This window comes from Odontesthes bonariensis, chromosome 10 (genome assembly GCF_027942865.1).
Source record: "Odontesthes bonariensis isolate fOdoBon6 chromosome 10, fOdoBon6.hap1, whole genome shotgun sequence".
Taxonomy (NCBI): Eukaryota; Metazoa; Chordata; class Actinopteri; order Atheriniformes; family Atherinopsidae; genus Odontesthes; species Odontesthes bonariensis.
Window position 1 is genome coordinate 24157979 of NC_134515.1, and position 222422 is coordinate 24380400.

The 222422-nt window shown below is 40.7% G+C and overlaps 16 protein-coding genes across 27 annotated transcripts; 7 read left to right on the forward strand and 9 right to left on the reverse strand.

Annotated features, from left to right (window-relative positions):
• Positions 1–23460: 23460 nt before the first annotated feature.
• LOC142389742 (prickle-like protein 2) lies at positions 23461–66094 on the forward strand. The gene is made up of 9 exons (XM_075474763.1): positions 23461–23875; positions 56623–56807; positions 59829–59942; positions 60053–60190; positions 60490–60693; positions 62086–62272; positions 62844–62998; positions 63148–63949; positions 64027–66094. Exons 1-9 carry the CDS (start codon positions 23788–23790, stop codon positions 64974–64976), a joined length of 2823 nt encoding a protein of 940 aa, XP_075330878.1. The 5' UTR covers positions 23461–23787; the 3' UTR covers positions 64977–66094.
• A 487-nt stretch (positions 66095–66581) lies between these two features.
• Positions 66582–75605, reverse strand: LOC142389743 (uncharacterized). The gene is made up of 7 exons (XM_075474765.1): positions 75123–75605; positions 74448–74525; positions 74248–74351; positions 73866–74140; positions 72403–72461; positions 68993–69151; positions 66582–68165 (listed from the first exon to the last, which is right to left on the reverse strand). Exons 1-7 carry the CDS (start codon positions 75156–75158, stop codon positions 67983–67985), a joined length of 894 nt encoding a protein of 297 aa, XP_075330880.1. The 5' UTR covers positions 75159–75605; the 3' UTR covers positions 66582–67982.
• A 1642-nt stretch (positions 75606–77247) lies between these two features.
• On the forward strand, positions 77248–81547 carry LOC142389745 (receptor-type tyrosine-protein phosphatase V-like). Of its 4 annotated transcripts, none has more exons than XM_075474768.1 (11): positions 77248–77385; positions 77741–77806; positions 78225–78324; positions 78419–78509; positions 78606–78682; positions 78776–78910; positions 79609–79731; positions 79819–79976; positions 80098–80233; positions 80726–80787; positions 80876–81547. In XM_075474768.1, the coding sequence occupies exons 2-11, from the start codon at positions 77751–77753 to the stop codon at positions 81102–81104; spliced, it is 1167 nt and encodes a 388-aa protein (XP_075330883.1). In that variant the 5' UTR covers positions 77248–77385; positions 77741–77750; the 3' UTR covers positions 81105–81547. The 4 variants fall into 4 exon arrangements, with proteins under 4 accessions (XP_075330883.1, XP_075330884.1, XP_075330885.1 ...); XM_075474769.1 differs by having other exon boundaries at positions 80879–81547; XM_075474770.1 differs by having other exon boundaries at positions 80103–80233; positions 80876–80997.
• A 103-nt stretch (positions 81548–81650) lies between these two features.
• On the reverse strand, positions 81651–96633 carry LOC142389744 (transcriptional regulator QRICH1-like). Of its 2 annotated transcripts, none has more exons than XM_075474767.1 (12): positions 96408–96633; positions 95429–95708; positions 94165–94266; positions 93924–94064; positions 93041–93817; positions 92781–92958; positions 92476–92630; positions 90160–90274; positions 89349–89457; positions 87683–87831; positions 87491–87581; positions 81651–82879 (listed from the first exon to the last, which is right to left on the reverse strand). In XM_075474767.1, exons 2-12 carry the CDS (start codon positions 95681–95683, stop codon positions 82693–82695), a joined length of 2259 nt encoding a protein of 752 aa, XP_075330882.1. In that variant the 5' UTR covers positions 95684–95708; positions 96408–96633; the 3' UTR covers positions 81651–82692. The 2 variants fall into 2 exon arrangements, with proteins under 2 accessions (XP_075330882.1, XP_075330881.1); XM_075474766.1 differs by lacking the exon at positions 96408–96633 and adding an exon at positions 96272–96337.
• Positions 96634–97536: 903 nt separating this feature from the next.
• On the reverse strand, positions 97537–104770 carry qars1 (glutaminyl-tRNA synthetase 1). Its single transcript, XM_075474772.1, has 23 exons — positions 104579–104770; positions 104127–104277; positions 103809–103918; positions 103646–103721; positions 103500–103564; positions 103316–103369; positions 103021–103084; positions 102859–102933; positions 102663–102748; positions 102482–102568; positions 102179–102278; positions 102012–102090; positions 101697–101936; positions 101499–101591; positions 101248–101385; positions 100979–101066; positions 100742–100888; positions 100511–100612; positions 100307–100399; positions 99065–99192; positions 98914–98980; positions 98686–98811; positions 97537–98541 (listed from the first exon to the last, which is right to left on the reverse strand). The coding sequence occupies exons 1-23, from the start codon at positions 104687–104689 to the stop codon at positions 98491–98493; spliced, it is 2331 nt and encodes a 776-aa protein (XP_075330887.1). The 5' UTR covers positions 104690–104770; the 3' UTR covers positions 97537–98490.
• Positions 104771–104995: 225 nt separating this feature from the next.
• ogg1 (8-oxoguanine DNA glycosylase) lies at positions 104996–108358 on the forward strand. 2 transcript variants are annotated; one of them, XM_075475718.1, is made up of 8 exons: positions 104996–105245; positions 105334–105475; positions 105573–105940; positions 106038–106217; positions 107043–107221; positions 107339–107486; positions 107567–107616; positions 107696–108358. In XM_075475718.1, the coding sequence occupies exons 2-8, from the start codon at positions 105366–105368 to the stop codon at positions 107894–107896; spliced, it is 1236 nt and encodes a 411-aa protein (XP_075331833.1). In that variant the 5' UTR covers positions 104996–105245; positions 105334–105365; the 3' UTR covers positions 107897–108358. The 2 variants fall into 2 exon arrangements, with proteins under 2 accessions (XP_075331833.1, XP_075331832.1); XM_075475717.1 differs by having other exon boundaries at positions 104996–105475.
• A 5417-nt stretch (positions 108359–113775) lies between these two features.
• Positions 113776–129967, forward strand: LOC142389747 (uncharacterized). 2 transcript variants are annotated; one of them, XM_075474774.1, is made up of 5 exons: positions 113776–114186; positions 120595–120677; positions 121722–122615; positions 122709–123029; positions 125860–129967. In XM_075474774.1, the coding sequence occupies exons 3-5, from the start codon at positions 121790–121792 to the stop codon at positions 127860–127862; spliced, it is 3150 nt and encodes a 1049-aa protein (XP_075330889.1). In that variant the 5' UTR covers positions 113776–114186; positions 120595–120677; positions 121722–121789; the 3' UTR covers positions 127863–129967. The 2 variants fall into 2 exon arrangements, with proteins under 2 accessions (XP_075330889.1, XP_075330890.1); XM_075474775.1 differs by lacking the exon at positions 120595–120677.
• On the reverse strand, positions 129551–137508 carry LOC142389748 (cytosolic sulfotransferase 2-like). The gene is made up of 8 exons (XM_075474776.1): positions 137141–137508; positions 131307–131445; positions 131069–131197; positions 130887–130987; positions 130656–130782; positions 130473–130570; positions 130247–130406; positions 129551–130161 (listed from the first exon to the last, which is right to left on the reverse strand). The coding sequence occupies exons 2-8, from the start codon at positions 131443–131445 to the stop codon at positions 130049–130051; spliced, it is 867 nt and encodes a 288-aa protein (XP_075330891.1). The 5' UTR covers positions 137141–137508; the 3' UTR covers positions 129551–130048.
• Positions 137509–139520: 2012 nt separating this feature from the next.
• Positions 139521–143804, reverse strand: LOC142390321 (cytosolic sulfotransferase 2-like). The gene is made up of 7 exons (XM_075475719.1): positions 143560–143804; positions 143308–143436; positions 142505–142605; positions 142301–142427; positions 142118–142215; positions 139966–140140; positions 139521–139874 (listed from the first exon to the last, which is right to left on the reverse strand). Exons 1-7 carry the CDS (start codon positions 143696–143698, stop codon positions 139762–139764), a joined length of 882 nt encoding a protein of 293 aa, XP_075331834.1. The 5' UTR covers positions 143699–143804; the 3' UTR covers positions 139521–139761.
• Positions 143805–144675: 871 nt separating this feature from the next.
• Positions 144676–148907, reverse strand: LOC142389749 (cytosolic sulfotransferase 3-like). Of its 2 annotated transcripts, none has more exons than XM_075474778.1 (8): positions 148810–148907; positions 148299–148437; positions 148065–148193; positions 145870–145970; positions 145607–145733; positions 145417–145514; positions 145129–145303; positions 144676–145047 (listed from the first exon to the last, which is right to left on the reverse strand). In XM_075474778.1, exons 2-8 carry the CDS (start codon positions 148435–148437, stop codon positions 144935–144937), a joined length of 882 nt encoding a protein of 293 aa, XP_075330893.1. In that variant the 5' UTR covers positions 148810–148907; the 3' UTR covers positions 144676–144934. The 2 variants fall into 2 exon arrangements, with proteins under 2 accessions (XP_075330893.1, XP_075330892.1); XM_075474777.1 differs by lacking the exon at positions 148810–148907 and adding an exon at positions 148598–148802.
• A 2434-nt stretch (positions 148908–151341) lies between these two features.
• wdr46 (WD repeat domain 46) lies at positions 151342–163405 on the forward strand. Its single transcript, XM_075474779.1, has 14 exons — positions 151342–151423; positions 151696–151869; positions 152138–152218; positions 152311–152423; positions 152535–152622; positions 152822–152883; positions 153245–153349; positions 153445–153595; positions 154149–154384; positions 154640–154793; positions 155460–155607; positions 159949–160139; positions 160258–160371; positions 162938–163405. The coding sequence occupies exons 1-14, from the start codon at positions 151367–151369 to the stop codon at positions 163055–163057; spliced, it is 1794 nt and encodes a 597-aa protein (XP_075330894.1). The 5' UTR covers positions 151342–151366; the 3' UTR covers positions 163058–163405.
• Positions 163406–168074: 4669 nt separating this feature from the next.
• b3galt4 (UDP-Gal:betaGlcNAc beta 1,3-galactosyltransferase, polypeptide 4) lies at positions 168075–170991 on the reverse strand. The gene has a single exon (XM_075474785.1). The coding sequence runs from the start codon at positions 170104–170106 to the stop codon at positions 168985–168987; it is 1122 nt and encodes a 373-aa protein (XP_075330900.1). The 5' UTR covers positions 170107–170991; the 3' UTR covers positions 168075–168984.
• A 3260-nt stretch (positions 170992–174251) lies between these two features.
• nr2c2 (nuclear receptor subfamily 2, group C, member 2) lies at positions 174252–183967 on the forward strand. Of its 4 annotated transcripts, none has more exons than XM_075474780.1 (15): positions 174252–174402; positions 176774–176863; positions 177120–177215; positions 177393–177593; positions 177765–177870; positions 177974–178153; positions 178593–178785; positions 178872–178962; positions 179119–179264; positions 179546–179717; positions 180038–180159; positions 180270–180409; positions 180673–180810; positions 180936–181041; positions 181752–183967. In XM_075474780.1, the coding sequence occupies exons 2-15, from the start codon at positions 176804–176806 to the stop codon at positions 181924–181926; spliced, it is 1926 nt and encodes a 641-aa protein (XP_075330895.1). In that variant the 5' UTR covers positions 174252–174402; positions 176774–176803; the 3' UTR covers positions 181927–183967. The 4 variants fall into 4 exon arrangements, with proteins under 4 accessions (XP_075330895.1, XP_075330897.1, XP_075330898.1 ...); XM_075474782.1 differs by having other exon boundaries at positions 178593–178749; XM_075474783.1 differs by having other exon boundaries at positions 178734–178785.
• A 763-nt stretch (positions 183968–184730) lies between these two features.
• On the forward strand, positions 184731–186491 carry mrps25 (mitochondrial ribosomal protein S25). Its single transcript, XM_075475720.1, has 4 exons — positions 184731–184974; positions 185177–185283; positions 185379–185466; positions 185902–186491. The coding sequence occupies exons 1-4, from the start codon at positions 184841–184843 to the stop codon at positions 186089–186091; spliced, it is 519 nt and encodes a 172-aa protein (XP_075331835.1). The 5' UTR covers positions 184731–184840; the 3' UTR covers positions 186092–186491.
• A 1091-nt stretch (positions 186492–187582) lies between these two features.
• Positions 187583–195190, reverse strand: rbsn (rabenosyn, RAB effector). 2 transcript variants are annotated; one of them, XM_075474786.1, is made up of 12 exons: positions 195069–195190; positions 194103–194386; positions 193093–193227; positions 192862–192962; positions 192699–192744; positions 192440–192601; positions 192078–192340; positions 191847–191917; positions 191656–191742; positions 191474–191576; positions 190699–190803; positions 187583–190591 (listed from the first exon to the last, which is right to left on the reverse strand). In XM_075474786.1, the coding sequence occupies exons 2-12, from the start codon at positions 194263–194265 to the stop codon at positions 189491–189493; spliced, it is 2337 nt and encodes a 778-aa protein (XP_075330901.1). In that variant the 5' UTR covers positions 194266–194386; positions 195069–195190; the 3' UTR covers positions 187583–189490. The 2 variants fall into 2 exon arrangements, with proteins under 2 accessions (XP_075330901.1, XP_075330902.1); XM_075474787.1 differs by having other exon boundaries at positions 195065–195190.
• Positions 195191–200225: 5035 nt separating this feature from the next.
• On the reverse strand, positions 200226–202523 carry trh (thyrotropin-releasing hormone). The gene is made up of 3 exons (XM_075475721.1): positions 202425–202523; positions 201845–202059; positions 200226–201349 (listed from the first exon to the last, which is right to left on the reverse strand). The coding sequence occupies exons 2-3, from the start codon at positions 202035–202037 to the stop codon at positions 200733–200735; spliced, it is 810 nt and encodes a 269-aa protein (XP_075331836.1). The 5' UTR covers positions 202038–202059; positions 202425–202523; the 3' UTR covers positions 200226–200732.
• Positions 202524–222422: the final 19899 nt, after the last annotated feature.

Below are 222422 nucleotides of genomic sequence, written 5' to 3' on the forward strand. Positions count from 1 at the left end.
TTAAGCCTGTTGAGGCCTAAAGGTCATCACAATCCAACTCCACAGAATCTAGGCAAACTAAAAAAATCAACATGCCCAATCAAACTTTAAATGAACCTAGGCTTCTGTTAAAAAATTAAGAAGCACATCTCATTTAGCAGTATACGTTGGAGACTATACCGTTTTTTTGGGGGGTTGGGCTAAATTAACAAAGCACTGTAATACTTAGTATATAACATAGTCAAGTCAAGTCAACCTTAATTGTCAATGCTGCCATATGTGCAGGATATACACAGAATTGAAATAGTGGTTCCCTTTTATCCCTGGTGCAATACAGCAATAAGCATGAAGTAAAATATAAAGTTGAAGATAAAAAAATATATTAAAAATATATATACTCCTAAAAGATATTAAAAAAAACGGCAGTGGCAACTCTGTATATATATGGCAGTATAAACAGAATAAACAGAATTTACAGTATGAACAGTGAGCTATGTACAGTTAGTGTACAGTAATTGACTGTACACAGTGCTATTTGGTTTGCAAGATTCTTTAGAGTTTGTGAAGGGACTGGTGCCATTTGGTTTGAGCATGGGGGGGTCAGTGTCCAGAGTTTGTGGGGGCAGAGAGGAATGGGGGACAGTGCTGGGAGGGAGTTCAGCATCCTGACAGCCTGGTGGATGAAGCTGTCTCTCAGTCTGCTGGTTCTCACCCAGAGGCTCCTCAGTCTCCTCCCGGAGGGCAGGAGGCTGAAGAAGCAGTGGGTGGGATGGGTGAAGTCCCCCGCATTGGCGTGTGTTGAAGATGTCTTGGAGGGAGGGGAGAGGGGTGCCGATGATCCTCTCAGCTGCTCTCACTATGCGCTGCAGGTTCTTCCTGCAGGATGCAGTGCAGCTGCCATACCACACAGTGATGCAGCTGGTCAGGATGCTCTCGTGGTTAGAAGGTGTGCATGATGGGGAATGGTGTTCTGGCTCTTCTCAGTCTGCGGAGGAAGCAGAGATATATTATTTGACACTTCTTGAATTTATATCACCATTATATGCATGCAGAATTGGGACAAACTCCATTTGCCTAATGTGTTTTTCACAGGTGGAACAGACAAGATGTGCGACAAGATGACCTTATTAAAGGGTCACTGACTCTTTTTAATCAGTCAGATTCATCAAATACTGGAATCAATGGTGAAATATGACATTTCTCTTCAGTCTGTTTTAATAAAGAAAAATGAAGACATGATCACAATTATTAAGACTAATTTTGACTGTACAGTTAACTGTTAATTGTCACAGGCCAAGCCATGAATCTTTTTATGTCATCAACTGCAGTTTTTTCTTTTAAAAAACAAAACTGAAATCTAATGTAAATGTTTTAGATGTTTGTCAACTGTGTGGTGGTAAGCCTCACAGCAAGAGGGTTCCTGGTTCAAATCCCGACTGGAGCCTTTCTGTGTGGAGTTCTGCATGTTTTCCCCGTGTGTGTGTGAGTTCTCTCCGGGTACTCCGGCTTCCTCCCACCATCCAAAAACAGGCATGTTAAGTTAATTGGTGTCTCTAAAATTGTCCCAGGGAGTCCCTCTATGTGACCCTGTGATGGACTGGCAACCCATCCGGTGTACCCCAATTCTCGCCCAATGACAGCTGGAATAAGCTCCAAACAAGAAGACATTTATAAGATTTGGATATGAAAACTTTTCAACCTTGGGAGAGCAAGCTTTCAGTGTTTCCACCACACAGAGAGTAATGATTCTCATTTGAGAGTAGTATTTATGTTACATGTGTATTACAAAAAAAAAAAACTTTGACTAATGGTCGCACAGCCTCACTGCCTAATGAATGACTGTGGTTTTTAGAGGACAAACGTGTGGGCAGAGTGTGATGCTCTCTCACTCTGCCCACAGGAAGTCTCTTGCTGAGTGACCGGTAAAGAGGAGGGAACACTGTGACCAGGACATGGCACATTCCACAGCTCCAGCTCCCACATACATTTCACACTGCAGGGTTATACATCATCAGGCCCGTAAAAGCAAAAATAACATCAGCGGGTGTCCAACATGTCAAGATTCGTTTGAAGTTTCAATGTGTGCAAACACACACAAATCTGTGTCACGGACTGTGCTTAAAACATTCTTTGTTGTTATGTGGGCCATTTTTGAGCAAAAATAGCAAATGTGTAGCTGTTTAAGTAAGTTAAGTTTGGGACCATATGGAGCATGAATTATTATTATTATTAATTATTTTCAGACCTTCAAGACAAAATATTTTCAAATTAATCCAGAAAAAAAACAAAACTTTGATATATTTTATTTACGGTGCTTATCTCTGGATACATTTTTACTAGAGATAATAATTTCGGCTTTTCTGCCACTTTTGAATTGAATAAGCAAAAGAAAATGGATGGATGGACATTTTACTATCAGTGAACAATTGGTTAAATCTTTTTTTTACTTTGTTCAACAAAGAGTCTAGAAGCCTAAAGTTGCAAAATTACAAAAATAAAAATGGAGAAAAGTAACTGGTTAACTGAAAAAAGAACTTCAGGTCAAGAGAAATCATAAGTGCATTTCCTTACAAAACCAAACATCTAAGAGCATAACTAGTGCTAGAGTAAGTGCAATAAGTTAGGTACCTAGACAAATGGGAAAAAAGACAATTTAGGAAACAGAATTATTTCCAGCCAGTTATATCTGAAGACTGGTGAGAAATGTGATTTATGAAATTTTTGCACAACCAAATAATCAAAATGTTTGTGGACAAGTAGTTTTGGCACCGATTTGTTTTTAACTAATTTAAATTTATCTAAAGGTGCACTGATAACACAATGGGCTGTGTTAAGTAAAATCCCAGACACACAATTAATAAACTGTATTCTCTGACAACCCCTCTAGAAAACGTCCCCTAATTCAAATCTAAAAACAGGCTGGAAAATCAGTCAGAGCTTCTTTCATTATGTTTACCAGCAGTGGGAGCTGTTCGCCTTCAGTATACTACACGGCATAATCGCTCACATTCTGCTTTATTATTGATTCCACTGGAATCAACTAAGGCAATATTTGCATCTTGTTGCTGAATTAGAAGCATCATCTAAGGCCATCTGAGGCTTTCCAGCTGCATCTTTCCAATGCATTATTCACAATGTCTAAGATGCTGTGGCAGTGTCTCTCCCGCAGCTGATGCACGTCCATGTTTCTCAATCAGTGTCTTTTATGCAACCTCTGCTACTACAGTGTATGAAATGGATCTCTCAGACCTTCCCTCGTGTCAACAAAGGCTACAATTTATGCAAACCCTTTCAGTCATCTTAAGTATAGAGAGCACGAGGTCAGAGGTGTTGTTACAGCTTCCTTCACTGGAGCCCTTCAGGAAATGAAATCATGCTGCATCAACAACAACTGCGCTCACCTATTTTCAGTGCCCAGCTATTTATACCTTGTGTGCAATCATATGTACACCAATCAACCTCTTAACTGTTTTGGAAAGTAAAATTTTTCACTGTGAGACATAAAAACAAAGCCTCTCCAGCAAGCATATGTGCTCATTTCCATAAACTAGCATTAAGTCAATCCTTCTTCTTCCTGTTGCCATCTTCTCTGATTTCCTGCTTTTCTTGCTTCCTCTCTGCCTCTTTATGGTAGTCCTTCAAGTTGAATCACACACACAAACACACAGGCACACACTTATTCAAAGGTGACGTTACTGTAGCTACTTCATACCACCCATTGTTCATGTTTGACAACTGCAAAGAAATTAGCGGTCTTTGGCATGATTCATCATCTTTCAATCGACTGGTTGCTAAGGTGATGAATCCACAGTGCATGTGCAGAGCACTGAAATCCTGTGGTGTGTACAGAGTATTGGCCTGTGCTGATATACACTGACTATGTGGTGGAAACGGGACTACACTGCCAGGCTGATCCTCGTTCTTAGCTCTCCTGGCTTGATGTTTCAGGGCTTTGAGAAAGAAGTCGCAGATCCCAGATTCTGGTGGTTAAACCTCTCACAGTGTGCACAAATGTCACTCTCATCAGCAAACACTTTCAGACACACACACACACACACACACATCCACGCACAAAACACCTCCCACACTCTCATCTGCACATGATCACAGAACTACCGCTTCAAAGCCACACATATTCATCAGTCCTCTCTAAACTCCTTTTATGATATCTCATCATTGATATGTAAAAGAGTGGCACATATTCTGGTGAAGTAAATAGGAGCTAAACACCTGGATCAGGCTCTCAACCTTGTGTTGGTTTCGGTTGTTGTTTTAAGTTTGTATGGCAATTGTATTTTTTTTTTCCTTCTTTTCTTTTAGAGCTCTGTTGAAAGATCTCTCTAATATGGTGTCAAATGTAGCCAGGTAGCCAAACTGGGAACCAAGTAAAACACCCCGGATTGCTGGAAACAAGTCAGACAAAAACATGTCACACACACACACACACACACACACACACACACACACACAAATATACACAGAATGATGTTCTAAAAGCGCTGTCTTAACCCTTACCGACAGTATTGGGGAAACTAGAACACTGGGACAAGTTTAAATAAAAAAGAGTAAAAATGGATAAGATATTAAGATATGAAATAAAATGGTATAAAAGACATGGGTTAAAAATTAAAACAAGTTTTTTAATTGTACAAAGAATATAAATGTGTAAGTCATTTATAAATAAATTGATAAAACACATAGAAAATTATAAAACTAAATTTAACATAAGGAAGGAAATAAATGGAAGTAGAATATTGATTATGAATGCTAACTTCAATTAAAAGCCCTACTAAAAAGGTCAGTCTTAAGTTTTCTTTTGAAAATATCTAACTATTTTGGCTTATAGCAAACGACCCATTGGTTTATATATGAAGTCAGAACAGGATCAAAAAAATTCAGATAATGATTGGATGTCAATCTTTGGCCAATCTTTGGCTCAATTGGCTAGCTTTAACTAATCTAATCAAATCAGTGGATACTAGCCAGGAAGTTGGATCAAAGGCTTTCTTAAGCCAGATGAGAGAACAAAAACACATTTTCCTCCAAGAAAATATGTCATCCTTAGCAACTCAATCACTGAAGAAATACATTATCATGTAGTTTTGAAATTGAAACCCATTGGAGTAGTAATTGCTGACAGTCATCGTGTCTAAGTGTGTCACCTCCATGATTGTTTTCAGTTTAAAAGCAAAATTCTTGTTCACTCACCACTGTCAAACAACTTGCCACCCTTATTCCAATTTTCCGCCACAGATTAGTTTTAGTGAGCCGACATGCTTGTAAATTGTGAGGGCATTAATCACCGGCCTCATAATCTAGAATGATTTGTGAAGTGTGTGTTAACTAGGCTATGCATCGGTGGAGCTGACTCTCTAAATTTGTCTTATGTGTCTCCAATTTAGAGGAAGTAAAAAGGAGATAGAGTTTCAAAGATGTCCCTCTTTATGAGAGGGAGGGACTAATGCAGACTCATAGTCAGAGCAGAAGATGATAGATTGGTCTCCCGAGGGTGTGACTGGGAATAGACTAGAAAGGCTGCTTGGCAACCTGAGCTGTCTCTTCAAGAGAAGATGTGTCATGACAGTACCTTCAGTTATGGATCAAATGTCTTGAGGATGCATTTTCTGTAGGCGTGTGTAAAAATTAAGTGTTAAGTGCTTCACTACTCTATATAACATAGCTTACACAAGAAATGATCAAACGCAGCTTCAATCAGATTTTTCTTTTGTTTTGCAAACTCACAGTTATGAGATATTCCAAACTATGTCTCAAGGCTACAAAGTCTGACAGCTATATCTGTGTTGCTACAGTTTGAGAGTTGATTGAAGTGAGCTAGTTAAACATCCCTGCAGAAGCAGCAGGACCAGACGGCCTCATTATTGTATTACAAGGGGGTGTGATGATTGGTATAGCATCTGGCCAGCAGCGAAAACGGCAGCATTAGAGCCAGCTCACGGATGTGAATGTGACCAGATATCCCAAATCATTTTCCACAGAACCATAAAGTTCGGAGGATATTAAGAAGGAGTAGCTGTCACAAATTACTCTTAGTCTAGACCTGAAACCAAAAAAAAATGGATTCTGAAATAACCGATCAGAAAATAGTTTCTTAAAAGAAGTCAGACAAAACAGAGAATGAAAAGATGCCACCTCTGGGATATTGAGATGAGTGATGATGAAAAAAATGATCTCTTATTACTTGCTGTCTAATCTGATCAAGTCATATTTTATGTACATAATCTGGCAGGCTCACACTCTGATGGCCATTATTACTGCTGTCCCTGGTTATGTAGTTTTCCACACACAGCTGCTGCTGTTGTTTATGCTCCTCCTGCGTAACCCCCTGCCCTGTGATTCAGTTTCTAATAAATCATACATTCTCTGGTATTTCTCACCTTGTGCATTATGTATTTGCCATATCTCAGCAATACATGTTGTCCCCTTTTGTTACCTTCTGCTGCCTGAATACTGAGAGGAGCATCTTTTCCCTCTAACATCAAGTACAAATATAAAGCCATTTGTGGCTATAAATGGACCAGCCTTCTTTGACGCAAGACTTTCTAAATTATTAATTCCTACAGAATGTTGATAGAGGACACAGCCAAATGCACAAATCACATATCATGACAGACAAAGAGGGAGAAGATAGATATTTACATTTAGATAACCAGTTAGTGTGTCATTTGGATGAAAGTCCTTGAGCAGAAAAGGAAGTGTTGATTCCGCATTATTCACAAGACTTATTTTCAACCATTTGTACGAGACAAAAAAGGGGAATAGGTACATGGACCTCCCTGCCTTTAGAGATGCAGATTTTTCTAACAAGAGTGCGTGTAGCATTCAATTTTTAACTTCTCCTTGCCTGCGTTGCCTGAGCTCCTCATACATGTGAGTGACAGCTGATTAAAGCTGAAACAGATGAATATTTATTGTCTCTCTGCATGTTTTTTCTTTCTGTGTGTACATGTGTGTGAAATAAGAAATGTGTCTCCCTAGTCAGACATGAAAGCTGCACAGTATCTTGTGCTGTTCATTATAATTATTTATAACCAGTGTTAAAATGTTTAAGCCTGTTATTTTCCACACAATACATCAAATTAACACTGCACGTGTACGGTTCTCATATATAAATAGTTGTTTTTTTATGTCTCATCCTTGTCATTCTCTTAATGACATGGCCCATATTAGATAATTTCTATTGAATAATGTTGCCAAAAATATGATGGACTAATCCCTGCAAGCCTTGAAGTTAATCTGAGTAGCCAAAATACTAACATGATCATCCAGTCCTTAATTGCGTAAATGTTGGTACTCATGCACACGGCATGGTACAGTATTGCTGCCCATCACCCTTGCTCACAGTTCTTGTGACTGCATGTCACACAGTTTAATGTCTGTATTTTCAGAACAGTTTGTTGCTTGTCTACAAAGATGCTGGCACAACACTCCCCCAAATATCTGTGCTCATTCAGGAGACAGAGCTTCTCACTGTCTGCTACGATGTGTCACAGATCATGGCCAACCAGTGTGCTCATGTCTGCTAAGCTCATGGTCTTACAGAGTACCATTCTGCCCAGTTCAGTAGTCCAGACACCCGCCATATGAGCTCTTGCCAATAACACAGGCTTGAGCCATGCCTTGTTCTGATCTCATTCTGGCTTTTAACAGGCCTGCAACAAACAGCGAGTTTATCTGCCATGTTTAATGAGTAACAGTCTTTAAGTTTGTTTTCTGCATCAAAATATGAAAAAAAGAAAGAGCTGTTGATATTGATAGGAACACAACAAAGACTGCATTGGTTATAAGAATTTATTGGGTTTCTCTCAAACAACTTTTTTCTTCTTTACATCACCAGTAGACATACCTCAGCATATTTCTCTTATATTTGTTCTTTTTTGTGGGGTGAAGAACTAAAACCCCATACTGATGTTTCATATTAATCATCGCTTTACTTGGACTTTTAAGGTCCCATGATGATCCTTTTTTAGTTTTTTACTGTATTTTACAGCTTTTATTTCCATGAAAATCTTTTCTTAATGTTTTGGGTGTATTCTGTTTATGCATCTACTGACAAACATCAGCAGAGTTGGAATGGAATGCAGTGTCTTGTCGGGGCAGTGGAGCTGACCAGTTGGAACGTACTAAACTTTTAAGGGGTGGGTTTATACCCAAACAGCTTTTTTTATAGGAAACAAATACATATGCATGGAACATCTAATAGTACAAACTGTGGTGGTTGCTCGGAAAAAAGAAAATCCTCAAAAACTCAAATAGTCCTTTGTAGAACCAGTGTTTGGTTCATCCATTTTGGGCTGCTTTAGAAACATGTCAGTCCAACATAGTGGACTCCACAAAAGAGGACATGTGCCGCCTTTGGATATAAATGACAGGTTTAAAGATTTTTAATACTCAGGGATTCTTATTTTCACCCAGTTCCACATTGATGAAAGCATAGTTATTAATACTGTAATCCATGCAGGTAATGCAGCTAAGAGGTTTAAATAATACTGCACAAACCAAGCTAATGCTTACATATCTACTTAATAATCATAATTTCATATGTACTTAATGTGAGTGTAATAGTCTTTTCTTAGAATTTGGAGAAATTATATGAAATGTTCTTTTTGCAGACTGACCTCACTCAGTTTTCATTTACTGAAGGGGGATCACATCTCTCTTACCAGTCTCTCAACAACTGCTTTGAATCAAATGTGTGACCCCGTTGACACCTTGTTGATGATTTTGATGCCGTCCCCAGGTGAGAGCAGGAGCATAGTCTGCAGTAATATCAGTGGATCTTTTACGAGATGTGAGGATGTTGCTTTTTCTGCTTACATCAACTGCAACCTTCTCAATTCTTCAAAAAATATCGAGTTGTAACAAGAGGGGTATGATGAGACAGCCTGTTTGACAGGGAATGGGACTGAGCTTTTCCTCATCATATGACCCCTCTATGGTGGATATGATCATGTAATGTAATGGTAACCTGCCCCTTCTGCGCTTAGATAACATCTCACTGAAGCAGTTAATATGTGACAGTAATGGAGACGTGGCAGAAAGCGTACAGAAATAGGAATGCAAATGGTGACAGTTTCATAACTCCTCATATAGAAATCTTTATCCAGATCTCTTTTACCCTTATATGCTGTTTCCTTTCATGCGGTGCAGCATAGGAATTGGGTTTTTATCAATGCTGACTTACTGATGTTCTGTTGGAAAGTCACATAATTTATTTAATGCTCAATTGTTTAGACTTTTTGCTGCCCTTTGTAATCTGAATCATACCTTGGGTGAGGGGTTTGGGTTGCAGTCTCTAAGCTCATTCTGTGTATGAGACCCAATCAGAGGTGATTTACTGCCCTCACTTACGGGCAAATGATTGTATGATGAAATAAGCAATCTGATCCGCAGATCCGGTACTCTACATTACTGCACATTGCTGCACAGAGGATATATTCAGCATCAGACAGAGGTTTACAGTTAAGATAGCTGTGTGGCTTTGCAGTTTGTTGGACTAATTTGTGTATTTTAACTTAAAAACTGAGCGTCTGTATCCTTGTTTTTATTAGATATAATTCTGTGCTTGTGGCCGGAGACGACAGAGGGAAGCTTACAAATATTCAAAAGCTCTTGCATGTCCTTTGTTGTGGTGGGATCTTGTAAATTTGATGAAAGATAAGAGGAATAACTGACAACAGACCGAGTCTATGTTATTCCTATCTCATCTACTCAACATGCTGTAATTGAATGTTTAAAATAATCATTACCACCCATAGAGAAGGATACAATTGGCACATGGTTTGTCCTCAGACTTCCACAGCTCATGTCATTGCTGTGGTGCTAAATGGAAATGGACCTATGGAGAACAGACCATATAACATATGCTTGTAAAAATGAAAAAGATCTTTGCTGATTTTTCCTAATCGATAGGAAACTCAGTGATATATATATATATATATATATATATATATATATATATATATATATATATATATATATATATATATATATATAATGGAGCACATTAGTTCATTCTTCTTTTTTTCCCCTTCTTTTTTTCATTTCAGTTCCGGTCATGGAAAATATGAAGTAGCTGCAGCTGGACAGAATCATTTTAATACATATAGAGAGAGTAGTCTGAGATTAAACAATACTGCCTCAATACAGTGTTTTTTTAAGGTTGGGATAAAAGTGTGAAATACATTCTCAGCGCCTTGTGTATTTTTTTTTCTGTTTATCTCGTCATGTTGTGTAACACTTTCATCCAAAGAGGCTCCTGCATAACAGGGTGCCCATTTATATGTGGAAGAACATGCATGCACACCTTCCAGGTTAGTGTATTTTCCAGGAAAAAAAAGGAAAAAACAAGACAGCTCAGTACCTAGGGAGATAAAGAATATTATTGCACACAGATTTATCCCTGTTGACAGCATCTCCTCTTTGACATTTTAACACGTAGTGCCTCTGGAGGAGGGCTGTTTATCAGCTGAACATGAGGATACATGAAGAAGATGGATGCGCATGGACTGAAAATGCTTGAAAGAGAGTAGAATTAGGCAGGCATGCAGGGAGACTGACGTTTATAGAGCTAAAAGAGTAAAGCATATTTCAGCAGGGCTTTTTTGCAGCTAATAAGAAGCGATCTAATTCTACCTAAATCTTCTTTTTGAAATGTATGTTTTGTTCCGAATGCTTTTTCTGGCCCATGAAAGTGGATTATTTTTGCTGTACGTCTCTCCTCCGGTCGTATTGTGGCTCTGCAGTTGTGCATTTAGCCATCAGGGAATCAATGGCTCATCTCCTGAAAGCTCTTAGTGGTCTTAAGCATGAGTAGTTATCACAGAGCGTTAACCCCTTAGGCACGTCAAATGAGGCACGATCTTTAATAGCTACAAAATGAACACCAAACACTGTGAAATGAAAAGTTTTTTCTCATGCATAAAGTGTGACTCAAGCATAAAGAGTTCTCAGACATGATTCATAATATCCTTCATATTACTCCTTTAAAAGCTCCTCTTCCAGATACTTTACAAACGTATCTCTGTGAATGAACACATCCTGACAGTCAGAGTGTAATAAGATCAAGTTTGGATTAATTGCAATATATTCCATGTACTGGCACAGACCTTTTCTAATGAATGCTGTCCTTTGAAATTATATTCACTAAATTTATAAAAATTATACGCTTAAACTAGAACTCTTGGATGTATTAAAACTGCTTTGTTTTAACTTTTATAGACTTGAAGTTGAGCATGGAAAAAAATATATTGTTCGAAGCGAAAAGCAGGTTTTATAATTGGAAATGGGACCCTGGGACTCCATCACTTCATCACAGTCCTAGTTCGGCTTGTATTATTCACACTTTGGTAGTACAAAATGGCACCAAATGGAAAAGATGTTGTTTTGTTTAGATGGTGAGGGTCATCTATAAAAAGCAGAGCCTAACAGAAATGAGCACAGCATGTGTCTCAGGCAGCACCTCAAGGGTAAAATGTGTTTTTCACACACAGGAAATGTGCATTTTTCATTGGTCTTTGTGTGTGTTGTGGTTTTTTTTTGCCTTTTCTGGAGAGGAGATGGCAGGTCTTTCACCCTTTGAACATAGTGTGAATTGTATCTTGTCTCAGCTGAATAGGTCCTGTTTTTTGCAAATGATTTATTTTTCTTGTGTTTGTAGACCCAGAGCACAGCCACAACAAGCTGTGTTAGTCTTATCTTTTTCTTTTTTTCACTTTTGATGGATTTCTTTTTATTTGTCAAGAAAAGTCATTGTTGTCATAGCTGTTGCATGATTTAACTCACAGAATAGCTCTGTATGTCTGGAAGTATTTAACATTTGTGTGGGTCAAAATACAAACATAGGGAAAACAAATATATTGTTTTAAAAATATTATGAATATTAGAAAGAACCAATCCTGACTACTTAGCGGGGTCTTACAACCAACTTGCATGTGCTGTCCCTGTCAGATGGAAAGTAGGCATATTCTGAAGAGTCCATGACAGGGACAGGGATGGCGGTGTCAGCCTGCCTGTCAGTCAATGGACCCACTGATTAGTTGCGAATTCCCCTCCTAATAAAAATCCAGTCATTAACCTTGTCGACATGTGATGGTTTTTAAAGCATTGAAAGATATATCATAAACAAAATCAGCCATCAATGTTATGGCTGTGGATTTCTGCTTTGAATCTTTGCTGATAACTTTGCTGGGTGGGGCTGTACGGCTAAATTCCATGTGCTGTCAATGACAGAATGGTAGCGAGGTACAAGATGGGCCTGTGTTCCAACTGGAACGAAACATTTTTTTAAAAATAGTTTGTGTCCACATAGTGTTTCTTTTCTTTTTTTCTTTTTTAGGTCATTATCTTTTTAACTTTGTCCCCCATGAGTAGTTTCTATGATCATTTAAAGAAAATAAAAGCACCCATCTTATTTTCAAAGTGTTTAAAAATGTAAAAAGACAGTTTGTGATGTCATCACTGTCACTATTTTAAATAACAACCAATCATATGTCCAAGAAGTACTTCTAACCAAGAAGAGCTCTCCCTGCAGAGTGAAAGTGGGAGTTTTCCAGTCTAAGGATTTTCTTTAATCACGCTACGTGATTGACTCGAGTCATTCTTTGTGATATCTTCATTGGATGAGAAGCTGTTCTTCCTGGAAAAATATAATGTGAAGGAGAAGCCTTTGTTTTTACGATGGATATAATGGTGTCTTTGCTAAACTAAATACAGAATAAACTTGTATTCTTATTTACTTATTTATTTGGTGGTTGAGGCAGACGTGCAAATGATTAACATTTGTACAGTGACACATTTGATTGATTGATTTGTGATTTGATACCAAGTTGAAATACAAATTTCTGCCACAAACATCACAAATGTTTTGCTGTGTAGAGTTAGAGCTTGTTCGCATCTCCAGTAAACTAGCTGTAGCCCAATACACGAGCGGTAATCAAAGGAATAGTGTCTAAACCAGACTTAGAAAGACTAATCCATGCATTTGTCTCCAGCAGGTTAGACTACTGTAACGGCCTGCTCACTGGGCTCTAAACGGGCTGTAAGACAGCTGCAGTACACCCAGAACGCTGCTGCTCGAGTCCTGACCAGAACCAGGAAATACGACCATATTAGTTCAGTGCTCAGGTCTCTGAGCTGGCTTCCTGTCGCTCAGAGAATAGACTTTAAAACAGCTCTGCTCGTGTACAAGTCTCTTCACGGTCAAGCGCCAAAGTACATCTCTGACATGTTAGAGCCATATTAACCAACTCGGGCTCTGAGAACCTCAGGGAGGGGTCTCCTGCTGGTGCCCAGAGTCAGGACTAAACAAGGTGCGGCTGCGTTTCAGTTTTATGCCCCTAAAATCTGGAACAGTCTTCCAGAAGATGTGAGACAGGCCTCAACTCTGACAATGTTTAAATCCAGGCTGAAAACAGTTCTATTTAGCTGTGCATATGACAACTGAGAGTATTTTATCTGCACTCTTCGCTTTGAATTTAATTAATTAATTATTTTCTATGTTTTTTGGAATGATTTTATTTGCCTTCTTGTGATTTTATGTAGCTGTAAAACACTTTGAATTGCCTTGTGTACGAATTGTGCTCTACAAATAAACTTGCCTTGCATTCACAAGTTCTTTTAATGCGTCCTCTGATGTAGAGATAAAAAGCATTTTAAAAAGCAGAAAATGGGCGGTATGAAGATGTGGGGATGAGGTGAAGAGCTCAGTCGCAAAAAACTTAAGGTACTCGGGGGGTGATGTTGCTGAAAATGTGAAACTTTTTTTTTTTTCAAGAGAACAAACCATCACAGAGGAGTGGATGATGAGTCAGCTAATTAGTACGGACTTCCACATGGTCAGCATACTGCACTGCCAAGGTCAAATAAAAAAATCACATATATCATAATAATGTGAGGAGTGAAGATTAAACAAGACCCTAAAGCAGTTAAAGAACAACCTTGATGTCTTTAACCTTTCCAAGCCTCTGAGCAGCAACTGATAGCACAAAATACGACTCTGAAATCTGACATTTCTTCCCCTAAGACAAATAAAGTACTACAGAAGTTGGTTTGAAGGCATCGCAGTGTCCAATCAAAAACACAAGGAGTCTTGCAGAAATAGGTCTGCAGTCTTATTTTTCAGACAGTCTTTGACATTCAACCCAAAAACAGCTTTGACACATTTTTTCTCTATCTTGCTCAAATTAGAAATTCCAACACTCAAGCAAGTCTCTTGGTGCAAGGCGGTGCAGACAGTGAATACTATATCTCTAATATTGTGGCAAACAATAGAAAATGAATACATTTTGAATATATTTCCATTCTGATACTTCCACGTTCATGGTACCTTTAATAATTTAACCTCCTCTACTTGAGAATCGCTGGTTCAAACATTTATGACTGAATTACCCCAGTAATAACTGAATTGAACTAATAGATACTTAAAATTCCCAGTGATAAATGATATTGTGGCATTCCCACATATTGAGAATAAATAAAAAAAATCAATCGAAAGTTGAAAGTGTGGCAGAGAGGCATGGTTGAAATCTCTATGGGTTGCATATGTGTTCAATATCCATAGTACAGATACATGTCTTCCTAAAATGTACAAGATTGAACCATATTTTGGTAACAAGCTATATGATCCCCGATCTTCGATTTATTTTTGCTCCATCTGCAGCCTCATTAGTCAGAAATTTGTGTAGAGATGCAATGCAGTTATGTTCCTGGGGTCATGTCATAGGATAGTGGAGAAAGGAGTTGGTGGGGTCATACCCTGATGGACCCTTTAACTGCATAACACTGGCATATCTGTATTGAATGTTTTGGCATTTAATATTAATAGTTGTTTGAAATATACAGGAACAGTCAAAAGTTTTGACACGCCTAATGAATGAGTAGGTGTGCCTAAACCTTTTTCCCCTAAATTTGTTTACTCTCATTTTGTTTGCAAGAGAAAAGAGTCCACATATATAGGTGAAAAACACTAAATATGAGAAGCTAATAAAGGTGAAAAGCTTTACCCAACTGAGCTTCCTTTGTTTTCAATGTTACATTTGCAGTACATATTTGTTGATTTTGTTGAAATTTGTCATGGCTTGTTCTGTTATGTGCTTTGGCTTCTGTGTTGGTGTCAGCCCTCTTTGTGGCAGTGACAGTGAGGCACGACAGTCCTGCTATCAGGCTGCGGTAGTTGTTGTGTCATCAAATTGAAAGGGCAGGCAGGATGACACCGACTCTAAGAGAGGCAAGGCATCACTGTCATTCTCGTTATCTTCCTTCTCCACTGACCTCATCACCTCTGTCGCACTGCTCACACAGCACAATGGGTCATTAAAGTGTCAATAATTCTGGAGCTAAATCATACCTGCAGATGTAGCGAACTGTAGTGAATACATTCAGTATGTGTAAGATGCATGTCTGCTGAAATAGACACTGACACTTGGTTACACTTCTTTAAGAGGAAAGCCTTTCAGGTTGGGGCCTGACAGCTTTGTCAATCCTGACACCACATACTGACGAGGGAGATAAACCCCCCAAGTGACCTGCTCACAGTTCCTCAGAGCAACTCATTCCAGTAACTGAAATGGAGTAGGGCAGAACTGAGTTCCTCCCTTGCTTAGAGTATTTGTGATTGTATCAGATTTGGTGGTCTGTCATGGGATATGAGAAAGTCTGCTGTCACACAGATAGATGCCCCATGTGGCGTGGGAGCACATTGACAAACAGATACTGATCTGAATATTCTCTTATGGATCAGATTTAATCCTTCTATTGTTTCTTCGTCTCTCTGTTTATTTGGTCTTGCACTATGACTCTGCTTCTCCTGTAATGATCACCCTTGGCATGCAGTAATCAGTGAGGTTCTTTTAGAACCATCTTACACTGTAGAAAGCATGACAAATAATACCATGAGAATGTCACGTAATGATGTAATAAATCAGGCTGAGGCCAGATCAAGGTGAGAGAAATAGCCAAGCCAGCTGATAGGATTATGCGATTGTAGGTATATAATTGCCAGTAATTAATATATGATTGTGAATAATGATTTTAGAAGAAAAAGGCCAAGGCTACCTGCTTCAGTGTATAGAGTGGCACTGTGACCTGCTTAGAAATACATTTCTGTCTTGTGTAATTGTTTTTCTGCTCATGAACAAAAAATGTGCAATAATTTAAGTTGTCTGACATTTTTCTAAGACATTTACTTGACAAAAGTTGTTGTATGTCAAAGGTCTTAGAAACATTACTCCATTAATATTAAGCAATCCAGACGGATGAGTAATGTCTTCACATTTCGGCTGATATTTCAAAGTCCCCAAAGTAAATGTCAAGCACAGTTTTATGTGGTTGTCATGCCATCGATCACTCTCAGTTGGATACAGCTGCTTTAACAAGATCCAGTTTTATGTAAGGGTAGGCACAGCCCTCATCATCCCTATTCAACTATTTGTATTCTTTAAAATAAGAAAGAATATTTTTTCTCATATTTTTACAGATATTTCCTGAAAAAATTGACCCAAAATGTGTATAGCCAATACTGATTATTAATGATTGGCCAAAATTTGTGAACTGAAACGATAAACCTCTCATCCTATCTTTGCTATGCGTTTCTGAGTGTTATCAGAAGCAAAGAATATTCACAAAGGTGCTATCCTTTGCTAAAAGCAGGTTTTGGATCAGCATCTTGTTTGCATATAGCCAGTCATGCCACACTAATACCAGGACATCATTAGCTGTCATTTAAACACATCAACTTCATACTTTTGCTTTCAATGTTTCATCAAATAGCTCATAAAAAAAAAAGATTTTGATACATTACTAGCGGGGCGCAATAATGGGTACTGCTTCATGGAGAGAAAGTTCTGGCATACTAGTCATCTGGTCTGCCTCTTTTTTATTTTTATTTCTTAATGTTCTGGTGCTCTTTTTCTTGCCTCAATATGAAGTCATGCGTGTCAAGTTAATGGACGATCATAAAATGTTTGTCAATAAGTGTGCACGTCCTCCTGGTTATCTTTCCTCTTTGTGTTATCCTGACGACCTGTCCTGCATCTAATCTGCCTTTCAAACAGTGGCACCAAGAATAGAGTCTGGCAACCCACAACCCTGAACAGGATAAGTGTTGGATACCTTACACTTAAGGGAACTCACACTTAAGGAAACCTTCGCACTCCCCTTCCAAGCATGTCACAGAAACTATGGTGACTTCTAAAAACATGAAATTGTCATGGTCTGTGGTTTTTGTTTAGTTTTGGTTCTAATTGGATCTTTTAATTAGTTGTATCAAGTTATTCATGGTTTGCAAGTGTTCTTTGTCTCTATTCAGGTCCTGTTGTACATTTAGTTGGGATCTCCAGAAGAAATTGTTTTTTTCAGTGGACCCTTGATTGTTCTGTTGGGTTTAGTTTTGGATTTTCCTGACTTGGCAGCATCTTTAGTTGGTTAGAATGAAGTTTGGCTCATCAGTTGCTTGATTCCTACCTGTTGAGTCCAGCGTTTTAGTCTTCATCCACGATGGAACAAGGCAGAAATAGACAGGCTCGATTAGGCCCGATTTAGCTAGATTTTGGTTTGTCCCTTCTAGGCTATTGTAAATGGTCCACACTTTTATGGCGCCTATTAAACTTATCTAGGTTTTACAAAGACTCTTTGTGTGGCGACTCTCGTTTGCACCCTATATAAGCAGCCCCTTTCTCTCTACAATCAAACTCAAGATCATAGGCAAAGCAGAGGTTCAGTTTCTTGCCTTCGAACTTCGAACACATCTTCTAACTGGGAATTGGTAATACTCTCTTACCTGAGTTACGTTCCCAAATCACTGTAATAACCTAGCATTTCACTGTGGGTGACTTTATAGAACAAAAGCCTATAGATCTATAGAAATAAATACAAAATTTTTTTTTCCACCCAATTTTCCATTAACGAAATCATAGCTATAAAAAAAATATGTTGAATTTTTGCAACCAGAATCTACAAAATGTCATACAAAGAAACCTTAAGTGAAAACCTTTTTGAAAACAATTGGATGCACATAGGAATGAAACGGGCTTCTCCAACCATTCATCTTGAAATTGTACATATCAGTATAATTTTGTCTGGTGTCAATTACATATTTTAACATTGAAGTAGTGGTTGTCAACCCTTTTTGAGCCATGACCTTTTATTTGAGGCACTAAATGTTTCAGATGGGGCTGTAAACAGTTTTGTCAAAGATAGATTTGCCCTGTAAATATCTCTTAGAGTTTTGGTATATTTAATAACTTATTTAATTTCTTTTTATTTAAAAAAACTAACTTTTGCCAAAAAGCGAAGATTCAAGTCCAAACTGAAGACTTGTGTAGGAAGCCATTTCGTTTGATTTGCATCATCATTAATTTTAGTTTACAACCTCAGACAAAGTTATATTTTATTATTATATTCCCTAGAATGCTGGGATTATGTATGGCTCTTCACAACAATATTCAGGTTATTCTACTATTTCCATCATAGAGCAGAGTCAAAATTTAGCCTGCAACCAAAACATTGTGACGAGGAAGTCACTTTGACAACTACAGTACTGCTTTCTTGTGAGACTTAAATACACTCTGTTCTGCTCATGTGATAGTCCTTTTCCTGTTGCTCTGCTCTCAGTTATAGATCTCTAATCTCTGCCACCATCTTACCTCGACTGTATTTCCTCACCTCCACAGCCTTTTGCTCATATATTTTCTCCAGCAGAACACCATAGTTTTGGGTCTACAGTCGTTAAAGCAATTTAAGTTATTGAGTTTCCTTTACTGTATTATGTCACACAACTCTACGGATGTATCAGATTTTTCTTAAATTAAATCTGGTCTCAAGTGTAAGTGCTGTTCATAATTGATTTACTGTTTAAAACTTGAAAAAGCAATATACATATATATATATACATATATATATATATACACATATATATATATATATATATATAAATATATATTAGGGCTGGGCAACGATTACAATTTTTAATCTAATTAATCACACAATTTCCCTGATTAATCGCGATTAATTGCATTTGTACGCCAAATCCAAAAATGAATTCAAAAGTAGTGTTTAGCTTTTGGCATTTAGTTTTATTTTAAATGTGCTGCCATATAAATGAAAGTGCCATAACATTTGTTGTGCAAACACACTTTTAACATCAGCATTTTTATGTAGAAGCCTCGCTCCACTGTCTGTTTGCCTTTAAGTGATATTTTAGACTGGAACTACTACGATAACAAGACAATTCAACTTGGCAGTGTTTACAGATGACTTTGGTTCTGTTGACTCCGCCGTCTGGAAGAACTTTAAAATGAAAATGGCCGAGTAAAAGTTCTGCACCCTTCTCCATGTTTGGTGGATCCGCCAATTACTTTCTTTTCCAGTTCCGCAGCAGACAGCAACAGACTTTTACAAAATAAAAGCCTGTGAGCAATAGACTTTTACAAAAATAAAATAAAATAAAAAATTTAAAAATGCTTTAATGCGCGATAAAATATTTATCGGCGTTAAATAATTAACGCGATAATAACAAGTTAACTCGCCCAGCCCTAATATATATATATATATATAAAATATACATATATATATAACAGGAGGGGTAAAAGATTAATAAAAACATTTCAGATCAGATTTCAATACTGCATTTACTGTTAATGTTTTCGTTTTGAAAGACTAGTCTGTGGCACTATCTAGGCGCTAACTTGGACTTCACCTTTGACAGAAGTTCAGTTTACTGTACAATGATGTGGATATGTTCAGCTGTTACAGTTTGAGTCTGCAGTGCTTCAACAGCAGATGTGTAAACAGCATTTCAACTCCACACTTAGCCACCATAACCATCTGTGCACACACATGCATAGCGTATAGAGTTTTATTTGTTAAAAACTGTTGTTATAACCAAAGAACATCCATGGAGACAGCCACAGTGAGCTTTGTTTTTTTCACCAAATCTGCACTCACATTCAGGGTTTCAATCTATCTCAGTACTCAACAGTGAGAAAGGTCCTGAACCAGCTTCTCTTCTGTCCTTTCTTTCCAACTGCGATGGTGCCTTCCTCACACCTGAAAGACAAAGCTGAGGGTGTCAGAATTTCCCACAGCAAACATCCATACCATAATATATTATACTGTGTCTGGTCTGCCTCTTTAAGAGAAATGCAAGGTCATTGCAAGATATTATGAAAGTGCTCTTCAAAAAAATGATCTCTTTGACCTTTCTTGGGGTCTATATCATGCAGCTTAATGCATTATAGTCAGTTACACTGACCAATAATATCCACATCTGGTCTCAAAATATGAAATTAATATCTCTATCTATCTCTCAATTTGTTTTCTTTTGGAAGAGCGTGGATCAGGTGGATCTTTTTTCTTTATTCAAAACAAGAAATAAAAATCAAACTTTTTCTTTTTTGTTTGTTTGTTTTTCTTTAGAGGACGGTCCTCACTTTTTATGCTTCATGACTCCTTTATTCGAACAAAAATCCTTTAGAAGGTGGTGGACATTTATTCTTAGACGGATGATTCAACCAGAATGTCCATCCAAGCGTTGCTCTTACTCCCAGTTCAGTCCAGACATCACGTCACATTTACCCTGACACACATTTGCGTTTTGAGGCCAACTTTGATGATGTTCTGAAAAAAGTATGGATATGTCACGGACTGACAAACTCCGTCAGCAGATCCTTAGATATTTTTTTTCTTTGCCTCAATTTCAACATGGATATACATTAAGGTAACGGCCTCATTGACAATATAGGCGAGCAATTTACTGCATTTGAATGAACCAGCCACCATGTCCTACACTAAGAAGGCAGCGCCTGGAGGCTTACTGCACCCTCAGTGTAAAAAAGACACACTTATTAGCAGATGTTACCAAGATAGATAAAAAGCCTCCCAGAAGTAGGGCAAAGGGGGTGGACAATATTCGCATTGAGATGGAGAAGGCTCTGGATGTTGTGGGGCTGTCTTATCTGAGTCGCTATTTCAGTGATGTTTGGGGGTTCAGAAAAATTCCTGTGGAGTGGTAGAACAGAGAGTTGTTCCCCATTTTACGATTACTGTAATGCTCTTTTAACTGGACTTCCCAAAAAGAGCATTAAACATCTGCAGCTCATCCAGAACGCTGCTGCTAGAGTTTTAACCCGGACTAAGAGATCTGAACACATCACACCAGTTTTAAAATCTTTACACTGGCTTCCAGTCAGTCATAGAATAGATTGTAAAAGCCTGCTGATGGTTTACAAATCCCAGAATGGTTTAGGCCCAAAATACATCTGTGATATGTTCAGAGAATATAAACCCAGCAGAGCTCTTAGATCCAAGGACTCAGGTCAGCTGGTCCAGTCCAGAGTCCAGACTAAACATGGAGAAGCAGCATTTAGCTGTTATGCTGCAAATAAGTGGAACAAACTGCCAGTGGAGATTAAACTTTCACCAAATGGAGACATTTTTAAATCCAGGTTAAAAACATTTCTTTTCTCATGTGTCTATGCATGAAATATCTTTTAACTTATCTAGACTGTTGCCTGATTTTAAATTCATTTAAATGATTTTATTTGTTTCTCTTTATATTATTTTATGTATTTTTAATGCTTCTTGCACTCCCTGCTGCAATGCTTTTATTTTATGTAAAGCACTTTGAACTGTTTGTACATGAAATGTGCTATACAAATAAATTTGATTTGATTTGATTTTGATTTTTAAAAAGGGGGACTGGAGAGTGTGTTCTAACTATGGGGGGGTCTCACTATACAGTTGCCCCTGGAGAGGAAGCTCTGTCAGATTGTGAAACCACAGATTCAGGAGGAGCTGTGGGGTTTTTGTCCAGATCATGGAATAGTTAACCAGATCTTTACCCTCACTGAGCTAAAAAGGGAGTCAAAGGAATTTAACCATTCAGTCTTTATTCCAAAATAAGAAATATGTCCGCATATTTGGCACAAAGTCGAGCTCATTGTTAGTTCCTCACCACCTATCCTGTTTGTGGTGTTCATGGACATCATCTCAAGAAACACTTGAGGCATAGGAGGGAAGGATGTGTGGTTTGGGATCCTTAAGGTCGCATCGCTGCTCTTTGATGGGGTTCTGTTGGCCTCTAGAAGCCATGACCTTCAGTGTGTTCTAGCGCAATTTGCACCTGAGTCTGAAGTGGCCTGATGAGTGTCAGCCCCTAATAATCTGAGGCCATGGTTCTCAACCGGAAAAGAGTTGAGTGCTCCTTCTTGGTTGGGGGTGGGTCTTTGTCTCAGGTGTAGGAGTACACAGGATTTTGGGATTTTGTTCACAATGTTGGTAGGATGGTGAAGAGATGGACAGATGGCTGAAATGTGTTTTTTCTCAGAGGGTGTTGGGGCTCAGGCTTAGGGAGAGGGTGAGGATCTCATACAACAGTGGGAGCTCGAGGTAGAGTCACTGCTCCTCTGATTTAAAAGGAGTTAGCTTAATTATATTCCACCTGGCCTGGAAACACTTGTGATATTTCCCAGGAGGGGCTGGGAAGTGTTGCGAGGGAGAGATGTCTTGGTTTCCATTCTATAGCTTTTGTCTCCTTAACTCGATGGATGGATGCATGGATGGACCCAATATGACCAAAGAAAAAAACATAGGTAAAAATTGAGTGCCAAGCTTTAACAACTTGTAAGTAAATGATGATATGAGCATAAAGCAGGAAGAATAAATGACTACTGCCTTATGTAGGACTGACTGAAATTGTGGACAACTGGACCAAAAGGATTTAACTATTGAGGCTCCATTCATGGGACCTTGCTCAATACAGAGGCAATAATTTTTACTTGTGGAACCTTTGATGCCTAAAATAACTCCTCCCACTTCACTACACTCTTGGATCTCTGTTGATCATTGCGTAGGTACAGTTTACACAACCCAGTCATGGATTATGTGCTATTGTTTTAGCCATTTCCATTTATTTTTTTTAGTACTTTAGTACTTTTTTAGTACTTACTCAAATGTGGCTTCAGCCTTGATTGAATGAATCATATTCTAGTGAGTCACACCTCACAAGTGGTGCAGGAGATGCATTTCCAACCATATATATATTATATGTTGTTGGACCAAACACAATACTCTTGCTTGCCAGATTAAATGAAATAATATGAAACTATCTTTAATGAGAAAATGCCGATACACTTTAGTTGAAATGATAAATCATGTTGCGATATGCCACTGTCACTTCACCCGGAGCAAAGTATGTCAAGTATTACCAGACAATTCTCCATTTCGTTTTCATCTCCTTATGGGGGTGCATAAATACTCTTGTTATTCTAATCTGTGTGCCACTGTATGATTGGTTGATGGCTGATGACTCATTTCAACAGGCTGGTGTGGGGCTGGCAAGAAGAGGGGTGGGTAGGTGGTTGTGAAAAGGGGGAGCAGGAGGTGGGAGTAAAGCTTGGCCCCCACCGCCTGTATGCTTGTGTGCAGCGTTGTTTTTGAGGCATGCGTTTATCACACGTAAACACACAGCAGAAATACCTGTAAAGGGTGTTAACTTAATCTGTATACTCTTTCTCACAGTTTTCTTCTTGATCTCCTTAGCCATGGTTGCCTGTAGCCATACATGAGCAGAGACACAGAGCCTGTGGCAGAGGGAGAAAGAGAGACTTGCGCTGATCACAGAATCTGCAGCCCCCAACCTTTCTTCTGTACTGCTACAGTGCATGTGAGAGGCAGGGAGGGAGAGGCAGAGGAGGAAGAGCTGCTGTTTGTCTCTGAGAGTCGGAGGGAAGAGGAGTGAGCTGTGCAGTGCAGAGCAGAGCAGAGGCAGTCAGTCGTCTGATACGTGTCCAGTGTATGCAACTCAGCCCAGTCTCTGCGCACTTCTGCCTCTCGCTGAGTAGCTCCATCAACCAGGACTCCGACACCAGCCACAAAAAAACAGGTGAGTCTCAGCAGCCTCATGAGGAAATGCTCAGCAGTGCATCGCCAGTTTGAGTAATGTTTGTTTCTATATTCACATTTTATTATTGAATCCAAGAAATGGTTTACTGATCAAACAGACAATGATTGTTTAAACTTGTTACAATACAAGGTTTATCAACCTTTTGATTGTTTGTAGATGTGACAGGTGTGGGTGTTTTTTACATGTACGATTATATGATTGCGTGTTTCTTGACTCCTTGACTGACAAGTAAGAATAACTACTGGCCCGTTGGGTGAAGTGCTCCCCCAAATAGAAGTGAATTAATCTTATTGTATCCCCATTTCCCTATGTGTAAATCCATGTGTTCCTCATAGAGAGAGTGGGTGGAGTGGGAACAAAATCAGCTCTGCCACTGTTCTTTCAGTCCATGTGTACAATTACATATATGTATGAACAGTGCCATCTCAGATGCTTTCCTTAAGGGATACTATAGTATTTAATGGAATGCAGATTGTAGATACATTTCATCCTGCAGTGTGGGTGTGTGTTTGTGTGTGTGTGTGTGTTTGTGTGTGTGGGTGCGTGTGTGTGTGTGTGTGTGTGTGTGTGTGTGTGTGTGTGTGTGTGTGTGGAATTTAGCGGCAACTGTCAGGAGTGTCTTCTGCAGGTGTTTACATTTCAGCTTTTTTTCTTGAGCTCAGTGTGAGCTTTTGGTCTCAACTGCGCAAGAGACGGCTGCATTGATCCGTAGTTGTGGCACTGACACAATGTGACGAGTGTAGCATAAGATTGTAACGATATTCTGAGCTCACTCTCTAATCTATTACATAATAAGGTTCTCAGCCTGTTAAAAATTAGAGCTGATTTCAAATCAGAGCTTTGATGAGCAAAATTCTGCATGTTTCATTTATGTCTGATACAAATCTGAGCTCTGATTTAGCACCTTCTCCATCATGTTAGCACGTAACACTTGTCGCTTGTTTGTGTGTAATGGTAGCTCACAAGTGTTTACCACAGGGAATCAGCAGAATCTCTCCTCAAGTATACCACTTGTTGAGTCAATTTCGGATCTTTTCCAGTTTGTCTGGGAAGTAAATCTCAATCTGTCACGACTTACTTAAAGCCTGTGTGATTTATGTAAACAGAGGACAAGACTTTGCATAGAAGAATATGCCTGAATAAGATTTTACAGAGAGACATTGTCAGTGTCAAGATGGTTTAACCCCCTGAGTCATGACCGTGGCCTGAACTGCCATTGACAGTGAAAAATCCCCTCAGTGTTTGTTTCTTTTACTGTGGTTGTTTGCCTCCGACTGTCAATCTGTCACTGACTGTGACATGGAAGAATCAACCCCAGCTCCCCATTGACCCTACCACATCCCTTTATCACCCACCCTTCAATATAAAAGTCCAACTATCACTCCATCCATCCCTCTGCATTTCTCCCACCGGGTTTGAAATATTTGTCTCTTCACTTTCACTGAGCACCTCCCTCCACCTCTCTCCACTCTGGTCGCCACAGAAACGGCTGATTCAGGAAGGGTGGGCGGGTGTCTCAGAGCTCTTGCTGCTCTGCCCCATGCGGTGCTTTCACAGTACATTCCTGCTTCTGCTCTGCTTTTATGGCCCGTGTACACTGACAGTTCAGGTGGCTCCGTCAGATGTTATACAATTCTATCAACCACACAAAACCTGTCTCATTCAGTTCCATCAAAGAACATGTTTGGTATGTGGAGTTGAACTGCAATTCATATTTAGTTTTTCCACCAGTGATGGATCACAGGGAGACTCTTCACTGCCACCAATGATGGGGATATTTTTTCATTTGTTTACTTTGCTAAATTTGTGGAGGCATTAATTATGATTTTGACGTAAATGGCTGTCTCCTGAACGGTTTTCTAATGGAGTAACCTGGAGTGATTTCAGGCTTATTTTTACTTAAACATGACGACTAGGGTCAGTCGCACTGTGTGTTTAGAGGCTACATTGAGTTAATCAATAATGTAATATACCGCAACCGAGTCATTTAATAATAGATATGATGTGACCTTTCTCTTATATAAGGTTGATAAAACAGAAGAAGAATGATGGAGTGAAGGATTGCAGTGTGTAGATTGAATTAGAAAGTTTTTAGTATATATAAATCCCCCACGCACACACACACACACACACACACACACACACACACACACTCCAATAATAACAAGGACCAGAAAAAACATTTGCTTCTGTAATTACATACAAATTTATCAGATTTGGCTCATTGTTTAAGATAGTGGTTTTATTGGTTTTGTTGCATTTTTACGAATTGCTCTGGTTGCTATGGTGACAGTTTGTACAGTAGCTTTAAGCGCTGCTTTTTAGAAAGGTTTCTCAATAGGAAATTAAACCTGTGTTGCATTGCACTCAATTCCAAGCAGGACACCATCAGTTTGTCCTGCTGTGCCTGATTAAATTAAAATGGGAGCAGTTTTAGGTAAAAGAAATAAAGAGAAGAGCACCTCTGTTTGCATTGTTTTGCTCCATGGAAAATCAGTCTTTTCATTTTATGCATTTACTGTACAAGCATATTAACGCTCACACTGTCACAGTCTTTCCAATTAACATTAGATATATTCATGACAAATTAAATATCACTTGCAGATCTTTCTTTCTCAACATTTCATGTTCAAACAGAAACAAGAACAGGGTTTATTGACTAAAATAATCCTATGCAACACGCTGAGAACACAACTTGATCTGATCCAATTTCAGTAAAAGTCTTTCATTAATCTTTCATTTTTCTTTTAGAATAAAAGGTATAAATATATGCAGGTTGCAGTGGTTTTTCTACCCTGCAGTATTCAGCCATTACAGTCAGTGGTGACGCAGCTCAAGACTCATACAGCACACTGCAGACCCGTCACAAGACACAGCCAGAACAAAGAGCACACACTGTCATCTAAGTGAAGAACTCCACATAGAGGCAGCCTTCACACAACACATCACATCTACAGCAGAGCAGGAATGTCTGACACAGTGTGATGCCAGGTGCTGAGATCTGATTGGCTCATTGACGTCTGCGGTGTTGGACATCTCAGGTGAGGAAATATTTCAATTGCTTTGTTACCAGTTAATATATCTATCAACTCCTGTGCATAAGCATTAAGAATAACTTGTATGCGATGGCGTGTGCACATTCAGGGTCTGAAAAACAACAGACCAAACAAAACTGTCAAACAAAACTGTCAAAGGTCAACTATGAGAGAGAAAACGGGGTGAAGGCATCCTATTACGACACAAACTGTTGGCTTGCATCAGTTTCAATTTCAAGTGTGATTCTGGATGATGCAGTGAGATCACCTGTTGGTTTGTGGATTACTGTTTTCAAGACTCATGTTTGGCATTTGTCAGTTGCCAAATTGGTGTTTTGAAGTTAGATTATGCTCTATTTTCTGTTTAGTTTAAAAGGCAGTGGGGAATTTGGTGCCTGTGCTCATTAACAGGGTCTTTCCATGTTTGCACATAAATGCACGGCTACTCACCCACTGCATAGAAGAATGGAGATATCAGTATTTATTATATGGAGATCAATGCCACACACTGTGGTCCAACACAGAACCGCCCCAATGTCACCGGCTTTGGATGATACGGAATTAAAGTTGGTGGGACACTTTTGAAAACGCTGCAGTCATTGCTGCAGAAATGTAAGATAATTTTTCACTAACTTTGAGTGATCTGCTTCACCCACACGTTCAGGAAAAGACAAGTGTATTGAAACCACATGTCAGTGTTGTCAAAAAGCTGTATGCGCACTGTATTTTTTGTCAGGCAAGGCCAGATCACTCCTGACAACAGATGTCTTTGGACTGTCAAGACAAGTGGTCTGGAAAACAATAAGGCAAGTATGTAACACTTGTGCCCTGTATATTGAGATACTCATCACTTTGGGTACCGGCTTTCATACTCAGCTATCCCTCAAAGCAGCCCCACCCTTAACTATCTATAATTTTAAGCCTTTGTCAGATTTAAAGGGGTATGAGGAACTATTCTAAGAAGAATAGCAATAACAACGTTAATGTTACCACTATCAGCGTCAGGTAGTCACAAAGTTCTGCAAGACAAAATATACATATTGGTGGCTTAAGTGTCTTTTAATTAGCCTAGAAATCTAGACGCCCCTAGCGACCGCAAATTTGCTCCCGGGCTAGTCTAGTCAGTTGTGGTCGTTTTGCGAGGCTGAAAATCGAAAATTAATCAGGCCAATCAAATCGTGAGGAGCGGGGTCGGAGGCCGGGCTACCTAGTGACGACAGAGGTGCGACGTTTCAGTGTGTAGTTCCAGAGAGAACTGCACTTAAGTTTTTCTTGAAAAAAAAGGACGTTTTCGGAGTTTTGCCCACCGGGTACGGTAAAAGTTTAATTTACCAGCTTGCTCCGTTGGTGGGACGACGCATGGGTCTCCACATGGGTCGCGCTGACTACGTAATCCTTCTTCATCGCTCTGATTGGTTGTTGCGCCATCCTATTGCGTGGCGTTGAGTGCAGAGGCAACTTAACAGACAACCGTTTATCCTGCCCACACTGCTATCCAGCTTCACTAGACCCCTGTACAGCTTTTTGCTGTAGGGGTCTGGCTTGCTAGGCTATCGTTTAATAGGATTTGTAGACAACTACAAAAATGCGTAATATCTCATTAAAAAAAACCATTTAAAAAAAAAAGCTGAAAATCAAAGACTTAAAGTATGTAGGGGATCTTTTTCTGGAACATTTTTTTACATATTGCTTGAAATACTCTTCACACCCCCATTGCAACCAATTAATTAAAAGTTTTGACACAAATATGAAAAGTTTTAGTGGCCTCTAGAACGTACAATCTAGGAAAAACAGTATCCAATCATTGTGAACGGACCATTCACAATGATTGGATTCTGATGCCGTCTATCAAACTGTAATCTGCTCCTCCCTCCCCCTCCTCCCCCTCCCCCCCCCCCCCCCCCTGTGCTCGTACCCTGCTCCGTGAACGAATTACGCGTCCAGAAGTTTGGCAGGAAGCTAAACTAGAGCCAGCTTGGCTAGCACCTAGCATTATTAAACGTATAGTTAGCATAAACTAAATACTAAATACTAAATACGGCAACGATCGATGCTTGCTGTCAGAACAGCGCTCGTGCACCTTCGTGCTCGTGCGCGTTCATGTACTCTAGAGGCGTGCCTTCGGGGGGAAAGTGAAGAAAAGGGTTGGGACTTTTTACCGGTGTATTTTCAAAATGCAGCTTCGCTGGACTCAAAATCCAGGATCTCCTACCCTACCTTTAACATACCTGCATGTGATTGCGGTCCTTTGAAGTTTTGAAAATATCAGCATTGGAATTAAAAATGCTGATCGCCAAGATATTTTAGATAATATTCTATTAAGCCAACATTCTATTGCTGCAAGACGATGGGAAATTATTATGTTGTAGACCATTCCATGAATGTGATAGTGAATAGTTATCCTTACAAGAAAAACTTTTTTGTAACAAAATACTAAAAGTAAAACACACTGGACTCAGGATCAGGTGAATCATGTTCTGTTTAATGCGCGAAGTGCAGATGGCTTGATTTGATTTCCATGTGGAGTGAAAGGTGAATATTTATCCTCCAACTGCTCGTTACCACAATCAAGCTCCCCTTGAAGTGGATCCAGGATGATTCCCTGTTGTCTGATGACTAATGTTCTCCCAAGTGCTATATTAAAGCCCCATAATTGGTTAGAATAAACCAATCATTAGCGTGCTCATTAAAGCTTATTGTAGTGCTGAGATTTGACTTTATCGTAACAAACTTCTGTAATTGTTCCCAAAGATGCGTTGTGGTCCTGTTGGCAACATTAGTCATCAGCACCAATATTCTGGCTCACATTAGCTCTTTAAAGATTCTTCAGCACTAAGTGTCAGGGTGTCTCAGTACTAACTTCCCTGCTCTGGCCAAAAATTCCCATCTGGACCCACTCTTCCTACCATCTGCTCCTCTGCTCTCTCATTGGCCAGTTGTGAGGCTTCTTGTTTGAACACCCCTCATGCACTTTTGTTGAGTAAAAAAGGAGAAAGGAGGAGGACTGGAAGAATAGATGAAGAGCATACAGAGGCAGTGTGATTTGCTAAAATTTGGGTTTAAACTCAATCTACCAGTGTGAGTCTCTTTATTGCCAGGGCACTGTGTTTCCAGCCAATCTCTGTGAATCTCCGTGTGAAAGTGCTGACTGGCTTTCAATGGGGATCACCAGGAGAACAATTCACACTTTACTCTTGGTCAGAAAAAGACTATTTCCCTGACATTAGAAGCTACAAAGAGAATTAGGTACAAATAGAGCCTGCAGTCTAAGTGCAGGTGTATGGATTATTTTCTTTGGAGAGGGACAGCATGTGTAAATGCTGCTGTCGTGCTGTTGTTGTTGATTGTGGTGCTAGTTTGGCTTCACTGACTGATGGATATCAGGAAAGTGAACTCCAGGGGAATTATCTGCAGTGCTGCTGAGCCCCAGTGCTTTATAATCACTTTATCCTCACACCAGTGGCATCATTACTTTCTGAAAAAGAATTATCCAAACTCATGAAAGCTAATGAAAAGTCATGCAAGATAGCTCGTTTTTACTTGCAAAAACTCAGAGGCTGACACCAAAAAATCAATAACAGCATATAAGATCAGTCATAAGTACATAGCCAATATCTAATAATTGATTTCAAAAGCCTAACCATACATAAAGGTTTTCCTAACTTTTCTAAGCAATGGTGTTCAGTATGAGATTAAGAAGTTCAAGAAAGTGCATGTTGGCTGCTCATTGTGTTGGTGCACTGTTATACAGGCAGTCATGGCAAGGCTACATGTGGATGCAATATAAATGCCTGAAAAATGGAAATAACGCAAACAAAGAAGAAGAATATTTTCAGTTGTTTCTTATGCAGCCATTTGTAGCAATGCAGAATTTCAGTTCTTTCCAGCTCCAGCTTTCAGCTAAGACGACTTCCCCACTGCGTGAATATTGTTTGAGTTTCAAGCTGACTTTTTTAAATAGATGAATTAAGTGCCTTTTACTCGTGACTCTAAAGTCTTAAAACGCAAGAAATAGCAAAGCATCATTATAATTCATCCAAAGGTTAAAATGAAATAAAATTAACTCAATTTTTTCCATCCTTCATGGGTAATAATAGCCTAATGGAACTGACCCTGTATTGTCCGTAAACGACAGATCCTATTTCCTTTAGACACGCATCATGAAGATGTGCCCATAATTTAGTCATCTCATTGTCATGCTTTATTAACATGTGGCCATGACTTAATTATCTCACTCTTGATCTTGTAGCCACACACCGCCAGTAATACATTATTTTTGTGACAAATGTGGGTCTCCATACTAAACAACTTACATAAGCATGATAAAAACCCAATATCCCCTTCTTAACAAAGACCCACATGAAAGAATGTTAGAGATCCTGTCAACTTTTGAAATCTGCCCTGTAAATGCTGTAAAATAGAGCAAGCCCTGTGATGATATGCATAAAATTTTTTTTATAAAGCTAAGAACGTGATGTATGGGATAAACTTTCTTTTTCTGGGATGGTCTGTGCTCCTTGTCTGCTCCAAAAAAGCTTTTTAAACACCAGAACATTTTGAAAGATGGCAGGCCTGTTGATGATTTCCAGGTCACAGAAGAAGGACAAACATGCATGAGCAGATACTGAAAGCACACCATGTCACTCCAATGTCCTGGATTCACATCCAGCAGGGATCTTTGCCATTTTGTGCCATCTCCCCCATCATATATTTTTCTCTGACTTTTAATCCTGGTATGGACAACACATTGATCCATTGGTTCCCACTTTGTATCTCTGTTGCGACATACTTTGTGGAGTTTGCATATTCCCCAGGTGGTCTGGTTTACTTCCGTTATCCAAGGATAAGCATATGATGATAATGAATTGAGTGTGATGTTTGTTTATCTCTGTGTCAGACCTGTGATGGACTGATGGCCTGTCCAGGGGAAGGGATGGATGATGTTAGCTATGATGTTGGAAGTAACTTATCAGGATTCTGAGGTTGCATGTCAGTACAAAATGTCATCATAATTCATTAAATTGAGCTATATCTATCAAAAGTGATCAAAGTTAATGAGACTCTTTTGTTGAATGGCCATCCAGAAATTCTTCATATATTTCAGTTTGGATCACAGTGGTCGAACAATCCTTTCAAATTTGGAAATAGTTGGAGCCACAAAATTTAGGTTGGTTCAATTTGTACAACAATGCCTTTGTGATGTGCAAAATCTTCCATTTCCATGAAGCTGCAGGGAAATTACTTCATGAAACAAAATCTTTGGTTTCCCTTTTATGAGCTTTGCGTCACTCTAAGCAGCTCTGACGAGATGATAATGTGATGCGGGCAAAGCTGTCAACTATTGCACCTCCTTTGTGAAAACCACACACACACACACACACACACACACACACACACCGGTACTCCTAACCAACATATACTCTCCATTTCTGCGCCACCTGCCTCTCATCAGCCCCCTCATCCAGCAGAATAAGATCACTGTTAATCCACTTGCCTCATGCCGTGGCATACCAACAGCGCTCCCACTGCAGGGCTCAGCTGTTCTCTTAGGGCTCCCTGGAAGCCAAGAGTATAGAAAGGTGCTCCCTGCCTACACACTGACTTTAGGCCTCTCTCGCTCTGGCTATCTGTTACTCTTGTGTTTTTTATACACACTTCCACTGTATTCTCTCTTTTTTTTCTGTAAAAAATGAAGTCATTGGACTAGCGGACAAGACAGGCACTTACAGAAGATGGCTGTAAGTGTGATGTTAACATTTACATGAAGATAACTAAAGTAGTAGTCTTTTCCAAGTTGCTCCTAATATTTCTTGAACAAATACTTAATTTTTCTAATTAAAATTTGACATTACAAAAATTCTTTATATTCTTAATGATATTACATCGTTGAAGTTATGTGTCTTTTATGATGTGTTGGCTGAGCTTTTTTAGTGGGTCTATGAGTTATTGGGAGTTTGATAATTGAGATTTCATTGTTAAGAGACGTTGTTTACTTGGCCAGCAATTCATCAAAATTTAGACTGGTACTTTGTGTTTTTAATGTGCAGGTTACCTGAGCTGTATGCATGTCTTCAACCAGGCAACTTAGAGTTGACGAATCATGTTACAAATACTTTACAAGTAAACTTTAAGGTAAACTCTAAAAAACAGAAATGCCTCCCCTTTAATCGATTTCTGGGGGGGAGGGGGGCATTCTTTTTTTCACCCTTGACCACGTGACCAATGTATCCACCACAATTTTAAGATAAATTCAACACAGAGTCATAACCATTCCAAGATCTTTTTAACAGTTTTAGACGTTGAGCCTATAGGCTTGAGCTGAGCATGTTGTTTCAGTTGCCAATCCTGGTGAGTGATGCTGAAAAAAAGCAAGTGCTGCCCATTTATAAATATTTCTTACAAGACGCACAGCTCCTCATTACTCAACAACACCTTTGTAGTGGCATTAGTCCCATCCGTAAAGCTGATTGGCTCATCAGTAATATTTTCATGTTTGTTGTTTCTCAAACAGAGACTATTGCTTGAATTAATCAACTTGGTGGAGTGAACGGATTAGCAGTTAGCCTACATTTGCCATTAGGCTTTCTGTGAGTCCCTTATTTGTAAATCCATGTTTCACAAAAACATATTATACTCCCACCTGGGAAGTACCCTTTTAAACTGTCTTACTGGTTTTCTATTTCATTCTCCATCCTTAGGTCATATATGGCACAGAGAAAAAAAAAAAATATATATATATATATATATATATATACATATATATATATATATATATATATTTTCTCTGTCACTCTTTTTTTTCACCACAGGATGTCTAGTTTGATTTGAAGTTGAGTGAAAACCCATGTTTCAGTATGCCCTGTATCCCACTCGTTACTCCTATGGCACAACAAATTACACCTCCTTCACATTGATTTGTATTTGTTTATTTTCACCTGCATTTACACCTGATGCTGGCCCTGTCGTCTAGGTCATAATGGCATTGGAGTTTTGGGAGCTATTTAGGCTTTCAGAGGGAGCATCGGGGTAAGAAAGAAATTGAATTTGAGGTTACAGCTAATGATTTTTCCAACTGCGGGATTCTCTCTCTTTCTCTGGGCATTCAGCGTCGTGCCTGGCCTCTGCAGAGCGTCGTTCAGGCAAGCCTGACATCATCCACTAATAGCTTTAGAGAATTTAAGTACCTCTTACTCTTTCAACAGGCATGATTTAGTAGCACTTTTTAATCTAACAACATATATAGAGCTTTCCATTTTGTGTCAACTCACAAGCTTCCCTGAGCAGATGTTACACTTAACTTATTGCCTTGGAAGTCTAAGAAAGTTAGTTAAACAATGCAGCTGCAGCTACATCAGTACTTGCTGAATAGAATTTATGGAGCCTGAAGTTTGAAGTTGTCTGGTCATTTATGGCCAGAACAATGAACTGTGTATTTTTTTTTAACTTTAGAAGTCAGAGAATACCGTATTGACATCACAGCTGTAGGTTAGTATGTACAGCCAGCTTTTACATCTGTATATTCCTCAAGTATCAAGTATTTAAGTAAATTTTCAAGTATAAACTCTGGTAGACCTAATAACATGTTTTCCCAAGACAGACTGACAGATTTGAGGCTGCTTTTACATTTGAAACCTGGCAACTTCAAGGCTGATTCATTTAAATTTGTAGTTCAGTCAGAAATATAGGCTTCTCTCCTCAGACCCCTTGTCTCCTCAGCTCTATTGTTATCCTTTTATCCTTTTTATGTTGCTCCACATTATCTCCATCTCATTTTCTGTCTCGTCTTTCACCAAATCCCATTCAGTTATCTACCCTCTATTAAGCTGCCTAATACATTTATTTTTCCTTCCAGCTTGGAAGCAGCTCTTATCTCAAAATGACTGGGTATCATAATTGTTCCTGTTATTCCACCCTATGTCAGCCCCACGCTCAAACACACACTTGCACACACTGTCAGCCCTGCTGTTCTCCAACCCATTTAGGTGTGACATCTTGCCGTTGCCTTTCAGCTGCAGAGACTCAGCTCTAATGGCCACCAAGTTTTTCTCATTAGCAAATTATGTTTTCTGATAATGTCTTCAGCTTTGAGCTGTTAGCTGAATTAGCTTTTAGGCATGTAGTAGCTGATAACCTTTGTGCAGAGGATGGAAGTGGATATGTTTTGCATGTTTTTTTTTTGTTTTTCTTCATTGCGATGGCTATTGTGTCAAACGAGTATTCAATTCTTCATTCAGTCTTCTAGACTAGCTGGTGTTTGGGGACCCATTTACATTATCATGGGATTTTGGAGAATGAAGTGAGGTGCCACAGATGGTCTCACTGACAAACAGAGAGCACTCAGTTGTCACTGGTAAAGGCCAAAGCCCACATCTGTCAATCAAAGCTGCTGCCCTGTTCACAGTTCTGCATAACTTTAAGCCTTGATATGATTTAAATGTACCCCATAGAGTTGCCACAAAATTTTCTACAGAAAATGTTTATTTATCTGTCCTTAGCCAGGCTGTAAACATGTTTACTTCTATTCAAAAGTTGTGCATGTAGTTTACAGAGTATGGTTTAAACTTTTCTAGGATAACTTTCCCACACCATGCACGGTGAAGGCTGCATTAACCTGGAGTGATAGTGGAATAACTGGGTGAACTTTTGCATGAACAATGCATTCGTATTCCCTACCAACTCACACTCCTTCATAGTCAAGAGTCCCTTGGGCTCCAGTTTTTAGTTTTTATAGATTTTAGTTTTCTATGCACTGGGTACCCCATTTATCATCACTTTCTGATACATGTGGAACTGCTGCACACCGGCCTATTGACAGTAATCTTTCTGTAACCCGGCCGAGCCAATAGTAAGTGGTGATAGGAAAGCATTGTGTCACATAACGTCACATAAGGAGCTCAGATGGGGAGAGGGAAGAAAGACACACAACTCCCAAACAAATGACATGTGCTCAACCTAGAAAATATTTTCTTTTTCACTTCTTTTATTTTCCAGGCTTTACTTTGACTTTACCTCTTTCTTTTAACTTCCTTTGCTCTTCTACTTTTTTTAAAGTCAGGAAAACATCATGGTTAGGCATTAAAATAGGATATACAATAACACACACATTCTATTGTATTAAGCTCTGATGGCATTTTCCATGTTGCTATGACAACGTGACCCATGACTGTTTCATTACTAGCTTGGGAAACCCTGCATGTCCTAAAATCATGCTTATGAGTATGCCGTGCATTGAAAACATGAGTAAGGACTGCATTAGAAATCTGAGTTCAGGTCCAGTGTGACAACAGAATGTTTTCCCAGTGTTTTGTCTTTGTCCCCTGCTTCCAATCTGTTTTGAGAGTGCCATTTAATTCCCCAACAAACATTTCATCACTGAATGACCATTTTTTGCACAGTGTGGTGGAAAAGGTTGTGGAGAACCCAATTTGGGACACAGCGGTCCAGAAGCGAAAGGATGACGAGTAAAGTCTTCATTATAAAACAAACCAAAAATGCAGCTGAGCCAGACAACTATGAACTAAACTAGGACAGCAAAATACTAAATAAAAAACAGAATGGGAGACAAGCAAGGAACCAGACAACAGGGATTATAGTTGATGGGAGTAACAGCAAAGATCTGACAAGGACAGAGATTCACAAAGGAGTATATATACAGAGAGGAACTAATGAGAAAGTGACTGCAGCTGTGATTGATTGAGTGGAGAACTAAAACAGGGGAACTGAGGACAACTAGGAGTAATGACTAGAAACAAGAATCTGTACTAAGGATAAAATGCAAGGGATACCGTACAAACAAAAATGGCAACCAATAGCAAAATACAGAGCACTAAGGAAAAATAAAACCATAGAAAAGACTAGGAAAAATCAAAATACAGTCAAATTGGCCAATGTAAATGAGCTCGCCTCCATGCAACACACAATGAATGAAATAGAAACACTAATCACAGAAACGTGTTTTAGTACTTTTAAAAAAATTGTACATGCATTCGACCTGAAGTTGTGGGGCTGTATGTACTGTCATTTTTTAAAAAACTAAGAAATCGTCCATAAATATTTTGGAAACTAAAACACATGCATTGCTTTTCTTCAAAGTAACAGGTAAAAAAGTCAGCAGCATCACCATCTTACCCATTGGCCTCAAAACATGTGGCAGCTTTTGCACTAGGAACAATTAAACAGGGATACAAAGTTTCTGTCTCAGTGTGTTTGATGGGTCCAGTTTTCCAGTCATGGTGTAAGTGAAATATAGCTTGGAGGGAACACCTGCAGCAGCATACAAAGTTTAGTTTTTTTTCAGAATCTTTGTCTGGCTTTGACATGTCGACTGAGATCTGATCGATTTGTCCCATCTCATTGTCTGCTCATTTTGCACTGTCACAGTCAATTTATATGTCTTTGTTTGCTTTTGAACAACTCTGTCATGAGTCATTACAGGTCCATTGTTGACTGCGTCGCTTCACAAAAGCACTGTTTTTTTCGATGACAGAGGGTGTCAAATGAATCATGCCTTCAGTGGCTACTCTCTCCACTCTTTTGAATTTGCATCAGTACCCCCCGCTACAGAGTGAGTTAATTCCTTGAATCCTATTCTTTAAATCCTGGGGTTCAGCGGCAGACAGATTTTGGTTGAAGATTTTTTTTTTCAGTGTGAAAGAGTTGCTTCTTTTTCTGTCTTTGTTTTCACCACACCAATGCATGAACCTCTTGTACAAAAGCGACGTTTAACGCTTCGAAATACAATTTGTTGAAGGAACATACAAAACATGGAACAAATGTGTCCACTTGGATTGGGTTAACATAATCTTCACAGAAACAAAATTTTATCTAAAAGTGTTTTTCTATGTTATACTCATGTAAGTCTTACTGAATAAACGAAAACAGATCTAACTGAAAAAAACAAGACTGATATGAGGAAGCACAATAAAACCATATTGGATTCAACAACTGATGTAAAATTATGAAGAAAAAATAGATAATGTAAAACAGCCAATTCAATTGAGACCCGAACCAAGTAAATTCATTGAATTAACTCTGATAGATTATGTTAACCCACCCCAAACAAATTAATTTGACACAACAGCTTAAAGCTGAAAGTAATCCATATAATTGTATGAAGATGTGTTTCAGGTTATATTATGTTCATTCAACAAGTCATCAAGTGCCTGATTTACTTACTACTAATGAAAATGTACCGAGTCATTGCATTTATGTTATGCAAGCTAATTTTGATTTAGTAAATAAAACATGCATTTCCTGATTTTAAACAAAAAAAAACATTTCTAGTGAAAGCATCATCAATCCCACTTCGTACCATCAAAAAAGAGTCTAAATATGTTCCATTCTACAGTTGACAGCTCACGATCATACCACTTTTACCTGGACACACAGATAAAGAATTCAAGAGCATCATGAAATATCCAAATAACTCGCTTCTGTGCTGACGTAAAGAAATATCTAATATACATAGACAGAATTTTACTGTATAATGGACAGAATTTTGCCACCAGTTAAAAAGTGATTATACCAATATATTGAGATGTATGACAATATTTCTGTGGTGTGGACCGAGTGTGTATTTCACACTGTGCTGCCAAGTTGTCATCAGTCAAAGATGCCAGAACAGAATAAGGCGTCCTCTATTTGGTGCTAAAATAAAATCATATTAGCCCTAAACTGATACTGCTGTGTTGCATGTGAAACATTGTCAGATATGGTAAGTATACTTTCTAACAAAGGAAGTAACTTAATAAAACTATTCCTTCAGTGAACCTGTAGCTACAATAATTTGTTTCCATGTCAAGAACCCCTAGATCATGCTCTATTTCATCCTGGTCATATGAAAATCATGAATTCACTAACTAAAGGGAACCAACCAGGAGGCAAAATAGAAAATGGGGCTTTTTATTGTGTCTCTAAATTTTTACGTTTGCTATGGAAAAAATTCATCAGAGGAGACTGTCCTTGCAAGAAGAATGACAGGGTCAGTCGCATGAGCCGAAGAAACTGACTGATCATGATGAGCAATGACAAAGCATTGTAGAAACTGAAGGAGTAATGACAGGACCCAAGAGAGGAAGTCAGGCTTCTAAGTCTTTAAAGGAAAGAGTTTGGGTTGGGTGGATGTGCCCACAAAATCTAGGGCATGGCCCCTGCAAAACATCCCCAGTCAACCAGTAAAGATTTTTCAAGAGCTCTACGATGAGGTATATGGGGGAAATTTCACACACAACAAGCTTCCATATCCTTTTTAACCAACCAGAGTGAGATTTGTTTTCATTTTCCTTTTACCTTTGAGAATCATTATCTTGATCACACAATTCTCACTGTTACTGTAACAGCAAAGGGTGACCAGTCTTACTGCAGTGGTCATTTCAGGCCATCTTTTGATGTTTCCTTTAAGTTTGTGAGTCATTCATATCTCCTATCATAAAAAGGATTCAACAAACTTGTAATGGCCTTGAAGGCACGGGGCTTGGACATGGACAAATGGCGCAGGTTGTTTTTCAGTTTGTATAACTTGCATCAAACTCATCGGAGCATAAGAATGTGAGATGTGACACTATTTATAGATTTCTATATGGGCGATCGCAATTTGCTTTATTTGCTGTTGATTGGATAAAGTAGGAAATCGTTTAACTCAAATCCTTACATAACCTGACAGTTACTAACCCTATAACAAGACTCTTCACTACAGGTGAACCTGCAGAATAACATAGTGCCGTGATTCAACAATAAACCAAGCTGATGACTTCCCCACTGCTATAACCCTGGAGTCCATCAATGTAATGGAGTGATTTAGTAAAACAAGAAGCAATAAAGGGGGTTTGAGCCCGTTTCCCGTACAGCATTAGGACAACTCAGAGATGCTCCAGACCTCGAAATGCATTCAAGGCTTTTATTTTTAAAATGTTGGTGCATCGTCGGAAAATGCTGTGCTGTTTGTGTTCAACTCCTCTCTGGCGTGATGTTTCATGTTAAGAGACCAGTGGGAGGACGTGTAAAAATGCATAGCAACAGACTCTTTTTCTCCTGTTCCTTCTCTACCTCTCACATTCGCACGCAGGCACATTAACACGCACAGACAAATAAATACACGCCTGCACAAATACAGCACACATGTATCCTGCACCCCACCAGCAACACGAGGCTCTGAAGAATAATAATGGCCCTATATTGAAAAGTAAACCCTCACGAAAATGATGCAAATGGCATCACACAACAAGAATTATAATCACCAGCAGCAGTGGGAAAGGGGGAATGTGCGCCGCTGCCTTCCCAGCTACACTCCTCACACAGGTCACAAGCTCGGTCGGTAGACTGATCTGCTTCGTGAGTGTTTGTGCAAATGTGGGTTTTTCCATTTTGAGATAGTCGCTCCCCTGTGACAGCCCGCTGCTCTTCGGCCTTGCCTGTCATCATACCTGATCGCGCCTGTCTGTCAGATCATTTGGTGAAATTCCTAGTCTATGCAAACAGACCGTATCCATTTCACTTCCTTAGTTGCAGGATGGTGCCCGCATGTGCAGCGGTGTGGAGTGCAGTTTGACTGTTGAAACCCTGCAATTCTATTTCAGGCCATCCCACACACAGTGGGAGAGGAGCAGAGATGTGTCACCCTTTAATTACAGCTTTTCAGGTCCTTGTGAAAATTTGTGCATCTGTAGGTAAGAGAGTCCTACTTTGGATTTCAGGAACACACCTCCAGCAATTAGCACATCAGTGACTTGAATAGTAGTGTGTGTCTGTGTGTGGTGTGTGAGAGAGATTGTGTGTGATTTAACTGGTTTGATTCAAGCATCTCGGTTTAGTTGTCTTTACTTTTGGGGTCCACAGCTTCAATAAATGGAAATTCTGCCCTCGCAGCTATTGATGCCAACACCGTGTCAGTAATGCAGACTACCACTTCAAGTGTGTGTTATGTTCCAAATCATATCACCAGTATTGTCACTTACTCTGAGCTTTTTCCCAGTCTGCTCTGCCAGCTGAACTGTAGAGCATTATTCCTACAGGATCAGCCCCCTTTCAATTAATTTCTTGTTAGTCCTGATCCAAATAAGCTGCAGTAAGAATTTAATCCTCATAAATGGATTATGAGCTGATTGTCGCTACAAGAGAGCTGTTTGTTTTTGAAATGATGGGTTATATAATTCTGGATGAATGGTGTACTGACAGCCAATCAGAGTTGATCAGTTAATGAGCAGTTGTGTCGTTAAAATCACTCATTTGCCTTTAGTGTACCGGCTGCTTTCAGGAGTGTCCTTGATAATAATTTGCCTTTGAACACACAAGCACACACAGAGTCACTCGCTCACAACCTCCCTTCTGTGCATGTTAGGATTAAGAGACAAGATGGAGGAATGAAATACACCGAACTTGCATTAAATACTTCATTCCAAAAGATTCTTCTAGGTAAGAGGCAATGTGAGGAATATCTACAGGCATCTTTTACTGTCTGTTCTTTACAAAAAATACAGAACGCACAAACCTTCTTTTACCTCCTGCATATGTGTCTTTACATTTAGGTAAACAAATAATACATTCCTTGTCTAGTCTCTTGCTTCGTTTTTTTTTTCCCTTTCCGTGTATGAATGCATATCTGAGAGAGATGGGTATGGGATACTGTATTTGCTGAACCAGACTAACTCCATGACGACCGGCTCCCGTGCCATTATCCTCTATGGTTACCGTGCTCTAGCACACTTGCTCCTTGCTGTGTAAGATATTTCCCTCCATCACTCAGGGAGACGGGCTAAAAAGTCTGCAAGTTCGAAAATTGTGGTTGTGGAAAGGTAACTTTTCTATAAGTGTGTATGTGTCTATAGCCCTTTATTATTAATCAGGATAACTGTGAGGTCAGCAGGGGAGGGGAAAGAGGCCAAGGGTTGACATTTCAGGCTGCTGTTAGTCCGGGAGGGAGGCTCACACACCAGCGTCAGAGAAGCAGTGGGTTACTTTTTCAGTCCTGTCAACAGCGCTTTGTTGTGGCAATGTGAATCTGTGTGAAACCTCTTTTTCAAATGTCTATCAAAGGACATCACCTTGTGGCTTCTTTCAACAAGAATATTATCCATTTTACACTTTGTCACTGTACTTTTCTGTTTGTTTTTTGGAAATGTTATAGACCAGCTGAGGGGAAGAGGACGATATCATATTTCATTCATCCGTGGTCCCATAAAATTGATTATGTCAGTCCATTATGTAAGTGGGGAATAAGATGATCTGTCAAATTAGTTTCAGTGTTGCGAGGGGTGCGAGCATGAAGGGTGCCAATGTCAGCTGATGAAAGCAATATTGATAAATGGAAAGCAATGGAATATTATTCATTTTAATTTATTCAAAGATAAACTATCAACCAAAATCCAAAGCTGTAATTTTCTGTAGCTTTCTCGATGTGATGATGCACTTGGTGTTTGATACTATTAGAATTTCTCTTTGAATAAGGGAGATATGGAGAATATTGATCAGATGCAACATCTTTTAATGTTTTCAGCATGTCTAAACAAGAGAAAGAGAATAATTGAAATGTTTCACTTGTGTTCTACAGGCACATTTGTTCAGCCCCTGAACAAATATTTCCAAATGTAAGCCGCTTATGTTGTTTTTATCTTATAGTCTAATTTTTTTTTTATTTTGACGTCACTATATGATTGTTCTGCTGAGGCTCTGCTGTAGTTGTTTTCATTGTTCCAATTTGTTGTCCACTTGGAGGACACATTCCACACATGGACAGAAGGCAGGCTTCTACAAGTGGATGTGCTCTGCCCCCTTTCCCACCCTTCCCTAAGTCTGACCACATTTAGTTGTCTTTATACACCCTCTAATGATGAAAGGGTTTCGGAAAGACAGGGATTGAAGTGATATCTCCTCAGTAAATTAATAAATGAATGAGGCCTGGATGATGACACTAGGTCACACATTTCTTTGTGTCTTCTGAGCTACATTGAAGCATACTTACCCTTCACAAAAAGCAAATTTGAAGTTTTCAAAAATTGTATTCCATGGGCTTTGTCACATCGAGTATTTGAGTGTCACAATCACCCCCCACCCCATAGAAGAAGTGTTTTTTACTTTGTGTAGAAAGGCTAAACTGAACTACCACCAGCTCTTTAACATGTGTTTAGCCACTACACACACATACACACACACACAAAACAACAAAAATGTATGAGCTGAAAGCTGCAAACCTCCCACTGTACTCTGCCTTGAATATTTCAGCGATGGTGCAGCCTTTAAGAGAGTGATGCTACTGAAAGTTGTAAAGAGATGCCATTATCAAGAGAGGGGAGTGAATGAGATGCAAATTTTGCATCTGATTTCAGGAGTTTCATGCAGAATGATAAATGTTTAACAGCGTTCATAAAGCCTGAACAGTTTTGTTTGCCTAAATCCTGCTTCAGAGCCCATAACAGAAAAAAATGGTGATTAATCATCACATGTTGGACTAATAATTCCACTCAGTGTTTGTTTGCAGTGACATAATTGCCTACATAGAGCACTGACAGTAGCTGACAACCAAGAAACCTGCTGAGACAATTAGCTGCTGCTTTTTTGTCTGTTAAGAGAGTCAATGTGAGATTGCCAGGTTTTTGTTTGTTTTGTTTTGCTTTTTTCTTGATTGCGGCTGTTAAAGTTCATTCTCAGCGCATGAATGAATTGAAATCCTAAAAAACACGGGTGCCCCTTTTACCTTATTTCCAACTGTATGGAGTAAAATAGCTGTCAAAATGTTCGTGTGCATAAACTAGAAATGCATGCATATGTTTTGATGTTCGTGTGCATAAATTAGAAATGTGTGCATAAACTAGAAATGCATGCATAAATGAGTCCAAAAGTTGACATCAAGAATTACGAATTACGAATTACGAATTACGATTTACGAATTACGAGTTACGAGTTACGAATTACAAGTTACGCATGCAAGTTTTTTTTTTTGTTGTTTGTTTGTTTTTTTTTTTAAACTTTATTAGTAATTCAACAAAATAACAGTTTACAAATGTGAGCATAACGCCAAAAAGAAGATAGCCAGGGGGAGCATAGGAATAATAATAAAAAGAAGAAGATGACCTTCATGATGCACTTACAACAAGAAAGCTAATGAACACAAAGACATGTGTGCCAAGGAATCTCTTGTAACAAAAAAAATTTAAAAATTTTAAAAATTTTAAAAAAAATTAGGAATTATGACAACAGTTCGTCCAAAATCCCAAGTTGGGAACAGGCCCATATAGTTGTTTTTGCTTTTTTATTAAAAACAACTATATGGGCCTTCTTTTTATTATTATTCCTATGCTCCCCCTGGCTATCTTCTTTTTGGCGTTATGCTCACATTTGTAAACTGTTATTTTGTTGAATTACTAATAAAGTTTAAAAAAAAAAAAAACTTGCATGCGTAACTCGTAATTCGTAACTCGTAATTCGTAATTCGTAATTCGTAACTCGTAATTCGTAATTTGTAATTCGTAACTCGTAATTCGTAATTCGTAACTCGTAACTCGTAATTCGTAATTCGTAACTTGTAATTCTTGATGTAAAAACTTTTGGACTCCTTTATGCATGCATTTCTAGTTTATGCACACGAACATCAAAACATATGCATGCATTTCTAGTTTATGCACACATTTCTAGTTTATGCACACGAACATTTTTGACAGCTATTTTACTCCATACAACTGGGGGTTGTTTTAGACGGGGAGTTGTAAATATAAAAGAGCAATGAAATTGTAATTACTGTTGACACATTGTATTGAAGTAATGACTAAAGAGATTAAAAGTCAGCATTTGCATTTTTTTTTTTAAACTTTTTTTCTTTTGCTGACACAGAGAGCATAACATTTCCTCTTTTTTTTTGCCATTTTTATGCCCACATTGACTTTAAGAGTTAATAAAGCCTTTTGGTCAGGCTCTGTACTTCAGCCGAGCACTTTCTCTCATGTCAGCTTTTTACATAAATAAGAGCTTTTTCTCTCCATCACACCCTCTCTTTCTCTCATGCACACCCACACAGAGCCTGTCGGAGGCACATGAGGATAGGTGGAGGAAGGAGGGAGGTGGGTGAAGCATGACATGTGAAAAAGGAAGAGCACTGCTCTTAACGCTTCATCTACACCCTTTATCTATTGTTTCTCAGTATTCTTTCTTCTCTTTGTTTTTCCACATACCAGATGTTTTCAAGAATATATCCTCTCAATGAAATCTGAGCTGCTGTGAATGTATACGCAATGCATCTTCTCTTTGAAATTATCCAATTTTCTTGTGACTATATCTTCTTTCCTCTAGCAAAGAGATGCTGCTTAATCTCAATTAATTCATGTGTAAATGAAGACTCTGCTAATTGGATTCAGCTAAAGGAGAGGAAAATTATAGAAACAAAAACTGAAGTCAGGTTCAGTGATGATTAATGATCTGTGAGGCCAGGTCTGCCTCGAGCAAGTGCAATATTCATTACTTAACTCTGACATTGTATGTTAGAAAATGAAAGCAGTGAGCAGAAGATTAATCCTTCCAACAAAGATGGTGGTCAGAGAGAAAAACATAGTCTTTCTCTGCTTGGACTTTCTTTTTAAATCAATAAAGTCTAACATTTCTACAGACACTAGTGGATGGGTGTTGTTCAAGACTTTGCACACCAATCGGTTGCCATGGCAACTTGCAGAGTTTTTTTCCAACTGACCTACAGTTGGCTGATTGCCGCCTCACTAAGTACACTTCAGATGAGTTATCTCCTCTTCTATATCCAAGTCACTGCAGTTGGGGGAAATAGCTTTCATCAGTTTCTGACGTATCTGAAGAAAAAATACATTTCAAAACCGAATCCCTTTCTTAAGGCGATGTACTATAAAAGCAGCTCAATTCTGTATCTTCTTTTTTTTTCTCCTTAATTTCAAACAGAGAAGAAAAGCAGATTCAGGATTTCTTTTCTTTCAGTTTCTACAGATAGAGGCTTTATAATCTCACAGTTAAAAAGATCTCTACAAAGTGTTCATCCTCATATCATGATTTATCTAAAGACACAGTTGCGCAAGAGCCCAACATAATTAGTTGTTTGGAGTCAAGATGTTCCAATCTATTGTATTGTTAGCACAAGAGGTCCAGGAAGGGTCTAATAAAAAAGGGTGTTTAAAAAGCATAAGCCAAGATATGGATACAAAAAACATGTACAAGTCAGTGAGCACCCCTCAGAGTCCAGTCAAATAAATTATTCAGAAATGGAAATAGTAACCAGGACAAGCTGTCCTCCAAAAATCAGTGACCTTCCAAAAAGGAGACCAGTTATACAGGCCACAAAGTGCTGAGACGAGTTGCGCTGTTCCATTTTTTTCACCAATCATGACAAAATAAGAGAGTGACTGAGAGAAATATGCTCTTAGAGTTCCAGTGTGTTTGATTTCCCCTGTCATATTTAAGTGGTATGGCTATTGACATGGTAACAGTCACCGTAGTTTCTTGCATTCTGCAACTTTGCCACTAGATGCCGCTAAATCCTACACATTACTGCTTTGGAAGAAAATACTTGTACTGTGACACTGAGTTCGTCTCCACCCTCTTCTTTTCATTTGCAGGTGACCCATAATCAAAATCCACATGATATCATAGAAGATGTCTCAGTTCGTTAGGTAGCAAGGAGGGAGGAGGCTTGCCGGAGGAGTCATAAGCAAGGATGCACACGTGTCCTTGGCAGGAGTCTTTTTGGCAGCCGTGACAGATTATTCCACACTGTGAATGGAATTAAAAGTAAATAAATAAGTTGTCACCATCAGTGTTATTACTCATTTGACAGATCATGAAGTACAGCAGTAAGCTATGACAAAACAACAGACAGATGATGCAGCTGTGCCACACGTCAGATTCATTTATGGATGTTTTGAAGACAGCTTCGAAGCAAGCTGTCTGATTTTGTTGCTTGGCTGTTGCCTAGACTTGCCTCTCCTTCTGTCTCTTCCTACTTCTCCACAAGCATTTCTGCTCAAGGTGACTAACTAGTGAGTAGAGGTGGCGAGGAGAGGAATCAAACATGTACTCAGTGTTAAATGATGTAAGGGACTTGATGCTAAGGGCCCATTTTGTATTCAGCAAAATAGTCCAAGTAACCTCCTTTGATTCTGTGTTTTAAGACCATAAACATGAAAACATTTTGCAGATCCTCCATACACTGTTTCACAATGCTTATCATTTTAAATCAACTGTGAATAGTGCAAATGTGAGACCGTAAAAGCATTCCCCATATCACGCTGTAATGATTGTGTCAAATGCATTATCCTATCATTTTTCTGGTAAAAACGTTAAATTTCAAGAATATCTGGCAATTTATGTATCTTGAGATTTTATTCCCTGATACTGTCTCAGTTATTTTCAACTATCATGGTGCAAAGGTCAGATGTTATAATGTGTATAAAATCTGGAGAGATATCAAGACAAATCGTAGCTTTTTATTCCAGCCAATCTCATTTCACTGATTAGTTTTCTCGAGCTAGGTGGAAGTGCATTGATTTGTTATGCAATCACTTAATGCTGTGTGCCACATAAATGTCTATTTCTGCCTTTTCACCCAGTTAATTATAGGAGCTGGATCCTTTCACAGCTCATAAAATCCCAAATCCGTGGCTGAATATACCTTTGGTGAGCTTCACAATTAATATTTTAGATTTCTCAACATGAAACATTCTGACAAAGAAATATGCTTCATACCATTAAACTAAATGACTTAATAAATGTCATTAGAGTGCTGTGGTCAGTCTCTCCTGCACATTGCCAACACATGAGATGATTCAGAGATGTGCAAATGCTGAATAGTTAACATTTCTTGACTGTTACGCACATGTAAACACATAAGATGGTTTAAATTAATGGTTTCCTCAAGAAAATTTGAACATAAACAAAAGTAGAATAACCTGAAGTCTCACGAAACGGAGAACTCAGGAAAAACTTCATCTTTCTTCTTCAGTCTGTTACCTCTTTTGTCTGAGAAATGAATGAAAATGAATAACCAAAAGTAGCCTTATCCGGAAACAGAACTTCACAACTTGTCTCTCCTCTCTTCTTGTGTTGCTGGGGAAGAACAGAGGAATGTGTTATGACTAACCCGTCAGCCTGGGGACTGTGTATTACGTCAAAAAGTCACACACTCATCAGCAGCCTTCTGTACAAACTGCAAGTGCATTCAGGCAAAAGTTTGGGTGTAAAGACGGCACGTTGCTTTGAAACTGTTGGACATGAAAGTTGTCTCTGTTTAACAACGCACAGCTGAGGCTCACAGTACATCTTAATAAGCAGGGTGTGAGGGGGCCATTAATCGAGGCACTGGTGCAAACAGTGACACTGTCGTCCTCTCAGTCTTACAGGGTGTGTTTGTTTGTGTTTGCAAAGTGGATTTCACAGTTTTCTCCTGGATTTTTAGTAATGCTGGACTATAAAAAAAAAAAAAAAGAGGAGGAAAACTACATTTAATAAAACCAGATTGGTACTCTAGTGTTGGTCTATGTCAGCAGCTTTGTTATCACGAATTTCACTCAAAAGACGATGCAGGGCTCTCATGCTTTAATTCAACCGTCTTCTTAAGAGTAGACATTTTTTAACTCGTGTCAGATAAAACACACGGCTGTGTAAGTCACAGTCAGCAGGCACAAGTACAAGGCAACAGCAGTCACTGACGTTAATAGTTACATCTGCCTTTTTTCTGGCATAATACATCAAACTGTCTTCCACAAATGACTTATTAAAAATTTAATGTTTCATTCTGAAAACTTGATTTATTTAAAGGAGTGCTTTGACGTTATGGAGAGCCTTTCTTACTTGAAGTCAGAGAGGATGAGATCATGTCTGCAGTGACAAGCCTGTGACCTGTTCAACATGCCCAACAACACAGCCAAGCTCTACATAAAGAGCTGCCATGTGTTCCCCTTGTGTATTGTGTATCTAAGTCTTGCAAACTGGAAGACTGCTTCGTTTGCACAACTGTTTGTTTACAAAAGACAGCTGGACCAGGATAGCAACCTCAGCTTTGCACACTTTTCTATAATATATCTGAAAAAGATTTTCCTTTTTTTGTGTAATTTTGGCTGGCTTGAATGCATGTTTTTCGATCTATTAAAAGACAGGCATTATGAGGTGCTTTTCTATTGCTTTCTATTGTTATGCTCAGCTCCACAAAATGCAGCCACTATATTGTTCATAACTCAAAGATCCATCGGTTAGAGGCTTTCGATACTATTCAAACACCAAACACTTGAGCAGATCTGGCCATTGATCTGGCCATAGTTAGTGGTCCTAGAGACTCAGAGAGATCCTGTGTGTAATCATTTCCACACAATTTACGTTTTTTTACTTGACACCATGTCATTTTATCTCCCTTATGAAGTTATTACATACCATCTCTCACATTGTCATTGATTGGCTTTAGCACAGTTGGTAGAGCACTGCCTCTGCAAGTTATCTTTATAGTTATTTGAGATTGTTCCTTTGTAGTGTCATATAATTTTTGCTTGCCCACGAAATGCAGCCACACATATGCACACAGTAATCTCATTTTACAGTACAGATCCTGTGTTTGTGTTTACACGTCTCAACTCATGGGATGTGTTTTCAGACAATTTTGCCCATGTAATAGAGAACCTAACAGTTCATCGAATGAAGAGTGCCACTAATCCACACCACAGAAAAATGCAGCACACCACAATTAGCCGAAGCTTCATTTGTAACAACTGCAACGTAATACATAACATATCGATCTTTGAATTACGATTGTCGTGTGACTCCCAAAACGTTGGAATGTTCCTTTGATACCCTTAATAAAATCATCAAGGGGATTTTTGGCAGCACAAATGCACCATAATGCAAAACAAATGCCAGCTTCCCAGTGACTTAGCTGTTGCCAGAGTGTAGATATTCATTTTTGTTAGGCTCTTCAGCATTGAATCACTGATCTGATTTGTTTGAATTGATGTCTAAGAAGCTGCAGGTTACCCAGCAGGTGCAGTCACTCAACCACATTGCACTAATGACGAGAAGCCTCAGGCCATACTGGATGCTCAAGGTTACACACCTGCTCTCTCTTCACAAAGAAATCAGCAGCAACCATCTTAGAGAGATAAACCGTACTCAGCTCTGCTTGGATGGAGGCTGACTCACTGGCTCAGTCTGTGCAAATGTCTGCTGTTCCTAGACCACGGTTTAAGCAGTGTTTTTCTGTGATATCTAATCTGTGGGAAATAGTGTTGCTGCCACATAGTTTTGAGAGTAAATCCTGTGGAATCACAGATGTCGGGGCCTGTTCACACTTTTTCACCAACCATCATTCAGTTCAATTCGTGAACTACTAAGACCTGGATACATTGCCTGTGGATACTGAATTCATGTCTCTCTTCTCTTCTCATCTGCTATCACATTTTCTGCGCTGATAGGTCAGACTGTGCTCTCTTCTGACATAACAACAACCTCATGTCAAGCATTCAATCTAGATTTTCCATTTTTATGAGATGTCTAGACATTTCAAGAAACCACACTTTTTTCTATCAATTTACATTAAAGGACAAGACCGTTTTTTTGACATTGGGCCCTTGATTTCACATTATAACATGATGTTCTACTCACCCCTGCTTGTTGTTGGTCATTTGGAGCTGTTCCGAAGATATTCGAGAGGCGTCTGGCTGCTCTCTTGAGATATTCGGCCATGAAACGGTTTCCTATGGGCAACGTTATACAGGCACAAACTACGCTGTTTATAATTTATTAATTACTGTACACTAGCACTGATAACGTGGAGGTGCGTCGCTTACTTAAAAAAATCCGGGTTACTGTAATTTTGAATTTTAGCCGAATGAATAAATAGGCAGCAGGTCTGTGGGCTGTCTGTGGTAGTAGCACGACGATGACGTCAGTAACACCCACTTTACGACAAAAAATCAAAATTACAGTAACCCAGATTTTTTTAAGTAAGCGACGCACCTCCACGTTATCAGTGCTAGTGTACAGTAATTAATAAATTATAAAAAGCATAGTTTGTGCCTGTATAACGTTGCCCATAGCAAACCGTTTCATGGCCGAATATCTCAAGAGAGCAGCCAGACGCCTCTCGAATATCTTCGGAACAGCTCCAAATTACCAACAATAAGCAGGGGTGAGTAGAACATCATGTTATAATATGAAATCAAGGGCCCAATGTCAAAAAAACGGTCTTGTCCTTTAACTAATTTTAGAATCTCTCAACTTAGCAGCTTTGATAATAACGACCCATTCGATGAAAACAGCACTCCTGTGCTGATTGTTGGCTTGATAGATATTCTAGCTATCTGCAATAATGAGTTATTTTCATACTTTGATACCTGCTTCTGTTAATTATTCATGTGCCAGTAAATGTTGCTGTCCTCTCAGATAGAACGAAGGAGGAGGAGAAGATAAAACTGATCTCTTGTCCATATGTTGAAGCAAAGCTGTAACTGCAGACAAAATGGTGCATGCTGATGCTGATGCTGATGCTGATGCTGATGCTGATGCTGATGCTGATGAGGATGATGATGTCTTAGGCTGCATAGCTGATACGATATTGTGTCTCTTTTTGATACAAAGCAGTGTGAAGGCACTCAGTATATCTAGCCACAGATGAAAACTCTTTTGTTCAGTCCATCCTTTGATTAAAACTTACAAATCTGTTAGAAAGCTTGCCGTGAAATGTTCTACTAACAGTATCAATCCCCAGGGGATGAATCGTACTTACTTTACCTCTGACACCACCAATGAGTTTACATTTATGTTTTTTATTAGAAATGTCTCTGGATTCTCATTGAATTTTAGCATTTATTTTAACATGTATTTTCGTCTCATAATCAAGTCTGAGGACCTCCTTTGTCTTTAGCACTGATGACCAAATGTTCGCATGCAACCATTTCAAGACCATGATCAGACCAATCAGATTTTTTTCTCAAACCTTTTTCAAGTGTTGTATAGATTTGTACGTGCAGACATCAAATATCTATCCATTTGAAACCACAGTCTGTAACCACAACAGTATATTACTCCATAGTATCAGCGATAGCCTTCTGCTAATAGTGTCACTGTTTTCAGTCTGTTTTTTTGGTGTCTGATCTGATCTGAGGGTCCAGAGAGGCATCTGTACAAATCAAGTTGGGTTTGCTTGTCCTTCTATTCCAACTGTGCCTTAGATCCAATGTGCAGAAAAGAGATTTCATATTGTTCTGACCTCAGATCAAGCTCAACACAATCTGGAAATGAAAAAGACAGATTTAAGCTGATAGTGTGAACATAGCCTTACTCTTGTTCTATATTTTGAATGCCTATAACAGGAGTGAAGGGTGTACTATGAAGTGATATTCATGGTTCAGCAACCATGCTAATTTATGATCTGCTTCATTGGAAGTCACTTTCAGGGTTTTAGCTTAAAACAGCTGTATTTTTACAAAAAAAAAAGAAAAATAAGCTGGCCTTAAATGATTATATTCATGACAATGCAGTCTCTCTGTGATAGATTACTTTTCTTGGAATATATTATGTATACAAACCTATTTAACCCAGGGTTAGTAATGCTTGTGAACGAAGCCCGCAGTTACGGAAAAGCAAACTGTTTGTCTCAATGTGGCCACAGGAACATAAACCATACACATTCAGTGAGTAATGCAAAAAAAAAAGGCACAGGCTAATTCTGTTTTTATGATTAGTCCTGATTCACAGCCAAGTCTGTTCTGCACATTTGTAGCCTGGAAAACCAGCGCCAACTGCTGGACGGCAAAATGTTTTGCCTGCGGTTGGGTCTGGCCTCGATCCACTTGTCATTTTGAAAATACTGCCCTGAATCTGGCAGATGGCAACTAAACCAATCACAACGCAGAGATGTGTTTTGAATCAACGCGGGCGGGCCAGAGGGTTCTGAGGGAGTGACGACAGAGCAGTGCGACGTTGGGCAGTGGAAGCGAACATAGGCCGTTTCTCAATATACGTTCTTGTCCGTACTTGTGTTCTTGTGAAACGTCATCAGTCGCAGCCCAAGTACTGTCCCAATACACAAGTTCGCATTTCGCCGAGAACGGTGAAAGTTCCCGGATGTGTTCTCGACACGCCCATTTTACCGAGGATGCATCGGTAGCTAACTTGTGCTAACTTGTCAGCGCAAATATCCCACAATGCACTGCGCTCCTACCCGAGCCGAAATCAACAGGCTGAAGCTGATTTCATTTTACAGGCATGCAAACTTGCCACCTTTCGGCGAAATTCGCCGTTTTGAAATCAAAATGGGTCATTCTTCTGAATCGCGTAGATCCGAGGAGAAAAAAAAAATGGGGGGGGGGGGGTGAGCATGTCAACTAGCGAGTGCAACTGTGAACCTCAAAACTACACTAGACCTATCACCGCTCTCTTCTCTTGACAACAAATGACTGACAAGAGTGGCGTGTGAGAGAAGCACTATCACCAATCAGAAGTGAGGAGGGCGAACATTTTGCCCATTTGAGGAGGTCGTTTCATTCGTCGTGAGTTTATCAATGCAGAGTCCGGAGAGCTCTGCCACAGGTCGTATTTGAGAGTGCGACCCCCATCCCCTCGCTGTTCGCCCACACCCCCGTTGATGATGACAGCCTACAGGTGCACTCGTGTTCATCCAGTATGATGCACCATCAATCGAAGTTAAAAGGGGCACAATGTAGGATTACGTAGTGCTCGTGGCATGCATGTCTCAAAACTTACACTGTCATGAAAAAATGCCGTTTAACTAAGCTTGCCGCGAGAATGTTTTTCATGTTAGAGTGCCAGCTGTCGATACAAATTTGTCTCTGGCGGTACGTCAAGTGAATTGCTGATATAAGTTTTTCCCGTGGAGCTCGTTTGGCTCAGCATGCCAAAAGTTCACTTTCGTGGTTTAATGACAGCGGACCGTGAAAGTGGTCGGGAGAGTCATCGTTCAGGCTAAGCATAGGCTGTCTTGGGGCAGTAATTAAAGCTGCAGTCTGCAACTCTTTTTCAAGCATAATGCCTGGAACTGTCCGGGGATTCTGAAAGTAGTACATTAAATACCCCAATACAAAAAAAAAAGAGTTCTCTAGGTCCCCTATATGTCCCGCTAGGTCCCTCCAAAGCCAGCAGGTTTGTTTACAAAATTGCAGACCGGACCGGTAAAAGGTAACCAATCAGGTTACGAGCTGGGCTCTGCTGCCTGTCAATCACCGATTGTGCACGCGCGATACAAGGTAGGCTCGTCCCCACGCTTATTTATCTAGACTATTGAACTTCATTTCGGGCTAGTCTACTTACTGTGTCTTCCATGATCGCAAATGACAGGTGAGTTGATGAATGAGGAGTCGTGTAGGCGCATCTGGCGTGCACGTAGACGTGCACGAGTTCTCATGTGTTTTGAAGGGGCGGGACAGGAAGTTGAATAACTTTTTATTTTTCGGTTAAAAAATAAGCATTTCTTGCATTTTGCGACTACGGAGGTCACCGTTTTCAACTTCAAGCGTTCTGATAGATCATGTAAACTCTTAAAATGCCAAAAAGTAGGACTTTACGTATGACAACAACAAATCTTGCAGACTGCAGCTTTAATTAAACGTTTAATCCTACATACTTGTAGTATCCCTTTAAGGACCATGGGACTAACTTTTTCGTTAAATTTAATGTAATTAAATGTATGATACTACAGTTAAATGCTTTTGAAGACCTGTGATGTTATATATCAAACACATAATAGTACAGTAAATGCAATTGATAGGCCTACTGTACCTATAAATTCATCTTTTATGCTGCACAGCTGTTCTCTACTTAATGCAAATGGGACATACTGTATATTTTATAATATATATTTTGTATAATTTACAACTTAATGCGTCTCTTGTTTCCGCTTTTCCGCGCGTGCCGTGTGTCCGTGTACCCTTGTCACCTTTTTCACCCCTGACCAGTTTGCATGCCTGATTTTAGCTCTAAACTCTTTAAATATATCACTTTATCCACGTTTAAAACATTTTGAGGCGAGAAAGTAGCCCTTTAGATCCCGATTTTATCGTTATTTTGTCTTAATACCAGCTATTTACAATTTTGTTCGGAAGAATTCTGCGCCTCAAACTTGTCAGCGCAAATATTCCTTTCGGCAGTCATGTTTGTACACACACACACACACGCACACACACGCACACATACACACACACACGCATACATACACACACACACACGCATACATACACACACACACACACACACACACGCGCACACACACACACACACACACACATTAGAGCGAGAGAGAGCACTTGGATGAAAAAGCCCAGCTGTTTAATCAGAGCAGGCTGCCTCGGGCACGAAGAACGCATCGTCTCAAAACTGAAAACGGAGCATGTGTACTTGTGATCTCCCGAGTTCATTCTTCCGAGGTTGACTAGCAAGAACATTCTCCTCAAGAACACAAGTCTGTTCTTTGCATTCTTGGTATTGAGAAACGGCCATAGACAAGCGAAAGCACAACAAGAAAGATGGCGGCGGCAATGGAACAGTGCTCGTTTGATTCAGCCTTGGCACACAGCCATTATAACGAACAGCCTTGCCACTCTCTATTAAGCCCCATTGTACCGGCTTTTTGGCTGCAGTTCCACCAGAATTCCACTGGGAGCGTCGGTGGAGACCAGAATGAATGGGGCCCAATGGAGCTAGATGCTACAAATGGTCAGTTTCACCTAAGTCTCCTCAAGAGCGCTCAGATTTGAATGTAGTTTCTGAGAGCTCAACATGGGTTTCAAGTAAAAAATCAACTGAACGAGTACATATATCCCTTTGATTTCTTACTGGTTGGCTTCTTGTTGTCCACAACGCGCTAGCATTGTGCTAATGACAGCTGGTCGACCAGCTATGTATGACGTCAAATACACTTCAAATCCTTTTTTTAAGCAAATGAGTGGCTCTAAAAATCTAAAACTCAGCCATGGGTATTTTCTAAACACCCTCTTTCGAAAACAACATTCGAATTACTAGAGAAAAAATTATATCTTGAGATAAGGGCACGAAAGGGCGTATAGCTCCATAGGACTCCATTCATTCTGGTCTCCAAAATTGGGCGCCCCACGTGGAAAGAGGGTGGAACTGCAACCAAAATCGCCTCGTTGGAAACCGGAAATGCACCGTGAGTGGCGTATCTGTCCTATTATAGAATCTGTGCTTGGCATCAGTTTTGGAAGAGTCCCCTCCCACCAAAGCTTTCTGTCGCGCTTACTACGTCACAGTCAGTTGCGCTGATTGGTCAGAGCGTTGGCCTATAGGCACAGACGCGGTTTGAAAGACAACGGGTTGTGCTCATCAACAATGTTCCGTTGTATCCATTGATCGGTGCCAGACTAAATTAGACATCCAATCCATTTAGGCTGGTTTATCAGGCTAGCACATTTGCATATATTGCATCTTGACTACATATTGTGGTTTTTTATTTAGTTTTATTTCTGTTAAAATGACACACACACAAAAAAAAATAGAAATTGCAGTTAAGTCCAGGGAAAAACACTTTGGGAAATGGAGAAAAACTGGAGGTTTTTCAAAAAAAAAAAATAGAAGAGAGAACCAACTGCATTACAAAGTACGACCAGCGGTGGCAGTGAGAGAACACTCCCCAACCTTTTAAACCTTTCGCAATTTTCGTCCCTTTCCTGATTCTCCTAGTCTTCTTATTCTCTTTTTGCCATCCACTCACTCTTGTATTTGTTCCCCCAACAGGAATACCTGTGTCCACTGAAGCAGCTTGTTTAGAGGAGCATGTTGTGACCGTCATGTCACTGGAGATGGAGAAGACCATCACCAAGCTGATGTACGATTTCCAGAGGAACTCCACCTCTGACGACGACTCTGGATGTGCACTGGAGGAGTATGTCTGGGTCCCTCCCGGCCTCAGTCCTGAGCAGGTAGATAATCTCGCACACATTCAATTTTCAATTAAGACTTAGTGCCTCAGTATTTATAGCTTCTTTTTGTCCATCCCAATCACACCATATCTAAATGAGCTGAAGCACTCAGAGAAATGTAATAATCTGGACGATACGTGTCCCTTTCCCAATAATCTAGATATAAAATTCATCATCCTGAAAAAAGGACAACATATCACAACATGTTTAAATCCCCCTCTTTGTATTTAAGTCTCTTAGGGTTGGAGAGGGGATGTCTTACAGGTCAAATCATTCAGACTGTCATGAAAGAATCATTTTAAGGACATTTTTCAGCTGCCAGTGTTAAAACAGATGTTACATAGGTCAGACAGAATGACATCCGTACTGACATCATAAGGAGAAATCACATCTTATCAAATCTTAAGAACTGCTGTGAAGCAATGAACATATTGATGCAATATCTGAAAATCCCAGCACTAAGTGTGAGACTGAGTATTTATCTTTTACATGTTCAAATGTAAAGGAGGAATTCATACATAGAAGAAGCAGTTTCTCCGATCACCATCGAATACGTGATCATTTCCAGTGATTCAATTTATACTTTCATAAATTCTAAACTGTGTGTACATTGTTGTTTTCCATTTACAGTAATGATGCTTTTGGCACAAAATGCCTTACTTTGTTCTGTATCTTAGCACATTCCTGCAAATGTAAACCCAGTGGAAATGAAGTAATTAGAATCTGTGAATGTTTTGCTGAATCTAATTGAACATTTTTTGCTTTTTGTTTGAGCTTGGAGGTTTCACAATCCCCTGTCTGGACTCATTTGCTGTTTGAATGCCTTTTAATTCCATGCATGACCAAGCAAAATTAAGAAGATATCTTCTAATTTCTTTATTTTTTTGTCTCTTGTTTTCTGCCACTCCTGACATAAGAAACACATTTTGTTCAACTGTACCAACTTAAAAGCCCCTCTGTCTTTATTTAGTAAGTGAAACACTCTAATGCAACAGGCCTCCTAGGGTTCTGTTAACAGATGACAGGATGGGCTGATAACAGTCATTTTCTCCAGTCAGCCATCTTGACAGGATGCTGAAAGAGGCTGCAGCCTCTGTCATCCAGCAGGAGGTGCAGGCAATTGTAGCTGCCTGTTTCCTTTTTAATGCACTTGAATGTAATGATTTTTAAGCCTGTCACGTCTAGTTTCTCTCTGTACAGTGTAATTAAAAAGGAAATCATCATTTCATTTGCAATGGCTCATCGAGCTGTCAGAAGTCAAAATCTCCAAAATTGAACACACTTACTGCGTCATTAAGACTGAGCTGTGTCAGGATTGTCTTATTGGAATGTTTTGTTTCCCAAGTTTTTGACAAAGTACTCCAAACTGTGGCAATTTAAATTTCAATCCTAGACCATCTGTGGCCCAGTTTCTAGTAATTGCATTCATAAAAGATTATTAAACTGGGAGCACAAGCCACCACCAAGACCCGAGCCCTATATTACAATTTTAAGAGGTGTGATTAATCCACCAGAATTTACTAGGTTCTTCCTGTCAATACTCCACTTCCTTCCAAGTTTCCAAGTTTTGAATATAATTCTAAATGTGTTGAAAATGGTCGTTTTTGCATTGAAAATAGATGGACAACTACCACAGAAAAGATATGCCACAGACATAATTGCTGCCGCTCAACATATAAAGACACATTTATTCTTTATCCTTTCTTATTTTCATGCAAATAGTTGTCTAGTTTTTTAGGTTTAAATAAGTGAGATTAATCCTGATATCAATCCTCAAGGATAGTAGTTTTACTATATTTGACCAAATTAGGGCAATGCAATGTACATTTTTCACAATAACAGAATTAATTAGCACATAAAATGATTGTCAGATTTATCATCTATAAAAAATAATCTCTAAAACCACCATGCAAGATAACTGCATTCAGAGTTTTGTAAAACCAATATTCATTGAAAGTTTTTTCTCTCTTGTTCCGAGTTCCTTTAAAGGGACAGAGTTGAGAGAACCGTCACTCAACTGACACCCTGCACTGTACAGAAGTAGATGTAGGGGTCTGAGATTTTGTTGCTTTCCCCCTCCCTTTCTACCTAACAGATTTGAAACAAAATTGACTGGACACAGGCAACATTGAGTAAAAGGCTGGTTTGCTGAAAATCGGACAAACCAGCAAGATTTTTTACCTATCTTCGAGTGTTTATCTCTCAAAATGCAGATCAGGGTTTTCTGTATTTAAACAACAAAAATGCAACTACCAGATGTTCAGGCTGTGGATACCAGGCACTACTGCACCATGAATTCTAATAAAGGGTAACTCAGATTTCCTTAAAGCAATGTGAATATTACCTCTTAAAAAATTAAAGAACCTGATTCTGTTCAAGGTTGCGTGTGCAGCAGCAGCACAGAGCTCATTGTGCAGCTCACTTTCAATTCCAGACACTGACTTCCAAGGTCAGCGATGATTGAGGACAAAACATAAACAAGTTCCATTGGCATGAAGAGCATGATGAATTCATTCAAAATTAATTTCAGGTTCATTTGTACGGGTTTGTCACTTGAATTTGTAAAAGAAGACAGATTTTGTATACCAGCCCACATATATAAATGTACCCATACTGATCCAAAAACATCTGTGTAAGTCGGGTTTACATTACAATGAATTACATAATGAATTGTATGCGAACAGTGTTGCTTGCAACGCTAACCCCTTAGAGAATGATCAATCTGCATTTCCATCCAGCTCTCTTTTTTTTTTCTTTCATCGTGCTTCTTCACTGTTTTGCTTCACTCTTACAGATTAGGTTATCCAAGTTTATGGAGCATTCTGAAGCTAAAGAGCCAGCTGTGTATCTTCAGCTTAGAGGATACAAAGCATAAGACTCAAACAAAAGTCAATTTCAAACCTGGCCCTGATAGGAGTTCTATGACACACCTGAAACTGATAAGAAACAATGACTGGGTTCATTTTAATCTGAACTCTTAAAGGCAGGATCAGAGCTATATCTTGGATTTGTTTGTTTCAGGTCCATCAATATTATAACTCCTTACCAGAGGAGAAGGTCCCCTATATTAACAGCCCTGGAGAGAAATATCGCATCAAGCAACTGCTTCACCAGCTGCCACCGCATGACAATGAGGTAAAGCCCATTTTTTTGCTGTTTGTTATTCACAGACGAACACCATTGATCTTTGGTAGTTACAATTGTTTAGTTCTTATACCACCTGTTGATGAGCCATGATGCTTCAGGTACGTTATTGTAATGCGATGGACGAGGAGGAGAAACGGGAGCTTAAGCTTTTCAGCAACCAGAGGAAGAAGGATAACTTAGGAAGAGGCAACGTCCGTCCTTTCCCCCTCACCATCAATGGAGCGGTCTGTGACAAGGTAAACATAGCAATTTACATTTTGTTATTTTGGCATTCTTGGCCTACTTTTTGTATTTGCTGAATATATAAGAAGCCAACTAAACAAATGTATGGACTCTATGAAAATCTTTTTTATCTTTCATTTCCATCTTAAAGTGTGTACTCATCATTTCCTCAAATATTTCTTCCACTACAACTTGGACTCCTTTCCTTTCCTTTCCTTTCCTTTCCTTTCCTTTCCTTTCCTTTCCTTTCCTTTCCTTTCCTTTCCTTTCCTTTCCTTTCCTTTCCTTTCCTTTCCTTTCCTACCTCCTACAGTGTGGCAGTCAGATAAATGGAGGGGACATTGTAGTTTTTGCTGCCAGAGCAGGGCATGGAAAATGCTGGCACCCTCATTGCTTTGTCTGCTGCACATGTGAGGAACTGTTGGTGGATCTCATATACTTCCACCAGGATGGCAAGATCTACTGTGGCCGGCACCATGCCGAGAGGCTGAAACCCCGCTGCTGTGCCTGTGATGAGGTACGCCTGTCTGGGCCTGGAGCCCTTCGTGGTTGAAAAAGACTGAATAGTTCATAGCTCATAGACTTGGATGGGGTCTAAGCCAGTATGGACAATGTTTCAGAAAGTCATCTTGTTTTATAAATCTTCATTTGTGGGAAAGCAGGTTTGAGATAGCTTTAACTACATAAAAATACTGTGGTCCATGTGTACAATTTTTTTGGGTATGGGGCAAGTCAGCTTTCTTGTTTTTGTAAAACAGTTTAAGGTCCTCAACTAAGAGGCATAAATGTGATGTTACATGTTCATCTTATACGATGAAGTTGAAAGTTAGACAGAGTTTTTTAAAGGACATACTGTATCATCACATCCATCACCAGAATGTCTTTTTCATCAGTTCTATTTGAGAGCGGGTACATTTTTTTTATTTCTGAATATATTGTTAATAGATCAGTTTGAGGCAGCACAGAATGATCAACAGCATGATTAACCAGGGAAGATAATTGCAAGACACACAACCAATATACTAGTTTAAACTGTGACTTTTATTGGTCACAGCTGTAATATGAATTTGAATTTGCATGTTGCTAGCATAGCAGACACATTTATGCTCTCAGCCATCATCAACAATTCAGAGATTTTTATGAGGTACTTCTGTATTGTTTATGATACGTTGATGACACACAAATAACAGATACTTTTTTTGTTGTTGTTGTTTTTAAGGCAGTTAACCATCTAGTACTTAAGTATTTGTGACAAGAGCAAAAATCACAATGAAGGCATTCTCTCTTTTTTAGCTTTTTAAACCTTTCGCTTATTTTAGTTTTCACAGTTGAATTATATGAATTATCTGGTTGTTAATCACCAGCAGGGACCCAGTTCCACCCACTATTGTCATGTCATGTGTCATGAAGGCTGAGAAAAGCCTCAAGCTGAAACGTGTTCGCTCCCTTCAGCTGCTGTTAAACATGAAAAGTGTTCATTTTGTGAGCTGACTGCTTCATGTCCAACACAGTTTTAGCTCTTCAAGCCTCTGAATACTACAAAAAAAATTACTACATAAAACTTAAAACAAACGGAGAGGGCAAAAATAACTCTCCGACATATGCATTATAGGATAAATGGTTGTGAGTACACATTTTTTTCATTTCAAAAGGTGACAGGATAACATATTGAGAGCCATTATAGAAAATGTGATGAACAAAAAACAATTACCGAAGGCCAGAGCCCTGAGATACTCAAAACATGATCCATACTTCATATACAGTGTGTTCAGCAATAAAAAATAAAAAAAAGTCATTGTTGAAAACATTTACACATAGAAATAGTTTTAAACATTCTTTAATTATTTTTTTATAGATCAATCTTTGTCATTCATCTCATTCATAAGTGTTGTGTCTCTTGGTCACGCAGATAATCTTTGCCGACGAATGCACTGAGGCAGAGGGCAGGCATTGGCACATGAAGCACTTCTGTTGCTACGAATGTGAGACCACCCTCGGAGGCCAGCGCTACATCATGAAAGATGGACGGCCACATTGCTGCAATTGCTTTGAGTCTCTCTATGCAGAGTACTGTGATGCATGTGGAGAGCACATAGGTACAGCACATGTTTTCTGCAGGTTCTTACAGTTGGTTAATGCGGTCCAATATACTGTATTTAAGAACTGTTATCCAAACACAGGGTCATGTTTTTCTTTCACTACCATCATATAAAACCTCAAACAGTAATTTCATGTAAGTGTGGCTGTTATCAGCTCTGAGGGTTGTGTGCCACAGCTGCAGAAAGGCGGATCCAGTGCAGTGAGATGCTGATGGCTATTATCATTCCAAGTAACAGTGAAAGAGTGTGTTTCACGGGGAGCTCCCATGCTGTACGCAGATGGGAGCTGTGAAAGATGATTACTTCCTGGAGCTGGAGAGCAGGGCTGGTGAAACGTATTTATGTCATCCTAAAAATCAAGTGATGATGTACAGCCATGGAATCACAAATGTTTTACTTGGGTAGAAAAAGATATCTGACAAAAACAAAGTTAATATGCTCGATGATTTCTGAAATAAAGCCATGGTTTGTGTTCATTAGCAGCAAAGATTTAGATTTTCTGGAGATACATTCCTACTTCCTACAGTGTTTTAGGCACTGAAGAGATTTCTTTCCTGATTTTTCAAAGGCATTGACCAAGGCCAGATGACATATGATGGGCAGCACTGGCATGCAACTGAGGAATGTTTTTGCTGTGCCCGTTGCAAGCGATCACTGCTGGGTCGCCCCTTCCTCCCCAAGCAGGGACAGATCTTCTGCTCACGGTCCTGCAGTGCTGGACAGGTGAGGAAACTCACACTTAAAGTTTGATCAAACTATTGTGTTTAAAAGTAGCTAATATATGTTTAGGTTTCTACTTAGAGATTATGTAGAAATTTGACCATTTAACAGTTAAAAAAATTGCATGAACATGTTTTATTTCAATCACTCAGGACCCAGAGGAGTCTGACTCCTCGGACTCTGCCTTCCAAAGTGCCCGTTCCCGTGAGTCCCGGCACAGCACCAAGATTGGGAAAAAGGAGCGTAAGAATGCTGAGCAGGATCGACGGAGTGCCGAAGCCCGCCAGTCAGCTCCTCCACCTTTGCCTGACCGTCTGTCTTCTGAAATTGATCCCCTTTCTGTTCAGATGGACAGATTAAGCGTCTCATCTAGCCAGACTCCAAGCAGGACGCCTAACCGCACACCTAGCCGCACTCCGAGCCGAGCCCCAAGCCTTAATCAAGTGTGGATGAGCAGGGATGAGCCCTATATCCCTGCATCCTATGAGGGGCCCCAGCGGGATCCGTCTCCCTCTCCTACACCTATACATCTGCTGGGTCAGTGTAATGCCAGGCAGGGATACAATCCCAACACAAATGCTCATCCAAATGCCCAGAGTCCTGCCAACCCAGGGAAGAGGCCTGATTCCTGGGGGAAGGAGCAAGGCAATCCCAAGAGGACTCCTATGGCTGCACTGAGAGGCCACTCCTTCAATGAAAACTGGATGCACCATAGCCAAGATGAGTTCAGACCTAACAAGCTGCGTACCCAGATGAGCTTCAATGAGATGTCTAGCCAGAACCAGGGCTTCTCTGACAAGAGGAGCATCAGTCTGCATGGATTCAAGAGAGACGGCAGACCCCCGCTGACCAGGAGGAACCACATCACTGCCATGAGCTTCAATGAGCCCCTTACTCCTCTAGAACAGACCCCTCGTGGATCCATGGACTCCCTCACTATGTCTAATGCTACAGGTAATAAATAATACAATATGGTATACATTTGTTTTACATTAAGGGAAAATATGACATTTCATTAACTGTTTTGACAGGTAACTCTCTGGATGGGGTCAGTAAGCGTCAGGAGCATCTGTCCAGATTCTCCATGCCTGACCTGAGCAAGGACTCAGGTGTGAATGTGTCTGAAAAAAGCAACATGGGCACCCTCAGCTCCTCAGTCCAGTTCCACAGTACAGAGTCACTGTCTTCTTCTCGTCCCTACAACAACAACATGTACACTCCACTGAGAGTTGGGTACCCACTGCAGTACTGGGATGGCCCGCAGCAGCTGGGCTTTGATGACAAAGGTCGTGCTGGGGTGATGGGCAGCAGCGGAAACCTGCGGATGGCTCCTATGAGCGACAGAATGCCTCGTCGACGCATTACCGGGCAGGAACCTGTGTCCCAACAACAGCAGCCACAGCCAAGACGCCGCAAACACCATCGTGGAAACAGTGGTAATGGGCAGCACCGCAGTGGTCGTCACCACAAACGCTCACGTCGTTCTCGTTCTGACAATGCCTTGCACCTGGCGGCAGACCGTCCTGCTCAAATGGTGGAGCTTCCCTACCGTCGCGTTCAAGAGGATAATGATCGTTTCCCATCTGGTCAAGCTGCTCGAGAGTTGTACGGTATGGACCCTGGAGGGTACAGACAGCAGCCCCAGCGGCCCTGCCCCCGCACCACCTCTGATCTGACCTTGCAGAATGCTGGCTGGCAGCCTGTGGGACTGGGTGGGCCGTGCTGGGGCGATGGGTACATGGAAGCTCATGACCCCTGGTGCTCCAGCTGCTCCTCATCCTCAGAGTCTGAGCCAGATGAGTATTTCTTGGGTGAACCAATTCCACGGCCTGTGCAGCTGTGCTACATCAACAATGAGGAATTGCGCCATCGCTACAGTCCATCTGGGATAGGTGGCCATCATGGACCTCTCCATGGACCAATTCACGGTCAGCTGCACACCCGCCAAAGGAGGAAGAGCAAAAACTGCATAATTTCTTAGATATAGGGTAAGAAGTTAGAGAGTTAGAGGGATGAAAGAAAGGTAAGAAGTGGCAGAGAGGAGAACGAGAGAGAGTGGGAACGTGAGAGTGAGAGATGAGAGTGAGAGTGAACAATTTGTGTGCATTTGTGCGTGTGGTGGGGTTGAAGATGAAAAAATGGCCCATTTTGTGCTTGTGAGCTTACACAACTCTACACTGGGTAGTGTTTATGCACACCTACACAGAATGATCTAATCATAAGAGGAAACTCAGCTGGCTTACACAACAGGAATGTTTGCAATGATGGATATCAACTCTGATGCTGGTACCAGAAAGCACTGATGAATTTGACAGCTGAATATGCTGTGGTCAAGGTAAAAAAAAAACATTCTGTATGTGCGTGTCTGTCTGTGAGTATATCCATGTCACAGAGAGACTGAACAGCTTTTTTACAGTCTGAAAAGAAAGTAAAACTGTTTGAACTGCAGTGATCTGGCAGTTCACGCAGCAGCTCAGCGATCCATGTCCTGAGCAGCCAACTTATTCTATGTGGACAAACGAGATTGTGTTGGGATAGTGAAAGCTATGTGCTAGATTCCAGGCTATGTCATTGTTTACCTCAGTGGAACCCAAATGCTGCTGGAATATAGTGTTGGCTTGCTAGCCCTGTTATCACCTTGTACAAAAAGTCTGTTGAAACTTGTGCTCTACATAGCCAGCCCTCCATGCTTTACCAAGGACAGAGCGCTGGACAGCCTCTGCTTCTTGATCATTCAGGCACAGTAACGTCAGGTATGGTCCCGTTCTCTCTTCTGCAACATGCTTTTGTTTTTTGATAGCTACCTATAGATGATTAAGAATAATAAGAATTAAGAGTAATGCTAACAATAATAATGCAAATAATGATTATAACTATATTAAATAAAAATACCTGTTAAATGTATATATAGTAATACACTTTAATAATGGATGTAGTACTGTAAATGTTCTGTACATATGGTCTTAAATATTTATATATTTTGTAACTAAAGAATCATTATTTGTATAACATGATAGAGTTAGGGAGACTAGGGAAGCTTGCATGTTGGTTTGTTGTTGTTGTCTCATACTGAAAATAAAGTGTACTTCAAACAACCATGAAACAGTAAAAGTTGTGTTGAGTTGTGTGGTTAGCTGAGACTGAGCCATAGTCAAAGTATTATTCTGCATGCTTAAAGATCCCACCAGACGTTTTGATGACGTTCTTTATATAACAACTCTTCTCTGGTAGAACTCTGTTGTCACACAATTAATTGTCCAATGACAAAGCTGACTGTTATTGGAACTTGAGGAATAATATTCGGTTACATATAAAGATACATCTGCAGAGATGTTTTGTATTATCTCCTAATGAATACCAAAGTATGTCGGTTTGTGTTTCCAATTAAACAAATAGCGTTTCTCTCTGGGGAGTCCGTGCATAGAATGGATTTGGGAAACAGCGCTTATAGAACTTGGGAGCGCTTGATACAAGACACATTAAGAAAACTAAATCAATTCCTGGAAAGAAAAAAAGAGAGAAAAAATGACCCTGTATTAATTGAATATGAAAATATTAAGTCTGTACTACAAAAGAGAAACATAAGTTGACGCAAGGTTTGCTTTTATTTTATTTTTTTGGACAGCTCGACTTCATGTGAGGGAGCTTTCAGGGTTAAGTGTTCAAAGTCCAGTTCAACTGATACAGATATTTATGTTTTGGAGGTGGCAGGAAGGTGATGTTCCCAGAGAGAACCCACACATACACGGGGAGAACATTCAAACTCCACACAGAAAGGCCCCAAACCAGAAACCCTCTTGCTGTGAGGTGACAGGATTATCAATCAACCACCGCTGCCCCCCACTCCTTTGTATGTAAAAAATAATGTAAAAAAATTTCAATGACTATAGTGCATGTCATACAACGACAGAAGTGGATAGCCACCCATTAATCTGGTTTGGACCTCCCCCACACACACACATATGGATACACGCATACTTTGTCCACTTCACTGGGGGGGTAGGTAGCCAAAAACTGCCAAATTTGTATGAGTGGGAGGAGCACAAAGTTAACAGCTAACTTCAGCAGTTAGCAAAAAGCATCTGAGATTCACCTTTTACTAATTAGGATTCCAACTGTGTGTGTACAATTATCTGGAAAATTATTTATTCTAATATCAATCTTGAGCCTATCCCAGCTGCCATTGGGCACCAGTCCATAGCAGGGCCACACAGAGACAAACAAGACAAACAACCATACACACTCACGATCACTCCTACAGTCATTTTAGAATCACCGGTTAACCTAACACGCATGTTTGTGGACGATGGGAGAGAACTGTATATTTTACAGTTGAAACTATTTTGTTTATCTGTAATCATGATGAACAAAAGTCAAACATCTCTTTCACATTTCTGTGCCACAATTACATGTCACTGGCTCAATTTAAACTGATTTCAGCATCTCAATTATAAGCCACTCTGATGCACGAGTTAGGCTCTTGATCAAACACGACAAGAAATCAGCTCTCTCCCACTCAGCGAGTGCTTAAACCATGAACAAAAACCATGCCCTGCTCATTTACTAACCCATTAACTTGTTTCCTGCTATGACCTGATTTTATCCATAAACCCATGAACACACATTTGAAAATATTTTGGACAATGTGCTGTTTCTTAAGATTGTTTAAAAAAGTTTAATTATCAAAAAGCAAGTAGGAATAAATTAAGTCAGATGGACTATACATTTCTGAAGTTCTCATCATGACATTTAAAGGAATACGATTTATTATCACTATCACATTCTCAAAAAGGTTTTTTATCCTTTTTAATTTGCAGTGTTGCTCAATGGTCATCATTAGACTGACAGTGCAAGCGTTTGTCCAGGCAACTGACAAGAACAATTAAGAATATCACAAGTAAGAAAACACAAAAGCAGCTCTGAATCAAATTCTTAACACTTCACTAAGAAGGAAAACTGCAAAAGACGGGCAGGGCTGTGTGTGTGATTAGTGCAACAGCTCCCTGGAGTCATATTCCTCAATAAATTTCTCCATGGCCTCCACACAGCGCTTGCCAATGTCCCGGAGGTTCTCCTGCAGCGAGGACTGGATGGGACGCTCCAGGGACGGATCCTTCGCTATCAGCATCTTTGCCACAAGGCCAAACATTTCACATTCCTGATAGTACACCTGAAAGACAAACATAATCGTGGCTTTAGTGCACAGAACAAAGTGTGAGAGGAGGCAGGACAGATGAAAGAAACAAGGGGGGGAAATGAGTAGAACAAATGAGTTGGGCAAGAAGTCTTGTCATGCATTATCCCTGAATGGTCCACAGAAAGGCTCACAAGCAGACTGTTCACAAGCGTCATCAGTTCAGTGAGTTTTGTGGCCATTTTTGCATTAGATACCACTGCCAGACTGCGTTTTCTTGCAGTATTTCTATATTTCTGCAACCATGGAGATATGAAAAAAGCAAGAGACCATCTTCTCCATCAAGTGGGGGGAAACACACATACAGACTCTCAAATAAACAAAGCTGATGAGCACAGCCTCATGTGATATCTGTCACATTGACAGCAGTACTAAGGCACGTGTTGTCGCCTCTTGTGATACAGGTGAGTCAGTCTCGCATTTTTGATCGGTTAGAGAAATAGAAATAGAAGAATAACCCCATCAATCCTGTCAAACAGAGAACAAGACCTTCTTTGTCAGGTCTGACAAAGTGCAGCAAATAATGACACTTATGTTGCCTCAGGCTCAGCACTTTAAAATGAATGTTTAGACTACAGCAAACAAATCTTTTGCTCTTTGTTTCATGTCTCCGAGCCCTATCTAAGATCTTCCCACTGCTACTTTTCCCCATATTACAGCTTCTCTTATTTCTTTGCCTCCTCTTTCTGTTGATAACTGTCCTTTATGCCTAGATATGTTTGTGTGTGTGTGTGTGTGTGTGTGTGTGTGTGTGTGTGTGTGTGTGTGTATGTGTGTGTGTCTTTGTAATCACATTCCCTCACCTCATCTATCTCTCTCCTCTTCTGCTGTATGGCTCTGTCTCGTGCCGCCGTCTGGCTCGCAGTTAAGGGGAGCTCCCCATCTCTGCTTCTCTCTCTGTCTTTGCTGCTGGTCGCTCTGTGATCTCCCTCCCTGCTTTGGTTCCTGACGCTCTGAGAAACCTGCAAAAAAAATCATTAGAAAATATAAAATCGGGAGCGTATTAAACACAGCTAACCAGAAACTTGTGCAAACACTGACAATGACCAGAGTTGACTCAACCCAGAATCCTAAATTCTTCCACCGCTTTGAGTGCAAATGCTAGATGCAGCAAAAATATATACAAAAAAGGGAAGTAGTTTATAGCAGTATTGGCAGGATAGGCTGAACACAGCAAAGTGAACAAAGCAATCAGCTAATCCAGAGTATTATTTTTTTTTAATAAACTTCAGGTCTGCATTTATGAATATTAAGAGTTAAAATTCCTAAAAGACCGCCTGTTTTTTTTTTTTTTTACATAAGATGCCATCAATAAGAATAAAGGCTAGTTGAAAAGCAAAACAGGGTTGTGCTAAAGAAGGAAATCTAACCGATAAGGCGGTGTCTCACAAATAACAGCCCACCTATTAATTCAATGGATATTTCTTTAATTAGGGTACAAGTACGGTCAAGAGTATGGGTACTTGGATAAGGAAACGATTTGCACAATTTTGCCTCAGTAAACAATATTACAATCAAGTTTGGACCAAAAAGTGAATTTTTGGCTTCAATAAAAGATGTTTAACAAAAATATGAAAGAAATTTTTTACATAGTCCAAAAGCAACTGGACAAACTAGCCTAATTATAAATACAAGGTATATGTTTGAACACGTGGATGCAAATTTTAAATGGCTGCTTCAAGTCAAGGAACCAGTGAATATAATCAAATGTCGGGTCGAGTCGCTTCGTCTGGGCCTTACTGCACCAGCTTTTAGTACACCAGATGTCTGTAAAAGAGGAGCATAATGTGAAGGTGTCCAAATCCCAAAGAACCACACAAGATGTCCAGATGCGCTGTTGACATCTCGCAGCCTGTGCAATGGCTCTCTTGGGGTTTCCTGCCTTAAGCTTTACCATCAGCAAGTGAAAAGTGTTCTCACTTTGAGTTGAGTTGAGGTCAGCTGACTGCCAATGAGAAACCTTTTACTAATTTTCCTTAGGAACCTCTTGGATTGCTGGTATGTTTTTGGGGTCATGATATGTCATTTAAATAAAGCTTTCAAAAACCTGAGTTTTCAGGAAAGCTTTAAATTGTCCTTTTGTTCCTTATCTAAAAAACACTCAATTAAAATCCTTTGATAGATATCACCCTCCATTTGTAATGTAAGTTATTCACTTTCCTCTTATGTCGAAGTTTGTTCATCTTAAAAATGAAGCAACACTTACGCTACTTAAGGCTCAGAGGGTTAAAGAGCAGATTTATTGCATTAGGTCTGATGGATAATAAAATGAATTGTTCAGCTGGAAGCTCTTAATGTTTCCTCTTTCTTGTAACAGCTCTGTTTACTTTCTTTCAGCCAAATTTTGGCCCTTCTTCAGTTGCACCAACACCTCTTTGGATCAAATATGAACAGCCACCGAATGCAAATTCAGCACTTAGAACCAATTGCAGACCTTTTATCTTCTAGATGCACATGAATAAAAAAGAGAACAGGCTTCTCGTGGTCATTAACTGCTGACCAATCAATCAGCTGATTAATCCTGAGCCTGTGAAAATGGTGGGAATAAGAAAAAGATGGCAGCAATTCCAAAATGCGTGAAGCTCTCAAGATGTGACTGATGAGTAGATTTAGTACTTGTTGTATTAAAAGTGAAAATCTACTCATCAGTCACATCTTGAGTGCTTCATTTTAAATGAACTGTACTGGGATGCGCAGTGAAATGATTCATATTGCAGAGTAAAGCTATGATATTAGTTTCCATGCCAAAAAATTGCAAGGACATCAATGAATGTAGCATACATCGATTCCACACAATTGCCCTTCGACAGCTGACCTTTAAATAGACATAAAACTCAGCAGCAAACGTGTAAAGGATCGTACAAAACACAATATTCATACATTTAAAGTTCCACAAAGAAAACTGAACGGAAATAATAAAATACAAACAGAACAATAAAAGACACTGTGTAAAGACAAGAAGCGGTAGATCATGCAGTGGCCACGTGACTGATCACTCTTTGAAAACTGAGTTTGAGTTTGAGTCTGAAACGTGGAGATATTTCACATCTTAAACCCCAGGGCAGCGTTAGACTAAGCTTCTTTAAGAAAAAGCACCTTACCATCACCACACCGCTGAGCCCCTTGATTATGTATTTAAGATCTGGGACATTTTGACTTTATCAAATCATCTTCATGGGATTAAACTTGAAAAATTAAAATACATAAAGTTTATTATCAGGTATCAGAATGGAAAGGCACTCTTTGATTTGCTTTCCTCTCCTTCGTTGCAGCAACACCCAGCTGCAGTTCATCATGTGCTGCTCTGTTCGTGCCGTGCTCAGATCGGAGGTAAATGGACGCAGTCACGTGGTCGCAGCCTTTTTTTGCAGCTGTTTGTATCAAAGCGAAAACTATCTTTGATGCAGACTGCTGAAAAAAAACGGTACTTCTAAACGTTAACAGATTACTATCACAGTTGGTGGAGTTGAATTGACTGATGAAAATAAAAACAGTCAGAAACTACAACATGTAAACGTCTTACTTTGGGATTTGGAAAACGGGCGTTTTTCAGCGCTTTCTGATATTATGCAGATGATAATGCTGTGATAATAAACAATTATTGCGAGCTGGGGGCCTTTTCTTCTTCTATGCCCATGAAGAGAAATCAATCACAACGCGTATTAAAGTTAATGATCATTTTCAGCACTGACTGGTCCTGTCAGTGCTGAAAATGCACAATGTCCTCCAGCAGAACTTAACATTTCTAAGGGTCTTGTTTTGGCTCGTCAACAAAAAAAATTAAATTTATCGCAAGAAAAGACCAAGAAAAACACAACATTCTCACATTTTAGAGCCTGGAACCATCAAATGCACAACAGCATTACTTAAACAATGAACGGTCGCTAAAGAAAACATCGGTTACATTTTTTTCCCTCTTCTAAAATACAGATGAACTGATTAATTGTTGCACCTCTGATTCACAGAAAAAAACCTAGTATAATATAAATGTCAGACATATATTTCTATATATATATATATATATAGAAATATTTTTTTCTTTGTTGTTGTTTATTTGCTTTTAGTAACAACGTAGCTCAGAAACACAATAAAACTGGACAACACAGCATAATTTGATTATTACGCCAGTTATTACACCAGTTCTTTTAATCATTCTTTTAACATTTCACAACAAACTAGGAGGCGAAGCAGATTTTTTTCATTGAAAACTTACGGTGAACTGCATGTCCTTGTCTCTGCTGGAAGTGGACCTGGGTAAGACAGGTCTAGAATCTGGAAGAGAGACAAACCGCAAGGTCAACACAACAACACAGGCACAGAATCCATGTGCTCAACCTAAGACGAATGACTGACACATGTAAATATAGTCTTTTTTTTTATTTTTCTCTCTGTTCACAATACCTAGAGGCACCTCAAATGTATGTTTATGTCACATCTGAGGTCTTAAATCAATACATATTTTTGCCTGCCGTGCAGCGTTGGACTACAGTATTCTCGTGTAAAAACCATATCTTCGTTTGTGCTCTTCATTATGTGCTGCGGGTGAGTCTCTGTCTCTCTTCTTCTCTCACACTCTCATATACACACAAATCAGGGATGAGTCACCATCATCGCACCATCACTCAGGCACACAAAAAACCTGTTCCACATTCACACATGCACAAACACACACCTCCACAGTGCTGCAGTGTGCGCACAAATAAAGCAAGAGAGATAAAGGCATTCAGTATCAGCAGCACACAACACACTACTTTATGAGGGCAAAAAAAATCTGATACGAGATTTTCACAGTTAGTGTTACAACCATGGAAACATAACAGATTTGTCTTGTTTACTTGTAAACTCTTCCTACTTACAAATAAATTATGCAAGTATCTAATAAATCTACCCTCAACAAACTAAAGCGCACCGTTCTATTGAGGCTGTGTAATGGCTTGACTGCTAGCAGCTTGTTCATGACATAATCCATGTATTGAGTCTGGGAAAAGCTTCTTAGTAATTAGCATTATGTAACACCGGTTGGTTGCTACCGGAGTCTAACTACCTACCAACCAGAAGATACCACCATGAGCAACTGCCCTACAAAAATTTGTTTAATGCAAAATCAGAGCAAGTGCCTCTGCTTGGTTATACTGCCACCTGATGGTGATTGAATATAATGCAAGGTAATACACAAAGATAGAAAAATATATCTATCTATCTATCTATGTATCTATCTATCTATCTATCTATCTATCTATCTATCTATCTATCTATCTATCTCTCTATATATATATATCAAGAAAACTGTCTTCAGTTTAATGATAGAAAGTCTGAGGTGTTTTTTTTCTGCCCCCCCAACTCCTCAGTAGGTTTTAGCAGGCCTCTTGGAGCCACTGTCATTAAGCCTTCCGACTCAAGCCAATAATTTGGGAGTCATATTGGATTCTATTCTATTCGATTCGATTCTATTCTATATACAGCCTTAATCACCATACGGCACGGTTCAATTTAATTCAATGTCCTTGCATATGAGTATTTTGTATTGAAAAAGCCTGTACATAGCTATTCAAAACCCTTTTCATTGATTGCCCCGTAGTGAACATTTTGCCCAAGTCTTAACCTGATCAGTGTTTAATGGTTTAAAAGTGTGTGCTTGGTGTTATCATTTTCTCCTGTTGCAGACACAAAACTCACCGTTTTGCATTGGAGTTGAACTTCCATCGATGCTCTCTCTCTGCTCGTACCGCTCCTTTTCCCTCTCCTTCTCCCTCTGCCTCTCCTTCTCCCTCTGCCTCTCCTTCTCCTTCTGCCTTTCCATCTCCTTCCCCCTTTGCTGCTCCCTCAGTGCGATGTGGTGAGGTTTCAGTGGGAGGTAATCTCTGCGATGGAAGTAAGCCCGGGGCTTCAGGTGATGATACCTCTGGCTGCTGAAACCTGGCTTGTAAAACGAACGATCATCTTTTGGAAAGCTGCATCACAAGCGGGGAAGAAGTTAGAGCCCCGTCATTTGAAGGTAAACGCGGTGAAAAAGCAGATGACAATAAAGAGCCTCCTGTACTCGACCCGTCAGTCTTACTGAAGCTTGGAGAATGGACCTCCAAACTTTGGTTTGTAAGAATTCGACAACCATGCCCTTGGTCTGGATGGACTTCGCACTCTTCTGATGGGCCTCTTCTCATCCTTAATTGACAGGGGTAAAAGAATTGCTCACACTTGCAAAGAGGCAGAACAAGTGTATTGTCTGAGAAGGCCCTTTTGTGATAAGACAGGATTTACCTGAGGCGCAGTGCTATCAGTCAGCCTCGTGTCAGCAGACCCATCACTATATTCCCTGTACCGCGGTGCCGCTGAGCCCTGAAAAGAGACAGCATCTTGTTAATCACAGCTATTGAGGTGTTAAAGATGCATCTAAGCCTTTCAATATGCTCCCGGAGCTTAAAACGTAGTGTTACACCGAGAGTCAGCAACCGAGGACATCAAATTTGGATTTGGTTGTTGTAAACTCTGAGGATCAGAAGAGAGCTCAAATGCTACACCAGGCAGCCAACAAACCTCACAGCCACACACTTTGTGTCTCTTGTGAGTCAAATCGTACAAAAAAAAAAAAAAAAAAAAGATTACATGAAATGATCTATGATCTAAAACTCATGTTCCAGTACATAAACATGTGGTTAAGTGTTACCACCATGTCACTACACATGGCCCTGTGTGTATGATACTCATTAGTGCCCTCTTTTGCATCAAAGTTGTTTTACCTCAGTCTCCTTTAGCTTTCAACTGTACCCACTACAGTTCTTTTAGTGTTCTGGCCCGGTCTGTCGTATAGTTTGCTGACATATGCTTCGAATGACAAATGAAAAACAATGCCGGTTCGTAAAGTTTGCCACTCAACAGCTGTGTGAGAGCGAGCAGCACAGCTGAGCTTTTTTTTTTTTTTTTTTTTTTTTTTACCTTGCATTCCAGTAAGTCTCTTCCAGTAAGATCCATTTTTTATTTTTTTTGGGGGGGAGGGGGGTCGTTCGTCGCGCCGGTTGAGCTATATCAATAATACGAAGAGTTTATTTTGTTGCTCGAGTCCAACAGACCAGGAAGAGCGTCTGACCTCTCACTTTAAATCCGTCTGTCTGTCTGTCTGAAAAGTGAAGCTGTACCATTTCTGTCACCCACGCGCGCTACAGTACGTCTCACACAACACGGTGCGCCCAAAGTTGTCAACAGAATTCGGCTCAAAGTTAGGTGTGTGACCTTCCCGACGAAAACGGTGGTTTAAAGCACACGAATATAACGCGACATGTTTTTACTTCCTTCTTCAACCACCCAATCAGAGTCAGGCTGTGGTGATAAGGGCTCATCGAAAACGAAACAAGAGTCTCGGGTAGTTTTCCCCGAAGACACGCCAATCACGGCCCGAACGCTGTCACACCTGCTTACTGAGACTGGGACAGGAAAACTGAGAAACGGGGTTTTGAATGCTGATGGTGCACTTCACTTCCTAGAGCCTGCTAAACCTGCTTTTATAGCTAAACAACATGAATGAACCGTGAGACTTGAGCTGTGTTTTTCTTTTTTTGTCGTATGACACTGTAAGAACAGCATTGACCATGTATGTAATCAAATTCTACAACAGCAGTTCTGAAAATGCTGGGATGCTGTGTAAATAGAAACAAAATGAGATGATTTGCAAATCAAAAGAAGAAACATTTCAAAGAAGAACAAATTCAAATGTTGAGACCAATAAAAAATATATATATGATTCACAATGATAACACAGAAAAGACTCAATTAAATCTAGACATTTTACTATTTTAGGAAAAATATTCCCTCATCTTGACTCTAATGGCAGCAGCCAATCTAAAAAAAAGAGAGTCGGGACAGCTGAGGCCTTGAAATGCTGGCAAAGTAAGGGAGTACTAAAAAGAAATAGCTGGACTTGCTGGATTGCAGCAAATCAGGTTAAACAGCAACATGTCAATAACATGAATTGGCATTAAAAAGAGCACCTTAAAGAGGCAGAGTAATAAAGACAGAGATTCAGAAATGTATGGAGAAATTGCAGGACAATGTTTCTGAATGTAAAATTGCAAAGATTTTTCATATTTTATCATCTAAAGTAGACAATATTATCAAAAGATCCCAAAAATCTAGAGGCAAGGGACAGGGCCAAAAACCATGATTAGATGGCTGTGATCCACAAGCATTCAAGGGACACTGCATTAAAAAAAAACACTGTTTAGCTCAAAACACCTCCAAAAATCATAGTCTGCGAACATAGTTCACTGTGTCATCCACAGACGTAGGTTAAAGGTCTGTCATGTGAAGAACAAGCCATACATGAACATGATCCCGAAATGCTGCTGTCTTCACTGGGCCAAAGCTTATTTAAAATGGTGATTTTTTTAAACCATCAACTTTACATCCTCCGGATTAAAGAGGGCAGGGACCATCTGAACCGTTATCAGCGCTCAGTTCAAAAGAATTGCATCTCTGATGGTATGGCAGTGCTTCAGAGCTTATGGAACTAACAACTTGCACATCCCTAATGTTTATTGACTATCATCAAAAGAAGAAGGATCAAATTGAAGAAAAGAAATATGAAACGGCGATATGTCTTACTTTCAACAATGGATTTTTTTTGTCCGTTCTGTCGTGAATAAAAGTTTGGTTTTGAGATTTTCAAACGATTTCATCCTGTTTTTATTAATATTTGACTTATGAACACATCATTACAATAAATCAAATCACTGAAAAGCGATTATTCAACTTGAGCATCTATTATTTACTTATAATATGGACAATTGTTTTAAGCTCATCTTTTATCATTTAATCTATCTATCTATCTATCTATCTATCTATCTATCTATCTATCTATCTATCTATCTATCTATCGATCTACCTTTCGAAAGAAAAGTCAATACAGAGAAATTTCACATCTAGAGATTTCCTGGAGGGACATTTAGTGTCAGTGCAAGGTATGACAAGGTGAAGACAAAGAATAGCTGAGGCCATCATTTACTGACATCCCTCCCCTGAAGTTCAGTGTTACTCTCTCCACCCACTGTCTCCACCCATCACATTTCTTCCTGCCTACAGACAAACACAGAGAGTAGTGCCATTCCCTGACACGTTTAACATGTCATGGAGCAGTGCAGCCCTCGACCCTTTCCCTTCAGCCTGTGGTAGACTTAAATCATTCATCCGAGGCCCAGATACAAAGGTAAAGCTGCATTTCAGGTACAGCACTAAAGCTGGGTTGTCGGGCTGCTGGTGTTTGGGGTTGAGAACTTGTAAGAACAGGTTTTCTTTCTTGTCGGGTGAGTAGGCCATTAATTGTTCTGTGTGAATGCTGGGCTTTGCCTCTCATGCGAGCCTTTCAATTGTGAGAAGGCCACAAGAGGAGTGGTATAGTTTGCCGGAGAATTACTATATTTGATACATACTTTTCTGGTGTAACATACCTCTGGTGAAAGGATAACATTACATTTTCATTACAAGAGCGAGAGCAGAAATCAAGAGGGAAACACAATGTTCTCAGCTTGTCAGTCGATCACACTGGCTTTCATTTTTCACAGGATTTTCCACATGCTCAACACTGAACTCACCTCAGCGTCAGTCGACAGAACAAGAAAAGACATGAGGTGAGGGTGACAAAGTTCTCTGTAGCATCCTGAGAAGATTCACTCAAAGTGTTAAGTTGGTATCATCAATTATTTTTTCAATTGATAGGGATTGTAGAAACCGTAACTCAAACAGAACATGTTCTGAGGTGCATTTTTTTATCTACAAATTTGGAGCTCTCAAAAGGCCCTTGAACAGAGCTGTTCAGGTTATATGACCCAAAAATTCATGGTGGCGTGGAAACGTGTCATCAGGAAATGTTTTGTTTTTATAAGGAGTTTGAGGGGAATAAAGCTTGTGTCATGTAGGAATTAGATATGACAGCAGAATAAATTTAATCTCTGGTCCTTCTATTTATTAACTACGGGGAAAATATTCAATTGCAACAGGCCTTTTAGCGATCTGCAACAACAAATTTAATACAATCATGCTTTACAGGATGGAAACTTTCTCAAGATCACAAATTCTCCAGGAGTTGAGCTTGAGATGCCACACACTGGCTGCCAATGACAACAGAGGCTTTAAACAAGAGTTTGGGGTAACTACTTGGAGCAGAAATGAAACTTGGATCAGATTTATTTAGTTCATTTGTTCAGTGTTTGTCACGTGTTCATGTCTACGGCTCTCTGCAGGAGCTGAATGAAGTTGGCAAAGTCCTCCCCACCAAAGCAGGGGAATCAGAGGCCAACAGAGAAAAGAACAGATACCAGTTCATTTTGCCATGTGAGTGGAAAGCTTCTCTTATTATAACAGGTTACGGCAGGTATAAGAAGCAATGTTTGAGGCATCTATTTGTGTGCTGTCCACATCTGATTGCAGATGATCACTGTCGGGTGAGGCTGTCAGTCCGGAACCAAAATCCACACTCTGATTACATCAATGCAAATTTCGTGCCAGTAAGATCTTTTATGCCTTTTTTTTTTTTTTAACCATTCTTTTATCTTGCCTGAGGTCACCATCACTCTGTCTGACGCTGTGTGTGGATTCAGGGTGGGGGATCAGAGAGAGACTTCATCTGCACCCAAGGTCCTTTGCCCAACACCACAGCTGACTTCTGGAGGATGGTGTGGGAGCAAAACGTCAGGATAATCGTCATGGTGACAGCTCTGAGACACAGGAACACAGTAAGACCCCGGATGGCTTGTTCTTAGTCCAGTTTTGCTGAGCCACCATACCCATCTCGGATTTTTGTATTTTGCTTAGCCTTGCAAAAATTCTGGAATCAAAGGGATTCCTGATTCAGATGTTTAGCGGTATCACTTTATAAAACATTGGTTTGTGTTCTCCTGTTGCCAGGCTCTAAAAACCAAATCAGCCCACAAGCACCACGACAGCTCACCTTTAATACACCTGTTAGTACAAGTGGCGCTATTATGAGGAATTATGGGCGAGATGCTGCTGCACCCAGGAGGTTGCCTAACAGCCAGTGCAGTCAGACAAGAAACGCCTCCTATAAAACCACTTTTTATGTTTCCAGCTTTGGCATGAATTAAAAGTTTACATATAAGTACGAACTAAATGAATGTACATAGCATGTCAGTAACAGATGAGCATTTTGTAACCTCTGGACAAATGCAGAGGCTGTATGTGCTCAGCGAAACAAACCAGTTATTGGTTGTAAATAATTGTACATCTCATATAGGCAATGAAAGGTTTGTTGCCATTTGCCAAAATGTCAAACTATTAATTTAATATATAGTATCACAAAATAATTAAGTGTCCCCAATTAAATAATGTGCATTTATGAACATTTTAATGTTACATTTATGTAAGCCAATAGTCTTTCAATTTTCCTCTTTGTTTCTTCATTCTGTGTGCGCAGGTCCTATGTGATAAGTACTGGCCTCTGGAACAGGGGACAGTTTATCATGGACTCAACCAAGTGACAACAGTGACCCGCACACAAGGTCCAGATTATTTTCTCACAACCATTAACCTGCGACAGGTGAGTGAAAGGCACATTCATCACAGTCTGGTGCCTACCAAGTGCTGCTGCTGCTGACTTGTGTGTGCACTTCTCCTCGTGGCTTAGCGGGACAGCCCAACTGACAGGATAATTACTCACTACCACTACCCCTCCTGGCCGGACAAGGGCGTTCCAAACGCATCGTCTCTCTGTGCCTTTACTGAGCATGTGCGGCAACATTTGGAAGCCATTCCCCGTCTGGGGCCAGCTGTGGTGCACTGCAGGTGTCCTCTCTAACTTTTTAGCCCTCTTAGGAAAATCATTAGGTTGACAACATGTCTCTGACAACAGTGCAGGGGTATCACTCGAACTGTTTAAAGTCATCACTTTGGTTTTGTAATGCAGTGCAGGTGTTGGCCGGTCAGGGACATTTGTGACTTTGCTGTGGCTCATGCAGCTGTGTGTGAGAGGGATCCAACCAGACATCAGAACTGCTGTGGAGGACCTGCGGCTGCATCGAATGTTCATGGTCCAGACTCTGGTGAGCCCTCACTGAAGCATAAAAGTATAGAACGTATTGCAAGAATTACATCTGAAATGTCTACATAGAATAAGACCGATTTCAGTGTGATATCTGTCATGATGTGGGTGAATATATAGGACTAATGCATATTTTAAATAGGTACATTTAAAAACTTAATGTGAAAAGTAACTCATAACTGTGCCTGTTTGATAAATGGAAGGCGTTAACAAACACACTGGCTGTCTTTGGAAGATAAATGGAAGGCGTTAACAAACACACTGGCTGTCTTTGGAATGGAGTAGAAACGTTAACATATCATTGACACCATGAAGCTATACTTTAATCTTCCTGAACTCAAACTGTTTGCTTGTACTGGCTGGCTTCATTTCACTCGTGTTTTCTTTTGCATCCAACAAATCTGTCACCTTGTACTCAAACACAGCGAGTTCACTGGTTCATACCAAAAACAACTCAGCCATCCCATTTCCTTATTCTTTTGTGTGTACTCAGGAGCAGTACGTGTTTGTTTATCAGTGTCTGCTACACTGGCTCAGTGGAGGGGCCTCAGCGAGGTGAGAAGACATGTGCAGCGCCGGATAGAGAATTACATGTGATTCCAAGATGCGATGACATCTTAACATGACGTCTTCTCTTTCCCAGCAGGCCACAGATCCAGAAAACGAGTTTGAGCACTAATCTACACATTAAGGATCAACCTCAAAGCTCCGCAGAACAGGGACACAGAGCAGGAAGGAGACAACGCCGCCATCGTCAGAAAACCCCACCAGACCAACCACAGACCCTAATTCAGATTTTACACCCTAGAAACCTAATGAGTAGGGTGCTGCCCTCCTTATCACAGACGAACCGGGCCTCACACAGCCCCTGAACTATGAAATGTATACACATTCTGGATTTAAAGAAAAAAAATATTGAATTGCCCTCATACGGACTCTCTTTTGGGAGAAAGACTGCAGAGAAAATGCTTCGTATACACCATGAGAAGCCCTGCAAGTGACCTAACAAACATGTGGATAATTGCTTCCAACAGACACAGCAGTTTGCTTTGTAACCCGAGGGGGGAATAATGAGGAAATACCTGGCCTTACCAAGTCAGACCTGTTATTCCACTTGTTACTCAACTTGAAATCCATGAGAAACACGAGTCTGTTGCCTTTGCGTGCAGTGAAAAGATGCAGGTGGAGAACTCTTCCGGTCATGGACCAATTTAATCAAACCCAAGATTTTTACTTAGCTGCCAGACAATTCATTGTTTTTATTCAGTTTGTTGGCCTCCACTACTGATAAAGTGCTGTTGTGAGATGACTTTTACCAAGCTTTTTTTGTGCATTGTTTTATATAATCACACAATGCAGGCCATCGGTACTTCAGGATGCATGAGCGGTACTGACACCAGAAAGGCAGACGCATGGTATCGTGACTGTACAAAAAAGGTCATGTTTCAAAAAACACACAGGCACTGCCATTCTCCGTAGATGACTGAAGCCCATTACAGTTCATGGAGGAGCTATGAGTATTATACATTATAGAACATTAGTGGCTAACCCACTTTTTAATAGTCTTTAATCTGTTTTGTAGTACACTAGACATGTATGATACAATATATCCCTCTTCAGGTAAGTCTTGGAGTTGTTGATGTCCTGAGGAGAGAAACGAGTCCAATAGAGGCCAGCATCCTCCAACCTCCCTCTGACACATCCCAAGCATGTGGCAAGTGATAGTACCTGCAGGTCGAGTCACGACAGCCTATTGCAGTAAAGTCCATGGAGTCCTGATGCGAGAAGATAATGCCGAGATCCAACAGGAGGAGTTACAGCTGGAGCAGCATTCACATACAAGCCAGTCTTCTCTGAAATTCAGTGTCCAAATCAAGTCAGCTCACCACAGACATGGGTGAAATACCTAGAGAGAGAATTCACGCAACTGGAAAACAGGTTTTTAGCCTATGTTTGGCTACTTAATGAAGTTTTAATACCGCTGAGGTATTCACTGAAACTCGACAGTGACCAAGGCAGATGAGGAAACGAACGAAGCAAGAGAAGCAGCATAGCACAGGCCAACCCCGATGAAAATATGTGATATTTACAGATTTAAACAAGTAAATTAACAAGTACTCTAGACTATTGGTGAAGAGAGCCAACAGCTAAAATAAAATTTAAATTAGAGTTCAGGTCCAATAAAAAGTAGACACTAGAGTACATCCTATGGCCAAAACAAAGAAAGAAAAACAACCGTCTGAGTGATCGTCTCGGTGAGACAAATCATCATATGCACTGGTTGTAAGTGTATGTACAGTCCGTGTGTGCGGAAAATAGGCTGACACACAATGAATATAATCATATACATGCCCCCCCACCCCTACAGACAACAACGTAGGGTGAGAATAGAAAACTACTCATTCAAAGGCTGGGTGAAGAAAAAGTGAAAGGGTCTTGTCCATTTTTTTCTTCTTCCAACTAGTGCACGCTCTCCGACAGGTTAATGACTTCCTGGATTTCACGGACGACGAGGATGCGGGTGAGCATCTGTTCCACCTGCTCTTTTGGGATAGGCTGGGTTGAGTACCAAATGGGGCTGTTTGGAGCCACCACAGGCTCGGGAGTAAGGTAGAAGGTGTCATTGCGGCCTTTAGCACTCTGTGGACTGACAAAACACAGAACAGCGTGTGAGGATCCCATCAGGAGGCACTTATTAATGAAATGTCAAATACGTAAGCCCGTCAACACAAACTTTTATGAAAGACTCTTCTGTGGGAGCAGAGAGGTAAAGAGGAAGGATACATTTTATTATTTTTCTGCCCCTCTAAACACAGTGGATGTGATCTCTATTGTCTTATTAGTAACAAATAGCGCACTACTGCCATCATTTATGCACACATCCTGTCACCAAAGGACTAAAACTGATTCTGTCTAAATAAAGCAAGCACGTTCAAGACGTTAGAAAAGCTCTTCAAAAAACTCTCTGGTCTACCTGCAGGTTTTCCATTGCCAATTGAACTTGTGTTTTTCGTCATATTGTTGCGATTGATGCCAACATGATTTAGAAATAGTAGGAAAGTTTGGTGATGTTCAAGGGGCAAAGAAAAAAACCAACTAAATAACAAAATAACATTATTCGCCTTTTGGAAATGAGCACAAGAGAAAAATTCTACAGCCTCCATGTTTTTGCCAGTTGCTAAGCAACAGTGTTCTCTCACATTTAAGCGCTTCAGCACAGAGTGCAACATTTACTCCACCCCTCCCATGTTGATTACACAAACGCGGAGCTGAGTTTAAAGGCAGCAGCTCCTTTTAAGAGAAACTCTTGACTCTTTATGAATCGATGACTAACCTTGGCCATCACAAGGTTGCGACAGCTGACAGGTTTCTGTTTTTACACATAAATGCTGGATTTATGTGACACTCATTTGGCTTCTTGCTCGTTCACTCGTACACTCAGGGTTTCTGCAGGGTTTCTGCAGGGTTTAGTCAGTCAAATTTAAGACAATTTAAGACCTTTTTATGACCATGATAATTTAAATGTATGACCTACACGAATTATGAGAAATAACTTTAGTCGATTCCTTTAAAAATCTTTTTTTTTTCACTTAACAACTGTAAACAACTGTACCATGTACAGCTGTAATAACTGTAACAACTGTACCAATGTAAATGAACAACTACTGTCTACATGCGTCTCAGTTGGTCCCCTTTAACGGTGATCTCCTCCTCAACGTTTTTCAGCTCAGCCAATTTTTCCTTGCTTGCCCGCCTGAGGGCATTTGATTTTGAAAGGAGCTGGGCCATCTTTGACCCCGATTTGCCCTCAGCTTCCTCTGCCAGCATGTCGGCCTCTCTGGCGAGACGGGTGGAAACCTCTTGAACAGTGGTTTTCTTTCTCTTAAGGTCGGTCAAATACTACTCTGCCAGCTTTCTTTTCTGTGTCCGTGCTTCACCCTCCTTCATAACATTTTATATTGTTGATTGGTTTAATAGGCTACTGTTGTGTTGCCACATTCAGTAGCCTAGTGAAACATAGCCTATGATTTCCCTACTCTCCAAATGGGAATGAATAGATCAAATACACGTTTTAGGCTATTCATAGTTGTAGGCTTGCAGATGATATCATTTCAAATATAATAGAAATCATATTTGTATAAAGATTAAACTTTAATTAGGCTACTTACTTTAAAGTGCTGTAGCAAATCCTGGGCTGTGGCATGGCCAATGAAGTGGGAACCCAGGTAGCGAGAATGCACCTTGTCCTCATCCCAAAACCGAATGTGCACGCCCAGCTGTTTTTTCTTGCTTGTCTGATTCAAGCTCTCATCAAACATGAGGACGTAAGGCCCCGTGATTTTGGAGACGAGGTCTTTTTTAATGTACTCTGCCAAGCCAAAGCGTGTGATGTACGAGGTCTTATCTTTCCCACACGTAAAGGTCTTGGCTATTTCTGAGTCCGGGAACATTGTTCGGAAAAGTTCGGCAATGTCTTCGTCCCAGCTGTATGACTGGTGTTTCGTAACGTGTTCAACACCCACAGGACCTCCGCTTTCGACATGGATGTTGATCCGAAAGCACTGTGTGTGGCGGCTGGAGCGAGACTAACGGAATGCTGTGCTGAGCTTGGACCAGGTAGTGACAGAGAACAAAACTGAGTGATGGCCTGCACCCGCTGCAAACCTTGTACACAGACTATATGCCTCTCTGATTTTACATGTCAATTCAAGGCTTTAATGCCTAAACTGGAGCGCTCCAATGTCTTTTTGCACAGAGTGCAATAGGCTTGGTATCTATTGTTCGCGACGGGCTTAAGCCAATTCTTAAACGCACCGTCTTCTAGCCATAACACGTTAAATGTGCACTTTCCCATTGTGATACGCCAATAGGTTCACTAATCCACTAAGACAGTAAAAGCTAAGACACAATACGAGCTAGGCTAAGTAGACCTTGCGACTAGTGCTGGGTGGTATACCGGTTCACACTAGGGATGTCGAAATTTAAAAAAAGTCTTGACCGACCACTGAGCCTCATTAGTCGATTAAAGTCGGTCACCGAAAATTCTATAAGTGCCATTTATGATATCTGTGTCCTGTCGCGCGTCTTTCTCTGCCGCGTAGAACAAGTTATGCCCCCATTTTAGACTGGTTAGGCTCCCACCACACAATCAATGTTAGTTCGTGCCCTTGGTATTATAAATTTTCCCCAATCATTGACCACTAGTTCTAGGCGTACTTGTGGAGGAATAAGGGTTTTGGGTAGAAAAATAATTGCTGTGCCTGCACAGACACGCACAGCCACACATTACGCGCAACGGCGCCCTTCCAGTCACTGTACTTTTTAAACACGAATCAAACGCGGCACCGAACTCGGGCTGTTAAAAGCCCCCGTTACAAAGTCACAAACAGAGAACGGTGCATTTGGCGGTGTTACAGGAAAGTATGTTAACCAATGACTTTGTAAAAAAAAAAAAAAAACTTACCGAATGCCAACAGCCTCTGTGGCGTAGCCTATGCTGCACAAAATCCTTTGCAATAAGTTCCTGTCGTCATGCTATTTAAGTACAGATGAATATATCACAACAAGTAGGCTAAGTTAGTCTTGTGTCTTTTGCCATTACAGTGTTACAATTATCATTATGTTGTAGTCCACACGCAGCCACATTGGCTTTATTTAGTGGCGATTTTTTTTTAACTGCGCAGACAGGACCCGTCATGTACGGCGTACAAGTTGCAACTGGTGTAAGAGAGGACCTCTGAGGAGGGCGCTATGTGAGCTCTGCTGCGGTTGTTCTTCCATCGTGGGATGATATAGTGAGTTTTTTTTTTTAAACCGACGGCAGAAAAATTCTAACCGGACGACGTTGATTCGGTCAACCATCGGTCATACGGTCATCGGTTAACATCCCTAGTTCACACCGAATACCGGTTTATAATTTAGTTATGATATGAATTTTTAATATACCGCCATACCGGTGTATTTGATTACACAACGGGGGGAGCGCTGCGTCGCGCGACATTGTTTGAGACGGGACCCTTTTCAGTGTTGCGCTTCTAAACACGCATGTTTATTGTCTATGGGTGCGAGGTGATAATAAGCACTTGCGTTACGCGAAGGTGAAAGTGGATAGGATAGACATGGAAAGTTCTGAAATCGAAGCTGCAGAACTAGTAGAACATGCTGACACAGAAGAACTTGTGCCAAAAAAGGAGCCGTGTCTGTAGTTTGGAAGTTTTTTTCGTTTCAAAAAATCCGACATCGACCAAACAACCATTTTATGCAAGTGTTGTCGGGCAACAGTTGTCGCTGGAGGTGGCAACACGAGCAATTTGCTCCATCACCTTAGCCGTAAGCATGTCTTAGAATATCAAGAATGCATGAAGTTAAGCCCGCCACATCAGCAGGTAACACGGGGAAAGCAAAAGAAAAGTCGAGCCAAATGTCACTTCAAGACGCGTTTGCTCACCTATTTATTTGAATGTGAATACCTCATATTGATGCAAAAATATAATTATTGCAAGTTGCACTACTTTTTTGTATTGATTTTCATAAAAGATGTTTGAAATTTGGACAGTAAAAGTTCTGTATTTTGACTACAATTGTGTTTGCATTCCGATTCCTCACTTCATTAGAATCACGAGTAGCACTTCTTTGTAAACACCATCATTTTGTGGGGCGTTATTCTATGACGGTAAAATAGACCATCCTAAGTTAATCTACTGCAGTAATTCTGTTCTCAATCTGTAGAAAATGCTGTGAACACCTAATTATGCATGAAAAAAAAAAAAAAACCGTGATATACCGTGAAACCATGAAAAAATACCGTGATATGTATTTTTGGTCATACCGCCCAGCACTACTTGCGACCATAGACCTAGGCTACATGATCAGAACACCGGCAGTGAAGCTCTGAAGTTCGTGCGGGTTTCTATGGAAGTGCTACACTGGCGCATGGACCTTGAAGTTCTGGAACGCGATACCACCCAGATTCCTCAGGCAGAACTGCAACAGGCGAAACGAATGAATTCCGCCACCAGCGTATGGGCTCGAGGTGGAGAGGCGATGGTAAAACTAATGAATGAACGAGCAAATAAATTTAAGACGTGGCGAAATGTAATTTATGACCTTGTATGGAAAATCTGGATGTTTTTATGACTTTTTATGGCCTAACATTCTTATTATTAAATTTATGACGTTTTACGACTTTTTATGACTCCCTTTTATGAAACCCTGTACACTGATATTCTTCATCATCCTTCACACCGTTTTATATTACCATTTGAAGAGGTAGAAGTCATAGAGTTTGATGGGGCATCGCAATGGGTTCTCTGGGTCTTCCAGTTGTTCTGAGTACATGTCATCTGTCACTGTATCAAAAGAACAGTGTACATACAGTCTTAATTCATCATTAACATGGGGTTTCCTCTCAGACAACTCAGCACAAACAAGATGCCATTCATGCTCTTACCTTTCTGCCCTATGAACCTCTCTGTGGGCTTCAGGTAACGGATGCTGGTGCTCTTGTCTTTGGGGTTATTGGGACTCTTCCTGGTGTGTCTCAAAACTTTTGAAAAGGCCACTTTTAGATGCTGATCCACTGTTTTTAGGTGGAAATACCTATTAAAAAAGGTATACATATTGGTCACTGTAGCCAACATGCGTCAGTTTGTAGGTATAAGGGCAGCGCAATGATTAAAAAAAAAAACAATATTTTATCTGTATCACATAAGTTGTTGATGAGAAATTCTGATAAACATTTTTTGCTCTAGAGGAAGACTGGTTAATATTTACAAGAGTAAATCATGGCAGTCACTGATTAGCAGGTCAGTTCAAACTACCCCCAACAGATCTGATAGAACAGGGCATCTATGCTGTCTGAACCACAAAAATATATACTTGGTCTAAGTGCATTTTCAATTAAATGATCATAGGAATGTACAGGCATGATGCTACAAGTATGTACAATCCTTTTTTTTGGCTTCCACAACTGTGTGTTGCTACACGTGTCACTTTTTCCATGAAGGTGGCGTTACCCTGTCCCGTCATACTGGCTGGAAACCTTTGCATGAATATGCATGAAATGCAGATTAACTGAAAGGGAGACGTTTTCAATCCCATATACTGCAGAACAGAGCACAGTGCTTATCCAATAGTGAAAATTGATTCCTGACATCCATACACTGAATTTTTCAACATCACTTTTTCGGCCGACCTGTTCAAAGTCGGCCACATTTAGCATTTATGTGACCCAAAGCCATTCAACACAAGTTTATGGGTCTTCCCTGCACATCACTAATAGGCAGCGTATCCCCAATTGTGCTGTTTTCCCATTAAATGGTCCGATTGTTTATGGTTCCACTGAATGTGAGTGGAATTAGCTGCTTGTTATTATTGAGCTAAAACTGCAGTGACACCGGGAAAGGATACAAACTGTCCAGAGTGGTCATTACGCTGTAAGAGTTTGTGACCATCTGCAATTACAGAGGTGTTTGACATCTTTCCAGAATAAGCACTATTAAGTGTGAGCTACAGATAAATTGGTACCCTTGGTTTACAAACGCCTGTCATCTGTCTGCCACAGATAGTGTACAGTGACAATTTCTGCGTCAACCGTGACTTCTGCAGAAGTCTCTCCTTGCTCTGGTGCCGATTCTGGTTCTAGGGCAAAAGTGTACGATTGAACAACTTCAAGGCCTATGCTTTACATGTGAAAAGTCTGGCCTGGGGTCAGACTGTGGTCCTCTGTCAAGTTATATATGATTCACAGCTGCTGTTAACATGTATTATTCATAGCCTGCCGTATGTAGCACAATTGGATTTAACCATTTCAGGAGGAGTTTAAGGCTGCTGGGCCATTTTCACATTAAAAACAAACAAACAAAAAAAACCTGTGTCTCCCCCTTGCCTAAACTAAAGACCTCTAGTCTATTCTTCTAAGCTAGAAACAGAAGGATTTATGACAGAGGCTGTACAACAAAAAACAATACTTTTCTTTTAATAAAAGATGATAACCTTCTCTGGCAAACCCACAAAACAAAGCTTTGGACTTAAAAGATAAAATGAGCTGTGATTTCACAAAGGGCTGCAACATCAAATGACTGCGGTGAGCACTACAAGAGCACTGTGAAACTCACTTGGTGTTGAAGAACATGAGGGTAGTGAGCAGTGTTGAGGGCGAATGAGCTCCCAGCTGTTTACATTCCCAAAGCATCTCCTCTGTCACATGACTGGGGATAACATAACCTGGGATAGTGGTAAAGAGCAGAGTTGGAGAATAATAAAAATAAGCTTCATACAAATTTTGAAACAGGTTTAAGCAGGCAGTTTATAAAACTAAGCAACAAATGGCAAAGTAACAAATATAAGAAAACGTTATTCAATCTATTACGTTTACATTACGTGCGTAGAAAGCCCCCAATAACAACAACACGGCAGCTCTGAACTAACAGTGCAATAGTACAAGTTCATTCATTCATTCATTCGTCTTAAAGTATTGGTGAAATAAAGACAGATAAAGCCTTATTTAGAGGCTTGTTGTCAATGCCCTTCTCTCCTGTTATATAGATATACCCGGATCTCGAGTGATCTAAATAGCGTCCGAAGTTTTCACCAAACTGTTATTGTGAGTAGATGAACGTATTTTATGACAGAAATAAGGTCCAGGTTTAAAAAAAAATAAAAATTAGTAAAATTTAAAAAAAATTAAATAATCAAACTTCCCCTTTAAATACATCTGCAGTGGCACTGCAGATGTATTACTGAATCATTCTGGGGGGGGGGGGGGGGGGTCTGGGACATTCTTAGCAGAGGGAGATTTTCATTCACTATCTGATTTGCACTATTTGACATATGGAGTTGCTGAAATATTATGTTTAATTTACAAATAAAAAAAATATAAGGGAACAACTACACTGGTTTTGATAATTAAAGACTTTTTTGTCCCACCGAGCGGATGAACAGATGGTCTCCAAGGCTCCAAGATCTGGTGCAGACTGTGAGCAAAGCGAGTGTAGTACTGATCTGAGAAAATATCATCCACGCGCCCGTTATCAAAAAGATACTGCAGGGGAAAAAAGAAGAAGAAGAAGAGAGATTCAGACCATCAGTGTTACCACATTATAAAAAAAGTGTCCCGAAATATCTTAAAGATACATTGTGTAAGATGTAGTGACATCTAGTGGCGCAAACACTATCAACTTTATATTCCCCACCAACCCACAAAATATAGATGCATAAAAACACACTTTGTCCTCTTTGGGCTTCTGTAGGCAACATAATGCTGCAACATGTTGGAAAGGTCAGGAAGGTCATCTGCATACAGTCATACAGTTCTACAGTAATGAAAATATAACAGGGCCTGACATTAATGCTTGCCTGGGGGTAACTAATTCCCCTGCTTGGGCAAGTGCAAAGTCTATTGTAGCTGCTTGATTGAACAAGTGAAAACAACTATGATCAGAGGTTCTTGTCCACTTGCTGTGGCATTTACAATCTCAAACACATAACAAAAGGAAATAATGAGAATAAGACTGGATTTGGGTTTCAAATATTCCCCCAATAGCTGCTGAAAATCAGCAAAACATGACAACGAAGCAAAAAAACAAAGACCATTCCTGCAGTTAGTCAGAAACACTTCCCTGGATCTGATACAGTCTATTATCAGGATTCCTGAATAAAGCAGACGTAAGTTAAAATTAAACGAAGGAAGGCGTGTTCACATAGCGCTCATGGATTGTTTTTAGACATGATGTCATCTTATTATTTATATCATCACCGGCCACATTTAGTGTCTGACTTAATCTGCTTTCACAAATAACAATTATTACCTAATAAACTAAATTATTCTTATAGATACATCATTATTACAAAGCATAAAATAAAATCTGTTAACTTTTGATATGTTTGTCCACTGATTTTAACCTATTTTATTTAGTTATCTATCTGTAACAGTAATAAACTTAAAACAATTTATTCTGCAACAATCCAATTTCCCTTCAGGGATTAATAAAGGAATATTTAATTGAAACAGGCTTGTCCTTTTAGGCTCTTACTCTCTGTGACATGTCGTACAGGTCAAGGTGCATAAACAAGGAAAGAATCAAAGGACGGAGCTTTTTCCAAGTGGAGGTACGTGGAGCACAGGCAAAAAAATAATGACGGGAGCAGCACTTTTCTTTTATGAAAACTTTCTTCTTCTAAGAAACAACTACAAAAAGGCAGACCGACTCTAAGAAAAACATCATGTGGACACAATCACACTGTTGTCAACTATCTTGAGGCTTAAGGCTGATTTATGCTTCAGACGCAAAGCCTCTGACGCTCGGACGCAGAGCCTCTGCGAGCGTCAAAATCTTGACCACTCCCCCACGCAGAGGCTCTGCGCGCGTTGTCGTGCACCTCAGAAAAATCCTGACTACGCGACAGACGCACGCAGACCACCAACGGAAGTGCGCAGACAAAAGCGGCTGTGATTGGTCCTCGGTGTGCCTTTCCGGTTGTCTGTGTGGCTTCCTCCTTTGCATTTTCGCCAACTCCAATAAAAGAAGCTGTTCTTCTTCGATGTCGAGCAACTCCAGATCCATATCTTGCATACATTTTTTTTTTTTTGAAAGATAAACACTTCCGCCGCCGCCGCCGAAGTTCTCGTCACCGCCCACCGAAATTCTCGCGAGGGGAAACTGCTGTGCGTCCCTAGAAATTCCAGACCGAGGTTGCAGAACCATAACATGAAAAGTGGTTCGCGACCAGAGCAAAGCAACACGTCAAGACGATAGACGCAGAACTATAATCCGCCCTTTAAATCGGTGAGGCTCAAGAATCCAACTCCAACATAATGACCGAGCTGGCAGAATTCACAAATGTGTTCATCAATGACATTAACATTGCGCATGCGCCTGTTCCCTCTTGTTGCCAGTAAACATAGACGATGTCATAAAACTTGAGTTTAGACAGTTTCAGTTATTACTGTGATTGCACTGACATGGACACAACAAATGTTTTCAATAACTCTGACACACCATTAGAGTGGCAATCTTTAAAGAGAAATTACTTCCCATCCTGATTTGACTTTCCCCTGAAGTTTGTTAGCTTCCATTTTCTATACTGACCAAGTAGCAAGTTATGCTGCTTGGTCAGTATAGACAAGTGCTACCTTATCAAAAAGGCCTACAGAGCTATACAATTTAAACAATAATTGAATATTATACTGTGATTCTACCAATACCCTCTGAAATGTTATTGTACTGTATGTTAAGAACTCACTTTTTGTATGCACAGAAATACGTAGTAAAGAACATCAGCCTCATAGGATTCCCCTTCTAATCCCCGGGCCTCTGTTGTCATCATAGACAGACCCATGCAGAGCTCAGCGACCGCACATGACACCAAGTCCTCCTGGAAACGCAGTGCCTGTCGCCCTGAAAGGCACAGCGGAAAAAAAACAGGAATTAGAATAGTATGTGTATATGTATATATATAATTTAAAGGTGGAAAAATGGAAACACACGAGTACAATAATAATAAATTATTGTTTTTTCAATGCCATAGAAATGTTTATGCCCACTTACGGCCTATTGGGGCCAGTTTATTCTGATCCGATTTGTCCAACTCTGCGTTTTTCCGCTGAGCCCAGAGCCGCCACACGTCCAGCCCCTCCTCTGGCTTCAGAGTGGCAGGCAGCAGGAGCTCCTGCACTTGCACTTGCTGTTGGCCTTGACCATCCACCTCAGCTACCACTGTCTGACCCTGCACAGACACAAACACTGTTCAGTCAGCTAGCCTGAAGACACACATCTACAAGATAAACTTCCACAGCATGTGTTATTACCTGGAGCTGCTGTGCGTCCTGCCCTGACAGCCCCTGTGTGTGCAGCACTTGTTGCTGGGGATCCCAAATAAGGGATTGTGTAGCATTGGAGTAGCCCTGTACAGCCACAGGGATGTGGATGTTTCCATTCATCAACTGAGCAGGGAACAGTGTGTTTGCAGCCAGTGTGTGCACCACTTCCTCCTGGCTGCCCATTCCTCCAGAGCTTGTTATGCTGGAAACAGCCTGCACTGTCTGGCTTTGACTGACAGCGTTTTTCAGCTTGTCATTTTCAATAGTAACTTGTGTTGGCATTGTGGTCATCGTTGTAGTGTTTGTCCCCGCAACCTGCACAGTTCCATATGCCTCCTGGGGAATGGCAATGTGTGTCACCTGCTCACGGCCTCCAGACCCAGCGGGAGCAGAATATACAGGGATGGTCCATGTCTCCCCTGTGGGACTTGTGATGGTACCGGTGGCACTGTAAAGGTGGGAACTGTCCACAGTTAGGAGGTCTGGCCGCAGGGACACATAACTTTGCTGCTGGCCCTGGCCCTGAGGGATTGCCAAGACTGTGGCTACCTGTTGGCCAGGCAGGGCGTAGGACACGGTGATGGGCATGTCCACTTTGCGCTTCTTGGCTGGCTGGAGGACGCCTGCTCCCTGGGATGTGGCAACTGTGGCTCCCATTGATCTTCTCTCTGCGCTGTCCTGCTGCTGGGTGGGCGACAGGGCCCCCACTGTCTGGATTTGGATCTGTTGTCCTCCTGCGACAGCAGCAACAAGCTGGGCTTGCAGCTAAAATCAAATAGGTTAAAGGCGAAAACAGGTCAACAAAATTGAATTAACTAATAACTAAATTTGCAGTTCAACCAAAAAGCAGCTGTGTTGTTTTTGCATCTACCTGCTGGTGCTGCTCCTCTGTCAGTTCCCCAGGCTGAATCAGCTGTGCAGTAGTCACATTTTGGAGCTGCTGATGGGAGCCAGAGGGCACTTGGAGAACCTGGCCGAGCATCTGACCTTGCTGCTGACCCTGAATTTGCACCTAAATATAAAGATTGCAGTCCAGTTTTAAGCTGACAGATAATTTTAAGGATCAAGACCAAGTCATACACTCAACTCTATAGCATAACAGACATACAGACCTGAACTATATGCTGCTCTGTATTCTGTTGCACGGACTGCTGCTGAGATGTAGACTCCTGTATCTGTATCTGCTGCTGCTGTGGCTGGACTTGCACCTGAACCTGCATCAGAGAACAGTGCCGATCAGAAGCCACTCTAAGGACAGAGCTCTTTAAAATACTTCCTTATGATCAATTAGGTTGGATTGCGTCGGATTGCGTCAGACTTTAGGATTAGTTCTAATTTACAAAACAGCCTTTATATCAAGAAAAGCACTCTTATTGAATTTAAAAGTAAGGACATTTCTCATTTCTAAAGAAATCAAAGCATTTTATCAGCATGGATAGAACTTAAATTACAATCAAATGTGTGAGCTGTCAGGACCTAGCAAGAATAAATTAAGTTCTAGACAAGTTACTTTTGGTTTCCCTCAACACTCAACAATTCAGCAGGGAGCTGTGTCGGCTAAACCAGACCTGATCAGTTCTGTTACATACCGAGATAGAAAATAAAAAAATCTCATTGCCAGACATCAGAGGTAAGGCTACATTTAGATCATTTATTACACAGCTGTGAAATTGTTTTCCTATTCAGCTCCATTTATGAACTCAAAAACACAATTTAAGTAAAAAAAATTTTTGCCTTTAAAAAAAAAATCTATAATATCAGCAAACAACACGATGCAATAACCGCAAAAACATTTACAAGAAAAGGTCAGACACCTCTGGCGCTACTGCAATACTCTCTCCAAACATAAAGCTTTTCCCTTAATGGCAAACAGGGTGTTGCCAGTGAGGATACACACATTCCTCAGCATGTTTTTTTTATTTCTTATGCAGCTACAGGTTCATTATCAGACTACTTGTGAGTTTCATTACACTCAGCAACTTCCCATGGTGGTCTGCTCCACGCTGGACCTTGAAAAACAAAACCATTTCCATATGTCTGACGCAACACGACCTCATTTCTTCAGAATTCTTATATTCCTTTTACTGGCCGCGGCTGGCATTACTCGGCTGTGCTGCTGATGGTACAACTCTTTTGTGCGAGCGAAAAGAGGACAAGGCTCCACTTTGCTATTAAGACATTTTACACAAGAATCAGAAACAGGGATCAGAATTAATCAAATATCACCTTGCCATAGCTAAATATATCTTGAAAAGGGAGTGATCTAAAATTCAAACCCAGTCATGTGCATGTTTAGAGTTGATACTGATATATATTCTTTAATGCTGTTGAATATAATTAAATATAATCTAGATTTAGAGTAAAATGCTTGTTTACCGGACATGCCAGTTCCAACAGTGACCCTGCCACCTCGGTGCTGTCTGTGTAGATGCAGTTGGCCTCTTGTTGGTAAACCATGGTGGTGGTAGTGGTTGTAGTGTCTCCGCTTTGTTGACTGAACTCCTGCAGAGCATCTGGACCTTTGCTGGCCAAGGACTCCAGGAACTCCTTCATCCGATGTTGAGGGATGCTCCGAGCTTTCTGCCTCACGAGCTCCTCATAGGAGCCTGTGCCATCCATGGAGTTGTTCATTGCAGCAAACAGCACAGAACAGAACCTGTGGGTAGTTAAAAAAATAAAAAATTTTTTTATTTAAATTTCGTACAAATCTCAAGTGTATTTAACAAAAGTTACATATCACCATGAACCAAATTACAGAACTCCAGCCAAAACTCTTGCGGACGTGACACCAAGATCAAGTGGATTTTAGAGATGGAATACAGAAGAAAAACACATAAACACTGCGCCGACATCGATCTGACCTACTGCACATTGACCGGCGTTAAAACAGAGATCGTAATAGGAAAGGGTTAATTTTCTCTGCGTGTAAACGAGCTGGGACAAAAGCGCGGTCACTTTCCAAATCTGAGGCAGCAAAGTTGCATTTCAGACGACTGCATCACAAAACATGCACGTTTAAAACCCAAGTCGCATAACTGTTATCAATGTGGTCTACGATCTGAGCAACATCTATTCAAACAGCTGATTACACAATATGCTAGGTTAGCCAGGTACATTGCTAACTAGCCGCGTGTTGTTTGCAAATTAGATAGAAACCACAGCATTTAAAAAAAAAAAAAAACACGTTAATGCCACGATAACAACGGAAGACAAACGTACTTCTCGTACAAGATGGTACATGTGCTAAAAGCAACGTTCTCGAGGGGAAACTCTTGTCTCGGCATCGTAACGCCAATTACATTTTTTCTGATTTATCCAAAGCTAACAGGCTAACATTAGCATGCGCGTTAACTACCTCTCTTCCTACACGGGCCGAGGTTGAGCCGCCCACCAGCTCTTCTCTACCCTTACGACGGCGCTCCTCTTCTAACTTGCAGGAAGGCAAAGTTCAACTAATGTTTTCGGTGGATGCTTAATTCTTTATTTGTTAGAGGTTATCTTTAGATGGTTAGCTTTAAATTTTCTTTCACTACACCTATAATATTTCGCTGGGCGCCATCTTACAACATTGCCTTTAGACCAATAAGCGACCGATTTGTAATTCTGTTGCGCTATCGCGGTATTTCCCACACGTGACATCGAGATAACTGGTGCTTGTGTAGTAGATTTTTAAAGGCGACTCACACAGGCAAAGCAGCCGGCAAAATGGAACAGATATCAGTCCACCTTAAATCACAGTTATGCCAGAGAAACGCTCCTAGTGGTTAATTGGCCTCCGAATCTTTTAAGGTAGTCGCAAAGAGATGCACCGAATGTTTAGGCGGTGCCTGGGAAGCTCTGGGCAGTTGAGGGTTAATTCCCACGTACGACATTGTGGCATGGTATGAGAACCCACATTGCTCAATGTTATGGATAAAAGACATGCAATAGTACTGTACTCATTTCAAATTTCCACTACTTATATAGGAAAGTGGGACGAATTATACAGCTTTAACTGATGAATAAAACATAGCGAAGAAATTATTTTGCAACCTAAAGTCTGTGAAAAAGTTGTACTGATCCTTTAAACTCTAAACGTTGCGGTTTATATGGCAATACATGGGATTCTTTGTGAAAATTACAAATACTGAAGAAAATTCTAGTGTTCCACCTATCATTTCAATGGTCATTTGTGATTAAAGTTTTACATAACTGTCAGATTACAGTGCCAAGACGGGAACATGAGTTGTACTCAGCAAAGAATAAAAAAAAACAACATAACAAACGCTGAAAAAAGCATCACAATATTTTTAATGTACTAGCCCACCTAATAAAGATTGTTTTGGACTTTTTAAATCAACTGAAGTGCCTGGACCTAGGATTTTTTCCTCTCTTTTTGCATTACAATAGTTGTTATACCACATCAAACATTTGTTAAAATGACTGCATATTTAAACCGATATGAAAATGCGTATTCCCAATAATTTCCACAAGGACAAATAATATATTTTTTTATAATGTTATTTATTCTTTTATCCTGCCAAAAGGATCTTAAAAACACATGGTGGGCTAGCAGTTAGCCACCGCTTTTGTAAGAAAAATCAAATATGGCATTTGAGAGCATTTCCTCTATGTAATACCAGCTGAGAGTATATATATATATATATATATATATAGATAGATTTCTATATATAACATTTATGCTAAAGGTCCTTATTGAACAGTGATCAAAGTTGCTTTAATTTAAAAAAAAAAAAAAAAAAAAAAAATTAAATAATTCAATTTAATAAAAATAAAAAACTAATTCATAGAATAAAAAAAAAGAAAAAAAAAAAGACTCAACATTGACTGGTACGACTAATACAATGCAGAGTTGGCTTTTACTGTATTTCTTCAGATGGCAGTTATGTACCTGAAGTACCATTTGGAAATGTTGAGACCAAATAGACGGCTATAGCTCTCTCTATATATATATATATATATATATATATACATATATATATATATATATATATATATATATATATAGAGAGCTATAGCGGAGAAGGGTCAAATGAAGTGCCGTCTATTTGGTCTCAACATTTCCAAATGGTACTTCAGGTACATAACTGCCATCTGAAGAAATACAGTAAAAGCCAACTCTGCAGTGTATTAGTCGTACCAGTCAATGTTGAGTCTTTTTTTTTTCTTTTTTTTTATTCTATGAATTAGTTTTTTATTTTTATTAAATTGAATTATTTAATTTTTTTTTTTTTTTTTTTTTTAAATTAAAGCAACTTTGATCACTGTTCAATAAGGACCTTTAGCATAAATGTTATATATAGAAATCTATATATATATATATATATATATATATCTCTCTCTCTCTCTCTCTCTCGCTGATATTACATAAGAAGCAATGAAAGCAATTTGGACATATTTTCTGGAAAAGCAGGAAGGGCAGCTTGATCTTGAGTCAATCAGATCTTCCCAGGGTCTTCTTTGAGGGTGACGGTTCTGTTGAAGATGAGCTGCAGAGAAGAGAAGATCACAGGTGCAGTTAGTGCTCCTAATTCCCACATTTTCAACCCAGATCCAGTGTAAATGTACAGATAATCTCTCATATGAAGCTACCATAAACGGTGTGGATTTAAAGTCGCTTGGTCTTTCTGTACCTTGTTGGCGGTGCTGTCGGGGTCCAGGGAGAAGTATCCAACTCTCTCAAACTGAAATTTGTCCAAAGCTTTTGCTCCTTTGACTGAGGTATCCACTAAGGCACTGCTGATCACCTGCAGGGAATTCTAAGGAAAAAAAGAGGGAAGAAATAAAGAGTCAGCCCCCCCCCCGTTGAAACGTCTCCATCAATCCAAGCATTTCTGATACAGATACTCGCAGGTACTCACAGGGTTGATGTCGCTTAGGAAGCCATTGGGCACTTCAGATGGATCCTCTGGATGCTTGTGCAGGAAGCTACAAAAACAGAGAGAACTTTCAGTTAAGTTTCTACGCAGAAAGTTTTTTGGTGGGGAATGAGAGTGGTGAAACGTGACTTACAGTCTTTCATAAAGACGCACTTCGCACACCAGCGGCTGACTGACCCAGTGGATGAAGGCCTTTGGTTTCTCTGCAGTTTCAGAACTGCAGCAGGTCACCTCCAGTTCCACCACTTCCCCCTGAGAGTCCTAATTAAGAAGAGAAGAGTGCAGGACGTGTGCTTGGGAACGTGAAACAGAGGGAATGTGAAATGCATCATATTCAAGATAAGGCATTAAAGTTGGGCGATTACGTGGTCGGCTAAGTCCATAACCAGGTGGGTGTTCTGAGATTTTTCTCTTTGTGCTACTATTCTGCATCCTCGACAATTCCTCTCGGAGTATAACTGAACCGTGTAGCAAACACTCACAGGACCATCATAATCAGCCTCTGCACAGTGTCACCTACAGATTATCGTTGTCCCTCTTTCCTACTTTCCCAGCCTGCGCTTGCTTTTCCCTGCATGAGAAAATGGACCTGTGTGACCTGACAGCATATGTAAAGTGTCAACTGGATAAAACGGATTGGAGCAAATACCCTCCTTTCTTTGCAACCAGCTCTCTCCCCATCCCATTTGCTTAAAAAAAAAAAAAAGAAAGACAAAAGAATTGGGGATTCCCTAAATCTTTTTGCAACATGGCAAAGGCATGATGCGCTCAAGCTTTCATAGCCATCATGTAAACAGTGACCCCACCCTCACCCCTCCATTCAAACTGCACTGGACTGATAACACCTGGGTAGAAAGTTCTAATATATTGCATAACCACAGAATACATGAAGTAAATAAATCCACAGGGAGAACCGAGCAACACTAACCCAGCGACTGTTATCAGCTCGCACACTTGCTTGCCATGAACTCTCTGGGGAAATATCGCCTGATCTATTAACACAAGGACTCATTCAGACATTTTCCAGACTTGACACCAGAGACCTGTCAAAGTAAACTCTGTAATATGTAATATGTAATATATTGCAGGACTGCAGTTCATGTGTGGAAATTACAAAAGATAAACTGAAATCTTATTGTAAAGAAATCCATGCAAACTATTGCAGAGGACTTAAAATCACATGTTTTCATATAAAAAACAAGGTTCGGGTGGCAGCACAAAATCCATTTGAGTGCATATATGTACAGGTGTATATATCTTGTTATATCTTTGAGGGGTGACATAAATAATAATTCAACCTTAGAAAAAATGTTCATCAGGATTCATTTTCCCTTTCCCTTTAAGGGCTACTGAGGGAAACTACTTTGAATCTTACCTTGATGACCTTCTGGACAGAGATGACATACCCAGCATGTCTCAGCCCTACAGGCTGTTCTGGAGTCAGACGCTTGTAGCCCTTCTCCATCACCTGCAAAAGGCGACAAATTTATGATTATCCTCCATCCACATTTCCAAACCTGCACAGAGAAATACTTTCATGCGTTTTCATTGGCTTTTTTTTTCTCTCCCTCTCTCTAACCTCTCTGAAGTCGGCCTGTTCGATGAAGATTGTTCGTGTGAACGCAACCGTGTGGCTGCCCTTAGCCTCATTGGCGGGAAAGTCCGGTACACGTACATCCGACTGAAATTACAAACCAACAGAGGGGTTATTTCATGAGGTTAGATATGTAAAAGGAGAACAGAAGAAATTCCTCAGAAGGCACTCTGATGTGTACCGTCTGGGTATCTGTAAGTTATCTGCTGTACAAACCTTTGCGCTCTCAGAGAGGTTAGTGATGGTGACTTTGAGCGGCTCCAGCACAGCCATGGCTCGAGGAGCAGTGTCATTCAGCACATCCCTCACACATGACTCCAGCATATGGGGCTCTGTTGTAGTCTGGGAAACTGTGACTCCAACCTGTAAGAGTATACGACACATTGTTACGCCACAGAATTCAAGTACTTTTTGCTCCATCCAGCGGATCGTTGTTCCATCTATTCTGCATACCCGAGCACAGAAGTTATTGATGGCCTCTGAGGGGAAACCTCTTCTCCTGAGCGCAGTCAGAGTGAAGAGTCTGGGATCGTCCCAGTCTCTGCAATCAGAAAAGCAGCATTTCGCTCACATGTAAAACAGAAACAACATACAATGTGTTGTGTTGACAATGCTAGCCAGCCAATAAAAGAGGAGAGTATCATACAGCAATACTGAAACTAAAAACAACAATCAGGCTGGGAAAAAAAAATAAAAAATAGCAAAAAGAAATGCTCCTTTACTTGACAACACCAGTCTCAACCAGCTTGATTATTTTCCTCTTGGACACAACGGTGTAGGTGAGGTTCAAGCGTCCATATTCCCACTGAACAGGGCAGTACACGTCCAGGGAATTACACAGCCAGTAATAAGAAGAACGCCTGAGTGGCCAAGAGGAAACAATAAAGAAAAAGTCAACGTGAACGTCAGACAACTGGCCAAAAACAGAAGGTTAATATTAGGTTCACACACAGATCATAGAATCCACACAGACCTGGCCTGAAACTCTTTGGTGCACAGCGAGTGTGTGATGTGTTCTATAGAGTCACACAGACAGTGGGTGTAGTCATAAGTGGGGTAGATGCACCTAAATAGGGAGAAAAGAGGAGCGAGTAGTAGGAAATCAGAAAGATGAAATATTAAAATTAGGCTAAAAATGATTTTAAAAGTACTTCAACTCATGTTTTCATACCATTCGTCTCCAGTCCGATGATGAGGCGTGTATTTGATTCGATACGCCACAGGGTCCATCTTTCCATCTTCCATGACCATCTTCATCCTTAGTGTGGCCTCTCCCTCAGCAAACAGGCCCTTTTTCATCCTCTCAAACAACACTAGGGACTCTTCAGCGGGGCGGTCTCTCCAGGGTGAGGCAGGAACGTTATGGCCCTTCAGCTCCTCGCCCTTCTGATGGCACACGTACGCATGACCCCTGAACGCAGACAAAGAGTGGAATCAACCACCTTCTATTCACACGCGTACAAGCATGCACACAAGCTCCACTCACCTGCGAATAAGATCCAAAGCAAGTTCGTAGAGCTTCTGAAAGTTGTCCGACGCGTGTGTGACCGCATACGGTTTGTAACCTGTAGTAACACAGTGGCACTTCTAAAAAAAAATGGCTTAATGAACGCAGGGTGCCCAAAAACACCACATCAAACTAATTAAACTCACCCAGCCACTCCACCATGTCCTTGATGGCAGTGAAGTACTTTTCCTCCTCCTTCTCAGGATTCGTATCGTCATACCTCAGGAAACAAATTCCGTGGTTTGCCTACAGGAAGAGTTGAGGTTTAGAGCCACTAAAATCAGTCGGATGGCAGCAATCCCAGCTTTGCTTCATGTACACCTGCTTATACGAAGCAAAAATGTATGCAGCTAAATTGGTTCGAAAACCACGGCGTGCCGGGTGACAGAAAGTCCTTTAAAAGGTTGAGCAGCATTTACAGTCATGGCAAAGAACAAAACGGCTTGTACCTTTGCGTAGCCAAAATTGAAGTTGATGGCTTTGGCATGTCCAATGTGAAGGATACCATTGGGCTCGGGAGGAAAACGGGTGCGGATCTGAAGAAGTAAAGACACACGAAATAGAGAAAAGTGAAATCGATCCTTTTTATTTCCTTTCCTTTGTTAAGATGAGCAATTCTAAAGTTTGTACCTGGCCACCAGTGATCTCCACGTGCTTCTTAAGTAGGTTCATTGTGTTTGGTGCAACCACATAACCCTCAGTTTTGTAATTCTCTCCTGCATCACGGAGAGCAAAATGAAAAGTAAAAAAAAAGTGAGTAAATAAATGCATTTAAACGCAACAAGATGCCACCTAATTTAGATATTTCAAGTGCATTTTCCTTCACCCGGTTTATGAAACTTCAGTGCCTCTCCTCTGAGCTGCTCCATTAGAGACTTTCCCTCCCCGGACATAACATCACCTGAACAACCAATGAGCAGTTTGAGATACTTGTGTAGTAAACCCCAAAAAGTTAAATGCACTCCTGTTTGCTTTGCCTTCTGCTTACCATTTGCTGCAGCCTCCTCTTTCTTTGCTTTGACATCATTCTCCGCCACTTTCGCCTTCTGCGGCTACAAAAAGATCAGAAATAAAAACAATTGCGTTGCAGTGATTGTACCAAGAGAAGTAGCATTGCATCAAACTAGCATAGAATTATACATCTGCACCCCAAAATAAAACAACCAACAGCTGGGGAAAGCATTGTCCTGTATGGTGGAAGCGAGTGGGACATTTAAAGTTGTAGAGTCCATCTCTGAGTAACTGCCTTCAGAAATGTTGAGGTGCCCGGGGCGCCGGCTTACCTTAGGTTTCTTCTCCAGGTCAGCTTCTGTTTTGGGTCCTAAGAGGTGCAGAACCTTTAAGACCAAAAGCCACAGATTGTTACATTATGCAGTGAGACAAAGCCAGCCGCAAGTATTCAATCACAACAACAGATGCATTTCTACTGACAAAAAGTGCCCCGCCCCCCCCAAAAAAAACACACACCTGCATGTCCACCTCATTTTTGATCACCTTTCCATCAGCCCACTTAAGGGCTGAACGTGCTTCACCTACAACAGACACAGAGTCAAACATTCTCAGCTCTGGTATGGCTGCAATAAGATTCAAAACAAGTAAGTGTGAGATCATACCCATTAGGAGTCCCATGTTGAAGCGGTACCTCTCCTTTAACAGCTGTTCCTTGTGCTTCTTGACCACAGACTCGACCTGCATGACATTTCACTGTCACTAAACACCTCTTGGTTGGTAAAACTTGCAAAAAGGGATGCTTTCAGTCAGCAAGAGATTACTTACTCCATCCTCAATCTGCTCAGGTGTTATGACTATGCCCACTCCACATGCTTCATCAAACTCCTTCTGGCTGATGGGGTCGTGAGGATGACTCTTCACAAAGTCCAAAGCAGCTGCAAAGAAACATTGGGATAGAAATATCAATAAGCTGGCAGGTAAATCAATTAATATGGTTCATTGAGACATCAGGCTGGTGTCGATTCTCCTTGTGTATTGCATTTTTACTATTGTTCTGTAAACTTCCCCATGTTTGCCTATGGTCACACCGATACGGTATTTCACTAGTCGACATGCAACGTGTAAAAATATGTCATAAATTACCAGCCAGCTGGAGCTCTGTGCAGATTTTGCGCTGGGTAATACTGTCCGTGAGAAAGGCCAGGCGTTTGGTGTCTTTAAGGCGAGAAGCCATACTGTACAGCAATGTGCCCATGGCTTTGTCCACTCCTGATGCCCCATGGAGACGCTGTGCCTAATGAAATTGAATTTAAAAAAGACCAGAATTGAATTAGTCTCCCCTTCAAAACCCTGCTTAATGGGCTGTGTTTAATATAGGACAAACTAGGGAAAGACGTGATTGTTTGCAAACAAGGAAATGAGTATGAAAAGTATATCCATATCAACATAGATCAAAGTTATGAAAATGAAAGAAGTGAGCCATGATAATGCAAAACTACAGTATCTTTCAAATAGAAAGAAAACTAAAAGTGGATACAAGTGAGCTAAATACAGCATGTCAGCAACATTTCATAGCTGTCCCCGATAGCATTTACCTGACTAATAGAGTCCTTAAGTGCGGCACTCAGAGCTTCATTTTTCAGAGTTTCTTTCGCTTTCTGTTCACTGAGCCCAATGGAGGTGAAGAGTGTCAATGTATCCGCCATTAGTCCAGCAGGTTACTCGGAACCACACAAACACGCCACCACCACACACTGGTTGACTTAATAGAGAAAGAGCAAGGGACGACTTCCTGAACACTGCCGATTGAAAAAAAATAGTACAAACATATTAGCCAATAAGAAACTGCAGGCGAAGATAGTGTTGACCAATTGTAAATAAGTTTGATAAACCTACCCGCCTACTATGAACAACAGAGCCAATCATCAGTTTGTTATGATCAGCGAGGGAGGGGCTACCGGAATCAGAGTAATGTTGCATCAGATTGAGATTTTGTTCATTTCCGGCAATAAACTTGAAATCTAGACTATAATCAATGATTGTTCATCCTATATAAAACTTATATTTACAAATATATCATCTTAGCTCCTTCCGAAAACTTTTTCTATGGAATGTGTGCATCTTTCAAACGCAGCATAAGGTTTTTGATGTCCGTCATAATCAACCCCAAGTTAACTCCGTGAAAGTTATTTTAAATGAGCTGTTCAACAGTATAGAACCCAGCGAATTCATTTCGCGTGAATTGTTTTGTTGTTATCTGCTGTACGTCAATTGAATTCCGCCTTGTTGCGTTTTGTTTGATCCAGATACTGTGGTGAGTCAGTGAACATGAGTTTTAACGTCTAAACAGACAGCAGGGTGGTTACGAGCGTCAAATCAAGTATGGCCAAACATGCAGTGTTGTCGTCGGGGGCCAAAATGTGGAGATCTGTGGCTTGTTCGAAATCAGAACTACGTCTGGATCTCACTCTTGCCTGTGGACAGTCTTTCCGGTGGGTTGGTCAGACTCAGATACAGCCTTTTAACAGCCAGTACAACAGTGTTATTCATCCTATTGGTGTTTTCATTAACGCACGTCTCATCCCGTAGCTGGAGAGAAACTGCAGAGGGGCACTGGACCGGTGTGATGAGAGGGCGAGTGTGGACTCTGACTCAGACAGATGACACTCTTTGGTACCAGGTCTACACAAACCAGGGCGAGCAGAAGGAGGGAGGTGACAATAAGAGGAGAGCTGGCGTTTCTCTCCAGGAGGGAAACAGGGCCGAGAAGAAGCGCTTTAAAGATGCTCCGTGGAAGGACGAAGAGGAGCCACTTGCTGTGACCACTGAACAGAACAGTGATGTGGAGGCAGATATGCTGAGAGACTACTTCCAGCTGCATGTGAAGCTGGGCGATCTATACAAGGAATGGGGAGCAGCTGACTGCCACTTCAAGCAGATTGCAGACATCTTCACAGGTCAGCCTATGTTTATTTATGAATGTACATTATTTATTGGCAGTGAGACACAATGTTTTGTCACATGTGTTGGTCGTATCGTTTGGTGTTCCTCCAGGTGTGCGAATGCTGCGCCAGGACCCCACTGAATGCCTGTTTTCCTTCATTTGCACCTCCAACAACCACATCTCCCGTATTCAGGGAATGGTGGAGAGACTGTGTGAAAACCTGGGTGCACCACTCTGCCAGCTGGATCAAACCTCCTACTATGACTTTCCTACCCTGTCTGCACTTGCAGGTGCATTAAAATCTTTGCCATGGACTTCACACATTAATTTATAATCCTGTCGGCAGCATTAATGTTAGACATGCAGGGTTCTCTGGGTCTCTCAAGTCCCCCTCGAATAGTTTTTGCCCCTTTACTTTTATTACTGTGTTAATACTTAAGTGGTAGAAAACGTAGCTGTAGAGAGAGTACTAGATTTTATTACAAATAAGTTCTTGCTGTCCTTCTTTCTTTTTCTTTTTCCCTCAAGATTCAATATTTTGCACAGCTGTTTCTAGTGGTCTAGTGGTCTGAGATTTTAGAAACTCAACCATAAACGCAACAGAAAGAAAAACATGACAGCTCGTCACAAAACACCGTTTCAGGATAACAAAAATATAAAGTATCAAAGAGCATAATAAAACAACAGAATATTGAAAACAGAAAACACTACATTTAGGATAATAAACATAATTTAACATAAAGTTGAAAAAAAATAAGAAAAAAGCAGAAAATGCAGTTTCAGAATACCCAACAACATGTTATTGCTTTTTTTGTGTGTGTTTTTCCGCATGGAAAAAAGCAAAAAAAAAGCACCAACCTCCAAGAAGTAAGACTTGGTATATGCCACAGATTTCGTAGAACATACGCCTTTCTGAGGTGTAGGTGGTGCTCTGCAGATACAGAGCAGAAATCTTCAGCCACGGCGTTAATGGCTTATTTTGCTCTTCATATGTCCTGAAGCACATTTTTTCTGGACATTTATATTAAGGTTTAAAAATTGGTTCTAGTTGAACAATTAAGTGTCTTTTTTCACCTCTCACTTATTTATGTTGTTCTCTCTGCTCTAATCGGCAGATGGCAGCGTCGAGGCGCGACTCAGGGATCTCGGCTTTGGATACAGGGCCCGGTTCCTCCAGCAGAGTGCAAAGCAAATCCTGCACACCCACGGGCTCCAGTGGCTTGAGGGTTTACGCAGAGTCCCGTATCTTGAGGCCCGTGATGCTCTTCGGACTCTCCCTGGCGTTGGCACCAAGGTACAGCAGGAAAAGAAGCAGTTCGCCTCTCACAGTTCATTGATATTAATGGGGGCAAATATTATGACGTGAAATAATGATAGCAGCGTCTAATCAAGGTTTTGTTTCACGGTGTAGGTGGCAGACTGTGTGTGTCTTATGTCTATGGATAAGTCAGAGGCCGTCCCCGTGGATACACACGTGTGGCAGATTGCTAAGCGGGACTATAAGTATGCTGCTGATAAGGGACAAAAGAGCCTCACAGATAAACTCCACAAAGGAATCGGTTAGTATTCGCACACCTTCTTTGAAGTATTGGTCCTCTTCATCCACTAACACAATGTCTTATCAACTGTTTCCACACAGGAGACTTTTTTAGAAAGCTATGGGGGCCGTACGCCGGCTGGGCGCATTCGGTGAGTTATCGGCCTTTGATTTTCTGTCTCTCGCAGTCGGTCCGTTCGCTGTTACGACCGCTGTTTCTGCCTGTTTCAGGTGTTGTTCTGTGCTGACCTCAAGAAGTTCCAGAGCCTCAAAGAAGCCGCACATCTGAAGCAGCCGAAGGAGGAGGAAGAGGAAGGAGAAAAGTGCAGGAAATCAACAATAAAAAGAGAGTTTGATGGAGATGGGACAAACATGAAAAAAAAAAAAAAAAATGCAAGTGAAGAAATAGGGGCTGATATGCTTCTAATATGAGATCACACAATTTACTGATCGAGCTGTATTTGAAAACCCATTAAAATGAAATGTGCAGTTGGTTAACTATTCAAAAAACCTGACATAGAACGAGTTGCTGTGCAACATCTCAGGGTTTTTTAATCTATATGCGTTGACTGTGCTTTTTCCTCACTGTGAGCTCTCCACTGAAAAATCAAGGCATTGGTGACTTTGTTTTGTAAATATGAAATATACTTTTTGTACTTTACAGTGTTCACTGAGTGTATTTATTTTTTTAGAACATATCAAAACAGTTGTTAAGCCCACTAAAATAACCACTGTCTAGTTGGCTATGAGATATGTAAAATGTTACTAAAATGGCCTGTAGGTGACAGCACACATTACTGAACGGTGCTCCGAAGGACTATAGTGGTCCATTTACTTTAGCCTTTTTATTTTCTTTTTTTCTTTTTTCTACTTTTTTTTTAATACAAGAACAAGCTGCAGTATTTGCTTTTGTGAATCATTTCCAAACAAGCCTCCCGGCTCTCATTCCACTGTGTGCCGACCTTTCTTTGCATTTGTGTGCATGTAAGAAGAGGTCACGGGATGCTGAAATGTTTTGTGTTTCTTCAGAGAAATCCTCGCATCACAACAGTATCGTTGTGCGCTGGATCGTGAAAAGTAGCTTGACTGGGTGGATATGAAGTGCCAAAGTGTCTGTATGTTTATCTATAGGCATGGATGGACTGTGTCAGCTGATCTTTTTATAGCAGGGATTGCAGTTATCTTCTGTCAGTGCTTGGGGCCAGCGCGACTGTCTCTGGTGACAACATGGCCGTGTCTCTTTGGGTTTTTGAAGCATTACTGTCCCTTTAAAGCAATGACCCAGCAATATTTTTTATTTCTTTAGAAGAAACGGAGAAGACTCTTTCTCAAATGTGGCAGCAGCGCACAGGATCATCAACCCCTAATTTGACAAATGTCTCCTGATGTGTTTGCTCAAGCAAGTAGATGTATTGCATAAGTGGTTGCTGCATCTGTGCATGCATCTGTATGGGCATGTCTTACATCCGTCGCTGAGTTTTATTTGTGGAACAGAGTGCAGCCATGCAAGTTAATTAATATGTGAGTCAGCTTTTATCCCTGTTCCAGTTGAGCTAGGTGCAAGCTGGGGGCCAGCTGCAGGGCAGCGGAGAAGAGGAGCAGAATAAAAAATAGTCATCTAAGAAAATAAATAAGGCAAAATAGGGAGAAATGGGGGGAAAGGTGAAAGTGTGCAGGGGGTAAAGACAGGAATTTTAGTGGACACACTGAGCAGGCTAAAGCATCAGAGGCTTGTGTATTATGTAAAACATGAGTCTCAGCTTGTGTTTTGCCTTCGAGGGTTGTTCATTTGAAAGACCTCAATGTGCGTACTTAGTAAAGTGAGTAAAGGACATCATCTCTTCCTACAAGTACCAGGAGGGGCCACTGTTGGAGCTTCAGCTCGGGGCATATCCTCTCTGTTTCCGGAAGGCGATGGCAGAGGTGGTTCTGGAGAGTTGTTATTAAGATTGTGTTCAAAATCAGGTTCTCTCTTAAGTGGCTCATATGCGTAAAAAAAACTAATCAGAAATTATATAAAGCCAAACCTGTTCCCTAAAGATTGGGCAGCAGGGAAAATTTAAATCAAACCAGAATGCAATGATTAAGATATCTTTTAAACCTTACTTTAAATGGAATATAATATAAAATCAACATAACAAATGTCTTTCTTATTGCTCTTTACAAAAATGTAGAGCAAACAAAAGAAGAAGCTCATTCTGTATATGTTTCTGTCTACCAACATTTTGCATTATACGTTCAACCCAGAAAATTCAGGGTTAATCATTATCAAACTTTTATATTTGTATGCAAGTTTTATGTACTTTTATGGATGCAGTGATATGCACTCCAGAATCATATTTGTTTGTCATGCAGACGGCCTGTTTTAGGCATGTCTTTTGCTTGCAAAGATATCTCTGGATTATTTTAATCTTTAAAGGATATTATGTAGTATTATGTATTATGTATGTTTAAAAAAAACTAATTCTTCAAGAAACAGCAGCTATTTTCACATGCAGTGCTCCTCTGTTTAACCCCTCTCCATTTTTACTTCTGAAAGACTCAAACCTCTGAAAGTTTCTCAGTTTCAACATTTGATTGATGATAAAACTCCTTTGTTTCTCCTGTGCAAGGGGTGTTACCTACAACAAATGCTTATTACTGAGGTTAAGGTTAGCCATGCTATTCAGTCATTGGGTGATACAGGTTTCACCAGTATACTGTCTTAGCTGAGTTGAAAAATCATCAGCAAAACTGATAATGGATACTACAACTTTTGATGTAATTGTGATCTTTTGATGTAATCATTTGATTTAAATGCCTGACAAATGACGATTAGTCAGTGGCGCAATGGAGAAATCAGTGTTTGCAATATACCCAATTATAGCCTTATAATTGGGTAATTGGGGGGGGGGGGGGGGGGGGGGGCTTACAAAGAGAAAGACTCAAAACACAGAGTTTAGAGAGGTGGTTTAGATTTCAATCTTTCTTAACTCAGGAGTGTGTGGATGGAGATTAGCACGGTTCTTTTTAATGGAAGCGGCATCATGTGTCTAATCTAATACTTTCTACCATTTAATAAAATCCCCGTTTTTCAGCTTGTGATTCAATGTCTAATAGACTGAAAGGAAAACACAGTTCCAGTTGAGTAGAATGAATTCAAAACATTCCCAGACAGAGATGGTGCAAATATACTCCCTGTTATGTATAGGTGTGTGGGGTAGCATGACTTCCATGTGTGGTCATTGTGTCTGTCTGTGAGGCTAACTCCAGAGAATGTGCTCATTGAGAAAGCTTCAGATACTTCTGAACTCTGATTTTGTTTATAGCTTAAACTTCCCCCATAGGAACCAGCAGAGAGGAGCTCTAACATTATATCAGATGTACGGCTTAAAGAAAAGAAAAATAAATGGCCTGTTTTAGGGATGCACCGATCCGCTTTTTTCAACTCCAATACCGATATCTGAGGTTTAGTATCGGCCGATACGATCCGATACCGGAAAACAACGTGGAATTATGGTAACAAACGGTAAGTTTCATTGTGTGGAAAAGACTGGGATCATTCTTTTGTGCAAGGCAACATCAGACTTGACTTAAAAGGATAGTTAACCTCTTTTGATATGAAGCTGTATGATGTATGCGGGCTGTGTAAACTGTGCAGACCGAAGTGCAGACTGAGCAGTCCCCTGCTTCTGAGCAGTAAACACTGTAACAGGTGCGGCTGCCAGCAGGTGGCAACACGCAGTGATGCGAAGGGAGAGAAAATAGCGCCAAGCGATTGTGAGGTCTGACTTTTTCCTGGAGAACGATTTTGTGATGCAAATGTATTACTCTTTTGAACGCATATTGTTTTGAGAAGCAAGACGCTTTATTTTTTAAACTCCAGCCAACTAGCCGGACTACTTTCTGCAACGCCAAAACAAGGCTGGAACTCGGCTCACAGTACGCAGTAGGGGGTAAGTCAATGTTCATAAACGATATTGTTAGTATGGGATGTCATACAGCTTCATGTCAAAAGAGGCGGACCATCCCTTTAAACATTTCTTTCCTATTTTTTTTAAACAAATAAACAGATATAAATGTACTGAATTACTTCTTTATTTAAGAATTGTGCACCAGTTAAATAATCTTAACCATAAAAATATAACTAGTGTAACTGGTTCAGTCAGTGTAATTAGGGATTCAAAATCCAATGTAAAACAAAATATTAAATAATAAAGGAGCTGAAATTGAGAAAAAAAACAATAGCTTCAGTAGATATTCAATTGGTAGAATGAATGTCTACATTGGTAGACATTCAAAATAAATAGCAATCAGCTCTTTATATAGTTTAGTGCAAATGGGAATTAAACATCCATTTCAAAAGCATCTAAACAAAACAATAGCTTCTCTAGCTTGGTAAAAAACAAAAAAAAAAGTTTTTTAGAGGGGGCAAAAGGCCCTTGGATGAATGCCAAAGCTGGACAGGACAAGGGAAAAATAAAAATAAAAACAATAAATAAAATCACCAATGGCCGATCTTAAATTTTCTTCAATATCGGTACCGATATCCGATCCAAATATCAGATCGGTGCATCCCTAGCCTGTTTACTGAGTGGGCCTACAGGGACACACAATTACCATATTTGTACATAAATATTAAAGTGGTCCATAAATGACCAAGGCTGGAGGGGAGATATTTAACCAAATGATTGAAAAAGACATGGAAAAGACATAAAATGAACATGACGAGGTACGAAGTAATTTACATCAGGGGAAATTGAGCAGGCTACCAAAATTAGACAAAGAAGAACAATAAGAGACTAAAAAATGACAAAAAGAAAACTCAAAACAACTGCAAGAAGACTTGTAGTTATGGAAAACATCTCTAAGATGGAGACAACTGGAGACACAAAAAAAAAAACACAAATCATATCTTCATAATTTGTAGTTGTTTTGCATCCAGGGGTCTTGGTCCTCGATGAGTGGAGGGCCTTTTACATGTCTGCAGTGCCCCGTTGTTTCATAATTCCTCCGTGTTTGTAAAAAGCAGTTTTTGACATCAAATCGGATGAAGCTTCGGGTAATCTGTCAAAACTGTGAGATTACACTCATTTGGAGCCCAGCTGAAAGCTTTGACATCACAACAAAGTCACATTGTGTCAGGGCATAGATACATGGTGGGACCGGCAACATTCCAATTATCTCATGAATTTCTTATGAAGCATTTAAATGCCCCAGAACTCGTCCCGCATGGCTGTTTGTAATTCACAAGAGAGTTCGCCTGAGTGAGAGGAAACACTTATTGACTGCTTTTAGTTTGTTTAGTTGCACACATGCACACCGACATCATTAGAGAAATAAAATGAGTCAGACAGGAAAGGAGCAGTATTCAACAACAGGCAGGTAAAATAAAACAGGAAAGAATTTGACATATATCTACGTCAAAAGAAAAAAAATTATATATATATAGTTGACACTCCATTCATATTGAAACCACTGACAAAATTGCCTAACCAGGTAGTTATCTAAATGACATGACATGTCTTGCATGAAATCAGATTTTTCATTCTTTAAAATTTGGAATATGTACAATGCAATTACTTTTCCACTCCCAATAGAATATTAGTCATAATCCATGTTCATAATGTGATTACCATCCTTAAGCGGTGCTGCTCAACCTGTCCAAAACCTTCAGTGTCTCCTGCTGGCTCAGTAGTAATGTAATGGCCTTAGGACAATCCTCTGAGCTGCACGGGTTATTTTAGGACTCAGTCGATTTAATCAAAGAGACAAATACACAATGAATGGGTGATTGGGAATAAGACTTGTTTGTAGGCAAGGTGAGAGTCTCCATTTAAGATCTTTGTCAATTTATGTCTGTGTTGGGGCTCAGCCAGAGCAGAGCTGCAGCCTCAACTTGTCCAAACAAGCAAATTTTGTGTGACTGTAAGACAGATAGACTATCAGGTGGGGCATGACGGAGAGGCACTGAGACAAGTCATAGAATGAGGAAATAGTATCAGCTTGCCCCAAGGTGGTTTGCTCCGCTCTACAAACCTGTGTTGGGGATGAAGGACGGAAGAATGAAGTCTATAGTTTCATACACATCTCTGCACTCAGCTTATTGTCCTTGTAGCTGCTGCACCACATCCAGCTATTTGAGGTGCATTCTTTGTCGTTAGAAACATCTTTCCACCCATCCCAGTGAGTTGAACAACCACACTATACATTATACATCTTATTTGCAGCCATAACCTGAAGAACAACCCCAGAACCTGGATAGTGGTACTGCACTCTGTGCGATGATGTCAACGCACGTGTCGTCACATTATCCACTGGGTACCGTCTGAGCGGGATGCGTTGTAAAGGTAGATGGAATAAAACGGTGCTCATTGTGAAACTGCGTATCCGCCTGCTGTTGCGTAACAGACGTGCCAGGCGGTAGGTTGGTTGGTAGGCAATCGTGTTTATCCTCCTGTGAGGAAAAAAATAGAGGGAGGGAGCGATGTGGAGAGAGATGGAGCGGTTGGAGGGGGCGTACATATCCTAAAAAGCTCGTGGCAAAGGAGCTGGCAACGGTACAAGGCTGCTGAACGCGATCTCTATCCACAGAGGACTAGTTTCACCGCCGGTGGTTCCTGCAGGTGAAAAGCGTTTAACCAGGACAACGTTTTTTTCCCCCTTCCACTTTCTCTGTACGTACTAGCGCTTATATCCGGCCGCAACGGACGCCATCGGAAAGGAGACGCACAGACCTACAGGTATGTTTGGAAGGCAAAGAGAGACAGTGGCGGGATAGCTGCTATGCGGCGATACTTTGCGCAGTGATACACGCGTGACGTTACCTCTACCTGTGCCGCCACGCCGACCGTGGGCTCAGGTCTGCATGCTATGAAAGACATAATTTCACACGCTGCGCTTTTTTACGTACCCTTACGTTTACCTTACCCTGCGTAGTACGAAACTTTGTGTGTCAAGTTACGAGGAGTGAGCGTACCTGCATCAATAAGAGCTCGAGGCAAAGCGCCACTTGCACTGAATTTTGTTCGTTGAAGCGGCCTCTTGCCTTGAGGAGAGTAACATCGTTGCTGCTTTTTGGAACGGTTAACGACGCCAGCCAGTTACTGCGGTGTATACTAGTAGTTGCCTTCATTATAATTGACATTTGAATTAAGAACAACAGCCCCTCACAACTGCAAAGTTTTTATGTACACGTTTTTAGCTGACGTCTGTAATATCTATTCAAAATAAATAAAATATCGTTGGCTACGACCTCATCAGAAAATACATCACGGTGTGACGCACAAGATCATACTCGGGCCTTAACCTCCAACAGCCAGCTGTTTGGATGGATTTGAATGTCCAAATACCACAGAAAACTAAGGCGCTTTGACTAATTTGGAGATACGTTTTAGTGAATCAGCAACAAGTAACTACCCTATTTGGCCACTTCTGGCAGGTGCGCGGCATGTTGTTTCCGTGTGTGTACACATTATATCTACCCAGAACTATGCCTCAGTTTCCGAAAATATCAACACGACAGTCGTTTAGATGATACAGATTCACCTGTTTCTTATTGAGGTTTTTCTCAAGCCGTGGGGGGGGGGGGGGGGGGGGGGGGGGGTGTAGTAGTGAAACCGTGCCAATGCGCCTCCCACACAATGCTCAGGCAGAGTTGCGCCCAGTGGCAGAAAGCCCTGCTTGATAACTTGATTGTAAGGAAAAACCAACACTGCTAATTCTGAATCAGATCCACTTTAAAGCAGCTCGAAGAAGATTCGTTGCTGCTTTGATTGCGTTTTTCATGGAGAAGGGGAGTTAAAGCAAAAGTAAAATGGTGTGCCATGTTTGCAGATGAGTCATAACGGCATGGCATAGCGTTGTTGACTCCCAGAAACTGTCTATTTCCGTGGTTTATTTTGTATACAAAAGCCATCACTTACATTTTGGAGCAGAGACCTTTAATCTGGCTGTACAGGTTGAAAATACCTTCCAGCTGGCAGCAGGCATGACATACCTGCCAGAACAGCAAATCCTGATAGTGGAAAATAAAGCATAACTCGAGGCAAGAATATCTCAGTGATGCACCAGCCCCACTAAAACACTCTCAAAACAAGCACGAAACAATCCTTTTGCAAGCTCCTTTACGGCCCTGGATTTTTTAAAGTTGTGAATACGGATCAAGGCCCTCCATAAATGAGATAATACCTCATTTACACTGAATTATCTTGCAACCTCGACATAATTTTATAGCCTCCAGTTGTAACAGTGTAAGAGTCTTGTATTCCACTGAAGCTGTGGTTAACTCCCTGTAGTAGGCACAGTTTATGACTAGTGATGCCTGCAATTTTCTTTTGCCCTGAAAGTGTTTTGTGGCTTAGCATGGTGTTGCTGCAGTCTCAATCAGTCACCAGAGTCACTCTCTCTCGGGGTGTGTTTCTGGTAGTGTGTGAGGGCTAATTTGAACATCAGGACCCTGAACTGGGCAATGTAAAATTGGCGGGGAACTTTCTTCCCATGCTTACTTATCATATTTCAATATTCCGCGTCCGTTTACTTTCTTGGGCTGTGCCCTGTCTTTCTTTTTTTGTTTTTGTCTGTGCAGATGCAGCACAGAGAGCCTTACTGTTAGACCCTGACCTTCAGCCTTTGATATGGGGCTCGCTCATGGGCAGAACGTCTGTCAAACATCTTTTGGGGATCAGCACTTTCACGCTAGGCATCCACTTCAAGAGGGGACCAAAATGATTTATGATTGGTTCTGGAGCCTCTTCTTTTCATATAGCATAACCTCGCTGTGTGGTCGGTTGCTCTGCTGGATTTTAAAACCCACCCCCAACCCACACACCCATGCAGCAGAGCCCCGTGCGAGAGGCGTCCCTGGAAGTTTTATTTTGGCTTATGAGCTAAATGGACAAGTTTGAGTGTTGGGTGACCCCACCTGGAAAACTTTTACGTGCATGTCAGGAGCTTGTGTAGGTTTTGAGATGTGTTGATATAGGTTAAACCGAATAGTTAAGTGCCTGTTTTGATTTTATGGTGAAGCCAGATGATAACATGGGAGTTGTTTGCAATCCACGTGTTATTTCAAGGTGTGGAATTTTGTAACGGTCAAACCAGCAACCTCCCCCTCCCCTCGCATACCAACATAACCACACATACTCCCTCTTCCATTTCCCCTCTTTTTCTGTCTCACTATTACATATTCACATACATTCACTTCCTCATGGTCTCACCTCTCCGCAGTACAAACAAGCTATGCATCTGTGTGGCTAGCTGATGGGTGATACTTAGGAGAGCTACAGTACAGAGGACCACAATGACACAGTCCTCTGATAGTAATTTCCCAGTCAGATATACAGTGTGTCTGTCTTTTTCTTCATCTTTACTATTCCTCTCTCCGAAACCTTTTGACTGTATCTGTACTGGGAACTGATTGTCACAGACAGTGTCGTGTTCTCTCCTATCATTCATTAACTCTTCAGCTGAGCGCCTAACACCTTCACAGACAATACGATACAACAAGTCAACTCATGTGTTCGGATGTTGGATTTTTGACACACACTCAGCATCCACATATTCCCACCAATACTACAGCTTTTTTGCCACATTAAAGTGATGGCCCACCACTTTGGTTCATGGTCTACATCTCAGAAACTATTGGATAGATTTCCATGAAATTTCGTGGACCTTCATTATCCTCAAAATATAATGTACACGAGCTGATGATAGCCTGTGGTATTTTTACCACCAGCACCACCTGGGGCTGTCACAATTTATACATAATTGCTTCATTGCAGTGATCTGTGCCATCTGCTGTCATTTTGCATATTCACTCTCTGTTCTCATATATATATATATATATATATATATAAAAAAACAGCTGGATAAATTGAACGGAAACTCTTGGTTCCATCACTATATCCTCACTCCATTCCACCCACTGATTGCTATCTGACTGCTACTTTTCTAATGCCATAATATTGTTGTGCTTCCGTCTCCTCTTATGTTTAATGACCGTTGATTGGAACATTTGTTTAATCAGTTGTTTATCTTGTGTGTAAGTTCTGATATTGAATTAAGTGCATTTGGGTGAGTTTCTATTTACGTGGACGTCATGGATTTAGTTGTAAGCCAAACACCCGGCATCACTCTGGGTACATTTAGGTTTTTATGACAAATGCAAATGGGGTGGCCAGTGATTTAGAGAAGGCTTTGCAGCTATAGGTGGACATTAAGGGAATAAATAATCCCTAAATTTTACTTTCCAGACCTTAAAGACCAAACAGATTATGATTTTGGGGTAAATCTTTAGTTTTTAATACCATTAAATGTCTCTTCTATTATAACTATTATAAGCTTTAAATAGAAAAGTTTCATAAACTGAGCCAGAAAAAGCAATCTTTTTTTTTCCCTTTTTTTTTTAATCACAAATCTTTGTATGAAAGCTAAAAATCATCCATATGTTACAATTGTGACAGCCCTAGTGCCGTCGTAAAGTTGACATCTGTGGCGGTGGGTGAGATATTTCATCCCATTTGTATGGGTTGTTGGGAAATTTACATCCAGACATAAATTTGCTCTTACATATGTTCATGTATTCTGCCCGGTATTCTTTTGTTTTTATGTACTTGTGTACTTTTATATGCAAAATATAGAAAATAAAGGGGAAAAAAAATCTAATGATATTTCTCTCATCCTGAGCTACACTTTGTTTTTAAGTTACTGGTTTCAATATTAGCATGTCTGAGTTCGAAGCACCACAGCCGAAGGTTGTAAACTCGCACAGAGCTACTCGCACGGCTGCTTTTGTTGACAAATTAGTTGTGATATACCCGCTTTAAGAAATAGAACCAAAACAGTACTCGCCCTAATACGTGCTGTTGAAAAACAGGAACAGGTCTACATACAACCCCCTTTAGAAAGAAGCCAAAGATTTCATATGATGTTGTTACTAAGCACAGGCAGCTGTGCAAAGCGTTTGCGTAAGTAAATTACAGTCCAAAATTGGCAAAATTGTGATTTCAATCAGGAACTATTTGGTCGATCTCCACGTAAACAAGATTACAATTCAGACCAGACATTCATTGCCATCTGTTAGTACTTGATGTACTCTGTTCCAAGAAAACATCTTACTCGTTACAAAAAAAAGGTATTACAATTCTAAACGGAGCCCGTGAAGCCAAGTATGTATTAGATCAGTCTTCTGTCAAAAGACAAATATTCCTGTGCGCACAGACTGACTTATTCAGTCAGATCAATGGAAACTTTGCACTGCCAGACTGTCTGGCAGAAAGAGGGAGGGAAGCTTTACAAGAAAGAAGGAGATTCCGCACAAACTTGACTGCATATCCCCCACCCCCACCCCTGCCTTGATTCTTATGGAAAGTTCGAACATTAGCTAGTCATATTAATACATAAGTGTAGACATGACATCACTGCTGCAACGATTAACTGATTAGTAGCAGCTGCTGTAGTACTGAGTCATGTGGTTGTGTAACCAGTAGGTTTATATTATGGGCTAGGAGTTTATAGTAATCTTCAGATTGTTGCTTGCTGCTGTACTATTGGATATTATACATGGGCATATCCTGCTCTGGACAAAGCACATATTGTATAAGAGAGGGTGAGGACATCTACACAACATACTCATAACAGTGCAAATGAAATATAGAGTGAAGTGTCCCCAGGCCCCCGGGGGCTGAACGTGATAAAAATACTCCGACCGTGCAACCATCTGCCTTCTTCCTGCGGATAGTCACAGAGGGATGTACTTTATGTACTTTTGTGTTTGTGCGTGTAATTTAGTCTCTGTATTTCTCTGAGGATGTTTGGCTGTAGTGTGTAAAGATGTGCCAATAAGGGTTAAATTTAAAAAAAGTGCAGAATTTTACTCCAGCATACACCATAATGGCTGATAAAAAAAAAGATCTGGCCTTTGTCTCTGGTTAGAAATGATATCTGTGAAGCCCTTTCCCTGGCTTCTAGTTCACACTGCTTGGGGGAGCTGCCCGAATTTACTCTTATTTGTATTGGCTCGGTTGACACTGAAAGTCAAATTGTCCAGATCGCGTCAAGAAGAACATTTTGAGGGAACTGCTGTGGTGTTTTGGGCTTCTGGACGATGCGTGGAGAAGGGATTCATTCTGACAACGTTACAAATGCAGCGGCAGAGTTTTTGTTCACTCTCACAAATCTTATTTGGTCAAATGACTTTTAAAATGCATTAATCTCTGCAAAGCTACTTACACACACTCACACACACGCAGGCTTGCACTGAATTACTCTGGATAAAGATAGTGGTATCATTACTAAAAGCCATGACTCAATACACAGATTTATGTTCAACAACCAGAGTGCGCACCTGCCAGGTAACCTCAGAGCAAAGTTGGAACAGGCTCACTTTTCTTTACATGACCTCCTGGATAGATGGCCATATCCGCACAGGGACTATAACAAAGCTGTTAATCCTGAAATATTTCTATTTATTCTTTTTTTTTTGTGGTGATTCCCTATCTTTCCACAAAATGTCAGTTTCAATCAACTAACTACTCCCACCCCCACTCCATGCTCTAAATTTACAGCCCTCACTTTTTCTCTCAGTCTTAATTTTGTCACTGATCCCCTCAGCTCTCACCCCCTTGCCTCACCCTGCCTTCCACTGTCAGCTTCATCACATCACGCTCCCTTCACCTTCTTCAGTTCCCCATCTATATTTCTCCCCTCATACCCATCCTCTCTGTTAGCAACTTTCTTAACTCCTTATTTTTACATTCTCTTCCTGTTTTTTTACTTATCTCCCCATCATCTGGACTCCGTTTCAGCCCTCATGCAGCCGTGGTGTTGTGTTAAAAGAATTCAAGTAAAATGGGGGACAAGAAGAAAGAACAGAAATAGGATGGAGGGAATTTAACTGGAGAGTGCAGACAAGGTGGCTGAGACAGGAAGGAAAATAAACACTGAGGCTACTGTGAGTGGGTGGAGAGTGAGATACAGTGTACGGGCAATTTTATTACTGTACACATTGATGTGTTCAGACGATTATGTCTTTCGCTGAAAACAGTTTCATAAATTGTGGAGATTGTGGTTTGAAATTTTCAAGCTGCAGTTTTTGTACTTGACCCTTGTTCACACACATACTCAAACACATTTTCCATATACTCACACAGATTACTCACACCTCATACATGTTGGAGTGCAGCTGCAGTGATTTCCCTGAGACCTCATCATCGTGGCTGTGAATGGATCCGGGGTGAGTCGTATGCAGACGAATGAATTCGCCCATCTGCACTGATTTTCCAATTTCTTTCCCTTGCTGTGTTCCAGCTGAGGTTTTGATATGATCCTGACTTTGCTCCCAGAGGTTATCTCCCTCTGTGAGTCATAGGTAGAAACTGGTGCGAACAAGGGAGCTTTATGTAAGTGAGAGAAAAAAAGAAGATGGATGTGAAGGGATGTTACTGGCAGCAGTTTGATTAGATGACGAGTAGAACTGCGTAATCCTCAATGGCTTGGGGGGTTTCTACAAGTCACCTGGCTCTCTGTCAGTTTCTGGCGTACATGACTCAAACGTAGCTGGCTAGGAAAGTCCTGCTGCTTAGACCAAAAAAATAGAAAAAAAAATTATAATCTTCCAGAGAACATTCTATGGCACGAAATGTGAGAACAAAAGTTAAAGTGTCCATCTGCCACCGAATGAAACCATCTGTGACTGCTTTTGGTCTTTTAGCGTGATCATTTTGATAGTGCAAACTGTTTTAGAACTCAAAAGCTCAGGCTTTGCCTTTGTGTGTGTTCATGTGGGATAGCATATGTGACATGTCCTCTGAAACCATACACCTGACCACACCCTGTTAGTCCAGTGGTGTCATGCTGTGAAAACTTCGTGGCTTGCCCTCTGTGACTTGCCCTCTGAATCAGCAAAGTCAGGCTGCAACATGCACCCCTCAAATTACATACGGCCGTAAATACTTTGTGATTTAAACTATTTCACGAGTTAAGCTTTAGCAAACTTTGGAACGGTGCTTTCAAATTTCCAAGAATAGTAATGTGAATCAACATTAACTGGTTATTGTTTGGCCACCAAACGCAAAAAAAAACTGTGTTTTAGAGTTATATTTTAAAGGAAAATTTATGGGGGACAATCTTAATTAGCTCGACTCTGGACCATGGCCAACTGATCAGTGATGAATTACGAGAGTATTGTTAACAAATACTGTCCAATTGATATATCAATCAGGCTCTAGTGTTGACACATCCATAGTGCTTTATATTTCATGCTTGTTGTTCTCAACAGTGAAAGGATGGTGTGACAGACTGAGATTTCCAGCAGGATCATTGCTGCTCACCACTCCAAGGAAGACCATGGCACCCATGTCCCTCCTGTTCCTGGTTTTTCTCCTCTCCTTCATCCATTTTTCAGACGCCCAGACCATCATTGGCTCCTCCTCCTTCTCTCCTCTGGACCTTCCTAATGACTCCTTACCTCCACCAACCAAAGACACTATTCAATTCTGGCCCTCTTTGCCTCCCAGAGGGCGCAGTGATGTGCCGATCAAAGTTACAATCCAGGATAGATTAGCGCCAAGAAATGCCGTGGTACAGGGGCAAAGAATGACCCATCCAACAACGCAGTTGAGTCCCTCTTTTATATTGGGCCTTTCTACGCAGAATCTTAGCAAAGGACGTATTGTAACCCAACCCACAGCCTCCAGGTCCAGGACCGACACAGCTAGTTTAGCATTAAGGAGGGCTATCGCAAGAAACGCTGCTACAAAAGGCTCAACTCCACCTCTGCCCACTCTGCCCTCCTCTGCTGTTGATGAGCCTGCAGATGATATGCCAGTGACGGCAGGAAATCCAGAGGAGGGGTCAGACAAAGTGACAGAGGACGGGGATTTACAAGGACTGGGATCAGGCAGAACTCCTACAGCGTTGTTAATACAGGAAGAATCACCTGGTCCTCTTCCAACAATCAGCGATGAAATGGCGCAGTATCAGCCGCAGTCACAGACCATGATATCCAAAATTAAGGACACAAAATCCACACCACTGGACGATCAGACTGTGAAGCCTCACCTTTTTGTGTTGACAACAACCAGTACGACCTCCACAACACTTCAGCCTGAGACGAGGGCCACACCGTCTCCTGTAGTGACACAGAAATCTCCTCCGACTGAGGAATTAACAGGTAAGAAAAGTTAGGATGAAAGCTTCATGACAATAAGAAGTTGAGGTCAGATGTCTCACGATGTCACAATATGTGTTTTCCTCTGATCTCTAGGTAAAGTGGCAGCAAAGAATTATTCTACTGACAGAGTTTATGCAAAGCAAGACTCTGCTGCTGCTGTGACATCCCCCCAGCCCACCTCTAACCCTGCCGGCTCTCCTGACAAACAGCCGCAGCCTGCAGGACAACCTGTTACAGCCCAGAGTTTGCATCAAAACACTTCAACACCACAAGGGACCCAGACATCTACAACAGGTGTGCTAAATACTACAAAGGAAGCTATTGGGACGTCTTCCAAGACCACAACTCAAAGCAGCAAAACAGCACAACCAGGAAAGCACACAGCAAGCACCACCGTGCAGTCTTCCAGTACAGGTAAGAAACAAGGATTTTGTGTTCCATGTTCGACCAGTTTTAGAGCTTCCTTTGTCCTCTGATCATTTAGAGTAGAAATTATTTGTACAGCTGGAGGGTTTTTTTGTTGTTTTTTTACTGGAAGAATTTGAGGGGGGAAAAAGGCTTCAAAGGAGGGAAAAAAGCAGAGACGCTTTTCCATGGAAAAAAGGGTTGTAGTTGTGTGGGGTAGACGCAGTGAGCGAGAAAAGTATGAGCAAGAGGGGCGGATAGGATTGCAGCTAAGCAAAAAGATAAAGGACAAGAAGGAAAAAGTAGGGTCTGAAAAAGAGACTGTTGGGAATATACAGTAGACTGTGGTAGGAGTAAGGTACAGGCACCGAAGAGCAGGGAGTGGGGATGGTAATGAAAAACAGATGCAGAGAGAAAGGGATGAAGGGAGGGGAGATGAAGAAAAATTTTACGAAGAAGGAAAAGTATGACACATGGGGCATATAAGCAATTCTCTAAGATACCTATATAATAAAATCGTTATGACTTTTAGACATTCAGACCCTCCTTTAGAGCTCATTTTAAAAGTGCCTGTTAACATAATCACACAGATCTTTGTTGGCATGTACTTTTACAGGCAACTCTACTTCTGCTCCAAATGTGATTTATTCACTTCAGCCTAATTCAGTTGCCCCTCCATAAACCTTGACATGAGAGGCTAGACTGACACTCATGAGTGATGTGGCAGCAGCTGCACTAAGTGTAAAATTCAGAACACCGAATAGCCCCAGTTTGTGCCACTCATATCGGGGTTGCCTCAAAAGCACTAGAAAACAGCGTTGAGCTTGAGATTTATTTCTTTATAGTGGCGGCTAAAACAATACATGGGTAATAGGCTGAAAAGGACATAAACGGTAACTTAAACTGTTTCATACAGGCATCATCAAGGAGACAATTACAACTCAGAAACTCTGCCAAAGAGCCACAAATTCATTTCTATCGACAGTCAAACTTCCCAGAGGCTCCCTTCTTTCAAGCTCTGGATTTCTCTCCCAATCAAGCTAACAGAGAGCATGCATGTCCGGAACATAACTTATTGTAATAAGACCTTCCAAATGTAATTTGGCCAAACGGATGCTATTCTGATCATGAAGAGTCAGTCTGGTTGACTGCACTTTTTTTAAGACTCCCTTGAAAATTATGCTCCCATGATTGTGTATCGGCCCACGTGTCCCACACCGTGAATAGGAAATTGAAGTAACCTGGTTTTACTGCTCCACCATTCTTGCTTATTAATACCTTTTAAAGTCAAGCATAGTCTCTTAGTGTGTTAGCGTGTGTTCACGTGTGTAGCTGGCTCATTAATAGCATAATCACCATGAGATAAAAGAGGATATTTGCTTCACTGAAACACGTGAATTCATATACAGTAAAGCAGTGTAAAGTGGTGTGTGCTTGAAAGAGAAAACACAAAGGTAGGGGGAAACCTAAGTGTGCCCAGCTGTGCAGTCCAACCAGCACATCTGGAATGTGTCTGGATCGTGTTCCCGTCAGAAGAGAAAAGTGAGGGGAGGAAGTGAGACATACCTTTATGTAAATAAAGAAGTGTGTCTGTGATCTGTATGCAGTGCTCACCCCACTTTTGTGAGGCCTGGAGGTGTGTGTGTGTGATTGGAGGGACACAGTGAGGAAGAGAGCAAGGGACGGAAACATATGCAGGAGTGAGCCATTTATCAGTGTGTCAGCTTTATGGGTGTCTTCTGCTGAGTGAAGATGAGCTTAAAACTCCTCCAAGTGGCTGACGATTTGAGTCTTTTACCACCGATCTTGTCATTCCATCGTCTATCAAGTTTAGATACTTATTGTATAATTTTCCAGAAAATCCGTCAAGATAGATGCACGAAAAGCCACGTCTTAAAGTTAGTTTTACATAGTAAATTGTACCGACTTGCGTTCTTCTTTGAAGTCATTTAAAAACTGTTGCACTTGGCAGTAATGATGTTATGTGTTTTTATGGTTTGTGTTATCTTGACAGTTGAGTAGCGCAAGGGATGAATGCGATTGTAATGTTGCTGGATGTTTCCAGGTTATTGGAGGAGGGTAAAGTGTAGTGCCATGAAAAAGAAGCATGTGTGATCATGAGAAATTAACAGGCAGTGAGAGGTGTCTTCTTTTATTGTGGTATACTTAAAATCTAACAGAGCTTTATCGGTGCATAGATACGATGTGACACTATGCTCTTATATAACAAAGGTGTTGTTGTTAATTACGTAATCAAATCCAATTACGGTACCCAGTCTGATTTTTTTATTGTTAATGTAGTGAGGATGATCAACTTGGAATGGTGTTCATATAATTTGCGATTTTTGCTCCGTTATTTGTCAAATTTTAGCGTATGATATCACATCCGTACATAACTTCTTGCACAAATGAACACTGTCTGTGGTCTAACTTTGATCATTCCATTCCAGGCCATGTGTTTTATTATGATTGTACTTTTTGTAGAAATTAACATACCATCCCAACTCTCACAGAGAGGAAAAAGGAAACACATTGATGCAAATTTAGTGAGAATTAATACCACTAAGGTTTATGTGTCTTTTTTCTTGGCAAAATCTATAAAGACCTTGAACAGTGTGTCTTGGCCGAACTGATTAAGTTACCATCAACATCTGAAAGGGTCAGGTAGTCCTACTTCATGAGTTTTATGGTGAGCTGCAACCCTCTTGTGGCTCTGAATGGTACCTCGGGTGCTTTTATGTGATCACTTTACCCTTCAGATAAATGGAATGTAGAATCAGTTTGACATATTCGTCTCATGTTTTAAAATGTTTGATAACCAAAACTGTCTCTTTTTCAGGGGCGTCCTCCCTCCTGACCACAAGCGTTCCTGCCAAAAAACCAAGATTCGGCCCAACGTATCAGGCTGGTGTTGTTCAGAGGAACCGCTCTCTTTATGTGGAACATCCCCACCAAGCTCCCCACTCCACTTTTAATCCAGCCCCCTCTCCCAGTTCCAACCCCTCCCCTAATGGCACACTTCTTTACTGGGGTAATTTGAGCCGGACGCTGGCTTTCGCCTGGGAACTGCACGTGTATGGATCAGCAAGCCTCTTTCTCCTCCTGTTTGCTGGAGCTGCTCTCGGCCTCACACTCTCCCCTGGCACAAATTGTCCTCATCGAGGTGCTCTTGCACTCGCCAATGCTCTGTTGTTCCTGGCTGGAGGCCTTAGAGCAACTCTCTTTTTCACTGACCCGTATGGCACAAGAAATTTCCTCCCACGCCCTGCAGTTACTGCCCTCTACAACCTGCCTCTACACCTGTTGGTGTGGACGCAGGCATCCCTGGCACTGCTTGCATTGAGGGTGGCTGGAGTAAGCGTGTTACCTCCAACTTTGGAGCGCCTTCCTCTGGTAGCTGTTCTGACTGTGTTACAAAGTACACTGCTGTTAGCTGCTGATCTGCTGTCTCCAGCTCTGTCTCCTGTAGTGCCTGTCACACTACAGGTTCTGTCTCTGTGTTGGGGCCTTGCTCTCTGTTTGGGCTTCCTCTGCTATGTATTTCCACGTATACGCTGCCCTCCTGTTCCCCACCATGGAGTCCCCGAAGAGTCCAGGAGGAAAACTTGGAGAGGGAGTCAGAGAATAGGAGTGATTCTGGGGAGAACACTGGCAGTGTGTGCAGTTCTCGGGGCATTGTGTTGTGGGCTGCATGTCCATGCTACCTTGTGGCTCTATGGACTGTTAGGAGACTGGACACGCTTTAACTGGGGGTGGTGGCTTGTGCACTTCTGGGCCCGACTTCTGGAACTGGCCTGGGGGTTTGCTCTCCTACTTCTAAGTTCCTGGGTGTTATGGAGGCCAGCAGGGTGCAGGGGAAGGGAGGAAGGAGGACAAGATGGCAGAGCACCAGCAGACCTGCCATCTCCTGGCCAATCTGTAGGCTCTCCTCAAAGACATACGTGCTGGTCCAAGATAGTCCAAAGCCTGAGGGGGAAGCCCTGCAGAAAGTCTGACAGCAATGGTGTGGGAGGAGCAGGGGATGTGCCTAACAACTGGGCTGGCCAGGAGCGTCCTGGAGCTGATATCAGCAAGAGTCTTATTAGGAACCAGAACCATGAGCAGAACACAGCTCAGCCACGCTGCGTCAAAGACAGTAACCACGGACGCAACCACCGGGGCCATACTGCAGAACGGGGCGTATCTGATGGTTCCACTGGCTCGCTGCTGAGACTGCAGACATTGGGTCAGCCCCCTCAGCGCTCAGTGAGTGGCAGCCTGGATCAATGCAGAGATACTTCATTGTCTTTCTATGAGTTTGATCTGCGGCCCCCCTCCCCCATTGACCTTACTCGCAGCATTGATGAGGCTCTGCATAGAGAACACCTGCTTGGAGGAGGGAGTCTTTTTTATCCTTTGAACCAACCATCACAGTCACCGTCTCCAGGCTCAGGAGTCAGCCCGGGGCCCTGGCTCCGCAGGAACAGTGACCCTCAGCTGCTTTCTGAGAGTAGCGATGCCCCAACAGAGTCCTCTATGCCTCTAGGGGGCAGCATTCTCAGCAGTGTGCCCAGTAGGCAGGTGACTGCTCCCCCTACACCATCCCACCAGGGTCACAGGTGGGCTGGAAATGGAGTAGCAAATGTACCCTCATCAGTGTCCTGCCCAGTGTCACTTCGTCCCTCCAGAACATCAACGGGGAATCTGGGGGAGGATGGACTGGATGACACACGACCGTTTATCACCCCAGACTCTGAGAGGGTGAGAGGGAGCGCTGCAAGGCCAGTGGGGTCGCGCAGTTACCTGGAAGTCAGTCGACATGACGATTCTGGCAGTGTCGGCAGTGAAATCATTGACCTTTGAACAGTAACTTACACATCAGGACCAATGACTGCACATTACACACACCCATTTAACAATACTGTTCCAGATCAAGACTTATACAAACACTGGCATAAGTTGATCTTAAAACTGCCTAAAATTTACTTTTGAAAGCAGAAATATTTACTGTGCGGAAGTAGAGAGGCCTAAAAGATATCATTTACTTGCCTTTCACCTTGTTTAAGGCTTTATCAGCCTAGGTTGTAGAACAGGTATCGTCAGCATTTCACTTTAGAAACAAAACTGGGAGATATAGCACAGATAAACAACACAGCACATTCAGAGCTATTTCTTATTTCACATTATCTCACTGTCTTTTTTTTTCTTCCATGTTATACTGTTATACCTTCAAGTACACTGGGACCAGACAAACATTTCACAAGAAAGGCTTAATAGCAGATCTGTGCTTGTGATGTGCTTGAGATTTGTGACAGTGATAAATTTCATCCTCTTAATGTGTAAAATACATAAAATTGGTTCAGATGTTCAAAAATGTGATTCTGAGTGTCTGTAAGGTCCCACTTCTACCGTTTCTGTGAGAGAAAGGTGTCTGCATGTCATTGGTCGGGAATTTAGTTGCTTTCATAGTTTATTTGGTTTGATTTTGTGATATAAAGACGTGCCATACATTGTCACGGCCAGTTTCTGTGCCGTTTCCTCTCCAACATCTTAGCATTTGTATCAAAGTGACTCATCTGCAGATTACAGTACGTCTAGACCCGTATCTTATTGCTGCTGTTGTGGTTGTCCAATTTGCCTTGTACGTTAAAGCCAGTTACTTAACGATACAGGCAGTAAGTAACAGCCAGAGACAGCAGTCACATGCTTTTATATCAAACTGCTGCTAAGAATATGCCTGTTTGATGAAATTGTCCAATGTTAACATGAACTTCATCTGTGAGTTTAATGCATTTTGTTATGTTAAGTCCCTGCAGGACTAAAGCTTTTGCTAACAATAATCTTGCATAATTGATGCCTCTGAGTGCATTTTTGCATAATCTGACCCAGAATATTAAACGTATCAGTTGCATTGAACCAGATCAAGTTGTTTGGTATGTAAATATGTGCTGCAACACTCAAGACTGGCTTGGCATTAGCCTCACATATTACAGAGCACTTAACTGAACTCCAGACTGAAGTATTTTACGACCCAAGAGGAAGGTATATCAAATATGATGTATAAGTAATGTAAATACGATTATTTTTGATGTTCATTAATAAAGGTGTATTTGAACCATAGTCATAGTTGTTACTGTGAAAGACAATCTAAAGTGGTACTGCTTATGTGTCGAAGCTGTGCAAACAGTTTTGCTATTGGCGTCGGATTGTGACCTGTTCAGGACATGAAGAGCTGTGACAGCTGATACTTGACAGCAGACGCTGCGTCAAGGACTTTCTGGGCTGTGCTCAGGATTGTGAGAATGATATGAGTTTTTACTAAATGTATTGTTCTATGTATAATGGATTTCAATTTCTGCTTTGTTTACTTTTGTGAAATGATATGAAGGGTTTTTGAGCAAAAAGCTTTTGTGCATCCATATTTTGAGTATTGATTAACTGCAAACTTTCCCTGATCCTAAAAATAGTGCCGTGGTTGCCTCCTGAGCCATGCATTTTTAAAAGTTGTTTGAAACATCCATTATTAAAAGAGGGGGAGGAAAAAAAAAAAAAAAAAAAAAAAAAAAGCTAAAGGTGGATAAATACAATTTGGATTGAAACTTCAATACCAATACCTCTGTTCCTGTTTGGAGTAAGTCAGTTACTAGCTTCTTTGTTACCTCCGGGTGACTTGGAGTACCTCCCTGTGATGAGAGATGCTTGACTTGCTTAGTATTTACAGTGTAATTGCCTTTTTTTGCTGTCCACATTCCAATTAACTTCTTTGATTTCCTTTTCCCTACACAAAAACCTGCTTTACAACATAGACATGTGGTTCCTCCAGCACCTGTAGTGTTGTCTCACAAAGTCTTGACAATTTGCAGAAGTACAGTGTTAGTTTTGCGAGGTTTACTTTGCGCATTGAACTTTTGTCCATGTTTTTCTTGCTGCATTTCATGTCTGTTTCAAATAAAAACTTGGAAACTCGACCTTTTATTGTAATGATCATTTTTCAAAAATATCCGTCATGTCTTTCGTATGATGGACAGGATTCGTTGGAAAATGACCAACTACAGAACTGTGCGAAACTGAAGGTCGGTGTTTGTCATCTTTCTCTCATAATCTTCATTGAACTGTTCATCCTGTCGAACAAGGAAAATATTTTTCCATTCACCGACTTTTCCTGAAGAACAGAAACAATTAAATAAAATGTCCTTCTCTCCTTTTATCACATAGGTATGCATTTAAATTGGGAAGAAACAGCAAACCTTTGCGAATCTTGCGATCAAAGACATCATCCTTTGAGCCATCTGCCATCTTGTCCTTTTTCAAGTCAAACAGAGCTTTTTCTCTCACTTTCTTCTTCAGCTCTGCGGTTGGAGACAGTCCCAGGAAGGAGCACAGTCGACTAAGTTCTTTATCAATATCCTGCAAAGGTAAACCCTTAGAATCACGTGCTTGCATTCACAATCCCATAAACAGTCCGACACCCACCTCAATGAGATCTTCATAGAGCATATACAGCATGTTAGAACTGGTCCGTTTCTTCTCCCACCAACTTATCACGTGTTCATACCAGGAGCCAAACACCACTGAGAAATGTCAGAAAGTCCAATCATGATTGATGAAATAACCTTTCATAATTTCAGTTATTCCGGCTTTGCTTTTGTTACTCACCTTTTCCCTCCATGAATCTCTGGAGGTAACTGCCCCAGTCGCCAGGCTCTGGCTGGGCCATGTTCATGCGATCAAAGACGAAATAGGACACTGCAGTGTCCTTGGCGTTGCGAGCCACATAGATTATCTGCAGCCAGACGGAAGTTTTAGAAAAAAAAAAAAAAAAGAAACTTGGAGAACCCTACATTTAATGTATCCACAAATATTAAATATATATATTGTGCAATCAACCTTAGAGTTCTGTTCCCAGAAGGATTGGGGAAGAAAATGGACTGGCAGGTGTGTCTTTATAATGCGTGGAAAGGTGGTTAATTGGTTCAGCTTATCCAGTCCTTAAAGAAAAAAAAAAAAAAAGTGACATGTTACCACAATGATACGGACCTGTACACAACAGGTCACTAAATTAAACTTACCTGAAGGAAACCCAGGAACATTACTTTCCAGGAATGGCACCCTTTCGGGTAGTAGGAATGAGTCTTTTCTGTCAGGTGACATTTGGCTGAAATACAAAAGATTCAGGATATAGGACACCCGTGTGTTTCCTGAGAAATAAAACAAGGATGGCATTCAGTTAGGGAGCTGCAGTTGAAACAGATGTATAAAGAAAGCACACCACACCTAAAGCCAGAACTGTTCTTCATAAAACCCCACCCGCTTTGGGATAAGAAGCTATGAGAATATCATCTGGTCTCGCTTTGAAGTTCTGTATGTTGTCCCAGTCGTCTGTGAAGTATTTGGTCATGGAGACACCATGGAAGTCAAACAGTGTAGGTCGAGGTGGCAGCTCCATCTGTGGGTGCGCCGTTAACAAAAACACAAATATTGGATACTTTTCCCAACAGAGTTTTACTCCAGTACTGACATTTGTTACAGAAAAAAAAAAAAAAAAAAAAAAAAAAAAACGAACAACACACCAGACAGAATCACAGATGCCTTCAAGATTGAGTTAAATCATGGATGTCATTAATACACGTAAGAGAAAAAAAAAATAAAAAAAAAACACACACACACTGTTAAGGTGTTCATCTTACTTGCAGCAGATTTAACCTACGTGACGAAAGATGAGCGGAGCGGAGTTTCACGGTTTTCTTATTTTATTGATAATCACGGAGCTGAACTTCAGCATGACCTCTCTCTGTTCATGCTTGATCCGAACTGCACATCTGCGTGCTTACGTCACACGCCTTATCACATATAAGTGATTGATTGGCTGAACCTATACAACATTCCATATCATAATAAGAGCGTCACATATTCACATTTAACACCCCCACTTGCTCTTATTCTATTACATCACATAGAAAACAAAATCACATAGAAAACAACTCATTAAATCTGAAAACATAACTCATTACATTCCATTACCAAACATGTGTGTTGCAAAGCCTCTCAACTTCAGCTTAGTAGCTGGCTTGGTCAAAACATCAGCAATCATTTGCTCTGTAGGACAGTACTCCAAAGTAAATCTTCCATTATTTACATTTTCCCTGATGAAGTGGTACTTAATGTCAATATGCTTGCATCTCTGTCTATTAACAGGATTCTTGGCCAATGCTATGGCACCTTGGTTATCTTCGTACACCTTTGTCTGGGCATATTGGTAATTGTCAACACCACTTAACAGTTGCTCTAAGTAAATGCCTTCCTGTACGGCTGATGCTAAGGCCATATATTCTGCCTCACACGTTGATAAAGCCACTGTTGGTTGTTTCCTTGTTTTCCATGAAATCAAAGAGCTTCCCTCATTTAAACTGGCACAATACCCTGATGTACTTCGCCTGTCAACTGAATCTGATGCCCAGTCAGCATCACTGTAGACCCTTAGGCTTAGTTTTTCTGTCTCGCTTCTCCTGAAGTACAATTTCTTCTCTTTTGTACCTTTGAGGTATCTGAACACGTGTTTGACAGTGTTCCAGTGCTCAATATTTGGTTCAGCAAAGTGCTGGGAGAGTTTACTAACCACGAAACTAATGTCAGGCCTAGTGCATGTGGACAAGTAAATTAAACTTCCTACAGCCTCCCTGTACTTTCTCGGTTCTTGCATTTTCTCTGCATCTTCTGTATATTCTAGTTTGGGTTCACATGGTGTTTCTCTAGGCTTGCAGTCCTGCATGCCAAATCTGTCTAAAACCTTGTTCACAAATTTCTCCTGTGACATTGTTACTACACCATCTGTCTGTTCAAAATCAATCCCCAGGAAATGTTTCAGTTTACCCATGTCTTTCATTTTGAACCTTTTAGTGAGCATCCGCTTCACCTTTTTCACCACATTCTCATTGTTTGCAGCAATGATGAGATCATCAACCCAAGCTATAATGATCACCTTCTCGTTGTTTCTCTCTAGGGTGTAAACACATGTATCGGCAGCATTTTGGATGAAACCATTCTCAACCAGGCATGTGTGCAGCATAGCATTCCAATTTCTCCCTGATTGCTTTAACCCGTAAATGGATTTCTGTAGCTTGCACACTAGCTTCTCACCCCTGTCTGATTTCTTCTCAAACCCCTCAGGTTGCTCCATGTAGATCTCGCAATCAATTGGTGCATGCAAATAAGCTGTCTTAACATCCATCTGGTGTAAGACTAAATTCTCCTGCACTGCTTTTTGCATCACAACCCTTACACTAGTCATGTCAGCTGTGGGTGAGAATGTTTCGTCATAATCTGTACCTGGTTTCTGACTGTAGCCTTTTGCTACGTACCTTGCATTTGTCAGACCCATCAATTTCGTTTTTCAACGCATAAACCCATCTACCCCCCACTGTCTGTTTGCCCGGTGGCAACTGGGTCAGGGTGAAGGCTTCGTTCTCCTCGAGAGATTGCATCTCCTCTCTCATTGCAGCTTTCCACTGCCTTGCTTTGTTTGACGCAATGGCGTCCTGGTAAGTATGAGGGACATCGCACACTGCCCTGTAACAAAAGTCCACGCAAGTGTTAAGATTGTCCTCTGTGTCACCTGTGTCATAGTCCTGCAGGTGAGCCGGCCTCCTCTTGGCTCTTGATGGGTTCTTTCTGATCACTGTCTCTGACTTCACCTGGCTGGGTACGTTCAGTCTTTTCAGGTGAAGCATGAACACCACCACTTTCAACACTGACCTGCATTTTCAGGTTTCTCACCAATCCTCTCATCATCAGTGCTGTCAACCATGGTATGTGTGTCCCCATAACCTGTGTGTGACTGCTCTGTTTATGTACCTATCTCATTTGTTGTGAATTTCACCAACCTATGTTTCTGTACCTTCTCTGTGTCTGGGTAGTACACTAAGTATGCCGGGCTGTTTTTGTCATAGCCTATGAAAACACCTTCATCACATCGCGATTCCATTTTGCCTTTCTCTTGTTTATAAGCAAAACACGCGGATCCGAATTTCTGCAATTTGGACAGGTTAGGTACATTGCCTGTGAACAACTCGTATGCTGTTTTGTTTGTGCGCCTATTGTAACACCTGTTCCTCACATAAGCTGAGGTCTGAACAGCGTAGTTCCATAACTCATCAGTTAACCCGCTTTCGATCAGTAGGCATCTGCTCATTTCATAGAGTGTTCTCCAACCTCTTTCTGCAGTGCCGTTTTGGTGGGGCGAGTAAGGCGCAGACGTCTCGTGTCTAATCCTGTTTCTCCTTAACAGTGTCTGGAATTCGTGACCTGTAAATTCAGTGCCGTTGTCTGAACGGATACACTTGACTTGCCCGTAGGGGGCTACGTCCACCAAGAATTTCTCTGTGGCCTTAACTGAATCACTTTTAGACTTGAGAAAGTACACAAACATAGTGCCTGAATAATCGTCTGTAAATGACTGCGCATATCGGTGCCCTTCCATGCTCGGGGTACGCATGGGGCCTGCTAAATCAGTGTGTACTAGCTCTAGGGGCCTTTTTGCTTTCCTATCTGGCTCCCTATTTCGTGTCTGTGTGAATTTCCCCTGTGTGCACACCTCACATGACATATTCACCCCAGAAGAACCTCCCTTAATCTCCATGCCCTTCACCACACCTTGTAAATTTTTCACATCTTCATAATTACAGTGACCCAAAATCTGATGTCAGGTTTGCACATCATGACACTTTCAACTGATCAACATCATTCTCAACAGTAGGTAAGTAATACAAGTTACCACTTTCATGTATGTCAAACCTGCAACCATCACTGCCGATTATGCGACTGTCCCCTTTTTCGAAGATCACTGTCGCACCTCTGTCGGCTGCTCTTGACACCGAAAAGATGTTGTGTGGGTATGTTGGCATGTAGAGCGCATCCCGGAGCTGCGCTCTGCGTTGCTGTCCCCTGCTGTCCAGCAGGTGGATCACCGCGGTTCCTCTGCGTTGCGCCATCCCGTTGCACTTGCTTCCATCCGCCAACTCCACCGAGTGGGTGCTCGGCTGGAACGAGTGGTCGAAGCTCTGGAACTTTCTGATGTCGTTGACGATGTCGGAAGTCGCTCCCGCGTCCACCATGATCCCTTCCTTCTTCACGTTGTCCGGTGGTCTCTCTCGCTGGACGTAGTTGGCCATGAAGAGGGCATCCTTGGCTCCATCTTGCTTCTCCACGAATTTCCTGGCGCCATCTTGATCGTGCTTCTTCTTGCAGATGGACTCTGCGTGCGTGGCGTTCTTGCAATGGCCGCACCAGACTCGCTTGTAGCATTTTCGCACCCTGTGTCCCTTTGTTCCACACTTGTAGCACGTCATGTCTCCATCATCATCTTTTCTGATATTTTCTGGTCTGCGTTGCCCTTTGCCCTGTCTCGCATGCGTTTTCATAACATTGTCTGTACTCTGTTCTGTCATCTTCATTTTCTCTGACTCTTCATAGACACGCAGCCTTCTCTTGAAATCGGCGAACGTGACATTATCTTCATTCTGTGTCACATGCACCGCTAGCGGCTTGAACGCCTCTGGTAGCCCGCCTAGCACCATGGCCACGATCAGTTCATCACTGAGGGTTTCCCCTGCTTCTCTTAAAGCTGTGATAATGTTCTCTGCTCTAATCAAATAGTCTGTAACAGTCTCTTTCTCTGCCATTTGCAACTTTGTCAACGACGTGTACATGTTAATGATTCTCGGCTTACTTTTACCAGCGTAATGTTCTCTCAGTATCTTCAGTGCTTTTCTGCCATCTTCAGCAGCCTCATGCCTGATTAGCGACAGGCTCTTGTCGATTAGCCTCACCAGCTCGGCGTAGCAGTCGGCATTCTTTCGTCGATCGTCGTCGTTCGGCTCCTCTGGTTCAATTCTTAAAATTGTCTCTTTTAGCTTCAGGATATGTAGGCAGCTCAAAAACCTTGTTTCCCACAGGTCGTATTTCTCCTCAGACCCGTCGAACAGCAACTGTGGTGCTGGAACTCCAGTGGCTCGGCTAGCCATCTTCACCACGAACCCGCCAAATTTCTACTCGGCTCCAAACTTGACTTTACCACGTAATACGTCGCGTTTACCTTAAACTACTACTCACGCTCGCTTATCTTCGGCCCTGGGCCCATAACCTGTTAAGGTGTTCATCTTACTTGCAGCAGATTTAACCTACGTGACGAAAGATGAGCGGAGCGGAGTTTCACGGTTTTCTTATTTTATTGATAATCACGGAGCTGAACTTCAGCATGACCTCTCTCTGTTCATGCTTGATCCGAACTGCACATCTGCGTGCTTACGTCACACGCCTTATCACATATAAGTGATTGATTGGCTGAACCTATACAACATTCCATATCATAATAAGAGCGTCACATATTCACATTTAACACACACACACACACACACACAAACAATAATTTTGGAAGGAATGCGTGCTAAAGTATGTTTGTACGACAAAAAGGCTAATATTCATTGGTAAATATTAGCATTTTTGCTCAATAGCTTCCAGGTCATGTGATCAATTGACTCCAAAGCAGTGTGGGATCATGTTACTACACTGGCTGCATGAGATACACCTCTTGTTTTTATATTTTAGTTCTGTTCATAATTTTCAATAACTTTAAACACAGTACCTTATCTCTGCTTTAAATGTCCCACATTTTTATTTTGAAAACACGAAGTTGGAACACGCTGCAGTCGTCCTCTCCGTGTGTTTACTGTAAAGTCTGCAATACGGCTGCACTTGAAATGTTGCAGTGGCTTGCGAATGTCTGTCGAATATCCAACTTAAAACTAACTTCACCTAAGTAAATAAGAGGGCTTCCCTCGCATCATTGAAAGACAGCAAACTAATTTGAAAAGTAAAACAAGCACAAGGCACCAAACTGGATGAATGCATGAAACCGCCTTCATTTTTTTTGTCTTTAAAGTGATTTAGATACAGTGAAAAGCCCTGAGAAATGCAACATTCAGCTAAAAGAGTTAAAAGAACCTGTCAAACGTGTTTACACACTAACTGTACAGATGATTGCATTCATTTAAACAATATCAGTTATGCAAACAAATATATTTGCTTCAATAATCTATTGGATTTAAAATAAATGCATTAAATTATGTCAGTAATCATCAGCTTACCTCAATGTGTTTCCTATCTGGTGTGACTCTCACAGACACTGCACTCTGTAACAAGGTCCGCTTGTTAATCCACTTTTTATACTCATCATGGACACTATCATGTCAATTAGTTTTGTTAAGTTCCTGCTAAGTCTTTAGTTTTTGCCATGTTTCCATTAGTTTCTCTTGCCCTGCCATCAGCTTCACGCACGTCATCTGTGTTTTTCCCCTCAGCTGCACTCACTCACCAATCACTCCCTCAGTATTTAGTTTCCAGGTTTCCTCATGCACTTTGCCAGGTCCTCATCTATGGAAGTTTTTCTGTGCCATCAGAGTTTGAATACGAATTTCTAATATTGAATTTTTACAGCATCAAAATCAGACTTTGAATTTGAAAAACCACCAGTGTAAAAAAAAAATCTATTTCAAAAAACAAAAATGAGTGTAAAAAAAATTCAATATCTAAAAATTCAGTGTAAAAAGAACCAGACTCAACATCCGGGTAAACAGGGAGAAGCAATCGATCTGTCTCAATTCATCCAACGGCAGCCAATCAAGTTACGCTCCATTGGACAGATCAGCTCTTCTTCTTCTTCTTCTTTTTGTGGTTTTATGGCGGTTGGCAAACCAGCTTAGTTGGTGCATTACCGCCACCTCTGGACTGGAGTGTGAAACAGGAATAGCTACCCTCCCTCAAAACAAAATACTGTAGTATTAATGGAAAAAAAAAAAAAAATTAAAAATTAAAAAAAAATAGAGAGAGAAAAAAGAAAAGAGAGATCAATTGATTTGTCTGTTAAATTTTGTTAATTAACCCTGTATTTTTTAGGAACCTGCAAAGGTGGTTAAAGCCCACATGACCCGTGCTCAGCTGCAGTAAGTTCTGCAAGTTAAAGGACACCTTTTCTTCCTGTAGCTGGCTGATGAGTAGTTGCCTGTCTGTCTGGTATTTTGGACACTGAATCAAAACATGTTCTACAGTCTCCTGGCTGTCGCTGCACTCACAGGTCCCATCAACATGCTTCTTCATCTTGTTAAGTGTGCTGTTGAGTTTTGTGTGACCGAACCTCATTCTGGAGAACCCATCCTCCACCTTCTTCTCTCTTTTTGTGTTCCTAGCCCTCCCCACTTCATTCTGAATGGCATGGTACTGCCGTCCTGTGTCTCCATTGTTCCATAGGCGTTGCCATTTCTCCCGTACCCTGGCCTTGGCAACACTTTTTATCTCGGCCTTGCTGTACTGTATTTCGAGCTCAACGCTCTCCTTCTTTACAGCCTCCTTTGCCAGTTTGTCCGCCCACTCATTGCCTCTGACACCTATGTGGGCTGGTACCCATTGGAAGACTATTTCTATTCCAGCCTTTTTCAGCTTATTTGCTCTCTGCATTATGTCATATATGAGGTCTTGCCTCGATTCAGACTGAGCATTCCCTATGCTTATGAGTGCTGAGCTACAGTCAGATGCAACCACCCCCTTCTGTGGCTTATTGACCTCAATCCATTGTATTGCCAACCATATCGCAACTAGCTCAGCTGTGTACACTGCCAGGTCATTACTTACTCGTTTTGCCATTACAGCCTGAGCCCTTGGAATGGCATAGGCTACACCAACCTTTTCATCAATTTTAGAGGCGTCTGTATAGATAGCCACTGATTCTGTATACTTTTCCCTCATGTACCACATCACTGTGCCGCTGTCCACTTCATTGTTTCGTCTCTCCTCAAGCAACCATAGATCCACTCTGAGTTCATCCTCATATAGCCAAGGAGGGACTGCTGGGTACACAACTGTGGGGGATATACTAACAGTACTCAGCTCCGACAGATCAGCTCAATAGATATTGAGTAATATCTATTACTCAATTTTACTAACACAAATGGCAAATAAAGTAAACTCACCCGCGTTGGTGGACATGGCTGATCTGTCCAATGGAGCGTAACTTGATTGGCTTGAAATTTGAAATTCGTATTCAAACTCTGATGGCACAGAAAAACTTCCATACTCACTGTCCCTCATGTCAAGTCACTGTATTCATGGCAAGTCAGGTTTGTTCTTCATGGTTTTTTTTTTGGTTTTTTTCCCTTTCCCCCTTTCTTTCACAGTTTTAGTCAGATTTTGCTTTTTCATAGTTAGGTTTTTGTGTACCGGCTCAGCCGTGCTTTTTTTGTTGTTTTTGGGTAAAATAAATCAAGTTTTGTTTTGAATATCTGCATCCGGGTCCTACCTTCTCCACGCCTGGGCACGATGTACACCAACTAAATGTGACAGATACAGACGGGTCCAACAAATGACAAACACATAGATGTGTGGCAGGAGGGTTAGTCCATTTTCAATGACTAAGAACAAAGGCCAAATGCAGCCGTTAGGAAAAGGAAAAAAAAAATAGGCAAGTTGCTGAATTTATTTAGTTATCTGCCAGTTAAGTTTCATATAAAATAGGTTAGCATTTCTGAAATTAATTAAAATCTTTTCTGTGTAAGAGAAATTCCCCAACATCGGTTTTATCAGGACCAACCAGGAACATTTAATTGCTGTTGAACCTCAGTCATCAAATATTTGCTGACATTGATTTTATATCAACATAATGATAGGCTGTAAAACCCCATATTCGATAAGCACTCCCTCATTCCCAGCTAGTCCTCTAAACTTCAGTTCGAAAGTGCAGCGCAGGATTCTTCATTTTTTGCTTGTAGTCCTCATCAAAATGTTCATTTTGGGACACGGTGAAATGGTTCTTCCAGTCTCCCACTTTTCCTAGTGAGCAAATTTGGTGGAACAATTGAGTGAAATGCGGTCTGAAAATGTAAGAAATCAACGACTTTGCCAGTGATGATTTTGCACGGACCTTTTCTCATGAACGGAGACACCGTGAGGTCCATCATTTTAACAGTGGAGAAGTTGGTCATTTGGTTTCGTTTCATACTGTCAAACGTCACTCCAGCGCTGACTTTTTCCTTCTCTTCAGCTGAAGGAGACAAGCCAAGGAATGAACAAAGTCTGTCGATTTCTCCTCCAGTGTCCTGCACAAATGAAAGGGATGCATCGAAGAAAGTGAGCCACGTTGGACACCAGTCAGACAATGTGAAAATGTGTTACATGTAGATACGTAATACAAGAGAAGCCATGACTGCCTAAGAGGCAATTTAAAAAAAAACAGAGTCTGTTTTGTATTTTACTGTCTCCTCCACATTTCTCATATCTGCTCGTGTCCTGATGCAACATAGATATGTATTTATATGAAAAATCATACAGTATCAACTGAACTTCCACAAACAAAACTTTAGCTAATTAGTTGAGCTCAAAATACTCCATAAATTTATCTCCGGTGGTATGCAGGAACATTCTGTTCAGTATCCTATCAGCCCCTGCATCTCTTTTGCCTTCGTAAAGTTAAGGCACACATTTCTGTCATGGTTTCAAAGAGATGTGGTACAGTTATTATTTCTCATCCAGGGCAGAGTTTGTGTAGATTCAGAAGCAACAAACCTACAATTTATATATCTATAATATATTATAGATATGTATACATTTTTTTATAGTTATAAACACAATTTATGGTGTTATACAGCATTAATGACCAAAATGAAAAGTGTTTCAAACATTTTTCAAACTATATGCCAATCATGAACCTGGTTAGCGTAGTGATCGCCAGCTGGATTGCATCACTGAATTCTTGTAGGGCATTGAGTGATACTCAGTCTTGACACCTAAGACCTGTGCTCAACACACCAAAATTAGTTTACACCATCAAAGCATCACAAAATACAAGAGTGGTGTTTTTATAGCTTACTCAGGTGAAAATGAGATGATATATGATATGATAACTGTTCTTTTCTCCAGTCAAATTGCATTGTTGGGCAAAATAAGTCTTTTTGAAAACGTGATTTCAACTTTAATTAATGATTCATATAAATTCCAGATATATGGGAAACTAAATGCTTAAAGCATTCTGCCAATAAGAGGCTGTTGGAAAACTGTATATAGATTTTCATTTTGAGTAAACAACATTTTATAGACAGACATGAAGTGTGTGAACTTTGCTTAGTGTGATACAAAGTAATTCAAGGGAACTGTGAGAAACAGGGTGCTCTGGTCTTCCCATGTAGGAGAATGTGCAACAACTCAACACGTGAGGAACTAGATGTCCCAGTGAAACATTTGTTGCATCTTGCTCACAAGATTGTTTTACATATGCTGATTGTTACTAAGCTGTGTAATAAAAAGAACTACACGGGGAAAGTCGGATGGAGTCGTTTGAGCACGGGTGAAGGAGTAAGTAAGGAGTAAAAATACAATCTTGTGCACTGTGTGTTTTGTTGATCACTGGGGTTGTCTTGAGTGAACTGTGTTCCAGCTGGGTTAACTTTTAGACCCAGAGGATCGTAATGAGGGCCGATTTTGTGCACGCTGTGTACTTTACTGTGGTGCTGAATATTTTCATTGTAATTTTTAGTAAAGCCTTTCAATGATTGCTTTGGTTTTACTTGTCCTCCTGTTTTAATAATTTCTTGATTTCTATTTCCTTAGTTGATATTTGTTTTCTTGCTTTTTTGTTTTTCATATTCTGTAGCACTTTGAGGTTCGGAAGAATGTAAAGTGAATTATAAATAAAATCCATTATCATTATTATTATTATTATTATTATTATTGTTATTATTAACAACAGGTGACCACAGTGATTTTTTCGAAAATGATAAAAGGCTCAGCGGGATGTTAAGTTGAGTAAGATACAAGCAAGAAGTAATAAGATATTTCAATTAATATTTCGTTTAAACGTGTTGCTGCTGTAGTACAACATAATGTGAAGAGTTGAGTAGAAATATGGAGGACGATTTGCAGCCTGGGAGCTCAGGTAACAAACCGAACTGTGCAAAATTAGTGCTGTTCTTGTAGTTTCCAACTGGAGCGTCTATGGATTGGAATAAACAGACAGTTTGAAATGATTTGTAACCGCTTCACTATTGGCACATGTGCTGCACAAACACAACTCACCGCACCTCAATCAAATCCTCATAAAAAATGTAGTGAAGTTTTGGGTATGTTTGCTTTCTCTTCCACCAGCCGTTCACATGGTCGTACCACGATCCAAACACCACTGGAACCACACAAGCATACATGACATAACATGCACACAAAGAATGAGATGATATATTTTTGTTCTTTACACTAGAACTACTCACTCTTCCCGTCCATGAACTTCTGCAGGAAGCTGCTCCAGTCTCCTGGTTCCGGCTGGACATGATTCATTCGGCCAAAGTGGAAATAAGACACTGCAGTGTCCTTTGCATTACGGGCCACACAGACTATCTAAAGAAACATAAAACACTACATTTGGCTCTATCATTTTGTGTCATAAATCACATATTCATGAGCATGGCATTTACCCTGCTGCTCTGCTCCCAGAAAGACCGAGGCACGAACTGGATCGGTAGATGGGTTTTAATGAGACGAGGAGTGGTGGAGAGCTGGTCTGCCAAGTCTTTACCTTTGTGAAGCAAAGGATAAAATGCAAAGTTGAACATGTTTAGATATCTTAGATTAACATGGCTACCTGCTGAAATGTTGAACAATGGTTCTGAGATATTTGATAAGTCTACAAACTGGATAGGAAGCACAAAGTTAACCGGATCAACAAACGAAAGTTGTTTCAATATCTAATGATTCTTTGTAATTTCATTTCTGTAAGTGACATACATTTATTGTTTTGTAATTAACTGATTAAAGCTGCTTAACAGTTGTGTACCCGCTGCATTTCAATGAACAGAGGGCTTCTTTATATTTCATTCAAGTTACTAGTTACATGGCTGAGGAACACCTCAGGACACTTCAAGCTTCCTGTGTTTACTCCCAAGAGACTGTTGGCTTATTTGGTGGGGCTGCATGAGTCCACTTCCTGTTGAAGAAAACTCAACGCTGACTTGCTTTATGCCAACAAGACTGTCAGTTGGGTTGAACACTCCTCTCATACGGCAGTAGAAAAAAGGAAACATATATCATTTCGCAAGACAAGAAGTAAGTAACTGCAATGTTCTTCTTGTTTTAGAGCATAGAGTTTCTGAAATCTGTGACCTAAAACATCCAGCAATTAGAATGATGTTCTCAGTTCACCAAAGAGAAATTTGCACTATGAGCTATTTTCATAATGTCATATAAACATATCTGAATGATTCCAACCACATGATTTAACCTGTGGGCAGAGATGGTACACTGATTTCCAGGAAGGGCACTCTCTCATGCAGAGGAATGGAACTCAGACGGTCTGGACACGTGTGACCAAAGTACAGAAGATCCAGAATGTAAGAGACCCATGTGGTTCCTGAGATTAAAACAAGTAAACAGATGCTGTTCAGGCGTAAGACGGACAAGATCTTATGTCAATGATGTCCTGTTTTATTAAAACAACAACACAAGCTCTGTACTCTTGTACACATAACCTCACCTGCTTTAGGGTAAGTAGCTATGAGAATATCATCAGGTCTTGCTTTGAAGTCTTGAATATTGTCCCAGTTGTCTGTGAAGTATTTGGTCATGGAGACTCCATGGAAGTCGAACGGTGTAGGTCGAGGTGGCAGCTCCATCTATGAGGATGACTTCTTTTTTTCTTTTTTTTAAATTCAAAATACCACCAAGGCAAATCGGATATACGGCCAGGATTAAAAAGCCTGACTAAATTGGCTGTCACATCACGTCACACGCAGTGGAGGATTGGTGAAACAGGGAAACATGAAAATTACAACATATCCTTCTCAGCTGTCTTCCCCACCCACACTGGTGTAATGTAGAAAGGAACGATGACAGACCACAGTGAACACTTGAATGTTTAACTGCCCATTTAAAACATGTTGAGCATGGTTGACAGATCTGATCGGTTTAACTCACGAGACGTGGTGGATTTATTGCGGGTAATCTGTGATTTGTGCTTGCGCACTCCTGCCAACTCACATCATTTGAGTGAGGTGTGGGCTTCCAACATTTGATGTCCAAAATTACACTAGTGATACATTAAACTATCAAATCAAATTTGAGAGCGCCCCACATTTTATTCCATCCCAACTCGATTCATGTTGTGACTATTCCACGACAAAGGAGCAACGTCAAATAGGTATTACTCACACTGAGTGATAAAGATACAGACATAATATCTTCTTGTTTCAGGCCAGACACTTGATAGAGATAAATATTTCAACATTTTGGACTGTTTTATGGGAAACCTTGAGCAATGACAGTGAGTGAGTCGCATTGTTGCCTGAGGGTTTAAAAAAAAGAATAATAATAATAAAGTGACTTAGAAGGAGCATGTGCTCACATGTTGCCAAAGCAATGCTCCATTTATCCCTAGTCTTAAGCCATTAAAAAAAGTAATGTGAGAAATGTGAAATTATAGGTATAGTTCCAAAAATGTAAAAAGGCCTGCAATAACCTGCATTTTCTTTCTTTTTTTTTTTTTTTTAATCAAAGGCCCCTGCGTATCCATACCTGCCCACCAATTAGAGGTGATTGCGTAATGTGGTATCAAATCTCTTGCACACAGGAGAAAATAATTTGAACAGTAAAATGAGCTCTCACGCTTTTATTGCAAGTACATATTGTGAAAATGACATACAAATTAATACATTAGGAGTCTTAGTTTCATCTGAGGGTATCAATGGAATTCCAACCTACAGTCACTTCACAAATTTGAGCTTTTATTTAGGTTCATTAGTAAGATAAAGCACCCAGCATCTCTTCTGTCACATTTTAGACAGCAGTACTCTTAATGACACTTCTAGTCAACCATGTACCCATCTCCACTTACACAGTGTATCCAGAATTGTTCAGATTTCAGTGCGGAACTGTAGTGTGGGATCCTTCATTCTATTCTTGTAGTCTTCATCAAAATATTCACTCTGACCCACAGTGAAGTGATTTTTCCAGTCGCCAACCTTCCCTGCGGAGCCACAGACAATCAGTTAAGTCTTTCCACTGAAAATTAAAATCCTTTCTTGCACAATATTATTGTTTTCCAAACCTTTTCTCATGAAAGGGCAAATCTTGAAGTCCAAAACTTGGAGTGTAGAATAGTTGGCCATCTTGTTATTTTTCATGTTGTCAAACTGCACTTGACTTGTGATGTTTTTCTTCTCCTCAGCCGAGGGAGACAAACCGAGAAAGGAGCAGACTTTGTCTATTTCCCGTCCAGTATCCTGGAAGCACATGATCAGATATCATCCTTGCATGATAAGCAACCAGAGGAGAGTTTTAGAGATGAAGGCTTTTATAGACAGAGGTGCTAAAAAGAAAGAATGAAAAACAAAACCTCAATCAGATCTTCATAGAACATGTAATGGAGGTTTGAGTAAGTCTGTTTCTTCTTCCACCAGCCATTCACATGATCGTACCAGGAGCCAAACACCACTAAGGCCACAGAATATTATAAAAAAAGTCAGGCTTAAGCACTGCGTCCGTTACTGTGAAAATAACCTTTGATCATCACATTTCATACATACTCTTTCCCTTCAAGAATCTCAGAAAGTAGTCGATCCAGTCTCCGGCCTCTGGTTGGACCCCATTCATGCGATCGAAGTGGAAAAAAGACACCATGTTGTCCTTTGCATTGCGGGCTACATAGACAATCTACAGAAGAAGAGATCAAGATATAATCGCCCCTCAAACTGTACCGTTTCTTTTTAGCTTGATTGGAACTATATCACAGAGTAGGTCAGCCTAAGTTATAGGACAGGAAAAAAAAAGAACATAGAAAATTCCATACCCTGCAGTTGTGCTCCCAGAATGACTTTGGCACAAGCTGGACAGGAAGATGAGTTTTGATGAGTCGAGGGGTGGTGGGCAGCTTGTCTGCCAGGTCTTTTCCTGTTTGAAGACATGACGAGTGAACATAATGCTTACAGCTGGGTTTCAAAAATACAATTTGGACAATAAGGAAAATGCTGATAAAAAGAAAATGCAGTGATTATTACATTTACTTGCATTTCTTTTCTCACTGCAGACAGTTTAAGTCCAACATGATTCATGTTTTGACATGACAGCTTGATTTATTCATTTAATCCAGCTTTAGATTTCAGGCCTGAACCCCCTCCCCCCCCCATACAGTGCCATTCATTCTCACAATACTAAATATGTCCTGTGGCTCAAAGCATGCAAAGTGATGAAGTGTTGCAGGTGTTTGTTTGTTTTTTGGGGTATTCTTTAGTCTTTTTTTTAAAACATTCTTGTTTTAAACATTTTTTACAAATTCTTTATTGGGAGCAGGTCAGGACTGCAGGGAGAGGCCATGCCTCTGTAATGTATGCAGAATGTGGATTTGCACTAACTTGTTGAAATAGTCTCAGGAAAAGAATTCAAACCTAGGGAATCCGTGCACTTTCCTGCATTATTTCTGCTATCACAGAAGAGTAAATGAGCTAATGAGTATAAGACTTTTTTTTTTTTTGCATGGTACAGTTTTGAAAGGTGTTTGTGAATGTAACTCTGTATTGCAGTGCTTGATAAAGATTCCCAACAGTAATCCATTTTCCATGTGGTTATATTAGCAATCGATGAAGGGGGTGTCTAGCTTAAGCTTGCATCCCTGCCCTTTACATATTGAAACTCCTACAGATTGCTTGGATGTTTTCATTATATTTTTCATTGTAGAGGGAGAAAGATACAAATCCTCTCCAGACTTTCTTTGACAATAATTGTTTTCATACAGTTCAATAACTCTTTTAGAGATCCTCTGCCATCTTTCCTTCTCAAAGACTAATCATTTCATGGAAACTGCTTCTGTTCCAAATCCTGATTATAATCACCTGTTTGGACAGGCACATTTTTTTCTACCTCATTACTATCCCAAATTGCTCTCTTCCCAACATTTTTGGAATGTTCTGCAGGCCTGAGATGTATATCAACAAATTAAATTAAGTTGATGCGATGAATCATTAAATATCTCAAGTTAATACTGTCAACAATGGAATAAAAGTCTAAGCAAATATAATGCTGTTACATCTGCTTAGACAACATTGTGATGTCAAGTCTACACACCCTTGTTAAAGAGAGATTTTTGTGAAGGAAAAAAAAAGAAAACATGATAAATCAGGCTGAAACCTTTGCTGCATTATTTGTAAAACTGCAACCTAAGCAAAGATTGTGAAAATACAACTGTTCAGTGGGGAAAAGAAAAAAAAAAGAAGAAAGTGCCTAGAAGGTGTACAGGCTGTTAGTATTGAGCATCTGGCTGTGAATCAAACATGATCAATTTCAGGTTTAATAGTTGTTACTTAATTTTGGTTGTAAATTACAGTGGCTGACTGAGTCCAAGTAAAGTTCTGTTGCTCCTGCGTGGCGATCCTGACTTCTTTGTTTAAAATAAATGCAAAACTTAAAGGCCTCTGGTAACATTACAAGCATCAAGTGCTGGTTGCTCACCGCATGGAACAACAGTCTCTCGTGTTCTTCATGTCAAACATTTGCAAAAAAAAGGGGATGTCCAAAATCCACAAACTCTCCGGACAATCTGTACATGTCCTAAGAGACCTACTGTGTGATTTTTTTTGGCTGTACTTCCAGAGGGATTAGACTTTTGCGCTGTCCTTTTTCAGCCATTAAAGGAGATTTATTAAAACCCAAGAGAATTTTGAGAAAAAAGCTCCAAATTCCACACCATTGATTGGAGAGGCAAAATTCCAAAGCATCTGCTAGAAAGCTAAAGATAAAGACAAATTTTACATTTCACTGCAATAACCAAAGGCAGAAGATCAAGTAAACAAAGGAATGGCCTCACTGAGGAAGATTACTTCTGACCTTGTTCGTAAAAGCTGTAGTCTCAAAGTTGATGTGGAAAAAGTTTTTTTATTTATTTATTTTTTTTAAATCATCACTGGACCCTTTAACCAGGGTGTGTGGACTTTTTATACCCACTGTGCTAAAGCTATTTTACGAAAGACGATAATGGACTTTGACTAATACCTGAATCCAAACCGGGGATGGCGATCTCCAAGAAAGGCACCCTATTATAGATAGGGAGGGATGTTTGACGCTCTGGAGATGTTTGACCAAAATACAGCAGGTCAAGGATATATGAGATCCATGTGGTCCCTAAAGAGAGACATAGAAAGTAGCAAATAAGGTGATCGTGACCTCTCACCCCTACACGCATTCCTAAAGGCTTTAAAACATGTTTACACACGCTTGAAGACTGACCTGCTTTGGGGTACGTCGCAATAAGTATGTCATCTGATCTGGCCTGAAAATTTTGAATGTTTTCCCAATTGTCCGTGAAGTAATGAGTCATTGAGATTCCGTGAAAATCAAACAGCTCCGGTCGAGTAACCGAATCCATCTGTCCAAGAAAGAAAGCAAACAAAAGTAAAACATTCAAAAGATATGACCAGTGGCTGCAGCAGTTTAACTCAAAAAAGGAACAGGGAAAAGCAGCTGTCGGGTGTAGACAGTGAAGCCAGATTCAGTAAAAAGATTAGTCTCTAAAAGTAGTTGTGTACCTTATGCTGCTGAAATCCACAAGTGTTTGCACAAGCTCTTGAAAACACTTGCACGAACACTTGTCCTTGCATGAATTTAAAATAGGCTCCCTTAACAAATCATTCCCACTAGCTCAGCACCAAATGTTTGGAGAAGAAAAGAACTCCAGGAAAACGCAGAAGATTGTTGCTCAAAAAGAAAACAATCCGTTTGATTTCAGGATGTCACATACCTTCTCAGGATCAAGCAGTCTGCTGCTTGTGGTTTCTGTCCGGCTTCTCTTCCTCTAATTTATCCCCCGACCAAGCAAAACATTTCCTCCTCCTCTTTTCTCTTTGCATAATACTCCCTTGTCAGAATCGGCTTCCTCTTTGATCTAATCTCAGTGCCAAACCCCACCATTTGCTGACCAATAACTCCCATGCTTCCTCAGAAACATGTAGAGCACATAAACTGTGTTACTGCCCACCTAGTTTATCAACTTAACCTACTCATTGTGCCCCGACAACAATGCCCTTGCTGTCAGATAAAAACGGGGTATAAAGGGCTTTAAAGGATTTGGGCTTTGTGGGGAAAGAAAGTCTTCAATCTTTGAAGTCTGTGAAGAATATTTTAAGTGATTAGCAGCTTAAACATCTTCAGAAGCTGCAATACATTCAGAACGGTGCAGCCAGGGTTCTATTGAGAGCTCGTAAATCTGACCATATTACACCTATTCTCCATGATCTGCACTGGCTTCTTGTCACTTACAGAATTCAGTACAAAATTGCTCTCATCACCCATCAATGCTTAAACGGAACCTCACCAGATTATCTGAAGGACCTTCTCATTCCACATTCATCCACCAGATCTCTACGATCACAAGACTGCAACCTCCTCCACCTTCCTCGATCCAGATTAAGGACCATGGGAGATCGGGCATTCTCTGTGGCAGCCCCCCGTCTCTGGAACTCTCTCCCGGTCTATCTGAGAGCTCCGCAACCACTGGGCGACTTCAAAAGAGGCTTAAAGACTTTTCTTTTTAAGCAAGCCTATTCTGCCGCCACATGATTTTTATGATGTTGATTTTATCCCTGATTTTAGTTGTACTTTGTAGCACTTTGAGATTTTTGCTAATGAAAAGTGCGTTACAAATTTGATTTATTATTATTATTATTATTATTATTATTATTATTATTATTATTATTATTATTATTATTATTAATAAACAGTCTTAAACAACTTTAAGTATACTGAGCTATCAATGTGCTGAGGAAAGCAAATCAGATACAACATTTGATAATGACAGAAGCCAGACTGATTTTATCTGTCACATACTGGTACAAGTTGCCATACAAGTCCCTGAAACATTATTGACAACTGTCCTTCTTCCTTGTCAGCATTTGGATCACACTTAAATTTAGAAAATGATTAACTCTCAAACACACAGCGAGGGTTTTCCAACACTGCTTGCACTTGTGGCATGCATAGTTTAAACCCTGCCAGCCACATGGGAATTGCCTTTGCAGCGTGTGCGATTTAACTTCCTCCATATGCCATTCCTTCTCATTTTAAGCGTCTCAGGTACCATCACATGGGGAGAAAGGTCAAACGTTTGCAGCATTTAGATATCTTGAATATTCAAGTCTCTCTTATGGCAAACAAAAATAATCTCTGTCCATAGTTTCCCTGAGAATTCACTCTTTCTCTGTGGTCTTGGTCACAGCCTTTTACAAGCTCATCTTTTGAGAAAGGGTATCCTTATTTGATACGTGACACGTTACGTATTTACGTCTTTCTGGTGGTCTGGAGTGGTTTATTTGATCTGAATCTTCTCTGACACCAACATAAACCAACATAAGAGGTAAACAAAGACTAAAGACAAAACATTGCATTACCTTATGACGTTACGTCTACCAGCTTATTTAGCTCATAGCTAAGAACATTTCAATTTCTTTGTACATCGTAATTACACTTCTCTTATTTAGCTTGTTGCCACTTTTGACCGATGCTAAGCTGAAACCTTTTACTTTTAAATGCCATTAGCCTGTTTATGTCGTTACGTTGCACCATTTTCGCTTATTTTACTTTTAAACAACGTCATTTGCTAAGACACTCCCTTGTTCACAGGAAATTAAAGATAAAGGCGTAAACAACATCTTTGCACACTGAAATGCAACTCCTTTCAAATTACAACATGCTACCTTGGTAACCTTTACAATAATAGTTTTAATGTGTGCATATATATGTGTGTGTGTATATATATATATATATATATATATAAAATAATGATCAACCTTCTGCAACAACTAACTACGAAGACTTGAGCATCTTGACACATGCCCCTTTGGAGAACACAGGGATAAAGAGAGCAGGGAACAACAAATACAAACCACTGGAGAGAAAAGACAGTGAGACATGAAAACGCATTTGTTCAAAGCAACAGCTTCAACATGCAAAATATATTTGAATGGTTTGAACTGTTGAACTGGTTTGAACTGGTAGTCAAAATAAAAGAATAACCCACATTACAAGTCAAAATTGTAGATTTCTTGTGTGAAATAACTGAGCTGATGTTCATAGCCCACTTTCCACCACTGCTCTCACGGAAAACAAAGAAATATAATTTATTTGAGTAATGTTCTAGTTTGAGTTTGTTGAATTCGATTGATATTTGATAGATATTGCGTATGAAAATTCAAATATATGTTTTAGATTTCACCAAAAAAACAACAGAGGAAAAAAAATCAAACCGGACATGACGTAAAGATGTGACGGTGCGGGACCTGAAAATAACGTACACAACAAAGATGGCGTCTCCCGACGGGGTAACAGTGAGTGATTCACACGTGGGTAAAAAGAAGAAGGTAAACACAAATTAATCTTTTGTCAGATCACATAACTGCATAAGGTTCAGTCTTGAGCTAAGATAGACCAACTCATGACTTTTTACGGAAAGCAAACATTGTAGTAGCGGCTTGTTAGTAACTAGTATTAGCCAGCTAACGCTACTAGCATTGGATGTACGGAGTGCTGCTGTACGAGTGGACCGTTTATCTGCGCTTAAAGAAATGTATAAGCTGCCTCGGCACCGAACATCAACGCTGCTAACGTGACACTCTTTTTTACTCTATGACAGCTCCCAGCTCGTTACTGGCAGGAGTCACCGCAAGAGTCAAAAGCTGAAAACAAAAATGGAAAAGAAGGAGAACCGACTGAGCAGGCTGTGCAGCAGGAGGAGCAAAAAGCACAGAAAATTAAGAAAAGGAAGCAAAGAGATGGTCAAGTAGATGGGAAAAAATTCATATCAGGGGTAAGAGAATGACAGTAACCATATGTTAGACAGATCAGTATCACTGATAAGAATACCGGCATCAGTTAACCTGTATCCCATCAGACTGATGGAGAAAAGTGTATGTTCTGACTTTAAAAGCTTTTTATATCCTTGATACCGACAAGCTGGCCCAAATGTCACCAGAACTTACCACCAAACAATATCAGTTGACAATACATTTAATTAGATTAGATTTAAAATTCCATATTTTATGTATTGTCCTTGTTAATCTTCATTCTTTTTTTAGAAATCTGACCCTTTCCCTGGGCCTGCTCCCATTCCAGAAGACAGGTTACAGAAATTCAAAAGGAAAGACAAAATTCAAAAGGTAAAAATCTTTGTGCATGCTGTCTCCGCAAGATGGAATTGGGTTTTGTCCTGTGGCCAACATCTCACACAGATTCCGACTTCTTCTTCCAGCCAAGTCGCCATTATTACAAGCTGAAAGACATGATAGCTCGATCAGAGGAAGCTTCAGAAATGGCCCAGAAACAAGCTGCTCGCTTTGACCTCCTACTCCCAGAGGACGCAGGGTAATTTCCCAGGAAAGATGCAGGCCTGTGCTTCATGTCACAGTACATGCTGTAACGGCAATTAGGTGTTTAAAGCATGCCACTTAAATTCATGTCTCCCTCTAATTCTAGATTTTTAGAAGGAGATGAAGATGAGGACACATGTATTATCTCACAGGAGGATATTTCAGATGCTGTGGACATATCATCTGGAGCAAAGGTGAGGGGGGATCTCTGTCATTTTTTTTACTTGATTTTAACAATCGAATCATATCTTTTATAGCGATTTACATTGTAGCAACTTTGTGTTTGCTTTTACATAAACCTACCCTGCCAAAAAGATGGTCACCAGGTCAGGGCTTCTGATGTCATTCAACTTTTTTGACTTCTGTTGATGTTTTCTCTCTCTTCCTCAACAGTACTTTAATTTCAAACTGTCACAATTTGGGCCTTATCGAGTGGATTACAGCAAGACTGGACGGTCAGTATCGCACTCGCTTTGCTCTCACAGCGTTTCTGTTGTGATTGATTTTATGTGATTCATCTTCGCATTCAAAATCAATACAAAATCCCTCTTTTTTTTTTTTCTTTCCTAGTCACCCATTAGTGACAGTATCTGTTTGTCAGCAAGCTCCTGTTAGATGCGTAGGGTTGTCGCTCCAAGAAAAGCATAAAAAAACTCCCAGTACACTAATTATCCATTCATGTGACTGTTTCCTCTTATGCTGACTGATTAGATCTCCCTTTTGGCTTCTGTAGGCAGTTTAACCTAAAACTTTTCTCTCTTTTTTTTTCTTTTAAATGTATTGCAGCTTATTATTATGTACATTTTTTTTTTCCAGTCACCTGCTGCTCGGTGGGAGGAGAGGCCATGTGGCTTGTATAGACTGGCAGTCCAAACAGCTCATGTGTGAGATAAATGTGATGGAATCCATCAATGATGTAAAGTAAGTTATAACCGTTCACACTGTGCAGCACTATACAGAGACAGGTTTAATTGGAACATCTTCTCCAGACTAAACATGTTTCTGTCTTGATATAGGTGGCTCCATAGTGAGAGTATGTATGCTGTGGCCCAGAAGAAGTGGCTGTATATCTATGACTCCAACGGAATAGAGCTTCATTGTATTCGCAAATTCAATGACGTCCTTCGAATGCAGTTCCTGCCCTACCACTTTTTGCTAGCTACAGCGGTAGGTTGAATTTGCATCTAACTTGGATCTCATATGTCAAGCTGACATTGTCACTGTTTTTGGTGACAAACCCTTATTTGACTTTTCTTGTACCCGTGTCACATGCCTGATCACAAGTTGACTTCAGTAACCTGAAAAGTATTGAAAAACATGCTTATCCAGGGTGGCATAGTGGGTTAAGCAGGCACCCCATATACAGAGGCTACAGTCCTCTCTTCAGCTGGCCCCCGGTTCGAGTCCCGCATCGGGCGGCCCTTTGCTGCATGTCATTCCCCCTGCTTCCTGTCTCTCTTCAACTGTCCTGTCCATTAAAAGCATAAAAGCCCCCCCCCCCCCAAAAAAAAATTGTAAAAAAAAGAAGAAATGAAAAAAATGCTTGTCCAAATCTGAGATGTTTCTTTAAAAAAATAATTTAAAAAAATTTGTATTTATATATATATATTCACAAAGTAAAAACAATAACCGTTAAAGCTTGCAAAACGATAGAGTTCACCCTTTTAAAAGTTTGCCAACATGAATTGGGTCTTTCGACCCCTCTTGATTTTGTCTACAGAGCGCCACAGGCTTCCTGCAGTACCTGGATGTGGCGGTGGGAAAGGAAATAGCAGCCATCTGTACCAAGACTGGTCGACTCGACGTGATGTGCCAGAACCCTTATAATGCCATCATCCACCTTGGCCACCCCAATGGCACAGTCACTCTCTGGTCACCTAATCAGAAGGAAGCCCTCGTCAAGATGCTCTGTCACCAAGGCGGCGTCCGCTCAGTCTCCGTGGACAAGACGGGCACGTGAGTCACATAAAAGATGTGCATAGCTTATATTAGACCGCAAGGATGCTGTCATTTTTTTTTTAAAGCAGGGATGCTTTTTGTTATAATGGGAGTCCACAGCAGCAGTAAGAATACCAAAGTTTAGAAATGATCAGTAGCTTTCCATTCAAGTTAGACAATCAACACAGTTTGCATGCAGTTTCTTCCACGTCGAACAGAGGGCAGCATGTCATCATGGTCCTTTATTTTTATTTATATTTTTTTTTTTGGCAGATACATGGTAACATCTGGCATGGATAAAAAGCTGAAAGTCTATGACATTAGAGCCTTCAAGCCCCTCAAGTCTTACTTCCTTCCTGCTGGAGCTTCATGTTTGTCACTGAGCCAGAGGGGACTGTTGTCTGCAGCCACGGGGGATATTGTCCAGGTCAGTCTCACATACACACACACACACACACACACACACACACACACACTGCAGATCGAATGATGTGTGATGGAAAATCTATCCGGCAAGAGGGAAGTGAATGCATTTTTACAAGGGCAGTCATTTGCTATGTGTGAGTGCAGCTGGATATTTAACATGAGCAGGAAAAGAAATGCATGCACACAGCTGGGATTTTCTGCTGTTAGAGGTCTGTGGTTTGATAGTGTCCTTTTAAAAACACTGTCGTCTTGTGCTTACTTGAACAATGGGAATAGCTCAGAGACAAACTTTTAAATAACACGGGATTGGTATACTAGCAGCTGTGGATTTCAGATCAATTTCACTCCGTCATAAGCTAGATAAGGAAGTTAAAACTAACTGCAATTGCTGAATCATGCCTGAGAAACTCAGTGCTGCAGCGTCTTGCAACAGTTGACTAAATGATCCATAATAGCTGATCAAATTACAGCTCATCCTGTTTATGGTATGAATAAGAGATGGCAAAGATCACAAATCATAGAATTCCAACTACGACTCTGAGGGCTTTGTCAACTTTTGAGGTGTTATATTTTAAAATGATTAGTTACTTAAGCGAGCACTGTACATGTTGGGAACACTAAACAAAATGTATGAAAGTCCATTTTTGTGCAAACCGCTTCCCTGCAGGTGTACAGAGATGTGTGGAGTACCGCCGTCACTAAACCCTACATGGCTCACAGGGTTCGGGGAACAGTGTGGGACCTGCGCTTCTGTCCTTTCGAGGATGTCCTCGGAGTTGGCCACGGAGAGGGTTTCACCAGCATGCTCGTGCCAGGTCAGACATATCAATCAATCTTTATTTATATAGCGCATTTCATACCACAGGCAACTCAATGCGCATATGCTGGCATCAGAGTTCGCGTTAACCGACAATTGTCCGTCATTGACGGATTTTTTTTCAGCTATGACGGAAAAATTTGAAGGCCGTCCGTCATTTTGACGGATTTGACCATTACCATTACCAATAATAAAAAAATAACAATAAAACACACAATTGAAATCATAGGCAAGTTATGACATTTTTCTTACTCTACATAAGTTTCACTGCCGTCACCAACTTTCAATCTGAGCCGCAGCTTTGGTGTTCAGTGGGCCGATACATTGTAGCCAGCTGCGCGAAGGTGTTCTGATAGCTGCCCGTCTGTAACTTTGACAGATGATGAATCATAAAAGTAGCCTACCCGGTAACCTCACACCCGACCTGGTGGTGGCGAGCTCGTGCATATTAATTAGCAATTTATTAGCGATTGATTAGCTGTCATCACGTTCAGAGGCTCTTGCCGGCTTCTTATCGTTTCATTGGGAGACATGTTTCCCGACTTCAGAGCTTTGGCTGAAGTGGCGCTGGTCATTCCAGTCTCCAGCGTCGCAGCTGAGCGTGGGTTCAGCCTTCAGAATAAAATTAAAACCTCAATGAGAAGTCGTCTGTCGGAGGCAAGGACGCAAAATTTAATGACAATCGCCTCGGCAGCAGTCTCAATTGATGCGTTCGATTACACACAAGCGAGCTCCCTATTCAAATCAATGCGGGCCAGAAGGAAGGTTTGAGCTACAACAGGTCAATTGCAGATTACCACTGCAACCATTCTAAGTGGACTGTTCATATTTCACTTCAATTGTTCTAAGTGGACTGTTCGTATTTTCACTACAATTTTCTTCGTTCATCTACGTTATAAAATAACATGTTCATATGCCCAACAGCCGCAATGTTTTTAGCAGCGAAAAAACGAGTTCACAAGTGACCGAACGTCAATCTCTGAAGAAATGCATAAATAAAAAAAATATTAGATAATACACACTTGTTCTGTGAATTATTTTTTAAATGAAAATAAGTCAATAAAACACGAGTTATTATAAGCATTGGGATATAGCCTGTATATTAGCCTACCATTTAAAAGCCTGTATATTACCATTTAAAATAAAATGACGGATAATAATGGACAATGACGGAATTTTTACGACCCTGTCCGTCAAAATGACGGACAGTGAAAAAGTCTAGCACAACCACTGGCTGGCATAGTCATAACTTTTTTCAAATCAGCCACAACAGCAGTTTTACTGCAGCTCCCACAGGGCTCTAGACTAACTTTTTGCACTGGTTGCACTGGTGCGCCTAACTTTTATGCTGGTGCACCTAAGAAAAAAAGTTAGGCGCACCAGTGCAAAAAGTTAGTCTAGAGCCCTGTGGGAGCTGCACCCAAATTTTCAACTGCATTGCATTTAACACCGTAGTTTTACAGGTTCACTTTTTTTATTTATTTTTTTTAAATCGCTGTCCATATAGGCAATATTGACTTGTTATATGATTAACTAGCAATCTGGTCAAAATAAAGTTCTTTATCATGGCTCTAGACTAACTTTTTGCACTGGTTGCACCGGTGCGCCCAACTTTTTTTCTTAGGTGCACCAGCACAAAAGTTAGGTGCACCCAAATTTTCAAACGCATTGCATTTAACACTGCAGTTTTACAGGTTCACTTTATTTATTTATTTATTTTAAAATCGTTGTCCATATATGTCGTGTGTGTTGGTGCTTAAAGTGCTTCACTGACCTGAAATTTAAACTTAAAACATCTCAAGATAAATGAAATAAAAAGAAAATCTAAATTAAAATTGCAAGTGTTTTAAGGGCTTCAGACTGAACATCTCATGGCTCAATGTCTTATGGACTATCCTCCATTGCAGTCACATGCCCCTCGGGTGGCCAACTCCTGTAGTTGGGTTTTTTGTATATATACAAATCAGTATATTCACCGCTGTTCCTCTCCTCAAGATACGGCTGTACACAATGACGCATTCCTTTGTGGCGATATCTGTGTCTCCGTTGATCAGGAATGCCATGTACTCACTGTACATCATTGCTTTATGTCGGGTTTACGTTCAAGCCATTTTTCTTCTGAAGAATTATTTCGGACTTTAACTTAGTGAAGGGAAGTTCTTCTTTTGCAATATGGTAGGCAACGTTAAACTTGATTATCATCTCGGGCTCGTCCGATGATGTGTTTGCTGCTGCCTGCTGCTGAAAGGCAGCGGGGAGAGGGGACACTGAGCAGGTAATGTGTTTCATAGATACGTTGTGCTTTTTCAGCGTTTCAGTTCGAAATGTATTAGAACCAGTCACAAATGCAGTATTTTGCCACACTTTACAGTAAATGCAGTGCATTATATTATCGGCTTTACAGTGTCTTTGTGGAAATGAATGATTTTAAATTGAGACTGGAGACAAGTTGAGTGCATATCCGTTGTAATCGGGAGAAAATTGATAACTTGGATATCAGACTTGGAGATATCAAGTTTGGTTCTGCAATGGACGATCATTGAAAGTTTTGATACATTTTTTTTTTTTCTCCAGTCTGTGTTTAGATAAAAAACTTGTGGCACACTTGTCTGCACACCAAAACTGCTATCAAAAATATATAAATTACTGTCTAAGATGGATGACACAATTTCTTTACCATCCTCAAAATGGGAGGCAGATCTATCCCTCAGTTCTAATTCTAACCATAACTTCTGGCCACAAATATGTTTGAACACCTTCAGAATGACTCGGAATCCTAATTTGCAGCTCATACAATACAAAATCCTTCACAGAACACATTATACAGGACAAAGGATGTTCAGGATGGGTCTAACACACTCAAACATCTGCACACATTGCACATATAACACACCTGATAATTATGCACACACTTTATGGTTTTGTGCGCCTGTCCAGAAGTTTTGGCTTGAGGTCTGTGAGGACCTATCAACATGGCTTAAGTGTAGTATTCCTGCATGCCCCACACTGTGCATACTGGGTGACTTGGACAACATCAACATGGAAATTAACTCCGTACACATGGTCTTCACAGTGCTATGTATCGCAAAGAAAACTATTCTCATGAACTGGAAAGCAAAGAGGAATCTGTGTATTAACCAGTTTAGAAATGTTCTTGTAGATTATATTAGCATGGAAAGAATGTCTGCCTCCTCAAAAGATCAACTGGCTGAATTTCATTCTCTCTGGTCCCCGCTGATTAGCTTTATCACATAGTGGGGGTGGTGTGTTGCTGTCCCGCCGCTCTGGGCGGTCGGTTGTGTGCTGGGGGGGGCTGTGTGGCTTCGGGTTTCTGGTGGTCTCTCGGGTTGCGGGGCCTGGGTTGATCATTGCTGGGGGGGACTGTGTGTCTGGCCTGGTTGGCAGTTTGGGGGACTTGTGGGTGGAGCTGTCATGTCATGTGATGTCCATGATTAATATCACCATCATGCAGACCATGAACACGGTGGCCTCCTAGCTCTCCATATTAGCTTCTTTGTGGTGTTTTTTCTTCTCTCGGGTTTTGTTTTGTTCCGTTTTGGTGTTGAATGTGGCGCTAAACGGCTAACACGTCACTGACGCGGACGGCTGCGGGTGGCGCATCAGTCCCGACTCATGTGCAATGCAGACTGAAACAGCTCCGCTTGGGAAGGACAGTTATCAGAACGAAATTCGAGTAGGACAGTTCTGATAACTGCGTTCTTAGAACTACTCTGTCCGAAAGCGTATATCTCTACGGACCAATCAGAGCTTGCATGTGGCAGTGTTTAAATGGGTCCTGAAGGAAACTCTTGCAAAATAAAAGTTCCGCGTTCAGAAAACTTCCGTACCGTGTGTATTCTGCGTGGAAATGCGCGTACCGAACCGTGACCCCCATACCGTGACGGTTCGGTACGAATACATATACCGTGCCGGCCCTAGCATCAAGGGGAGCTTTACATTCATAAAGCTTCCCTTGGCATAGCAAATGTGTTTAGCATAAAGGGTATTCAGATTACAATTCTGCTGCCATAATGCTGGACAGGACAAGGGTAAAAAAAACAAAAAAACTTGTGGCTTGTTATGGAGCTTTTCAGTGAAGGGTGAAAAATATCTGGAAACATGCGTAGAGGTCAGACTGTTGGGTGTCCGTTCTTTTTTTTCTGTATTCCTTAAACATTCACACTTTTGACAGTTTAACAGGTAACTGCTGGCTCAGCTTGGTTATGCCTTGTGTTTACCCACAGATAAAACAAATGACTAAAACCTGTAACAATGCTCAAGTTTTATTTGGTCCAGCTGTTTTGTGTCCACAAATCGGTTTTCCTTTTTATATCAACAGGTGCAGGAGAGCCTAACTTTGACGGTCTGGATGCAAATCCATACCGTAGTGCAAAGCAGAGGCAGGAGTGGGAGGTCAAAGCCCTGCTTGATAAGATTCAGCCCGAGCTCATCAGCCTTGACCCCACAGAGCTGGGACAAGTCGACAATGCTGCATTTGAGCAGAGGCATCAAGACCGGGTCCAAGCTCTGGTCAGTTTTAAAAAGCATCCTCACAGAAAATGTCATTCACGGTGGAGATCTGCACGTTTTGAACTCGCAGTGGAGAAGCTACTATTCACTCTACTTAAATCATCTTAATCTCTTACAGGGCTTTGACCCTCTTGCCAAAGAAAAATTTGTCCCCAAATTTAAGAAGAAAGGTCGTAGCTCTACTGGTGGTGTCGAAAGGCGCAAGAAGCAAGTGGCTCATGCGGACCAGAGGGTAAGTAGTCCAGAATATGACAAGTTTGATTCCTAATCCTAACGATTACTAAAGAGTCACGTGAGTTTTGATTACCACACAACAAACATGTTTCATTTGAATTCAGCCTGTCTTCATTTTCTTCTGAAGCACGATGTTTCTGCAGTTGTACAGCCCCAACTCCAAAAATGTCATTTAAAACAGAATGAAAACAGCTCATCTCAGGTACCAATATTTTATGCAAAAAAACAAGGAAAACGTCCAGTGTTGAACGTGGGAAATTTTACTAGTTAATAATAAAAACATCAGCTCATCACAAATTGGATTTCTCAGAAAAGTTAAGACGGGGGGTCGGTCGGTGGCGTAGTGGGTTAAGCAGCCGCCCCATGTACAGAGGCTACAGTCCTCGCTGCAGCTGGCCCCGGTTCGAGTCCCGCACCGAGCGGCCCTTTGCTGCATGTCTTCCCCCTCTCTCAGGGGGGCCCCTGCTTCCTGTCTCTCTCCAACTGTCCTATCATTAAAGGCATAAAAAAAGCCCCCCCCAAAAAAAAGTTAAGACGGGAGCGATAGAGGGCTGGAAAAGTCAGAGGTACTCAACAGAAACAGCTGTAGGAAAATGTCTTATTCTGCTAATTGGCAACAGGTCAGTAACATGATTAGAGCACCTTAGAGAGGCAGAGTCTCTGAGAAGTAAAGATGGGCAGAGGTTCAGCAGTCTGCAAAACAAACAAACAAATGTGTCTACAAATTGTGGAGAAATTGTAGAATAATGTTCTTTAACTGATCATTTTTGTAGTGTCCACAGTATCCTTTAGTTTTATTCCTTTGTGTGAATCACTTGGGCTGACTGTACTTTAGACGCTCGTGTTCGTTGTAAAAAGATGGAATGTCCAGAGGATGCGGTTCAAAATAAAGAATGGATTGTGATTGATTTACAACTGATCAAAGAAAAAACTGTAAACAAACTATATCAAGGCTTAAACTAAGACTGTCTGTACGGTCCGCGAGGTCTAAAGACTGTGTGCTTCAGTCAGCCACACCACTAGACTGCAGCACCTTGCTCTTAAGCCCTCTCACCTGCAGGGATCACATAGTCATTAATAAACACACACACCACACGTACCTGTAAACATTGCCAAACTATATTCCAACAAACAAACAAATCTAAATGCAAACTAAGAAATTGGCTCCTACAATTTTGATGATGTTATGTGTTGTAAATGATGGAATATTCAAAGAATCTGGAGAGTTATGAAGGGACACAGACAAAAATCAATACTGGATATTTGTGTGCTTCGGCCCTCGGGTATGAAAACAGTCAGGATTCTGTCCGGGGAATCAGGGCGTGAGCTTAGGAACTCCTCCAGAAATCACTGTGCTATTCTCAAGTGCAAGTTAAAGCTCTATCAACCAAAGAAGAAGCCCCACGCGAACTAGATCTAGTAATGTTGCCGTCTTCTCTGAACCAAAGCTCATTTTAAATGGACTGCTTTAATGACATCTAATTAAATTAACTCAAAGGCCTGCATCTTCAATGGTGTAGAAGTCCATTGGTATTATGGTGTTGTGGAGGAAAAAAAACAGAAGTCATGCATGTCACACAGCACCATACGGGAATCCCCAAAGACAGAAGATTGTTGCACTCCTTTTATGTCTGTTGATAACAATTTTGTGTGTGTGTGTGTGTGTGTGTGTGTGTGTGTGTGTGTGTGTGTCCTGGGTGCATCTTGCACAAACATCTCCTGTTGTTTACCATTAATGCTGAAAATAATATGCACCATGAAACAAAAAACTCCAACAAAGATGACCCAGTACTGTTTAGCAGCTCAAATCCTATATGACAGGGGTCCCCAACCACAAAATCGGGAATTCTTTCATTTCACTCGCTAGATTCTATACTTGGAAACTGCATAGATTGCATTATAGGAGGCCGAATGTGCACGTTTTTTTTTTCAATGATGACTGTCTGTCTGTCATCATATCCTAATTATCCTAATTTGTAAAAGCGTCTGCTAAATGTAATGTCTGTTGAACGTAAAGTACAAAAAAAAAATGAACCCCCGACCGGGCCGCAGGAACAAATTGCAGAACCAAACCGGTCCTTGGTGCTGAAAAGGTTGGGGACCCCTGCTATATGAGTCCCTTTCTCAAGGATCCAGGAACTGGTCTCAGTTCCCAGATGTTTATTGACAGCTGTTAAAAGACGAGCTCAATGCTACATGGGGATGAATATGGCCCCGTCGTTGCTATCAAATTCAAGATGAAGACATATTTCTCATGAATTACTAAAATATCTTACGTTGAGGATTGGTTTTCATTTTTTTACTTGCATATTACACAGTGTCCCACCTTCTCTGGGATTGGGGATGAAGTACAAAAGGAACTAATGGTACACTGAGTCTATAGCAGGTCTTTAGTGTTTTTGTATCCAACTAGTTTTTTCTAGAACACAAATCAAGCCAAGTCCTCAACTGAAAAAAACCTTTTTTCCAGTGAAGCGTAAGGCTGAGAAAAAACGTCTGTTAAGTTTTTCTCCCACAATGTGTGCAGTGCACATCTGATTTCTCGGGTTTTATTCTCCTTGCAGGATGTGATCAAGAAAACTGTAGAGGACAAAGTGAAAATGGAAGAAGAAGAAAAGAAGATGGAGAAGAAGAAGGCAATGCTTTCTAGCCAGAAGTCTGCTCTGGACCGATTCAAAAAATAGAAAAAGACCCTTTGTGCAGCTCAAATGCAGTGACATTCTGTGGGAGTGACCTTTGAACTTTACACAAAAGAAACACTTTTTGGACACGTTAATGCACGGGGGTGACAAAATGCCAGCTGCAGAAGATCCAGATGTTGTGGGCAACCATAGTCTTCTGATGGGAAACGGTTCACACAATCGATGCTAAGTGCAGTTGTTGGTTTGCTCTATTTAATGTCGATAGCCTGAAGCACATCCTGTCGAAATGGGAAGAAAAACACGATGTGCCATAACTAACACTGGTTGTCATCCGAAGTTTTATGATTTGGTTTGTTTTTCATTTGGACCAATAAACACATTTTTCAGAGATCTTTGATTTAGTAAACAAGTTCTTCTTTTCCTTAACTGACTTGTTATGTTTTGAATGAATAAAATGTTCAGCATCAATAGGTCCATGACAACTGCTTTTAATGTCACTGAGCACGAAATACTAGAGCACATGGCGTAGCTTTTAAATAATGAGACAAATGCTGCTGCAATTCAGTTTTAATTAAAAACAAAACTATAATAAATATAAGGTAGAACAAATAATAAGAGGACAACTGAAAAAAACAAAGAAAGAAAGACTCCAACTAAAGGCTGAGGCTAATAGCGCACCTGGAGCTGATAACGTAAGTGGCCGGGTCCTCAGACATTGTGCGGGGGCGGATTATAGTTCTGCGTCTATCGTCTTGACGTGTTGCTTTGCTCTGGTCGCGAACCACTTTTCATGCTATGGTTCTGCAACCTCGGTCTGGCATTTCTCGGGACGCACAGCAGTTTCCCCTCGCGAGAATTTCGGTGGGCGGTGACGAGAACTTCGGCGGCGCCGGCGGAAGTGTTTATCTTTCAAAAAAAAAAAAAAGTGTATGCAAGATATGGATCTGGAGTTGCTCGACATCGAAGAAGAACAGCTTCTTTTATGGGAGTTGGCGAAAATGCAAAGGAGGAAGCCACACAGACAACCGGAAAGGCAAACCGAGGACCAATCACAGCCGCTTTTGTCTGCGCACTTCCAGACAACTTGAGCACCTCAGAGCACTTCCCAACCACCTCAAGGTCCATGTGACAAAGCATCCAGGCTGATGAACAACTCGCCAAACAAATGACCAACTCAGATCAGAGATACGATCCTGTCTTTTTTTCAGATGTTAATAAAATTTGACCCAAAATCATGTGGTTAAAGACAGCATTTAGCCTACCGAACGATTGCAAACCAGAGATCAGTGATTTCATTTTAAAAAAGGGAGAAAAAAAAAGCTAAAGAAATAAAAAAAATTCATCTGATTCGATAGAAAAACAGCAAATGTTATGCTATACGTGCAGAGAAACTACAGCAAGATAAACAAAAGAAGCTCGGCAAGAAATCCGGCTCATATGCTCTGTGAGTGTTGCAAAATGAAGACTGATGATGCATATCGCCTTGGAAACCATGGCCAGAGGGTTGGACCTGAGGTCCGTTTCACGTATGGTTTAGTGAAAACTCTGAGTAGGTTAACCCTGAAATGAGGGAAACCCTGAGTTTTCCGTTTCACAAAGGGAGGTAACTCAACCCCGAGAAAGAGGGGTAACTCTAGCCTGTTTCACAAAGAGAGGTAACTTAACCTCTCGGTCAGTTACCGGAGTAACAGACTCTCTGAACCTAACCTGGTCGGGACCAGGTTTTATTCAAGAAACCTCGAGTTTCTTTCTGTCTCCGCCCTCTTTCAGCCACACACGCCATTTGATTTCCTCATTCATTCAGTCAGCAGAGCGAGTTCTTCTACTTATAGAAGTCCTTTAGGCACAGTAGGAGGCAACTTTTTTCACCAACATGTCCTTCTGACAACGATCCCGTGGATGAAGGTGCAGCATTATTGCGCAGAGAAATAAATATTCGTCGGAGATGGTTATCAGACCGCGCATAGATTTTTGCATTTACAGACAATTATCTTTTTGAGCGGCACCATCAGAATGTGTTGGGACAAAAGAAAAAAAAAGACATAAAAGACAAATAAATATTTGTTTGAATAGGCTTAAAAAAGACATATATAGGCCTATTATATTTTATAAAGGCACTCGTGTCTTGGGGGTGGATTCCCTCAGCCACTTCCCTCGGGTGGTGGCCACCACCCGTTTTACGGGCATCTGCCTTCTTTCTGTTGGCTCAGTAGAAGTCTGTGTTAGTTTAAATAGGCTTAATTATTTAACAGAACATGATATAGATGATGACTCTAAATTGTCCTTCGGAGTGACTGTGAGTGTGTATGGTTGTTTGTCTCGTTTGTCTCTATGTGGCCCTGTGATGGACTGGCGGCCTGTCCAGGGTGTACCCCGCCTCTTGCCCATTAACCGCTGGGATAGGCTCCAGCCCCCCCGCGACCCGACTGACGGATTCAGCGGTGTATAGGTAATGGATGGATGGATGGTATAGATGAGAAGACATAGTTTATGTGTGTGAAAACAGCATTATGTTGGGAATAAAATAACTGCACAGTCAAATAGCCACTTAATATTTACTTTACAGTGTAAAACATGATCAAAATGAGGTACCTCCATGCCGAGGTCTCACCTGTTTGAACAATATTTTTATATTTCATCTTAAACTGCTGCCAAGTGCGCTTCTCCCCCGCGGGATTGCACCTAAATGAAATAAATGAATGGGCTACCATTCAAGCAGTTTCCCTGTAATATTATTGTGATTGCAAAGGACTACATTTAAACTTACACTTTTGCTGCTGCAGCGGTGTTGCACTTATGTCTAAAAACGTATTGAAACTCGCCGTATGAGCGCATTAAGATTTCCAATTCGAGGTTGGTGAAAAACGTAGCCCCTCCTCTTCCCCGTTGCCAATGTGACTCGTCGAATCGGGGCTCCATTGATGCTGGCTTTTTAAAGTTGTGGTGCACGCGCTAAACTCAAGGTGAACTTACTCAGAGTTGATTAACCTCACTCAAATCAGCGTTTCTGGAACCGAAAACTCAGGGTTTTCTATCTCAGAGTAGATCAACTCAGAGATCAGGAATAGACTCAGAGTTGGTTGAACCTGCTACGTGAAACGGACCTCTGGTGGCGGACGCTGGGGCTGGTGGTCGAGGAGTAGGCTCTGGTGATCAGATTATTTAAAAAACATACTATATGGGTTCACAAACTACTTAAAAAAAAAAAAAAAAAAAGTGTTCATTTTAAGAACCACATTACATTACATTACGGTCATTTTGCAGACGCTTTTGACCAAAGCGACTTACAATTAGTGCGTTCAACATCGGTAGGCAAAAGAACTTCAGGTCACAAGAAATCATAAGTGCATTTCCTTCCAAAACCAAACAGCTAAGAGCAAAACTAGTGCTAGAGTAAGTGAGATAAGTCAGGTACCTAGACAGATGGGAAGACAATTTAGAAAACAAAGACAATTTAGGAAACAAATAAGTGCGTAAGGAACTAGGACGGAGCAGGTGATGTCCTAAGAGGGCCAAGAGGGCGGCACCTCTTAGGACATCCATTTCACACTCCATGTGAAGGAAAGAAATATTGTCCCATAATTGTGGATGTATTCTTTAAATGGGCTAAAGCTAAAGCCTTACCTACTGCTACCAATTTTACATGAGACTATTTCTGCAATTGGACAACAGTCGAAAAGTCTGAGATTGGGTTCTCTTTAGAATAAAATATTTTTGGATCAACTCACAAGGAGGAGCTTGTGTTTTGGCACATTCTGTTGTACTTACAACGCTGATAGTGGTAGCCTACTATACACCAGGCCTTAAAAAATATGACCGCTATGCGACTATGGAAAAGTATGGTTCAGATCGATATACTACATACATACTGACAATGATAATGAGAGTTACATCATTTAAAAATGAACATGCATTTTTAATCATTGTGCACTTGTTGGATTCATTTTCTTTTGATCCAGCATAGTACTTTTATTCATATATGTACTCTCTTTACAATCCTAGGAATTTTTTTTATACTTGTTTTATGTTATTTTTACTTTAACAAGGGAGAGATGATGGGAAAATTCATTGTTTGACAAGTTCATTGTGTGAATGTACTCTCTGATGTGAACTGAAACTGTTGCTTAAAAGGATCTGTCTGACACTGTTGCGTTCATTTCCATAGATACTTCCTGATTCAATGTAAACACAAGAAACTTGTGCTAAAGAAAAATAAATAAAAGGATCAGACTCAGTGAATAATTCCCTATAATCCCTATAATATAGATCAGTGAGCAGTGCTGACCAACATGTCATTGGGGTCATCAGGTGGGAACCTCCGAATGTGAATGTACTCTCTGATGTGAACTGAAACTGTTGCTTAAAAGGATCTGTCTGACACTGTTGCGTTCATTTCCATAGATACTTCATGAAAATATACTGGAAATCTAAAATTGATCTGACTGCAAGTGTGCTACAGACAGAACGCTCACGTAATCAGGGACACTCTGATTCTTTGTCTATTACACACACAGGGATAGTCGGGGAATGCTTGCTTATGCATATATGGTGTTTGATGAGCTCATTCTTGGAAGCTTGCCACTATAGCACCGCCTTTTTAAAATTCTACGTTTGTAGAATAAAGAAACTCAGATGAAGACCGTGCTTATTTATTACATAGAACTCTTTAACGTTCATTTGAGAGAAACGTTGTGGAGGAACCCGAAGTGAGGTTTTTAGTGTGAGAAAAGCCACCAACAAATGGTCTAAAACTCCCCTTCGCCTCCAAAATCTTATCAAATGAGACTCGGCCGAAACGTAATAACTTACAAGCACTGCTTAATGCTCTTCTGTTATGCATCTCGACTCAAGTCAGACTACCTGAATAGTTAGGGCTAGGCTGTTAACCATTATATACAGTTAATATAGTTAATTTATAATCTATGAGAATGACACAGACTGATTGTTTCGACATTTTTTAAAAAGCGATGAGTTGGTATTCGGTTGAAAAGGAAAGAGGGAGTTTAACACAATTCACCTGAAATGTTGAGTTGAAAGAAAGCCGACCAGTTTTTGTTTTGATGTGGTTGTTTATTGGTGCTTGGATTTGAATCATACATATATATATTTCCTGAGTGTAAACACACTGACCTCCCCTTCATTATGAGTAGTGTAGCAGATACCCAGACACATCACTGCAAATGTTTCATTTGCACTTTGTTAAACTAAGATGAGGAAGAGGAAGCCGATGACAGAAAAGCAGCTTTCCCTTCCTTTTTTTTCAGAACTGAATAATTAGGTCGCTCTGTATCCTCTTTCAGTTGTCCAGTTAATAGGGTCAGACAGCACAAATCCTGTCCTTATTGTTGCATTACAACACGATTATCCTAATGTGCGTAAGTCCTAATTTGTAGTTATTTTGCTTAAATAATTTTAAAGATAATTAATTGTATCTAACCGAGGTACCGTATATGAATCCTGTGATTTAATATCTATTGCATGGGTTTGTGAAGACATGCATTTAGTAATTTAGGCTACCTACAAAAGTTGAAGTACCTGATGATAGACTGCAAAGATGTTTAACTATATGAGGGTTGCAGCCAATAAATATCAGAAACAGTGTGTCAGAGGGCGTTGTTGCCCTGTGCAATCATCACATAAGCAGCTGTATTTCCTCAAAGGTATAATAGAAGCATGATGTTTGTTCTCTGGTTATAGGTCGCCAGTGTAACTTGCATGATCCTGTAAAACAGGTTAAAGATTAATCTGATCGCTCTCCGTACTACTGGCTGATGATTCTACTTTCTGCGAAACAAAACAAAAACAAGCAAGTTAAATCTATCTGGTGTTTAAAAAAATAAAGCTCTAAAAAATACAGAGATTCTCTCAGTGCACATGGTAGATTCCCACCCATGAAGAGCACTTGTGCTGTTCACAGTACTAAAGCGAGGCACAGTCCCAGTGTGTCCCGCCTGCCTTCGTATTACCTCTCACAAGCCCTGCTCCAGCCCCAGAGCTGTGCCGAGCATCGCCCTGACTTTGCACATCCCCAGAGAGACCCGCTGACTCAGCCAGGAGCAGGGGGGGGAGGAATAAACGTCAGCCCAGTACTGCAGCATCTCCCTGGGTGAGATGTGGTGGATGGACACCATGGCCTGATAGCAGCAGCGTCCGTATGGCACAACTGGCCCACCGGAGAACAGAGAGCAGTGTGAGGGCAGCACTCCCGCTGTCCGGGCACACAGACCTACAAACACATCCTCAGGGGGCAGAGGTGTAGATAATGGTGATACGGAGGCTGCCAGGGCGATTTTGAGCAATGCTGAGCGGGACAGAACGTAGGCTGTCCCGCTACAATAGTCTGGAAAGACGGATGGTGGGTAAGCCCCTGCAGGGAGGTAGTGCTTGCTGCCCGGGTCACGGTCAGGAGCCACGTGGAGATGCACCCTGCCAAGGTAAAGGTCCCCTTGTTCGTAGGGGTTACGGCTTTTGTTCAGGAAGTGTATGAGGGTGTTGGGATTGAAGAGGACATCATCATCCACTTTGGCCATGAAGTGAGCCTGAGGGCAGAACCGTCGGGCCCAGCCCAGCATGGACAGGGTCTTCAGAGTGAGGTTGGAGTAGGTGTCCACAAAACGCCCCTGAATCAGGTCTCCTCTCTCCCGAGCTTCTTCTATCAGGAGCTTACCCAGGCCAGGGTCAGATGCCACACCCACCATGAAGAGGGTCATGACCCGCAGGCCTCTCACCTCCACCTCCCCTCCCCACGTGTCCCTGATGGCTTGGCGTGCCCGCTGATTGGCAGGAGCCGAGGTAACCATGGTGATGAGGTAAGGCTTGGCTCGCTGGCATACGAGCGGACTGGGCATGAGAAGGAACTCCTCGGGTCGGGTGGGAGGAACGCTCTGTGGCGGGATGAAGCCAGCGTGCGTCTCCGACGCTGCGCTCAAGCCCATGGAGGTGACCCATGACTCAATGAAGTCCACAAAAAGCAGAGCGAGCAGGGCCGCGCACACCACCACCGCGCACAGAAAGGGCAAAAACCCGAGCCTACTCCCACGCTTTCCAAATCTTGGCTTGCACAATCCCCGTCCGACCATGGCCATAACCATGACCAACCTCTCCTCTCCCACTGCGCAGCTCTGAAGATCTCTGTAGCTGCTGAAAATGTTCCAGTTTCTCCCTCTTGTCTCCTTCTGTGCCTTCACGCCAAGAAAAGCTCCCCTGTCATCGCGCTCTTTATGCGTCCCCTGACCTCCGAGTCCGGACACCCTCTTTGCAGTAGCAGAGAGCGTCAGTGGGGATGCAGTACAGCATCTGGCAGCCTTGTGTCTTTGCTGCAGCCCACGCGGTGTTGAAAAAGTGTGTGATACGCAGCTGCGGATATGGAGCGATCGATTTGGCAGCCGCCTGAAGCGATGTTTGCCCCGACTTCACTGGAACTGGGAGCGACAGACCGGTCGAGCTGCGACTCAGATGATCATTCTGCCTTCATGTGCAATTAAGCACTCCCTGATGTGACGGCTGTTTACCTCTTTAAAGCTGCGTTTCCCATGACCGTCCTCTGGATAAACTGATGGGACGTCCGACGTATATATATATATATATATATATATATATATATATTTAATGGTGGCATTTGCTCTGCAAATAATACTTATCAAAAAATTGCAATTATAGCCTTAGGTATATTATATAAAAAAAAACATATCCATTTCTGTACTGCGGAAGAATTGTTCCTGGTTATTTCCAAATACATAAATATTATCCAATTATTGCGACATTGTTGCCTTTAAAGGGTAACAATGGCGAAGCACCTTCAGGCTGCAGGGAGATGTTAAAGAACGAGGGCTCTGATGCCTCTGCAATGGAGTCCGTAAAGATAATAAATCAAGTGAACAGACGATCATAGAGAAGATCACAACCAAACCCGGTAAAAGGGAGCTGAAAAAATGTAAATACATTTTTTTCACATTGCTGTTTCATTGCGTAAGCTTTGTCTTGCCCCTTTGTCTTCCTGGAGTCAGCCGTTTCAGACCTGGTGGCTTAGGGCGACACCTGGTGACCATTCAGTGGTAGTGTTTATCGTGTCAAATTATCTCTCTCTTTTTTCTTTTTTGTCACGCACGTTTTTTTTCTCGATTGCTAAAATTGATTTCTAGAAGTTAACAGTTCCAAAGCTCCAAGCAGATGTCCATGAACGTGCGCTCTAACAACCCTGAGGTCAAAACGCTCTGCTGAAAACCACGAAAGATTGCAGAAAAAGCAAACTTTGCCTTCAGACATGACACATGAGACTCCAAAACACAAACACTATAACAAAGTCTCACATACTAGTGGGATGAATTTAAAACAATGCTGTAAAAACCTGGTAAAAAGTTTTTTGGTTTTTTTTGCATGACAAACAATGAAATAGCCTATTCAACAAATGTTTACATCACACTTTTTTCAGATTTTCAAAAAGATTATTATTTTCTCATGCCGTGTTTAGAAATGAATGTGTCTGTACACACTTCATAACCATCAGAGACTTCGACACTCTTGGAAACAGGAAATAAAATTGTATTCTGATGTAAATCGCATAGGTAAATCGTGTCTCTGGTACAGGTGATGTCACACCGTGGTGAGGTTAAGTTGGGTTTTTGTCTCGTTTCATGTATTGTTTCGTCATTTCCTGTTTTATTTTGAAAGATTAACTTCCCTCTCGTTCCAGGTCACTTGCTCTTCCTCTCGTGCTCCAGTCTGATTGTGGTATGAATGATTCCACCTGTTTCCCATCACCCCGGTGTGCTTAAGAGTCTGCGTCTCCCCCTGTCTTGTGCGTTGTATCTGTCTCCGTGTAGTGCATCATTCTAGCGTTTTTGCCAAGCCCGTTTCCGAGTTTCCCGGTGGTATTTATCCTCGTAAGAGTGATTTTTGTTTCCCAGAGTAAGTTTTGATAAAATAGAACCTGTAAGAGTTACAGTGTTAATTTTGTTTATAGCCTTTTTGTTTTCCCTCCTAGGTGGAGTGGCTTTTGTTTGTAAATCTTTCATAGTATATTTCCTCCGATTTTTAGGAGAGGCTCTTTGGTTTTTCCTCCTCAGTAGGAGTGACATTTAGTTAAAAGTAAAGTTTCATGGTCTTTTGTTTTCTCCTCCGCTAGTGGAGTGATTTTGAGTTTGATAATTTTTATAGATATACTTCTCCACTTTTGGAAAGTATATTCTTAGATTAATATTTCATAGCCCATTTAGCTTCTCTCACGAGGAACTGGTTGATCTGCTGTCCTCAAAATAAAAGTCTTGGAATTAAACCTCCTGCATCTGCGTCCTCCATTCTCTGGGTGTGACAGGTGATACACAGGCCAACTATAGAAACTGCTCCCCAGTCTATAATGTGTTATTTTTACAGGATGTCATTCTGGTTCTTTTCTCCACAACCATTTGGGGACCTCCAGAGATTATCTAGAGACTTACCCCCGGTTTGAGAATCACCGCCATATTGTACCTACAGCAATACTTAAAAACCAGTGTACTGTAAAATCGAAATGAAGTAGAATGAAATAAAGCGTAAAAAGAAAACCAAAAGTCACTCCATCACAGCATCCCCTCTCTGTCCTGTCTCCTCGATCTTACCGCCCTTGCTTGTCCTCCTACTTTTCATTTGAGTGTTACGTGATCCATTGTTTCAAAGGTAACTGAACTCGGGCCATTTTATCTACGACATCTTTCGAAAGAATTGGGAAGCAACAATTTTCAAATGGCAAATACAGTCTTTTTCTTTCCACAAAAGAGAAACGGTTGTGATGAAAAAGAGACATTTTCACATTTTGTGAACAATACCAACTCGTCCCCTCTTCTTTTAAGAACCGTCCACAAATGTCTTGGAACTGATGAGACCAGTTGCATGACCTTTAGGAATGTTGCCCCATGAGTGCCTTATAAAGGAGTCCAGCTGCTCAACAGTCCTTGGTCTTCTTTGTTGTATTTTGTGTTTCATGAGCCTCCAAATGTTTTCAAATGTTGAAAGGCCTGAATTGCAGGCAGGCCAGTCCAACACCTGTACTCTTCAAAAGCATTACGTAAAATAATTTTAAAAAAAAGAATTCAATGTGACATTAACATAATGCATAGATCAGCCAATCAGATGGAGCAATGGCTAAAACTCATTGGAAACTTTATTAACTCCCCGAGTACATGAAGGTGATATTGTACTCCCCTAATAAGTCCTTTGCTTATGTTAGACTACACATCAAATAAAGCCAATGTGTGTCAGTATGTTTGTGAATTTGCTCAATTAAAATACAGCCTACAAAAAAAAAGAGAGCCTGCCCTGTGTGGGGTTTCTTTTGTTCAATATTAATCAAGAGGAAAAAGAGGATTTTATGGAACAGTTTATATGTTCTGGTAAAAACACAAAACTGTTGATTGGTGTTTTTTTTCTCACTTTCTAAGTGTAAACCAGTGTCATGTGATGAACAGGCCAAAGTGGAAAGATGCCCCAACGGTCCAGCAATGACATTTATGTACACACATGCTAAAACATGGTCACATGACTACACTGATGCTGAGGAAGCAACGTGACTGCAAGAGGAGCACAGCACCCGTCAACATCCCTACGACGTGGTCTAGGTGCCTGTGAACTTCCTGCCTGTGGCTTAAAATCTTAAAGAAGTTTTGCCTCGTTCTCTGTGACTCAACGTTCTGTATCGTCTATGTTTGATCTTGGCCTGTATGTGTTGATGCAAGCCATTGCTTTAAGAACGGTGGCCCAGTGGAGACCTTTGATGAAATAAGTACAGGTTAAGTGTTTCTTTCTGCGAGTACGTGTCCAATATTTAACAGCTATGAGTATGATCGTTGCAGAGGTGCTGTTAGATTTACATCAAAAACAGCAGTAATTACTAAAAATGTGTCTGTGAAAGATTTATGTTGTAACAAAATTAACAAAGGAAACAGCCCCCCCCAAAAAAAAAATCCACAAGAATCACACATCAACAATTATAATATTCCCAGTGTGTCATTTCAATTTTACAAAGTAGTTTATGAGCTCCTTAGCTTTAGTGCTCTGTTATTTCTGAATACAGAAGACCAACATGCTTCAGTGAACTAATAATGCCTGAATTTGAAGTTTAATCAAACTTTCCCTTGTCCACATTCATTTTCTGACACATAATTTGACAATAAAGTCCCTAGACAGTCAGACATAATGACGTCACTCCTGTCTGGCTCTCGCCGAAAGGGTGGGGGGGTCGGAGGCACGCGGGGACGCGAGAGGTAGGAGGGAGGGAAAAAAAAAACGAACCATCATCAGTGTGCTGGCGGTGCGGGGTCACGAACTATGACCTTTAACAGAAGAAAACCACAACAAATATTTTTTTTTTAAATAGCAGGGCATCTTAAATCCGTGACCGCGGTTTCCCTGAGGTAAGTGTCAGTCCTGGATGGAAAACAGTGAAAGCTCTCTGTGATAGTGGATCATTAACGAGCACAGCTAATCTCCCGGCTAGCTAGTTAGCTAGCCGATGCGGAGCTCCCTTCCTGTCCGTCTACGGCTGCTCGGCATCCGGGAATGAACCGCGGAAAGCTGGGTGCCGTCTAGCTTCTCCAATAGACACCTTAACTGACTGCTAATACTTGACACCGCTGTCAACTTAATTTGTTGTGGTCCCTGCACAGTGGCATGGCTGTTACGATGGAAGACACGGATACATTCGTGTCTTTCTGAGCAGCCCATGTTTTCTTGCGTTTAGCTAGCTGTAATAGCTAACATCGTACAGCTATAGCTTCTGCGGATGAACTCGACCCTTTTACCTTTGCCATCCTGGGGGATAGGAGTGGATGGGAATTAAAATGTCCGTGTTTTATTCACCATCGCTGTATTTTTACATTCACCATCAGAAAATCAATAGCCACACACTTTGCCGTGTAGAAAGAAAATTCCTTTAATATACAACTTATCATAACGTTTGCTGTGTTGTTGGCTGACTGCCAGGATCTCCATTTTGTTCTGCGCTGTGATGTGTTTGGAGCGGAGTCTTTGATTGAAATCTTGCTGGGCCAATCAGTATGCGATATTGAACCGCATACTCCTCCCTTTTGCCAGTGAACCTGCAGAAAATCACAGGTTAATTAATCAATTTTAGATTTGGCTGTCAAATAGGAGTCTTACAGTAATACTAATTAAACAAAGACGACAACAAACAACACAAATGCCAATATGCTTATTTGTGTTCACTTGCAATTTTGATATATGTATACATATATATTGCTTATATTATTGTTATTCTATTTCTATAGTAGTGACATGTTTAGGGGAGATGTCTGCATTGCATTTATTTAACTTCCTCCAAGTGTGCCAGAGTCGAGTTTAGGCAGTAGTTTGGATTAAGTGATTAATCAACAGATTACACTTGAAAAAATTAAAGTGACATTGTCGTGTATTTCTTGATCATATTTAGTTTGAACCTTTAAAGTCACCAACACTGAAGCAAAAATACATGTTTACAGTAGAAAGAAAAAGGAAACGTTCTTCCCAGTACAATTATGGAAAGGATTAATTCATTTTTTTTTTTTAATATGATGCTGTCATTGTAATTTACAATAATGTGACCAAATTTGATCTCTTTCGGACAACTTCTAGTAATCCAGAAGCAGAAACAGTAGATTTATGAAGTGTGTATTCCGCTACTAACCACTTGTCAAAGTAATCCAACCCTACCCTGGTAAGACTGCAAATGCTTTGTGGCATTTACTGTTAAGTTGTCAACTTTGTTGTGCGGTTTGTATATAATACAAAGTAATATTTTTTTATAAAAACGTCCCGTTAAAAATGTTTTGGATTCACTATATTTTATCATGAAACAGTCCAAAAGCTTGGAAGTATTTTGTCTATTGTACTGTGAGAATAGGGAAGAATAGTGATGCAACTATGAATAGTTGCATAGTGATGCAACAGGCCTTTAAAGATATTTTGTGCTGTGATTTTGCTCTTAAAAAAGTAACAACCTATTTCTGTGGCTACTCTATGGCAGTAGTTTACTATTAAGAAATAGAAAAGCAGCTGTGATGTAAGAATTTGTAATGTCAGTAATTCATCTTTTTTCACATTTCAATATTAGGCCACACAGGGTTTTATTAGATGATCGGATGGTCTGTTTATTAAAGCGCTTTGAAGTGCTTTTAGATGACTTTTTTTATGATTTGGAGCTGTATAAATGAAACTGAATTAAATTGAATTGACAGTCCCTCCAATGTCATATCCAAATCAGCTCTGTGACAATTAGGATTATAGATAGGCTTTCATTATAATAGGGAATTAAATGAGCAGAAAAAGTCTAATTGTGAATCACAGTCATTTGTAGGAGGGTTAAATGTCATCTAATTTCTTAATATTGTGGATGTTACAGTCTCTAAATCAGATGCTGGCTCAAAGGACCCATCACTTCTAAAAACACCACAGAGCGACAACGATTCGAAAGAAGATTAAAACAAAGAATGCTCAAGTATCCAAAAACATAACGGAAACGAGCGCCCCACTCAAGACCAACAATAGCAGGAGTAGGCCACAGACCAGCTATGGCTTGGGCTGTCGGGTTTTGGGCCGCGCCTCTAAACTCACAATTGAACAAAATCCTCAAGGAGAGAAATTGCTTTAATGACGGATCAAACTTTTAGGTCTACAGGGTTATTAATGCATCTTTTACGACCCGACAGCACAGTTATGATTGTAAGTATGTGCTGGCCGAATCTTCTGTGACACTTTTGTGGTTGATTGATGTCTTTGGCATCCTTCCAGAACGGACCTCAGTAATGACCTCAAATCATCATGACAACCAACCTGAATCTGCTCTCTCAGCAGAAAGCAGACTCTGAGCACGAGGCAGAGGTGAGTGTGCAGAGGAAGAGTTTAACAGTGTGTAGTTAGTTTGCAGACTTAGTCGTTCAATGAAACCTCTTTCAAACTTTTTCTTTGATACCATGATCCTACTCTCTTCGACTGTATGTTAACCTTAGAGACATACTTCTGTACACAGCTCCCACTTGCAATAAGAAAAAGTGCACAATATGTATAATGATTTCTTTATGCTTGACAGATATTGGCACACTTGTTGACTTAGATAATTTCTGTTAAACCATGTCAGGGTTCGTCCTCTCCGACAGACTCAGCGATGGGTGAGTCTCCACAGCGCTTTCAGGTCATCTCCACTGAGCCTGCGGCAACACCACAGCAAATACAGGTATTTGACATCACCCTCGCGATGTCATCCGTTTTTAGCACCAGCAATGATATTAGTTGATGTTAGCTCATTTGAATATTTATACCATTGTGTTTTCCGCTTGAATCGCACTGTTTTGGTTTTTTTTGTGTCCACATTCCCCTTTCTGTCTGCCTCTTCCATCTCTCACACATTCAGATTGTAACTGACCAGCAGACCGGTCAGAAGATCCAAATAGTGACCGCGATGAACCCGTCCAATGCTCCCAAACAGCAGTTCATCCTCGCCACAGCTGACGGCTCAGGGGCAAGCAAGGTCATCCTGGCCTCACCCGAGAGTCACAACACGAAGCAGCTCATCTTCACTGCTGCAGACAGCCTGATGCCGGGAAGAATACAGGTACAGTTTCCCCGTAACGTCACCCTATAATGCGGAATGTGGCAATGCTGCTGGCAATGTCTTAGTCTGCATATTTTTAGCTGTTAGTCAGGTGTGTTAAAAGCCTTGACGTTTACAACGTGTTACGGGGAAACACAAGTCTAATGGCCTGTGTTTGACATTGCTTTCCAGATTGTCACAGACCCAGTGTCGATGGAACGGTTGCTAGGACAGTCAGGAGATCTAAATCGACCTCAGCCGGTGGAATACTGTGTGGTGTGCGGGGACAAAGCTTCGGGTATTCCACATATGTTCTCTGCATGTACTCTTACGAATGCATCCTGATGTTCAGTTTCTCTTTGTCAGCATGATTGGGACTCTGTGGTTTTATCTGTGCTCAGGGCGTCACTACGGAGCTGTCAGCTGTGAGGGATGTAAAGGTTTCTTCAAGCGCAGTGTGAGGAAGAGTCTAACCTACAGCTGCCGCAGTAAACAGGACTGCGTCATCAACAAGCACCACCGCAACCGCTGCCAGTTCTGTCGGTTGAGGAAATGCCTTAACATGGGGATGAAGACAGAGTGTGAGTTTACAACCAAACTAGGGGAAAAAATGCAGAAATACAGGTCTGTAGAAACACATCACGTGTTTGAGTAGGAATTTATTTATTTCAGTCTCAGATGGTCCTATGTTAAGCAAGAATAGAGAAACAGCTGACTATCAAACTTGTCTTAATACAGTTCTATTAAAAGAAGAGGTGACTGCATTTAGTTTTTATTCCCATCTTACATGGCGCCCCTTCTTTTAAGGCACTTCTGCTGTAATGAATCAATTGTTTAGACAACATTTAATTAGGTTACCCACCCATCTTTACATACTCTTCCAAAGAGAGATCCCTTTAATTGAATAGTTATATCACCAATAACTCCATACATTTGGGAAGCATTATTATTATGATCAATATTATCCTTTCGTAAGCATCGCAGAAATGCAAATAAAGCCTGCTTGCTGTTAATCTTCAGCTGTCCAGAGTGAGAGGAAGCCCATTGATGTAGTGCCCAGAGAGAGGCATGCCAACTGTGCTGCCTCCACCCAAAAGATCTACATTCGCAAGGACCTAAACAGCCCACTTATCGCAACACCAACCTTTATCTCTGATACAGATACAGATGGCTCCAGGTCAGTGGAAAACAGTGCTACAGACAAACATCAGGCGTGAGTCCTTTCGGCTGTACTATTGTCAAGCTGTAATCGATGTGTTGTGTGAGCTTGTTTTTGATCACGCTCGGTGTTATACGCAGATCCAGCCTGCTGGACCAGGGGATGCTGGTTAATATCCAGCAGCCGGTCATCCAGACTGATGGAACTTTGCTGCTGGCAACCGACTCCAAGGTTCGTCTGATCGTCACCTGAACGACTTCTCGCTCTGCTGCTCTCCGTCTCTTTCGTCAACTTTTGATTGTGCTTCTTCTAGCATTTTTTGATAAAATAGTTTAGTGGCTGACTTATGTGATGAAAAACGATCAGCACTGACTCATTTGTCTTCAGATCGATTCTGGGCAGGGAGACTTGGGAACACTAGCCAATGTAGTGACCTCACTGGCCAATCTGAGTGACTCACTCAAAGAAAACCTGAACAATGGTGACGCCTCGGACAGCCAACGGGAGGAACAGTCGGCCAGCGAGATAACACGGTCAGTCATCACCGCTCAAAGTTGACTTAGCATGGCATTAATCATAATGTATTTATAGTCCTATAGACATTTTTGTTTCTTTATTTATTCACATTGTAATTTGCTTGATATAGTTATGTAAGTTATACATACTAGTACAAAAAGAAGGTGTTGGGAGGCAGAAAAAATGTTTCAACCATTTTGTCGTTCCCAGTGTAAAACTGTACAATCTATGTATCCATGTATGAAATGTATCGAGGCTCATGTAACAGAGAATTTAGTTTCAAATGAATTCCATCCAGTGCCTTCGACACTCTGGCCAAAGTCTTCAACCCACCTGACGTAGCAGTTGAACAAAATATGGCCGAGAAGTGTGCCGGTGGAACAACTATCCAGCTGATTGGTCGGGACCAGGAGACGCCCATCATTGAGGTGGAGGGACCCCTGCTCACAGACAGCCATGTGGGTTTCAAGGTCGGTGAAGTCCATTTCTGAAGCTGTTGGGATGGAAGCGATCCCAGGAGAGTTGGAGGCGAGGCTAAATGTTTTATTAAAATGTCCTCACTGTTCTTGGTGAGACCACTCTGCATCATATGCATATGCGCTGTTTTAAAACCGTCTGCAGACACTCTTTTAAAGAACAGATTTTGTTGTTCTTGCCTTTTTTATTTGAGCTTGTTCGAATACAGACAGGAAATGACATTATCGAGGACAATTAAGACTTTCTTCTTTTTCTTTTTAAATAGTTTGCTCCCGTTTCCTCATCCAATGACCTTTCTTTGTCTTTGCTGAAGCTGACCATGCCCACCCCAATGCCCGAGTATCTGAATGTACACTACATATGTGAGTCGGCATCCAGACTCCTCTTCCTCTCCATGCACTGGGCACGATCCATCCCTGCCTTCTCAGCTCTCGGGTGAGAAAGTATTTAAGACGGGAATTATTTTTTTTTCTGCTGTGAAATAACACTGCGACCCAACCTGCCGCCGGTTTACAACATGCCTATCATGGCACTGTGTCTCTCAGTCAGGAGGCAAACACCAGTTTGGTGCGAGCCTGCTGGAATGAGCTGTTCACTCTGGGTCTCGCTCAGTGCGCTCATGTGATGAACCTGTCCACCATCCTCGCTGCCATCATCAACCATCTGCAAAGCAGCATCCAGGATGGTATGGACCAAAGACCTCGTCATCAGTTCACAGTAGGACACACACATAAAAACAGTAGTGAAGAAATGCAACTTTTAGGCTAATAGATTGTAGGCGTTGTTGATTGCAGTTGTTAGCAAGGTCATTTTGAGTTGTGTCATATGACTTTGTTCCTGTGTTGTAGTTGATTGCTCAGAAACATTTCTAAAACATGACAGTACTGACAGTACACAATGAAGTAAGCCATCCATATTGACATGTACATTTGGAAACCCTCTTCTCAGACAAGCTGTCGGGGGAGAGGGTGAAGCAGGTGATGGAGCATATCTGGAAGTTTCAGGAGTTCTGTAACAGCATGACGAGGCTAGAGACGGACAGCTATGAATATGCCTACCTGAAGGCTATTGTGTTGTTCAGCCCTGGTGAGACACAGACTTTCCCTCAAATAATAGTGGACACTGAAACTGTTCGTGGTCAACGGAAAGGTGTAAAACCTGCACCAGAATTTGGCTTTTGGAGTTCAACTGTCGTGTGTTTGACTCATCAGATCATCCGGGTGTGGACAGCAGCGGGCAGATCGAGAAATTCCAGGAGAAAGCGCTGATGGAGCTGCAGGACTATGTGCAGAAAACCTATCCCGATGACACATACAGGTACATTAGCAACATCAATTCACACAATTTATTGCCATTAAGACCATATGACAAGGAATGAAGAAAGAAAGAAAGAAGTTTTCTTCCAGACATGGGAAGAAATTCAGCAAATTGTGACGTTACACTGACATACGTGCACAGTTGTGGTTCAACTGTGAGGTGATAATGTGCAGAGAGAATTCAGTGTCCCAAATGAGGCTTCGTGAAGGGACAGCTTATTCCTCTGAGTGTTCCCAATCCTTCAAATAAACAATGACTTCTTGTAAGATTGTGCAAAACTCTGGAACGAAGCCCATTAAAGCAAGCTGCCTTCCCAGAGGGGAACGTACCTCAGATGGCAAGAAATCCGAATCCAAGTCCCTCCTGAAAGCTTCCTGGAGCTGTGGGAAGGACAGCCCCCCCCCCTCCAAAAAAATTATCTAAGCTTTCCTGTCAAGCTGTTAATTTGGTTGATTATATTTCGGAAGTTTGAATCACCCTTTAATGTTGTTTAAATGTGTGAACGTAATACCTGATTTTATTTTATTTAATCGATAGCTTGTTTTGTTTGTTCTCTCTTTAATTGCCTTGCCAGCAGCTTGTTTTCAGAGTCTGGTTGATAATCATAAAATGGGCTTTTTGAGCGTTTGAGGGCACACTTGTGTTTGAATAAACAGGTGAAAACAAGAAATCGAGATGATTTTGCCATAAATGCGTGTTTTTCTCTTCAGGTTGACGCGCATCCTGACTCGTCTCCCCGCCTTGCGCCTTATGAACCCAAGCATCACAGAGGAGCTCTTCTTCACCGGCTTAATAGGCAACGTCTCTATTGACAGCATCATTCCCTACATCCTCAAGATGGAGACGGCTGAGTATAACAGCCAGGACTCTGACTCAACAGAGTGACATCACTCTCAGCATCCAGAAGTCTCATTTGAAAGTCAGTGAGTCTCCTTTTCAGGAATACCCTTTGGCTCCGGTGGGTTATAGCGATGAACTGCAGCCGCCTCTTGTTTTATATTGATGCATGGTGGGGAACGCTTGGTAGATTAGGATAAGTTGGCTCTGGAAAGCCAGGATGACCTGGAATGTTTTCTGCAGCTGACACAGTCAGTGACTCTGAACTACATGGAAAAAAAAAAAAAAAAAAAGAATCCTCTGCAGCTGTCAGCTCATTTAATCTCTTCATAGCACTTCAGTTTAACAGAGCCGTCTAACATTGTTTTATATTTGTTTAAGCCTTGCCGTGCTCTAACATGATCCCATACATATTGAAATGTTATCTTTTGATGCAGATGTATCAGACAATATCCAGTCCTGAATCTAAGACTCGTATACAGACTGAGAAATCTTACAGAGGAAGTCACCTGTTTAACCCCCATGAGATCAAAGTGAATCCGATTTACTTTCAAGCTGTGAGATGCTTGTTTATACTGGCTTTTGCTAACATGAGCACAGTATAAAGTGACATTTTAAATGACTGTGCTGAAAAACGTTCGGGCTCCAACAAATACTACGTTTTCTAACTATGAAGAAAGAAGAAGAACGGTTACATCAGGTTACAGATCGTATGTTTCCCTGTTTTCTCCGACATCAATTAGAAATTCTTTGATTAAATCTAAATGGGAGTTGGATAGATAGCTTTTGACAGCTGCAGTAGATGTAAGTGAAAAGATAAATGATTTAACACGGTCCTTAAAGTGCATTCAAATAGACTGGCTGTCATTCTGTGTTCCTGCTGCCATTGGCCGAGAGGCATGTCTGATTTCAAAATCAGCCTATTAACGTTTTAATGTGGTACACTTCTATCTAGTTTATAATGAAACTATTACTTATATATTCTGTGCAATCAACTCATCCCCGTTTTTACGTTGTTCCGCTCTCCATCGGTGTCATGGCCACGCTTGCCCCGCCTGCATTTTCTGCGTGCGTTTGTCCACGACGATTATTTCTTTCAAGAAAGAGGATTATTTTTAAAGGTTTGGGCTCAGAAGTCTCGCTTATGCGTAGCTATGCTACTGTTTTGTTTTTGTTTGCATTTGCATTCGGGTGCACATTATTCAGCTTCTGCGGTGTTCAACTGCATTCGGGCTGACTAAAACTTTGCGTTTCATACGTGTTTTTTTCCTATGTTGTGAATACATTTGCTCGTTACTAAGTGTACTTAAAGTACGTTTGGGCAGGTTTCCCTGATTTAAAAAAAAAAAAAGAAACTTAATATTTTGCGGTAAGCCAGCCTCTGGTGCATGGGTGTCTTGAAGACAATATGGAGATATATAAACTGCTCAGAAATAAAACATCCGCAGCAACATGAATGACGAAGATGTAAAAAGGTCAACATGGATTATGTCTTGTAAAATAAGTGTCAGTTGTAATTTGGTTTAAAACCCGAACAGACTGTTTGTAAAGGCACTGGTGTGAAATGCCATTTGTACATGTGATTTCATTAAAATGAGTGCATGTTGTTTTTAAGCAGGGTTTTCTAATCTTGTTGCCGTCTGTCCTAATAAGGAGCCTTGTTATTGTTTTTATAGTGCATTGCTATGCATGAAGAGTCTGCTTAAGCACATTTTATTAAATGCAGTATGAAAAGTGTTGATTTAAATGTGGCTTTAAAATATTTACTACGAGCAGTTTGAGGATATCGGAGCTCCCCCCCTGTTTTCTTACGTGGACTGAGTATATACCCATGGTCAACATTTTATACTGTGTAAATGTACTGTTTTTTTTCTGAGATGTTTGTCTTCGAATATTTAGACTGACAAATTCAAACCACATTCATCTGCCGCTTAAGTTGGATCACATAGTCACAAACCTACATTTCTACCTCACAGATAACAAATCAAATGTATTGATGACTGAGCTCAAGTATCGGCATTCCAGTCTCCGAGGCCTGCTTCTCTGAAGCCACTCATTTTCAACAAAATAAAGAAATATTCATGAAATATCGCACGACTGAAGTTGTTCATGCTCAAAATAGATTAGAATAATGTTACTCTTAGTGACTTAGTCAGAGGATTAGCTTTGACAAATTGGAGTTGATCGGTCTGCCAGAGTTCTTCGACATCAGTGAAGCTTTGCTAAAAATCACGCTACTTTTTCCTTATTGACTGAAAATAGTTTTCTTCGCTAACAATATGTAATACGTGTAATAACACAAATCTCTAAATTATAATGTGCTCATATTGACAATAAAATAATGATTTAAACTCAGATTTAAACTCAGTAAAGGGTCTAATAATTAATAATATCCACGTATTGATGAACAAATCTAAAATTTAGATTAACTGAAGTTTTACTTCCATTCTAGGCAAAGTTTTATTTTTCAAAGAGAAAGATAAGTTGAATGATTTTCCGTCAACTAATTTTTCATGCTTAATCTCTGTTTCAATCAGGTAAACATTCAGGGGGAAAAGGAGGTCATAAATGCGTTCTATTCCCCCCTTAATTAGCGCTAAAATAAGCATTGCGTGTTAGAAGTAAGAAATGCCTGTAAAAACAAACAAGTTTTTCTTTTCCAATTTTTCTTTTGTGATAGATTTCAAATTTAAATGTCGTGTTAACATGTTGCAAAAGAAGCAAATTCTGTCTCGAATCACATTTTGTGAGCCAAATCTTCGAAGAAATATTTTTAAGTAGTTTTTCATGTAATTGTCAGTTGAGCTAACTGGCGCCCCCTGTCGACTCTCAGGCGCTTTACTGACGGGGACGCTTTGTGACGTCCTCAAAACGCGTCCCTTTGGCGTGCGCGATTGGGGCTTCGGGCAAACAAATCAGATATATCAGATGCTATTTTGGGGAATAGAATAAAAGGTTTAAAATGCCTATGAAAGGAAGGTTTCCGATCAGGAGGACCATTGAGTATCTCCAAAAGGGCGACATTATCTTCAAAAACAGAGTGAAGATCATGACGGTGAATTACAACACACACGGAGAGCTCAGCGACGGAGCAAGGTCAGAGCTAACAACAGCACTCGCATACATGTCCAAGTCATTTTTTCTCCCAGACTACATTCAAATAATCCATAGTGCTAAAGCGAACACACAGTATGTTTGCCTACATAGAAGTATGGACACTTTGTACTTTTAATTTGACTGTGTACTAGTTTGAGTAGCCGAAACTACTAATATGTGCTCTCTCTCATGTGTTTTGCAGAAAGTTCGTGTTCTTCAACATTCCTCAGATTCAATACAAAAACCCGTGGGTGCAAGTAATGATGTTTAAAAACATGACACCGTCTCCGTTCTTGAAGTTCTACCTGGGTTCGTAGCCTCGCATGTTGTTTAAAGACGGGGTGTGAGGCCGTCTGTGCAGCCCGCATCAGGCTTGTGCTGACGTCCTCTGCCTTTCTGTACAGATGACGGAGAGCAAGTGCTGGTGGATGTGGAGGGGAAGGACCACAAAAACATTGCACAACACGTTAAGAAGATTTTAGGCAAATCGGGGTAAGTGTGTCCATCATGTTTCGTGTCCCGCTTTCAGCAGCTTCGGGAAACGTTCAGACCCTTTCACTTGTTGTGCAGTTTGCAGTTCTTTAGCTTTGATTTCAGGTGGATAAACATGGAAACATGAAACCCAAATAAAGCCAGAGCTTCTCCGTGATAAGTTTTAGCTCCGGAGACAGAAAACAAACCTGTTCTGGAGGAATAACTGGCCCTAAGAAGTTCTTAACATGCTAGAAGACCTGAAGCTTTATAAACCAACAGCAGTTATTCATTGATATTGTTACCCACCTGATATGGCTGTTGAAGTTCAGGTCTGATAATAATATCTAGATTTCTGGCTTAGATACTTTCTTTGTACTGGGGGGGGGGAGTCCACACCTATCGAGCCCACCTGTTTGTGTATTCATCTAGTTCTCGTTTTATTTCTCCTAACAGAGAAGTGTTACAGGCTGAGGCTCTAGCCAAGATGCAGGCCTCCAACCCTGCCAACTTTGGACCGAAGAAGTACTGCCTGAGGGAGTGCATCTGTGAGGTGGAGGGCCAGGTGCCGTGTCCTGGCACCACACCGCTGCCTAAGGAGATGACGGGCAAATACCGTGCCCGGATGGCAGACTCGCAGGAGTGAGAGGCTCAGGAGGAAAGCGGACTTTTGTAGTTTCCTCTGGACAATATTCTGGTATTCTGATAAAATTATTTTTTTTTAATGCCCACATGAATGGACTGGCACCCTGCTCCAGCCTGCAACAACATACCAACCCATGACCTGGTTATGTTCATTTCTGCACTTACACACTTGCGTTGATTTACACGAGTCAGCGCTAACCCAGAGCTGAATGCTGTCATGTTAACATCCAAATAAAACCCTTAGTTGTGTGGATGTTACTTTGACACCTACAGTATTGTGCAAATGTCTTGAGACAGCCTGCATTTCTTTATAAATTGCCAGGAAAAAACAGTTGCAGTGATTTATTCAAATGTACAAAATGAGTATGTGCGTGTAATAAAGCAAATGAGTTCATAAAGCACAGAGTTGTTACAACTTTGAAGGTCAGCATTTGGTATGAGCATCTATATTTTCGAAACACACCCTGAAACCTCTAAGGCAAGAATGGCTTCTTGACAGCCCCCCTTCCTTGGAGACCATTTCAGGTGAAGCTTCAGTTAATAGTAAAGCTATTAAGTGGATCACAGTGAAGGTTCCCATTTCTTATGGACATCACTTTCAGATACTGTTCATCTGCTTCGCCACGGAAACTGTCCAGTTTCCTTGGATTCATTTTATTTTTTTAAGAACACCCTGCAGAGATCAATTTTCAGTTAATAACTCTTTGGGAATCACTTCATCTGTGCAAAAAAATACCACATCCTGTCCTTAAAACTTGTGTTATCTTTGGCCTATTGTTTTTGAGACAGCTAAAGAAATGGTGCAACATGTGGCGAGTAACAAAGTGCCTGAAGTTACTATTTAAAACACGTTCTTTGCCAAGCTGTCTGTTCTGTGTAGACACAGCACAGGTTCATCCATTGAGTTATTGAGCTATTTGAGCTTGAATGATTTGTCGGTGTTATAAAAAAAAACCCACCCCTCTGAAAATGATCGAGCACAAGGACTGCACTGAAAATAAATGAAAAAGCAGCCAAAGTCCAAAGAAAATTGTGAAAGATCTTCAGAAAGCCAGGAGAGCTTATAGTCCAAGACCACTTTAAAAGATTAGTGGCTGCTTGGAGGCTAAATATAAAGAAATGAGGAGTAGATTAAAACCCGCCCTGTACTCAGCTCAGTCCTTTAAGTTAACAGCGCTCATTGGTGGTTGTAGCCTCTGCCAGCAGACCAATGTTCCCGTACTTTATTGCAATAAAATCTGCTTGGCTAGAACTCAGTGAACTCCCAGTGAAAAGGCATTGTCTCAGCCTCCAAACTATAGATCCAAGCCTGGCCTGAAATGAGCCTGATCCACGGAGCCCAAAGGCTCTGCTTGCCAAAGTCTTAAAGCCAGACTCTTCCAGAGCCCCAGATGTCCAGCGTCCCTGCTCCAGTGGATCAGAGACACTTTGGCAGCATGAGCCGGACCTGTGCAGTTATGGAGTTCTACATTAGTATGAACACAACAAGAAATATCCACGTAATTGATTTTTCTTTATTTAGTGCTGAGACAGAGTTAATCAACGGATGGTTGTGTGTCAAATGTAGTCATTTAGCAGAGATGTTACTGCCATTACTTCTGAAACAAAACACAAACTGCTAATGCATTTAGAGAAGTTTTGCTAAAAGAAAAAGGAAAAAAAAAAAAAAGTCTGCATCTGTTAGTTAAGCAGACAAACCAAACGTGTCTTAGGACAGAAATATGGACAATCTGACAGAAAGCACAATAACAAATTCAGGTGAGGACAGACTTAGCAGCACTGAATAATACTTGCTGGCATCCATGTAGTGTTAGTATACGGTATTTCTGAGAAAAGAGTGTCTAAAATGTTGTTTTGACCCAACAGTCTATTCAACCATCACAAATGCAGATCATTTCTGTACACATTGGGATTTCAGCTGTGTTACATGTCTTACGCTTGATTTTAGTTGCCTGCAATGTTCCTGTGCAAATAGTGTCGAGTAGCTACACGGTGTGTCCCGGGTGAGCTGTTTAAATGAGCTCTGAATGGACTACAGAACAGATAACATGCGTCACATACAAGTCTTGGCTGACGGCACGGAGCCAGTGTGCTTTTTCATTCAACAAGTACGTCCTAACTTGTAAAATAGAGAGAAGAGCGGGAAGACGAGTCCAGCCAACAGCTCGGCATCACACAGACGCATGCAGCTCAAGTGCCACTGTAAACTATTAGGTCCCAACATATAGGGTTGCACAGCAGGACATGGAAAACACTTGTTTACTTGGCTCTCTGTGGAATCTCGACTGCAGGCGTGTCTTTTTGTTTTGTTTTGTTTTTTTCAAACCTATGACCAAGATGAACTGCGATCAAAGCCGTTGATGATACAAATCCAACTTCATTAAGACTTTAAACCTTTCGGAGACATGACGTCACCCCATCGGGGAGAGATTTTTTACATTTGAAGTTTTACAGCAGACACTAAATGACTTGTAGCAAATTCACTTCTGTCGAGGCCGTCGTCTTACAGGTGCGGTACTTTGAATTATGACACACGATTAAAAGTTTAAATGCAATGGCACGAGTGACACGAAAACAAAAACAATGATTCAAATATTAATATCTGTCAATTTGATCAAATTATGAGTTTCCTTCAAACAGCGGGCTGCCCAATAACAGTCAGAGAAGTCCACCCTCAAGATCTCTTGAATTAATGAGTTTTGTTCATGGCCCAGTTAGAATGGTTTAGTCTTCTGTAAATATCAAGTTATAAACGCACTTACAAAACAATACGAATATCCATGGATCAGATTTTGATCATCACCATCTGTCAGTGGAATCAATAGTAATTGAATTGCACTATGGGTAATACTGACGTGTTAGTTTGAAGCTTTTTATTGGGGTTTTTTTTGGAAAGAAGAAGAAGAAAAAGCCACGGTCACATTTTGGCTTTGTTCACCGCTTCTACTGGACTGCAAAAATCATACATCCAGATCGCCACGCGACCACAGCCAGGCTCTAATCAAAGAACCAGCTCACTCAGCTCTCATAAAAATGACATTCTCCTGTCTTCCATTGTTCATGTGTGCACTGTTACCGTACGACTGTGTTAACAGTGCCTGCACGTATGAGTTTTTACTACCAGTGCTTAAAAAATGCTGAGATGGACTCCAGACCAATGCAACACATTGCAGGATGAGTGGTTTAGAAATTTGTGTAAGTTTTGGAAATTTTAATCCAGACTGCTCAGCTCTAATACATAATGAACTGAGGGTGCCTCATTCATTATGTATTAGAGCTGGGTGGGAGGTATGTATTAGCAGACCTCACCAAAACTAACCTCTGTGGGCTCATTAGTCAAGTAAAGTGAGTCAGCCTCGCAGGACTTGGTATGAAGCATGTGATCAGGCGGCATTATGCATCAGTGCTTCTTTTTCTTCTGTTCCTGTAGGGTGTGCTGTAGCTCTCTTAGGTTCTCCGACAGGAGCTCAACCTCGTCGAAGCGCCCGCTGTGCTTTGCATCGAAAATGTAGGCCCTAATGTTATTAATCTGCTGCAGCAGCAGCTCCTCCTCTATCATGTCCACGTCTGGCAACATCTCATCATCGTCGTCCCCGTCAAAGGGGTTGGTCGAGACCTCTGGTGAATTCCCAGAGGCCTCCATGAAAGGGTTACCTGCTTCAGAGTGGTCCTCCTCAAAGGGGTTGCCAGGTTCTGTCTCAGCCTGTTTGTTCTCCTCTGCATCTTCATCAAAGGGGTTGTATTCTTTCTTTCCATTGGTCTCTTCTTTGTGTTCTCTCTTGATGTCCTCAAAGAAGGGATTGGATGGATCTTCCTCGATGGGAGTGGAGTCTTCTTCTTCAAAGGGGTTAAGAGGGGTGCTGCTCCGGCCTTCACCTTCACCACCAGGGGGGGTTACGTGCCCCCCTAAGCTCCTCAGCCTCGGAGGCGACTCCTCCTGCGATGTGAGAGCAGGGAAAGCCCTTAGAGCTGAGGGGCTCTTCTCAGCTGTAGGAGTCAGGACCTCTTCTCCTGTGTCCTCCTCTTCCTGGTAGCCTTCTGTTGGGCTGATATCAAGAGACGGCCCCCAGGTGAAGGAAGGCTGGGTGGAGCTGACAGTGGAGCCCCATTGCTCTCTCTCCTTCTGTTCCCGGGCCTCCAGGCGCTGGAGCTCCCCCTGCTGCAAGTTTTCCTCATTAGCCAGCTTCTGAGAGAGTGCGATGGCCAGACTGGTTTGCTGCTGGTCGTATTCATCCTGCAGCTGACGCAGGTTCTCCTCCAACATGGCAACCTCATCTGTTCTTTGAGCCTCACGAGCCTGACGAAGGAATGACTGAATGTTCTCAATCTGCTGCAAGAGGGGGTCTTCCAGTTCGCTGCGGACATGGACGGAGTCTGCGGAGGGCAACCAACCACCAGCTTTGGTCATACGTGGCGCTCTAGGGGCCTGGGGCAGCTCTCCGTTGGCAGGGGGACGGTTTTTCTCAGACTCTTGCCTCCGCTTTAGAGACTCCTGAGCTGCCTGTTGGGCGGGAAAAATAAAAAATAAAAATAAATAAATGAAGAACAAAGATTTAGAAATTTGTTTTTCCGGTGAAAATGAATCAAAGGTGTGGAAACTAAACTCACCAGTCTCTCTTGTTGGAGTCTCCTCTCTTGTTCCTGTTTTCGCTTTTCTTTCAGCTCTTCATATTTCTCCCTCGTGGGTAAAGACATCAGCCCCAACAGCTTCTCCTGAAACAGCGCGGGCACAAAGAAAAGATTTAGCTCTATAAGGGATGAGGGTACTCGCATTGACGTCACACCTGAGTCAACCAGGCTTACCAAAAAAGGTAAGATTTTTCTCCTGTAAATTCACTTTTTTGTAATCCAATGCACTTGTCTTGGCCGGAGCTTGTCTGGTATAAATGGGATGTTCTACTTTTGTCTTGTGCTGCCTTTTTGTTTTTGTTGTAATGTTGATATAGTACAAGTTCTTTGCCGATACAAGGCAGAATAAGAGTTATTCAGTGAACTTGTTGCTCGACTAAGCAGCATCACATGCGGTCACCCCTCTCTGTAGACACAGAGTTTTAACATGTTTCAAGGGAATTACCAATTATGTTTCTATTTGCTGAAATATCAAAATTATATCAAAATTTCCTTTTTATTTCAGCATATTGTCTGGGTGGATGTTCAACTAACTAAACTGCACAATGTGTACACATTCATGTTTGTGGGCTAGATAATGAGACTTATGCGGCACAGCTGATGGGATTGCTGTTCAAAGCATAGGATTAGGAAGGGAAGCGTAAGGTGCAGCAGCAGACCGCTCTCTTTTGACTGGCTGCATCATTTGCAGTTTCCTACCAAAACTGTATTCTGTCACATTAACGCAAAACGTACAGCCTTTACTTGGGCTCACCTGGACAAATAGTGTGGCTGTGTAGCGGATCATCCTCTGTAGCTGGAGCGCCTTCGGATGCGATGGTGGATCATCTTTAACACCCAGTGTTAAAATCCTTTTACTGAGAAGAAAAGAACTCAATTCAAGCCTTAAGTACGAGCTCTTGTGTTTAATTGTGAAAGCCTCAGACTGACATGTACCTTAGAGCATCGATTAGTTCATAGTATTTCTGAACTTCCAGCCTCAATCCACCAGCAGTGTCAAGATTATAAGTGGTTTCTCCCGCACTATAAAAGTAAGGGATAAAAGCATCTCTCAGATTTGAAAAACAAATCAAATAACACCCGTAAATGTTTAAATAACAACTGAAGTGTTTTTTAATGTGGCATACTTGAGAGACTCAGCCATTCGTATGTACTCTGGAGCCTTTTCATCCACCTTCTCCATGCACATCCTCAGCCTCTAACAGGAAGACATATTTTGAAAACAACAGGAACCCCCCCAAAGAAAAACGGTGAATGGCAGGAAGGACACAGAGTAAACTCCACAGCTAAAAGGGAGCACAGAATTGCCTGCTCCTGTAGTGCCACAAGAATCTTAGTTGTGAGAATGTTAAACCAACCTCGTAAAGTTTCACTATGTCTGGCACATGGTCCTTCTCTTCTAACTTCTGCTGTCTCTTCAGCAGAGTGTCCATACAGTGGTGGCAGCAGCGGATCCTCTCGTCATCCTTTTCCTCCAGCATTGAGGTCACACTGCTCAAGCTGCTGATGCTGCCTCTCCTGGAACCCATCCCGCTGCTTCCGCCTCCTGCTGGGGCAGACTGGGACTGACCAGGGCTTCCAGGTACACACAGCGCCTCACGAGTCCCGTTAAGGAGCTTCTCTGTTAAACGGGGGGGGGGGGGGGGGGGGTAAATATGGCGAAACTTCTCTTCTAATATCTGATCATTTCCTGCACTTCCTGAATGTTGTCAATACATACGGGCCAAAGGTAGAAGGACGAACTCCATGCACCTCCTGCACATGATGGACCCACAGAGGCGACAGTGGTGCCGCCTGTTACGGATGTTAAATTTGTTTCCACAATCAGGACAGAATGGGACGTCCGAATCGTTCACCCACGACACAACAGACTTCTCAATGGCTATAACGAAGGTGAAAACACATCATTTGAACATTTAATCATTTAGATGGACTGTAATCAGAATAAAGAAAAAAAGAAAAGAAAAAAACAAACAAACCTCTGATTTTGGCCGAATCTGAGTTGGTTCTGTCAAACGCTGTCAGCTGAAACATTAATGTTTAAACGGTTAATATTTTCCACCAGTAAGCCCATTTCAGTTTCAGCTTCAGAAACTACAGGAGGAGATTTGGGGTTTGAATGAATCGCTCTTGTAAGCACACCTTTTCCAGCCTGATGATGAGTTTGTTGACTTCAATGACGTAATGATCTATGCGAGCTGCCCTGTGTTTCTTAAAGAAGTCCAGGTGACTTCTAGTTGCTCCTGTGAGAGCAAAGGGAAAGATTTGTTAGATGAATCAAGTAAAAAAGACTTATGTATTTCTTAGGTTCTCTAGTTGCAGTTGCAAACATGGATGCCTTTACTATTACGATGAAAAGAGTTTTTTTTTTACCTAGTTCCTGAGGCTCCCACATGTATGGGTCCACACCACCATAGTAGAAGGACTCATAACTGCCTGTGTCAGGTCTGTCATCTCCATCCCTCTTCAACAGTTTATCTTTGGCTTTCTTTGCTTTCTGAACCAAACCTGAACACAAAACAACATAAGGAAGCAACTATTGTGGTGAAACACATGGAGACTGTTAGAAACTCAAAGGAGAGGGTGTATGTACCCTAATCACAAGAGCGTGCACTAATTTTCATGTTCAATGCCAATCTGAAATCTAAAAGTAGGACAATCTCTATCGGAGCATTCTACACATTACCAAGCATGAGCCCTTTTCTTGTCACATAATCAGTTTTCTACCATATATATTTATTGCTAACCCAACTTGCAAACCATTTGTTCAGTGCCAGCACTGCAGACCCATAATCCACGCTCGTCTTACTCAAACATTTCTAATTTCCTATGACTAAACATGCAAGAGAAGTCTGTCTGATAACAAAAGTGACACTTGACTACATAGAAGCTGTTTTTCTGACTTGACAAAAGATAGTTAATTGCTAATCAGTGATGTGCAGCTTGTGGAGATGTGCAGTAGAAGTGAGAAAAAAAAAGACTTCAAAGAAAGACTTGGTTGCAAACACAAATGCAGTGTCAGCCAAATACAGGCCCTGTGTGAGAGCAAAGTCCGATCTGAATGCCATCCTATAAAAAACAAACAAAAGAAAAACCCATCTTGACACGCTGGAATGATTGGCATTAGCTTCCATTGATAGCATAGTATAATATGAATCATTTCCCCCGCCCAAAATCACCTCAGATGAGTCTTAGTGCTTGCAATCTTTGCTCTTGCACTGAATTGTATAGCGTAGTATCAAAGTTGCGTGGAATCAAACACTGATCCATTCATAGGATCCATTCAAATGGTGGCTGCGGTTTCTTATAAGTTCTGTATCTTTCACAGGAAAATATTACATTATTGTATTTTCCAGGGTTGCGGAGCCCAACACGCTACTTACTTTTGAGCTGTCCTCGAACGTGCCGATCATCCCCCGAGTGTTCCTCTTCATAGTGTCCTTGGAGTTGGTAGAACGACTGAAGGTCCTTCAGGCACAGTGGGCAAAGAAAACCCTCCTTCACTTCACCTGTGCCCTCAAAGGGGGGTGGGTAGCTGGAAGCCATGATGACAGCAGGAGGCTTTGTAGTTTATAAGGAGGTGCAAGGTGGCATGATCCTGCTTCGACCCACATGTCACGGGGTTTGCAACCCACCCCTTATCAGCCCCATAACACCTGGGAAAACACTGAAAAGGACTGAGGTTAAGCTCGACATGCATCGAATCTCAGACTGTAAAATTTTGGAATAACGCTGGTGACAACTTGCCCAACACAGATTTAAAGGTGTGTTTAGGTTGGTGTCTGAATACTAACCCAAACCATAGCTAAATGTAACGACAGAAAGTGGCTACATGTCAGTGCAGCAGTTATTCCAGGAGTGTCTCTGCAATAAACAGCGTCATAGCAATAGCTGACAAACTGTTAGAGAGGCTCGTGAGGTTGCAATACTTGTATCCTCTGACTCACTTATAATTAGCTAAGATTTCTCTTAATGAACACAAATGGTTCAAGTTTGCTTCCATATTTCTATTTCAATCTGCTAAAATCAACCGTTGCCAACAAACTCGTAGTTTCTGTGGCCAACCCGCCCAATCAAAGGAGAGGCTGCTTACGTGTTCAAATATGACATGTGAGGTCTGAAAACTCACGGGGTTATCTAAGGTAAAGAGAAAGACGTCCTATTTTTATTCAGAATTGTCTTAAACTTCTATCACCGTCATTCTGAACAGAGACGGTAACGTTAGCTGGAAAATGCTAACAGCAGGTCTCGGTATCTTTAGCCATTGTTTCGTCCGTCTCGCAGCTCAAAGCGGGAAATGAAAAAAAATACAAAAACGTTTAACTTCACATAACCACACACATACCCACCAGTCAGCGCGATGGACCGTTTATAGACACAAACGTATACGACAATAACTGTGTTGTTGACAGTTTGTATTTTCCTTGACAGCTCGACAACACCAGCTGCAGCAGCAGCGGCAGCAGTGGCCCTACCTGGTCATGTGATTAGCCTCTCGTCACTAAGGGAACTGAGGAGGGACAAACGGCAGGAAACAAACGCGCGATCTACTTCTCCCTCTCCTTAGATGAAACAGTCTTTCATTTCTGATGGAAAAATAAGAACCATCCCACGTGTTGTCATGGACACGTATAAAAACGGAGGCCTCTGTTTTTTTATTTTGGAAAAAACATTTAATAATCTTCAATTGTTCATTGTTCAATGTCATTTTTCTTATTTTTTTGAGTACATAGGTACTCTAAAATAGAAAAAAGGGGGGAAAAAAACCCTCATATTTTTTATACTGAAGAATATTGTCTGAATTAATTAACTAAGTAAATACAATAAATGCTATTGGGATTTTAATTAGCCATCAGGAATTTGATAAACATTTTCAGTTACCTCCAAATCTCAGACAAAACACCACTGTTTTTTATGCCATTCCAGTCATCATAATCATCATCAGTATTCTTCTTTTACTTGTTGAGTTTAACCTGCCATTGACTCGTTTATAGTATAGGCCATTAGAATTTCTGTGCAACAAAGTTAATAATTTCTCAGCGTGAGAAATGCCATGTGTGGCGTGTGAACTTGTTGAAATGCGTGTGTCTCACACTCATTGCGTGAGACTTGAGAGCCCTGATTAGCAGTTAGCAAATAAATCATTGCATTACCATCCCCAACTGGTATCAAAGTAGTTTGCTCTAAGATGCTGAAATAAGCACTCCTTCTTTTTATAAAATATGAATCAAATCTGCCTCATTTCTCCAACAATGTAACAAACACAGCAGTCACACCTGCCTGTGTTGTTTCTTTGCTCCTGTTTTAAGCATCTTATATCTCTCACTTTCCTTGTACTCTGTAAAACCATCTCTTTGTCCCTTCTTTCTCCCAGTGCCTTTGCCACCTTCCTCTTAGTCTCTGCTTAATTGTTTCATCTAGTTTTCCAATTCAGAGCTCCTTCTCCATGTATTGCCCGCCCCCAACCAGCCGAGGCAGATGGCCGCCCTCCCTGGGTATCGTTCTGCTCCAGGTCTCTTCCTGTTAAAAGGGAGTGTTCTTCCCAACTGTTGCCCGCTGCAGCATGCATCAAAATGAACACTAATGCCCTGCGTTGGTTCCTTTGACCGGTCAACTTTTTAAAGAATTGGCATCTTATTGAACTGTATCGAATTGAATTGGATTTAACTGAAGGTTAATGGAATTTAACTGGTTTGGTAAAAAAGAAAGAGAGACAGTTTTCTTTTAAAAATTGTATTTAGTGTTAAAGGCTTGTATTTCCTCATTCATTCTTTCCTGGTTTTCAACAGTTCCCACATTAATTTACAATCTTGATTTTTTTTGTTTGTCTTTGTTTTGCCAGATTAAAAAAATAAATAAGCCCATTTCCCCCCTGATCTTCCATCCAGTGAGCCCTTGATTGTTTCAATTGTCCATTTGCTCTGATCATGTGTTCATGTACATGTTGCCCAGTTGTGATTGGAAATGATTGATTTTAATATGTTCATCTGATTTTAATTCATACAGAACATAAACCTGATAAAACAACAAAAGCTGATACCCCCTCCCAAAAAAAACGTCTTTAAATACTATCTAAATGTTTACTCATCCAATTACGGTCTGCCTTTCATTGAAATTGAACTTTTCTTGCTTGCATAAAAAAAAAAGACAGTTCCCTCTCTTTTGCCGTTTGATTAATTTCTTTATAGAATTCCCAATTCTCTTAAGAGGATAATTGAATTTCCACTTGGGATAGAGACGTTAGAGTCAAAGTGTTAGAGTCAAAGAAAAATCAAAGGAGATTACATAATAAGTCAAGAGAGAGGCTGAAATTTCAGCAAAAGATACATAATTTACAAAATCATGTGAAGCGAGGCAGTGGTCTATCCTTCAGCGCAAGCCATTAGTGGATGTATTAAACCAAGGACATCATAGTGAACTTTTTTAAAAAGAAATCCTGCAATACTCCGTCAAACAGAGTTTTAAGAGCAGATATTTACAGTTTCATGACAAGTCACGACAGTGACCCGTTGATGCACAATTGTCGAACCTAAGATCAGACTTGAAAATGAAACGTCCTCACAACGAGATTGTGTTTGTCCTGTAAGAAACTGTGTTGAAATGGATGAGTCAACATGTTTGTCATGAATTGGCAAACGTTTCTGTTCCGCAAAGTTTCCCTACTGAAGAAAACAGTGCTCCACTAGTTTGTTCCCCTCATCTCTAAAGAAGAAAAGGATAGTTAGCCCTCTGCTCCTAACAAAAACGAGAAGTGGCTTTATGCTCTACATCATCTTTCAAGCTCCTCGACATTTCAACACCTGATAAAAGCTCTGCTTGATAAGAAATATGAATCATCTTAAATTTGGCCTCTCACCTCATGGCAGCTAGGATAGGCAAACCAGAATAGGATGAAGTGGTTATGAAAAATGATTGAATGAATGACTTTATCTTGAACTTCATGGTAGCAACATGCCTCAAAAAGCTGGAAAAACAAGTGATATTAAGAAAAAACAGCTGATGGAACAAGTTGCAGCTTATCATGTTAATTGGTGACAGGTGAGTGATATGAATGGGTATAAAAAAAGAGCAGCTTAAAGAGGCAGAGTCTTTCAGAAGTAACTGGACAGATGTTCAGTAGTTTGCAAAGAACTGTGTCTACAAATTCTGGAGCAATATCAGAATAATGTTCCTCACCATAAAATTGTAAAGACTTTGAACATCCCATCTTCTACAGCACATATCATCAAAATATTCAGAGAATCTGGAGACCTCGCTGTGCTCAAGGGACATGGGCGAATATCACGACTGGATTTCCGTGATCTTCGGTTCTAAGGAACAGTTCCAGAAATCATTGTCTGAAAACACAGTTAAAAGTGCCATCTTCAGATGCAGATTAAATTGCCATTGTGCAAAGAAGAAGACATATCTGAACATGATCCAGAAATGCTGTCAGGTATACGCAGTAGGTCTCCATTAAGTCTTCTCTGGGCTAAAGCTTATTTAAAATAGACTGAGGCAAAGTGAAGAACTGTTCTGCGCTCAGGGGAATCAAGCAGAGGGATTTGTCTGACCACAGAACGTTCTCTGGACTCAAGAGGAGAGGGACCATTCAGCTTGTTATCAGAACTCAGTTCAAAAGCCAGCATCTCTGATGGTATGAGAGTTCATTAGTGCCGATGAAACTGCCAGCTTGCACATCTGGAAAGGCACCATCAATGCTGAAAGGTATATACAGGTTTTAGGGCAACGTATGCTCCCGTCCAGATAATGTGGATAAAATATGCGACCTATGTTTATGCGACCTGCAAATTATTATATTCTATTTCTACATTTACACAACCTTCCAACTTTGGAATTGGGGCTGTAATTATAATTGTCCTTGGTGTGTTGTTGGAGGTACCAGCAGTGCCCTTTACATCAAGGTGGTGAATAGTTTCTTTCAGTCGGTCCGCAGACATCAACACAACACTTTATACAACTAAACTGAATATACCAGTTACAAAATCTCTTGTGTCTTCCGATTCTTTTTCTTTGTTTGGGACCACCAGTGGCACTTGGAAATAGTACTACTCTTTCCATGTAGCACCTAATTGTAAGATAACGGTGCTCCGTCTCCAAAAGAGATGGCGAAGCTTCTCTTAATGAACACACCATGAATAACAATGTTAAGTTGGTTTCATGTCGCCCACACCAACCAGCCCAGTGCTGTGAACATCAACTGTTATTTACACGATCAGCTGCTAGTGAGGAGAGGTGTCATGTGACAGCCATGTCCTCTGGTCCTTTACCTGATATGTAACGCCATATCAGCAATGACTGTGGAAATATGCTTGTTATCTTTCAGGAGTCATCTGTATATGTTCCACTGGACCTTCACTGAACACAAGTTCCGGCATGATTTCCCTGCCAAATGCAGGTTGGTGATTCATCGCTGAACATCCCTTTCATCCAATCATCCACAGTCCATGGCTGCTTCTCTTTGGCCCACTGTAACTTATTTTCCTCTGTAGGTGTTAGGTGATGGTTTATATTTGGCTTTTCTGGACTTAAGTCAAATTTTAGACACTGGTAACTGGCAAAATATTTTAGGCAAAATATTTTGCCTAAAATATTTTGCCACACTTTGAGTTGAATTACCTTATTGAGGGGGTTAAATAATTTATCCAATAACTGAAAGCTCTCCCTTTGGTGCCATGTTGCAGTCAGTCAGCCAGCTGTAGAAGCTGCCTAAAATCTTCAAAAATGCTTTTGAAACTGTAGGCTAATTTGAATATTTAGACAGCAAGTTTTTCTTCTAGAAATACAAATGACAATATATACATATTTCTTTTAAAACACAACTCAATGACCACCCTCATTCACTTAAGTTTGTCTGTGGGGGTGTACATTTCACTCTTTCTCACAGATACAATGGAAACAAATAGAGCCAGAGTAGCACAGTATTGGCAGAAACCTTTTTTGCATTTCTGTCACTTTTGGTGCTTCTCATGTAGTTTTGAATAGTTTGTGATTTTTTTTTTTTTTTTGTGATATTTACTCACCCTACCTCTAATCTAGCCTTTATTTTACCTGCTTTATTTTACAGCTCGTTAGGTATATACTCCAAAGATCTCTACTTGAGTTGCAATGTGAGCAACACCGCGAAACATCATTAGGGTCTCCATCTCTAGCTCTGATGCTTGATAACTAGTTTGCATATTGATCAGGCCCACGTGTAGCAGCTCTGGTGGAACGTGCCCATCACACAGGGCAGTGGATACCTGACACTATCAACTATAGATTGCATTAATCATGCTGGGACACCGCAGGGTGATCACTCTGTCGGACCACAGACGTTGGGGTTGAATCAACAGTTTGCAGCTTAAGCAAATATACATTTTTTTTACCACCGCCTTTTCATGTCCAATAAAAAAAAAATCACTGCTTGACTTGGAAGGCAAAGGCAGCCGTCAATTTACAACACTATTCTTCATGATCTGTGACGTGATGCAGAAAAATAATCAGTGACACACGTGATTTGCTGTGGCATCCTTTATATTTACACAAGTAGAAAATAATAAAACACAAATCAATCAATGAAGGGATTCCCTTGCTGTAAACGCAGCCATTGTTATTATATCTTAACTCAGGCATGTACAACGCTGACAAGCGTGTGTTGCCTCACAGAGGCAACATAGCTGAAGCCAGTAGTCTAATGCTTTAATCCCAAGATCTGTGTAAGCAGAAGTAATCTAATAAACAGAACAAATATTATTATCGTTCTAGAATGATAAATAATTGATCATCGTATGGCACAAACTGTTCTGAAAACCGTATGTACCTACAGCAAATTTGAGAGTTTGGAAGAAAAGTATACGCAAGCGCCCAAAATATATCAGATAAATACTTTGCTTTAATAATACAGTGACTATCTACCGAAGAAAAATAGCTCAAAAGCTTAAATGATCGAATTACTTTTACATCTTTCATAATTCATAATGATCACTTAATTTATACATTTATTTCTTTACGACAAAGCAGATTTGTTGACCCTACTCTCCTTCCACTAAATCCTCCTCCGGTGCAAACCTTTTACCCGGGTGCTGTCTCTTCTCTTCATCATGGCTCTTGTTAATGTTGTCCAAAAAGTCGAGCAGGAAGCTGGTCTTACTGCAGCTCTCAGAGTCCAAAACATCACACGGACTGTTTGTGCCAAATTCCGTGCTCGAGTTTTCCAAAAACCGTTTTCCTGGGTGCTGACGCTTTTCCAATTCTGGGAGGTCTTCCTCTTCATAAGCATCCCAGTCCCCTTCGCCGTCCTCATCCGAGGTATGGCGCTTACCTGGGTGTTGGCGTTTGCTGTGCAGCACCAGGTAACGCTTGCCTGGGTGCTGTCGTTTGGAAAGTTCACTTAGCAGAATAAAGGGGCTGTCAGAAATGTGTCCCGTCTGGGAGCGCTTTCCCGGATGCTGCCTTTTCTGGAGCCCCATGAACGTGTGCATTTCATCTTCGCGCTTGCCTGGGTGCTGTCTCTTTTGCACATCCAAGTCCAAGTCATCTTCGTCCTCTTCTCTCCTGCCGGGATGTTGCCTCTTCTCCAAATCATTGATATATCTCTTACCGGGATGCTGTCTTTTTGTCACCCATTCTGGCTGAGGGAAGAACCCATCTGGAAAAAAAGAAAAAGAAAAACGGGAAGGGGGAAGGGGGAAACTTATTTATTATTTATTTATCAGCCATCGAGACTACTTTAATTATCACCATGGAGCGAAATGTGTTTACAGCTCGTTTACCGCGTGCGTACATTGCGCACGAAGTGGCACGAAGTGATCCATAGCCTATTTCTTAAATTGTATCAATAGGCCTATACTGAAAGATGATTCTCTTACTTTCCACTACTTTTCTGAAAACGACATTTGAACATTATTTTTTCGAGTATTAAGCACAAAATACTGAGAATGTGTTGCCGCTTCTAGATCAAAACAGTCCACAGAAATACATCAGGTATCAGTGTCATGTAGTGGGAAATAATAAAGATAAGGATGATAATAATAAAAACGACTTTTAAAACATATATAAGAATTGTATGGCACCACTCTGCTTCAAAGTCATACATTGTTTCTTTTTTGCTTGAAATATATCCAGATCCTTTAGTTTTACGCACCGTTTCTGCCGTCTTCTTCCTGCAGCTTTTTGAGAATGGATCGTAACAGGAGACTTTCTGCTCTCTGTAATATGATGTCGTCTATGGTGGTCCTTCGGTCCGTCCCTTCCTCAGCGGAGATGCCTTGTCCATCAGACACCGTCAATTTGCAGATCGCGAGAGAAGCCAGGAAGAGAAGGCTTGCCGACTTCATGGTAATCTATTTTGTTCGTCTGCTATAGGAGATTAATGTAAGAGTAACATAATTAATGAAGGGGAACTGATTTTAAGTTCAACATTTGGACCAGAAATCTGGTTTTAGAAAAATAGAATATTAGAAGATCATATAGCCTATCTAGTCCAAATGACAAATTGTATGAAATCGTGAAGAGTAATTTTAATAAAGCTAGTGTCCAAAAACACGAGAGACGACAGCATCTCTTAAAACGATCTTTAAACAAGATTAATACAGTTTGAAACGGTCGAAATTATGTATAAAATAAAAAGAAAGAAAAACCCACACACAACGAAAACTAGAAACTCCAACCCAGTATACATAACCTATTTTGATTCCAGGGGTTCTGAAATGCGCCTTACTTACCTGAGAAGTATCCAAACTCTGGTCGTCCCCAGCCTCTGGCGTAACCGGTTCTGGCAATGGTTGCTCTCAGCTTCTCTCAGCGGTTGGTGACCCTTAAGGTTGAGTGTAGAGGTATGACAAGAAAGCTTCTCGGCTCTGCATTTATACTTCCCGGGCATTGTCGTCATACTAACGCTGGAGTAATTTTTCAGGATCCCTCTTCCCCCCATTGATGTCACCAAGTCGTGCGCAACTGTATGTGGTGAATGATCGTCCAACAGGGGCCGCAGCCCAATTTGTCATTTGAAAAACAAATTGAGAGTAAGATAGACACCAGCTCTCAACTTCATTGGTTAATATAGGTTCAGTCTTAAAGATTCTTACATTTAGAAGATATTTATGCAAGTTTTTGATTTACTCTCTTTACACGAATCCTTTCATTTTATATATATATAGCTACATAGTGTCTCTTTGTATCAGACTTTCATATTTTCATCGCTGTTTAGATCTCAGTAGACGACACGAATTGTCCGAGTTCCTTCAATAATCTGATGGTCTTCTTGTGGGGGCAGTAAGTGCTGCAGTGAGAGAGAGAGGCTATTCATATTTTCCAACCTTACCCCAAAGTCACAGCACACATGAGGGAGAGCTGAACCCATCTGGCCGGGTCTTCAAATTTTACATGGGTTAGTGGAAGCAAGTGCTGCTGATTAGAGCAACCAGGACAGACGAAATGTGATAAGACAAGTTTGACAAGTGACAAAGACAAGTGTTTTCCCCCTTCTTATACCACCAGTATAAAAACAAAATGGACCGTTTGCGAATGTATGAAACAATTTTTATGAATACAGAACTAATACGTAGACAGTATCTGCTCATTTTGGATGTTGTGCCAACAAAACGTGTCAAAGAAATCAGGTCAGAGGCAACATAAGACTAGGAAAGGGGTGCAATGGTTAAAAAAATTTGACAAGGTGGGGGATTTCTGTAAAATTAGGTTTGGCGTGGGCCTAAAGGTGTGATTGGATATGCAAAGATACATAAATGCCGAGTCCCTCTGAAGTAAAGATGGGGCAGGTTTCCCCACTTTCTAATAGACTGTGTTCCAATAGTTAAACAGCTCCAGTATTTCTGTGGCTGAAGAAAGCTGTGCAAAAGAGCAAACTGAAATATGACTGTAGGATTCCCGTAACATATAGTCATATATGACATATATGACTATATGTTACGGGGAACATTTAACATATAATGTGAAGTGTTGTTTTAAACCAGTTTTCAAGCAGTTTTTCGTTCTATTATCACAGAGATTGGAGAAGTATGTGAAAGTGTACAGAGGATTTGTCAATTATGGACAACTATTCTGTTCAGGTGAAGCCTGTGAGTATCAGCCTAGGAAAATACTGTGATGTAAACACACAGATATTGTCAGACAAGTGACTGATGCGTCCCCACAATTGCCCAAAGAGTTGGCCAAGTCCCACCAAGAACCAACAACAGCTAGAAGTTGTCAGAAAGTCTGATGTTAGATGTTCTAAGCTGGTCTTGGTTACGTTTGTGCTTTTATTTTTTTGCAGACAGTTGTTACTATGAAGTTTCAATTTGTTGATGGCAAGGATTTGACAAAGACTGAGGAAAACCAGGGAACTTTAATAGAGGGGGAGAGTGATTGGTGAATGAGAATAGCTGAGGAACACTGAGGAAACTATGTGTGAGAATGTGAAACTAGAAAACAAAAACAGGACAAAAACAAGGCAGGACCTAAACTAAACATGAAAGTAGCTGAAACATCTACCTAAAGAGTATAGAATTAAGCAAACAACCAATAACTCAAGAATACAAATCAACTCAGCATACCTAAAAACCAACTAAGAGCAAGAAGAGAGAGCAACCAAAAGGTAATCAAAGCACAAATAAAGACTAAACATTTTAAATCCTAATGACATTCACTGACTAAAGGATAGACAAGAAATGGAATAGAAACACAAAGAACCCAAGACATGAGAACACAAAACCAAAGTCCAAAAAAATCCAGATCCCATGATAGGTATAAGATATAAATCAAACAGAAAACAACGATTTGCAAAGCTCACAGACAAATATTTCAAAATAAAACACTGAAAACACATCATCCATCAGTGTTGGTAGGCCAGTCCAGGCTCTTCTACTCCAAAGCCATGCTGCCGTAATAGTATGTGGTTTCGCTTTGTCTTGCTGAAATATGCAAGGTCTTCATGCCATCCGGATGGGACAAATAGTGCTCTTAAACCTGGATATACCTTTCATCATTGATGAACCTTTTCACGTCTTTTTGACCAGATTCTCAGAACTTTTCATTATATCATAGGCTGTAGATGATAGAATATTCCATCTTTGAAATTTTAAATTGTGTATCCTTATTCTGACTTTGTTCCACAATCAGCAGATAGTTTTTTTTGCAGATCGCTCAGCCTCGGTCCATCTTAACTTGTGAGAACTTTGCTTCTCTAAGATGTTGTTTTTATCCCAACTCTTTTGGAAGTTGGTTGAAGATAGGCCTCATATTTGGATCAACATTTCACATGAAACTGTCTGTCCATTATGTACTTCACTCTATGGAAAAACTCTTGTAGTAACAAGCAGTCAGTGCTGAATACCAATGTGAATTGAAATGACTGTGTAATGCTTTAATTACATGCTATCAATGTGCTGTCACATCCAATAAATCAAGTTAAAAAATATCAAATATCATCAAATATCAAATATCATTCTGTTTGTTGTGTAAATGATCTTTATTGAAAGGTCATACTGACCTATAAATATGAGGAAAACAGTGCAGGTTTTTTATTTTTTCTAACATGTTAAATGATATTAGTTTAAAAAAAAAAAACAAGCTAACAGAGTACTTTTTCAAAAGAAGTTTAAAAAGCATTGTGTCAAACGGCACCAGCCTCTGAAACTTGGTGAGGGAGGAAATATTTTATCCCTTGAGCTAAAAGACCAACCTCTGTAAGGTAGTGAGTTTGTTCTGGCTCAAACGAACACAGAAAGTGACAGTGGTACAATTAAAACCCGTCTGATCTGTGTGGGCATACTCCTCACTCCTGCCACGTGGGTCGCCTCCCTCCTATTAGATCAAGTGTGTAAGGGTATGCTCAAAGGAACCAATTAATAGCTCAACAGATTGTGTTGTTGGATTTTAAGCAGTATGAAAGGCCCACGTGTGCTTTGGTGGGTGAAAGTCTGGTGATTCTACAGGATCTGTTGGGTGAACGTGGCGTCCTTGTAGCAAAGATGTAGAACAATAAAAGCAGATGGAGTGATTGCTGCAGGTTTAGCAGCAATTAGGCTTCTTCTTTTATAACTGTAAAGCTGTAATTAAAACACAGCTTCTTTCGCTTTATTGACTCATTTTCCACAAGAAAGCTTGCTATTATGGTCTTTCAGTGCAGGGAACTCTGAACAACTGATATTGGTCAGCATATATTGAGGAAGAGGATAGGTTAAGTGTACACTATGTGCAGTAGGAGAAAATAATAAGAGTCATTAGCTTTTCTTCTCTATCTTTTCCAGCTGATGTTGAAATATATTCACAATCATGGTGAATTACTCCAGTGTACGAAGAAGCTTTCTGCCAAGCATAGGCTGTGCTGCATGTCTATAACTTTGCAATGATCAAAAGCATTGACCATCCATCCATCCATTTTCTATACCCGTCTAATTCAATTCAGAGTCGGTGGGGACTGGAGCCTATCCCAGCTGCCATTGGGCGGGAGGCGGGGTACACCGTGTACGGGTCCCCAGTCCACTGAGGCATTTACCATGAGGCGATATGAAGGTAAAGTCTCTATAGCTGTAAGTCTGGGGTTTGACTACCATCACAGTGGTGGCCATGGTAACCTGTTCTGCAAAAAACTTCAGATTCCGTGTCTGTAGCTCAAAGCTGTGGAATCATAAGTCGGCCTCATTTATCACATCTTCTGAGTGAAGCATAACTTCTTTTTCAGACTAAAAGATGTGACTCTCTTATTACCTGTGCCCCACAGCTCAATTCCACCCATTTTCATAGACAATAAAAAAAGACTAATGATGTGTTTACTGTTACTTCCATATGAACTTTAAAGAAAAATCTTTCCCTTTTTGTTTCTTGTTGGTAGCACTGGTTAGCAGTGTCATTAACAGTTGCCATGGGAACACTATGCAGCAGCTTCTCCTGACTGTTGCCGTGGACTCTTGTTAGCGTATCAGTCAAGTAGATGACTTTTTAAGAATAAATCCTTCTTTACTTTTGTGAAACATTTAGGTATAGATGCTAATATACTTTATAATACAAGTCTAGCTTATTTCAGAAAACATGTGATGCTGTGTTGAATGTAAATAAAAATGTATTTTATAAACTTTATGATTTGGAAATCCTATTTGATTATTTGATTGAAAATGGTAAACTTTTCCCTTATTTTGCCTGAAAAATAATTTTTCAGCAAAGTTTTCCACTTCATCTGAGTCCGTCTTAAATAAACTCAAACAGAGTGTAGGTTGGGGGTGTTTCTGGATCTTATTCACATTTTCTACGGTTAATTCTTGATTTGTATAAGTAGTTGGAGCATTGAAATGTGTTTACTGACAATAAGTCTGGAAGCTTGTAGGGCTTTCAGTATCACCTTTCTCCTTGTGTGAGGGTTTATTTAGTGACGGAAGTCCATGATGGTCAGTCTCACCTGAATGTTCTGGAACTCGACTGGCTTCCACATTTGTTCTCTGGTTAGATTACCGATGCTCCACTTAATTTGCAAGTGGCATTTAGTTATCTAATGAAATATTACGGTTTAAAATATTGTACTTGGAACCTTGGTAGTCATTTTGCAAGGTAGTTTCAACCAATAAGGTCCAACGATGGCAGCTGAGTTTTAGGTGTGATGAAGGAAAACAATGACAATTCCTAAACAGCTTGGCATAAATGTTGTTATAACATCAGCTGCATCAGAACATTAGAATAGAAATAAGCTTTTCTTTTTTGAATATTTGCTTTTTTCTTTTCTCCTTTCTCTAATCGGCTTGAAATAAAGTTTGATTTGCCAACTGGCTCAGATGGCATTCGACAGTGCTAAACAGATGGTTCATCCAATCATCTGCCAAGCAATTTTTAAAAACATTAGCAGCTATATCCTGAGAATTTTGCAACATGATGTCCCTGATTGGTTTGTTAAACACCCTCTTCAACTCCTCTGACACCTTACATTGCAATCTGCTTTCAATTACTGACAAATATTTCTGCCTGTGGTGAGTTGAGGCTGAGAACTACAAGTCTGGAGATTATTCAGTGAAAAATCCGGTACGGCCTCAGAAAGAAGAGAAGCTTTTAACTAATCCGTGCTTAAAGTGGCACCATATGGATAGCACACCTGAATCTCTACATTTTCGGAGTCTAGTTGCATTTTAGGTAATGCAATTAGCTTGGTTATCGCAATTAACAGAAATCTCTGGTTCCACCGCGCCGTTCCTGTTTGCTTTTTTTAACTATTTTTTTTTTTAAATCAAGCTTATTTAATCATTTGAGAAAGCATATATCTTTTTTTTTATCACACTGAAGGTTCTGATTCCAAGCTGCAATGTTGTAAAAAGATTTTTTTTTTCATTTCTAAGAATAGTTTTCACCTCATTGATCAAAACGTTTTGCCTGTGCAAGGATATCTTCTCCATGCAGGGATCGCCAATACATGTTACATCATATTAAGTTCTTCATTTATGGTCTTGATGATGCTGTTGCTCACTGATGGACTGGATAACTGAGACAGTTGGGATTTGAGATGAACATAATAAGACCAAGACTTTTTTCAGCGTAAGGGAAAACTGTTGGACCTGCTTTCTCCTGAGAAATTGGCTATGATACTTAAAAACAGAATTTCAGTTTAGTTTTGAAATGACAAAAATTTTATTCAGCAGGGTGTTTTAACGACACTCAGGAAGATTGGGATACATTCTACCAGGATGTGATCTGAATTTGGTTCACGGTATATACTTTTTCTGACTCACAGAACAAAGATGATATGAAGGAAGTCATCGTTAAGGCGAAATGAAACACATAAAAAAGAGACAGGTTTGATGCTGAGTTCTGATCATCTCAGAAATAGTAAAATAAGGAGATTTTAACATAGGACATCAATATCTAAACCCTTTTGCTCTGGGTATAGATGGTTAAAACTGTTTGTTACTAAATACAGGAGAAGAGAGAATCCATCGTGTTCATTATCATAATGAATTTGAAATGAGTTCCTCCTTCTCTCTTCCTTTTATTGATCATTTCTGCAACCATGAAGAGTCATATTAGAGTACGTTTGAAGCCTGAGTGGTGTTTATTCCTTCATAGCAACATTAAATTCAAACTGAGATTCAGTATTTAATGAACTGATAATTAATGTACTTGATAACTGTAGTATTTCCTTCTGTGCTTAAAGTGAAGAATAATTTGCACAAGCACAAATGGGTGCAGAAGAGTACAGTAGAGGAGTAAGAAGGGAGAATAAAGTTTATTGAAACTAAGTTGAGAGTGCATGCGCTGACAGGTGAAATCCAACACCTCCGTGCTCATAGAAAAGTATCCAGAGGTGGCAAGTTGAAAGACCTCTGACTCAGACAGGAGGGATATTTTAGGAGCACAGAGTAGGAGACGGACAGCATGAAGGCAGACTCAGGAAAAAACAGTGACACTAACAAAGAAATAAACAAATGAAATAGCTGGTGTGTGTGGAGGGCATGAAAACCCTGTCCCCCAAAAGTGACACTGGCCTGACAGGGGTCACTGCAGCAGGGAATGAGTGACAGCTTACAGGGTGTGCTGGGTGAGATGGCTTGCTGAAAGTGAGTGTGTGCAAGAGGAGTGTGTCACAGGTCAGCAAGACCGATTCAGCTCTGGTGACCACAAGCTTGTTCTCTTTGTCTTGCATGTTAATATCATGCAGAAATTCAGAGGAAATGTTCTCTGTGGTGATTCCTTCCAATGGGAAAACTATTGTCATGTTTATTCAAGGTTTCCTATTCATGATTATGCATGATCTGTTTCATATGAATGATTTAGTGGTGGTATTCTTCTTCAATGAATGCACTTCAGGGCTATTCTGAAGGCAAAAGATGTTCATTCTCACCTGGATGACTGCCTTTCTGGGTCCAGTCCATCAGAGAGCGATGCCAGTCGAGTGGGTGGTACAGCAAATTTTAGAGTCAGTGAGTGTATGTTCATCAGTAAAAAAGTAGATATTGCAATGGGTTTATATGAAACAACGGTTTTCAAGCATCCAATCCTGCTGTGACATTAGCCACTGAACTGTGTGTGAGAATGCAGATGTTGGAATCAGTCAGACCAGAAATGGTGTCCATTTTGCCATTTTAGCTTCCTTGTCCAAAGTTGATATGGTCCAGTTTTACCCATGTATGAAAAGACAGGGTTATTGTATGGAAATTCTGTCCAAAATGTCCCTTTGTTACTCTTGGTATGATCTTACAATACCACAGCTAAGCCAGATTCTGTAGTAAAGATTTATCGCATGGTACGCCCTGTATTTTTCCATTATCAGTTACAGTGCCATGTATTTGCATTGTGTGCCTTGTGGTTCCGTACCATAAATGTATCACTTAGTATAATTCCTGTGGTGACGTGGTGAAAGATTTACCTCAAACTGCAAAAGAAATGGAAAAGAAATAAGAAATGTTTTAATTGCATTCACTGGCGAATGTTTTTATTCTTTTTCTGTTGTCCTTCATATACTGTGATGTCATACTATTATTTAGTCATTAAAGTGATCACTTTTTGCTTTTTTTTCTCATACTATATAGAAATTAAAAATGAAGTACGCTGCATGTGAGCCCCTCCGCTCAGGGCCGCTGACAGGTTTGGCTGGGCCCGGGACAAAATTCTCTGAATGCCCCCCCCCCCCCCCCCCCGTAGCAACCCACCCACACCCACCTCTACTTTCCCAGTCTCTCATTTATTGCGGATAAACCAAAAGGATTATTTACCACTTTGTCTGGATATGGATATGGACTGAGTGGAGTTATGGCTTTCAAAATCCTACCACAATAAAACTCACGCTATTTTATTCATTTAGAGCTCATAAACTGCACATTTCATCAACCATTTTTCACTTGACCAAGGGAATCATGTTAAGGGTACTTTTATTTATCGCCAGACCGGCGTGTATGTCCGCTGAACTTTCTGAGAATGTTCGGGGAACAAGGCGGAGCCCATTCATCTGGCGAGTGTCAAGTTAAATCAGTCTAAACGAAAGTTACAGACTACCCCAAAACTACCCCAAAATACCTGTTTGTCCCCCCCTATCGGCGACCCTGCCTCCGTTTGTTGCTTTGTTTTTCTGTCTGATTTTGGGTTGCAGCTTTTGAATACAGGGTGTGAAGACACCAGCCAGTCACAGTGAACATGTGTCGGTTTTGTAAAAATAAGTAGTGGTCAGATCGCTGTCACACACATATTCACACTCTGTTCACAGAACATGGACATTAACAATAGGGCACCAGTGTAGGGCAGTGCAACACATACTGTATAAAATCTTTGATACATTCTATCCAGTGTGATGGTATGAATGTTTTTACTTGTGCTTTAGAACAAACGTGCTGTGAAACCATTGGTAAAGTTGCCTACATTTCATCTCACCGATTGACTTGGTCATTTGGACACTGACTACCTCCTGTCTCACACTTGTTGAACACAGTCAAACTTGCTGGCCTGTAAATATCTAAAAAAAAAAGTCTTCTGAATTGCGAATGAGAACTGTAGAGTTTCACACTCATCTTTTTGACCATTATCAGTACACCGTGCTGTAACGCACCATATGTAGCTGCTCTTTTCAGCTTGAAGAGGGCAACACAAATCACTTCTCTCTGTGGGACATTCACGTCAAGCCTAACTAACCTTAAGATTTATGCTGCACCAGTTAAAATTTTGAATGTACCATATACCCTTTCACTGTGAATATGAACGAAAGTCCAAACTTTTGACTGGTACTGTGGTGTAGTGCCAAAGTTTCTTTTCTTTGTGATTTTCCGTTTTCCACGCTGTGACTAGGAATCTGAAATCACCCATCAACCTCTGGGCGTTGGGTTTGTTTCTGTTCCCATATTGACTAATGGATTGTTTCCTCATTTTTCATCACACTGAGGAGTTATTTGGAGTCACAATAAGCCCACACGGACAGACATATGCACACACACACATAGCAGAGAGAAGTTAGGAGGATTTTGCATTATTTATTTTCAAATTTCATCTCTGTTTTTAGCTGTGTCTGTTGCTCTGAGAATCTCATTATCTCTCAATGAGCTTTGTGGCGCCTGTGTGTTTCTTCAGCAGGAGGCCATGATTAGTGCACTACTACCACATGCTACAGCTCACTTATCATTGGGCTCTCTCTCTTTCCCTGCGTGTATGTCCTCCCTCATCTTCGTAGCCCTCCACCACAGTCAGGTAGTGTGTGAGACCAGCCCTAATCGTGCTAGATTGAGCTGATCTTTTAGTCTCACGCACAGCTGAAATGGCAGATGTGAGGTTTTGAATATTCCGTTCTTCAGGAGGTGATGAGAGGGAAAATTTTCCTGGGGAGAAAATCCATAATATTCAGAGCGCCGTAGAAAAAAAAAGCTGACTTTTTCAGCTCGTAGTTATGAGCTTAAACCCCCAATATTTGACAATTGATTGTACAGAAACAATCCTACAGAGATTCTTAATGTTTCAAAAAGAAAAGAAAAGAAAAGAAAAGAAAAAGAAGTACTTTGGCTTTTAAGAGTCGTACAGCTTGTTTAATCTGTTAAAACTAAATGCATGATATGGGAACGCACGTTGAGAGGTTGCCTCAGGTCTTAAGGATTTCAAATGTTATTGCAGTTTGTAAAAAGTTGTTTAGAGAAAGCAGTGGTTACATTTGCCCAAGTACAAATGGGGCTTCATATTCATGACATAATATATATTATGTTATAATTTATATATTTGTAATAAATATTTATATATCAGCTTTTGTTCTGAAATCTCACCTAACTTTTTGCTTTTTCACCACAGAGTTAGTGGCAACCAAAATTGTCCTACAGCAAGAACACACATCCATACATGTACATAATGTTGTACATTGCTGAATGTTTTAACAAAGTGGCTGCTTCTCTGTTATATCCATAGAGTCTGTTTGTGAATGCTTTGAGAAGACAACAAATCTTTTTTTATGAACAAGACCTAACTGAATCGGCTCCAGAAACAGTTGCACTGAAGTATGGTTTTATCACTTTCCTGTTGTTGATTGTTTTGCTTGCTTTTCCTTAAAAGTCTATGGGTACAAGATTAGCAAATTAACCATTGTATAGAGGTTTGGCAATAAAAAGGCTGTGTTGTCTCAAAGTCTATGACTAAATTATCTTCTTTCTTAATTGGAATGTTACCTCAGTAAATCTTTTCCAAAGTCCTCTTCAATCCAGCATGAGATTCACCTTGTAAATGAGGGTCCCATATTGGGTAAAGCAGTTGATGAGGCAGGGTTTGCATTTGGGTGGGGCTACCCTCTGATTCATAAGTTTGGCTACATTCAATGTGGGCACGCCAAACGTCCTCAGGTTCTCAGACAGAGCCACACCTGGCTTTTCACAAGAATTTAAGGAAAAAAAATATGGCGATAGTCACATGTGAAAGTTGAGCCCTCAGTATTTGCATTATTTATTAGTTTATTCATTTATTCTATATACAGCATTTAAACCATATCAGTATGATAATAATTTGCTAACGTTGTGCTTTGGAGCTTATTTCTCCTTCCCTCATGTGACCAAAAATCAATCAGAGCATCATTATGAACATGCAGGATTACTGAGATTCAACAAATTCCATATACATCCCAGAGAGGTGTGTGAGGTACCTGAAAAACAACGTCCTACTGGTGTATCATTATCAGCTCATGAAGTGAGCTTCAAGGTGTTAAGCTGCAACATGCAACCATCCATCTTCTGAAGGTAACTGGGGGGATAGCAGACAGACAACGGAGTCCATCTCCAGTATCCCATCTTTAACATCCTTCAGCAGAGTTGGCAGGCAGTGGTGAAGCATATTAAAAGTATATTTATCATCGAACGCAAATGCCACAGCATGCAAATGTTGTTCTCTTCATTGTCGTCTTCCTCTGCACAGGATGGGGCACTTATGTCATACTTTTTGCTCTGAGAAAAATACAGTTCCTCCACAGCATTTTCAGAAACGGCTCATTGGTGGTTTAATGTGCCATTTAAATATTTCTCTTTGGAGAATGTAAGAAAATATACATGTCTGTAAACCACAACTAGGAGTATAACTCTCCCTGCTTAAATCAGTTTTTGCCCATAATTAGAAATGGCTTGATTATCTGGATAAATGGGCCTGTATGGAAGACAAAATAAAATAGTTGAAAAAAAAAAACAAACCCTGTCCCATTTCCTGTAGTTTTAACATCAATAAATTCATAATTTGTTCAATTCCCACACTTACACACGTTCTTATTGCTACTATCTTTGCAATGGTTGCCTCTGCTACCGCAGACTTTCCAAGCTTCTTTGGCTGCAGTGACTAGCAATAATTAGTATAAACTCTTGTTAATATGGTATTTGTCATATGGTACTGATTGTCAGCTGAGAAAGATTGTTCTGTGATTAAGTGTTTCTTTAACTCTTGAGGATCGAAGTACATTTATGTGTGGCTGTCAAACCAGAGAAAGACTTTCAGAGAACGTAAAATCCCATGGAAATTAACCTCAGAAAAACAATTGTTTTTCTTTTTGTATTTACTAATAAAGTTGATGTATTTGAAGAAAACAACCATCAAAATGTACACATTTCAACTATTGTTTTAATAAAAATATTGCTCAAGGCAATGCTCCTCAGTGGAAATGGTGGCACCTTTTTGCTGAAATGGCGCCTTGAAGGAACCTGCAAAGAGCTGTGTGTTCAATGTGTGATTTATTGGAGGGGAGAAGTGTTCTGGGCATGCTGGAGCTCATCGATGGACTCTACAGGGACCAGAGGAGAAAGTATTACACCATTCATCCTGTTGGTATGAAAAGAAATAACATTGTATAGTTAAACAAGTCAGTACTTGTTCTTACCAAGAAACAAAAAAACTCTTCCATAAGCAAAACTACAATAACATCGTAATTATCACGCAGTAACATGTATAAAAATTAAATATATATTTTATCATTGAATATCATAGCAGCATTGTTTGTCTGTTTTAGGAGTGCACTTGAATAAATTGAGAATGTTGTAAAATCACAAAGAGATTTTGCAAAGTTTCACAGTTTGAGGTATAGACCTGAGAATCTTTGCTGCACTCATGACTCAGTTTAAGTACAACAAATCTGTTTGATACACCCAAAGATATATCTTCAGGTCTAGCATCCTCAAATTACTATATAACCATGTATTGCTTTATCATCAAAAAGTACGGTCAGATCTGAAATGTTTTTTTTTTTCTTCTTTTCTTTTCTTTCACTTTCCAAACTCAATATAAAGAGCTGCATCTTTTTAATACCAGTGTCTGGGTGATCCACAACAGTAGTGTACATACTGTATGTTATATACAATTAATTTGCCTCTGAAGGCAGGCAATCACATGGAATAGCTCTTTGATTAGCTTTACTCACTGAGTCTTTTACCTGTGCTTTAGTTTGGCGGGTGCGTGCCAGGGAGCCTGTTTCTGAAGTTTGTGATCACAGCACAAACTGGGGCTCTCTGTGGCCAAATAACTCTACAGATCCTTAGCTCTGAAAGTTGATGCAGATTTGATGAATCTGCCTCGTCTTAGTGCACAAAGTTGCCAGCTCCTCGTTAGTTAATTAGTTGAGCTAACAGTGCATCTTGAGGTTGCAGACTTTTCTTCAGTGAAAACAGCTAACGTGGTTCCTCGTATTGCCTTCTATTATCAAAGTGTTGAATTTTTCCACGGGAGATTTTGCACTCCTTGAGCATCTTATATACGTATCTCATGCACCATGTGCTCAGATGTCTGCTTTCTTGACTGGAAGTTGGTAGGCAACCTACAATAATTGGTGCACATATCTGGTTTTCAAATCCTAATTGCATTTCAAACAACTGTTAGCTCTGTTTTCCTTTGCCTCAAATACCAACACAATAACATAAGTGTGTCGACTTCTCCTTCTTCAATGGTTTACTGATTTTAAAGACCACATGCCGTTGTAACTGCCGCTTTGTTGGATTCAACAATCCATTTTGTGGATACAACAAACTCTCAGTTACTATCTGTCACTGCTTCACTGCAGAATTGTACACACCTGCATTGAGATGCATCTTAGAATCGAGAAATCTCCACACCTCTGCTTTGAGGTGCTTTCAGCTAAATTAAATGAAAGACTTTACATATCCCAAACAGAAACTGTAATGTTGCGGTATCCATTTACTATTTCTTTCCATTAATCATCATACATGATGCATGATGATGTGGTGGTTAGAAATGTTGCCTCACATCAGGAGGGTCCCTGGTTTGAATGCCGACTGAGGCCTTTCTGTGTGGAGTTTGTATGTTCTCCCTTGATGCTGCAACATGTATGTTAGGTTAACTGGTGATTCTAAATGGACCCTCAGAGAGAGTGTGAGGGTCTACCCTGCTGGAAAACAGCAGCTGGAATAGGCTCTGACCCTGAACTGGATTAAGTGGGTACAGAAAAGGGATGGATGGTCAATAAACTTTCGTTTTGTGTGTTTATTGCTGCTGGCAAGAACGATCTGCTGTACCGTTCTGTGTTGGAGCTGAAGAAGCCTATGAATGGACACACTCTGTTGTTTTTAATGCATTGTTTAAATGCATTTTATCTGAAGCTCAGCAAGCTAAAATATATGCAATTTGCATTCATCAGCATTTTGTTTTTCTGTCAAATTTTAACCATCAGGAAAGAAGATTGGATCACAATGAATTGCATCATGATTACAATGAACTGGTTTATACTTGGCTTGAATGGGATGGTGCATTTGAAGTACCTTGATATGACTTTTGTTGTGTATAGAAATAAAAATGAATTCAATTCTTATTTTTTAAGGAAATAACATTAAAAAGTCAAGGCCACAGAAAGATAGGAAATCTCTTTTGTGGTGTTTCTTATTGTCAGTTTTCTGCTGCAGACCTAACATGTAAATATACTTTGGCAAAAGTAATCACGTTGATGGGATACGTGCTCCACGTTAGCACATAATAAGCAGGAAGTTTATCTCTGTAAGAAGATCATTTTTTTGTAGTCCTGATTTATACCTGTTTTTCCCACATGCACACACCTTTCATCTGTTTTTGTAGCTTTTCTGAGCTCTTAGTCAGAAAGCTGTCTCAGGGGAACCGTGCTAACCAAGCTATTTATGTCTGCCACAGTGATCAGTGAGAGAGGCAGTGCGATTGATGTGCCTGATGAGCAGATCTGCAACAATCTTGCTTACCGTCTCACCAGTAATAGGTTAAAAAAGGTTCCAAATTTACCTCACATATAGAGGACCAGTATGTCTCAGTCTGGATGAGCTGTAGGTTGACAGAAACAATCGGATATTTGGACCTCTGAAGCTGCCATAAAAAGACTCCTGTGTGAAACCAAACCAAGTACTGAAAATTAACCTCATGTCGAATAAAAAGACTCTGTGTTTCTTGTGTTCACAATTTATCTCACTTGATGAATTAGTTTTATTCATAATTACACACACAGAATAGATGTAGCATCTTCCTGCTGTTTTGGAAGACCAACTGATCAGTCAGTCGACTCACAGAGGAAGCTCCCATAGAAAAGAGACTGCACCAGCAGGTGGTGATTCTCCCTGTGGACCTATTCCCAGGAGACAGCAGAGGGGAAGGTCTTGTCTGCTCTGTCAGCTGTGGTGAGGCTGCAATCTGGAAACAATACTTCAAATCTTCATTTGCTGTCTTTGTTGAGAGAGATGCATCTGCATCAGTACAAATAACATTCTTCTCATTACGTTAGCGTCAAGTAAAAGCACAATCTATGAGGTCGCCGCTTTTGTTCTCCAGCTTTATCTTTGCTAAAGAGGTTGTGTTCGGTTGAGGTTTGTTGCCATTTCCCAATGCTATTGTCTTTCCATCTGAATTTGGACCATATTGTGTCAGTCCCACATCAGTACCACAGACTATTCTCCCAGAATGGCAAAACAACCATTGTTTACAACAAAGAGCAGGACTGTCTGCTCCACCAGCCTAATTGTCCACAAGTATAAATGAAGATACACAGTCTACTTGCGCAGTTTGGAGAGTTGGTAAAGGTCAGACTGCAAAAAGTTGATTTAAGCAAGCAGATCATGTTTTGTTTTGATTGAACTCCTGTCACAGTCCCGTATGAAGCTGATATAAGTGTATAGCCTTGGAAGTCAGACAAATGAGTCCTCTTAAAAAACCAAACAGTTGTTCCACCTGAAACACTCTTCTCAGAGTGAAGCATTGTGCTCTAAATTGAAAGACAATGTTTAGTTTTCCTGCCTGTGAGCAGGCTACCACAAGTTGCCATGCTGGAGGACAGAAGTGAAGACGAAGTGAGGAGATTGTGGAACAAGATACCCAGGATCCCATCATAGGGCAGACTCAACAGCAAATAAGAAATAAAAAAAATGACTTGACTAAATCCTACAAAACATAGTTTTAGAGTTGTTGGGAGTCACATTGTGGAGCAATGGATGCAACAATTTCAAACACCTCTTCACCTTGATGATTAAACGTAAAAGTTTCAGAATGTTAGAGATACTACTAGAGATATTGGAGGGAAAGAAGATGGTGTTCTGACATTTTAAATCAGCTTGTACAGTCCCTTGCTGAAACCAGACAATTTCTACCACATCTAAATGATACAGTGAGTGAGTGTAGCATCTTCCTAGTTTACGTTTACATCAATATGGATCCAGTGATTAAGCCATATATCTTACATTGTACCCTGACATGCTTCACCCAAGATATGTAGCCAAACATCACGCCGATGCAATGTGCAACACCTATAACGCTTTTCTATATACAGTATTGCTTTGCTCAGATTCATAGGGATATTACAGCTTTTTGTCTTTTTGACCAGGTCCACCAAAAGAGTGATTTTTCTCCATCTATTACAACTCAAAAAACTTCATAGTGGTTCAAGTAAATGCTTTTTGAGGATTTTTACACCATCAGACAGTTTCCATTGCTGTTACCAGTTCAGGTGGTTTGGGATTGTTTCCAAGATGACTTGATGCACATAAGGGGGAATGGAAACAACTTTACAATTCGTGTCTGACCAGACAAATACAAACTCAACAGCCTTTTACGGTCTGAGCAAGCAGACAAACTCAGGTGAATGACCTGAGTTTGTCTGAAATGTTTCAGTTTCCCAGGTTTTCCAAGAGATTACAGTAATTTTCTGAGAGGAGCTCTCTCTGTTTTCTTCTTGTAGTTCCACTGATTGGGATGGCTGTTGCTCAGAAGGAACAGCAGCCGTCTGCCATTCAGATGGTGGTTTGATTAAAGTGTCCTTGGGCAAGAACTGAACCACACTTTGCCTATGATGCATCCATCGGTGTGAATGTATGTGAGAGGGAAAAGGGCACCGTGTTGGCTGTAACATTGTGTATGTGTGAATGGGTGAATGGGACGTGCAGTGGAAAAGCTCTTTGAGTGGTCAACTAGCCTAGAAAAGCGCTGTATTAGGACAGTCCATTTACCATTTAGATTAGTTGATGGAAACATGTCTGATTCACTTTTCTCCTCTGTAGTTTTTCTGACAATCGCTTCGGATTTGCTTCACTGTTGAATGAAAACTGGCTGATTACACAGACAGGGTTCGGATTGTATGTAGCACAGTCCTTGTTCAACACACAATGTTGCCACACGAATAGTGTTACCTGCGGACAGCATTGCAACATGGTTCACTGCGGTTAAGAAAGTGTAATAAATAATGTAGGAACGTTGTTCAACATTCAATTGGTTTTACTTGCCAATTTTTGAATAACATAAAGAAACTCAACATGGAGACATCCGCAACTAATTGATCCAGCCTCAGACCAATGCCGACAAAACATAACACAGGTATAAATGCTTACAGTAGCACAGGTCAGTGGCGTAAGATTCGGAATATATGGCTCTACATTGATTCATGAGTCTATATACACAAGTTGAAGAAGCTTTGGTGCTTCCTAAAACTAGATCAGATAGAGCCTCCCAAACATCAGCAAGAAACAGCAAAGCCAGTCCTGGCAGAGACACTTGGTTAGTGGGTAGAGCAGGGATTACTGGTAGAGCAGGGGGGGGACAAATCTCTACTGCGCATGTCAAATTTTCGGCTGTCATTACTAATGGTGGTCACTATCACAAAGCAAGAAATAGACCTTTACTCTCCAGTATTTATAAATGTGGTGTGGGCAGATTAAACATAACAATGTGTGTTAATTAGTTAGCTTTGAAATTGTTGTAGGAGGAATTTGTTGCTGGACTGAGGGAGGTTAGCTGTTTCTCCCTGATCTGAGTCTTCATGCTGTGTTGAGCTTTTCAGCTGCTGGCTGTGGTGTTTTTTTATCTGACAGAGTTAACTAACTTCTCAACTAAAATGAGGTAAGAATGCGAATTGACACATCCAAAAGGATGTATTTTGTACACTTTGCATGAGCAGCAAACCTGCCAGTCTGAACAAAAAGGTACTATAGCAACTTGAGACGCAATTCGAAATATTAGACTAAAATCTGGAAAATTGGAAAGAAACTTAAGATTATGGCTCACCTTAAATAAGACACCAAGGATAAAATATAAAGACGGCAAGCCTAAGTAATGAGGATGAATAAAACTTACAAAGCATGGGGGTATATTCACAGGAAAATATTTAATTTAGCCAGTTTCCCTTAAGAATATACTGCTTGCTATTTCCGCTCTTTTGAAGTTAACATAAATCAGGTCAATATCAAGTCAATCACTGCATTCAGGATGTTACATGAGATGTGAATATTTAGTGACTGGTCATAATGAAGATGCTCAGTTAAGTGTCTTTTTATGATTGAATGAGATGAATATGTTTTTGTGTAGGACAGGAAGTTACAAGAAGAAACACTGAAAAAGGTGGGACAGATGGCACTTTGTTATGTGTGAGTGAACTAAATTACAAAAATCACTTTACTTAGGCCTTTTGTTTCCCCTGACTTACTATTGAGCTGCACAGAAAGTGAGCTGATTTCACTAAAACGGTATCGGCAGAAAACATAATGGTGCAGTGATTGTGGTGTGAGTGGCTTCCTTATTGTCTGGCATGTGTTTGCACTGTTTGATAGTGCAGTGACACACACACACACACACACACACGCATACACACACCACACATACACAAACACACTGTTTCATGAGATCGATGCTTTTAATGAACTTAATCATAACTTTTTACACCCACAGTGTTGATTCTGAATAACACAAGAATCAATTTGTTGGCTAAAAGTGAAATATGTCTGTGGTATCTTTTTTTAAATCTTTTTTTGTTTGTCTGTTTATCTGTTTGCAGCTAACATATTCCCTTGTCTATGTGTGATGTAGTTATTCCTTTGAGAAAAAAAGTTTGAATGCCATTCTTGAATAAATTCTTTCAAAAAGACGCGGGTAATATTCCAAGCATGCGATGCAGGCTGTTTCCAAACTGTTGAAAACTCTTCTTTTGTTAGTTGAGATGTTTGAGTGCAAGGTTATATAGACCTACAGGGCAGGATAAATGATTCTCTGCAGTTTATGTGACTTCATTTTTATAGATAATAACTTTGTGATCAGGTCCAGTGTTCAGAGGCAGAGACTTCCAGTTTTTCCAGCTCTGCCACAACCTCACTGAAATAGATTTTTGGTCTGCTGTCAAAACTCTGATGGACTTTTGTTGAGAGCCATTGGAGAGCAGAGATGAGATAGTTTTTAAAAAGCCACTTAGTAGAATCACAGAAACTGATTCTTATTTTTTGAAAAGATAGAAATCACATAAAGTAAAAACTGAGCCTTTATGTAATTTATATTTTTTTTAAAGGACATTGTAACATTGCTGTCTAACCCTGTTATATACCTCATGTGCATGGTGTTTGCTGCTCTAAGAGAAAGGATAGGTCTAGATTGTTTGCTGGTGCTTGACCAGTCTCTTGCACCAACCCTCTATCCCTCTGGCCTCCTGTCTCTGCTCTCTGTCAGCCATCCCGTCACTATCCTGCTGCCCTGCCATCCTGCCAACAGACGCTTGCCTGTTGCCACACTGATGGAGCAAAGAAACAAAGAGGCTGACAGTCAGGGTGAGTCACCATCCCCAAAGGGGCTCTTAAAGGACACTCTTACACCCTACATTAAGTAGAATAAAGCCTACAGAATAGAAATATATGCAGAAGATGTCTGCATGGCAGCATGAGTTTCTCTAAAACTTATGTATGTTATTCAGCATTTATGTTGACTTCACAGATGTCCGAGTTATTCATGCCGTGTGTGTTAATGGACCCCCATACCATCACTGATGCTGGCTTTTGAAGAGTGGAGTGATAACACGCAGGATGGTCCTCTCCTCTTTAGCCTGGAGGACTCAGCATCCATTATTCAGAATTGTTGAGTTGAACCCTCATGCAGTGACTGCTACAGAATTATTTCTGTTTGTCATGCATTGCTACATGTGGGCCTTATAATCATGGCCTTACAATATTCAAATTTAGTCTTATTCCTTGCATGCAGGGATTAGTATGGATTCTGCAAATCTTTTAGTAATACTTTGTACTGTAGTTAATGAAATCCACATTCTTTTTTTTGCAATTTCACTTTTACTGTCTTTAAATAGTACCATTTGCCTTGTAAGATGTTGACAGAGTGGTGAACCCCTCTTCACCCCTTGTAGTTTCTCAAAGACTCAACCTCTGTTGGATGCTCTTTTAAGACCATTTGAGTGACTGACCTGTTGCTACATAACCAACTTAGATGTGGGATGATCCACAAAGTGTTTTTATAGGAACTTGTCACTACTTTGTTACAGCCGTCTACATTTTTTAACTGTTTATATTCATTATCTCGTATTTTGAATT

Coding starts and splice junctions, on each gene's coding strand:
- LOC142389742 (XM_075474763.1), top strand. CDS start 23,788: ATGCAACTCAGCCCAGTCTCTGCGCACTTCTGCCTCTCGCTGAGTAGC. Junction 60,191..60,489: donor ATGGAGCGGTCTGTGACAAG/GTAAACATAGCA, acceptor TACCTCCTACAG/TGTGGCAGTCAGATAAATGG. Junction 62,273..62,843: donor TGCATGTGGAGAGCACATAG/GTACAGCACATG, acceptor GATTTTTCAAAG/GCATTGACCAAGGCCAGATG.
- LOC142389743 (XM_075474765.1), bottom strand. CDS start 75,158: ATGGATCTTACTGGAAGAGACTTACTGGAATGCAAG. Junction 74,526..75,122: donor GAGACTTACTGGAATGCAAG/GTAAAAAAAAAA, acceptor GTCTCTTTTCAG/GGCTCAGCGGCACCGCGGTA. Junction 74,141..74,247: donor GGTCCATTCTCCAAGCTTCA/GTAAGACTGACG, acceptor CTTGTGATGCAG/CTTTCCAAAAGATGATCGTT.
- LOC142389745 (XM_075474768.1), top strand. CDS start 77,751: ATGCTCAACACTGAACTCACCTCAGCGTCAGTCGACAGAACAAGAAAA. Junction 77,807..78,224: donor AGAACAAGAAAAGACATGAG/GTGAGGGTGACA, acceptor CATGCTTTACAG/GATGGAAACTTTCTCAAGAT. Junction 78,683..78,775: donor TCAATGCAAATTTCGTGCCA/GTAAGATCTTTT, acceptor GTGTGGATTCAG/GGTGGGGGATCAGAGAGAGA.
- LOC142389744 (XM_075474766.1), bottom strand. CDS start 96,336: ATGCCGAGACAAGAGTTTCCCCTCGAGAACGTTGCTTTTAGCACATGT. Junction 92,959..93,040: donor AGGACGCACAGCAGCTCCAG/GTAATAACACAT, acceptor GTGTCTGTGCAG/GGTCAGACAGTGGTAGCTGA. Junction 87,582..87,682: donor GAGGTTCATAGGGCAGAAAG/GTAAGAGCATGA, acceptor CTTTTGATACAG/TGACAGATGACATGTACTCA.
- qars1 (XM_075474772.1), bottom strand. CDS start 104,689: ATGGCGGATACATTGACACTCTTCACCTCCATTGGGCTCAGTGAACAG. Junction 102,934..103,020: donor AGAGGAGGCTGCAGCAAATG/GTAAGCAGAAGG, acceptor TTGGTTGTTCAG/GTGATGTTATGTCCGGGGAG. Junction 98,812..98,913: donor TCCTAAGCGACATCAACCCT/GTGAGTACCTGC, acceptor TTTTTTCCTTAG/AATTCCCTGCAGGTGATCAG.
- ogg1 (XM_075475717.1), top strand. CDS start 105,366: ATGGCCAAACATGCAGTGTTGTCGTCGGGGGCCAAAATGTGGAGATCT. Junction 105,941..106,037: donor GATTGCAGACATCTTCACAG/GTCAGCCTATGT, acceptor GTGTTCCTCCAG/GTGTGCGAATGCTGCGCCAG. Junction 107,617..107,695: donor ACGCCGGCTGGGCGCATTCG/GTGAGTTATCGG, acceptor TGCCTGTTTCAG/GTGTTGTTCTGTGCTGACCT.
- LOC142389747 (XM_075474774.1), top strand. CDS start 121,790: ATGGCACCCATGTCCCTCCTGTTCCTGGTTTTTCTCCTCTCCTTCATC. Junction 122,616..122,708: donor TCCGACTGAGGAATTAACAG/GTAAGAAAAGTT, acceptor TCTGATCTCTAG/GTAAAGTGGCAGCAAAGAAT. Junction 123,030..125,859: donor CGTGCAGTCTTCCAGTACAG/GTAAGAAACAAG, acceptor TCTCTTTTTCAG/GGGCGTCCTCCCTCCTGACC.
- LOC142389748 (XM_075474776.1), bottom strand. CDS start 131,445: ATGGAGCTGCCACCTCGACCTACACTGTTTGACTTCCATGGTGTCTCC. Junction 130,783..130,886: donor TCTGGGAACAGAACTCTAAG/GTTGATTGCACA, acceptor GTCTGGCTGCAG/ATAATCTATGTGGCTCGCAA. Junction 130,571..130,655: donor GAGATTCATGGAGGGAAAAG/GTGAGTAACAAA, acceptor GACATTTCTCAG/TGGTGTTTGGCTCCTGGTAT.
- LOC142390321 (XM_075475719.1), bottom strand. CDS start 143,698: ATGGAGCTGCCACCTCGACCTACACCGTTCGACTTCCATGGAGTCTCC. Junction 142,428..142,504: donor TCTGGGAGCAGAGCAGCAGG/GTAAATGCCATG, acceptor ATGTTTCTTTAG/ATAGTCTGTGTGGCCCGTAA. Junction 140,141..142,117: donor TTTATGAGGATTTGATTGAG/GTGCGGTGAGTT, acceptor TCATTTGTGCAG/GACACTGGAGGAGAAATCGA.
- LOC142389749 (XM_075474777.1), bottom strand. CDS start 148,669: ATGCAAGGACAAGTGTTCGTGCAAGTGTTTTCAAGAGCTTGTGCAAAC. Junction 145,515..145,606: donor GAGATTCTTGAAGGGAAAGA/GTATGTATGAAA, acceptor CTGTGGCCTTAG/TGGTGTTTGGCTCCTGGTAC. Junction 145,304..145,416: donor TCTATGAAGATCTGATTGAG/GTTTTGTTTTTC, acceptor ATGTGCTTCCAG/GATACTGGACGGGAAATAGA.
- wdr46 (XM_075474779.1), top strand. CDS start 151,367: ATGGCGTCTCCCGACGGGGTAACAGTGAGTGATTCACACGTGGGTAAA. Junction 152,219..152,310: donor GGAAAGACAAAATTCAAAAG/GTAAAAATCTTT, acceptor TTCTTCTTCCAG/CCAAGTCGCCATTATTACAA. Junction 152,623..152,821: donor ACATATCATCTGGAGCAAAG/GTGAGGGGGGAT, acceptor CTTCCTCAACAG/TACTTTAATTTCAAACTGTC.
- b3galt4 (XM_075474785.1), bottom strand. CDS start 170,106: ATGGTTATGGCCATGGTCGGACGGGGATTGTGCAAGCCAAGATTTGGA.
- nr2c2 (XM_075474780.1), top strand. CDS start 176,804: ATGACAACCAACCTGAATCTGCTCTCTCAGCAGAAAGCAGACTCTGAG. Junction 178,154..178,592: donor CATGGGGATGAAGACAGAGT/GTGAGTTTACAA, acceptor GTTAATCTTCAG/CTGTCCAGAGTGAGAGGAAG. Junction 180,811..180,935: donor TATTGTGTTGTTCAGCCCTG/GTGAGACACAGA, acceptor TTGACTCATCAG/ATCATCCGGGTGTGGACAGC.
- mrps25 (XM_075475720.1), top strand. CDS start 184,841: ATGCCTATGAAAGGAAGGTTTCCGATCAGGAGGACCATTGAGTATCTC. Junction 184,975..185,176: donor GAGCTCAGCGACGGAGCAAG/GTCAGAGCTAAC, acceptor TGTGTTTTGCAG/AAAGTTCGTGTTCTTCAACA. Junction 185,467..185,901: donor AAGATTTTAGGCAAATCGGG/GTAAGTGTGTCC, acceptor TTCTCCTAACAG/AGAAGTGTTACAGGCTGAGG.
- rbsn (XM_075474786.1), bottom strand. CDS start 194,265: ATGGCTTCCAGCTACCCACCCCCCTTTGAGGGCACAGGTGAAGTGAAG. Junction 191,743..191,846: donor CGAATGGCTGAGTCTCTCAA/GTATGCCACATT, acceptor TTACTTTTATAG/TGCGGGAGAAACCACTTATA. Junction 190,592..190,698: donor GACTCCAACAAGAGAGACTG/GTGAGTTTAGTT, acceptor CCCGCCCAACAG/GCAGCTCAGGAGTCTCTAAA.
- trh (XM_075475721.1), bottom strand. CDS start 202,037: ATGAAGTCGGCAAGCCTTCTCTTCCTGGCTTCTCTCGCGATCTGCAAA. Junction 201,350..201,844: donor GGAAGAAGACGGCAGAAACG/GTGCGTAAAACT, acceptor CTTTTTTTCCAG/ATGGGTTCTTCCCTCAGCCA.